The sequence below is a fragment of the Mobula birostris genome, chromosome 18 (genome assembly GCF_030028105.1).
Source record: "Mobula birostris isolate sMobBir1 chromosome 18, sMobBir1.hap1, whole genome shotgun sequence".
NCBI classification, from domain to species: Eukaryota; Metazoa; Chordata; class Chondrichthyes; order Myliobatiformes; family Myliobatidae; genus Mobula; species Mobula birostris.
In genome coordinates, this window is record NC_092387.1 from 63,301,569 (window position 1) to 63,589,926 (window position 288,358).

The 288,358-nt window shown below is 41.2% G+C and overlaps 2 protein-coding genes across 4 annotated transcripts; one reads left to right on the forward strand and one right to left on the reverse strand.

Moving 5' to 3' along the window:
- Positions 1–14,431: 14,431 nt before the first annotated feature.
- Positions 14,432–198,725, reverse strand: parga (poly (ADP-ribose) glycohydrolase a). Of its 2 annotated transcripts, none has more exons than XM_072282825.1 (18): positions 198,631–198,725; positions 194,354–194,420; positions 186,350–187,390; positions 172,400–172,574; positions 171,669–171,788; positions 162,108–162,191; positions 160,645–160,719; positions 113,321–113,413; positions 94,987–95,144; positions 74,438–74,517; positions 68,447–68,507; positions 63,703–63,778; positions 57,074–57,221; positions 43,690–43,768; positions 41,851–41,959; positions 17,913–18,018; positions 15,525–15,653; positions 14,432–15,246 (listed from the first exon to the last, which is right to left on the reverse strand). In XM_072282825.1, the coding sequence occupies exons 2-18, from the start codon at positions 194,365–194,367 to the stop codon at positions 15,104–15,106; spliced, it is 2,691 nt and encodes an 896-aa protein (XP_072138926.1). In that variant the 5' UTR covers positions 194,368–194,420; positions 198,631–198,725; the 3' UTR covers positions 14,432–15,103. The 2 variants fall into 2 exon arrangements, with proteins under 2 accessions (XP_072138926.1, XP_072138925.1); XM_072282824.1 differs by lacking the exon at positions 198,631–198,725 and adding an exon at positions 198,179–198,433 and having other exon boundaries at positions 172,400–172,559.
- Positions 198,726–202,847: 4,122 nt separating this feature from the next.
- rps24 (ribosomal protein S24) lies at positions 202,848–211,409 on the forward strand. Of its 2 annotated transcripts, XM_072282826.1 has the most exons (7): positions 202,848–202,897; positions 205,916–205,981; positions 206,470–206,679; positions 206,762–206,872; positions 209,284–209,303; positions 211,098–211,131; positions 211,338–211,409. In XM_072282826.1, the coding sequence occupies exons 1-5, from the start codon at positions 202,895–202,897 to the stop codon at positions 209,287–209,289; spliced, it is 396 nt and encodes a 131-aa protein (XP_072138927.1). In that variant the 5' UTR covers positions 202,848–202,894; the 3' UTR covers positions 209,290–209,303; positions 211,098–211,131; positions 211,338–211,409. The 2 variants fall into 2 exon arrangements, with proteins under 2 accessions (XP_072138927.1, XP_072138928.1); XM_072282827.1 differs by lacking the exon at positions 209,284–209,303.
- Positions 211,410–288,358: the final 76,949 nt, after the last annotated feature.

A 288,358-nucleotide genomic window follows, 5' to 3' on the forward strand; every position in this document is an offset into this window, starting at 1 on the left:
GATGAAGAAATAAAACCACTGGGTGACGCCGTCCTTTTATTTCAATGACTTTGGTCTCTGTGTGTGCCGGGGATACGTTGCTCATTAGACTGTCTGTATAATTTACAAGATTGGATATGTATTGGTAACTGCAAGCCTTTGCAATAGGAGTGGGAATTTGTAAAGAATTTGCTATTTCTTGCTAGCCCTCGGGCTAACCAGCATCGCTCACACACGTGAATTGAGCCTATTAAAAATTTAAGTAATTTAAGTCTCCACATTAGTAAATATTGATGTAATTATAGTTTGATAAGAATCCATTCAGAAATGGAAAGGGGGAAATAATCACTTCATTTTAATATATTGATGGCATCCCGGGGAAGTTCAGCTCGGAGATACAAGCAGTGCAAATTTGCACTTGCTGGAGGAACATATTAATAAACAGAAATCGTTGCATGTCAGTGTGAAAAGTACTTTACAACTGATGTATTGATCCAGATTTCAGATGGAAGAACCATCACAATGGGATTTATTAGGACCTGCTGTAATAACAAGAAGGGTTGGAATTATCTTGGCTTTCCGAAAAGGGTAATCCTTTTCCCTCTGATGCTCTGTGCGAAAAATCGGCAAAATATTTCGTTCATCTAAGGGAAACTATGAACAATCGGAATTTGCGAGGATATTGCGAGGACTCGGGAGACTCCGTTATAGAGGTTCAGCAGGCGAGGACTTCATTCACTGAAGCGTACGCGAGTGAGGGATTACCGGCGACACGGTAGTGTAGCAATTAGTGTAACGCTTTGCAGCGCCAGCAAACAGGTTGAATTCCCGCCGCCGTCTGTAAAGAGTTGATACGGTCTCCTCATGACTACATGGGTTTCCTCCGGGTTCTCCGGTTTCCTCGCATATTACTAACACTGATGGGTTAGGGTTAGTAAATTGTGAACATGCTGCGTTGGCACTGGACTGTTGCTCGTTGATGATAAGGACGCATTTCACTGTACGCTTGCGTGTACATGTGACAATTAAAGCTAATCTGTTTAGCAGAGTAGAAAATCATGAGGGACATACAGTGCTGTGCAAAAGCCTTAGGCACATATACGTATTCTAATGATGCCTAAGACTTTTGTACAGTACTCTATGTATAAACATTATTGTGTAAAAAGAGAGCAAAAATATTGAGGTAGTGTTCATGGGTTCATTGACTGTTCAGAACTTTAATGTTGAGTGTGCGTCTTCAGGCTCCTGCAGCTCCTCCCTGACGGTAGTTATGAACAGAGGGCATATCCTGGGTGGTGGGGTCGGTAATGATGGGTGCCACATTTTTGAGGCATCACCTTTTTGAAGAAGTTGTCGAAGATGAGGAGGCTAGTGCCCATGATGGAGACGCCGAATTTACATCCTTCTGCAGAGCGTTCTGATCCCGTTCAGTGACCCCTCAATATCAGAAGGCGATGCAACTAGTTAGAATGCTCTCCACGGGACATCCGATTTGAAGACTTTTGCTCAAGTCCTTGGCGATAGACTTAATCTCCTCAGTCTTAATGAAATACAGCCACTGGCATGTCTTCTTCATAAATTCATCAATATGTTGGGGCCAGGATGGACCTTCAGATACGTTGACACCCCGTAACTTGAAACTGCCCACCCTTTCCACTGCTGACCCCTCGATAAGGACTGGTGTGTGTTCCCTCGACTTTTCTGAAGCTTTATCAATGAACTGATCACCATTCTGCTTCCTGCCCCTTGCCTGATGACAAGCCCTCTGTCAATTGTTCTGATTACTGACCCTGTCTAGTTGGAGGTTCGGCGTCGAAAGCTGCTTCCAATCCCGCCTTGAATTCCAGACAGACTTCTCAGTCTCGCGTGCCGAGTGAACTGCACACAATGGAAGGAATGTAGGAGTAACATTGACTTCTCAAACTTCCGCTAATGCCCCACCTCCCCCTCGTACCCCATCCGTTATTTATTTATATACACACATTCTATTTCTCTCTCTCCTTTTTCTCCTTCTGTCCCTCTCACTATACCCCTTGCCCATCCTCTGGGTTCCCCCACCCCCCCGCTTTTCTTTCTCCCTGGACCTCCTGTCCCATGATCCTCTCGTATCCCCTTTTGCCTATCACCTGTCCAGCTCTTGGCTCCATCCCTCCCCCACCCGTCTTCTCCTATCATTTTGGATCTCCCCCTCCCCCTCCCACTTTCAAATCTCTTACTAGCTCTTCTTTCAGTTAGTCCTGACGAAAGGTCTCGGCCTGAAACGTCGACTGTACCTCTTCCTAGAGATGCTGCCTGGCCTGCTGTGTTCACCAGCAACTTTGATGTGTGTTGCTTGAATTTCCAGCATCTGCAGAATTCCTCGCGTTTGCGTAAAATACTTTAAGGTAGTTTAAATGCAGCACAAAATACAGCACTAATCAAAGGTACAATAAGTGAATAGAAAGCTCGCTGATTAAGTTGCCAGTTGCCTTATTCCTGAAGATATGGTTTTGCTCGCCCTCTGCGAGCAATTTGTCACATGTCATTAGCGGATCCCATTACATTTCACCTGCAGCCAAATGTCGCTCATCATGGACATGTCAAGAGTTCAAGTAATATCCCAACAGAAAATCGGCTGCTCAATTAACTAGAAATCGCCAGTGAGCTAAAGTGATGAAGCAATCTGAAATATCCCCCTGTCATCTGGCGTTCGCTCTTATTCCCTAATGGTTCCTGCCTTCTTTCATTCCAGTACTACACATTTTACTGATTTACTACCCTGTACATCCTCAGCATCAGATTTGCTACATGTCATTCTGCCTGACGCGGCGGTGATTCTAGTTCAATACATGAAGGCAATTCCCCCAGCCCCAGAGATCAATATCTCTGACCAGCTTTCTGTCCGTGTCTGCCAGGACATATTGAGCTAAATATTTAATTAATTGCACACGGTGAACTATTTGTCTGAGGAAGAATCGAGTGACGTGTGAGAGGGGTAATTTTGGCGGGACATAAAAATTCCCTGCCAAATGTTGTCATTTACATCCATTCCTGGATTTTTTAATGGTTCATTGCAAAATTATGGTGGAATACAGGGGGATCTTGATCAGTTGGTGAAGTGGGCAAATAAGTTTCAATACAGATAAGTGTTAGTGATGCATTGTAGAAAGTCAAACCAGTTTACACTTTCTGTATACTATGAATGGCAAGGTGCTGGGTATTGAAATGGAATAATGTGATAGAAGATCAAACTGATAACATTAACATCGATTTCTCAAACACCTGGTAATTATTCTCCCCCCCACCTCACCATTCCCCATTCTTGTTTCCCTCTCACGCCTGCCCATCAGCTCCCTCTGGTGCTCCTCCCCCTTCCCCTTCTTCCATGGTCTTCTGTCCTCTTCTTTCAGATTCCCCCTTTTCCAGCCCTTTTTCTCTTTCACCAATCAACTTCCAAGCACTTCACTTTAGTCCATCCCCCTCTCCCCATTCCACCTATCATCTACCACCTTGTACTTCTTCCCGCCCCCCCCCCCCACCTTCTTATTCTGACCTCTCCCCTCCCTTTCCAGTCCTGATGAAGGTTCTCACCTTGGAACGTCGACTGTTAACTCTTTTCCTTAGATGCTGCCTGGCCTGATAAGTTTCTCCAGCATTGTGTGTGTGTTGCTTTGGATTTCCAGCATCTGCAGATTTTCTTGTGTTTTTTAACGATTGGCTTTATTTGTCACACGTACAGTCAAATGTGTCATGTGTATCAATGGCCAACACAGTCCAAGGATGTGTTGGGGCCAGCCCGCTCAAGTGCCCAGCGCAAACATAGCATGCCCACAACTTACGAAACAAGTCATTGGCATGTGGGAGGGAATCCCAGCAGTGACGGAGAGAATATACACACACACACAGTCCTGTAAGCCATTATGCTAACCACTACACTACCGTACTGCCCTGAACAGAGGGAGCTAGGAGAATGCGTGTGGAGTTCGTTGAAAGCAACCTCCCAGCTGGACAGAATGGTGAAAAAGCCGTTTAAGCATGCTGGGTTCAGCATGCGGGCAATAAGCATGGGATAAACACGAGAAAGTCTGCAACTGCAGGAAGTCCAAAGGAGCACACACAAAATGATGGAGGAACTCAGCAGCACAAGTAGCATCTATGGAAATAAATAGTCACTATGTTCAGGGCTGTGACCCTTCTTTCAGGACTCAGAGCACAGGAGTTGGGGCATTATGTATATAAGTCACTGGTGGGGCCTCACTTGGAATATGCGTACAGATTTGGTCACCCAGTTATAGGAAAGACGTGGTTAATCTAGAAGGAGTGCAGTGAATGTTTCTAAGGAACGTGCTGGGACCAGAGGACCTGAATTAAAGGGAGAGGTTGGCCAGGCTGGGTCTTCAATGCAGAACGATGGGCAAACTTATAGAAATGTTAGTTATGAGAGGCTGAGATAAGGGGAATAGTAACAGGGTAAGGGCATAGATTAAAGATTGATTTCAAAGGGGCCTGAGGGGCAACTTTTTTCACCCATTAGTTGGTGAGCATATGGAACAAACTGCCAATGGAGGTGGTGAGGCAGGTACAATAGTTTTGTTTAAGAAGCACCTGGATAGGTACTTCTATAGGTACTTACAGGGATATGAGCCAAATGCAGGAAGTTGGAACTAGCTGGTAGGGTGCCATAGTTAGCATAAGCTAGATGGGCTGAAGGGCCTGTAACTGTGTTGTGGTGTTCAATGAACCTATTTATGTTGAGGGCATCATTACAACTGTTCGCATCCCCTCGTTTCATGAACAAACTCATGTCCCAGAAACTATTTAAGTTGCTTTCATATAGCTTCAACAACATTGGGTACATTGTACTTATATTAAAAAATGTAATGTTGAAGATGAAATGCAGGGAAATTATTCAAAGCATATTTCTGGAAAGAAAATATTAGAAAAGTTATTTTATAATTGTATTTTAAAATATATTTAAGATATTTTGAATGTATATTTTGTCTTTTACAATATATGATTAATATATTTTCATGTATTTTAATATATTACAGTAATATAGACATTGCATTGGCCTTCACCAATCATGGGATTGTTTAAGAGCCGAGAGGTAATGTTGCAGCTATATAGGACCCTGGTCAGACCCCACTTGGAATACTGTGTTCAATTCTGGTTGCCTCACTATAGGAAGGACGTAGAAACCATAGAAAGGGTGCGGAGGAAATTTACAAGGATGTTGACGGGATTGGGGAGCATACCTTATCAGAATAGGTTGAGTGAACTTGACCTTTTCTCCTTGGAGCGACGGAAGATGAGAGGTGACCTGATAGAGGTGTACAAGATGATGAGAGGCATTGATCGTGTGGATAGTCAGAGGCTTTTCCCCAGGGCTGAAATGGCTAGCACAAGAGGGCATAATTGTAAGGTGCTTGGAAGTAGGTACAGAGGAGATGTCAGGGGTAAGTTTTTTTTTACGCAGGGAGTGGTGAGTGTGTGGAATGGGCTGCCGGCAGCGGTGGTGGAGGGGGAAATGATTTAGATTATGAAGACACGCAGTCCTCTTTTATTGTCATTTAGTAATGCATGCATTAAGAAATTATACAATATTTCCTCCGGTGTGATATCACAAAATACTGGACAGACCAAGACTGAAAAAACTGACAAAACCACATAATTATAACATATAGTTACAACAGTGCAACAGTATCATAACTTGATGAAGAAGTCCATGAGCACAGTAAAAACAGACTCCTGGATGGTTACATGGGAGCTTAGAAAAATAGAGGGCTATGGGTAAAGCCTAGTTAGTTCTAAGGTAGGGACATGTTCGGCACAGCTTTGTGGGCTGAAGGGCCTGTATTGTGCTGATGTTTTCTATGTCTGTATAATATTTTCTCATATAAAATTATTTTCTAATATTATTAGAAGCATATATCAGGAAAAAAAAACAATGTTCCCTGAAATGTAGATAATTTATTTCCTCCCCTCAGATGCTGCTCGACCTGCTGAGTTCCTCCTTGATGTTCTGTTTCTTAAGCATCTTTTCATTGGTATGCCTCAGACTATTTGCAATTAGTTTTGAAGTGTACCAAATCCCTACTAAGAGGCCTCACAGGTTCAGTGGCTACTTTATTAGATACCTGCTGTACCTAATAAAGTGGTCACCGTATGTTCAACACCTTCTGCTTCGGTGGTCCATCCACTTCAAGGTACAGTCCAGGCTTCAAATGCAAGTGTTGTGCATTTAGAGATGCTCTTCTGCACATCACTGTTGTATCACATGGTTATTTGAGTTATTGTCACCTTCCTGTCAGCTTGAACAGTCTGGCTGTTCTCCTCTGACCTCTCTCATTAACAAGGCATTTTCACCCACTGGATTTTTTTTTTGTTTTTCATACCATTCTCTGTAAACTCTAGTGATTGTTGTGCCTGAAAATCCCAGATCAACAGTTTCTGAGGTACACAAACCATCTTGTCCGGTACCAACAATCATTCCATGGTCAAAGTCACTTACATCACATTCCTTCCCCATTCTGATGTTTGGTCTGAACAACAACTGAACTTCTTGACTGTCAGCATGTTTTAATGCATTGAATTGCTGCCACATGATTGTCTGATTAGATCTTTTCATTAATGAACTGGTGTATAGGTGTACCTAATAAACTGGCCACTGAGTTTTAATTTTGTGATAAGTACTACTAGGAATCTGACAGAGTTTCTCTTTATCAATGACACTGGACAACAAAGATTTTACCTCCTGTATACTTTAGGGTGTATCTTATGGAATTTGGGCTGCTGATCATGAAAATCACCATAAAATTTCCCTTTCACGCACCATTGTTGTGAAATTGCCTAGATTTGTCATTTCAATTCATAATTAAAATGTTGCCCACACTATAAGCTGAAACGTTTTCAGTCTTGTGCCAGTATGTCTGGTTATGCTTAGGCAGGGTGAATGCTGCATGGCAGGATGGGTTTTAGAAAGGCTCTAAAGCATCGCACATGCACCATTCCATGCATTGCGTTTACATGTATGTCAGGTAGCTGTGCTAAAGAACCTCATTACATTTTTAAAAATCCCCACTCTGTAAGTAGTTGGTTCCAAGTCAGAAACACGTGGCCCATAAGCCAATTGTACACCCAAAAAAAAAATTTGTCTCCTCTTCACATAAAACCAGGGCTTATGAAAAATTTTTTGAAAGCAATGAACCAGGAAGGTGAAGGACTTCGATATTTGAGACAGAAGTTTCCCCGAATAACAGATGCCAAGATTAAGAAAGGCATTTTGTTGGCCCACAAATCAAACAGATCATCAATGACAGACAATTTGAGGCACTAGTGGGACCGGAGAAAATCACACGGAAGACATTCAAGGATGTTGTTTAATATTTTCTTGTCAACTGCAGAGCACCAAACTATGTTCAGCAGATTGACAACATGCTTCAAGCATACAAACATGTCACTAAAGATTTGTTTTGTGCATTCCCATTTAGATTTCTTCCCTGCAGATCTTAGCACTGTCGGTGACGAACATGGTAAAAGATTTCATCGGGACATTGCGGTCATGGAGAAACACTATCAAGGAACTGGAATCCATCAATGCTGGTGATTGTTGTTGGACACTTGAGACAGAAGCCTCAGACTATAGAAAATCATCAGCAAAACATTTTTAGCTTAGTTAAGTACCATTATGCAATTAAAGGCATTATATTCAATAAAAGTTAATTTCTTCTTTCTCCATTGAGGAACAAGTAGTGAAACAGACTACTTGCACGTGATACAAGTAGTCTAAAATTATATTTGTGTTCAGCTTCAAGCAGTCTATCATAAACAAAAAAAATTCTGAGGAAGCAACACTTCCGAAAAAATTTGTTGTCCAGTGTAATACAACATTTAACCTGTGCACTAACTCCTATGGTTGTGGCTAATGTTTTGTGGGTCCAACTGCTTTGCCGAGTTCACTGTTAAATATCACAATCACAGCCAGAGTCTCTGTCAGTGCAGCACCCCCTCAATAGTATACAAAACTAACAACAGATAATCTATTCGTTTTCCTGTGAACAGGTCTCAAGCCCATTTTGCCAGACAGTACCCTACTTAATAACCTGATAAAAACTTACAGCTCCACCAGTGTGTCAAATAATTTGGTTTTCCTTCAATACACTAGTGTAGAGTCAGGCTTTGGGCTGTGGCCAAGAAATAAAATCTCTGGTATTTTATCATGCACCAGTTAGTCAATTAGATTTTGATGCCTTTTTTGAAATGTACCTCTCGTATGCCCGGGTCAAAAATCAGTATCTACATTACCATATAGTTTCCATGTCTTCAAGAAACTGTCAGGCTGTCTCATCGTTCAAGACTTCCTTTATTCCTTCACTGTGCAAAAACTGATAATTTCCTGGACAGAGTTTGTCCACAGCAAATAAACAGGCACTTAAACCAGTACTGGTGCTGAAATGTAGAATTTAACAATATATATATATATTTCAAATAAAAGTACTTCATTATATATTAAAAATATTTACAAAACTGTCCAGGCTCTGATGGTTATCAGGTATCAGTCACCAAACTTCAGTGGCTCTTGTCATTCATGAAAGCCCTTACACAAGAGTCTGTTGGAGATCATAACCTCAATTCTTTGGCCAATGTCCACACTACCAAAGTTAGCGCATTTCATATTGTCTGTGAAGAATTTTGAGGCAATTTTGAAATACAAGCCATTCAATAAACACTCATCCATAACATGAGGTGTTATTTTTCAGTTTATTCTTGTGAATACTTGTCACTATTTATTTAATAGGCTACCAATAGACATTGGCCAATGTCTACACTACCAAAGTTAGGGCACTTCACACAGTCTGCGAGAGCTAAGACAATTTTGAAAGATAAGCCATTCAAAAAACACTCATCTGTAACATCGGCTGCTATTTTTAGTTCATTTGTGTGAATATCCGTCACTATTTACTTATTAAGTCAACCACAAAATTCTGCTTTATTGTGTTAAGCTCTATGTGTAGTGCTTGTTACTAATTCCCTGTCTGTCTAGACTGTGTATACTTTGTCTGACAATTACTAGAACATGCATACAGCATAGGGATAGATGTATAAGAAGACTTGCCTCTTTAGCTTACTGCAAAATTCTTTGTGCCTAAATATATATTAAAAACACTGCATTTAAATATTTAGCAGCAACATACAATTCAAATACAAATTTAACACGAGGGCTTTAGCAGCATTTACCTCAGCAAGTTGAGCAAGGAAGGCTTCAGTACAATTCATATTCTACGAGGATTTTTTCCAGCATACCTATAACAGCTTGGGACTTTATATCTGCTCTGTCTAAGAAAACGTACAACTTCTTCAGAGAAACTTGCTTCTGATATTCCAGGTTTAATATCTGATGCATCATGTACAGCATTGAGGGCGTTTCAAAAGGCGATGCCCAAAAAGGCGGCATGTATCATTAAGGACCCCATCACACAGGACATGCCTCTTCTCATTGCTACCATCAGGGAGGAGGTCCAGGAGCCTGAAGACACACACTCAATGTTTCAGAAACAGCGTCTTCTCCTGGCTATCAGATTTCTGAATGGACAATGAACCCACAAAAAGATCCATTTTTTGCACTACTTATTTCTTTTAAATAACTCTTATTGTAATTTAGTTTTACGTATTGCTGCTGCAAAACAACAAATCTTATGACATATGCCAGTGATATTAAATCTGATTCCGATTCTAATGAATTAACAAATTATCCCTATAATAATTTAGTTGTATTTTTTTAATAAAAGAAGTGGTATTTAAATTAATTTGCACAGATCAGTCCTAGAGAATGTTGGCATCATGAATTGGAGATAGAAGACTGATTAAGACATAGGATGTGGTCCATAAATGTGATGTGTGTCCAATTAATGCAGATCACGGATTAGATCTTTACATGACAAGGCATTCACAGATAGAGATGAAAGATGACACAGAGAAAAGGGATCATTACAATGCATTGGAGAACCTTACAAAAAACTGTCCAAGTGATTAATGATTTGGAAATATTGATTCTTACTATATTTTGTTTCAGGGAAAGTAATTTTCAAAGCTTGTGACTTAAGTAACAAAGAATTGTTTTGATAAGACATGAATTATGAAAAGGGGTGTTATTTGCCAGGCAATTTAGCAGATTTGCTATCGTAGGTGGGCTTCTCAAAAGGTCACCGCAAGGAAAGAGCTGCCCTACTGTGCTTTCGTTATTGACCTCATACTGCCACACTCTGAACATAATTTATGGGATACGCCTTTGATGTCAGCTAACTTTAAAGAGTTATATTTACTTCGCTCTGTGGGCAGATTTAAATGCACCCATACAAACTCAGCTTTAAAGTGCACTTAAAGAACAGGGGAGAACAAAAATCAAAGCAATTAGAGGAGAAACTATTTTCTGATCTGCAGATGTTTTTAGATTATCTTGCAACCAAAACATCTATCATATTGTAGAATAAAAGATTATTTGATCATAGAGCTACAACTAAGGAATTTTATATGAGAAATGTAGTTGGGGCTGTCTCAATCAGAGAATCTCATAAAAATAGAAAATTAGAATATTTAAACGCAAACAACAGGAATTCTGCAGATGCTGGAAATTCAAGCAACACACATCAAAGTTGCTGGTGAATGCAGCAGGCCAGGCAGCATCTGTAGGAAGAGGTGCAGTCGACGTTTCAGGCCGAGACCCTTCGTCAGGACTAACTGAAGGAAGAGTGAGTAAGGGATTTGAAAGTTGGAGGGGGAGGGGGAGATCCAAAATGATAGGAGAAGACAGGAGGGGGAGGGATGGAGCCAAGAGCTGGACAGGTGATAGGCAAAAGGGGATACGAGAGGATCATGGGACAGGAGGTCCGGGAAGAAAGACAAGGGGGGGGGACCCAGAGGATGGGCAAGAGGTATATTCAGAGGGTCAGAGGGAGAAAAAGGAGTGAGAGAAAGAATGTGTGCATAAAAATAAGTAACAGATGGGGTACGAGGGGGAGGTGGGGCCTAGCGGAAGTTAGAGAAGTCGATGTTCATGCCATCAGGTTGGAGGCTACCCAGACGAAATATAAGGTGTTGTTCCTCTAACCTGAGTGTGGCTTCATCTTTACAGTAGAGGAGGCCGTGGATAGACATGTCAGAATGGGAATGGGATGTGGAATTAAAATGTGTGGCCACTGGGAGATCCTGCTTTCTCTGGCGGACAGAGCGTAGATGTTCAGCAAAGCGGTCTCCCAGTCTGCGTCGGGTCTCGCCAATATATAAAAGGCCACATCGGGAGCACCGGACGCAGTATATCACCCCAGTTGACTCACAGGTGAAGTGTTGCCTCACCTGGAAGGACTGTTTGGGGCCCTGAATGGTGGTAAGGGAGGAAGTGTAAGGGCATGTGTAGCACTTGTTCCGCTTACACGGATAAGTGCCAGGAGGGAGATCAGTGGGGAGGGATGGGGGGGACGAATGGACAAGGGAGTTGTGTAGGGAGCGATCCCTGCAGAATGCAGAGAGAGGGGGGGAGGGAACCACAGGACTCGTTTCTGCATACCTCGACACTGTTTTATCACCCCTTGTTCAATCCCTTCCGACCTATGTTTGTGACACTTCTCATGCTCTTAAACTTTTCGATGATTTTAAGTTCCCTGGCCCTCACCGCTTTATTTTCACCATGGATGTCCAGTCCTTATAAACTTCCATCCCCCATCAGGAAGGTCTCAAAGCTCTACGCTTCTTTTTGGATTCCAGACCTAATCAGTTCCCCCTACCACCACTCTGCTCCGTCTAGCGGAATTAGTCCTTACTCTTAATAATTTCTCCTTTGGCTCCTCCCACTTCCTCCAAACTAAAGGTGTAGCTATGGGCACCCGCATGGGTCCTAGCTATGCCTGCCTTTTTGTTGGGTTTATGGAACAATCTATGTTCCGTGCCTATTCTGGTATCTGTCCCCTACTTTTACTTCGCTACATCGACGACTGCATTGGCGTTGCTTCCTGCACGCATGCAGAACTCGTTGACTTTATTAACTTTGCCTCCAACTTTCACCCTGCCCTCAAGTTTACCTGGTCCATTTCCGACACCTCCCTCCCCTTTTTACATCTTTCTGTCTCTGTCTCTGGAGACAGCTTATCCACTGATGTCTACTATAAGCCTACTGACTCTCACAGCTATCTGGACTATTCCTCTTCTCACCCTGTCTCTTGCAAAAACGCCATCCCCTTCTCGAAATTCCTCTGTCTCCGCCGCATCTATTCTCAGGATGAGGCTTTTCATTCTAGGACGAGAGAGATGTCTTCACTTTTTAAAGAAAGGGGCTTCCCTTCCTCCACTATCAACTCTGCTCCTAAACGCATCTCCCCCATTTCACGTACATCTGCCCTCACTCCATCCTCCCGCCACCCCACTAGGAATAGGGTTCCCCTGGTCCTCACCTACCACCCCACCAGCCTCCAGGTCCAACATATTATTCTCTGTAACTTCCGCCACCTCCAACAGGATCCCACCACTAAGCACATCTTTCCCTCCCCCCCCCTCTCTCTCTGCATTCCGCAGGGATCGCTCCCTACACAACTCCCTTGTCCATTTGTCCCCCCCATCCCTCCCCACTGATCTCCCTCCTGGCACTTATCCGTGTAAGCGGAACAAGTGCTACACATGCCCTTACACTTCCTCCCTTACCACCATTCAGGGCCCCAGACAGTCCTTCCAGGTGAGGCGGCACTTCACCTGTGAGCCGACTGGGGTGATATACTGCGTCCGGTGCTCCCGATGTGGCCTTTTATATATTGGCGAGACCCGACGCAGACTGGGAGACCGCTTTGCTGAACATCTACGCTCTGTCCGCCAGAGAAAGCAGGATCTCCCAGTGGCCACACATTTTAATTCCACATCCCATTCCCATTCTGACATGTCTATCTACGGCCTCCTCTACTGTAAAGATGAAGCCACACTCAGGTTAGAGGAACAACACCTTATATTTCGTCTGGGTAGCCTCCAACCTGATGGCATGAACATCGACTTCTCTAACTTCCGCTAGGCCCCACCTCCCCCTCGTACCCCATCTGTTACTTATTTTTATGCACACATTCTTTCTCTCACTCTCCTTTTTCTCCCTCTGTCCCTCTGAATATACCTCTTGCCCATCCTCTGGGTCCCCCCCCTTGTCTTTCTTCCCGGACCTCCTGTCCCATGATCCTCTCGTATCCCCTTTTGCCAATCACTTGTCCAGCTCTTGGCTCCATCCCTCCCCCTCCTGTCTTCTTCTATCATTTTGGATCTCTCCTTCTCCCTCCAACTTTCAAATCCCTTACTCACTCTTCCTTCAGTTAGTCCTGACGAAGGGTCTCGGCCTGAAACGTCGACTGCACCTCTTCCTACAAATTAGAATATTTACTGATTAATTTTGCTCAGTTATATTTTGATGTGTATTTACAAGCCCAGCACGCTATCAGAATCAAAATCAAGACTTCTTCCCCCTTTCTTTCCTGATGAAGGGTCTTGGCCCAAAATGTCGACTGTTTATTCCCATCCCTAGATGCTGCCTGACCTGCTGAACTCCTTCAGCACATTGTGTGTTTGCTTTAGATTTTCAGCATCTGCAGTACCTCTTGTGTCAAGTTTATTATCACTGACATATGTTGTGAAATATTTTGTGGTACAGGCCAAGACAAAAAAAATTACACTGACCATTCTTTAAAAAATATCACAAAATCTTTTCTCAACCTGACTTAATTTCATTTGGCCCGTTAGTATGTATCAAGCATCTTTCCTGAAAACTTAACCAGCTGCATCTTCAGTCGCTTTAACAAATGCACGCAAACACATTCAGAAGTTATCTTCTTATCTATATTCAGAAAGATTAGACCAGGGGCTCCCATCTTTTTTTATGCCATGAACCCCTACCATCAACCAAGGGGTCTGTGGACCACAGATTGGGAACCCCTAGATTAGCTTTACTTGTCACATGCACATCAGAACATAGCGAAATGTGTCACCCCCATCAACATCCAACACACAGTCAAAGGCTTTGCTGGGGCTAGCCTGCAAGTGCTGACATACATCCGGTGCCAACATACTGTTGCACGTCCACAACTTATTAACCCGTACATCTTAATGTGTGAGAAAGGGACTGACGGGATTGCAGGGAGAATATACAAACTCCTTACAGACAGTGGCGGGAATTGAACCCTAGTCACTGACACTGGTTCAGAAACATCACCTTTCTTTTTCTTTTTTTGGGGGTCCAATGTCTAAAGATAGTTCTTACCCTGAGGCTCTAATTGGGATAATTTTCTGGTTGAGCTTATTCTGAAATTCAATCTAGCAGCATCATTAGTGCCATATTTCCCAAGGCTGATCAATTATTTGCAATAATGAGCAGGTTTATAGGTATACCTAATAAAGTGGCCGCTGAGTGTATATGACCAATCCCAACAACAGTGACATGAAGAACCTTGTACTCAACAGAAGATTTTTATTCAGACAACTAAAAAAAATACCTTTTTACACATTGGCCTTTATGGCTGCCACTGATGAGTCAGACAGCAACAACATTCTAGAATATTTTCAGCATTGTGTTCCACAGTCTAAAAGAATACACAATTGGTATTTGAAATCTTAGGTATTTTTAAAATAAAACGAAGACGCCCATTTTATTGTTTTGTCTCATGGTGCAAGCCTATGTGCTTGTTCCTTCAATTTACATCTGACATTCTTTGCGGCCAAGATTAACAAAAGCATGCTGGGATTTCAACTCTGACTTAAAGCAGAGATTTTTCCCCAAAGAAAAAAGATAATTTGTTTATTCCTTCAGAGTAATTACATTAATATTAATTTATTCAGTTGCTATTTTTTATAATAATTGCATAATATGTAGTATATAGAATAAGTATATATTGCGCTGGTTAGCCCATGAGCTAACAGATTCAAACTGTTCTCTCCCTGAAGTTCCACTGTAGCTTTGACTGCTATCACTGACAAGCGCTCATACCAAAAATACTTCAGAAAATATTCACGTCAGAATACGGACCATGTTTTGCAAGACTTTTTTTAATATAAGAATGGGCCTCTAATATCAGGATCATGTGGCAGGATAATTGCGATGATGAGTTTAAAGACGGCATTTAAATTGCTGTCATTCATCATCCTCGTCCGTTGAATCCAAGTACAAAACTACTGAATCATAAATGAAGTTATAGAGTTTCATGTTTGGTCTTGAAAAAGAACAGGGCCTGCACACATCACTCCGATATCGTTCCAGAAGTTTGTATATTTGACCTGGAAAAAATAGAAGAAAGTTAATAGTTAGATCAGAATTTCAAAGCTAAAGCAATTTTATCAGAATTTATTCTGCAAATTCCCTGTACAATGATGAGGAAACCAAGGGAGAGTTGCTCTGATTTAACACATATTGTACTTCTAACATGAGTCTTCAGAATTGAAACTTTTTGGATGCCAAGAAACTTTTATAACGAAACAGAAAAATTTTGCTGCAGTTACATGTCTGGGCTGTAAAGGCTGACAGTTAAACTATGTTACAAATGAGTTTGGCTTACCGACAGTCTGCTCTTTTTCAATTAGGAACTTGTGCATGTCGTGTATCTCGGTCATTAGTTCTCGGTCCCCGAAGGTGAAGTACACTACATCTCGCCCTGCTTCTGCTGCTGCCATCATCTGCAACAACGCTGCAACAAATTCATTCCACTTTAGTCATCTTCCTTTTGGACTGCAGTTGTAAAACAAGGGACCCATTCCCGATGAAGGATCTGCCCCCAAGCCATAACTTCATTCTTGCTTTCAAATGCTAACTTTTTATGTACCAGATAGTATTTTAAAGCATGAACATAAAATATTCTGCAGATGCTGGAAATCCAAATCTACACACACACACACACACAAAATGGTCAGGTGGCTTCTACTGAAAGGAATAATCAGTCGACATGTCGAGCCAAGACCCTTTATCAGGCCTGGAAAGGAAGGGGAGAAAGGAACTCAGCAGGTCAGGCAGTATCTATGGAGGAGAAAAAACAATTGACGTTTTGGGCTGAGTCCCTCAAGGAAGATTGTAAAGGAAGAAGGAAGAAGCCAGCTTGTGTAAAGGAGAACAAAATGGTTGTTACTGCAGATCTGATGCAGCATTAAAAACAAACAATAAGCATAAAGAATACGATACAAAAAAACAAAACCCACAATAACTACAAAAGCAGTACTGTAAAATATAATGTACAATTAAACCTATATACACTGATGGTATGTACATAAGGTGATGCCATGTGATATGCATGCTGTGGTACCTCAGTGCGCTGACGTGATGAAATAATCAGAATGAACAGCATCCAAAACTGTTTTCGACTGCATTTCAGTACGTGATAATTATAAACTGATTTAAACCTATCTTCTGTCTGGCTTACAGTACGCCACAAAAGTCGTAGGCATATATCTAGGATGCCTAAGACTTTTTGTACAGTACTGTAGTAATTTTACATATTGCGCTGTACTGCTGCTGCCAAAAAAAAAAAATTCCATAACATATGTGAGTGATGATAAACCAGATTCTGATACAGGTCCCTACCGTGGAATGAGAGTAGGAAGGGGGCAGAGAGAGAGGAATTACATTTGGTAAAAGGAGGAGGGAGATGGAAGGAGCGGGAGGCATCAGAGAGATATTCTGTAATAGTCAATAAACCAATTGTTTGAAATCAAATGACGTTGTCTCAGGGCTGGGTGCATCTGCACCTGCACCAACCCCTGCCCCGGCACACCTTCTCTGCCAAATGTCCCACACCGCTCCTGTAACACTCTACCCTTGCCATTCCCAACATCCTTTACTCCTGCCAGATTTACAAGTTCACTCTCCACGCCACATCGATAAACACAGTACTGTGCAAATGTCTTAGCCACCCTAGCTATATAGAAATGCCCAAGAATTCTGCACAGTACTGTATAATGTAATCCTTCAGTGCTTGCACTAAATGCACACTCAACGCTCTGGCTCTTTTCTAAAACTCAGCAGACGAGCAGCTAACACGAGAACTGTTTGACTACAACATCACTATTGCTTAAATCAGCAATGAAAAACAACCCTCTTGGATACACTCATTATCAAGCATAGCTTAGTACTGTAATGAGACTCGTGGGACCAGAGATGAACTCTAAAATATCATCACTACTGTCAGACTGCACATATAATGAACACTATTTTTCCATGCTAGCAACTTGAGATATTCAGATGTTTGCTCGAAGTGGAGGTGATTTTTGCTTGACCTTCTCTACTGAAGTTGCCAAAGCTAAGTCTCTCACAAAGTAATTCACTGTTGTTATCAATATTAAGTCAATGAACCAAAGACAATATCCCTCCGCATGAATTTTCTTTAAAATCAAAACGAACTATATTAATCTGTAATTTCAATGGAACTATCAGTTCCTTGCACAAGTCATTGTTGTAATATTTGTTCTCATGAAGAAGAATTGGGAATGTATTTGTAAAATGGGCAGTGTCCATATATACTTCGTGGCTACTTTATTAGCTACCTCCTGTACCTAATTAAGTGGCCACTGAGTGTATGTTTGTGGTCTTCTGCTGCTGTAACCCATCCATGCCAAGGTTTGACAAGTTTGTGTTTAGAGATGCTCTTCTGTTCCTCACTGTTGTAACACATTGTTATTTGAGTTACTGTCATTGTCCTGTCAGCTTGAACACTCTTGGCCATTGTCCTCTGACCTCTCTCATTAACCACACACTTTCACCCAAGAAACTGCTGCTCACTGGATGCTTTTTGTTTGACACACCATTCTTTGTAAAGTCTAGAGACTGTTTTGCATGAAAATCCCTGGAGATATTTTTGAAGAACAATGTAAACTTCCACATAAAGGACTAGGATGTATCTCCAAAATATCAGTTTCATGGCAATCCATTTTAATAAAAATTACACTTGCTTACTTACATTTTAACCTGGCATCTCCTCCAAAAGCTCCACAACCCCAGTTCCCTGTGGCTACAGCTGAAAGATTTTGGGGGTCAACTCCTGGCCGGAAAAACCCACAAAAAGCCTGGAAAATAGTAAAGAGCAAAGGCAATATTTAATCTACAGAATTGGCAAAAGAAGTACATCTGGTTTCTAACAGGTTGATCGTTTCTTTATTAGTACGATCTCAAAGGTTACAGGGAGAAGGCAGGAGAATGAGGTTGAAAGGGGTAATATGTCAGCCATGATTGAATGGTGGAGAACCTCGACTGGTCGGATCACATATTCTGCTTCTATGTCTTAAGCTCTTATGCTGTTCGATTTGTAATGTAAATTTTTCATTACAGATGTTAACAACCACCAGTATTTCTGCAGTGCAACCAAAAGATAATTACATTGCTCTGAGTTTAGTCAGCTGATTGCAAATTATTGTATTTGGTAGACTTGGCTCCTGAATGGCTATTTATTCCAGACCCATTCTTCCCTTGTTGTACTCTCAGAAAAAGACAGCAACTTTCTCGTTCCACTTACTGAATCCCTGTGGGGAGTATTTGGGATGATAGAAATCACAAGAGCAAGCATTTACACAGCAGCACAGCTGCATTTACAAGACTTGAATGCACACTGGCTTTATGGACAGATTTTAACAGTCTCAAAGGGTTTCAGCTCTGCAGAAATCTCACTTTGGAAATATGCTTTATTTACTTAGAGTTTTAAATCCTTTTCTTGCTGTTTCATAAGTGTCAACAAAGTTATTCCACAGCAAGGTGACTAAAATATTGACAAATTCATACCATGGGAGAAATTGTATCTAGCTTTTTTATGGAAGGGTGCTAACATATGATTCTCAGGGCAGCTGCCTTCTTTACAAACTACCCAGATTATATTCACCATACATGGATTGAAAAACATGCCCTCTCCTTAGTTTTGGACAGGACACTATATAACGGTGACGAAAGGGTAACTGAATTCACAGATCGACACAGGAGCAGCTCATTCAATGTCAAATGGCACATCTATTCAAAAAAAAATCAAACTAATCAAGCACTGGACAATCAATACATTCGTACTAAGAAGCTTATTGATTTTTTTTGTAATGGCTATGTGGTCTTCTCTATATTTTATCCTCAGTGTCATCATTAAACATCTACGGCCTTATATAACATAGAACAGTACAGCACAGCAGCAGCTCCTCTAAATCACAATGTTGTGCTGAATTAATTAAACTAGTAATTAAATGCCTAACTGAACTAGTCCCTACTGCCTACACAATTCTCTGAATATTGATCTGCCTTTCTTAAATGCCCCTTTCATATCTGCCTCCGCCACCACCCCTGGCAGCACGTTCCAGGCACCCCCCCCCTGTGTGTAAAAACTTGCCCCATGCACCTCCTTTGAACTTAGCCCCCTCTTGAAATTAAATGCGTACCCTGAAGTATTAGACACTTTGACCCTGGGAGAAAGATAAGGGCTATCTGCTCTATCTATGCCTCCCATAATCTTAAATTGCTATCAGAATATTTCCACCTTGTTAGAGCCTCCTTCTTTAAAAATGTAAATTTAATTAAAAATATGAGAAAATCTGCAAATGCTGGAAATTCAAAGCAACACACACATAAGATGCTGGAGGAACTCAGCAGGTCAGGCAGCATCTATGGAAATTAATAGACAGTCAACATTTCAACCTGAGACACTTCTTCAGGGTTGTAGGGGGGGGGGGGGGTAGGAGGCTAGCTGGGAGGTGATAGGTGAAGCCAGATGATTAGAAAAGGTAAATGGCTGGAGAAGAAAGAATTGAATAGGAGAGGAGAGTGGACCATAGGAGAAAGGGAAGGAGGAGGGGACCCAGGGGAAGGGATAGGCTGGTGACAAGAGGTAAAAGGACAGAGTTGGAATTTGTTTACCACAAGGAAAAATTGATATTCATGCCATCAGGTAGGAGGGTGCCAAGATGGAATATAAGGTGTTGTTCCTCCCCCTGGGGGCGGGGGGGGGGCTCATCTTGGCACAAGAAGAGGCCATGGACCGACACATTGGAACGGCAACTTTTTCATTCTACTCTGGAGTTATTTTGGTAGCAGTATACCTCAGGCAAATGTCAATCAGGCTTCAGATGATCTGAGCAATGGGATCAACATGCACAAAACAGCACATCCTAATGCCTTCTCCATCATTTTGGGAGATTTTAACCAGGCCAGTCTGCAAAAACATCACTAAGCAATTATCATCAACAGATCACTTGCAATACCAGAGGAAACAACACCCCCTCACTTTGGGAAGTCTGATCACATGGCTGTACTTCTACTCCCTGAGTATAGGCAGAGACTGAAGACTGCAGCACCAGTAGTGAGGACTAAGAAGGTATGGACAAGGGAAGCACAGGAGCACCTACAGGACTGCTTTGAATCGGTGGACTGGCTCTATTCAGGGATTCATCTTTGAACCTGGATGAGTATCCTGCAGTTCTTACCGACTTCATTAAAACCTGTGTGGATGAGTATGTGCCTACAAAGACTTACTGTACATTCCCAAACCAAAAGCCGTGGATGAACCAGGAGGTATGTCATCTGCTGAAGGCTAGATCTGTGGCATTCAAGTCTGGTGACCCAGGCTTGTACCAGAAAACCAGGTATGATTTGTGAAAGGCTATTTCAAGGGCGAAAAGACAATTTTGAACAAGGTTGGAGACAACATCGGATGCACAATAACTCTGGCAAGATTTGCAGAGCATAAATGACAGCAATGTTTCACTACCAGATGAACTCAATGCCTTCTATGTCGGCCTTGAAAGGGAGAGCACAACTACAGCTGTGAAGATCCCTGCTGCACCTGATGACCCTGTGATCTCTATCTCAGAGACTGATATTAGGCTGTCTTTAAAGAGAGTGAACCCTCGCAAGGCGGAAGGTCCTGATGAAGTTTATGGTAAGGCTCTGAAAACTTGTGCCAACCAATTGCCGGGAGTATTCAAGGACATTTTCAACCTCTCACTGCTACGGGTGGAAGTTCCCACTTGCTTCAAAAAAGCAACTATTACACCAGTGCCTAATATGAGCTGCCTTCATGACTTTAGCCTGGTAACACTCACATCTACAGTGATGAAATGCTTTGAGAGGTTGGTCATGACTAAAATGAACTCCTGCCTCAGCAAGGACCTGGACCCATCGTAATTTGCCTATCACCACAATAGGTCAACGGCGGATGCAATCTCAATGGCTCGCAGACCACCTGGATAACACAAACACCTATGTCAGGATGCTGTTCATCGACTATAGATCAGCATTTAACACCATTGTTCCCACAATCCTGATGGAGAAGTTGCAGAACCTGGGCCTCTGTACCTCCCTCTGCAATTGGATTTTTGAGTTCCTAACTGGAAGATCACAATCTGTTCAGATTGGTGATAACATCTCCTCCTTGCTGACGATCAACACTGGTGCACCTCAGGGGTGTGTGCTTAGCCCACTGCTCTACTCTCTTTACACCCATGACTGTGTGGATAGGCATAGCTCAAATACCATCTATAAATTTGCTGATGATACAACCATTGTTGGTAGAATCGCAGGTAGCGATGAGAGGGCGTACAGGAGTGAGATATGCCAACTGGTGGAGTAGTGTTGCAGCAACAACCTGGCACTCAACCTCAGTAAGACAAAAGAGCTGATTGTGGACTTCCAGAAGGGTAAGACAAAGGAACACATACCAATCCTCACAGAAGGATTAGAAGTGGAGAGATTGAGCAGTTTCAAGTTCCTGGGTGTCAAGACCTCTGAGGTTCTAACCTGGTCCCAAAATATCAATGTAGTTATAAAGAAGGCAAGAGAGTGGCTATACTTTATTCGGAGTTTGAAGAGATTTGGTATGTCAACAAATACACTCAAAAACTTCTATAGATGTACCGTGGAGAACATTCTGACAGGCTGCATCACTGTCTGGTGGGGGGGGGGGGGGGGCTACTACACAGGACTGAAAGAAGCTTCAGAGCATTGTAAATTTCGTCCACTCCATCTTGGGTACTAGCTTATAAAGTACCCAGGACAACGTCAAGGAACGGTGTCTCAGAAAGGCAGCGTCCATTATTAAGGACCTCCAGCACACAGGGCATGCCCTTTTCTCGCTGTTGCCATCGGGTAGGAGGTACAGAAGCCTGAAGGCACACACTCAGCAATTCAGGAACAGCTTTTTCCCCTCTGCCATCTGATTCCTAAATGGACATTGAACCCTTGGACACTACCTCACTTTATTAATATATAGTATTTCTGTTTTTTTGTACAATTTTTCAATCTATTCAATACACGTGTACTGTAATTGATTTAGTTATTTATTATTATCATTTAGTTTTTTTTCTTCTATATAATGTATTGCATAGTACTGCTGCTGCTAAGTTAACAAATTTCATGTCACATGCTGAGGATAATAAACCTGATTCTGATTCTGAATTAAAATGTTTGGCCACCGGGAAGTCCCGCTTGTGCTGGATGGTATGGAGGTGCTCGATTGTAGGTTTAATTTTCCTTCAACCTCACTGCTTAGACAGTCTCACTGACATTTCACAAGAAAATGGACTGAAATAATTTTGCCATATCCCACTTATATTAAAATTAAATTTATAAATTGCCTTTCATGTGGGAAAGAAAATGCAAAATGCAATCTCCTCATTAATGATGGCCAGTTTCTGCAGAATCTGATTTATTATCACCAGCATATGTTGTGAAATTTGTTGTTATATCAAGGTTTGTGAACTGCAGAGATCTGTGTTGGTGAAACTAATTGAAGAATAAATACAGTATTTACAAGGATACTGTTCAGGTCCCATTCTTAATCTAATGCTACCTTTAATAACCCTCTTTTGGAGGGTCCCGAGGCAACTCACAAGAATGATAGGAATGATGTACAAGGAGGGTTTGATGGCTCAGGGCATTTTTTTTTGTTTGTAGAACCTTTCTACTGGCTACTCCATTTGTCTATTTACTATTAGTTTATTGTCACATGTTCCAAGTTACTATGAAAAGCTTGTCTTGCATACTGTAAAACAGATCAAATCATGACCAGTGAATTGAGCTAGAACAAGGTAAAACAGTAACATTGCAGAATAAAGTACGAAAGCTACTGAAAAAGTGCAGTGCAGGTACATGATAAAGTGCAAGATCATAATGAGATAGATTGTGAGGCCAAGAATCTATCCAGCTTCCAATAAGATGGTAGCAAGTATGATGACAGCAGCCCCTCCAGTTCAGCAAATGATCCAAATTTTTGTCTTAAACTTATTTCCTGTGATTGTAAGACCCTGTTGAACATTGGCAATACAAAATACTGCAAGTTGGGTTGATTGGTTAATTGGTGAGACTGATGGTGGGGGGAGTTGCAAGACTTCGGTTGTTGCATGGACCAGGTCCACATGCCAAGGCATCACCTGTTACAGCCTCCCCAGGGGAGGAGGTGCCAGAAGTGGCATGGGGAAGAACAGAGATGCAAGAGGGTGCTGGGTTGGGGGGCAGACTCTCCCTATGGAGCTCTCTCCAGTGTTCGCTCCCTGGAAGATAAGCTGATTTGCCTTTGTCTGCGGCTGATCCGGCATGGGATGAGGAACTGCTGCACGCTTGTTCTTACCGAAATATAGCTTCCAGGACAAGATCCTATGCACCATTGATCTTCAGGCCATGTCATGCCCCTCAGGGACGTGTGCTAATATAATTTTGTGACTGTGTTTGCTATCAGAACTATACATGCTGTGTGTAACCTTACGTACTGTGTTTTGCACCGTGGCCCCAGAAGAACAATGCTTCATTTCGCCATGTACATGTGTACAGTTGAATTACAAACTTGAACTTGAACAAGAGGTCTATTCAAGAGTCTGATAATAGTTGGATCCAAACCGACAAACACAAAATGCTGGAGGAACTCAGCAGGCCAGGCAGCGTCTACGGAAAAGAGGAAACAGTCAACGTTTTGGGCCGAGACCCTTCTAGCATTTTGTGTGTGCTGCTTTGGATTTCCAGGATCTTCAGACTTCCTTGTGTTTGTGGATATGAACTGTCTTTGAGCCTGGTATGTGCTTTCAAGCTTTTGTATCCTCTGCCCAATGGGAGAAGGGAAAAGAGAGAATGTCTGGGGTGGATGGGGCCTTTGATTATATTGGCTGCTTTACTGAGGAAGCAAGAAGTGCTGACAGAGTCCATAGAAGGGAGGCTAGTTTTTGTGATGTGCTGAGCTGTGTCCACAAATGTCTGCAGTTTCTTTTTGTCACGTGTAGGACAATTGCCACACCAAGCTGATATGCATCCAGACGGAATACTTCCTACAGTGCTGTGCAGCACCATTGAAAGCATTATTTGATAGCTGTGCAGTCCTTTATGGCATCTTGAAGCTCTCTAATATGTTGCATTTTTTTCTGAATTTTGTACGTTTTTTTTTTACCGAATTTGTAGAGAGGTAGAGAAGAACTTTAATGGGCATAGTTAGGGAATCCAATCAGTAGTGAGAAGAAAATGGTAGATCTCATGATGAGAAAAAGACCCCACCAGATCACCCAGCTTAGAACATTTACAATTTCCAAAGATGAGTTGAATACAAATTCAATGTAAGTTTATCAATGTAAGTTTTACTGCATTGTATAAAAACAGACAAAAATTTATAATCTAAAACTGGATAATCTCTTTATTTACAAAGAGAAAGTACTGATGACAAGATCTACAGCAAGACAGACTCCATAAGTAGTAAGTTATTGCTTAATACCCCAAGAAATTACAACTGAACATGACGTCAGTAACTCACATGCTCTTAATTTTTAGTGCTGAAAAGTTCTTCAAATGTCTATAGAAGAACTAATTCTTTCATTCAGCAATGCACTCTCTACTGGTGGGATTTAGTCTGCTGAACCAGTGATATACATTTTGCTCATCTTATATAATTTAAATATCATGCGCTAACCACAGATTGTTAAAACCGCACACAATCTAAGCCAATGAGAAAAACATCGGCAATAATAGATCATCTTCCAGTGGGAGCATCTTTTCATTGAGTAATGTAAGTATAATGCAATCCATTTTATGACCAAACTTATCTCTCACAGGAATTAGTTTGATATTTGTTTCCCTGCAATTGTACAATGCTATAATAGGTTAGCATCAGTCTGACTCAATTACTAAAGAGATATGTGTAAGTTAATAGCCATCTGAACACAGACAGAGCTTTGTGTGCTGATGCAATACTTCACAGAGTAATCCGATCCAGGTAAGCTCTCTGAAAGCATATTGTTTTCTAAGCCTACACAAAATTAGGGTTTTGTGCAAAATTAAAAGCACACTGTTAAATACATAAAACTAACATTAACTCTAATTTTAACATTGGCAAAAGATTATAGAAATGAAAATATAAAACATTATGACACAGCACAGGCCTTTCGGCCCATGATGTTATGCTGACCTTTTAACCTTCTCGCAGATCAATGTAACATTTCCCTCCCTTATAGCCCCCCATTTTGCTTTCATCCAGGAGCGTATCTAAGGGTCTCTTAAATGTTGCTAATGTATCTGCCTCTACCACCATCCTTGGCAGTGCATTCCATGCACCAACCATTCTCTGTATAAAACATCGATATCACCTTATAATTTCCTCTAATCACCTTAAGATTATTCCCTCTCATATTAGCCATTTCTGCCCTGCTCCAAAGAGGGAAAAAAAACTTTTAAGAAATATTGTTAAAATAGAACAAGGAGAGGTGGAGAGAGGAAGGAGGAGAATACAAGCGAGGGGCAAGCAGGAGAGACAGACAGATATTTCCCAGCAAACAAAAAGACTATTGAGGCATTTTAATGTAAGAAATTATTAGAGACAGGTTTTAGTTTATTTATTAGGAGATACAGTATACAGCAGACCTCTCCAGCCCAACAAACCCCACAACCAGCAACCCACCTAATCACGGAACAATTTACAGTGACCAATTAACGTACTAACCGGCATGATGTTGAACCGTGGGAGGAAACCCACGTGCTCATGGGAAGGACATACAGATTTCTTACAGACAGCGTTGGAATTGAACGCTGATCTCTGTCACTCCAAGCTGTAATAGCAATATGCTAAACCTTTAAGTTACCATAGTACCTAAGGTTGTTAAGTTCAAGTTATCAGTTACTTCTCAGCCACTTATCCTCCTCAGAAAGAAAGGTACTGAAACCAGATTTCAGGAAAGGCTGAAGAGAACTCCAAAGCTCTGTTTATAAGAAAAACCAAGAACTGCTAATGTGGAAAATCAGAAAATTCTGGAAACATCTCAGGAGAGAGAAATATAGTTTACATGTTAAGTTGATGATCATTGATTAAAATGATGATGCCTGTCCTACTGAGTACTCCAAGCATTTTCTGTTTTTGTTTTGGTAACAATGAATATAAATTATTAAACTAATCAATATCCAGGAAATCTTTCTAATGTTGCAGACATTTTTAACCTCTCCCTGTGGCTCCCACCTGTTTTAAGACAACCACAAACATCCCAGTATGCAAGAAAAACAAGATAATGTGCCTTAGTGACTACCCCCCCCCACCCCCAGTGGCTCTGACATCCACCATCATGAAGTGGTTTGAGAGGCTGGTTATGGCACATATTAACTCCAGCTTTCCAGAGAACCTCGACCCAAAGCAATTTGCCTACCACCGAATCATATCTCCTGTGACTTACACTCACCTCTGGAGCATCTGGGCAGCAAACGTAACTACATCAGACTATCGTTTATTGACTAGTGCTATCATCCCAAGCAAACTCATCACCAAACTCTGGACCTTGGGAGTAAATACTTCCCTCTGCAACTGGATCCTCGATTTTTTCTGCTAAGAGACCACGATCAGCAGGGACAGGCAGCAACACCTCCACCAGGATTGTTCTAAACACTGGTGCTCCAACAAGGTTGTATTCACGGCCTCCTTCTCCCTGTACCCACATGACTGCATGGCCAGACTCTGCTCTAACTCCATCTACAAGCTGGCAGATGATACCACTGTAGTGGGCCGTATCATAAATAACAATCAGTCAAGAGTACAGCAAAGAGATAAAGAGCTTTATGACATGGTGTCATGACAACAAACTTTTCCTCGATGTCAACAAAAGAACTGGTCACTTACTTCGGGGGGGGGGTGGAGAAAGATAGCTTTATTATTAAATGGGTAGTCCATTAATGGCCACATCTCCGATGAAATGAAATTGCATTGTGTAAATAAGATTTGATCCCAACTCACTTGTTCAAAAGTCTCCAAAGGAAAACTTACTGTGACTGAAAATTCCTGTAAACGTAAAACACCAAGAATGCAAAAAAGGGATTTGGAAGAAACTGATGTTTTCGGTGACTAGGCCAAGACTAATGAGATTCAATATGAAAAGAAAAATAAATAGAACATTGAACAGTACAGCACAAACAGACCCTTCAGCCTATGATGTTGTGCCGACTGAAAAAACTTACCCATGATCAATCTAACCTTGCCCTTCTACACAGCCCATAACACTCTATTTTTCTTTACATCCATGTGCCTATCTACACTCAGTGCCACTTTAAGTACCTCCTGTATCTAAAAAAATGGCCACTGTGTGTACATTTGTGGTCTTCTGCTGCTGTATCCCATCCACATCAAGGTTCAATGTGTTGCGCATTCGAGGATGCTCTTCTGCACACCACTGTTGTAACGTGTGGTTATCCGAGTTACTATTGCCTTCCTGTCAGCTTGAACCAAGTCTGGCCAATTCTCCTCTGAAGTCTCTCATTAATGAGGCATTTTCAGGCACAGAACTGCTACTCACTGGATGTTTTTTGTTTTTCACACCATTATCTATAAACTCGAGAGACTGTTGTGTGTGAAAATACCAGGAGATCAGCAGTTTCTGAGATAAACTACTCTAACTGGCATCAATAGTTATTCCACATTCAAAGTCACTAAGATCACATTTCTTCCACATTCTGATGTTTGGTCTGAACAATAACTGAACCTCTTGACGATGTCTGCATGCTTTAATGTAATGAGTTACTACCACACGCTTGGCTGATTAGATACTTGCATTAACGAGCAGATGTACAGATGTATCGAATAAATTGGTCACTGAGTGTGATAGTTTTTTTTAAAATGCTCCTACTATATCAGCCTCTATCACGACCCAGGTACTTTGTTACAGACACTAATCACTCTCTGTGTGAAAAATCTACCTCTGACATCTCCCCTAAACTTTCCTCCAGTCACTTTAAATGTATTTGAAGCTATCTGGAGATGTAGAGAAAGTATTCAATTTTTACAACCACCTTACTACAATTCTTGGAAGTAATCTGGGATTTCACATCAAACATTGTATTGTATTCTGGTAAACTACACTATGGTGTCCATTTTGAACTAACCAGGTTTTCACTATGGCAAGACTTCTGTACCGTATATCGAGGGGTGACTGACTCACCAGACTCTCCAGCATTCAACACATTTTCAAGGAGTGACGTCTCAAAAAGGTGACATCCATCATTAAGGACCCCCATCAGCAAGAACATGCCCTCTTCTCATTGCTACAATCAGGGATGAGGTAAAGGAACCCGAGGGTGCACACATACACATATCTATATACACACACACACACATATATAAAATATATATTAGCCTCTGACAACCGTCCAGCTCATGGCCTTCACGTGTGGCCTAGCTAATAAGCCTGGTGGATCTATTTCTATTGACAGGAGAAGGGGTCAAGGCGAGTTACTGGCGCCTTAAAACCAGTCACTTGGGGCAGATGGGGCTTGTTAGTCATGATTGGCAGCTCATCTAGGAGAAGGAAAACTCTGATCTCAAACCTCCACTGCCATGCGGTCATACCCACTCATGGGGCAGGCTTTGGAAGTAAACCCTGAAGGAACAATCCGGAGCTGGAGTCCCCTAAGGCAGTCCTACATTGAGTTCAATGCTGACTGGCAACTTCTGCGACACCGCTGGTACCAAACTGTATCGGTCTCTGCCGTTCCTTTCGGTTCGTCAGATGTGTAGAGAGGGGGAGCTTATTACATGGGCAACAGCTTGCTCTTCATATCGTACTGCCCAGGCTTGCGTATCTAGACAGCTAGGATGCAATATCCATGGTTAACTCTGAGTGTGAGTGTGTGCACACATTCACACACACATACATATACACATGCATACACATTCATACACACGCACACAGATGTGCACCCACACACACATATACACATATGTACAAAGACACACATACACTTGCACCCCATATACATTCACACACACATATACATACATATGCACACATTCACACATCCATATACTGTACATACACACACACATACATCTATATACATACACACACCCATATACATTCACACACACACATCCACACTTATCACTATAATTCAGTTTTTATTATGTATCGCAACATACTGCTACTACATAACAACAAATATTAAACCTGATTCTTATTCTGAAGGCCATCATGGTCAAAGAATGATATGGGGACTTTAATATGCACCTGATATGCTTTATTGAGGAAACAGGTTGCAGTTTTAATGTGTCATCCACAGGAAAGAAATTATTAGGTGATTGTCTTCCCGAAACATTTCCATGTGAGGTTACTTTGAAGCACACAAATTAAAAACAAAGGGAGACACGGTATACAAGGAACCCATCTCGCAGCAACCATATTCAACTAATTTATGCAGCAGTTATCAGACTAAATTTACAAAAAGAGAGATGACTGACAGTTCTTTGATCATTTCAACACAGGAACAGTTTGCTGGTGAGACAGTTGCGGGTATTTTCACAACATTCCCCTGCTAATTCAAATTAAGATATTAACTGATGCGTTAAATTGGGTAAAGTATTTCAGACAATACGCATTTCATAATGATGTAAGATAAAGCATCACGTGATGATGAGCCAAAATCAGAAGAAATTTAGCACTGTTGATTTAGAGGTCTAAATGATTTGCATACAAGGGAAATAATAACTTACTGACAAACACACAGTGAGAAATTAAAAGCATTACTTTGAAACTACCAGACTCAGCACTGGTCTTTCTGACCAGTAGAGTTAGTGTTGAAATGAATTAATGGCTGCATATCAACCCAACAGAGACTGCTGAGCTCCAATGTTCTGAAAAATTGTCATGATTTACTGAACCCAGGTTTACATTAATGGAATGCAAAATCTACAGGCTCAGCACCTCACTAACCTGATGAAATATTGACAAATAATTTATAAAGACTCTGCACAAATCTTAGTTACATGTACCATTCATTTATTCACAAGTGAGACAGTAATTCATAAACCTATCTTGATACAGATGAAAATAATCATTATATAACTGAATAATCTGTCAACAAAAAAATGCGATGGGGTGCTAATTTAGTTTTCCAATTAAAGTGCCACTAAGTTTTACTCCAACCATTTATTACGTGTTTGGACCTCAAGCATTTTCACCAAAAAGGGATATGATATTTCTCTTTGTTACTTGGACCACCGCCAAATCTTTAGAAGCTCAGAATGAAATTAAGCATTTTTATTTTATAGCTCCCACATACCTGTATCTTCAATATTTCACTGTCTACACAGATGAAAGAGATTCAGCAATTTGTACCGTCAGGCACTTCTCATTCAGATAAACATCTACAATATGATCTCAATAAATTCAGCAGGAGCACACTGTGGTCTTATCTTCCTGATAGGTCAAACAAATTGAGCATACTAGCAACATCTAAGCTATTACTAATGGTTAGCATTGCTGATTTTATTGTTCCAAATAGTTCCTATCAAGGTACATATACAATAGACAACCTTGAGATTCATTTTCTTGCAGACACCCACCGAAAAACAAAGAAATAAAATAGAATTCATGGAAATTCACACACAAAGGCAGGCAAACAAGCTAGTATTTTGTGTGTATTAAAGACAGGCAAACGTCACTTCCACTTCCCAGACATCTACACTCACCCCATCTTCTCGATATCTTAACAGGAATAGAGTTCTTGTCCTCACCTAACACCCCATGAACCTTCACATCCAACACATCAATCTCCATAACTTCCCCCAGCTTCAATGGGACCCTGTTATCAAACACTTCTTTAACAACCCCCCTCCTGCCCACTCTCTGCTTTCTATAGGGATCCATGAAGTTTTCTTCTTCATTATCAACAATATGGCCAATTTTTGCATTATATGTAATCTTCGTCCTCCAAGAGGACCACAACCTTGCTGTGGTTTGAAGGCTTGTGTGCCTCAATGATCTGGGGAGCTAGGTTGGCTGGCGTCAGGATAGCTCAGGATCACACATGCCAAACAGGTCAAAGAGCAGAGGCCTGTCTAAGAGCGGTCCACCAGTTCTCCAGGTTTGGGGGTTCAGCTCAGGGGCTAACACCCTGACTGGTGAAACAGAATTGTTATGGAAACAGCAATGAAGAATCCTTTCACATCTAAGTGTAATGATATTCCTGAGTCTCCACCCGGAACTTGCATGACTGGCAGTTGTGAAAACCGAGAGGAAGCTACCAGCACAATGAAGGAAGTCCTGAACACCATCAGAGTGGAGGATCTTCACTGCTGCCCTAAGTGCCAGCAGTGTAACGGGCAGCAGAGTGAAGAGCAATCTTCTTAACGTACCCCTACATTTAACCATTAACAGGGATCACGAAAAAAGAAAGAGCTTTGTGGAACCTCACTAGCGACAACTTTTGTGTCACAAAACTCCCACCAGCATGGTTTGCTGCCACTGTGCCAATTTTGGATGAAATTTGTTACCAATTCCATGTTTTTTTCCTTTTCTAACCAGCCTTTCACACGCAACCTTGATAAAAGCCTTACTAAAGTCTGTAGAACCCATTTCAAAAGTGCACCCTCTTCACTATCTCCAAGAATTCAATCAACTTAATCAGACATGATTTTCCTATATCAATTCCATGCTGACTGTTCCTGATCAAATCAGTCTCTTTGCAAATGAAGGTTAATTCTGGAATCTATTTGGAGTCAATCTACCCACCACTGAAATTAAATCAAATAGCCTGCATTATTTTTATAAACAGGAAGACATAAAAAAATTGTTCATTGCTAATTGTCATCTAATATTCTGGCAGCATTCCTACAAACAGAGAGGAATGAAAATTGAAGTCAAAGCCTCTGCAATTTCTGCCTTTGTTTCTTTCAACCATTTGGAACACATCGTACTTGGTAACTCATCTATTTCCAAAAACTGAAATTCTCCATACTAGATTCTTCTTAAACTATGTTTCTCCCATGCCATATTTCACACTCATCCACCTGAATTACATTGGCATTCTCTCATTCTTGTCAAAAGATAATCTCAAAATATTCACCAAGATCCAGATCCACATCCTCCATCTTCTCAAAGGTCATCTTTAAGTCCTTAATATCAGAATCAGATTTATTATCACTGATATATGTCATGAACTTTGTTGATTTGCAGCAGCGGTACTGTGAAATACATATTTTTAATATAAGTGAGGCAGTGCTCATGAGTTCATTGTCCGTTCAGAGATCTGATGACAGAGGGGAAGAAGCTGTTCCTAAAATGTTAAGTTTGTGTCTTCAGGCTCCTGTACCTCCTCCCTGATGTCAGTAATGAGAAGAGGGCATGGCCTGGATGGTGGGGTCTTTAAGGATAGATGCCGTCTTTTTGAGGCATTGCTTTGTAAAGATGTCCTCAGTGGTGGGGAGGTCTAGTGCCCATGATAGAGCTGCCTGAGTTTACAATCCTCTGCAGATTTTTCCAATCCTGTGTAGTGGCTCCTCCATACTAGGCAGTGGTGCAACGAGTTAGAATGCTCTCCACAGTACACCTGTAGAAACTTGCTACAGTCTTTGGTGACCTATCAAATCTCCTCAAACTCCTAATAAAATATAGATGCTGCATGCCTTCTTTGCAATTGCATCAGTATGTTGGGCCCAGGATGGATCTTCAGAGATGCTGATACCCACGAACTTAAAACTGCTCACACTTAACACCCTTACCAAGGTTGATGCACTCCTTAATAAGCCCTACCCTTTCCAGTCATTTTCTTATTCTTTATGCACTAAGGAAATAGCTTTGGATTTTTTTGCTACAGGTTCTGCAGTTATCATCCTGCAAAAAAAAATTCATAATTTGATTCTTTAGAGCATTGTATTGATTGACTGGAATTACATGGGGGAAGATATGGTTCCAATTAAGAATAACAGCTTGTTACAGTAACAGCGGGAAGGGTAGGGAACAATTAAAATTCCAAAGGAACATTGGAGAATTTTGTTTAAAGAACAGTATGTTGGCAAGGGAAATAATTTACTATTCCAGGGAGCTCAAAACCTAATTTTCACTCCTGGGACTTTTTAATGTGTATCTATTGTTTTCATCAGAAATATTGCAGCACAAAGTCAAGAGATCTGCAGAACTAGAAATAAGCCAGATAATCTATCCTAACAACAATTAATTTGCACCATGATGATTGCTTCAAGGATGATTCTTTTATGTTTTAAACCTGCTACCTTTTAAATATAACAGTGAGTTGAATATCTGTGGAATTCATTGCTATAGTCGCTGTGGAGACCAAGTGATTAGATATATTTAGAGCGGAGTTTGATAGGTTCTTGTTTAGTGAGGACATCAAGGTTATGGGAAGAAGGCAGGAGAATGGGGTCGAGCAGGATAATAAATCAACCATGATGGAATGGCAGAGCGGACTTGCTGGGCCAATGACCTAAATCTACTCCTATGTCTTATGGTCTTATAAAAGACAGTAGATCAATACAAACAAAATGGAACGAAGGACATGGAATGGAAAACAAAACCCGAGTGTTTGGTGTGGTACAACACTCCTCCATTAAATCCATGTAACTAGTAACTAATGATCTTGAAAAAGTTCTGGAAATCTAAATATAAAAATAATTCTACTATGAAATGTATGCATCACTTGCTACACTTACGGAAATCTGGTATTCAAGCAGCAACTTATACAATAGTATTCGTAAACTTAATCTTAGCTGTCATGAAAGCAAGGTTATTATGAAATCTGTATGATCAGCCATCGTTAACAATCTTCAATTAAATGATAGTGATTGATCATCTTCAGTATCATTAAGGCTTCATTTAAAAAAACTATTTACTTTCCATCCATTTTAAGTGCAAAAAAAAGTAATTTTTTATCCTCCTGCTGAGTAAAGACAAGAACACCACGGTACCACAGCAGATAGCACGACGCTATTACAGCTTGGACCTTGGAGCTCGGGAGTTCAATTCCAGCTGCCACCTGTCAGGAGTTGTACATTCTCCCCGTGAACTGAGTGGATTTCCTCCAAGTGTCCCGCTTTCCTCCCACAGTCCTGAGCCATACTGGTTAGTAGGTTAATTGGTCAATGTAAATTGTCCTGTGATTAGTCTAGTGTTAAACAGGTGTGTTGCTGGGTGGTGCGGCCTGTTGGGCCAGAAGGACCTGTTCTGTGCTGTACCACTAAGTTAAAAAATTAATAATAAAAATTTTGGAAGATTGGTGCTCACAGGAATGTTGTTCTGAACACACAATTGGGAAAAGTGTACTACAGAGGTGAAATGAGAGCTACAGTTTTGTAGAATTGTTACTTTTCATAGTTCAGGTAAAGACCTGCCAACCAGAAACATTGCAGCAAAAAACATGTCAACACCCACCTCTCTGGGAAAGAGTAGCTCCTTTTGGAACAGTGCTCACACAGTATATTTTCTGCCTGTAGAGTTACAGCTAGTTAGATATGCAATTATATTTTTATCCTTGCATGTTCTTCTCTTACTTATTATGACTGTCAATCCACACTTCAGAGGAGCAAAACTCCCAAGGAATTTGAGAATCTTTGCAATTCACTAAATTGTTTGAGGACAACAGGAAATCTGGCTGAATGGAGTTCGTATTTCATTAGCAATTGCTATGTATGGAAGGACTGGGTTATTTTAATTAAACATTTGGCAGCAATTAGAAAAGATATTTCCAATCAAATGCATCATATTGCATGGTATAGCTATGGGTAAGAAGAAATGTAACATTTTAAAGGAAGAAATTAAAGATAATTAAGAAAAATGTTATACTTTAATCCTACTTCAGAAGGTAATGTTACTGCATACAGGCTGTCATAAAAACTGAGAACAGGAGCTACAAATTAGAACTAATTATGAGATCTAGAACTAGTTTATTTTGCATTTCTTGCATTTTAACAGTAACTGCACTTCAAAGTAATGCATTCATTGTGATGCTTTGTAATTCATTGCAGTAGAGTAGCATAGTGGTTAACGTAACACTACAGCATCAGGTGTAAGTTTGGGATTCAATTCCTGTTGCTGTTTGTAAGCAGTTTGTACCTTCTCCCTGTGACCACGTGGGTTTTATCCCACATTCCAAAGACATATGGGTTAGGGTTAGTAAGTTCTGAGCATGCTATATTGGCACCAGAAGCATGGCAACTCTTGCAAGCCCCCAACAGCACATCCTCAGACCACACTGGTCATTGACACAAACAACACCGTACTTTTTGATGTACATGTGACAAATAAAGGCAATCTTTACTATGAAGGACTTAAAACACCATTGCTTTGCCAGCTATCAATACACCGGGTGATCATTTATTTCCCTCCCCCTTCTTTTTGGAAATTCCTGATTAGTCCAGGACAGTTTTGGATCTTTACTTCTCATACCTACAGCACAACAATTTTAGATATACACACTAGAAACATTCCCCATCTTTAAATCATTAGAATTGTTTTGCAGGAAAGGCTCAGATTGAATGGATGTGGAGAGGATGTTTTCCCTAGTGGGGGAGTCTCGGACCAGAGGACACAGAATAGAAGAGCCTCCCTTGAGGCAGAATTTCTTTAGCCAGAGGGTGTGAACTTGTGGAATTTTTGCCACAGATATCTGTGGAAGTCAAGTCACTGGGTACATTTAAACTGGAGGTTGATAGGTTCTTGACTAGTAAGGACTTAAAAGGTTATGGGGAGATGGCAGGAGAATGGGGTTGAGAGAGATAGTAAATGGTGGAGCAGACTCGATGGGCCAAATGGCCTAATCTGCTTCTAAGTCTTATGACCTTTTGATCATAAACTTCATAGTGCTGCATTGATCATAAAATTCATAGTGCTGCATTTGGAGAAATATAATAGGATGCTCTTCTCGGTGTCTTCTAACAATTCATGATAAAGAAACAAAGTACTCAACAGCAGAGTGAGGTGAAACCTCATGTGGATATCACACATTATATATTCTGGGTAAATTTAACTAGAGTTGTACAAGTTAACATTACAGTAAAGCTCATTTGACATCTCCCTGACATTACTGTGACAACTGTAATATATTTATGAGAATGTAGCTTCAAATTTCGATTTTGATGGAAGAGGAAATTGAATTGAAGAGTGTACCTGATGTATTTTTTTCCAATCATTTCTGAATCAAGTGAAGCAGGCAGGCTAGTCCAGATTGTGCATCATAGAAAACAGAAAATGAAGCAACACTGCCTTCATAATTGCTAAAATATAACCTCTTTTTCCAGTGATGAGCAGAACATGCCGTTAAATACACATCTTCGTTTCTCTTGGCATGTAAGCAAATTACATGGAGAAATTGGAATAAGGAGGGCATGAAGCATTTGACTGTGCGATTGGGCAGATTATTGGAGTGATGTAATTCTCCTATCTTAAAATTCCCAACATACGCAGGCATGGAGTAATGATGATACTCTTACTGGAAAGCTATTCCCAGACAAAAAAAAACTTTACTGGTGGTATCAAGTCCCCTCTTATTTGGTTTGCTACTTTATTTCTTGCTACTAGATCTCATTGCTTAATTGTAAGTTTACAGCTGTTGTTGATTACTTATTATTGCATTGTTAAGCAATTAACCTTCATTATCAGGTCAGCTATTAAATAATTGTTTATATATTTATTCATTCAGTAGTCAAAGAAATTTTAATCAATATTTGAATTTATCTTTTGTGAGAACGCCAAGTACTGGCTTTTTAATCAGCTCCATGCGTATTGTAACGCATTGGTGAACAATAAAAATCCAACTTTAAACTCCAATTACACCAGGGGACTGGAGTTTACCTATCTGCCCAGCTTAAGGAAACTGGGAAACTCCTGAGTGCAGAATCGGTAGAAAAGTCAATTTATTCTCTTAAGTGTCTGAAGCTAGAACTTGCCATTCTAATCCTTGCTTGCCACTTTATGTACATAAAATTAGTCTCTGTATACAAGCTGGAGGAACTCAGCAGGTCAGGCAGCATCTATAGAAAGGAATAAACTGTCGACATTTTGGCCTGAAACATCGTCTGTTTATCCTTTTCCACAGATGCTGCCTGACCTTCTGAGATCCTCTGGCATTTTGTACGAGTTACCCTGGATTTCCAACATCTACAGAATCTCTTGTGTTTATGTATATATGACCACAGTCAACAGTTAATTGTATGTTGTGTTGTATTGTTTTATGCACACTGTATTTTTATACTGCATTGGATCAATTTGTTCCTCTTTTCACTTGTGTACCGTAGAATGACAATAAAATGACCTTTAATCTTGTATACAGCCAAGGCAGAGTGTCTGCATTTAAAGTAAAATAAGAAACTCAACAATTTTCTCTATTTCTCTAAATTATTTTCCCCTTAAGTTGTCAAAAACTGCACCCTAAACACAACTGTAATGATAAAAGCCACAGTCATACAGGGGTACAAAGACTGAGGTTGATTGCTGTGAGTTTGGTAGTTCCAATGAAAGGTGAATTGGAAAGCTTTGAACAAGACACTGTGCAAGTATAGATGAATGGCTCTACCTTTGCCAAGACTTGAGAAAGAATGTGACCTCAGTGATTAGAAAGGTTGGCCATGTGGAGGATATGTTCAAATACACCCTGTTTCAATATTATTCAAAGTTAAGTCCACTTTAGAGATTTGATACTGATGCCTCCAGGGATACTTAAAATTACTGTATTGTCAGGAGTGTTCATGTCACCTTTCTTGGTTGAACTATTTAAAGAATCACTTGGGGGGGAGGTGGTTTACTAAAATTTATTCAGCTAAGATTATCAGACTGGCCGATCATTTGGTATTGGGATGTTGAGTTTGTTTTTGACCTTACATTACAGAAGTTCTGCCCCAAAAAAGCAACTTCTTAGAGATTACAGACAATATTACACTAAAAGAGTCTCCCATTCCCAGACAATATTACACTAAAGGAGGGTCTCCCATTCCCATTTTTTTTTATCTTACCAGGAGATTGAAGAGTGTTTTGAAAGAGTTAATACACAGCCAGAGGATGGAATGGGGTCAGAAGATAAGTAGTATAGGGTATTCTCCATGTAATTTAAAAGTTAAACATTTCCTTTTCATTTTAACAGAGAATGCAGGATGATCAAGCATGAATTTTCACACTACTCATTGTCCCACACTTCTAACAGACTGGTCCAAAATAATAGTTACCTACAATAGGAGCTGTGGCACAGGTCTATCTCTGCTCTTCCAAAGTATACATTTTTTTAGGTCACCAAAGCCCAGTTGTCTGGTGTCGTGGGCGAACTGTGATCAGTTTAAGTGGCTCTACAACAGTATGGCTACAAACCCTGAAAATTATTAATCTATACAAACAAAACTCCACCCATCCTTATGAGCAGCCAATGTGAATTCATTCTTCTCTCCTGAAATATCCTGATTTTCAGAATTTTGTTGTGCGAACAATGACATGGAAAATAGAATGTAGAAGAGTACAGTGTAGGCACAAGCACATGGGCCCACCGTGATGTGCTGACCACCTAGATCAGGGGTCCCCAACCTGGAACCCTTGATCTAGATAATTTATAGTCATTTTACTATCATTTTACCACCTCTGAACTGCTCCCACAACCAATATACTCACTTTCAAGGACTCATTTCATGTTCCTGATATTTATTACACACTTATTATTATATTCTCTCTTTCATATTTGCACAGTTCGCTGTCCCTTGCACATTGGGTGTTTTTCCATCCTGTTGGGTGCAGTCTTTCATTGATTGTATTGTGTTTCTTGTATTTACTGTGTATGTACGCAAGAACATGAATCTGAGGGTTGTACAGTATATGGTGACATATATGTACTCTGATAATAAATTTACTTTGAACTTAATTTTATGTCTTTGCACTGTACTACTGCCCCAAAACAACAAAATTCATGTCATCTCAGTTACATAAATCTGATTCTTTATTTGTTTCACCAGCTCCCCAGTATTCAGCTAAACCGAGCTCACGCCATTCTACATAGAGTTGCTGCTGCTACTGGACAATCAAAATGCCACAAACATTTCAACTGACAATTTACTTTCCTTACCCAATTTATACTCTATCACTATTTCCACTGTTGCTTCATTTTTCAGTGAGTGAGAGATTTAAAAGCCAAGTACCACTGAATTCAGAAATGCTCGATTGATTGGTATCAAATCTCCCTGATGTATGAAGGGCTCTAGTATGTCTCAGATGACTTATCCCAGTTTGATAGATTACAACCTAATAAACCTGCTTTGTAATATCAACAAATATGTGCTAGCCATTGGAAAACTTCTAACATATTGTTGATCCTGATGCTTAAAGCTGAAATTTGTTTCTACTTTACTGTATTGATCCTGAACCCAACAAGTTGAAGCAATCACCAAGAAGGCAAACCAGCAGCTATATTTTATGAGGACTTTGAAGAGATTTGGTATGTCACCAAAGACTAACAAATATTTATAGATGTGAGACAGAGAACATTCTGGCTGATTGCATCACCGCAGTATGGATCCAATGCACTCAAGAAGGCAGCTTCTTCCATTAAGGATCCCCTAAAGGTCATACCCTTTCCTCGTTATTACCAACAGGAAGGAGAAACAGGAGTCTGAAGACCAACGCTCAACACTTCCCCTCTGTCATCAGATTTCTGAATGGTCCGTGAACATAACTTTGCTTTTCCTCTTTTGCACTATTTAGTTTTTTCGTAACACAAGTAATTTTTGTCCACATTGTAATACTGCCACAAAACCGCTATGCTACTGTGGTATGAGCGCTACAGCAGTGTAGCGGTTAGCGTGACGCTATTACAGCTGGGGACATTCCAAATTTGGAGTTCAATTCCAGTGCTAAACTGTAAGAGGTCTCCGTACGTCCTCCTGTGGAACTCCTGGGTTTTCCCGGCTGCTCCAGTTTCCTCCCACAGCCCAAAGACGCACCAGGTAGATTAATTAGTTATTATAAATTGTCCTGGGATTAGGTTATGGTTAATCAAGGTTATGGGATTGCTGGAGCGGCGTGGCTTGAAGGGCGGGAAGGGCCTACTTGGCGCTGCATCGCTAAATAAGTAAAAGCAAATTTCAGGACACATCAGTGACAATAAATCTGAGTCTGATTCTAAAAAAGAAACATCTATATCGCTGAAAGTATAAAAAAAATTCATAACTATGAATCAAATTGAACTCCTCTATATTATGTTTAGTGCCATCAAGTTGTTTCTAACAAGAATCAAGCTCAAGCTCAATATTTTGTAAAAACTATTTCATATACAAGCAACACACATAAAAGTTGCTGGTGAACACAGCAGGCCAGGCAACATCTCTAGGAAGAGGTACAGTCGACGTTTCGGGCAGTTAGTCCTGACGAAGGGTCTCGGCCCAAAATGTCGACTGTACCTCTTCCTAGAGATGCTGCCTGGCCTGCTGCGTTCACCAGCAACTTTTATGTGTGTTGCCTGAAATTCCAGCATCTGTAGATTTCCTCCTGTTTGCGTATTTTATATACAAAGGGGTTTCCCACACTTGCGATGGGGACGCACGCTCAAAGGTCACTTTATTAGCTACCTGCTATACTTAATGAAGTGACCACTAAGTGTACGTTTGTGGTCTTCAGCTGCTGTAGCCCATCCACTTCAAGGTTCGACATGCATTTAGAGATGCTCTTCTGCACACCATTGTAACATCTAGTTATTTGAGTTACCGTCACCTTCCTGCCAGCTTGAACAGGTCTGGCCATTCTCCTCTGACTTCTCTCATTAACCACAGAATTGTTGCTCATTGGATTTTTTTTTTTTTGTTTTTCGTACCATTCTCTATAAACTCTAGAGAGGGGTTTCCAACCTGGAGTCCACGGATCCCTTGCTTAATGGTATTGGTCCATGCATAAAAAAAGGTTGGGATTTCCTGCTATAGAGCCTGTTGTGCATGAATATCCCAGGAGATCAGCATTTTCTGAGATACTCAAATCAGCCTGTCTCGGACCAGCATTCACTCCATGGTCAAAGTCACCGAAATCACATTACTTCCCCATTCTGATGTTTGGTCTGAACAACATCTGAACCTCTTGACCATGTCTGCATGTTTTTGTGCATTAAGTTGCTATCTGATTGGCTAATTAGATGCCTGCATTAATGAGGTGTACATGTATACCTAATAATGTGGCCACTGACTGTATATTTGCAAGATTAAAACACTCATGCGGTGACATACCTTTTTAATGCTAATCATATTCTGGTACCAAAAGTTCCCTTAGCCAGGAAGTTGCACACACATTTACCATCCATCTCAGTTTTTCTGCATTCTTACATATAGTTGAATTCAGTGCCAATTTAAGCATTTATTCTTCTAACTGACATTGCAATGGTTTTTACGTAAAGGCAGTCCTGATGTAATTGATTTTACTGCTTTGACATTTTTTCTTATAAAAGCTTTGAATTAATTCTGAACAATACAAAGTTTCAGATTGAAGCAATAGTTAAACATAATTGCCGATATAATAAGAACTCATTTACAAACCTGGATTTTGATTTATTCTTTAAAAATGTTCTAATTTTAATTTCCCACATTAGGATGGATTATTCAAGAGTTCGAAGGAGATACGAGATAAAAGAGGATTTAATTATCAAAGGAAAATAGACACAGAAAATAATGAGATTTAAACACTCACCTTATTAATTTCTCTCTTTATATTATCAGGGGAAAATTGTTCTTGATAATGTCTGAAAGGCAATGCATCTATGGCTACAATCTCTGTATGGTGCCTCTGCCAAGCATCCCTGAAGCAAATCAAGCAAAAAATAATTTTTAAAAGAACAATCTGAGTTTGTCTAAAAAACCTGAACTGGCCACTCATATGCACCTACATCTTGAATAAATATTGAGACCACCCCCCATAAAGCTATCAAAGTCAGCCGCTAAGAGCAAGGTAGGGAATAAGAAAGTCTTCTTTTCAATAAAGGTAAATTGAAAGAGTACATGGCTATTTATAAATTATACTCTCCTTACGTAATATAGAAATGAAACCAAATATAGTATATAAATCTGGACAATTTCAGTCTTTTAGAAGACGCATTTTTTCTCTACTCAAACCTTAAATACAACAAGGAAACATTGCATGAATTCAGGAAATGACAACTCATTACAAAGGTTCTGAAAGATTTTTATTTCAATAATCAAAGCATATATAACAAACTAAGATGTTGTTTCAACATGGTGAAATAATTTTACAAATGAACCTGCATTTTTAACTCTGATGTAGATTAGATCATGCCTCTTGCTTAATCATGACACTACCAATTCAATTTTCTTTAGTTTATGAAGGGTCCTGGTGAAGGATCTCAGCCCAGAACATCAGCTCCTTTTCCTCTCCATAGAGGCTGCCTGACCTGCTGAGCTCCCCCAGCATTTTGTGTGTGTTACTCTGGATTTCCAGCATCTATAAAATCTTGTTTTTTTTTTCTCTAATTTAGCTTGTGTAAAGTATCAAGGAACATTTCTCCATAGGGTCTCTTCACCATTTGGAGTGAACTTTGTGTGATTTAAATGAATCTTCCAGCCTGGGTCTCAAGGGAATGGAACCTTTTTCGTCTTCTCCACTTGGACCATGTCTCCCTTGCATTTGCCAAGGGAAAGAAGCCAAAGGTAATCTGGCTGGATGTTCAGTACTGAGATCTGAGCACAACAGAATGTAGTCTGGCACTTCACTTTCTTCAAGGAGGGAAGGCTATCGTCCAAGGGCAGCCACTTGCTGATAATATTACACTTTGACCTGTTCCTGCATTCCTAACAACTAGGGCTTCTGAGTGTTTGAGCAAAGTGCAGAAGGCCTGAAAATGTATGTCAGATGACTGCAGATACACATCTGGAGACTGATCTCCGAGACCTGACAAAGTTACAAGTCTGAGAATAGCATTCCTCCCTGTTCCATTATTACTCGTCAATATATAGACCAGGTCTAATACATTCACTGCTCTGGTTGCAAAGTTGACATGCTGGTAGAGCTTTGGCAGGACTGTTTTTAAGTTGGCATAATTGAAGTCACCAACAACAATGAAACCACCATCAGGGTGAGTGACTTCAAGGCTGCAGATTGAGCCGTACAGCTCCTGCAGCTCTTCTCCAGCACGAGCACGGGGGGGATCAGTTTGTTGTCTTTTGCCAATTGGCTGTTTGTTCATCCTGTCAGGTGCGGTCTTCATTGATTCTGTTATGTTTCTGGAACTTATTTGTGAATGCCTGCAAGAAAATGAATCTTAGGGTTGTACATGGTGACATTTATGCAGTTTGATAATAAATTTACTTTGAACATCTGAACTTTGAAATTCATCTCAGGGCCAATGGTCTGAAACTCCAGCTTCTAATTGAGTAGCTGCGATGTTACCTGGAAATGTACCCATTTAATACACATCATTCCTCTATTATCTTGCACTCTAAAGAAAGCAAGATTCTGTTTTTGAAAAAGAGACATAATTTCTTCATTGCAAGCTAAATATTCTTCAAATAATACCTGGGAGTCTGATCATTGCAGCTCCTGACCCATCTGTATGTATCTGCATAGCCTTCATAGATGCTGTACTGCTCTGTGCCTAAAAAAATGGAAAGATTGGCTGTAACAAATTATAATTCTTTTAAAATCCAAGAAGATCAGTGATTTAATTTTGAAATATCAGAAATTTAAAGTCAGAGCAGAGTAGAATTATTCCATCACTTGTTGAAATAAGTCAACCTAGATACTGGAAATTCCTTTAAATAGAAAATCAAAATAAATGTATAAATACAAGGATAAAGGAATGAGAGCACATTGCCTTTATTGCCATGCAGCTAGAATTGGACGTTGCTAGAAAAAGTTTACGAAACAAAGATTTTCTTTGTTGTACGGTATTTTCATTCTACCCTTCAATTAATAAAAAATGACATTTTTCCTTCTAAATATTCATAGTATACATATTACAGAAACAAAACATTTAAAGTGCTGCATAGTTTTAAGGCTGCTTAAAAATTTCCTGTTCAGAGCAATGGTTGGTCCGCATAGCTATTAAAAAAATAGAGGGAATGTTGGCTGCATTTTAAAGTTAATGAACCACCTTAATACTGGTTCAATTGATTCACAGCTTTTGCTTTTAACTGGTGAATGTTGATTATGATGCAAGATCGTCTAGAGACCATGGTTGCTAGAGCACGTGAAGACGAAGCAAATCGGCCATGATCACTGGGTGGAACAGACTCAATAGGCTGAATGATCTAATTCTGCTTCTATGTCTCATAGTCAAATCCAAGTAGGGTGGCTGGACATTACTTACATCACTCACTTTCAGCAACTGATTCCCTCAAACATCAACGAAGAAGTGTCTCCCTTGTTATAACCACTCCTTTTGCAAATCTGCAGATCAGTCCACTTTAACTAATTAACTAACTCAAATGTTACAAATAGGTACAAGTTTTGGATACATTGAACACTAGCTCGCTGTTCCTCTTTTGCACTTTTTTTTTGTTTATTTATAGTACTCTAATTTTGTATGGTTGTCAAAAGCAATTTTCATGTGATATGTCAGAGATAATAAACCTAATTCTGATTAATACAGCAATATTGATAGAAGAATAGTAACAGTATTGATATTGATCATATCAACTGAAGCAAAATGGAAGAGACAAATACAAAATCATTTTAAGCTTTTGATCAGCACAAAATCCTAAACTGCACCAACTATCATTTTAGTTTTCTTTGATGCCACTTCCATTCAGTCAAATAACACAAATTTCTTCGCTTGATGCCATTTTATTAATGCCCATCTACAGTGACAATGCAGAATGAATAATGCCCTTGTCAATCAAGCTTGTTATCCCCATTGTGGTGAGAAAGATGGATTTATGTACAAAATTTATAACAACTGCCTTCCATTCACTATAATTTTACTTTTCAACAGAAGAATTATGATGTTGTTATACAGTGGACTGTATGCTGCATCTCATCTGGCCCTTCCCATACAGCTCAATAAATAATGTTAAATAATGGCCGGGATTTTCCAGGAAATAGTACAGGACAAGGACTGTACGAAACACCCTGGCTCCATGGTACAGGATTTCCAATTAAACACTAGGACCAAGGAATCTGTGACATCAAAGTGATCTCATTAAACTGTCTAGGAACGAAAAGGCTGAGGAAATTTCATTGTTAACAAAATGGGAGTAAAAAGCTGATATTAATCTTTAAAATAAACATTTTTTATAAAAAAAACATAAAAGTTAGAAACATTGAATTTAACTAATTTGAAATATCATTCAAAAAATTTTTTTAAATTGTCTTGTATTTCAAACCACATAATTTACAAGATCTCCTGTAGACTTTATGATGGGAGATAGCTATATTGTGACTAAAAACCCTCTGAAGTCATCACCTCCAGAAACCACTAATTGTGGGCAAACGTTCACAATTAAGGGTCAATTGCAAGGATCAACTTTATTTTGTCATATGCAGTTACATTGTTAGGAATTTGCTGTGACGTGTTGGTGCGACATAGAACAATTACAAAGAATTATATAAAATTCTTTACAGGTTAAAGTATGGATAAGGAATAAATACCTGCAGGTATTACAATGTAAACAGCATTTTTTAAATGGTTTAAAGATACACTGCTGTCTAATTCAATTTTACCCTGAATTCTCAGAAGTCCAGTCACCAGGATGAATCACCCTGACTGTGTATCCTTTATTAAATCACAAGAGATGCCAGCTATTCTCCACTTTATCTTTGAACTGACCTCAAATAAATGAATGCCATCAAAAATAGGTCTTTGCTGGAAAAACATTCAAAATCATGAAAAAAAATCATCGATGATTAGTATTAACAAGTAAAATTGATGTAATTTAATCCTGAGATTCTGATATTAACCACGAAATGTGGAGGTGTTATTGCTAGTCATCATCTAGTTTGAAGCTTGAGATTAGATTACAGTTTTGTAACCCTGTTAGTTTTGAGTTGCTCAAAACAATGTAAAACAATACAACTCCAAATGTAAACACCATCTGTCTGTAAAATGAAAGAGCTGCCGCTTTCTCTTAGAGCAGTTGATATCAAATTGTAATTTTCCCTCAGGATGTTCTCTAGTGATCCAGCTATAAAATTTTCTTCAGTTTGAGCACTAAGGAAAAAAATAAAAACATAATTGGCAACCTCAATCATTCTGTGATAGTCTGCTTTTAAGTGAATGATAATAAGCAAATCAAATTAAAATGAAGCTCCATGCTGCAATCACAAAGTAGTCAAATTACTGACAACTACTGTACAATCTTCAACACCGCATCTGATTCCTGACCATCAAGATGAAATAGCAAGAGGCTTACAACAGTCAAAAAACACAGTATATTCAAAAGTCTGTGTGTTTAAAGCCATAATTATTTAGCCAAGCTTTTATGATTTAAGACTATTGAAAATAGACTGCTGTTAGAAAATGCTTACTACAGTTCCCTCTACTGTTGAGTCAAAGTACTGCTGCCAACTACATGCAACTTTCCCAACAACGTGCATAAAATGCTGGAGAAACTCAACTGGTCAGGCAGCATCTATTGGGGGGGGGGGGGGATAAACAGTCGACACTTCATCATAGATGCTGCCTGACTTGATGAGTTCCTCCAGCATTTTAGACCAGAATTAGACCATTTGGCCCATTGAGTCTGCTCTGCCATTCCATCATGGCTGATTTACATCCACTCTATCTAGGCCTTTCAATATTCAATGGGTTTCAATGAGACCCCCTTCCCAGTTTTTTAAATATCCAACAGGTTTCAATAAGATCTTGTGTGTGTTGCTCAAGATTTCCAGCATCTCCCGAATATCTTGTGTCCAAGATTGGCAAAGGGAACACTGAACTGTTTTTGTCACCTTTGCCAGTCATTAGTCAGATGTTGTGGTTAAGAAAGTCCTTAGTAACACAGTACACTGCTGCCAACAGGCTTGCCGTTTAGACAATACACCTCAGCACTGAAAAAACCATCTCACTTGTGAAGGGGCAATTCCCAACCAAACCGGAATCACTGAAGGATGATCGACAGCTACGGCAGGATCTGATTGTTATCACCTGCTTCAAAGTAAAACCAAGCAGTATACCGCATGAGGCAACAAGGATTCGCTCTCAGACGAACCCAATGCTTTTTATGTCTGACAAAACATGGAGGCACCTTCATGAGCTCTCACAGCCCCTGATGACTGTGTGATTTCAACCTCTGAGACCGATGCGAGTGCAGCCTTCAGGAGAGTGAACTCACGGAAAGCATGTGGCCCAGATGGGGTAGCTGGCTGAGTACTGACCACTTGCACTGATCAATTGGCTGGAGTGTTCACTGATATCTTTAATCTCTCCTTTCAGCAGTCTGAGGTACTCAGCTGCTTCAAGCAGGCTTCAATTATACCGGTGCCCAAGAAGAACGCGGTAACCTGCCTTAATGACTATCGCCTAGTAGCACTTACATCCACAGTGATGAGGAATTTTGAGAGGCTGGTGTTGAACCAAATCCTGCCTGAGGAGTGACTTGGACCTGCTCCAATTTGCCTACTATCACAATAGATTGACAGTAGATGCCATTTTATTGCCTCTTCGCTCAACCCTGGTATATCAGGACAGTGAAGGTGCATACATCAGGATGCTCTTCCTTGACCACCACAGCTTGACATTCAATACGATCATCTCAGAAAACTCAGAATCAGATTTATTATCACTGGCATGTGACGTGAAATTTGTTAACTTAGTAGCAGCAGTTCAATGCAATACATAACATAGAAGTAAAAAAAATAAATCAATTACAGTATACATACATTGAATAGATTAAAAATAGTGCAAAAAACAGAAATAATAAATATTTAAAAAGTGAGGTAGTGTCCAAGGGTTCAATGTCCATTTAGGAATTGGATGGCAGAAGGAAAGAAGCTGTTCCTGAATCGCTGGGTGTGTGCCTTCAGGCTTCTGTACCTCCTACCTGATGGTAACAGTGAGAAAAGGGCATGCCCTGGGTGCTGGAGGTCCTTAATAATGGACGCTGCCTTTCTGAGACACCGCTCTCTAAAGATGTCCTGGGTACTTTGTAGGCTAGTGCCCAAGATGGAGCCGAATAAATATACAACCCTTGCAATTTCTTTTGGTCCTGTACAGTAGCCCCTCCATACCAGACAGTGATGCAGCCTGTCAGAATGCTCTCCACAGTACATCTATAGAAGTTTTTGAGTGTAATTGTTGACAGACCAAATCTCTTCAAAATCCTAATGAGGTTAGCCAATGTCTTGCTTCCTTTATAACTGCATCGATATGTTGAGACCAGGTTAGATCTGCAGAGATCTTGACACCCAGGAACTTGAAACTGTTCACTCTCTCCACTTTTGATCCCTCTACAAGGATTGGTATGTGTTCCTTTGTCTTACCCTTCCAGAAGTCCATAATTAGCTCTTTCATCTTACTGATGCTGAGTCCAGGTTGTTGCTGCGACACTACTCCACCAGTTGGCATATCCTGCTCCTGTACGCCCTCTCGTCACCTCCTGAGATTCTACCAACAATGGTTGTATCATCAGCAAATTTATAGATGGTATTTGAGCTATGCCTATCCACACAGTCATGAGTATAGAGAGAGAGCAGTGGGCTAAGCACAGACCCCTGAGGTGTACCAGTGTTGCCAGTCAGCGAGGAGATGTTATCACCAATCCACACAGATTGTGGTCTTCCAGTTAGGAAGTCGAGGATCAAATTGCAGAGGGAGGAACAGAGGCCCAGGTTCTGTAACTTCTCAAACAGGACTGTGGGAATAATGATATTAAATGCTGAGCTATAGTCGATGAACAGCATCCTGACATAGGTGTTTGTGTTGTCCAGGTGGTCTAAAGCCTTGTGAAGAGCCATTGAGATTGCATCTGCCGTTGACTTGCTGTGACGATAGACAAATTGCAGTGGGTCCAGGTCCTTGCTGAGGCAGGAGTTCAGTCTAGTCATGACCAACCTCTCAAAGTATTTCATCACTGTCGATGTGAGTGCTACCGGGTGATAGTCATTAAGGCAGCTCACATTATTCTTCTTAGGCATAATTGTTGCCTTTTTGAGGCAAGTGGGAACTTCCGCCCGTAGCAGTGAGAGGTTGAAAATGTCCTTGAATACTCCCGCCAGTTGGTTGGCACAGGTTTACCGAGCCTTACCAAGTATTCCATTGGGACCTTCTGCCTTGCGAGGGTTCACTTTCTTTAAAGGTAGCCTAACATCAGCCTCTGAGACAGAGAGCACAAGGTCATCAGGTGCAGCAGGGATCTTCACAGCTGCAGTTATATTCTCCCTTTCAAAGCGTGTATAGAAGGAATTAAGCTCATCCGGTAGTGAAGCATCGCTGACATTCATGCTATTGGGTTTCGCTTTGGAGGAAGTAATGTCTTGCAACCCCTGTCAGAGTTGTCGTACATCCATTGGAGGTTGTTGCCTCCAACCTCATTTGAAAGTGTCTCTTCACCCTTGAAGCAGCCTTCCACAAATCATACCTGGTTTTCTGGCACAGGCCTGGGTCGCCAGACTTGAATGCCACAGATCTAACTTTCAGCAGAGGACGTACCTCCTGGTTCATCCACGGCTTTTGGTTTAGGAATGTACAGTAAGTCTTTGTAGGTACATACTCATCCACACAGGTTTTAATGAAGTCGGTAACAACTGCAGCACTCATTCAGGTTCAAAGATGAAGCCTAGTCCACTTATTCAAAGCAGTCCTGTAGATGCTCCTGTGCTTCTCTTGTCCAAACCTTCTTGGTGCTCACTACTGGTGCTGCAGTCTTCAATCTCTGCCTATACTCAGGGAGTAGAAGTACAGCCAGGTGATCAGACTTCCCAAAGTGAGGGGTGGGATAGCACAACAGACATTCTTGATAATGGTGTAACAGTAGTCCAGGGTGTCAGTAAGCTTCAAGACCTTGGCCTCAATACCTCTTTGTGCAACTGAAACAACAGGAATTCTGCAGATGCTGGAAATTCAAGCAACACACATCAAAGTTGCTGGTGAACGCAGCAGGCCAGGCAGCATCTGTAGGAAGAGGTGCAGTCGACGTTTCAGGCCGAGACCCTTCGTCAAGGGTCTCGGCCTGAAACGTCGACTGCACCTCTTCCTACAGATGCTGCCTGGCCTGCTATGTGCAACTGAAGCCTAGATTTCCTCACTGGCAGACTCCAGTCAGTTTGGATTGGCAACAACATCTCCTCCACAATCACCATCTGCACAGGTAGATGACAAGACTGTGTGCTTAGTTCCCTGTTCGACTCACTTTATACTTAAAACTGTGAGGATAAGCACAGCTCCAATACCACATTTAAGCTCCTGTCAAAGGTAGTGACGAATCAGCATATAGCAGGAAGACTGAAAATCTGGCTGAGTGGTGCTACAACAACCACCTCTCACTTAACATCAGCAAAACCAAGAAAACTGATTGTTGACTACAGGAATAGGAAACTAGAGGTCCATGAGCCAGTCCTCATCAGGGGATCAGAGGTGGAGAAGGTCAGCAACCTTAAATTCCTTAGCATTATCATTTCAGAGGATCTGTCCAGGGTCGAGCATGTAACTGCCATTACAAAGAAAGCATGGTAGTGCCTCTACTCTCTGAGAAGTTTGTAAAGATTTGACATATCATCTAAAACTGAGAAACGTCAATAGATGCACAGTGGAGAATATATTGACTGGATGCCTCACGGCCTGGTATGAAAACACCAATATTCTTGAATGGAAAAGCTTACAAACAGCAGTGGGTACAGCTCAGCCCATCTCAGGTAAAGCCCTCCCCACCATTAAACAAATCTCCAAGGAGCACTTTTTCAGAAGAGCAGCATCTACCTTCAAGGACCCCAATGATCCAGACCACGCTCTCTTCTTGCTGCTGCCATCAGGAAGGAGGTAGACGAGCCTTATGAACCAAACCACCGGTTTCAGGAACTACCCCTCCACCATCAGGCTTTTGAACCAGAGGTGATAACTTCATTCAACCCAACACTGAACTGTTCCCACAAACTATGGACTCACTTTCAAGGACTCGTCATCTCATCTTCTCGATATTTATTACTTATTTATTTATCTATTATTATTTTGTTTGTCTTTTGTTTTGAATTTGCATGCTGTTTGTTACTGTCTTGTCTATGGTTTTTCATCGATTCTACTGTTTCTTTGTGATTATTTTCAACGTGCACAAGACAATGAATCTCAGAGTCAGTATATGGTGACATAGTTTGATAATAAATTTAATTTGGACGTTGAATGCTGCCATTCTGAGACTGGCATCTTTATCCCCACTTTACTCCAGAGAACTCTTAAAGTCAAACAGACAAATCTAGCTGGGGAAGCAAAGGGAAGCTTTACAGTCTAAGTTCTCCCTGCTGTCTATAAGGAGTTCGCATGCTCCCCGGTGTCCACATGGGATCCTGGTTGCTCCAGTTTCCTCCCACAACCCAAAAGACATAGGCGTTAGGATCAGTAAGCTGTAGGCATACCACACTGGCATTGGAAGCCTGGCGACACTTGCAGGCTGAGCTCTGGAAGGTGTTGGGTGTTGATGCAAATGACCCATTTCAGTGTATGTGGCAAATAAAGCTCATCACATTTTAAAAGCTGCACACGGCTTAGGACAGTAACGTTATGGCAATATCCCAAATGCTCTTCAGGCTTTAGTTCTACCAAGCTGCATCTGACTCCCTGCACTTAATTATGTGCAATATATCTATGGATGGGTCTTCAGACAAAGAGTTTTTCAAATTAGATAAATAGAAATTCTGCATCCAGCATGATGCAGAAACTTAGTGAAGCAATTGATTTTCATTAACTTCAATTTTGGCTAACCAAAACAAAATAAACTTTATCAGTTGCATACATTATGTGACAAGCCATTCTTAGAAATTTATATCTTTGTTAAAAAAAAAGTATACTAAAACCAGGAAGGTAATAAAATTGTTCTGGGAATAGGATTAAGTTTAATGCACTGAGCAATGATTTTCTCTTTAGTGACCCACTATCTTTTTTATTAAACCATTTAATGCAGATATATTACTTGTTTTCCATACATAATATTCAAAATGACAGACAATCAGGGCAATGCCTGTTAGCTGACAGAACAAAAATAAAATGCATTTTAACCATGACAGAAAGAAACTGTTATCAACCTCATGTTTATTGACTGCTGTGGGCAGTGAACTTCAAACACCAGCAGCTCTTTACTGCTCAAGATTCTGACAAACTGACAAGCTAGAAAGGAATGTCTCTGTTAAGTGAATGGTAACAAAAGCAAGGAAAAAATGTGACCTTTTTGTCTACTCTCCAGGACAATCTTGAAATTAAAAAGCAATGAAATTTAAAAAGAACTTTGCAATAAATCAGCAAAACAATTTGTATTTTACTTCTGGTAAAACATTATTAAATACACAAATTAAAAATACTTAACATTTTCACACAATAAAATTTGCAGTAATTTAGGCCTAAAGTCAGATTTATGAAATTCTTTCCATGAAACCTCCTATTAACCAAGAGCAGTTGTATTAAAAACTGTTGCTATCTGTATTCAAATAAAATGTTGCTATTCATTAAAATCCAAGAATAATCTGGAGAGGTAGGAGGAAATCTAATTCCTTTTGCGATACCAAAGAAATTATTCCCATCTCTTTCAAGCACAGTTTTAGCATAACTGTGTGCTTTTGAAATGTTAAGCTCCTTCTTAACAGGTAGCACTTGATTACACCTATTAAGCCTTTGCCAAGATTTACCAGTTAAATATAATGGAAATATCAAGCAGACGTGACATTAAAGGGACTTGGTTAAAGTCAGATAGAGAAATAAAAATGCTGGACTTTGAATAAGAAGTGTGATGAAATATTCCTCTCTATTACGTGCTCACAAGTGTATTTGTTGATAAGTGTATAACTCTAAGTGGCCCTTAACTGTAAATCCCTGAAAATGTTAAGTCACATCACAAAAAGTGAGTCATCACAAACCACGGCCATTTGGCTTAAAACACAAACTGCTTGCAGGATGTTCAAGGTAATTTCAATATCGCTTCCAACTAGACTTTCAAGCAGAGTTTTACTCTCAGCCAGAAAGCCACATCCAAATTGTGCTCTTCTGTATACCTATTTTGCCAGAGCATTTAGATCTAAACTTTAAACTCATGAATGCATAAATTGTAAAAACAAACAGAAGGGATAAATTCAATCTATATAATCTCTTTATAAAAAGGAAAATTAAAACTTCAATCTATCCAACAATCATTCATTCCAGATAGGAACAGCACATTTACACACAAGGATTCTGAAGGGTCTCAGACCAAAACATTGGTTCTTTATTTCTTTCCAAAGATGCTGCTTGGCCTGCTGGGTTACTCCAGCACTTTTGTGTGTTGCATTTGTCATCCAGCTGTGAGTTTTTAAAAAAAATTTAATAACTACCTGTGTTAATGCCAAAAAACACTGGAGGAACTCAGCAGCATCTATGGAAAAGAGTAAACGGATGACATTTCAGGCTGAGACCGTTCTTTGGGACTGAGAAGGAAAGGGGAAGATGCCAGAATAAAGAAGTGGGAGGAGGGGAAGGAGGTTAGTTGGAAGGTGATGGGTGAAGCCAGTTGGGTGACAAAAGTCAGGGGCTGGAGAAGAAAGAGGAGAGTGGACTTTAGGAGAAAGAGAAGGAAGAGGGGACCCAGGGGCAAGTAATAGGAGTGAAAGGTCAGAGTGGGGAACAGAGGAAAGGGGAGGGGGATTTGTTCACTGGAAGGAGAAATAGATATTCATGCCATCAGGTTGGAGGGTACCCAGATGGAATACAAGGTGTTGCTTCTCCATCCTGAGGGTGGCCTCATCTTGGCACAAGAAGAAGCCATGGATCGACATGTCAGAAGGGGATTGGGAATTTAAATTTTGGCCACCGGGAAGTCATTGCAAGTTTTGGCAAGGGTAAGTTAAAATTAAAAACACAAAAAACTATAAAGTAGTAGAAAAATGTTGTGCCAAAATTATGTTCTTACAATTACAGCTGATTTGAGCTAAAGTACTTGCAGGAATTGTTTTTGTCTCAAAAAAGAGGCAAACTGATGACTACATGCCTTTTGAGGGAATAGATCAATGAAGGAGAGTAAAATGAGGAAAAAAATGCATTTACTCTAGTGTTTCTTTAATATTTGTTTTGCTGATATCTGCTTTATGTCTCCATGTACATCTCTAGTGAGAATTGACAGTGGAAGGTTCCACTTCCCCAGTTGCATTTCACCTGCAGAAAGCAATGTACTTGCTGTCAATGTGATAATTTTAAGTAGAGCTCAGAATAGGAGTCATGCAAGTACAAAATAGAAACATCTAAAAATGTTTTGTGTATCAACATTTTTGAATTAAAACTACATTTCTTCATGAAAAAAAAATCGCGGATATGCCTGGAAGATAATTTTCAACCTCCAAGTATGAAGGCCTAATGGCAGATCACACAAGGCAGCATAAAGTACTGAATTAAACAACGGTCCAAACTAAGTGAATATAATAATTTACTTTGGATCTGGCTGTAGAATTTTAGTTTTTAATTTTGTGTGGACATTGAAAGGTTCATAGGGGATGATGCAATAAAGGTGAATGCATTTAATAACACGTTGACATTCTAAATCCTGCAAATAGTAACTGTTTTGACTGCATTTCTCATACATTTCAACTTCCAACAATTACTTAGACTGCAAATAACATTATAAAATCAATTTAATTTTGAATGACATCCTGGATATGCCTTCTTCTTGTTAGTATCACTGGGAGGTGGTACCGGAGTTGGGCAACCCACACTCAATGACTCAGAAACAGATTCTTCCCCTCAGCCAGCAAATTTCTGAACAGTCCATGAACACTGCCTCATTATAACTACTTTTTTGCACTACTTATTTTTGTAATTTATAGAAATTTTATGTGTTTGCACTGTGCTGCCGCTGCAAAACAACAAATTTCACATCATACAAGTCAGTGATAATGTAACAGAATCTAATCAAGAAGTTTAATCAGTGGAGACAGAAGAGACGGTGGATGCTAGAAATCTGGTGTAATCAGTGGGATACCAATGATTGCTGGAAAATTTAACAAAACAAAGTTGGAGAAATACAAAGGTCACTTACTGGTGGATAATTGTTGCTTTTGTACATCCTCCTCACAAAGAGGGTTTTGTTGAATAATGAAGAAACAGTCGGGCAGGGTCAAATCATCCTGAAAATAAACCATAAGCTCCTCTCTGTACCCACCTTGCAACTGAAAGATGAGTGGCTGTATTTATTTGTTATTCTGATTATTTATTTACTGAAAGATACCGTGTGGGCAGGCTCTTCCATCCCAACAACCCAACATTTTAATACTAGCTTAATAAATGGGCAATTTACAAGGAAACAATCTACCAACTGTTCTGTCTTTGGACTGTGGGAGGAAAGTGGAGCACCCGGAGGAAACCCACATGGTTCATGAGGAGGACATACAAACTCCTTACAGACGGCGCCAGAATTGAACTCGAAACTCTGACGTCTCAAGCTGTAATAGTATTGCACTAACCTCTACGCTACCATGGCACCGTGTAGTTACAATTATTCATGAGGATCTGTGCGCACATGTTTGCACAGATAAAATGTCTGCTGCCTCCATGGAATGAACCTCACAAATCTGTTTTAATAACCAAACATGCACATGTACAGACACACACACATCACACGCTGTGAAAATAATTTTCAAGGTTTGACACCTCCTCAATAACAACGCAGCACAATTTGGGATTATTTTATAAAATGCATGAAATAATGACACTTCCCAATTTTATGACAAGTATTGTCACATGCGGCCATTTTCTGCCTATTATTTCATTTGTCTAAGTGTAAGTTGGCAGGTTGTCAGATGATAAAAGGCAAATAAGAAGTTACATATACTGCATAGCTGAATTTACGCAAGTTAGTGGTAAGCCTACTGTGCAACATTAACAACCTCTATTAGAAACATTATTCCACAATGTAGAAACGCAAATGTTGAAAGGGAAAACTGTGGAAAGGATATTTCCTATGATGGGGGGGGGGGGTGCGGCAGGAGGGGGTTTAGAACCGGAGGGCACAGCCTCAGAATATAAGGACGTCCTTTTACAACAGAGACGAGGAAGAATTTCTTTAGCCAGAGGATGGTGTTTCTGTGGAATTCATTGCCAAAGATGGCTGTGGAGGCCAAGTTATTGGGTATATTTAAAGTAGAGGTTTCCTGATTGATCCCATCAATCAGCCATGATGGAATGGTAGGCAGACTCAATGGTCGAATGGCCTAATTCTGCTCCCATGATTAAACAATGAGGAAATTATTTCTGGCGAAGCAATTTACAGAATTACTTCATTAACTATATGAGGAAGGAGTCAAAAAGATATTGGAAGCTTTAAACTTCACCAGATCATTTCCAAAACCATCAACTAAACTAGATTTGTAGTGGAATTAATATTCAGAAATTTATCAGGTTCCAGCAGTATTAATTATACCTAAAAATTTCATTAGCTTTAAATAATACCTCTTTACATTTAGGTCGGCTGGTGGCGCAGTGAGATCAGCGCCGAGCTCGAGAACGGAGATTCCCAAGTTCGATCCAGTGACAGACCGCCCCCATGCGTGTTCTCCAATCCCGCCAGGTTGATGTCGAGCTCGCAACTCGGCCTCGTAAAATAATACTGCGAAATGTCTGTGCGAGGAGTGGCGCCCCACACAGCCTTACGAACTGCGTCTTGTAAGGCATGAAAATGACCAACGCTGGCCTCCCAGGTCTGAGCTGACGTCATCACGACCATCATTTTTACATGATGTAACAAAATAATGAATTAACATTGATCATATGCTTTATCAACAATGCCTAACACAGAAAACATACCAGTAATGATGAGACATTCATTGTAGTCCAAGGCTTCTGTAAACAGTCGTGAAACAATGAGCTCGGGATTTATCAAAAACCTTATTTCTTCCTGCACGAGGCCACCACGTGTGACGCCACCTCCAACAAATTTATTTGCAAAATCCACCTGAAAATAACAATAGATATCGTGTTTAATCTTCTGATTTTAGGGTTTGAAAACAATTACTACAACTTGAATGAGTATTTTTGGGGGCATCACCAGCTACCTACCTATAGTCATTGCAACCACTTCTTAATGCAGGTGCCTGCTATCTACAAATCATATTGCACCATGGCACACAGGTGTGTTGTCTGGCTGAGGAATATCAGTTAGGGTTAGGATGAGATAGTATTGGCAGGTAAACTGGTACAAATGAGAATATGTGCTCGGATTGGGCATGGACATGAGAGTCAAGGATCACTGCACTGCAGGGTACTGAGGAGAAATAATTCAATTCCGCCTCCTTGCTATTAAGTTTGCTGTCATGATCTGCCCCCAAATGGACAAGTATTTATAATTCTTTATTTCAATTTATATTTTCAACTTCTCTTGCTTTATTATCCAACTAATGTCCAGTTATCAAGGAAGATGAAGCATTTTGTTCTCTGATCGCTTGCTTTAGTTATACAAGAACATGTGAAAATAGGGTCAGGAGCATGCCACTCAAATCCTCAACATATCCTGCCATTTAATGTGACCTTGGCCAATTTTTCTCAGGTTGCAACTTCTCTTCCATGCCAGTTTCCTATAGTCCATCATTTCCTCCTGAAATCTCAACAACCTAGCATTTACCATCCTTCAAGGTAGAGAATTACTGAGATTCTACTCAGCAGATGATGAGAGCATCTCAGTTTTAAGTTCTCTTATCTTCAAATGGAAACAGCTGAACAACTACGTCATTATATCTGCTCAGGGTCTTTTACCTCAATAAGATTATTTTTCAATCTTTCAAACTCCAATGAATATAGACCTTGTAAATGGAATAGGCACTTTGTAAGGAAGTTCTCTCATTAATGAATCACCTTAACTTTGCCCGAACTTCACTACTTCAGTACAGTCCATTTGATGAACCTTGCAACTAACCAATGTGAACAGAAGCAACGCATCATCCGACTGACTAATTGTCATGAGTCAACACAAGTCAGCCAAAACTGAGAGTTAATCAGTTTCCCAACATACTCTGCAGTGAGGTTAATTTATATTAATTTGCAACTTGCCCTATCTGCTGAATCTCTGTCTTACCAGACACCTTTGCTCTGTAATGCAGCTAACTCTAATGGATACTTAAAAGTGATTTATTAAAGACCTACCAACGAGCCATTTCTACATGTAATATTAAGTCCAGAGGTGTTTCTCATCTGTTATGATAAAAAGCGCCATCATTAGGCCACACTTTCCTGAATACATTCTTCTAGCTAACACAACAACAACATTCACTAAACTCAAGGGCATAGTTATATAGTTTCTTCCCCTTTGTTTCCAGTCTTGATGAGGGATCTCAGCCTGAAATGTCGACTGCTTATTCCCCTACATAGATGATGCCTGACCTGGTGAGTTCCTCCAACAACTTGTGTGCATAGCTCTACAGATAGTCTTTGGGTTACCTAAGTGTTCCATTCTTGGGAACCATCCTTAACTGATTTCCCTACAAGTTAGAAACTCGAGCCACATATTAAACCAATGGAATAAATACTGTCTCCAGTCATTAAGAGTATCATGAGACAATTTATTATTACTGTCTTGAAAAATGCTTTAAAATAGGTGAATTTCCATCATCAGATTTATGTAAACTAGGTCATTTATAACACTGGACAACAAAGATTTTGCTTCCTAAATACTTTTGGGTGTGCCTTATAGATCTTGGGCTGCTGGTTATGAAAATCACCATGAAATTTCCCTATCACGCTCCATTTTCTTTTGAAATCGCCTATATTTGTTATTTCAATTCAGAATACCTGATGCCAAGGTTAAGGAAGGCATTTTTGTTGGTCCACAAATCAAACAGGTCATCAATGATAGGCAATTCAAAGAACTTCTAGTGGGACCGGAGAAAATCGTATGGAAGGCATTCAAGGATGTGGTTGAAAAACTTCTTGGCAAATACAGAGCACCAAACTACAAATGTGTGTAGCTGGAATGCAACATGATTCAAGCATTCAAAACCATGAAGTGCAACATGTCACTAAAGATTCATTTTCTGCACTCCTATTTAGACTTTTTCCCTGCAAATCTTGATGCTGTTAGTGACGAGCATAGTGAAAGGTCTCACCAATACATTACGGTCATGGAGAAATGGCATCAGGGCAACTGGAATCCATCAATGCTGACTTAAGCAAGAAGCCTCAAATACAAAGTACAAACGAAAATTATCACAAAAGATTTTTAGCTTGGTTGAACTATTGCAAAGTGACAGCACTGTTCTGCAATTAAACGCATTATATTTGATAAAAGTTAATTTCCTATTTCTCCAAATTCCTAAGCGATGCAAGTAGTCTGAAATTATATTTGTGTTTAGCTTCAACTGGTCTATCATGAACAAAAATAATTCTGAGGAAGCAACATTTCTGAAAAAAAATTGTTGTTCAGTGTAATAGGAGACCTTGTATTGATCTTTCTGCTCAAATGCAGATAGAAAGAAATTATAATCATAATGGAAACAGGTTTCAAACAAATACAGTACATTTATATTCTATATTGAAGGATTTCACAAAAACTATCTGACATGAGCAGCAATATAAACTAAGCTGTCCAGTAATTTAAATGACTAATCAAAGGTTTCATTGACATTTACTGTATACTAATCAGAGTGGGCACTATTCTCAATATTGTACCTGAGTGTATTGATACAGAAATTAAGAAGGAGCAAAAATGTATAATCCATTTAACATAACTGAATTTAGCAACTTGTAGTGAAGGAAAGACTTCATGCACTTTGTGGCCACTGTTTCTGGTCTGACGTAGTTGAAGATCAAAGAGAAGATCAGTCTTCTGGTACTTAACACCAAATCAATAAAGCTTCCAGTTTAAGGCTGCAAGGGTTAATTGGCAAAATCACACTTCTGGGTTCAGATTAAATCTGCACTTCAGTAGATCAGTTCTAATTCTGTGATGCTGAAAGCCACAGGATCCTTTAAAAGCTCTTTGTAAATTCAAGGCAAAAAGAGGGAGAAAACTGATATGAGGCTGTGATCTCATCAGCACTTTGCTTTGGTCTCTGACTCGCCAGATGACAGCTGCCATAGCAGTTCTCTTCAGGCATGCTAAAGTGAAGTGAAAAAATGATAGAAACTGCCATAGGGACAAAATTTTAAGTAGACTTTTTCCAATGACCAGCAGCATCTTCATTTTTGTTTTGTAACTCGTCCCAATTTGCAGCAAACAGAATGCACATAAAAAGGTATTTCATTATTCTGATTCTAATAGTTTCCCTCGGCAACTTCAGAAACACCATTTATTCCTCAGCTCTAATCATGACATTAAATCAGACAAGCTAAAAAGTTGTACAAAACATTTGATTCTTACTAACCTACTTTCTATCTACTTCTTAAAATAACGTTTTAAGCAAGTAGGCAATCTGGAATGATAACAACAATGCATTAATTTCTTGTGAGCAGATTTGGGCCGCTTATCTAAGAAAAGATGTAATGGAATTGGACAGTGCCCAGAGGAGGTTCATGAAAAGGATTCCAGGAATGAAAGGGTTAACACGAGGAACATTTGACAGCTTTGGCCTGTATTCGCTGGAGTTTAGAAGAATAAGAGGGAATCTCAGTGAAACCTATCAAATATTGAAAGACCTAGACAGAGTGAACATGGAGAGGATGTTTCCTGTACTGGGTGAGCCTAGGACTGGAGGACACAGCCTCAGAGCAGAACAGGGGTTCCCAACCTGGGGTCCACAGATCCCTCGGTTAATGGTAAGGGCCCATGGCATAGAAAAAGTTGGGAACTCCCGGAATAGAGGGACACCCATTTAGAACAGAGATGAGAAAGAATTTCTTCAGCCAGAGGGTGGTGAATCTGTGGAATTCATTGCCATGGAGAGCAGTGGAGGCCAAGTCATTGGCCTATTTAAAGCAGTGGTTGATAGGTTCTGTCTGATTATTCAGGGCATCAAAGGTTATGGGGAGAAAGACAGAAGAATGGGATTGAGAGGGATGATGTCATGATGGAATAGGCTCAATGGGCTGAACGGCTTAACTCTCCTCCCACGTCTTATGGACTTAACTTTTAAGAACTGAATTAAAGCTCTTCCTTTTTAATGCTACGTAAGACTACTGGACATTGAACTACCTTGACTGCTTTTTTTTAAAAAAGTTAATTCCCATGGTATACTGTGATTAAACATTCCCCACAGTAGTAGTTTATGGTTAAGCAGCCACTATTCTCTTAACTGTATTTGGTTCAATTCCCTTGTGTTACATGTCTGTGTATTATCCAATTAGGCACATCTGATTGTTCAGTGAGAACCCAATACAATATATCCAGCTGTTTCCTATATCCAATCCATCTTCTCCCTCATCAGGAGTGAAAATAAGGCTTGAGATTTCAGCCACCTGGTGATGGAATGGCTGACACATGTCGACATGTCTTTAAGATTTGCCTCAGTGGATAGTGATCTCTGCAGAATAGCACAAACAGAACACTCATCACAGTTGTCGGTAGATCTATATACTAACCACAAGCAAAAATACATCACTCAAGCTGCACTAATAAGTCAACAGCATGATTGGCAAAAAGGACTTGAAAGCAGCATCTACATTTATAGATCCACTGCCTTTTCATAGGCAGAAGTGGGTTACAAAAAAGACTTGGGAATCTGAGCTCAATTTAAATTTTAATTGCCCTCTACATGATACTTTAGATTAAGATCCACCAATGGCACAATTTAGATTCAGATTTATTTAACATATGTGCAACAAAACATGCATTTACAACCAACATACCCAAAGATGTGTTGGGGACAGCCCACAAGTGTCGCCACACAATTTGGCGCCAACATAGTATGCCCACAATATTCGGCAAAACAACACAAGTAGCAACAACATCAGCTACACAGTAAAGCCCCTTTCCTACTGCTCCAGGCCTCCAGTTCTTGGTCCCAGACTCTCAGACATCGGGCCTCCAACCTCCAGTCCCTGGACTGGAGTCACATCCGGTCTCACCAACTTTGGTATTCAAGGTCTATAGAGTTCTATCTATATCTGCAGAGTTGCTGAATGTCTGAGAAAGAACTGCATATGGATCACTGGAACTCAACAAGAGACACAATTGTATTGAAATGTGCTGCATCAATGCAGAACACACGAGAATACCAAATACCTCTACGATAGTGTTGGCACTACTTTTACAGCTCAGCGTATACTGGAGTTCAGAGTTCAATTCTGGCACTGTCTGTAAGGAGTTTTCCAGTCTCTCTGTGAGCTGCATGGGTTTCCTCCGGGTACTCTGGTTTCCTCCCACAGTTCAAAGACACACCAGTTAGTAAGTTAATTGATCATTGTGAATTGCTCATTAGCCTGTCGGCTAATATTAAATAGGTGGGTTGCTGGGTGGTAAGGTTTGTTGGGCTGGAAGGGCATGTTCCACACTATATTTCTAAATAAGCAAGCAAATAAATAAATAAATATATTTACCAGGTGGAATATTAAGCTAGATCAGGGGCTGAGACCCTTCATCAGGACTGGAGAAAAGGGATGAGAAGTCAAAATAAGAAGATGAGGGGCTGGGAGGAAGAAATACAAGGTAGTAGGTGATAGGCGAAAGTAGGGGGAGGGGTGAAGCAAAGAGCTGGGGAGTTCAGTGGTGAAAGAGATAAAGGGCTGTACAAAGGGAAATCTGATAGGGGAGGACAGATGACCATGGAAGAAAGGGAAGGGACAGCAGCACCAGAGGAAGGTGATGGACAGGTAAGGAGAGAGATGAGAGAGGGAAATGGGAAAGAGGACTGGTGAAGGAGAGGTGAGGGGAGCCATTACCAGATGTTCGAGAAATCGATGTTTATGCCATCAGATTTGAGGCTACCCAGACGGAATACAAGGTGCTGCTCCTCCAACCTGAGTGTGGCCTCGTCGCAGCAGTAGAGGCAGCCATGGACTGACATGTCGGAATGGGAATGGGAAGTAGAATTAAAATGGGTGGCCAGTGGCAAAGTGATCTCCCAATCTACCTTGGGTCTCACTGAAATACAGGAGGCCACACAGGGAGCACTGGATACAGAAAATGACCCCAACAGACTGAAGGGGTGAAGTGTCACCTCGCCAGGAAGGACTGTTTGGGGCCGAACAGTAGTGAGGGAGGAGGTGTAGGGGTACGTGTAGCACTTGTTCCACTTGCAAGGATAAGTGCCAGGAGGGACATCAGTGCAAGGGGTCAAAAAGAAAAGGGATTTGCATAGGGAATAATCCCAGTGGAAAGCAGAAAGGGGGGAGGGGGGACATGTGCTTGGTTGTGGGATCCCATTGGAGATGGCAGAAGTTATGGAGAATTATGTGCTATATTTCCTTTTACATATAGACCACTATTGCTTGTAAGAAGATGGTCAAACATCAATGCGTTCTTGATGATCAGTAATTTTCATGACTTTCTTTAATTATTGTACTTTTACCTGTAACATCCCACGTCCATTGTCTTCAATTGTCCCTTCACACGTGATATGGAGCCTGGTCAATTTCTTTGTAGACCTGACAAAAATAAAAAGACATGATTCATTTAATCAGCTTGCATGATTGCTTAAATTTAAGGAAATAGATATTTGGCTATTCTTGATATTTAAGCATTTTGACAGTAATATTCGTATTGTCTGCATTCTGCCTTAACCTGCCATTCATCCCTGTCTGTTTTTTTTTATTGATAGTGACGGCACAATTATTTATTTATTTAGCGCTACAGCGTGGTGAAGGCCCTGCAAGCAATGCCAGCCCAGCAACACCACAACCCCAATTAACTTTAACCTAATCAAGGGCCAATTTATAATGACCAACTAACCTACCCAGAATGTGTTCAGACCGTGGGAGAAAGCTGGTGGACTTGTAGAAAGTCCACACATTTCATGGAGAGCACATACAGTCCTTACAGAATGGCACTGGAATTGAACGCGAAATGTTCCGAGTTGTAGCAGTGTCATGCTAACTGCAATGCTACTGTGGTAAAAATAAATGAGCTTACTGTTGAATTCCAAGTCAGTTTCTTTGCTTATGTATAAATATAATGATTTTTTTAATCTCAAGTATTATCTTTAAATGCCCTTCCACAGGTTAGACCGAAATAACCTCTTTCAAACAAAACATTACACAAAGGATATTAAAAGAAATTTTCAAATGACTAATTTAAAAAATTGGAGAGCAAACAGCTAATTATAGATTAGATTATGAGGACACTCAGTCCTCGTTTATTGTCATTGAGAAATGCATGCATGCATTAAGAAATGATACAATGTTCCTCCAGAGTGATATCACAAAAAAAACAAGACAAACCAAAGACTAACACTGACAATACCACATAATTATAACATATAGTTACAGCAGTGCAACGCAATACCATAATTTGATAAAGAGCAGACCATGGGAACAGTAAAAAGAAGTCTCAAACTTCCGATCGACTCCCGATAGTCCCCGATAGCAGGCGGCAGAAGGAGAAACTCTCTCTGCCATAAACCTCCAGGCACCGACAACTGTTGATGCATTGGAAGCACCCGACCACAGCTGACTCTGAGTCCGTCCGAAAACTTCGAGCCTCCAACCAGCCCTTCGACACCGAGCACCATCTCTGCTGAGCGCTTTGACCCCGTCCCGGCCACCGAGCAACAAGCAAAGCCGAGGATTTGGGGCCTTCCCCTCTGGGGATTCTGGATCACACAGTAACAGCAGCAGCGAGAAAGGCATTTCAGAAGTTTCTCCAGATGTTCCTCCGTTCTCTCACGTCTGTCTCCATCAAATCAAGGTTGTGCACGGCACCCTACTTGACAGATTACAGATATCATTCACCAGAGCGGCCGCGCAAGCTGTGTCGCACCGCCATCTTCTCCTCCTCCACATACTCCATATAATCAGAGTAAACAGTAGCTTGGTTCTGAAACTCAGCAAAGTATTAAAATAATTTGCACAAATGAAAGCATAATGGTATTTCTGTTAATCTCATCATCTTTCCTGGGAACAAAATATGGAAAAATATCCAATTATATCCTTCCAAATCTCCATGTCCAAGTACTTAGATGGTCAGGTCGTATGCATTTGTGAATTGAAATAAAGCAATGGAATGATACATATGAAATTAAATATGGAGCAACATTTTTCTTTAAAGAAAAATTGAAGTTAGTTATATACTAAGTGAATTGAGAGTTCTGAGACCCTGAATCCATGTACATTACTCAGCAGGGTGTCATGTATTGACATCACACATAAAAATGCATTCAGTGCAATTCATTAAAGAATGAACTTTCAAGACCGAGCTATTGACCACCACCACCAAAAATAAATTTGCAGAGTTCAAATTAAAGGCAATGGCTGAATAATGCAAGGGAAGTACAAGCAATCATGAGAACCATACTATCTGCAGTGGAGAAGTGTGAACAAAACAGCCAACATTAGCTCGTCTCAGTAAATATTTTTATCTTAAAAAACAATAATTTATTTGGAAATGCTAATTTCTGCAAAAGGTTAATTACAATTAACATCCCAAAGTTAAAAAAGACATCATAATCCACTTTTTGTAGTTCCTTTGCCCATGTTGTAAGTGAAATGTTCCCTCTTTTAAGCTGGAACCTTTGCATTGTAACAAAGAATTAGGCCTCTGTCAAACTCTTAATATGTTGAACTAGGAAGGGTCTCAAACTGGAAAATTGAGATGAGTCCAATGAGATTATTCCACAACGTTTCAGGTCTTTATCAAGTTTTATACAAGAAAGCTGGTGATAGTCAGTTTATTCATTCAGAGGTACAGTGCAGAACAGTTCCTTCCAGCCCGCCAAGCCACACCACCCAAGCTTAAGGTATTTAATACTGAGATTGAAAAGATTTGTGAACTCACAGAGGGATTATTCAATATGTAAATCAGGCAAAAAATAAATAGGATAGAATATTAGTTATAATCTTTAATTTGTAGAACATGTTTGAGCAGCTACAAAGTTTCCCTTTTATAGAGGCAGAAAGCTTTAAGCGATTAACAGAAGTTGGTCCATGACTATCTTAGACCTGCTTAGATCCTCTCTTATACTAATCTAATAAGCATTAGATCTATTCACTTTTTTTTTTCCAAAGCATGAACATGGTCAGACCAAAGACTTGCAAAACTGAAACCTCTAACTTAACATTAGAAATAGGATTACCACAATACATACCTTTTACAAAATTAAAATTTAGGTAGATTTAGTTGGGGGGGGGGAAGAGACAACTTTTTAATGGAACTATGCCATACCATTGACCAAAGACAAATGAAATAAAGCACAGTCAGTGGCTACTTTATTAGGTACAGCTGCTGGTTTATGCAAATATCTAATCAGCCAATCATGTGGCAGCAACTTGATGCATAAAAGCATGCAGACATGGTCAAGAGATTCTGTTGTTGTTCAGACCAAACACCAGAATGGGGAAGAAATGTGCTCTAAGTGACTTTAACTGTGGAATAATTGTTGGTGCCAGATGGCGTGGTTTGAGTACCTCAGACACTGCTGATCTCCTGGGATTTTTATGTATAATATTCCGTAGAGTTTTTAGAGAATGGTGTGAAAAATAACATTTAGTGATCAGCAATTCTGTGGGTGAAAATGCCTTGTTAAAGAAAGTGGTCAGAGGAGAATGGCCAGACTGGTTCAAGCTGACAGGAAGGTGACAGTAACTTAAGTAACCACGTGTTACAACAACGGAGTGCAGAAAAGCTACTCTGAGTGAACAACACATTGAACCTTGAAGTGGGTGAGCTACAGCAGTAGAAGAACACGAACACAGAGGCAAGTGCATGTACATCTATTGATCTCAGCGCTCTGATCTTAAAATACACTATTCTATTAACAAACTGCCCTGTAGTTAAAAATCAAAATGGACTCTGCATTAGCTATACTTTAAGGAATAGAATTTAAACACACATCCACAATAGAACTTCCATGCTAAATGTACAATAGCAATTTTACCTTGCCTGCTACTTAGCAATTCCATTCTTCACATATTCCTGTGAGACCTTTTAACTGATGTAAATGGTTGTGTTTCATAACTCATGCTTACAACAGAACCCTGAAGGAATTTGTCTCTCTTGCACTTTAGTGAATTAAATGCACTGTCTAATAATGCTGGGGAACTGGGATATTGAGGCTCCACGCATCTTAAGTCACATTGCTCTCAAGTAAACTGCAGAACTACCTCCTTTAGGCCATCCATTTGTCAAGCACTAACAAAAACATAGTAATACAAATCATCAAGACTAAACAAATTCTTGCAACATTCTGATTTATGAGATTGGTTTTTAAGATCTCTACTTCAATGCCAAGGCACAGTAGGTGCCAGTCCAATAATCACATTTTTCTCATATATTTTATTTTAGATTTATTAATCACATGTACACTGAAAGACACAGTGAAATGTGTCGTTTGCAATAACAGCCAACGCAATCTGAAGATGTGCTGAGGGCTGCCCGCAGGTCTCGCTGCACATTCCAGCACCAACATAGCTCGGCAGTACAACACAAAGCCAACATACAAGTTTAAGAAACTACTGTAGTATTTTATTCATGTTTAATCTATGCCACCATTAAAATCTATTCAACAATACACATCCTGAGATTTAGAAAATGACTAGGACGGTGTGGCGTGGCATCCAGCTTGGAGTCAGTGCTGTCCCCCACCCCCATCTTTGGTCAGCAGAAGATGAGCTGTTGTGGTCATCTGTCGATTTCGGCGACGTTGTATGGCTTGAGTTTGATTGAGCAGCTGTATCTTTCTATCTTATATGCGCAATGTGTACTTTGTCTTGTGTGTGACTATTGGTATCGTATTTTGCACCTTGACCCAGAAGTGACACTGTTTGGCTCCATTCATGTATGGTTGGATAACAATTAAACTTGAATTGAATTGAATCGATTTGAAGTGTGGCTTTATTGAATGCAAGCTGTGTCAAATTCACGTGAAAACAATGCTATATTACTGTCTTCCAAGATAAAGACTTGTAAGATTATCAATAATAAAAATTCTCCAAACTGACACTAACTCTGTCTGTAGGTTTCGTCTAAGTGGCACAAACACAAGAACTTTCTTCAACGGAGATAAAGCCAGTCACAGCCTTGCTAAATGTAATATTAAATAATGATCACTGAATCAAAGCTTTCTGGATAAAAATGCTAATATTGGCAAGAAGTTTTGTTACCGTTCCCATTCTGGAAAGTTCTGTAGACACTGTCTCTGAAAAGTTACCAGACCTGTAGGTTCTAAGAGAATAAAAAGAAAAATAATTAAAATGACAACTCAAAAATAATACATGAAAACAAGTATTCTAATAATTACATTACTTGAGTATGCACATTTTATACTTCTAACGTTTATTCCGCAGAAAAACTATATAATTGTTGGTCAAATTCCCTTTCATAAAGGTACTGGCCCAACGTGTGATTGAAATTTGAAACAATTCTGTAATTTTGGTTGCTTAACAAGCTGGCTATTCTCCTTTCTTCTATCTCAAGGAGGAGATATCGGAGCTTGATAGCACCCTCACTGCTATCGGACATATGAACCAATCATCTCTTTCAAATCCTTCCCAGTATGCTGCTATGCTCTTGAACCCTGCAACTGGTAAATTGGTTTTATTATGTAATGATGTACAGTAGAAAACTTTGTTTTGTAGGCCATCCAATTTAATTCCTGGGTGTTACTATTTCAGAGGATCTGTCCTGGACCCAGCACATAAGTGCAATTGCGAAGAAACCACAACAGCACCTTTACTTCCTTAGGGGTCTGCAGAGATTCAACATAACATCTAAAACTTTGACAAACTTCTATAGATGCACAGTGAAGAGTGTATTGACTGGCTGTATCACAGCCTGGTATGGAAACACCAGTGCCTTTGAATGGAAAATCCTACAATATGTAGAGGATTCAGCCGAGTACATCATGGGTAAAGCCCTCCCAACCATTGAGCACATCTGCATGCCCTCCCAACCATTCTACATGAAATGCTGTCATAGAAAAGCAACATCCATCAGAGATCCCCACCACCCACTCATGCTCTTTTCTCGCTGCTGCCATCAGGTAGAAGATACAAGAGCCTCAGGACTCACACCACCAGGCTCAAGAACAACTACTATCCCTCAACCATCAGGGTCTTGAACAAAAGGAGATAACTACACTCACTTGCCCACCCACTGAGGTGTCCTCACAATCAACCTCTCACTTTAAGGACTTTTTAATCTCATTATCTCATGTTCTCATTATTTATTGCAAATGCAAATATAAATAAATAGCATAGTTTGTTGTCTTCTATGCTCTACTTGATCTTTCGTTGATCTGGTTATAGTTACTATTCTATAGATTTGCTGAGTACGCCTGCAGGAAAATTAATCTCAAGGCTGTATATGGTGATATATTTGTACTTTGATAATAAACTTACTGTTAACTTTGAACAACAGTACACAAGGGAAAAGCAATAACAGAATAAAGTTTTAAAGAGAAAGTGCAGTACTGGCAGACAATAAGGTGCAAGGCCATGATGAAGTGGATTGAAAGATCAAGAATCCATCTTATTGCACAAGAGATCCATTCAGTAGACTTGATTAGATTATGAGGACACTCAGTCCTCGTTTATTGTCATTTAGAAATGCATGCATTAAAAAAATGATACAACGTTCCTCCAGAATGATATCACAAGAAAACACAGGACAAACCAAGACTAAAACTGACAAAACCACATAATTATAATATATAGTTACAACAGTGCAAAGCAATACCATAATTTGATAAAGAGCAGACCATGGGCACGGTAAAAAAAAGTCTCAAAGTCCTGATAGCCTCATCATCTCACGCAGGCGGCAGAAGGGAGGAAGTCTCCCCGCCATGAACCTCCAAGCGCCACCAACTTGCCGATGCAGCACCATTGGAAGCACCTGACCGCAGTGGACTGCGTCTGTCCGAAAACTTCGAGCCTCTGAACAGCCCCTCTCGACACAGCCTCTCCCAACACCATCCTCTGCCGAGCGCTTCAACCCCACCCCGGCTGCCAAGCAACAAGCAAAGCTGAGGACTCGGGGCCTTCTCCTCCAGAGATTCTGGACCACACAGTAACAGCAGCAGCAGCGAAGCAGGCATTTCAGAAGTTTCACCAGATGTTCCTCCATGCTCTCACATCCGTCTCCATCAAATCGAGATTGTGCACGGCACCCTACTTGACAAATAACAGACATCACCACTGGAGTGGCCGCTGCGAGCTGCATCGTGCCGCCATCTTCTCCTCCCGAATGACGGCAAGATCCTTACATTATTGCAGTTAGCATTTGTTTTTACACTACTTCACCTTTGCACTATTCTGTTTCTTTAACATTTATTATATTTATTGTTGAATTTATTGTATACTGTTTTATTCCGAAAGCTTCATGCAAGCAAGGAATCTTATTGCATCAGTGGTATGAAATTAAAAAATCCAAATTTTATAATGTGGTAATTTCCTTAGATAATTCAAAATTACCTTAGGAAATTACGGCCTACTTCATGATGTAATAGCAATAGATTGGAAGATCTACTCTCAGTAAGATCCTGTAATCACCATGGTCACGCACACACAAAATGCTGGAAGAGCTCAGCAGGTCAGACAGCATCTATGGAGAGGAATAAAGAGTCGACATTTCAGACGGAGAACCTTCATCAGGATAGTCTCGGTCTGAAATTTCAAGTCTATTCCTCTCTGCAGATGCCTCATGACCAGCTGAGTTCCTCCAGCATTTTGTGTATGTTACTCTGGATTTCCAGCAGCTGCAGAATCTCGTGTTTGTAATCACTGCGGTAAGCATTTCAGCATTTACCTGCCCTCTGATTGTTTCCCACTATTGTTTCCCACTATTTACCTGCCCTCTGATTGTTTCTCAACCCATTAGTTTAAAAGGTCTTGCTAATACTCGACACCAGCTCATCCAACAGATCTTATTACAGGCATTTGTCTTCCACCTCATTCTTCCCCACCTCCCCCCCAACCCCAGCTCTGCATTAGAACACAGAACAATACAGCAGAGGAACAAGCTCTTTAGGTTGAACCAGATTTAACTAAGGCCACGTCCACACTAGACCAGATAAATCCGTAACCGAAGCTTTTTCTCTTCGTTTTGACCCTCCGTCCACACTGAAACGGCATTTTCCTCCCTCGAAAACAGAGCTTTTACACCCTCCAGAGTGTGTAAATTTGAGAACGCCGATTGTGCAGAGCAGTGTGGACGGGATAATCGGAGATTTCTAAAAATACTGTCATGATGTGCCAGAACAGATGGTGGCGGCAGCGCGGCACTTCATTGTTTTCTTGAACGCAACTCCCCACACAACCTAACAATTTCAGAACAGACGGCAATGAGACTAAAGCCAGAAGAGTTAGAAATGTACTCACCAAATACTTTGACCCATAACTTACTGAATAAATAAGTATACTCACTCCGCCCTGTTCTCTGCCCTTGCTTGTATGAAGGTGGTTTACCTATTTATGCAAGTACTTCTCTGACAATAGATGTGTAACAGCCTAAGGTAACATTGTATGGAAATACAAGATAACACTGATGCAGACATGTTTTATACATTTAACAAGGTGCTTCATTAATGCAACAGAGTCAGTCAGTTTTTCAATGTTCGTCATCAGCCAGGTCATACTGTCCGTGAACTCCCTGTCGGTTGCCTCCATACGCTCCAGTATTTGTTTTTTTCAGTTTTAAGTCCTCCAGCGTGAGAGCCAACAGCTGTCCCTCGTTTGGCAATTTCCTTTTAAGTTTTTCTAGTCTGTAACCGCACAAACGCGCACTTTTACAGCGAGATTTGACACCAAACATGTCGCTTGTTTTCTGTAGATGTGTCCTGTGCATGCCCAGTAGGAGGAGATTCGCCCAAATACCCGTTTTAATGTGGACGGAGGTATTTTCAAAAACGCTTGGTGTGGACGCCTATCGTTTTTACGCAAAACTGGCGTTTTCAAAATTATCCAGTCTAGTGTGGACGTAGCCTAAATTTCTTCAGCCTGCACATGTACCTCCACTCCCTGCAAATTCATTGATCAATCTAAAGGCTACTTAAATGCCACTATCGTATCAGCTTCCCACACCTTCAGTGTTCAATAAACTTCTTTCAGGTTTCCCTTCAACTGCTCCAGAAATAACAACCCAAATTTGTCCAACTTTCCTTACAGCTCATAATCCTCTAATCCAGGCAGCATGCTGGTACTATAAACACCTTGCTTTGAAAGCTGCAAACCTTCTACTACCCCCCTCTCCCCACCGAATTTGATGGAGGAAAGTTAGAGAGGGGCTATGCTAGAGGTAGGATTTTTTTAAAAAAAACACAAAGAATGGTCGGTGCCTGGAATGTGCTGCAGGGTTGGTGGTAGAAGCAGTAACATTAAGGACATTTCCAAGACTCTTAGATAGGTACATGGATGAAAGAAAAATGGGGGGCTATTTGTGAGGGAATGGTTATATTGACTTAAGAGTCAGTTAATGGGTCAGCACAACACCGTGGGCCAACAAGCCTGTACTATGCTGTAATGGTCTAAGTTCTGAATTATCTTTTGACTGCTAATTTCTCCCCAGAAATTTCATAAAACTTAATTGATAGAATTCACACCTACCTCACAAGTCCACATAACTACACTCAGATAGGTAACGTGTCTTAAGGAAAAGAATTCAGAACCCCTTCTAACTTCCTTCCTAGAGTGTCGCACCAGTCAGCCCATTCTTGTCTGGCACGTAGTGTCAGGATTGGTCTCCTTTCGGATTAACCGGGTCACGATATGAATGTTCCTGACTCGACCCTTGTTTTTTTAAAAAATGAGGCCCAGTGGCTAGCTCGACGCTTAACCCGGCACGGATGGAAAGTTTACTCGGGGGGGTGGCCCGACTTGGAATCGAACTCGGGAGCCTTCGCTCCAAAGTCCGGCGCAGATGCCACTGCGCCACCAGCCGGCAACTGATCAAGAGATTTGAATACTCATCCCAACGTTTTGATCAATTTTAATCAAAATTCATTTTATAATTGGAAAATTAATAGTGAAATTACAATTTTTTAAAAATCTGACACATTTTGAAAGGATAGTTTCTTGCATAATTTTGGACTTCTTTTACAATACCAATCCTCAGAGGGATCAGAAGTGGAGAGAGTGAGCAATTTCAAGTTCCTGGGTGTCAAAATCTCTGAGGATCTAACCTGGTCTGAATATATTGATGCAGCTATATTTCACTAGGAGTTTGAGGAGATTTAGTTTGTCACCTAAAACACTCAAAAACTTCTACAGATCTACCATGGAGAGCATCTGGCAGGCTGATTCACTGTATGATATGGGGGGGGCAGTGGGGGGTCTACTGCACAGGATTGAAAGAAGCTACAGGAACTTCTAAAATTAGTCAGCTCCATCTTGGGTATTAGCCTCCATAACATCCAAGTCAATTCAAGGAGCGGTGCCTCTGAACGGCGGCGTCCATTATTAAGGACACCCAGCACATGGCCTCTTCTCATTGTTACCATCAGGAAGGAGGTACTGAAGACTGAAGGCACACAATGAACAATTCAGAAACAGCTTCTTCCTCTCTGGCATCTGATTCCTAAATAGACATTGAACCCATGAACACTAGCTCTCTTTTCTTCGCTTTTATATCATTTCTGTTTATGCACTGTTTTTAATTCAACTATTTAATAAATATATATTTACTGTAATTGACTTTATTTTCTCTATATTAATATGTATTGCATTGTACTGCTGCTGCTAAATCAACAAATTTCACGACACATGCCAGTGTTATTAAAACAAATTCTGATTCAATACCTTCTCTCTGTTTGCTCTTACATGCTTCCAATATTGTTCTTCTCCAACCTGGTGGCCAGAAGCGTGATACAAGAGGAATAAGGTGTGTTTTCCGATTAGCGCTCACTATGGTGAAGATATTGATTTCTGTTTGCAACCTTAATGTAAAGGCTACGTCTAGAATTTCAAGCATGTAGACTCAAACGTATGAAACCATTTCATTACTGTAAGGCCCTAGAATTTGCTGTGCTTAAATGTTATTACCATACCATCATCGTATGATTTCAGATGGCTTGTCTATCAATGATTATATGCTTTGATCTTATTTTATTTGCATAAAACAATTACAAATGTTATTGGTTATTCGTAGTAACGTGAACTTACTTTTCTCTGTGACTTTTCTGAAATAGCAGAATAAGGTTTTAAGCTTTTCGACTTTCTTGAGTGAAGATCCTTCAAACAATCTGAGAAAATAATTAAGGAGATCTTTAATTAAAAAGTAAGTAGCTTACAGAATGAAAATAAATAAAGTAAAAAGACCCAACAACATTAATATACTAGATTCCAGTTAATTGGAACATACTGGGACCAGCACCTTTTGGCCCAACTAAATGGCTGCCCCAATTAGCCAAGGTTTCATGAAAATAGTTTAAAATGTATAAAAAGACAAACTGCTGTTTAACTGCGTAACAAATTATGTATTTAAGTGAAATACACAAAAAATTTAAAACACTACCAATACAACTACAGTACTATAAACTTATGTATTAGTTCCTAATAGTTATCGACAGAGGAATTCATCCAGTGTATGCTGCCATGTTCTTTTGATTGCCTGTAAATGAACAAGCTCAGTGCAGACACCTAGTGCATAAAGTTGACTGCCTTCATACAATGCTTTTGACTATTATATCTTCAAAATCTTCATTTTCATTGTAACTTTCAAGATGAATTGTCGATACCTTCAGATTCTTTGTAGTCCCAAACAAGTTGAAGTAGTGAAATCATTTCATTTTCACTCCCAGCCGTTTCTGGCATCTCCAGGTCTGAATGCTTGAAACTGCAGTGAGCAAAGCAGTTTCGAGTTGTCTTGATGCTAATTTCTGGTTAACTATCAGTGACAAAAATCACTGCTTTTTGAACATAAACACACACAGATGACACTATTTAAAAAACTGATTTCTCTAAAGAGCATGGTGTAGTCAACAGCCACACAAGAATATGCGACTGACACTAGTTAGAAACTGTCCCACAATAGTATCCTGTCCCAAGTAAGTGGCATAGAACCCCAAATAAACTAAGGATCTCCTAACAATTTTCTTGATTAGTTTTTGTTCTTAAAGAGCAATCTGAAAGAAACAGTTGTCCCAGTTAACCGAAAGCCACCGTGACTGGCTTGGAATAGCTCAGTTCATATTGCCACCATCCAGCTGGTTAGATAAATGACATTTGCTGCAGCAACCTTGAATATTATAATGAAATGAAACAAGTGAACTGGAACTGTATCAAAAAACTGCACATCAATTATTTTATTTTGAAAAGTGTTTGAAACAAGAAAATTCTGAACGAAGTTTGCACTTTCATACTTGTTTAAATTTTGTATTAACGCCTCACATAGTATTCAAAATAACCAAATGCATCATCCAAAACCCCTTGAATATCTTCTAAGGCAGAACCGAAGGAAATGCTAATCTAGCATATGACAAGCGATTCCTCCATCATCTGACTGCACAGCTTATTTAGTTGCTTTCTGCATCATGTCATTGTTCCTGGATATAAATATCACTCTCAGGACCTTTCAAATTACAAGGCTGGGAATTAAATTGCTAAATCTAGGCTGATGCAGTAAAAGCCCTTCAGGCTAGAGATATAATTTCGGAAAGCTGATTCCAATATACAACAGATTTCACTGCCAGACTAAAGTGACATGATGTTTTTCATCAGGAGAGTGAACTGCTGCATGCCTTATGGACAAACCATTTTCTCTGATAGAACATGGTCTTCAGGACATCTAGGCTTCCTGGTTAACCCTATTCCTATTACTGGTAGGTAACAGAGACAAAACTGTTAAAAACTGCTAACTGAATTTTACATCTTCCTTCTGAGTATTTAGTATGCATATTTTAAAAAGAATAAAATTAATTCCAATTTGCTTACCCACAAATATTTAAAATATCTTTGCTTTTCTCAAAACCCATATACTTCATTGTTCTTTCCATTAAATGTACTGTTGTCTTACAGAAGCCATTTTCTAAGAGTAGTTCAAGTAAATTTCACATTGCAGTTATTAATGGAGTTATATATTTATATTTAAAAATCTACTTGAAATATTTTAATGATGCTAATTTGTCAGATCTAACTTTCAATTTTACTATTCATCTATAATTCATGAGTAGGTTTCACAGATTGCACTTTGTAGCTCTTTTTCAATTGATCAATATTTTATAGTTTTAAGTTCCTCGATATATAACTGTTAAAATTCCACTTTGGGGATGCAGCCTGTTGCCCACATCTGTTTTTCTTCGCAGTAGCAAACATTTGGGAATGCAATTATACTGCCATTTCTCTGTCAACACAAAACAGTTTACATTTGAGTAAAGCAGGACACAAAAGTTAATCCAACTCCAAAATGCATTTCATAAAATTCCTGAGAGAATATTTCAATCTTTCAATCATATTTCAATCTTTGTGAGATCTGACACTGTGAAACTGCAGCTGGGAGATTATTCTATTCACTTACACACAGGTCCTTCCATGTTGAGAGTGTACTTGCTTTCTGTGGTCTCTAGACTGAAATTCCTATGCAGCACAGAAGGTCTAGTTACAGTGCCGTATCTCTAAATAAAAATAAAATCCATTTTATAAAAACCTCTGATGGAAAACTGTGCTTTGTTTTTTGTCTTCCTCTCCTCTGCTTCTGAAGTTGCAGAATCTGAATGAAGTATTATTTGCAAAGCAACGCATCTCCACGCCTCTTCCTTTGTTAATCTTGTACGTGTGCTCATTGGGTGCCCACCATGGGCAAACAATTATCATTTGCCCGACAACACAGTGACTGATCCTGATAAGAAGTACAACCCCTGCAGAACCAACATCACATCACAAAAAGACAAATTCTATGATTTGAAACATGATTCTTAAATATGATATTTTTCCTAGTTAAAGCAAAATCTCTGATGCATTTTCTTTCTTCTGAAAGTCTAGGAGATAACATTAAAACTAATTATGCATTGATACAAATAAAAGTAGCAAGGGATATTTTATTAAAACAAGCTCTTAATGCGATGTTATCAAAATAATACAGCAGGTTTTTATTGATTATTAAAAGAAAAGATTAGTTAGTATTAGTGGTCCAGCAGGTTGCTGTTCTACGACATTTTTTGTAAGGCTTGGTTCTGACACTATTAACATAGTTTAGGATCTCAGCATGAGAGATCGGACAACGCTGAACTCTAGTTCTTGTTCATATTAAATGTTTTTGAAAACATATTACAACATCCTCCACCCTGACCAAGCAGAGTCCAAACACCTCTGTGAATGTTGCTCAGGTACCTGTGCTGCACAGCTTGTGTGGGCAGTCAAATTCACCAAGTCCCACCCACACCTCTTCAACATTCTGCCACATGCCTATAGATGCAGTACTCAAGCTGGGTTTCGGTACTTTTAGCCAGCTGCTAACTAAGTTTGCATGAACCATATTACATTGACAATGGTGTCTATTTAGTACATAAAAAATTACCCATTTAACAAAAAAAATCTTCATTTGAACATTCCGATGTAACCATTATCTGTTTGTGGTCATGCTCCTGTCTCCTACTGCAGGAAGTAGGAGACTAGTAGGACATAAGGAACTGCAATTTCACACTACTTACAATGAAGAATCTGTCTGACTATTTGGCACCCACATCATTAAAATTAAATAAATACTCAAAAAGATTTGTTTTTAAGACCATAAGACACAGGAGCAGAATTAGACCATTTGGCCCACCGCGTCTGCTCTGCCATTCAATCATGGCTGATTTATTATCCATCTCAGCCCATTCTCTTCTCTCTGTAACCTTTGACACCCTTACTAATCAAGAACCTACCAACCTCTACTTTAAATATACTCAATGACTTGACCTCCACATTCGTATGTGGTAACAAAATGTGTAATTGTCATGTTCCAACTTCATGAAACATTAGTAAGACTGCATCTGAAGTACTGTGTGTAGTTCTGGTCAAGAGACTGTAGAATGGATGTGATTGCATCAGGGCGTATACAAGGAAATCTCATCAGGATGTTGCTCAGTCTGGGGTACTTCAGTTATGAAGGAACACTGGAGCCAATGATCTGACAGTAATATGAAAGGGATCAGAGTAGATAGTTCTTTTATCAGATGGGCGTGACTAAGGCAATACAGCATACAGTACCAATAAAAAGCATTTACCCTCTTGCAAGTTTTCATGTTTTACAACATTGAATCACAGTGGATTTAACTTGTTTTTTTTGACACTGATCAACAGAAAAAGATGTATGTCAAAGTAAAAACAGATCTCTACGAAGTGATCTAAATTAATTACAAATAGAAAACACAAAATAATTAATTGCATAGGTATTCACCCTCCCTTTAATAAAACTCACCAAATCATCACTGGTGCAGTCAAATGGTTTTAGAAGTCACATAATTAGTTAAATGGAGATCACCTGTGTGCAGTCAAGGTGTTCCAATTGATTGCAGTAAAAACCTATTGTCTCTGGAAGATCCAATGGCTGGGAATCTGCATCCTGGCAAAAACTACATCATGAAGACAAAAGAACACCCCAAGCAACTCCGCAAAAAGGTTATTGAAAAGCACAAGTCAGGAGATGGATACAAGAACATTTCCAAGTCACTGAATATCCCTTGGTGTACAGTTAAGTCAATCATCAAGAAATGGAAGGAATATGACACAGCAGTATATCTGCCTAGAGCAGGCCACCTTCAAAAACTGAGTGACTGTGGAAGAAGGGGACGAGCGAAGGAGGCCACCAAGAGATCTGTGACAACTATGGAGGAGTTACAAGCTTCAGTGACTGAAGTGGGATAGACTGCAAATACAGCACCTGTTGCCCAGGTGCTTCACCAGTCGAAGCTTTATAGGACAGTGGCAAAGAGAAAGCCACTGTTGAAAAAAACTCACAAGAAATCTCAGCTACAATATGTCAGAAGGCATGTGGGAGCCTCTGAAGTCAGCTAGAAGATGATTCTATGGTCTGATAAACCAAAATTGAGCTTATTGGCTATCAGTCTAAATGCTATGTTTGGCGTAAGCCAAACACCACACATCATCAGAAACCCACCATCCCTACTGTGAAGCATGATAGTGGCTGCATCCTGTTGTGGTGCTGTTTCACTGCACAGGCCCTGGAAGGCTTGTGAAAGTAGAGGGAAAAATGAATGCAGCAAAATACAGGGAAATTCTGGAGGAAAACATGATGCAGTCTGCAAGAGGACTGCAACTTGAGAGATATATTTTCCTGCAAGATAATGAACCCAAGCATAAAGCCAAAGCTTCCAGGAATTACATAAAAACAACAAAGTTAATGTCAAAGAGTGGCCAGGTCAGAGTCCAGACCTCAATCCAATTGAGAATTTGTGGCTGGACTTGGAAAGGGCTGTTCACTCACAATTCCCATGCAATCTGACAGAGCTTGAGCAGCTTTGTAAAGAAGAATGAGGAAAAATTGCGGTATTCAGATATGTAAAGCTGATAGAGACCTATCCACACAGACTCAAGGCCATAATTGCGGCCAATTGTGCACCTACTAAATACTGACTTGAAGGGGGTGAATACTTATGCAATCAATTCTTTTGTGTTTTACATTTGTAATTAATTTATATCTCTGTGACACAAAAGAGCCTTTCTCTGTTGATCAGTATCAAAAAAGCCAAATTAAATCCAGTGATTCAATGTGGTAAAACAATAAAACATGAAAACTTCCAAGGGGAATGAAAACTTTTCATACGCACTGTACATTTAGAGTGGATTTGAGAGGAAATGCAGGGTGGCTAGAGTCGAGAATGGGTTGCCTGAAGAGCAGCATCTGCACAAGGACTTGAATCACTGAAGGCACAGAAGGCTATGGTGCCTAAACAGGTAAATGGGATTAGTGTAGAGAGGTAAAACAGGCAGCAGAGACATGGGAGGGCTGAAGACTGGTTTCTATGTGGTACAACTACAACTCTAGGAGAACTAACGTTTCACATTAACAACTTCTGAACACCTCTGCTTCTACCTCCCTGACTTACTTTAATTTAGTGACAAAGCATGAAGTAGGCCCATCCTGCCCTTTGAGCCATACTGCCCCAGAAACCGCTGACAAATCTGTTTAACCCTGACCATATCACGGGCAATTTACAACAATTAATTAATCTACCTGTTGTGTCTTTGGACTATACAGGAAATCGGAGGACCTGGACCGCATATTCCGTGGGGGGGACGCATAAAGACTCCTTACGGAACGGTGACAGAGCTGAACTTCAAAATTCTCTGTGTTGTAATAGCTTCGTGATAACTGCTCTGCTACCATGGCGCCCAGCATTTCCAGCACTTGCTGGTTTCATTTCAAATTGCTAGAACCTGGCTAGAATATTTACTACAAAGACAAAAATTTGCTAAGTAATTAGGGTAACTGTTTAAATGTGAAAGCACTTAAACAATTACAAGGTTCATAAATCAAACATGTTATGCCCGACACATTCAAATTTGAGGGTTTCTTTTAAGAAATGCAGTTATTTTGGAGACGCTAATGTCTTTCTGGCACTGCTTTACATCAGAGTACTATACATCTAATTCCATTACCTCAAGAAACACACCATGAAGGCCACCACAGCTTGTCTCTGACCTTTTCACTGTCAGTGTGGAACAGCTGAATCAATGCTAATCAAATATATTCCTTTACTTGGATAATCAGAGTCTGAACTATCCTGATGCAGACAGGACAATGGCATAAAATATACAGCACTGTCAGTCATGACGATGAAAAGCAGAAGGTAACGAGAAAGAAACAATAAAATCATTACAATATTATCATGCAACAATATTTAAAAGATGACATTGAATCTTTTAGTTATTACTTTTAGTTTAGAGCTTCATGCTTTAGTAAATGTAAGAAATAGTTCAAAATCATGAACTATATCAGATATTTACTTAGAGATACAGCTTGAAGCAGGACCTTCTGGCCCAAACAGCCACGCCGCCCAGCAACCCACACATGTACTCTCGCCTAATCCCAGGACAATTTACAATGACCAATTAATCTGCTAACCGATATAGCTTTGGACTGCTGGAAAAGACTAAGGGGACCTGAGGCCACTTTTACACACAAGAGGGTGGTGGTTACATGGAACAGATTGCCAGAGGAGGTGGTAGAGGTGAATACAATTACAACTTGGATAGGTAGATGGATAGGAGTGGTTTAGAGGAACATGTCCCAATTATAGGGAAATGAAACCAGTTCAGTTCAGCACCTTGGTCGGCACGGATGAGTTGGGCTGAAAGTCCTAATTCTGTGCTGTATAACTCTCTGACTCCAACTCAGAATAGTCAGCCTAACACTACCTGTATTTAAACTCATAGGATATATACTGTATCCAGTCAGAAATGGATAGCATGAAACTTTTATTCAGTTAGCGAGGTATAGCACTGTAACAGGCCCTTTTAGCCCAATGAGCCCGCTCCACCTAATTACATCCACGTGACCAACCAACCTGTATGTCTTTGGAATGTAGGAAGAAACTGGAGCACCCGGAGAAAACCCACTCTGTCAGAGGGGGAGAGTACAAACTCCTTACAGGCAGCGGTGCGAATTGAACCAGAGTCACTGGCACTGTAGAGTGCTATGCTAACCATTATGCTACCGTACCACCCCAAGGAAATATCATTTTATAAAATAAAAATCAAGTTAACTTTATTATCTTGAAAAAAATCTTTTAAAATATCCGGGAGAATTTACATAAAGTCAGGGAGTATTTTTAACTTCCTTCGGTTTTCAAGACTCCTCAGATGTTACAATAAAATTAACTTGTTCAGCACAAGTGCTGGCATGTCTTCATGGTACAATGTATTGATGTTAATTTTTTTCTGCATGCTTCCACTTAAAATTCATTCCTCTAAAGGGGAGGCCTGAATTTGTGTATAATTACACACGAGCACTTTCCTGGGCCATTAAATATAAACCACCTAGCAAAAAAAAAGTGTCTTGGTAGGCTCTGATGACAGCTACAGAATAATTGCACCCTTACAAGAAAGGTTTGTTCTCTGGCTGGAGCACATTTATGTGTAAACGCGCAGGGAGCAGCTGCCTAATGAAAGCCAGGAAGCCAAGGCGTCACAGTTTGGGGGCCTTCAGTAAGAATTATTTCAAAACATTACTCAGTTATATTATAACTACATTAGATTAATTGAATTGGTTAATTTACTCTTAAGAATCACCAGATGATTCTCATTACTGCCATAATTTATGTTGTTGACTGTAATGCGTCTTTTATAATCATTTTGTAATAGTATATTGAAAATCATTCTAAATACAACATGCTTAATTACCTTTCCTTCAGGCAAACATAAACGGAAATATCTTATGAATGGAATACTCATACCCATCAGTGTCTCATTCATAACAGAAATGTCTCTTGTCTTTTCTTCAATACTACAAGTAAACTGCAAACCAAACTCACCTTGAACTATTTTTCATTTAGGTATTAATCGCATCACTAGTTTAATATATTAGAAATTTAAGCAACGAATGTTCTATGTGGTAAGGTGTGCTGGCTTTGTTGATGAACGTGTTCCAAAGTTCAAAGTAAATTTATTATCAAAGTACATATGTCACCATATACTATACTGAGAATCGTTTTGTTGCTTTCACAGTAGAACAAAGAAACAGAATAGAATATATGAAGAACTACAAAGACTGACAAGCAACCAATGTGAAAAAGAAATGTGTGCAAATATAAAAGAAACAAATAAAAAAATACTGAGAACATGAGGTGTAAAGTCAATAGGTCATAAAATATAGGAGCAGAATTAGGCCATTTTGCCCATCGAGTTCTCGCCACCATTTCATCATGGCTGATCCATTTTCCCTCTTAGCCTCAATCTTCTGCTGCTCTTCTGTTATCCACGCTGGCTCTAATAAAAACATTACTTATAGTTAGGCTGCACCAAACAAAACAACAAACTATTCCACTGGACAATTTGCCAGTCCTTTTGCTCACTTCACCTGCTGTATATGGTAACTGAAAATGAAATGATATTCTAGGAGGACCTCTTTCATGCAACTGCGAGATGCTGCCAACTTCGCGAATGTCATCTTATTAAAAGTAGCCAGGCAGCCAAAAGTTTGTTGTTTTAGTTATCTTTACAGCTACAGTTTTAAACTGTAACAGATGATAGACCCAGTGAGATCTCATTAATGATATGCAGATATGAATTGTTCCACACCGAGGGTCAAGTAGAACTGATGGATATGGCCTCCTGCTGAAAATCCTTCTCCATCTCCATTTTTTTTTAATGAACTAGTTCTTTCAGTGTGTGGCTTTTATTTATTCTACTAGTCATACACCATTTCATGGGAATGCCCCTATTTGGAAACAGCTGGTTTATGTGCAAACATTTTAGACAGTGAAAAGTACTTCAATTCCCTAAGCAGCACTCTTGAGGACTTGTCAAATGACTAATGATAACACCAACAGTAAAGTGACAGCAACTAAATTAAAGTTAACACCATGAAACACAACCACAAGAATAAGAATACAAGAAACTAAAGCTCTCGAGCCAATCAGCCTACTGTGTCTGTTCTGCCATTCAGTAAGGGTTCTTACCTCAGTGCTTAGCCTGTGTACTTAACCCATATCCCTCAATTGTCCTATTAACTAAAAATCTATGATTTTCTGCTTAAATGTGCTCAGTTAAGTTACCACAGCTCTTTTAGGAACAGAATTTCCATAGAAATTACTTATTTCAGTTCTGAAACACCAATCCTTACTTGTGATAGTGATTCCTAGTCCCAGATATCTGAGCAAAAGAAAATATTCTGCAATTCACTCTGTCAGGTCCTTTTAAGATTACTATTTCATACCTCAGGTGGAACTTTGACAAAGGTCTTATGAAAGCTCAATTATATTACAAATATTGGTCTCCATTACCTATTCCACTAGTTAATGCCCCAGAAAACACTCAGATTTGTCAAATTGTTAAAGATTTCTCTTTCCTAAATCCCAAGCCCAATTCTATTTTCTTGAAAAACGATTTCCCTGCCACTGATGTCAGGCTAACAGCTACACAGTCCCATTACCTCTCTCCCTCATTGTTTAAGTAGCCAATCCAGTCAATTTTAAGTAGCCAATTTGCAACCATCCAGTCTGTGGGAATCATTAAAAAGTCTATGGTATTTCCCAAAATTCTTAGCAGAGCATTCACCATCTCTTTAATCCATTCCTGAAAATCTTAGTCATTAACTCCAGGGTATTGATCACTTGTCAGTCCAATTAATTATTCCAATGGTAATTATTCATTAATACTACTTTCTTTGAGCTCATCATTCACATTAAAACTGTGTTTTGCTACAATTTCCAGGTAGTTTCCTGTGATTTCTACGAAACAAAGTATTTAATTTCTTGGCTATTTCATAACTTCCCAATATAACTTCTCCCATCTGAGCTATCCCCATTAAGGTTTACTAATGTTTTTCTTTTCACATATCTGCAGAAATTTAAAAAAAATTGTTGCCAGAATACTTTCACATTTTTCTTTTCCTTCACCAATGACTTCTTGATCCTCTGCTGAACTCTGAAATGTCCCCATTGCCAGAATCAGAATCAGTGTTACGTCAGTATCACTGACATACAATATGTATTGAAATTCGTTCTTTTGTTGCAGCAGTAAAGTACTATAAATTACAATAAGGAATATATATATAAATTAGATTAAATAAATAGTGCAAAAGTGTGCAAAAATAGTGAGGTAGTGGTCATGAATTGGTTTATTGTTCATTCAGAAATCTGATGGTGGAGGGGAAGAACCTGTTCCTAAAATGTTGAGTGTGTGTCTCTAGGCTCCTGTATCTTCTCCGTTATGGTAGCAATGAGGGGAGGGTATGTCCTGGGTGATGGAGATCCTTAATGATGGATGCTGCATTTTGTAGGCATCACCTCTTGAAGATGTCCTTGATGGCAGGGAAGCTGGCCAGGTTTGCAACCCTCTGCAGCCTTTTCCAATCCTGTACAATGGCCTCTCCATACAAGACAGTGATGCAACCAGTACAAATACTCTCAAAATACTCTGTAGAAATTTGCTGGAGTCTTTGATGACATCCCAAATCTGCTCAAACTCTGAATGAAACAGTCAACCATTGTGTGTTTTGATAACATTATAAGCCTTTTCTTTTGGTCTAATTTTATTTTTAACTTCTCTTAATGACCATAGCCTGATCATTTTGCATTAAAAAGAGATACATACAACTAAGTTTCAATTATTTAAATATTATCAATAGCTCATTACTGTCATACCTGTTAATGAAACTGCCCACTCTACCACAGCCAATGCACACCTCATGGCTTCTTCATCTGCTTTATTCAGATTTGTGACCCTAATTTGCTATTGAACTAATTAACTTTCAATTTCTACGTAAAATTCTATCAAATCATGTTCAGAGTTCCCTAAAGGTTTCTTAATTACCAGAACACCAATTAATTCTTTCTCATTGCGCAACACCAGATCCAAAATAGCCTGTTCCCTTGTCGATTCTGCAGCATATTGTTCTATAAAATCTATTATACTTTGTGATCAATATTACAATTACACAAATTTTATTTCTGACATTAACAAGTATTTAAATAATGGTGATGCTAGCTGCTAAACAATGGACTGTCATCTACATGAGCTCGAAGGAGGACATAAGCAGGAGCACAGAACTTTGAAAGGACATCATGTTCTAATTCACCTATCAGCATACAGCAACAACATAAATTGCGTGTGTAACAAGAACTTTAATGAGATGCAGTTTGGTATATGGTGTCAGGGTGGTGTGCACATGGCCCAAAAATGCAGCTGTAGTCCCTTTGTCCCTGAAAAACAATCCCCCAAAAGAAAAATGGTGCCAGTAAATCTAATTTCTCATTTTTGTTTCCAGAATACTATTTTCACTCTTTTAGTATGATAGTCATAGTCATACTTTACTGATCCCAGGGAGAAATTGGTTTTCGTTACAGTTGCACCATAAATAATAAATAGTAATAGAACCATAAATCGTTAAATAGTAATATGTAAATTATGCCAGTAATTATGAAATAAGTCCAGGACCAGCCTATCGGCACAGGGTGTCTGACCCTCCAAGGGAGGAGTTGTAAAGTTTGATGGCCACAGGCAGGAATGACTTCCTATGACGCTCTGTGCTGCATCTTGGAGGAATGAGTCTTTGGCTGAATGTACTCCTGTGCCCAACCAGGACATTATGTAGTGGATGGGAGACATTGACCAAGATGGCATGCAACTTAGACAGCATCCTCTTTTCAGACACCGCCGTGAGAGAGTCCAGTTCCATCCCCACAACATCACTGGCCTTCCGAATAAGTCTGTTGATTCTGTTGGTGTCTGCCACCCTCAACCTGCTGCCCCAGCACACAACAGAAAACATGATAGCACTGGCCACCACAGACTCGTAGGACATCCTCAGCATCGTCCGGCAGATGTTATGATAAGAATTAAGTTGCATTTGTATATCATAATGCATCTACTAGGATAATCTCATAGCACAACTCATTGAGTATATTGACCATTAGTTGTGTTGGAAACTGTTTTTATTTAAATAATACTTTTTATATGCATTCTTCACACTAATTGCCAAAAAGCGGTATAGCAGCTAAACTAACAGTTTATCACCGTTCACATTTTTCATTGGCCAAGTATTTGCATATTGCCCACGTGATGTAATTATTTTAATTATGTAGTTATTAATGAATTCATCACTAAGGAATTTTCCTCACCTTATCTACAAAAGTGACAGATTTTTCAGAAGTGTCATCTTTTATTTCTTTATTCCTTTGTCTATATGCCCCTTACCATGAATTCCCCTCTTAGCATTATTTCTCAGCTCTTTATTTAGTTAGCTTAGCATTTGTATGTTTGTTTGTACTGTAAAATAAATTGAAATTTTGGTATTAAGACTGCTTGCCTGGAAGAACCCCAAGGATCAAAAATTAAACAGAGACCCACTAGTTGGATTTGTCCACATATTGCCTTGCCTTGCCTTACCTTGCGCCCTTAACTCCTGGTGGAGTTGTCAGGACACCATCATGACAAGCTTTGCACAAGTCTGTTCCATCTGTCGCAGTTGTGTGCCAGAGCCTGGGTCACCGCAAATGTTTTTCCTGTCCATTCTTTAATGTTGTCCATCCATCTTTTCCTCTGTCTACCTCTCCTTCTTCTCCCCTCCACAGTTCCTTGTAGAACGGTCTTTGCAAGGCCACTGGATCTTGTTACATGGCCATACCATCTCAGCTTTCTTTTCTTCACTATTGTGAGAAGGTCTTCATGGGGGCCAATATGGTGCTAGATGGTCTTGGGGACCTGTTCGTTTGTGATGTGGTCCAAGTATGAGATGCCCAAGATGTTGCGATAGCATCTCATTTCCAATGCCTGTATTTGTATGTATTCTGTAGCTCTACTGTGAGGGTCCATGTCTCATATGCATACAGGAAGATGTAGAATACCAATGCAAGCAGGAGTCTGATCTTGTACTTCATGATGATGTTGCTGTCCCTCCATATCGTCTTTGAGTTTGGATAGTGCAGTCATTGCCTGTGCGGTTCTTGCCCGGACTTCTGGTCTTGATCCTTCATCACTGATGATTGCCCCCAGGTATTTAAACTGCTGCACTGTCTCAAGTTTCTGACCATGGACTGACATGTCTATTGTGATGGCACCGTTGGCATTTGCCATGAGCTTGGTTTTCTCGGCACTTACTTCCATTCCAAGTGCCTATCAACTCACTCAAAATATCGAAGTATACTCAGGATTTTTGAAGTTAACATGTAGGGCACCAGAAAGCAGATGGGTAGATTACATATTATTTGCAGAAGTGTATTTCACTGCATATTTGGAATAGTAGTGTGGCATTAATTTAGTTACTGTTCCTGCTATTATGCAATATTCATCATTTTAGTCATTTATTTTCCATTAGCAGTGAAGCTGGGGGAGATAGTTCCAAGCTTGACCTCGCATACTTCCTCTCAATCGGGGGTTCCAACCTGGGGTCCACAAAGCCCTCAGTTAATGGGAAGGGACTACAGCATAAAAAAATGGTTGGGAGCCCCTGCTTATATGGGTTCAAATTACTTAATCCCTGGATGAAAGGATTTAAATAATAGATGAAACTCTACAGAGTTTCCCTACATTTTGAGAGTACACTGAAAACATGTTTTATGTGAAAGAACAATGGATCTTTTGGCTCAAAAATAATTTAAACATCCCTCTTCTCATTACAACCATACAGGAGCCTGAAGACACACACATACTTAACACTTTCTCCCATGATCCACTATCTTGTCCCATCAGATTTCTTCCTCCTCAGCCCTTTACTTCTTCCACCTATCACCTCCCAACTTATTACTTCATCCTCTCCTCCACCCACCCACCTTCCTCCTTACCTGGTCTCACCTATCACTTGTCAGCTTGTGTTCTATCCCTTCCCCCCCCACCTTTTTATTCTCAGGATGAAGAGTCTTGGCCCAGAATAGCTTCTTCTCCTCGGACATTAGATTTGGTCCAAGAACACCACCTCACTATTTTATTCTCTTTTTGCACTATTGCAAGAAGAGAATAAAGAGTTGCAAATGAACATGGTAAAAAATGTATTCCAGTAGATACCAGTTAATTGGACAACTGGACCTTGAACATTCTGACTAACAGACTCCAATCAGTTAAGTTAGACAACCTCTCCTCCTCCCCTCTCAACCTGAACACCAGCGTGCCTCAAGACTGTGGGCTGAGTCCTCTTCTGTACTTCCTTTTCACCTATGACTGTGTTCCTGTATATGGTTCTAACTCCATAATCAAGTTTGCAGATGACAACACGGTGGTTGGCTTGATCAGAGGGGACGACGAGATGGCCTACAAGGACGAGGTCCAGCACCTGGCCACGTGATGTGCTGACAACAACCTGGCCCTTAACACCCAGAAGACCAAGAAGATCATTGTGGACTTCAGGCATGCTAGGAGCCAGACTCATGTCCCCATCTACATCAACGGAGCTGTAGTGAAGAGTGTATCAAGCTTCAAATTCCTTGGTGTCCACATTTCCGAGGATCTCACCTGGTCCCTGAACTCCTCCATCCTGATCAAAAAGGCGCAACAGCACCTTTATTTCCTGTGGAGCATCAAGAAAGCTCAATTCTGTCCCAGAATACTGATGGACTTTTACCACTGTACCATTGAACATACTCACCAACCGCATCTCAGTGTAGTATGGCAAATGTCCCATATCGGACCGCAAAGCACTCCAGCGTGTGGTGAAAACTGCCCAGTGGATTATCGGCACCCAATTGCCCACCATTGAGAACATCTACCATAAGTGCTGCCTGGGCAGGGTGAAAAGCATTATCAAGGATGCATCTCACCCTAACCATGGATTTTTTACTTTCCTCCCCTCCGGTAGGTGCTACAAGAGCCTCTGCCCCCACACCAGCAGGCTCAGGAAGAGCTTCTTCCCTGAGGCTGTGACCCTGCTGAACCTCACATCACAGCACTAAGCAGTACTGCACCCACATTGTACTGTCTCAGTACTCTTATATTTGTGCGATGTAGCACTTACTTTTTATTCACAGTTATTTTGTAAGTAACACTATTCTTTGCATTTCTAGTCAGATGCTAACTGCATTTCATTGGCTTTGTATCTTTACTCAGCACAATGACAATAAAGTTGAATCTAATCTAATCTAATTGGGCCATCAGTTAATCGGGGCAGTGGCTTATTTGGGATAACCCTAAAAGAATAAAAACTAATCAAGAAAACAGCAAGGATTTCCTTCATTTATTTGGGATACTATGCTGCATAATTGGGGCAGAGGACTGTTGCTGAACAGTTCTAACTAGCGTCAGTCATGCACACTTGCGTGCCATTAGACACAACACCATGCTTAGAGGGAACAGTTTTTAAATAGTATCAGTTGCATGAACTTGTGTTCAAAAAATAGAAAATTTGTCACTTAATGTTGACGATTAAGTAAGACAATTCAGAATTGTTTTGCTCACTGCAGTTTTATGCATTCAGGCTTGAAGATGCCAGAGTCGACCAGGAGTGAAAATGAAACAATTTTACTACTTCAACAGATTATAAACTATGAAGAGTTTGAAGGTTTTGACATTCATCTTGAACATTACAATGAAAATGAAGATTTGGAGGATACAGTAGGTGTCTGTGCTGATTTTGTTCATTTATAGTCAAAAGGACATGGCACGGATTAATTCTTCCATCGATAAATATTAGGAACTAATACACAGTTCTATAGTATCGTATTAGTATTGGTAATGTTTGAATTTGTTCTCTATTTTGTTTAAATACATAATTTGTTACTCAGTTTGTCTTCTGTATACCTCTAACTATTTCCATGAAACTTTAGCTAATTGGAGCAGCTATTTAATTAGGCCAAAATGTACTGGTCCTGTTGTCTCCTAATTAACTGGAATCCACTGTATTTTCAATAAGGCCAACCATGCTGGATGAACTGAGTTTTACTGTAAGGAGAAATTAATCCCATTGTAATCAAGATTTATAGGAGAGCAAATCTGCATCAGACTGTTTAGATTTTTTTTTTTTAGCAGTTTTTGCATGAGATCCTTGGCAGTATTACACTGAGGTACACTGCCCATAGTGCAGCTCAGATGTTGAAGGTAGGTGGATGAGAAGAGAAATCTTGTGTTTACCCAATCAAGGCTCTCTGTGGGCCAAGCTTGGAAGTAGACTGAAGCCAACTAGTAACTATTTAATGTGATTCCTGATTTATTAAAATTTTAAGACATGCTACGTTTACCTATAGGGCTTCCATATATACCCAGCTGCAACCAGATGCTTTCGGTTTTAAATGAGCGTCATAGCTGTGCTAATTAGTTTCAAAACATGGACATACATGGTTACTTTTTAACCACCAGGACAGGGGTCTTATAAAGGTACACAAGACATGAACACATAGCAAAATATACAGAAAGGATTTAGAGCAATAGGCCCCTCGACTCAATAAGGCCATGCCGAACTATTAATCTGCCCAGGTCTAGTTCCATGTATCTGTACAATAGTCCAGCATATCCCTCCCCTCCATGTACTTAGAAACATGGGAAACCTATAGCACAATACAGGCTCTTCGGCCCACAAAGCTGTGCCGAACATGTCCTTACCTTAGAAATTACCTAGGGTTACCCATAGTCCTTTATTTTTCTAAGCTCCATGTACCTATCCAGGAGTCTCTTAGAAGACCCTATCACATCCGCCTCCACCACCGTCGCCAGCGGCCCATTCTACGCAGAGGGATTTGGGAGTGCTTGTGCATGAACTGCAAAAAGTTGGTTTGCAGGTACAATGAGATATCAAGAAGGCAAATGGAAGGCCTTCTGGCCTTCATTGCCATGAAAGAGCAGGGTACTGGTGAGGCCACAACTGGAGTACTTCATGTAGTTCTGGTCTCTTTACTTGAAGCTTTGGAGGCAATATAAAGGGATTTCACTAGGTTGATTCTGGAGGTGAGGGGGTTAATCTATGATAATTGATTGAGTTGTCTGTAACTAAATTATGAGGTGTATAGATAGGATAAAGCAAGCAGGATTTTTCCACAGAGGTGGGGGGGGGGGGTTTACAACCAGAGGTAATGGGTTAAGGGTAAAAGGTGAAAAGTTTAAGGGGAAACTTCTTCTCTCATGAGATTGTGGAAATAGCTATTAGCACAAGTGGTGCATGCAAGCTCGATTTCAATACTTAAGAGAAGTTTGGATAGGAACATGGATGGTAAGGTTATGGAGAGCTATGGTTCGGTGCAGGTCAATGGGAGTAGGCAGATTAAATATTTCAGCATGGACTAGGTGGGCCGAAGGGCCTGTCTCTATGCTATACTTTTTTATGACTCTATACTTGCTGGAATTCAGAAAATGAGGGATCTTATAGAAACGCAGAATTATGAAAAGGGACAGATAAGATAGAGACAGGAAAGTTATTTCCACTGATGAGTGAGACTGGAACAAGGGGACATAGCCTCAAGATTAGGAGGAATAAGATTTAGGATGAAAATGGAGAAAAACTTTTTTCCAGAGAGCAGTGAATGTGTTGTAATAGAGACCTCATTAAATATATCTAAGATGTAATAAGATAGACTTTTGCATGACAGGAGAAATAAGGGTTATGGTGGAAAGGCAGGTAGGTAGAGGTGAATCCATGGCCAGGTCAGCAATGATCTCATGAAATGGTGGAGCAGGCTCGATGGGCCAGACAGCCTACACTTGCTCCTATTTCTAATGTTATATTCTTAACTGGTCACTGAGGGCTCAGTGACGCTTACTTGGCTCTGTGCTGAATTGAGGCTGAGATTGCAGCCTGCTCCGGCTGCTCTGGGCTCACTATCTATGAATTCACTTTTGTCCTGAACACTATTTGCTTACTTTTATTGTTTGCATGAATTGTTCTTTTTTTCTCTCTACACATCGGGTGTTTGACAGTCTTACTTTGTTTTTTAAATGGCTACTTTCAGCTTTCTTAGTTTCTGTGGCTTCCTGTAAGAAGATGAATCTCAAGGTTGTATAATATATACATACTTTGATAATAAATGTACTTTGAAATTTAGAGGTTAGAGGAATGGTATTGATTGAAATGTGAAGTAAATGAAAAGGGATGAATGTAGGTCAGTGTAAATGGGCAGTAAGGTAAACTCAGTGGTTGTACACCCTGCACCTGTGTTGTACACACGATGAATCTAATAATGATCCAAGTCATTTGTGGCCACACATTGCCAAGACAATGTTAAGCTTGTGGTGATTAAATGTGTGCTGTTTAATACTTTAATACATGGCCCTGCATCACGTGCAAGAACATGGACAACAAAGAAGCAGTCCAGTGTTAGATACAACTTGTGCAGTAATGCAAACATGGTTCCTGACAGAACTGCATTAAAGAGAAAGGTTATGCCGTGTAATCAAATTTCTAAACTCTTGACTATATGCAAATAGAATATTCAACTAAGATCGTTCAAAGAACTCAGACGTACAAAACTTACACAAATGGTGCCTGGAAAACAGAAATGAGTTCTCTTTAGAACTTTATTCTTCCCCAAGCATGAAAGATCCCTCCAATGATCTTCTCACATATACATGCCTTATAAAAATATAATCTGCCTAATATACTTCTGTCTCTCAGTAATACATCAATGTCAATTGCCCATCTGAGCTGCTCAGCCAACAGATCACAACAGTGTGTATCAGACTAATACCTCCATCTTTATCATCAAACTCAATAATGATTAAGTACCCAGACAAGCAGGTTAAATTACACCGCATCCCATTATGGTCTAATGGGCTGTCAAAAGCAAAATCCCCAGGGCCCTACTTAATCCTTTTCCATTTACACTTAGTGGCCACTTTATTAGGTACCTCCGGTATGTAATTTAAGTAGCTATTGAGTGTATGCTTGTGGTCTTCTGCTGCCACTTCAAGGTTCAAGATGCTGTGCGTTCAGAGACGCTCTTCTGCACACCACTGTTTTAATCCATGGTTATTTCAGTTACTGTTGTCTTCCTGCCAGTTTGAACTAATCTGGGCATTCTCCTCTGACCTCGCTCATTAACAACACACACAAAATGCTGGAGGAACTCAGCAGACCAGGCAACATCTATGGAAAAAAGTACAGTCAACATTTTGGGTTGAAACGTTTCTCTCATTAACAAGGCATTTTTGCCCACAGAACTGCCGCACACTGGATGCTTTTTGTTTTGCGCGCCATTCTCTGTAAACTCTAGAGACTTGTGCATGAAAATCCCAGGAGATCAGCAGATTCTCAGATACAATCATTCCATGGTCAAAGTCACTTAAGTCACATTTCTTCCCCATTCTGATGTTTGGGCTGAACAACAACTGAACCTCTTGACCATGTCTGCATGCTTTTATGCATTGAGTTGCTGGCACATGCTTGGCTGATTAGAAATTTACCTCAACCAGCAGGTGTACAAGTGTACCTAATAAAGTGGCCATTGAGTGTATACACTCAACACACCATTACCTTACAGGTTATATTCTTTCCTGATTCCTCACATTGTCTCTCTATAATATACCAGAAGCTAAGCAATGAGCTCAAAATCATTTTCTTGGACTTGATTATTACTATCATTTATCTACTCATGCTACTAGCCATCAAAACACCTCACATTTCCAGCCTTCCTACAAAAAAAAACACGAAATTTCTTCACTGCATGGCTTTAAAGGAGAGCACTGGGCAGACTGATGTGTAAACTTTTTTTATTTAGATATACAGCTCCGAATGGGCCCTTCCAGCTCAAGGAATTGCACCGCCCATCCCTAGCCTAATCACAGGACAATTTATATTTACCAATTAACCTACTAACCGGTACAAATTGGACTGTGGAAATAAACCAGAGCACCCGCAGGAAGCGCACAAATTCATGGTAAGGCCATGCAAACTCCTTACAGACTATACCAGAATTGAACTCCAACCTCTGATTCCTCCAACTGTAATAGTGTTGCACTAACTGCTACGTTACCATGGTGCCCCCACGTATACGTAAAGAAAGACTGAAGCACAGTTCTCTATCTGTGTAAAGCAATCGAAAATCCTAGTAGTGAGATAATAATGTTAACACCTTCTATAAAATGCTTTATAATAATTGTATATCGAGCTGTACGCAGCAAAGAAACTTTATACTTACTTCTTGAAGTTTATGTCCGGGAAATTAGAGTATTCGGGTTTTGCTTTATTACTCCGTCGTGGAAATGTACAAAAAAAGGCATTGGCCAGAAGGCAGGCTATTTGTTCTTGTGACATTGTGATGGAGTGATTCATCTTCTGCTTAAGCAATGGTATCGGCTGGCACGGAAGGAGGCAAGGTAGAGGTAATTAGTTTATTAATTTAGCAAACAGAAGCAAAATTACATTTACCAAATTATAGTACATATGGCAATTTAGTAACACTGCTGTGATCTACAAACAGTACTGTGGTAGCAATTTCATTCATCTCATTCGATTGGAAAATTTTCTTATTTGAGGTACTACTGATTTCCAGTGGTTTAGAAATCCTCAAGTAGCCTTGTTATAAATTGAACAGGACCACAATATAGTCCAGATGTTTTTGGTCTCTTTTTCATTGTTTATATAATTTAGAACTTGATTAAGCTTATGAGGATAGGTTGCTGTACTGTTCTATGTTCTGACCGAAGAGAGTATAAGATTTTAATGTGTGCTGCAATGTTGGCCTAGGGGATAGCTGCACTACAATGTTATATGAACTTCTATGATATAGAAGTGTGGGCACGTGGCCAAGTGGTTAAGGCATTGGACTAGCGAGCCCCAGCCGAGGCAACGTGTTGTGTCCTTGAGCAAGGCACTTAATCACACATTGCTCTGCGACGACACTGGTGCCAAGCTGTATGGGTCCTAATGCCTTCCCTTGGACAACATTGGTGTCATGGAGAGGGGAGACTTACAGCATGGGTAACTGCTGGTCTTCCATACAACCTTGCCCAGACCTGCCCCTGGAGAGTGAAGACTTTCCAGGCGCAGATCCATGGTCTCGCAAGACTAACGGATGCCTTTATGATATAGAATCTGAAATGCACCAACAACCATAGCCACCTCATTGTTACCTCTGGACTTCCCTGTTGCTTCCAAATTGTCAAATTACCTTCCAGACATGCAGCACCACAAGAGTGGAAATTTCATTCAACCAAGGAAAGTAACTCCATGCAACTCCCACTTCACGAATTCTGTCTGAAACTCAACCACACTATTCACAATCTTGGCACCATATCACACACTCTCAGATGAGCTTTGGACTACATCCATGCCATTGGTAAGACTGCCTTTTCTGATCTCTGTTGTTTTGTCCAGATCCACCACTGTCAGTCTGTCCACAGCTAAGACCCTACTGATGCCTTAATCACCACCAGGTCCCTCACCACTAGGTCCAAGGTATTACTCTTCAACCATCAGACTCCTGAACCAGCATGAATAATCTCAACTCTGAACTCATTCCACAACCTACAAACTCACTTTCAACGACTCTACAGCTCATGGTCTTGGTATTACTTACAGTATTTATTTTTACATTTGCATAGTTTGTCCTCTTTTGCACATTGGCTGCTTGTCAGTCTTTGTGTGTAGTTTTTCATTGATCATATTGTATTTCTTTGTTCCACTGTGAATGCTTGCAATGAAATGAATCTCAAGGTGACATATATGTAATTTCATAATAAACTTACTATGAACTGATCATCTCCAAGCCTATTTCAGGGCGCTCTTAGCTGTTTGCTTTTTCCTCTACCCATGAATTGATGCAAAACTTTCTGCACTATTTTAATTTGCAGTATTCAATTAATTGCATGTACGGGGTCTTTCTTTTTTTTGTATGTTAAATTTAAAATGGCTTCTTTGTTATGTTATACTGGGGAATGCTTCTTTGTTATGTTAAATGCTGAGAAAGTCTTTAGCTAGACAGTTGCTTGGGTTAATACAGATAGCAGGGTGCTATTAGCCAATGGGTGGTCATGTATCGTTTTGTTTTCGGGTGATAATGCTGTCTCATATGACTGGGGACGGGGTTTTGGCGGGGAGTCGGAGGAGAGACGGGGAGGACGGTGGAGAGACGGGGAGTCGGAGGAGAGACGGGGAGGACAGCGGACGTGCGGAAAGGCTCCGGTCAATCATTTCGGGTGGTCCCGAGCCGTGAGCCGACAGGATTCGGGTGGTCGTCAGGAATCGATTGAGCTCCAACGGTTGCGCACGAAGAACTTGGACTTTGATAAGTCTTGGCACCTTTTTTTTTTCCATTACTTCCTTTTCTGTATCGAATTTATATTAATGTCATAGAATTAGTAATATCTATAATGTGTACTTGGTAAAACGTACTGGATATGCTGGCTGATGATTGATGTTTGGGATTGATTTGGGCGGCAAACAACTCCGTGGGAAGCGTTGAGGCAGGTGCTGGGTGGGATTTCCCCTAGACATATACCAGCCAATATAACTGAGCGTTGCATGCAAAATATTGTGTTTTCTGACTTGCAGTTGAGGAAAGCCATAAATCTCGTTACCATATCCATCCACTGCCTCTTCCATATCTCTGATTTTCCTCAATCCTGCAATGGCCCAAGTTCAAATTCTCTCCATCCCTCAAAAACCTCACTTCTGGTATCTCCACGAAAGCTCTCTCGCCTTCTATTTTCCCTCCTTTGAATTTTCTTAATACCTCTCTCTGACCAAATAAATCCTAATATTTCCCTGTGTTCTGATAACATGTCTATGAAACACATTTGGACACTATACTGCATTAAAGGCAAAATACAAATATAAGTGATTGCTGCAGAAGCAATGAAAGCAAAACAAAACACTTTGGGCAGAATTTCAACATTTCAATTTGAAATATGAGTTCATAACATTGACTTAAAGTTAAAGTACATGTAAAGTTTAAACGTAAAGAATAAAATGGTAGCTACGTATTCGTGATTAATGCTCAAAGTAAATTTATTATCAAAGTACTGTACTGTATGTAAGCAGGGCCAAGAGACCCTTTTTCAGGACTGAGAAGGAAGGGGAAAGCCACCAGAATGAAAAGGTAAGGGGAAGAGACGGAGGACTAGCTAGAAAGTGATAGGTGAAGTCAGGTGGGTGGGAAAGGTCAAGGGCTGGAGTAGAAGGAATCTGATAGGAGAGGAGAGTGGACCATAGGAGAAAGAGAAGGGGGAGGGGGCTCGAGGGAGAGATGGTAGATAGGTGAGGAGAAGAGACAAGAGGCCTTTCCAGTCCTGAAAAAGGTCTTGGCCCAAAATGTCGACTGTTTATTCAATTCCATAGATGATGCATGACATGCTGAGTTCCTCCAGCACCAAATACACAGGAGGAACCAATCTTTTGTCACATTTTTTGTTTCCAGCTTCCAAATGGATTGGAACTATTGTAGCACGATCTACACCCAACTTCTACTGACCAATTTCCTGATTAGGTTTGTGAGACACTGACATTTTCAGCATGCTGAGACGGGGGGAGGATTCATTCATGACACTACAGCACCAGTGATTTGCACACAAATGATTTTTACAATTATTTGAATTTATAGACCCTTGATAAGAAAGTTGCATTTTTCTGGCTCCAAGTAAAAGTAATATTCGTCTATCCAAAATACATACATGGGTTTTAATTCCTGGAAAAAAAATGGATTTCACTGGGCCCAGGTTTCTGTTTCCTTCCACTTGCTGGGCTTTGGTTCCGAGCGAAACTTCAAGACTTCCTCCCCACACACCCCCACCAATATTTGCTGCTAAATTCCTCCAGCTGATTGTTTGATGTCCCAGATTCCAATATCTGCAATCTCGTGTCTCCATGATTCCTGCATCCCTTTGCACTAATGAGCCTCATTTCCTGCACTTATTAGGATATTAGTTTCATGCTCCCCTCCTCTTGTTGGGATCACTATTCTTGCAGGCCCCTTCTGGTTCGGCTGGCCACACTCTTCCAAAACTTACTGGTAAGCTCCTGGGCAACATCTCTTTAAAAAAGTAAATGCAATGTTTATCAGAATATTAATAGCCCAGATAATCTGCTAATATCACGAGCTTCCGAAAGATCCTCTGTATTTTCTGACTAAGAAAGATCTCCAACCACATCCTAGTTATTCGGTGTCATCAAATAAACATGGCCACAATCATCATGAGGAAACATTGGAGATGGGTTGGGCATGTGATGAGAAGAAAGGCCAAATGCATCATCAAGACAGCACTTCACTGGATCCCTGGAAGTTGGAGGAAATGCAGGAGACCAAAGACAACTTGCAGAAATGAGGACCTTGAATCACATCTGGAGCACAATACAGAAGATAGCCAAAGACTGACAGAGATGGAGGATCTCTATTGCTGCCCTAAATGTCAATGGCATAAATAGCAACAAGTAATCTGTTAATTCAGTGTTAAACCACTGAAGTCCCAAGTGTGTTGGATTAAGAGTATTTGTGACGTTTACCCAGCAATCTTATATGAACCTTTGATAACTGCATGTCACAGAAACATGAATTACCACATATATTGGATATAACATACAAAATCCATTAGCAGTATATATAAAATACTAACCATATATTTTGATTTGTTAATTATCAACAAATGACAGTTTACTGAATCCAAAATTTCAAATAACATACATATAAATTATAATTAATTGGAACTATCCAAATCCTACAAGAATACAAACACAATTTATTTTCTTGCTAATATCTATTTTGCATTAAAAGCATATCATGCACAAGGTAGCTCATTAATCTCTCCAAATTTATGCACCACATACAAATGAAACATATGTTGCCAATGGAAAATGAGGAAGCGTGGATCACATGAAAGTATTTGGGTAATATTTTTGGAGTGATTAATGTGTGGAGTTAATGTTACCTCATTTCTAGCAGCACTGTGGGAGTATTTTCATATCAGAATCCAGTTTTATTATTATTGATATATATCCTGAAATTTGTTGTTTTGTGACAGAAGTACAATGAAAGACAAAAATTACTCTAAGTTACAAAAAGAAGTGCAAAAGATGAATAATGAGTTAGTATATGGGCGAAGGCAGAAGACCAGAGTGGGGTGTCCAAATAGATGAGGAGGACTGAATATGGGAGAAAGGATCACTGGTGTGGGCAGGATCGAGGTAGTATTCATGGGTTGATAGACCATTCTTAAATCTAATAGTGGAGGGGAAGAAGCTGTTCTTGGAATGGGGGCAGTAGTTATCACATGGGCAAGAGTACATCAAGGAGCAAACTCACTATCATTTTACCAAATGCGGTGGATAATGAACAAGGTATAATCATCTTGTCAGTCATACCTACATCGTGTGAATGAGCATAAAAACTCCACTCAACATGGCATCAGTGTCACTCAAAAGTATGAGCTCTAATACTTACACACCCACCTGAGCAAGAGATAAAACTGCTGGTTCTCTCAGGTGATGGTATGTCTTCGTTTGGAGAAAATCAGAAGTCAAACTTTTAATCCTCGATTTGATTTTGAGAAAAGGTGGGGTTCATTACCTGCTACTATCATCTGATTTGAGTTAATTAATATGGTTTCCTTTTGATTTTTGTTTAAATGGATTTGAGTTGGCGGATTGATGTTTTTCTTTTATGGAATCTTGTATGACATATAGCTCCAGGGTTGTGCTGCCAATGGGTTATTTTTCTTTTTTTTTTAGTTAGTAGGGTTTTTTCCTTTTTTTCTTTCAAAAAAAATTCACTTTATTTTCTCTTCTTATTACTGATATATTGCTTAGCTTTGTTAATCAGTTATTTGCTAATTTAATTCTTCATTGTACATATTGACTTGATTACCATAATGTATTTTTGTTGATCATTAATAATAATAAAAAAGATTTTAAAAATGAAAAATGAAAACTGTTTATTATCTAAACCCATTTACTTTATTTGAACACATACACTGGTTGGACTCTTTATTAGGTACAGCTGTACACCACATCATTAATGCAAATATGTAATCACCCAATATGTGGCAGCAACTCAATTCAGAAAAGCATTCAGAAATGGTCAAGAGGTTCAGTTGTTCAGACCAAATATTAGAATGAGGAAGAAATGTAATCTAAGTAGCTTTGACTGTAGAATGATTGTTGGTGCCAAATGGGCTGGTTTGAGCATCACAAGAACTGCTGATCTCCTGTGATTTTCACACAACAGTCTTTGGAGTTTACAGGGAATAGCTTGAGAAACAACAAAAAAAACACCAGTGAGTGGCAGTTCTGTGGGCAAAAATGCCTTGTTAATGAGAGGTCATATGAGAACGACCAGATTGGGTCAAGCTGACAGGAAGGCAACATTAACTCAAACAACCACGTGTTAAGATGGTGATATGCAGAAAAGGATCACCCAAGATGTTGGACCTTGAAGTGGATGGGTGAAATACACTTTATTACATCCAGAGGAGAACTTTATTACATCCACTCTTGTAAGTAATAAAGTGACCACTGGGTGCATTTCACAAGAAGGTGGTATATATAAAATAGATCACAATCCAGTGGCCTGCACAGTATGTCATTGATGAATAGATGCACTCCAGGCATCATTATCCTTGAACTTCCGGACTCCCAGGTAGAGACACTTATTTTTGTCTGAACACCAGTACCTGCATGTAAAACCTAAAGAAAGCTGCAAAACTACCCTAGTGCAAGTCTATGTCTACAGACGTACACAGATATTCCTTGCCAAAAGAGAAACAAGACACATTATCTGCAAATCTACAGTACAATATGTTAAAAGGTTAAAGGCAAAAAAAAAACAGAAGAAAATAAAAGCTGTGGAGGGAGATTAGTAAGATGCACTCACAAGCAAATAATTGATTTAAGTTTATAAGACATCAGATTTAATCTGGACCAAATACTCGTCTATTTAGAATGGAAATGAGGAGGAGTTTCTTTAGCCAGAGAGTGGTGAATCTGCTGAATTTGTTGCCACAAGTGGCTGTGGAGGCCAAGTCATTGGGAATATTTAATACAACGGTTGATAAATTCTTGATTATTCATGGAATGAAGAGATACAGGGAGAAGGCAGGAGAGTGGGGCTGAGAGGAAAATGGATCAGCCATGAGGAAAAGGCAGAGCAGACCAAATGGCCAAATTCTGCTCCTATATCTTATGGTATTATAAATGCACCAAGCATTTAGAGATACAGCATGGGCCACAGAGTCACATCACCCAGCAACACACTGATTTAACCCTAGTCTAATCACAGGACAATTTAAAATGACCAATTAACCTAATAGCCAGTACATTTTTGGACTGTGGAAAGAAGCTGGAGCACCCAGAGGAAACCCCTGCTGTTCACAGGGAGAACTTACAAATGGTGTCTGAATTCCTCTGGGGCACTCCTCTGTTGTCGTGGATGTTTGCGAAGAAAAAGAATTTCAGGATTCATATTGTAAACATTTCTCTGACATTAAATGGACCCATTGAAACCTATTGAATTCAAGAGATTTAATTAAGCCAATAAAAATATCATCTTCTTTCTTATACATTACTAAACAAAAAAAAAATTGTGATTGGCTAGAAATAATTATTATTCCACAGAATCAATAGGTTGTTTTTGCACAGAACTGTAAATCAAAGTACAAAAGAGTATTTGATATATGCTTATTATTAATCTCTGCATTAAATTCTTGGCAATCACCAACTGATTCCAATCAGAACTAAAGAGTAAACGACATCTTTATTGATCCACTTGTGGCCACTCAACTTTCTGCCCCATTAAATCTGTGGTAGGCCACACGCATAAGGAAACCACTTCCGCAACCTTGTTACTACAAAACTGCATTCTGCTCTTTGTCATGTGAGGAGATTCATCATCATGTTAAGTTAGTGCAAGCAAGCTCTATTAAAAACATTAAAGTTAATGCAGCAGCAGTCCTGTTCATTAATGTAAACATATCAGCTAGACCACCGTCTCTCGAAAGCAGCTTGAGGGACATCAGTGCGTACTGATTTTCTCTTTTACACCACAATTAATAATGAATATTATATTCAATATTAATCTAATATTAGAACCAAATAACCATCTGAACTTAAGGGCAAATAAAATGCCTATGCTAGATTGAACCGAACTGCTATTAACATGCCTGTGAGGGCACAAAATACTGATCTTTTTGTTTTTACTTCTGATATCTACTAACACAGTTGGGTACCGGGGTGGAGATACGTCTCTATCAAAGGAGGTGTAAGGCACTTCTTCCCTCCACTAGCCGGCAGGTCACCCTTGGACAAGGTGTAGCACCTGCTTAGTAACCCCCCCCCCCACCCCCAATCAGGGTCACGTGAAGCCACGGCAACAGGTGGTGGATGGTCGTATGAGCAGCTGGTGCATATCACAAGTCCTGGTCATGTGACCTCTGATGCCAGACAATCTCTGAAGAGTATTGATAATGGCTGGGGTCACCCGTTTTGCAAAGATGCTGCCCAGAAGTCAGCAATGGCAAACCAGTTCTGTAGAAAAATTTGCCAAGAACAACCATTGTCACGGACAATGATCACCCACATCATACGACATGGCACTAAATGATGATGACGATGACTAACCCAAATGAATGTAAACATCACTACAAAACAGAAGGTTTTCGCACTTTCCATATAAAGTAAGTTGCACAGTTGAATGACAAATAGGTGCAAGAACTAAAGGAAGTTTTGATGAACTTAATCCATGACGTAATTTAGAAACAAAATATATACTGTAATTTAAATGTCAAACTCCATTTCTTGGTACTATCATATTGCTTGAAAATCTATGACCAAGTGAAACTTCATTCCAAACAGATTGCTTTGATCTGAATACAAGAGCGTCATCTAACCAACATCTAGAACAGGGGTTCACACATAAAATGCTGGAAGAACTCAGCTAGGGGTTTCCAACCTTTTTTATGCTATGTGAACCCCAGATTCTAAAACAAAATAAGCTGCAAGAACTCTACCCAAGGCCTTCAAATGAACACTACATATATTTCACATTTATTGTACGTTTGTAATAATTTTAGCACATACAGAAAATTGGCAAACTGGAAGAAGGCAAAGAGTGGAAATCAAGGGACCTTTTCTGGTTGGCTCTCGGTAACTAGTGTTCTACTGGGGTCGGTGTAAGGACTGCTACTTTTCACGTTATATGTCAATGATATGGATGACAGAATTGATGGCTTTGTAGCCAAGTCTGCAGACATTACAAAGACCTTGGCCAGATTAGGATACTGGGCAAAGAAGTGGCAGACAGAATACTGTATAGAGAAGAGTATGGTCATGCACACTGTTAGAAAGAATAAAGGTGTAGACCATTTTCAGAAATTGGAGGTGCAAAGGGAGTCCAAGTGCAGGATTTCCTAAAGGTTAACTTGCAGGTCGAGTCGGTAGTAAGGAAGGCAAATGCAATGTTAGCATTCGTTTCAAGAACCCTAGTAAATAAAAGCAATAATACAATGCTGAGGTTTTATAAGGCATTAGTCAGAATATATTTGTAGTATTGTGAGCAGTTTGGACCCCGTATCTCAGAAAGGATGTGCTGGCATTAGAACCCAAAGGAGATTTATGAGAATGATGCTGGGAATGAAAGGATTAACTTATGAGGAACGTTTGATGGCTCTGGGGCTGTACTCTCTGGAGTTTAGAATGAGAGGATATCTCATTAAGACCTACCAAATACTGAAAGGCCAAGATAGAGTAGATGTGGAGAAGATGCCTCCTATAGTGGGGGAGTCTAGGACCAAAGGGCACAGTTTCGGAATATAAGGATGTTCATTTAGAACAGAGATGAGGAGGAATTTCTTTAACCAGAGGGTAGTGAACTGTGGAATTCATTGCCACAGGTGGCTGTGGAAGCCAAGTCATTGAGTATATTCAGAGCAGAAATTGTATTAGTCAGGACATAAAAGGTTCTCAATTAGTCAGGACATAAAAGGTTATGGGGAGAAGGCAGGAGAATGAAGTTGAGAGAGAAAATGTATCAGGCATGATAGGATGATGGAAGAGACTTGATGGACCTAATTCTGCCCTTGTGTCTTATGGTCTAATGACCTGAGCCATGTCAACATATTATAATTCAAATGGCTGTACTTCGCTTATATGTTCGTCTCGGGAATTACACTTCATGTACTTATTTATTGAGACACAGCATAGGATAAGCCTTTCCAGACTTACAAGCTGCGCTGCCCAGCAACCCCCAATTTAACCATAGCCTAATCACAGGACAATTTACAATGACCAATTAACCCAACAACCAGTATATTGTTGGACTGTGAGAGGAAACTGGAGCACCTGGAGGAACTCACATGGTCACAGGGAGAACGTACAAACTCGTGACAGGCAGCAGCAGGAATTGAACCTGGGTGGCTGGTACTGTAAAGTATTGTGCTAACCTCTACGCTAACTGTACCAATAAATAAAGAATTTGCAACTTCCCCAACTACGGCTTTAAATCCTTCACTCCTTCTCCAACTTGACAATCTCAGTCCAAGGTTAATTTGTGACACCTCAGTCATTAAATCAAACTGATTGAAATACCTGAACACTTGATACATTTCTTTCCTGGAGGAACAAAGAGACACCGTTATCCTTGCATCCATTTTCCTTTCTGTCCACTTTCCTAACATTTATGTTTTATATTCCACATTAAGATTTTAAAAAAATATTTATCATCTTCCTGTTTCTTTCAAATTTATTATCTGTGAAGACACAGATTCAAACATTGCCATTTCATACTCTCAGTCCCAAGTTATAATTGCATTGCATTTTATATTTGACATACTGGTGATTATACCACACCCCAGAAAAAGTTCACAATATAAAATTGGATTAAATTACTACCACTCAACACAATTATTGTTAGGGAAACCAGAAAGGTCCCATTGAAGGCACGCCAGCAGCTTGAATGTCACCAAAGACTCTGGAAACATAACAGTCCAAGTGGTTGCATCACTGTCAGGAATGGAGGCCCCAATGCACAGAATAGAGGGGCTGCAAAGGCTTGTAAATACAGCTGGTTCCATCATGGGCACTAGCCTCCCCACCATCAAGGACATCTTCAAAAGGTGGTGCCTCAGGAAGGTGACATCAATCATTTAAGACCCTCACCATCCGTGATGTGCCCTCTTCTTATTCCTACCATCAGGGAAGCACAGGAGCCTGAAGCCATACACTGAATATTTAGAAACAGCTTCTTCCCCTCTGCCGTCAGATTTCTGAATGGTCCATCAACACTACCTCACTATTCTGCTCTCTTTTTGCACTAGTTATTTAATTTTATATTTAATTATTGCAACATATAGTAATAGCTTATGTACTGCTGTCACAAATTTTATGACTGATGTCAGTGATAATAAACCTGATTATGAATCCGACATATCTGGTGATCTACAGCATTGTATTTGGTAAATACAACTGGAGTTCACCCAACTAGCTTTACTGAACTTACAGTACACCACGTCTTAGAATGATTATTGTGTAGAAAAACATCATTATGTCCATCAAGTCTGCACTAGCTCAATGCAAAAATATTCCATCCTGCCCTTCCCATCACAGCCTTGCTGACAACGTGGAAATCATACGAAAGCTGTATTGAGAAAATCTTTCCGTTTCCAAAATTGATATTCTACACTGGATATTTAATACTCACCTATTTCAAAAAGAGAATTATATTTCAACATCTCAGTCTTTGTCCTGAAAGTACTGTAGCTTACTTAACTGAGGCATTTCATTATTTCTGAAGTATCTGAAATGTGATAGGTTGCAACATACAGTTGAAGTCAAAAGTTTACATACACCTTAGCCAAATACATTTAAACTCAGTTTTTCACAATTCCTGATATTTGATCCTAGAAAACATTCCCTGTCTTAGGTCAGTTAGGATCACTACTTTATTTCAAGAATGTAAAATGTCAGAATAATGATAGAGAGAATGATTTATTTCAGTGTTTCTTTCTTTCATCACATTCCCAGTGGGTTAGAAGTTTACATACACTTTGTTAGTATTTGGTAGCATTGCCTTTAAATTGTTTAACTTGGGTCAAACGTTTTGTGTGGCCTTCCACAAACTTCTCACAGTAAGTTGCTGAAATTTTGTTCCATTCCTCCAGACAGAACTGGTGTAACTGAGTCAGGTTTGTAGGCCTCCTTGCTCGCACACGCTTTTTCAGTTCTGCCCACATATTTTCCATTGGATTGAGGTCAGGGCTTTGTGATGGCCACTCCAATGCTTTGACTTTGTTGTCCTTAAGCAATTTTGCCACAACTTTGGAGGTATGCTTGGGGTTATTGTCCATTTGGAAGACCCATTTGCGACCGAGCTTTAACTTCCTGGCTGATGTCTTGAGATGTTGCTTCAATATATCCACATAATTTTCCTTCCTCATGATGCCATCTATCTTGTGAAGTGCATCAGTCCCTCCTGCAGCAAAGCACCCCCACAACATGATGCTGCCACCCCATGCTTCATGGTTGGGATGGCATTCTTGGACTTGCACGCATCACCCTTTTTCCTCCAAACATAACGACGGTCATTATGGCAAAAGAGTTCAATTTTTGTTTCATCAGATCAGAGGACATTTCTCCAAAAAGTAAGATCTTTGTCCCCATGTGCACTTGCAAACTGTAGTCTGGCTTTTTTATGGCAGTTTTGGAGCAGTGACTTCTTCCTTGCTGAGCAGCCTTTCAGGTTATGTCGATATAGGACTCGTTTTACTGTGGATATAGATACTTGTCTACCTGTTTCCTCCAGCATCTTCACAAGGTCCTTTGCCATTGTTCTGGGATTGATTTGCACTTTTCACACCAAAGTCCGTTCATCACTAGGAGACAGAATGCATCTACTTCCTGAGTGGTATGACGGCTGTGTGGTCCCATGGTGTTTATATTTGCATACAAATATTTGTACAGATGAACGTGGTACCTTCAGGCGTTTGGAAATTGCTCCCAAGGATGAACCAGACTTGTGGAGGTCCACAATTTCTTTTCTGAGGTCTTGGCTGATTTCTTTTGATTTTGTTTGTAAACTTCTGACCCACTGGAATTGTGATATAGTCAATTAAAAGTGAAATAATCTGTCAGTAAACAACTGTTAGAAAAAATACTCGTGTCATGCACAAAGTAGATGTCCTCAACATCTTGCCAAAGCTATAGTTTGCTAATATGAAATCTGTGGAGTGGTTAAACAATGAGTTTTAATGACCTCAACCCGAGTGTATGTAAACTTCTGACTTCAACTGTAAATACAAATCATTATCTGAAAATATGATTTGCTATTTCCCGCAACTAATAAATTATTATGAAGTAGTTTTATTCATGAATAACAGAGTACATTCACTTTTACTCCCCATGCTGGCAATGATGTAAAAGATGAATACGACTTGTATTCATAACACTGTTGCATCAACACAGAAAGCTGACCACTCAAATAATTCAAAGCTGGCAACTCAGTCAACCTAACATGCTGGTAGTAATTAACCCAGAGTAATTTCATAGTTCCACATTTCCGCTTCTCAAAGGCCAAAGATAAAGATGCATTTGGTTAGCTGCAAACTCAATCATTACTGATATGCCTTGTAAACATACATCAGATAGCTGTTCTCAATTACAGCCTGCTGTTCGATACCATCATGCCGTAAGTATTAATACAGGTGCTCCTCAAGGATGTATGCTTAGACCACTGCTCACCTCCCTCTACACTCATGACTGTGTCGGCATGTCTCTTCTCACTGCTGCCATCAGGCAGGAGATTCAGTCATTTTAGGTCCCACAACATCAGATCAGGAACAGTTATTACCCTACAACCATCAGGCTCTTGAACCAGCGTGATGACTTCACTCATCTCAACGCTAATCTGATTCCACAACTTATGAACTCACTTTTAAGGACTCTACAACTCATGTTTTCAATATTATTTATTAAATATTAATATTTTGTATTTGCACAATTTGTCTTATTTTGCATATTGGTTGATTGTCAGTCTGTGTGTGTAGTTTTTTAATAATTCTATTGTGTTTCTTTGTTCTACTGCAAATTCCAGCAAGAAAATGAATCTCAGGTAAGTATATGGTGACGTATACGTACTTTGATAATAAATTTACTTTGAACTTAAATGCTGTTTATAAATTTGCAGATGACACCACTGTCGTTAGTAAAATTTCAGATGGGGATGAGGAGAGTACACGTGTGAGAATGATCACCTGGTTGAGTGATGTCACAACAATAATCTTGCACCCAATGTCAGTAAGACCAAGGAAATGATTGTGGACTTCAGGAGGGTGACATTGGGAGAACTGCATCAGTCCCCATTGAGGAGTCAGGAGTGGAAAGTGTGAGCAATTTTAAGTGTGTCAACATCTCTGAGGATCTATCCTGGGTCCAACATACCAATGTAATCATGAAAGCGGCACCCAGCAGCTCTACATTATTAGGAGTCTAAGAGTACTTTTGCAAATGTCTATAGATATACAGTAGAGAGCAGTATGATAGGTATACCACCAACTGGTATGAAGCCTCCAATGCATAGGATTGTGAGATACTCAGCTAGCTCCATCATGGTCACAACCTTCCCACCACCAAGGACATCTTCAAAAGGCGGTGCTATTAGGGAGCAGTGTCCATCATTAAGGTTTCTCACCGCCCAGGAAATGCTCTCTTCTCATTTCTTCCATCAGGAAGGAGGTACAGGAGCCTGAAGACCTACACTCAATGTTCTCAACAGTTCATGAACACTGCTTCGCTATTCCTTTCTCTCTGTACTATCTATTTTGTAAATTATAGAAATTTTCTATCTTTGCCTTGTACTGCTGCCACAAAGCAACAAATTTCAGGTAATATACAACAGGTGACATGGTAGCATAGTGGCTAGTGCAATTGCTTTATAGTGCAAGTGACACTGATCAGGTTCGATTCCTGCCGCTGTCTGAAAGGAGCTTCCCAGTGCTCCGATTGTCTCGCACATTCCAAAGATGTGCAGTTAGGATTAAGGCTGATTTATAATTCTGCGTCAAATCGATGCCGTAGTACAGCATAGCCGCAAACCCTACGCAGTGCCTATGTGAATCCCTACGCCATAGCCTGACACGCACCTCTCCCAAAATGTAACTACGCGTCGCGGCAATACAGACCGCAACAACCGTGATTGGTCCGCTTGGTAGCATCACAATTCCTCCTATGCTGCAATAGCTTCCCATTGGGCGACTGAAGGGTAGGGAAGGAACTCTGGCTGCAATGCACAGCTTTACAGACCTCCGAAATGATGGAGGACACATTTCGCTTTTAGGAAAAAAGATGTTCGCTTCAAACTTGTTTACCCCAAGAAAGACTACCATGACCATGAAGCCTTGCACGGGCAGGTGTGTGCGCATACGTGACGTGCGCGAATTGCAGAGCAACGCAGACACACCAACGCACAAGTATAAATGCTCACAACGGCGCAGCCACTTGCGTGGGCTATGGCGCAAGCTTCATGCACAAGTATAAATCAGCCTTTAGGCTTACAAGTTGTGTCCATGATAGGTTGGTGCCGGAAATGTGACACTTGCAGGTTGCCCCCAGCCCAATTCTTGGAATATGTTGGCCGTTGATACAAAGCAATGCATTTCACTGCACGTTTTGGTGTATACATGACAAATAAAGCTAATCTTTCTTTCTTTCAGTGATAATAAACTTGATGCTGATTCAATGAAGTAGAATCAGAAAGCTTCCGGTCCTCGAGAAAAGAGATAGTCAGCCAAAGAGGAAAAGGTCAGCAACTAGCATAAAGGTTAGCACAACACTGTTACAGCTTGGGGGCATCGGAGTTCAGAGTTCAATTCTGGCACACTCTATGAGAAAGTTTGGCCATTCTTCCTGTGTGTGTGTGTGGGTTTCCTCCGGGTGCATCTATTTCCTTCCACAGTCCAAAGACGTACTAGTTAGTATGTTATTTGGTCTTTGTAAATTGTCCTGTAATCAGGCTGAGGTTTGATAGATGGGTTGCTGGACAGTGCAGCATACTGGACTGGAAGGGCTTGTTCGTGTTGTATTTCTAAAGAAACAAATTGTGACTGGACAGTAATTTTCAAGGACACTTGAGTACTTATCAAACACAGCTTTTGGGAATTAATGTCCACTAAGGAAAGCACTACATCTTCAAAATCCACATTCAATTATTCTCCAGATCATATGAAAGTATTCGCATTAAGTAAGCTACAAAAGCTACCATATCACAATGAAATTGATAACACCGTAACAGTGCTTAGGTTCAAATCAGACTACAGTACTTCATGCAAATAACTGCACACCACATCAAGCTAATCCTTAACTTTCAAACAGATATTTAAAACTGATTATCAACCGAATGTACAGACAGGTTTCTGTGTTAATTTAAACAAGTGAATCTGACTATATGGAACACAATAGTGGTTACAGCTGTTGGAAGCCACTCTGACGGAACAACAAATTGTTAAAAGTGCTATTACTAAATGTGCGCCAAAGACAAGATTGATGTGCCTGATGCTTAATTCCATCTCTCTATTCTCTAGAGACCCCAGCATACCAGAAGCCAGTTTTCAACCGTTTTGAAGCATTTCACATGATTAAAAAAAAAGTGGCTGTGGACACCAGATGTAGCAAAGGTAAAGGGGAAAACAAAGTCGGAGCTTCAGTGTTGAAGGTCTGAATTCTAGAGCTAATTGCCTCTAACTAAACTAATCAGTACAGTCACAACAATACATTTATTTGACAATTATCCTGGCATGCTTTGCAATTAAATCCAATATGCTTAATTACCAACTAAAGTCTATTTTTGATCATCTGCAAAGTAATGGAAGATGCCATCAACAGTGCTATTAAGGCACTTACTCACAAATAAGCCAGTCCCTGATGGCCATTTTAGCATTTTTCAGGACTAATTTTTTCTCAATTTTATTATCATTTTTGTTTAACTGTGGCAAAAGGTGAAGCAAAGACAATTGTCCTTGTACTCCATCACAAGGACAGAAATGGAGAGATTTGCTAAAGACTACACAATATTCAATTTCATTGCCAGCTCTCAGAAATCAAAGCAGTCTTTATTCACATCCATCAAGCAGAACAGACAGGCTAATAAATGGCAAATAATATTGATGTCACACATATTAGCCAATAACCATCAGCAAGTCTTGGAATTTATAATCCATCACTATAAACAATATGGGGATATTGAAGACAAAAGAGATTACAGACATTATAATGTGATGCAAGTCTTGACCTGAAATATAAGCCATCTCTCTGCCACCACAGATGCTACCTGACCTGTTGAGTTCCACTAGTAGTTTGTTTCAACTGGGGAGATAACTACTGTGCCATATAAATACAATGGCTGTACCTGTACGAGGGTAAAGGCCAAGCAACCCACACTATGTAACTTACCTCCCGATTCTTTCCACCATCCAAATGATCACAAACCTTTATTACCTACAAGTCACAAGTCAGGAATATGATGAACTAATCTCCAACTGCAACCACTTGATTTAACATCCCATCGACCATCTTAAGTATTCATTCTGATAGATACTGTGTGCTTTGTCTCCAATGTATCATCATTATCATTAACTGCCATGTCGTAAGATGTGGGTGATCTTGGTCTACGACCATGATTGTTCTTGGCAAATCTTTCTGCAGAACTGGTTTGTCATTGCCGTCTTTTAGGCAGTGTCTTTACAAGACGGATAACCCCAGCCATTATCAATATTCTTCAGAGACTGTCTGCCTGGTGTCAGTGGTCACATAACCAGAATTTGTGATATGCACCAGCTGCTCATACGACCATCTTACCACCTGCTTCTACGGCTTCTCATGACCCTAACCGGGGAGGGTGGGGGCTAAGCAGGTGCTACACCTTGCCCAAGGGTGACCTGCAGGTAGTGGAGGGAAGGATACTGTTTGTAAAGTGCCTTATAGTTAACCCCCAAGGCTATTTTGGAAGAGCCTCCCAAATTCACAATCCCTACATCAAGTACAGCAAAGAATGCCATTACCTGTCGCTCCGCTTCCATAGGTAAACTATCCTAATTTAGGGGAATATGTTGCTCTATTTTTGCTGCTGGGTTAATCCCAGAACTTCTTGTTTATGAGCACTATAGGGCTACCTTCACCAGAGGTACTGCTGCGTCCAAGATTGCTGCACACCATCATGTCCTTTGACTGAATTAAAGTTATGAAAAATACTGCCTTACATCATATAAATTAACAAAAAAAAACAATAATTTTTGTGCATAATAGCCAGTCTTTTACTGAACATAGTTCCAACCATCGGGCACAATAACACACGCTGAGAGAACAGATTGTTGAAGACTATCTATGAAGACTCATTCTATCGACAGGTTGCCTCAATTTAATGTGCATCATCCTTATTTTGAAGTAACAAAAGGTGAAATAATTATTATTTATAAGAAAAAAAGTACTAGCCTAGGTCTGTAACTCAGAACTTAAGTGAATTTTGTTAAGACTTCAAGAAAGTCTTACTAATTTTTATTACCTACCTGCGTACAAACTGTAGGTAGCCGTAGTGCTAGTTGAGCCATCTCCGGCAAAATGGACTGTAGAAGATGCTGTGTTTCCACATCATTTAAAACCTAAAAAACAATGAAACGTTATCAGTATTGCAATAATTAAACACAGGGTGCTGCAACCCTACACAAGTACAATTAAGGGAGTTTTTAAAATTAAGAGCTTGTGCACATTGTATCACACAATTCATTATACAATATACTATTAGGCAGATTACAGCCACAGAATTACACTAATACTCCGCAATCTAATTTATGTCTTAAAGAACATAAGTGGGAAGTTAGCTATTTAATCTTTAAAATATCATCCTCATTAAAACATGGTTTTATAAAACTATTAGTAATTTGTATTCAATGCTCACTTCAGTTTCACATAGGTTTTCAAAGTAAGGATATATTTCAGCAATTATTTCTAAACATGTATTAAAATATTTCTGAAATCAAAATTAAAAGCAGGTTGCAGAAATCATGGACACAAGAGGTTCTGCAGATGCAGATGGTATGTTGTAGGAATCACAACAGCAAATGAAATGAGCAGATCAAATGGACAGCATTTTGCTGCAACAATTGCAAGGTTGTCAGTGTTGAATATTATTACAAGGTACACCTGGTCTCTGCACATGTGCTGTTAAACACAGAGATCCAAAAGTTGATGTCAAAGACGTGTTTTCCAGTAAAGACTTGCCACTGAAATCACTTAAAACATTATCCTCATCAAGATAGCTCCTAACTATCATGTTTCTAAAGTTCCTAAGGCAGCACCTTCCAGACCCACAACCACTACCATCTAGAAGGACAAGAACAGCAGATACTTGGGAACACCACCACTTGGAAATCCCACTCCAAGTTACTCACCATCCTGACTTGGAAACATATCACCATTCCTTCATTGTTGCTGGGTTAAAGCCATGGAATTCCCACCCTAACAGCACTGTGGGCATACCTGCACCTCAGGGACTGCAGCAGTTCAAGAAGGCAACTCATTACCACCTTCTCAAGGGCAACTAGGGATGGGCAATAAATGCTGGCTTAGCTGGTGACGCCTACATCCTGTAAATGATTACAGTAAAAAAAAAGTGTGCTGTATTGCACAGATCCTGGTCTTCCATCTGTCTTTGACTATAATTGTTCTTGGCAATTTTTTCTACACAAGTGATTTGCCATTGCCTTCTTCTGGCAGTGTTTTTACAAGACGGGTGAGCCCAGCCGTTATCAATACTGTTCAGAGATTGTCTTGTCTGGCGTCAGTGGGTGTATAACTGAGACTTGTGATATGCATCAATTGCTCATATGACCATCCACCACTTGCTTCCATGGCTTCACATGACCCTGATCTTTGCGGGGGGGGGGGCTAAGCAGGTGCTACACCTTACCCAAGGGTGACCTGCAGGTTAGAAGAGGGAAGGAGCACCTTATACCTCCTATGGTAGAGACAGCTCCACCCACCACCCATGAAAAGTGTACTCACTCATTAAACCTCCAAAAATCAGCAAAAAAGGAGAACAGGGTTGCTTACTGGAGCTGAACAACATGATTTTAAAGATTAGCTTTGTCACATGTACATCAAAATATGCAGTGAAATGCATCATTTGTTCCAACAATTGCATAATCTGAGGATGTGCTGTGGGTAGCTGGCAAGTGTCACCACACTTCAGGTGCCAACATAGCACGGCCACAACTCACTAACACTAACCTGTGCTTTTTCTGGAATGTGGGAGAAAACCAGAGCACCAGGAGGAAATTCATTTGGTCATACAGAGTCTAATTTCTGCAAAAGAAAACTATTCTGTAAAAATAATTAATGCCCTGCTTGCTGTAGGATAAACACAGAACAGTGGAGCCCACAATAATATATAAACCTACTCCACTATCAGTCCAACCCTACTCTCCTACACAGGCATAACACTCCATTTTTCCATGTTCAAAGGTTCATTTATTATCAAAGTATGCAACTCTGAAATTCTTCTTCTCCTGATAGCCACGAAACCAAGAAAGCAAAGAACAACAGTACGATCTTCAACCTCCAAATCCCCCTCCCCCACACAAAAAAATGATCAGGTGAAAAACAAAGAATATAAAAAAACTATAAGACTGGAAAGAATCTATAGTCCAAGCCCATATCCAAAACGCAGAAAACCTGAGAAACATTCTCCAGGCACAGCAGCAGGCCTTTCCCTTTCTGGCAGTACAGCGATCCCACCAGCAATCAAAAGGCAGTCTTCCCTCTCCAGTAGCAGAGCAATCCTGCCGGTATGCGAAAGGCAGTCTCCCCTCCCGGGCTTCAGCGCAATCCCACTGGCGATCAAAAAGCAGGCAGCCGGCGCTCACCTATTGCATTCACCTTGATGTTTCAATTTCTTCGTTGCTTTAATCGGTGAAATGATGTGTCACTTATGCCTTTTAAACATACTATATCTACTGTAACAGCCTCTACCACTGCCACTGACAGAGCATTCCAGGCTCCCGCCAGTCTGTGTTTAAATAAAATCCTACCTCTGACATCCTTCCTAAACTTTCCACTCACCTTAAACGGATGTGCTGTGATTTTGGCCATTGCCACCCTAGAAAAATGGTGCCGGCTGTCTGCTCAATAAATGTTCTCATGATTTGATATCCTTCTATTACGTCACCTCTCCTATCCCTCTAAAGAGATAAGCCCTAGATTGCTCAAACTTTCCTCATAAGGTATGCTCTCTAATTCAGGCAGTATTCTGGTAAATCTCCTTTGCACCTTCTCCTCTGACATCCCCCTATACTTTCCTCCAATCACCTTATGTCCTCTTGTATTAGCCATTTCTGCCCTGGGTAAAATTTTGTCTGTCCACTCTATCTATGCCTCTTATCATCTTGTACATCTCTATCAAATCATCTCTCATCTTTCTTTGCTTCAAAGAGAAAAGCCCTAGCTCGCTCGACATAATCTCCTAAGACATGCTCTCTAACCCAGGCCGCATTCTAGTAAATCTCCTTTGCACCCTCTCTAAAGCTTCCATAGCCTTTCTATAATGAAGTGACCAGAAATTAACACAATACTCCAAGTGTGGTCTAACTAGAGTTTTATAGAGCTGCAACAATACCTCATGTCTCTTGAACTCAATCCTCCAACTAATGAAAGCCAACACACCATTCGCCTTCTTAACCACCCTATCAACTTGTGAGCCAACTTGAGCAATCTATAGACATGGATGCCAAGTTCCCTCTGTTCCTCCAAACTGATAAGTATTCTGCCATTAACCCTGTACTCTGGCTTCAAGCTCAATCTTCCAAAGTGAACCACTGCCCACTTTTCCAGATTGAACTCCCTCTGCCACATCATTGCTCAACACTGCATCCTGTCGATATCCCAATGAAACCTACAACTTTCTACACGATTCACAACACCTATAATCTTGTGTCATCTATAAACTGACCAACACACTCCTCCAGTTCCTCATCCAAGACCAGCTGAGTTTTCACCAAGTTTATCTCTGCACAAAACTGAGATTTTCCCACCCAAGAACTTGGAAATCAACAAAAATCTGGACTGCCTCTTGGAGAAACATGGACAAATTCCAGCATCAACTATGATGCTGGGGTACAAGTTTGATCCTTATACAGCTGATAGGTTATCCACTCACTCATCACAACACTGAACACCAGCGGTCCCCAACCACTGGGCCGCGGACCGGTACCGGGCCGCAGAGCATGCGCTACCAGGCCGCGAGGAAGCGATATAATTTGGTCAGCTGCACCTGTCCTCATTCCCTGTCACGGCCACTGATCAGCTATTACGCATGCGAGGTCATGACCCGCACGTCATCCGTGTCAGGGCGGGAAGGCGATCAACTCCTCGAGTCGACAGGCTGAAAAGTATGTTTGACATAACATCTCTGTCGGCATTTTGGATCAAAGTCAAGGCTAAATATCCTGAGATAGCCACGAAAGCACTGAAAACGTTGCTTTCATTTCCAACATTCTTCTGCGAAGTGGAGTTTTCTGCAATGAATGCAACGAAAACTAAACTGCGGAATAGACTGGACATAAGGAACCCGCTTCGAGTATCGCTGTCTCCCATCACCCCTCGATAGGACGGTGTTGTTGCAGGGAAACAAGCCCAGGGTCAGCGATATTGGTGTGTTGCAATGATTTTATATATTCATACGGGGAAAATATTTGCTGTGCGTTTTAATATCCAAATATTACTTAAATGTTATGATGCTACTGACTTATAAGTGACCTATATAACCATATAACAATTACAGCACGGAAACAGGTCATCTCGGCCCTCCTAGTCCGTGCCGAACGCTAATATCACCTAGTCCCGCCGACCTGCACTCAGCCCATAACCCTCCATTCCTTTCCTGTCCATATACCTATCCAATTTTTCTTTAAATGATCATATCGAACCTGCTTCTGCCACTTCTACTGGAAGTTCGTTCAACACTTCAAGCTCCCCTGATAATTGACTTATCATTATATCCATGCGAGGAAAATATGCGCTGTGTGTTTAATATTAAATTCGTTAGATAAACCCTTTTAGAAACAAAATTGAGTGTATTACCAACGTATCACCTATATTCCGGTAGTGATTAACACCCACCCCCACGAACAGAATCGCCAAAAAGGATTTGCTTGGGGGGGGGGGGTGGAATCGGCAGGTCACGACGCGCATGTCTACTGGTGCCCGCGCAAGGCTTCATGGTCATTGTAGTCTTATGGGTAAACAACGTATTTGACTGCTACTCTCGTTCGTTGGCAACCCTACCCACCGCCCCCCACCGCCGGCCGGTCCGCAAGAATATTGTCAATATTAAACCGGTCCACAGTGCAAGAAAGGTTGGGGACCCCTGCTGAACACAACCTGTGGACTCACTTTCAAAGATTTACCAACTCATGTTCTCAGTATTATTTATTTACATATTTATCTATTTATTACTTGTTTAGTTTTTGTATTTGCACAGTTCGTCTTCCTTTTCACATTGGTTGCGTGTCAGTCTTTGTATGTACTTTATACTTCATTGTTGCCAAACAATTGATACTAGAACATACAATCATCACAGCGATATTTGACTCTGCACTTTCTGCTCCCTGGATTACAAATACTATTAAAAGATTTAAATTATAAATCATAAATAGAAAATAGAAAACTGGAAAGTAAGGTAGTGCATAAAAACCAAGAGGCAAGTCCAGATATTTGGAGGGAACGGCCCAGATCTGGGTCAGGATCTGTTCAGCAGTCTTATCACAGTTGGAAAAAAGCTGTTCCCAAATCTGGCCGTACGAGTCTTCAAGCTCCTGAGCCTTCTCCCGGAAAGAAGAGGGACGAAAAGTGTGTTGGCTGGGTGGGTCATGTCCTTGATTATCCTGGCAGCACTGCTCCAACAGCATGCGGTGTAAAGTGAGTCCAAGGATGGAAGATAGGTTTGTGTAATGTGCTGCGCCGTGTTCACGATCTTCTGCAGCTTCTTTCAGTCTTGGACAGGACAACTTCCATACCAGGTTGTGATGCACCCTAGAAGAATGCTTTCTATGGTGCATTTATAAAAATTAGTGAGGGTTTTAGGGGACAGGCCAAATTTCTTTAGTTTTCTCAGGAAGTAAAGGCACTGGTGGGCCTTCTTGGCAGTGAATTCTGCTTGGTCGGACCAAGTCAGGTCATTTGTGATATTGACCCCGAGGAACTTAAAGCTTTTGACCTGTTCCACTTGCGCACCACCAATGTAAATTGGGTCGTGCGGTCCACTGCTCCTTCTGAAGTCAACAACCAATTCCTTCGTCTTGCTGACGTTGAGGGATAGGTTATTGTCTTCGCACCATGCCACCAGGTTCTTAATTTCCTCTTGTAGTTCTTCATTTATTCTGTTATATTTCTTTGCTCTATTGTGAATGCAACAAAATGAATCTCAGGGTAGTGTACGGTGACATATGTACTTGGATAATAAATTTACTTTGAACTTTGGAACGTGTTCATCAATGTAATTAACACGTAATTAACACGCCTTACCACATAGAACATTTGTTGCTTGTAATCTTGCTTAAGTTTCTAATATATGAAACTAGTGATGCAATTAATACCTAAATGAAATATAGTTCAAAGTGAGTTTGATTTGCAGTTTACTTGTAATATTCAAGAAAGAGACATTTCTGTTATGAATGAGAAACTAGTTTTCATTGATTCTATTACATTTCTTTGTTCTACTATGAATACCTACAAGCAAATGAATCATACGTAAGTATTTGGTGACATATATATCCTTTCACAATAAATTTACTTTCAACTTTTGTTTGAATGCTATTATTCTCACCAGTGATTTCAGTCAATACCTTGTCATTTTTTTTAGTTATTCATACCTAACAATCTTAAATCAAGGAAACAAAGTTCGACACAACCAGAGCTTTACAACCATGGCCATGAGACCATAGTGAATGACATTTTGTATTAGCTAGACCATTTAAACACTGACAACTCCTGAGAAATGCCATAAAGAAAAGGCAATCAGCCTTCAGCATGTGACCAAAGGATGCAGCCTTTTTATTGTCCAGCTGATATCTGGCACCTGTCAACAGCTTCTATACACAGCACAGCTTTACCATCCAGATTAATCAAAGGCCCTTTGAATATGAAATTTCCATGCTTCACAGCACAACTCTGGAATACACAAAACAGCAATAGGCTCATCAACACAACCTTAGTGTTCATATTTCATCAGGAAGAATGGTCATTTGCAGTGTCAAAGGGTAAAAGACTTTGTCTTACTCGAACTGAAAGATACTTCACATATTCTGCATATCAGTATTATGTAGATACTGACTTTTCTTTTATATATGATTAACAACTAATAAAATCAGAAGCTTAAAAAATTCTTGCCAAAACCTCTGGATTATTAATAAAGAGAATGATAACAGGAGTGGCCACCTTTGCATTAAATCTGAAACAAAAATATTCAGAAACCTGACCTGCACAAGTATTGATTTACAGAGATATTGGCTAGAACATGTCAGCACAATCAATCACTCAGTAATTTTATCATGGTTGGTTTGCAGAATGTTGATTAAATGGAGGCAATGCAAATGGTTTGATTTAGTTGGAGGTTGGCAACTTCCTAGGCAGACAGCCTTGACTAGCAATTTAGTAAAGTGAACATTTATATTGGTACAAAGAGACTTGACTAAATACTGTCATAACTAATGACTGCTTGTCACTGTAAAACTGTTCTGCTGTGGGTAATGAATGAGTACCCCGACGGGACGAGATGAGAAAGCGCTGAGGCAGCAGGCCTAGTGGGCTTAAATCAAAACTTGACAATGCATCAAATCAAGTAAACTGCAATCTGTCACATGACCACAGGCATTTCCATACATCACGAAGGAGAAGCAGTAATCAAGGAAAAAGGCAGGTTTAATGCCCTTGTGTACATAAAAGTGGAGATTTATAGTATTTTATTTAGCCATGTCAATAAAATGACTTACTTGATTTACTTTGACAGACATTGACAATAGGAAGAATGAACTCTTTGAATTGCTATATTCTACACATTTCAAGTCAAATTCGTGATCAAGCATGGGCCAAATAAATGTAATTTCAAAAGACCAAGTCCACTAAAAATAAACTTATCCATGAGGCTTTCATTTTGTAATCTCACACACTATAAATCCACATCTGTATTTCAACTGAACCACCTCTTTCCTCTTGCTCAAAAGCAAAGGCTGACAAGCATAGTTTTTTTTAAAAAAAAGTTATTATTCATGCTTCTCTGCTGAGAGCCAAAGGCATCAGTAAATAGACAGCGTTCCTTTGTTACAACTCCCTAGACTGTTCTGTATTTCAATGTCATCAAAATCCGAGACTGTCGCTAGACTTTTCATTCAGAAGAGGCATTTTTGAATGAAAAGTAAACTTATAGTTTGCAATTTATATTCAAAAACAAGCAGTAACTACTTAAGGAATTTAATAACTACCAATGGATACCATCGCGCTTTGACCAATACACACATTTACTTCTTTACTTTCAAACAATTTGGTGTAAATTCACGATATTTCTGGTTTTCTTTTCACAATAAAACTCCAAGATGTTGCCTAGATTAGAGGGCATGAGAGTTTGGATAAACTTGGGTTGTTTTATCGGGAGCACCCAAGCCTGGAGGAAGATCTGATAGAAGTATATAAGATTGTGAAAGGCATAGAGTAGATAGGCAGTATCCTTTTTCCAGGGTTGAAGTGTCTAATGCCAGAGGACATGCATTTAAGGTAAGTGGGGGTAATTGTACAACAACCCCCCGCACCTTGTGACTAAGTGGGTTTCCTCTGGGCATCCTAGTTTCCACCCACCTTCCAAAGACATATGGGTTAACAAGGTTAATCGGTCACATGCAATTGGGCAGCGTTGGCTCATTGGACCAGAAGGGCCTGTTCCTGTTCTGTACCACAAAACAAAACTGCTACTTCAGAGATTTGAAAACTTAATTTGTTGTGATTGAATATTTTCCATCAAAGCTTTACAACTTACAGAATTGCAGCCAGTTAATTTGAAAAAGAAATGATTGTGTTCAAATCGAAAATCACATTCATCACTGGGAATTAGAATGTACCAGAAAAATCAAAGGAAAAAAAACTGTAGTATCTGAAATCTGAAATAAAATATGGAAAGCAGGGATTCATTCAGCAGATCTGACTGCAAATATGGAGAGAAATGGTGCTTGACCTGTTGAGTGGCTTCAGTGGATGCAGTGCATTTGGATTTCTACAAGGTTAGTGCACAAGAAGAGCATATCAGAATCAGTTTTAATATCAGCTTCTGTTGTGAAATTTGTTAACTTAACTGCAACAGTATAATGCAATGCATGATCATGTAGAACTGAATACAGTAAGTATATACATGTTTATTAAATCATTAAATTAAGTAGTGCAAAAACAGAAATAACAAAAAAGTAGTGAGGTGGTGTTCATGGGTTCAATGTCCATTTAGGAATCGGGTGGCAGAGGGGAGCAAACGGTTCCTCAATCGCTGAGTGTGTGCCTCCTGGCTTCTCTACCTTCTTCCACATGGCGACAATGAAAAGAGGGCATGTTCTGGGTTGGGGGTAATGCATTAACATGAACAGAGGGTTAGCTAACTAACAGAAAGGGTCAGGTTTGGATTGGCAATGAATACCTAGTGGAGTGCCACAGGAATTGGTACTGAGTCTGTATTGATGACTTTAAAGAAGGCCAAATATGCCGATGATATACCAGAATGGATGGGTTGGAAAATTACAGTGTATATAAAAATCCTGCAAAAGGATATAGATATGGCAAGAAGCTGGTAAATGAGCCAAGTGCGAGGTTTGAAATAATGAAAAAAATAATTGACTGACAAGATAAAATGCCATAGTACAAAGGGATCTAGTAATCCTTAATACATAAAATATGGGAAATTAGCAGGTAGGTACAGCAAGGAAATATGTAGGGTAATGAAATGTTGGACCTTATTGCAACAAGCATGTAGTATAAAATTAAGGAAGTTTTGATGTAATTGCACAGAGTATTTTTTATATTTTATTTAGAGATAAAGTATGGTAATAGGCCCTTCCAACCCAGTAAGTCCATGCCACCACTTACAACCATGTGACCAATTAAACTACTAATCCCTACATCTTTGGAATGCGGGAAGAAACTGGAGCACCTGAAGGAAACCCATGTGGTCACAGGGAGAATGTACAAACTCCTTACAGGCAGCGGTGGAAACGAACCCGGGTTTCTAGCGTTATAATAGCACTACATTACCCATACAGGAACACATTGGAGTAATGTGTAGAATTTAAGTATCTGTACTTGGATAAGAATATGCTTTCATGCAAAGTAAAGAAAGTTCATTCGGTTAACTCCTGAGATGAAGGGGTGGGCTTATGCAGAGAGGCTAAGCAGGTTGGGGTAATATTAACTTACTGGAGTTTAGAAGAGTAAAGTGAATCTATTTAAACATGCGATTGAGGGGTAAAATAAACGGGGTGGACGCTGAGAGAATGTTTAATACTGGGGTCTGTGGGGGCAAAGTTTCAAAGAGGTTGCCTATTTAAGGCACATATTAAGGGGAATTTCTTCTTGGAGGAACGTAACTCTGAAATTTTCAAATTCAGAGAGTTGAAAGCAGAGAAATCGAAGATTTCCAAGGCAGGTATATTGAATTCTAAACAGAGTCGAGGTGTTTGGGGAGAGCATAGGAACGTGGCATTGAGGCCATGATCCAACTGAAAGGTGGAGCTAGCCCAAGGGGTCATTAGGCCTACGTCCGCTCCCATTTCTTATGTTTAAAATTTAATCATGTACTTATATAATGCATTGACCAGTTCTTTCACCTTTCCCATCACCGACTCATCAGCCACTGTAAAATGTTCCCAACTGTTCCCCTATAAGCAAGGTGTTATTGACTAATCACATGCTTACAAAAATGACGAGTCAAACACCAGAGGTTGACAAGACTATTTTTTTTTAATTTGTCAATCCAGATCAAGACAGCCACTATTTTAATCCTAGCTTGTGCAACATCACCCAGGCAACATTTCATGGTTCCACAATTAATATTGTGTGGGCACGTGGCCAAGTGGTCAAGGCATTCGACTAGCGATCTGAAGGTCCTGAGTTCGAGCCCCAGCCGAGGTAGCATGTTGTGTCCTTGAGCAAGGCACTTAATCACACATTGCTCTACGACGACGCTGGTGCCAAGCTGTATCGGTCCTTGCCCTTCCCTTGGACAACATTGGTGTCGTGGAGAGGGAAGACTTGCAGCATGGGCAACTGCCAGTCTTCCATACAACCTTGCCCAGGCCTGCGCCCTGGAGAGTGAAGACTTCCAGGCGCAGATCCATGGTCTCGCAAGACTAACGGATGCCTTTAACAATTAATATCTTAATGAAAGAGGGTTGGAAGAGGGCAGGTCTTCTAAAGAATCAAACGCTAGCGATTTAGAGGTTCTTATGTGTCGTGTTAAGTGTCTCAGGGCAAAGATGTATCTCTCCCATTGGAGGTATAAGGTGCCCCTTCACTCCTCTGCAGGTCACCCTCGGACAAGGTGTAGCACCTGCTTAGGGCCCTCCCCCCCACCCCCAAGATAAGCATCACTTGAAGCCACAGGAACGGGTGGTGGATGGTCACATGAACAGGTGGTGCATATTACAGGTCCTGGTTTTGCGACCACTGATGCCAGGCAGACAATCTCTGAAGAAGATTGATAATGCCTTGGGTCATGCATCTTGTAAAGACACTACTAGAAGGTGTCAATGGCAAACCATTTCTGTAGAAAAATTTGCCAAAAACAACCATGGTCAATGTTAGAGTGACTTTTGGGTTTAGGACATATGCATTTAGCATTTGGCTTTGGCTCCCAGTCTTCACATCTGAAAATGTATTGTGCATTTAATTTGGAGTGCAGCTCTGAACAATAGGTTCCTAAAAGCTGTGAATCCCAGTCCAGAGAATGCTGATTAAAATTCATTTGGTTGTCTATGACGTGGATGTGAATCAGGAAATGTGAAGGTTGTATGTAGTTTCAAAGAAAGCATTGTCCATACATTGTAAACATGGAGTTGTCCTTTGATGTTTGGTACGTAAAATACAGAGCCCCATGTCGGTCCAGCAGAAAGTGCTTCCATATGAAGCCTGCTGTACCTTGTTTTGTAAAATAAAGCAACTGCTTTGTTTCTACCAGTAATTTTTTCTGGTGATTTCATTCACACAACAGTCAAAGACCATGATCACCCATGTCGTATGACACGATGATGATGATGATGTATAGTGCAAGGCAATTATACAACAGGTCCAAAAGTAGGCTGATGGAAAATTAATGTACAAGAGAACTAAAACTAAGAGTTCTGGGGTAGCTGTAACACTGATAGAAGGCACAGATATAGATCTTTCCCTTTTCACTGAACAAAAACCTAGAATGCTATCATTTTTTAAACAAGACATTCTGCAGATGCTAGAAATCCAGAGTAACACCTACAAAATGCTGGAGGAACTCAGCATCTACGGAAAGGAATAAACAGTTGATGTTTCAGGCCAAGACCTTCATCAGGGCTATGGTGTCACTTTATTGCAGGGATTCCCAACCTGGGGTCCACAGACCCTCTCGGTTAATGGTAGGGGTCCATGATGTAAAAGGGTTGGGAACCCAACTTTGGTGGGATTATTTAAACATCAGACTGACGGCATGGAAGATAAAATTTTGACTTACAACATTATACATTTCCAGACTGGTTTTTGTTGCTTACCTGATAGATATCAGGCTCCAGAGGAATGCAAAATTAGATATATTCATTGATTTTAGAGATCTTTAGAAGATAGGTTTCATTTGTAACAAAACTGACAATATTAGAGTTGCCATTTATACAAACTGTCATTCTCAATACCACTCAAACCTCCCTCACCTGCAGGCTCAACCTTGAGAGGCTCAGCAGAAAATAATTAACTGGATTTTCTCGTCTTTATTTACTTGCAGGGTAATAAACTCAATTGTATTCATATGACGCAAAATGCCCACAAATGTCAGCCATGCTCCTCAATTACTCTGCTTTCTGATTAGAAGCAAGAAGAATGTAAAATAATTCTGAACAAAAGTGTATCTATCATTCCTACATTTAATTAGACCATCAAATTATGCAGCTTTAAACCCACTCCATAAAAAGGGTTTTCTGCCACATGAAAACTCAACTGGCAATTTAATTTCAAAAGAAAATTGTCAAACATGACAGGCTGTATTAATTAAATCATTCTATTAAGATACTGACACATTGCTCCCAATTATATTTGGTATTTACTGTTTGTGAACATCTTGTTCAAATCCAAAGGATACCTTTATAATTAATTCAAGTTCCAATGTTTTCTTTTTAAATGCAACTTTATTTTCTTCCCAAATGCAAATTTAAAACAACTGGCAATTCAAGTTTTCTAACAATGGAATAACAAGATAAACTTAATTGAGCATTTTTTAAAAAGTAATGTTATCATTATATGATAACCAACTTTGAAATACAATCTTATTATTTTGAATTTAAATTGGACCCTGTCAAAAAATGTATGTAACATGCATTACTAAAGTATAAAACTAAGTCATTCTGGTTGGGGTTAGGAATTAACTGAGAACCCAGGGAGTAATTTTCAAGTGCTCTATTCTTCACACTTTTCAGTTCACACAGTGGCTAAGATTATAAGACATGAGAGCAGAATTAGGCCAATTGGCCCATCAGGTCTGCTCACCATTCCATCATGGCACATTCATTATCCCTCTCAACCCCATTCTCCTGCCTTCTCCTCGTAACCTTTGACAATAGTACCAATAGCTTTTGTTCATGACAAAGATATATAGCCAAGGGCTGCAAGGGGAATGATACTATTCAGACAGAAAATTATTAAGTGAATGAGCCAAGGTGAAGTGGAGAGATTTTAATTTAAGGAAATCCACAGGAAGTTAAATCCAAAGTTTTGACTTGGCAACAAGAATTAATGCTTGTGAGATTTGAAGTAACTGTGGAAAGAAATATATCACTTCCAAACGGCAACTGATTTACAAACAGACTGCTTCATAACCTGCCCAATTCAGTATTTGTAATATATCTGAAAGTTGACAAAAAGGTGGAGATTACAAAGAATTCAATGATTTCAAAAGGACATTTACCCAGCATTTTAGGCAATTCAGATCTGATAAATAAAGTAAAATACGGAAAATTAAGACACATCCTATGCTAGCAGGAAATTCAGGCCCGAGGAAATTCTACTTTTTGAGATGAAGCAGAGGTGCTTGACAAAGTGGTTCCCCAATTTATGTCAGGCCTCACTAGTGAAGAGGAGGCTGCATCGGGAGCTCTGGATACAATAGCTGACCCTCAGATTCGCAGGTGAAGTGTTGCCTCACCTGTAAGGACTGTTTAGGGCCCTGCTTTAAGGTGAGAGAAGAGGTGAATGGGCAGGTGCAACATTTCTGTCACTTGCAGGGATACTTGCGAGGAGAGAGATGAATGGACAAAAGGGGATTATGGAGGGAGCGATCCCTGCAGAAAGTGGAGTGGTAGAGAGATAAAGATGTGTTTGGTGGTAGGATCCCATTGAAGATGGTGGAAGTTGCTGATAATGATGTATTGCATGAGGAGGCTCATGGGGTGGTAGGTAAGGACAAGAGAAGCACTATTCCCGTTAAGATGGCAGGAAGGTGGGGTGAGAGGCACTGTTTGGGAAATGGATAAGATACAGGTAAGGGGAACAATATACTTCTATCCCCCATCAAAGAGGCTTTAAAACTGTTCACTTCTTTCTCAACAAAAGATCCAACTGGTTTCCCTGCACCATCTGCAAGAACTGGTCTTCACAGTCAATTTCTCCTTCCACTCCTCCCATTTTCTCCAAATTTAAAGGATAGCCATGGGCCCCTGCTATGTCTGCCTTTTAGATATTACTAGACAATGGGGTGACCCGTTGGGGCACCCTTTGAGAGAAGGGTGGTGAAGTCTGATGTGAGCAGAATGAACATTAAATTTTCCTGAATGCTATTAGTATTATTTTGCTTTGGAAACTGAAGTAGAAAACCTCAGTTTATTAAAGAAGAACGACACATAGCAAAGCAAATATAGCTGCTCTTCATTTAACGAAGGACACTTTTGATGGCATCATTTCTGGTTTATCTGTCACCCTTGTGCCTCTCGTTGTCATTCTGGAGACGTGCAGTCCTTTCATCCCCTGTCTCTTCATCTCTTCTGCTGTTAGTTGTTTGCCTCTGATCCTGGAGACGTGCATGCCTCTCCTCCTCTGCCTCTTCTTCTCTCATCTTTTTTTGTCCTGACTCTTTGATCCTGGAGTCATGCGGCCCTGGCCTCATCCGATTCTTGTTCTCTCCCTCTCCTTGCCGCTTCCCGACGATGTCTGGCGTCATCTCTTGACTACGCGGCATAATTAGGCTGACCATTTGTTTTACCCTAATGCTGGATAGAAGATACGAAGCAGTAACACCAAAGGATGCTGATTATTGTTGATGATGTGGTTGGCGCTCTCCTAAATGGACATGATATAGTCACCGCTGTCCTTTGACTGCAGCAAAGGGTTTTATGGGTGTCTTGAAGTACATCATTACAATAAGATTTAATTATCTCTTATTGATGGGTGGCAGTTAGATCTGTCCCAATTCTGCACATGCTGATGGTGATTAGCAGAATGTGACCACTCGATATAGAGCTGCCCTGCCCTTTTGATCCGGTAGGTGTTGCTGCTGAGGCTGGTCGTGCGCATGCGTGAGGCTGTCGTGTCCCGATTTCTATGATGGCGGATCGGCTCTCGGGTTGAAAGTGAGCCTGTTGATTTTTGTGAATGAGCAATTTTATACGAATATATAACCCTGAATTTTGCCTGCATTCTGTAAGTTAGCACATTTTAATTCGATTTAGCCAAAAACAGTGCCGCTGTAATGCACCGTTTGTGCTAATTGGAGGTCACAAACAGACAGAGCATGAGAGTTTTAGTATTATATAGATGTAGAACAGTCTGCGTTCCATGCTTTCCCTGGTAATATTCCCCAATTCTTTCTATGCTACATTGTTGTTTCATGTGCCCATACTGAGCTCATCAATTTTATCAACTTTGCTTCAAAATTCTACCCTGCCCTTAAATTCATTTGGTCTATTTCTGACACATCTCCCTCCTTTTTTGATATCTCTGTCTCCATCTCTGGAGACAAACTGTCCATAAACATCTTTTATAAACCTACTGATACCCATGATATCTTGACTATACATCTCCCAGACTGTCTCCTGTAAAAAATGCTACTCCCTTTTCTCAGTTCCTTCATCTCTACCGCATCTGATCCCAGGATGAGGCTTTTCTTTCCAGGACATCAGAGATGTCCTCATTTTTCAAAGAACAGGGTTTCCCTTACTCCACCATTGATACTGCCTGTACCCACATCTCCTCCACTTCCTGAACGCCTGTTCTCATCCCATCTTCCTGCCTTCTTTACAGGGATAGAGTTCCACAAGAATTGCTCCTTCCATGATTCCCTTATCCAGTTATCCCTCCACACTAACTTCCCTCCTGGCACATAACCCTACAAGTGGCCAAAGTGCTACACCTGTCCTTCTTCCCTCACCCCCATTCAAGATCCCAAGCAGTCAATCCAGGTGAGGTAACACTTCACCAGTGTATCTGGGGAGTTGTCCGTTGTATCGGGTGCTCCTGATGCGGCTTCCTCTGCATGGGAGAGACCTGTCGGAAATTGGGAGACATTTTGTCAAGCAATTCCACTCTATCGCAAAAAGTGGAATTTCCTGGTGCCCAACCGTTTCAATTCCTATCCACATTCCTGGTCCAACATGTCCATCCATGGCCTCCTCTTGTGCCACGATGAGGCCACTCTCAGGGTGGAGGAGCAACATCTTGTATTCCGTCTAGGTAGCCTCCACCTTGATGGCATGAACATTGATGTCTCTATTTTGTTTTTTTCTTCTCTTCCCCTTTCCCTCTTTTTTTCTATTCCCCACTCTGGCCTCTTCTCCTCAACTGCCTATCACCTCCCACTGGTGCCCCTCCTTTTTCACTTTCTCCCATTATTCGCCCTCCTTTTCTATCAGATTCCTTCTTTCTCCAATCTTTTACCTTTCCTACCCACCTGGGTTCACCTATCACCTTCTAGCTTGTACTCTTTCATCTCCCATCACCTTTTTATTCTGGCGTCTTCCCCTTTCCAGTCCAGAAGAAGGGTCTTGGCTCAAAATGTCGACTATTTGTCGTTTTTACAGATGCTGCCTGACCTGCTGTGTTTCTGCAGCATTCTGTGTGTGCTGCTCTAAATAAATGGGCTGGTGTTTAAAAGTGTCAAATCAGTTTGCATCCCCAATGGGTGTTAGCTATTAAACTCCACACATTATAAACAAGTTTCAATTCTCAATTCTTTGTCTCCTCAGTCGTGACTGCTAAGCCGTGTAGTTAACTGAAAGAGAGTTTGAAATAGACAGTAAATGCAGACTAGATTCTTCCCCCATCATTATTTAAAAGGTGAAAGATTGAAGCATGCTCCTGTGCAGAGAGACTTGTACATGAATTGCAGAAGGTTGGTTTGCAGAAGCAACAGGTTATTAAGAAGGCAAATGGAATGCTAGCTTTCATCCCCAACATGAATTTAAGAGAAGGGAGGTTACGCTGCAGCTGTACAGGGGTACTGGCAAGGATGCATTTGGAGTTCTGGTCTCTTTTCTTGAATGCTCCTTACACATTAACGCTTACAATCCCAGGATCATTCTCATTAACCTCCTCTGAACCCTCTCCAATGCCAACATCTCTTTTAGTAGATAACAGCAAACCCCCTCTTCAATTCTATAGTGTTCTTGGTTAAGGAATTCAGGTTTTAAACTGGCAAGAACACAGAAATATAACATTTAAGTCAGGCTGGTGCATGACTGCAGGAAACGGCTTCTTATCTGCCACTTGTCAATGGTGGACAATGAGTCTGGGTGTTATCAAATAAACTTCGGCATCTGGCACAGAACATTTGATGAATACTTCTCATTGCACGCATAGTGCAGGGAGGTAGTGAATATTTAGTGCAGAGGATTAGTTGATGCTGCGTTCAGTTTTATGGCCACCCCATTCAAACCAAGCATGATATCACTATTGAATTTGACTGGGACCAAGATACTGCCCAAGAAACTCCTACAGCAAGGGTCTCCAAAGGCAAGGGTCCACAGCATTAAAAAAAAGGCTGGGAACCCTTGTCCTACAGGAATGTACAAAACCGAGATGATCAAAGAATCATTTTCTTTTTAAATCTCAGGTAGTGGGATGCTTCCTCCTAGGTTACCATTGACTTCAATTCGACCTTAACTGAATGATGCCATACTTGGTCAAAATGCTGCCCTGAGGCAGTAACACTTCACCTCAACTCTAATTCAGACCAAGATGGGAAAATACTATAAACAACTCTGCCATGAAGTTCTATGCTTCCTGGTTCTAAACTGGATTTTCTTTTTCAAACTTAAAAAACTGGCTATAGGAATCTATTTACTCAAAACATTTAAAATGACATTGGAATAATTTGCTAAGATATCCAGATATTTACAGTGTACTTAACATACTACATTCAACTTCACAATGGATGTTTAATTTACCAAATGTCATGCCACATGCAATGATCTACATAGCTTGGGGCATGGATCTGCTCAAATCTTACTCAAATTGTGCTCCAGTTTTTATGCTTCTGCTTGTAGTCCAGGAACTAGGCAATTCCACTAAGCTCCAACTTAAACACAAATTCCAATTTAAATTAATGCACAGATTTTGTCGAAGAATTAAAGTACATTTAGTATGTCCAGCTCTTGGCTCCATCCCTCCCCCTCCTGTCTTCTCCTATCATTTTGGATCTCCCCCTCCAACTTTCAAATCCCTTACTCACTCTTCCTTCAGTTAGTCCTGACGAAGGGTCTCGGCCTGAAACGTCGACTGCACCTCTTCCTAGAGATGCTGCCTGGCCTGCTGCGTTCACCAGCAACTTTGATGTGTGTTGTCTGAATTGGAGTGCTTTTTTTAACTTTACACTTCTGAAAATCAGAGTTATTTTTCTAAAATCAAAAGTGAATCTGCCACGATTTCCTCCTACATGTTCATTTTAGTTTCTAGAAAGATTGTTAATATGAACACAGGGCTCCTACTGTTCGTATCAAAGACATGCTTGGACAACTCACTTTAATTCTTTTTAAAGCAAGAATTAGAGGCAATGACACTTCCTCTATCACTGTAGTCATTGTGTGATGACTCAGGATAATCAAATTTTCATGGAATTCCTTTATTAAATTTCCATTGATAAGAAAAGGTTTTAAGCTATTAGCTTTCTCTAATTTGATTACCCACAGGGTCTCTTTACCGTAAAGATCTGGTTTAGACCAAGCAGTTCTTAAATAACTAGAAATTTACTTAAGTGTTTTTGACAGCAGCTCAACTGACAAATGACCAGCAAAATCAATGGCATACATTTACATATTTTGCAAAAAGTCAAAATAAATCTGAAACAGTAACATTACCAGAATGAATGAAACTTTAATCACATTAAAATTTCTTAAAATGCTTCACAATAAATTACAATTCCAGTGGTAAAATTTCCATTAAGTGACAGCAATTTCAGCAATCAAGTTCAAAGTTCAAATTTATTTTTTAAATATGTATATGACATATAGCCTTGAGATTCACCTTGCAGGCACTCACAAAACAAAGAAACACAATAGAGTTCTCTTAAAAAAAAGTCACACACAAAATCACCAGGAACAATTATGTTGGGTCACCTGAGGAAGAGGAAAATGGAGACTTTATTGAGAAAGTGAACTTTGCTGCTTCTACCTATCACCTCCCAGACTTCGTCACTATTTCCAATCTTCCATCCGTCTGTCTGTCACCTTTCCTCACCTGGATCCACCTATCGCTTGCCAACCCTAGTGCCACATTTTCCCCTCACCCCTTTTTTACTCATCATCTCCCCTCTATCCTTCAGTCCAAGTGAAGGGTCTTGACCCAAAACAGCAACTGTCCCAATTCCCTCCACTGACCCAATGAATTCCTCCGGCATTCTCTTTCTTCCAGGTTCTAGCGTCTGTAGTCTCCTGTCTCAGATTCACCAGAACCCCAAGAGAAACTAATTTTTCCCCAATACTAAACTTCACTCCAAAACCAACACTTGCCTTCCTTAAGCTATGAAGGCAAATAGTCATTATCATCTATACTGATAATATTAGTAAGCTAGATACGTAGTCACAAAGCTGGATGTTGATATGAGTATATTACTTCAAGACTATTAAATGGCAGGCAGATCTCAGTTGCATTTGAGCATCACATCCCTTAGAAATGCATTACAGTATCAGCCAAACCAATCTGCTCAGTAAATCTAGGTAGAAGGCTTGAAAAATGTCTCAGTTTTCTAACCAAGACAAAAGTCCAAGAATCATATGAAATCTACAGATACGAGAAAGACACATTTTCATGGATATGATACATTTGATGTACATTTATGGTGGCACAGACAGTTGCAGCAGCTTACAGCTTTCCAGTCTAACGAAACTTTTTCCTCAATTAAACGGTACAACCAACAGGAGCTCCTTAGGATACGTACGCCTTACCTATTTCAAACATTTACAACATCTGCTGTTTGAGATCATGAGAACACTACCAACCAAGATCATTACAACTTCACCACGAGGTGAGGCACCAGCCAGAAGATACTGACAATGCCACTACAGGAAGGCAGAAGAGCAGCAAGAGAGCTGGTATACGAACCAAACAAGAGACTCGCCCTTCAATCCCCCACTGGCAAGTGCCTTCCTAGCAAATGCACAGTCGATCACTAACAAAATGGACAAAATTCAATTAAGACTCACCTTGCAGAAGAACCTACCGGAGTGCTGCTGTGCTATGATCTTCACAGAAACCTGGTTGAATCACGAGATACCTGACACAGATATTGGGCTAGCAGGCCAAATGGCCTTCAGAGCAGACAGAACGCACAGTTCTGGCAAGAGATCAGTTGGTGGTTTGTGTATTTACGTTGACACTGCCTGGTGTACTAATTTAGTTATTACTGAAAACTACGACTGTCCCAATCTGGAATACCTAATGATAAAGTGCAGGCCCTTTCAGCACAAAGAGAAATCACTGTTGTTTATACGACAGTTTATTTACCTCTGCAGACCAACACCAAGTCATGACGACGACGACTAGCTCAACTGCGTGATGCTATTGTTAAGCACTGGTTGCTCACGCTGATGGTGCCTTCATTGTAGCTGGCAATTTTAATCAGGCTAACCTTAAAACTGTATTCCCTAAATTCCATTGGAATGTGAATTGCCATCCAAGGGGTAATAACACACTGGACTGGGCAGACACCAACATCACAGGTGCATATAGGGCCTTTCCCATGCCCTCACCTGGGACTGTCTGATCATCCATATTTGCATCTGACCCCAGTGTATAAATAAGTGGTAAAAAAGGAGAAACCAACCTCCCAGACAGACCTGAAGGAACCAGCTCCAGTTATGATTGTTTTGAGAGTACTGATTGGAGTCTGTTTGCATGCCAGACTATCAACTTGGGCATTGATTTAAAGGAATACACAACCACAGTTATGCATGACATCAAATTCTATTATAGACAATGTCATCACAAGCAAAAACACACGGGTATTCCTGAACCAGAAGCCATGGATGAACAAGGTACAGAACCTGCTTAAAGCTCCTAACACTGCTTGCAGATCCAGTGACGCCAAGGCACGCAGCGAGGCCACAGCGAATCTTAAGAGAGGATTCAAGACCAGCAAGCATAGACATAAAGTACAGATTAAGACATATTTCTGTAACAGTATCAATCCCTGGCATGTTTGGGAAGGCATCAGATCCATCTCACATTACAAAGGAAAGCTCTCCTTTTCTGCTCATGGTGATGACATATTAGTTGAAGAGCTAAACAACTTCTTTGCTCACTTTGATAAGAACAATAAGGAACCAGTAACAAGGGCCTTAACATTGGATGGAGGAACTGCACTCACACTGAACACACGAGGTGAGACATGTACTCCGTCATGATGACGCATGCAGAGCAGTGGGACCAGGAGGTGTGCCCAGACAGGTCCTCAGGGACTCCGCCGACCAGCAGACGGAAGTTCTGACTGGTATTTGCAATCTCTCGCTATCCCAGGCTACCGTTCCGGCATGCTTCAAAGCAGCAACCATCATATCCTTTCTAATGTTGAAAGGCCTAGAGACAGTAGATGTGGAAAGGATGTTTCCTATGGTGGGAGAGTTTAGGACAAGAGGGCACAGCCTCACGATAGAGGGGTGCCCTTTCAAAACAGAAATGTGGAGTAATTTCTTTAGCCAAAGGGTGGTGAATTTGTGGAATATGTTGCCACATGCAGCTGTGGAGGCCAGGTCGTTGGGTGTATTTAAGGCAGAGATTGATAGGTTCTTGATTGGACATGGCATCAAAGGTTATGGGGAGAAGGCCGGGAGCTGGGGTTGAGGAGAAGGAAAAAAAAAGGATCAGCCATGATTGAATGGCGGAGCCGATTCGAAGGGCTAGATGGCCTAATTCTGCTCCTATGTTTTATGGTCTTTTATCAATCCCCAAAATGTCAATGGCAACATGTCTTAATATCTGCAGACCAGTGGCACTCACTCCCATAGCTGCCAAGTACTTGGAAAGAATGGTTATGTCCCACATCAAGGATGTCATCTCAGCTACCTTGGACCAGCACCAGTTTGTCTACAAAGCGAATAGATTAACTGAAGATCCCATATTTTCTTGGAGCATAAAGACACCTACGTCAGGATGCTTTTCATTCATTACAGCTTGGCCTTTAACATCATATTACCGAACAAGCTGACTGTCAAGCTCCACAACAAGCAAGAGAAAATCTGCACATGCTGGAAATCCAAGCAACACACACAGGATGCTGGAGAAACTCAGATCAGGCTACATCTATGGGAAAAAAAAGAGTACAATCAATATTTTGGGCTGAGACCCTTCAGCATCTTTTCCATAGATGCTGCCTGGCCTGCGTGTGTTGTCAAATTCCACAATCTAGGTCTCAGCACATCAATCTGTAACTGGATCTTTGAAATTAGGAAAGTGCACATCAACACCCCCCCCCCAACTGACCCTGATCATTAACCCATCCCTTCCCAGACACTGTCTGTTCAACCTCTTGCCATCTGGTAGGAGATACAGAAACATCTAAACCAAGACAGCAAGACTGAAAACAGTTTCTTCTCGAGGGTTGTGTGCAGCTGAACAATTCGACACACCGGCTTGCCAATGGCCTTTGAAGTGTTATGAACTTGTCACTTGTTGCATGCAAATAGGAATTTTTTTTTAATTAAGCTGTACTACAAGCATAGTGAATATTAATTTTGCACAAACTGGAGTTGCAGTGCAATCTCGTTGCCTTGGGCAATGACAATAAAGTTCCATTCTATCTTCTAATCATTCTAATACCATTAAATGCAATTAATCAATTATGTAAATATCAGTGACATACATAAATATACTATAGAGGTAATTCTTTGGCATTGAAGCGCACATATTCACAAACTACAATTGCCAAAAAAACAAATTTCACGACACAAATCAATGACAATAAACTTGATTCTGACATCCAGAGGATAAATGTAAAATGATTAAACAGCGCCATCTGTTGGCAGCTACGCATACTGTAACAAAAAAATCTATGATGTCCATACCAGAGAATTTTCGCTTTCTTTTACTCATTGATGTCAGTTTTTGTCCTGTGAAGTGAATATTATGAATATCACAGCAGAAGGCAATTATTAATGAATCAGACTACAAACAAATTTGAACCAAAATAGCTCTAACAAGTACAATGAGGTTGCCAAGTTCTCATTTTGTAAGCAAAGGCAATTTCCACTGAAAGTCTCAATGATATTTTGATCTCAATTACCCGTACCCATATGAAGCATCACCATCTCCACTATTTGAAATAAATTTCAAATCTTGTAATGGTAATTTTCTCAGCTGAGATCTGTTCTGGTTGGATAAACATCTTTACTCCTTTTGCTTATTGGAGGGAATCAATTCCGACCAAGTTCATGGCACTTGACCAATGCTGAGTTTTGCTGTTTCTGTAGTAAGCAGAATGATCATCCACCCTTGACTCACTGGACTTACTTAATGCATTTAAACCTACTATCACCCTACACGTTTCCCACAGTAGGGGAGTCTAGGACCAAAAGACACAGATTCAGATTAGGACATCCCTTTAGAACAGAGATGAGGAGGAATTTCTTCAGCCAAAGGGTGCTGAATCTGTGGAATTCATTGCCATGGACAGCTGTGGATGCCAAGTCATTGGGTATATTTAAAGCCGAGATGGATCATCGTCATCATTACGTGCTGTATTGTTTTGCATAGGCGATCATGATAGTTCTTAGCAAGCCTTTCTGCAGAAGGGATTTCCATTGCCTTCTTCTGGACGATGTCTTTACAAGACAGGTGACCTCAACCATTATCCATACTCTTCAGAGATTGGCTGGTGTCAGCGGTTGCATAACCAGGACTTGTGATATGCACTAGCTGCTCATATGACCATCCACCACCTGCTCCCATGGCCTCATGGGATCCTGATCCGGGGGGGGGGGGGGGGGGCAGGGTGCGGGGAAGTAGGGCTACACTTTGCCCAAGGGTGATCTGCAGGTTAGCAGAAGGAAGGAGTGCCTTACAGCTCCTTTGGTAGAGACGTATCTCCACCCTGCCACCCAAGAAGGTTGATAGGCTCTTGATTAGGAAGGTTGTCAAGGGTTATGAGAAGGCGGCAGGAGAATATGTTTGAGAGAGGTAATAAATCAGGCATGATGGAATGGCGGAGCAGACACTATGGAACAAATGACCTAATTCTGCTCCCAGGTCTTATGGTCTTGCATAATGTTTTAGGACCACAGTGCAAGAAAGTGATTGCGAGAGCATAAAAATTACATGACAGCAACCAAAGTATTTCTTCTTGCTCTCCGTTCAGTTTTTTAAAAAATGAGAAGCAGCTGGAAAAAAATCAAGTTTTGAACCAGCTAGAAACAACCAGTCATGGGATGGCAGAGGGACATCAAGAACTGTATTTTAAACTAAATGCCAGTAGAATCACAAGGTCACAGGCTCAAAGTGGTCAAAGTACATCTACAAATGACAGCAAGCTTTTCCTCATATAGAGTATGAATACACTTGGCAAAAGCACTGACAGAAAAAGTCTTTTAAAAATAGGTGATGTCTGATACTCAGATGAATTACAAGCTGAAATGGCCTTACTCATGCTTATAACCTTGCCTATAACTTTACCATCCCTTTACCAAAATACATTTATATCTAAATACTGGGTTTGATTTTATGTGCAACTTCAGAAGTAGATTGCACAGTACTCTGGATTGATAAATAATTTTAGATAGAACATGAGTAAGTTGGAAAACCTTTCTTCTACTTTTCATCTTCATTTGCCTCCCATTTACTTAGTTCTCAAACTGGCAATAAAATTATGATAATAGCAATCTGATACACTAGGCTGTGGAGACTTGGGCACTTGTGCTAATGTTTTTGCGACAATATGTGCTATTGTAAATTTATGTGCCAAGTGTTGTGTATGACTATGTGTACTGTGTTATGCACCTTCGCCCCAAAGGAATGTTGTATCATTTAGTTGTATACATTTGCAAGGCTGAACTAACTTGAATTTAAACCTATGAACTCACTTTCAAGGACTCTTCATCTTGTGTTGTCCATATTTATTTATCTATCCCTTTCTTTTTGTATTTGCACAATTCTTCTTTTTTTGCACGTTACTTGCTTGTCCTTCCTGTTGGGGGCAATCTTTCACAGTTGTTATTAGCCAGCCCCATCATGGACACGAGCTTCTGTAGTATCCACGACATCTTCAAGGAATGGTGCTTCAAAAAGGCAGCATCCCATTATTAAGGACCCCCACCACCAAGGACATGCCCCCTTCTCATTGTTACTATTAGGAAGGAGGTACAGAAGCCTGAAGGCACACAGTCAAGTGATTCAGGAACAGCTTCTTCCCCTCTGTCATCCGATCTGTGAATGGACATTGAACCTATGAACATTACCGCATTATCCATCCCTGTTGAAGACAGCAAAGTTTACCATCAAAACTTCTGTTGAAATCGAAACCTGTATCTAGCTGCAAGCCCGAGAAGAGTTTATTTGACTACCTTCACTATTTTTTTTTCTGTTTTGCACAATTTTTTATATATACATACACACACACACACACACACAGAAATTCATCTCAGGGTTAAGTATGGTGACATGCATGTACTTTGATACCAAATCTATTTTGAACTTTCTTCAAATAAAGCATCATTATTCTCTTTCCAACTAGAGGGCACGGCACCCTAATTAGAGCACCAACTCTGATTAGCGTTTCAAACTACCAACATATTTAAACAGATGACTATTACAAATTTTATTACAGCAAATTTTTCCTTGGAGGGATAGATGTCAAACAGAACAGTAGTTTAAAATTTCCACATAGTCATGGTGTGGCTGGCCATTTTAGTCACAGAACTGTTACAGACATGTAGAAAAACATTGCGGGGTGGGTGGGGGGGGGGAGAGAAAGAATTTACATACAATGAAAATGAATGATCCCAAGATTCTAAGTGCGAATGGCTACTAACGACATGGTAAGTATATTCCTTTGAATTAAATGCATATTTCTTTTAAAGTGTAGAGCTGATTGTTATTTAACACTTAATTCCATTTGCACGTACGTGTGTGTGTGTGTGTGTGTGTGTGTGTGTGTGTGTGTGTGTGTGTGTGTGTGTGTATATGTGTATACGCATGATGTGTTTAAACATCTCATCCCAGAAATACTACTGACAAAAAAAATCTACTAATATAGTTGTCATATCTACAAGCAAGCTACATCGAACATTCCCAAAATAGAAAACACAAAGATAGCTCAAAGAACATTATGCATACAAGGAGGAAAGAAATAAACTAAAAACTGGCTCATATAATTACAGAAGTTTACCTTATAACATACGCACAAAACCAGATTCCAATATCCAACATTCCACTTTGGAATATTTTCTCTACTGGAATAAAACCTACTTTCAGTTATCTAGTTAAGGTTGTTAGGTTTATTGATTAAGTCTGCCTCTCAACCATTTACTAAAACCAACCAAGTACTTCTCTTCCTTCTCAGTCCTGATGAAGGGCCTCAGCCTGAAACGTCAACGGTTTATTCATTTCCATAGATGCTACCTGGCCTGCTGAGTTCCTCCAGCATTTTGTGTGTTGCTACAGTTAGAGAATCTGAATTAAATCTATGATTGTCATTCACAAGTTGCGTCAAAATGCTTCCAACATTCTTGTGAGAGAGTAACAGATGCTGATTTCATGCTCCATTTCTGCACTTTGCCTAATTAGTTGTCAGTGTACTTAAATCTTAAAACCGTCAAAATTATACTTTAGTTGATAGTGTGCTCAGATCCATCAACATTATGATAAGCTCTACTGCAGGCTGCACAATTTCCTTCACCTCACATCTCAGACACAATGAAGCAAAACAAGATACTCAATGGCCACTTTATTAGGTACACCTGTTCTCATTAATGCAAATACCTAATCAGTCAATCATGTGGCAGCAACTCAATGCATAAAAACATGCAGACATGGCCATGCTGTTCAGACCAAACATCAGAATGGGGAAGAAATGCAATCTGAATGACTTTGACTTTGGAAAGATTGTTGGTGCCAGATGGGATGGTTTGAGTATCTAAGAAACTGCTGAGCTTCTGGGATTTTCATACACAACACTCTCCAGAGTTTATAAAGAGTGGTGCGATAAACAAAAAAAAAAATCCAATGAGCGGCAGCTTTAAGGGTAATTGAGAGAGGTCAGAGAGAATGGCCAGACTAGCTTAAGCTGACAGGAAAGTGACAGTAACTCAAATAACCACAGTGGTGTGCAGAAGAGCATCACTGAAATCACAAACACATCAAACCTTTAACTGGATGGGCTACAGCAGACGAGGAGGAACATTCAGAAATATACTCAGTGGCCACTGAGCAATGGATTGTGCCTACAAACAATATTAATCGTATTGACAGCGTACTTGCATATCATGCCTACAGGCTAATAAAATGGTTGACTTATGTCAGATCCAATGCATTTAGAAAAACATCATGCCGTTCTCTTACTTGCAATTAACCTACCACTCACTCCTCCTGTTAAATCTTACCATAAGACCATATTACACAAGAGCAGAATTAGGCCATTCAGCCTATTGAGTTTGCTCCACCATTTCATAATGGCTGACCCGGGATCCCACTCAACCCCATACACCTGCCTTTTCGTCATATCCTTTGATGTCCTGACCGATCAGGAAACGATCAACTACCACCTTAAGTATACCCACGGACTTGGTCTCCATCACAGTCTGTGGCAGAGTATTCCACAGATGCACTACTCTCTGGCTAAAAAAATTCACCTTACCTCTATTCTAAATGATTGCCTCTCAATTTTGAGGCCGTGCCCTCTCGTTTTAGATACCCCACCATAGGAAACATCCTCTCCACATCTACCGTATTTAGTCCTTTTGACATTTAGCAGGTTTCAATGAGATCCCCCTCGCATTCTTCTAAATTCCAATGAGTGCAAGCCCAAAGCTGCCAAATGCTCCTCAAACTTTAACCCCTTCATTCCCAGAATCTCCTCTGGGCTCTCTCCAATGACAACACATCCATTCTGAGAAATGGGGCCCTAAACTGTTGACAATACTCCAAGTGTGGCCTGACTAGTGTTGTACGAAGGCTCGGCATTATCTCCTTGCTTTTATATTCTATTCCCCTTGAAATAAACGCCAACATACATTTGCCTTCTTTACCACAGGCTCAACCTGTAAATTAACCTTCTGAGTCTTGCATGAGGACTCCCAAGTCCCTCTGCACCTCTGATGTTTGAACCTTCTCCCCATTTAGATAATAGTCTGCACTATTGTTCCTTTTACCAAAATGTATTATCATACATTACCCAACACTGTATTCCATTTACCACTCTTCTTCCATTTTGTCCAAGTCCTTCTGCAATCGCATTGCTTCCTCAGCACTATCTACCCCTTTACCTATTTTCGTATCATCCACAAACTTTGTCATAAAGCTATCATTTCCATTATATAAATCATTGACAAACAATGTGAAAAGTAGCAGTCCCAATACTGACCCCTGAGAAACACCACTAGTCACTGGCAGCCAACCAGTAAAGATCCCTTTTATTCCCACTCGCTGCCTCCTGCCTGTCCTATATCCATGCTGGTACCTTTTCTATGATGCCATAGGAATTTATCTTGTTCAGCAGCCTCATGTGTGGCACCTTATCAACCGCCTTCTGAAAATCCAAGTAAATGACATCCACTGCCTTTCCTTTGTCCACCCCGCTTGTTAATCCCACGAAGAACCTTCCTTCCTTCTTAAAGAGTGGAGTGACATTTTCAATCTTTCAGTCCTCCAGGACCATGCCAGAATCAAGTGATTCTTGAAAGATCATAATCAATGCACCTGCTATTCCTTCAGCAACCTCTCTCAAGACTCGGATATAGTCCATATGGCCCAGTTGACTTATCCACCTTAAGACTTTTGAGTTTGCCTTGCACTTTTTCCTTTGTAGTCGCATTAGCACTCACTCATGGTCCCTGAAACTCAGACCTCTGACACATTGTTACTGTCTTCCACAGTGAAGATGGATGCAAAGTATCAGAACTTGCAAGACCAGCTTCCCCCACACCCGCCTCACAAAACATATGACAATCTGAAATAAACCTGCCTACATTAATTCCATATCCCTCAATGACCTGCTCATTCAAGATCTTCTCCAGATGTCCCTTAGTAACACCCACAAAATACCGTGGAGAGCATTCTAACTGGCTGCAATGCTGTCTGGTATGGGGTGGTGGAGGGGTGGGGAGCTACTGCACAGGATTGAAGGAAGCTGCAGAGTTGTAAAGTTAGTCATCTCCATCATGGGTATTAGCCCCTATAGTATCCAAGATATCTTCAACAAACAGTGCTTCAAGAAGGCAGCTTCCATCATCAAGGACCTCCCACCACTCAAGACACACCCTTTTCTCACTGCTATCATCAGGGAGGAGGTACAGAAGCCTGAAGGTACACACTCAATGATTCAGGAACAGCTTCTTCTCCTCTGCCATCCGATTTCTAAATGGACATTGAACCCACAAACACTACCTCACTATTTTATTAAAAAACTCTGTTTTCGCTCTACTTATCTTAGCTATTTAACATACACGCATACTTACTGTAATTCAGTTGTCTCTCTCTATTTATCAGGTATTGCATTGTATTGCTGCCACAAAGTTAACACATTTCACAACATATGCTGATGATATTAAACCCGATTCTGATTCTGAAAATGCTGGAGGAACTCAGCAGGTCAGGCAGTATCTATGGCAGTGAATAGGGTCAATGTTTCGGGCTAAGACCATTAATAGTCCTGATGAAGGGTCTCAGCCCAAAGTGTCAACTCTTTATTCCTTTTCATAGATGCTGCCTGACCCGAGTTCCTCCAGCGTGTTGTGTGTCTTACTTTAGACTTCCAGAATCTTCAGAATCTCTCGTGTTCAGAGGTCTCTAAAATGTTGTTACTGTTCTGCCTGCGTTCACTAAATTAAGACACCAACTAAATTGCAGATTTAAGGAGATTTGTGTTAGAAGCCAAGTGTCATGAAATGCACAGCTTTTGGACCAGGTCAGAGCCAAGCACCCCCATGCTCACAGAACACCCATTACAGGAAACAAGAAAGATGGCACAGATACAGCTGCAGCAGTACAAGAGGAGAGACTGGAGTACAACAAAAATAAAAACACAGGATTAGGATGATATACTGGCACATATTAAAACTAATTGACAAGGGAGTGGTAGGAACAAATAAACACAAGATATTCTGCAGAGCCTGTAAATCCAGAGCAATATACACAAAATACTGGAGGAACTCAGCAAGTCAGACAGCATCTATGATGGGAAATAAACAGTTATCATTTCGGGCCAAGACCCTTCATTAAGACTGGAAAAGAAGGAGCAAGAATAAGGTGGGGGGGCGGGGGAAGAGTACAAGCCGGCAGATGATAGGCGAGCACACATAAAATGCAGGAGGAACTCAGCGGGTCAGGCAGCATCTATGGAAAACAGCACAGTTGACTCTTCCAGCTGAGAACCCTCATCAGGACTACAGTCTTGATGAAGTGTCTCAGCCCGAAACATCAACTACACTGTTTTCCATAGATGCTGCTTGGCCTGCTGAGTTCCTCCAGAATTTTGTGTGTTGCTTGGATTTCCAGCATTTGCAGATTTTCTCTTGTAGGCGATAGGTGAAATCAGGTGAGGGGAAAGGAGAATGGGTTAGAGAGGGTGAGAAACTGGGAGGTGATGGATGGAAAAGGTAAAGGGTTGAAGAAGAAATCTGATAGGAGACGACAGTGAACTATGGAATAAAGAGAAGGAGGGTGATAGACAGGTCACAGGGGTGAGAAAGGAGTCAGGTACTTGCCTTCAAAAATTTCCCTTTTAGCTCTTCCCATGTTGTACAACCAAAGGTGCATGGGCCTCAGCTATGCCTGCCTTTTCATCAGCTACCTGGAACAGCCCATGCTCCATGCCTACAGTGATAACGTCTCCCAACCCATTCTCAGCTACGTCGATGAATGCCTTGTTGCTGCTTCTTGAACCCATGTTAAATGAGTCAACTCAATTCCATCCTGCACTCAAATTTACTTGGCCCATCTCTGACAACTCTCTCCCCATTCTTGATCTCTGGATACAGATTATTTAAACATCCTTAACACCCTGACTCTCACTATTGCCTTGAGTACACCTATATCACTTGTGTAAATGCTATTCCCTTCTCTCAGATAATCTGCCTCATCTATATCTATTCTCAGGATGGGACTTTCCAATGAACATTCAAGATGTCCTCTGTTCAGAAAATGAGACACATTCCACCACCAAAGACGTTGCCCGCACTGACATCATCTCCATTCCCCACACGACTATTCTCACATCTCCCCTCTCCCCGAATGGCCTACTCCTGCACCTATTTTCTATGTTTCTATAACAGGGATAGAGTTCCCCTTGTCCTACTTCCACACAAGCCTCCATATCCAGCATGTCATTCTTGAAAACTTCTGGCATCTCCAATGGGATCATACTGCTACGCACATCTTTCGCTCACTGACCCACCTCTCTGCTTTCTGCAAGGATTGCTCTCTACAAGACTCCCTTGTACATTTGTCCCTCCCCGCTGATCTCTCTATGGCACTTATCCCTGTGACAAATGCTGCACCTGCCCCCTACAACTCACCACTCAACACCACCCAGGGTCCCAAACAGCCTTTCCAGGTGTGGGAAGACTGCGTCTGGGACTGTCAGGGTCATTCATTGTATCTGGTACATCCGGAACAGCCTTCTCTACATCAGTGAGACCCAATGTAAATTAAGGGACTGCTTTGTCAAGCACCTTCGCTCCATCTGCTGCAAGAACCAGAATCTCCCAGTGGCCATCCATTTCAATTCAACTTCCCATCCACACACCAATGTGCCTATCTATGGCCGCCTCTAATGCCACAATGAGGCCAAACTCAGGTTGGAGGAGCAACACCTCATATTCCACCTGGGTGGCATGAACATTAACTTACTTCACGCTTCCCCCAACTTTCTTTTCGTTTTCTCACCTATCAACCACCAGTATGTACTCGTCCTCTCCCTCCACCGTCTCCTTCTGGCTTATTCCCCCTTTCCAGTCCTGATAAGGGTCTCAGCCCAGAATATCAACTGTTTATTTCCCTGAGATTACCCTGGCTTTTTGTGTTGTTCAAGATTTCCAGTATCCACAGAATCTCTTGTGAAAATGATAAAAACTAATGATATAAAAAAATTAAAACAATGTTTAAAAACACATAAATACAGACCTAAAAAGTGAATTGTGCAATATTTATTTTTCTGTGTGGAAACAGACGTAATCATTTCACCCCACTAACCTGATGTGGGTTCAGCAACAGATTCCTGAGCTAAGGCTGGGAAACTTCAAAAGTTTACACTCTTTCACTGAGTGAGTTCAATGATGAAGTATTGTCATCAAACCAAAGTGAGCATCTACCAGAAGCTTGAGTTCAGTGTTCACATCCAGTCATACTGAACCCCCACTATCAGGCTCCCTCCTCGCAGCTGCCATCAAGAAGGAGCACACATAGGTTTCAGAAATAGTTATTACGCTACAACCATCAGGTTCCTAACCAGCGCAATAACTTCACTCACCTTCAAGGATGCTACAGGTCAGGTTTTCAGTGTTATTAAGTTACTATTATAATCAAGGTTTTTTGTATTTACACAATCTCAATCTTTCATACACTGGTTGTTTGTCAATCTTTGTGTGTAGCTTTTCATTGAGTCTGTTGTATTTCACTGTTCTACTGTGAATGCCTGCAAGAAAGCGAATCTCAGGGTAGAATATGGTGACATATGCGCACTATGATAATGTTTACTTTGAACTTGTACTTGTATGGAATTGAGAGATGGGGAATGATTGGTAATTCCATGAGGCCTTCATTCTAACAACGCCATAATGCTGTTTTATGTATGGCTGTACCTTTTGCTAGGACATGTTCACAAGCAATGAGATGAAAAGTTAGAAGTCATTTAGAGAATAACATTAAGTGACCAAGATCAGCACCCACCATTTCCCCTACTAGGGACATGAATCTGAAAGAGCTCAAAACTTTGGGGTGGGGCATCCCAATCTGGTAGCTGTCTGGCCATCCCAACTGGTTATTGACACAGCAGGTTCGGTATGCCCACATTCCATACTAGACCCACCCTGCAAGGTAAAGGGCAACTAAGATCCTTATGACACAACCCCAATCACTCCAAAAACATTACGATACCACTGCTCCAAGAATCATGTTCAATTCTGGTTTTTGGGTGCTGTGGAGTGTGAAATTACTCTCCATTGATCAAATGCCTTTTCAATCAGTGCTCTGGTTTCCTCCTGGATCCCAAAAGGCATGCTGGTAGACCCTGCCTTCAAGTTTACCTGGTCCTTTTCCGACACCTCCCTCCCCTTTCTGGATTTTTCTGTCTCTATCTCTGGAGACAGCTTATCTACTGATGTCTACTATAAGCCTACGGACTCTCACAGCTACCTAGACTATTCCTCTTCTCACCCTGTCTCTTGCAAAAACGCCATCCCCTTCTCGCAATTCCTCCGTCTCCGCCGCATCTGCTCTCAGGATGAGGCGTTTCATTCCAGGACGAAGGAGATGTCCTCCTCTTTTAAAGAAAGGGGCTTCCCTTCCTCCACTCAACTCGGCTCTCAAATTCATCTCTCCCATTTCACGCACATCTGCTCTCACCCCATCCTCCCGCCACCCCACTAGGAATAGGGTTCCCCTTGTCCTCACCTGCCACCCCACCAGCCTCCGTGTCCAACATATAATTCTCCGTAACTTCCGCCACCTCCAAAGGGACCCCACCACTAAGCACATCTTTCCCTCCCCCCACCCCTCTGCTTTCCGCAGGGATCGCTCCCTATGCAACTCCCTTGTCCATTCGTTCCCCCCCATCCCTTCCCACCGATCTCCCTCCCGGCAGTTACCCTTGTAAGCGGAACAAGTGTTACACGTGCCCTTACACTTCCTCCCTCACCACCATTCAGGGCCCCAGATAGTCCTTCCAGGTGAGGCGGCACTTCACCTGCGAGTCAGCTGTGGTGATGTATTGCGTCCGGTGCTCCCGATGCGGGCTTCTATATATTGGCAAGACCCGACGCAGACTGGGACATCGTTTCGCTGAACACCTACGCTCTGTCCGCCAGAGAAAGCAGGATCTCCCAGTGGCCACACATTTCAATTCCACGTCCTATTCCCATTCTGATATGTCTATCCACGGCCTCCTCTACTGTAAAGATGAAGCCACACTCAGGTTGGAGGAACAACACCTTATATTCCGTCTGGGTAGCCTCCAACCTGATGGCATGAACATTGACTTCTCTAACTTCCGTTAATACCCCACCTCCCCTTCGTACCCTATCTGTTATTTATCTATTATTATTATTTTTTTCCTCTCTCCTTTTTCACCCTCTGTCCCTCTTACTATACTCCTTGCCCATCCTCTGGGTTCCCCCCCCCTCTTTCTCCCTAGGCCTCCTGTCCCATGATCCTCTCATATCCCTTTTGCCAATCACCTGTCCAGCTCTTGGCTCCATCCCTCCCCCTCCTGTCTTCTCCTATCATTTTGGATTGCCCCCTCCCCCTTTCAAATCTCTTACCATCTCTTCTTTCAGTTAGTCCTGACAAATGGTCTCAGCCCGAAAAGTTGACCGTACCTCTTCCTATAGATGCTGCCTGACCTGCTGCGTTCACCAGCAATTTTTAATGTGTGTTGATGGTAGATTGACTGGCTGCTGCAAGTTACCCTATAACGTAGGTAGGCAGCAAAACAATCAAGGAGGAGATTGATGGGTGTGGTAGCAGTTAAGTTAGTGGGCTACAGAGATATTGGGAGTTGGGAGGGGGACTAATGGGTTTAGCTGTGTTGGGAGCCAGTGTGCACCTACTAGGTCAGACAGTCTTCCATGAGTCATCATAAAAAAGTTATTCAGCAAGTTGAAATTACTTTAAATCAATGAAATTTCTTTTAGAAGGTACTAGAAATTAAAACCAAAGTAAACCTGAAGTTTAAAAAATTCAGACTTTACCTTTTATAAAAATAGATCTATGTCAGCAATTTATGCCAACCGTATTTGGCACAAAGCAAAGAAGCCAAATGTACTTCACATCTGGCCAGCTTCTTCCATGCAGTGAGAAATCAAATGCAATGGCATTAAAGCTCGACTTTGCCTCTGGCTTTCTGGACTGCCAGCTTACAGCATGCTACACCTTAATATCATCATTCTGCTATTTTCATTCACAAAACCTCCCGACAAATATTTTGTTTCCTTACTTGTCCAGATACTTGCCTTGCACCATCATGCTTTTCTAACTAACCATATCAGCCTTTTGGCCCATCACATATCATTCCCTTCCTACCTTTCACTGCATCTTACGAACTGCTCATGAAATATTAACCCAACTCTTCTTCAAAGATGCATGCAGACAATAAGTCTTCCAAGCATCTTCTTGTTTAAACATTTAAAGGTTTGTGCTCCCGTTGAATTGTAATATCACACAACTGTAGAACTTAATTGTTCTACAATACCATCTACAACTTTAAAAAAGAACTTCACAGAACAGCTTTTCTATCTGTGTCCCACTGAAATTCACCAAAGATACATCTTGTCCTCTGAGAAATAGCACGAGTTATGCACCCACATACAGAACAACTTGTAGATCTAGTAAAACAAATTACAAAAAGCAGTCAAAGTTCAAATTAAAATGGGTGACAGTGTGCTTACAAACCTGCATCTCTGGAATATCATGTGAATTTGTTTTCTTTGGCACATTCAGAATGTTAATTAACCTTTCCAGCTGCAATGTTAATGGACTGTTGCTGTTAAAGTGCTCTGATAAGTATTCCTCTCAAATCCCTTTTAGTTGAATTTGTTAGCTTCGACATATTTTATTCCATGCATGGTGTCTGAGCTTTCAAATTGGCAGAAATGTCAGGTAGTTTAGTAGAGTTTGGTACCTTGATATATTGTCACATCTATAGTTGTTTAGATTTTTAGCAAGACTACTTGGCAAATGTTTAGTAAATACAAAAGCAGATACAATGTTTAGAAAACTGAAATCAGACATTTTATGGCCCTTGAGGAATACAGCACAGCAGGAAATAAATAAGAAATTAGGAAGGCTAAAATAAAGAGGCCGTTAATTGTCCTTGGTAAGTAGGATTAAAGAGAATCCTGAGGCATTCTGTATGTTTATCAAGAGCAAGAAGGTATCCAGAGAAGGATTATTTTGACTACTAAGACCACAGCAAATAAAATATTTCTTACGTTGTGAAGATATCAAGGCTAAATGACAGAGGTAGTAGATTAAAACACAAAATTACGCGTTCTTATCTTTCTCTCTGGATATACACCTAGACAAATTGTGACTCTTTTGCTTCCACAAGCCTGTTGCACTATTCAATAAGTGATTGCATTTTAAGCTCACTATTTTGGCCAACCCATGGTACCCATCACTCCCTTGCTTCTCAAGAATCTATTAACCTCTTGCCTTAAACTCCACCTCACTGCTCCTTAAGAATTTCAAAAACATACATCTTTGAGGGAAAAAAATCCCTCAGTCATCAATAGGTAGCTCTATATTGTTGAAGTAGCAATACCCTAGTTCTAGGTTCTTCCACAAAAGGAAACATCCGCCACATGCAACCTGCAAAGATTCCCCAAGATCTTTCATTTCTTTGAGAACAGATCAAAAGAACCTAAATCAAACTACCAAAGTAAGTAATACTAAAAATTGTATCTTGCTTTATTTTTTTTAAAAAAAGTTTCTTCAACAGTATTGGTTTATCATCAAATGAACCATGGTAAATCCTATGTTCACATGCAAAATAGCTTCTGTTCGCATGCCGACCAGGCAGATCATGCCATACTCAAATACATAAAGGTAGCAAAAAGAAAAACAGTTGCATCCACAGAGAAAAGTTCAATAGGTACATAAACAAAGTGCAAGGTTCTCAATGAGATAGGCTGGCAGCTCAAGAGCTTAGAGTTAGTTGGAACTTTCAAAGCAAAGGATTATTTTAGTGGGCACTATCCTGCTCCAGTGCATTTCAGATAGAATGCTGTAGTAATTTTAGTAAGATAGCTGTAATGACTTCTGTTTTCTCTCTATCACTACTGTTGTGCCTGACCTACTGAGGATTCTAGCATTATTAGAGATAAATAACTGTAATTTAGATTGGGCAATTCACTCATAGGTAGCTCAACTGAAGCTCAAAATTGAAAAGAAAGCAATGCCAAACCAAAAACATGAAACACTTTGTTGAGTCTGAGAAAGAACCATCTACAACTACTGGTCATTCGGCCCAAAAGTAACAGTCTATAAAAAAGCTGGTCCCCTGGACTGACACTCAAAATTAAAGGGTTATGGGCAAATTTGCCAAAGAGAAAACTTTGAAAGGTTTACCTTGTTACAATAAATAGCACTGTTTCAAAATAATCTGTATATATATTTGCAAGTCACAATTCATCTCCTCCCACCCCTCCCCCACCCATTCCAATGGAGTTGGTATCTCCTTCTGCAGCTGAAAAATAGTAAAATCTCTTTTAGTGTTAAATAAAAAGGATTTCCAACCACTGGAAATCATTCCCAATTGCACAAGCCTTCAGGGTGACAGAAAGTTAAAATAAATCAAAGATGATCTTTTCTTCAAGCCAGTGCAGATCAATAGATGACATGCTAGGTCTTGCCACAGTTCATTGCGGAGACTAAACAGAACAGAAGTTAGTTTTAGCAGAGAAAAAAAATTAGACTGCAGGCAATAAAGATATGAAACACCATTAAAGTCAGATTTTATTACCCATTTTCAAAAGGATTTCATTAGGGTGCAGTTCCATGCTTTCACTTCTCAGTGCACAAGAACAGAAGAAGAAACTGTAGAAATCTTCAGAGAAAGCAAGTTTACAGGTTTTTTTTTTACCATGGCTACTATTATGTACAACTTCTGCCTGGTTCATGCACCTCCACTTATATATAAAAAAAATATGTCCCACACGCACCTCCTTGATCTGAATAAGCACCAATAGGATTCTATAAATTGATAATGCTATCATGTAACATACACATTGATATCATGTAAGTGATTTCAGTGGAGCTACTTCTCCGGCTAACTTGAAACAAGCTTCATTAACTGATGCACCATCTCAAAGGTAAATGAAATATTTAAATGGAAATTGAAAAAAATAACTTTAATGATCCTAATGAACAATATGCTCTTTAGACACTGAATGGACGTAATCTACATCAGAATTTTTTTGTATTGATTCACTTTAAATTAGACAAGTATTTATTTTTCTATTCATTTATATATTCATTTATTTATTGAGTTACAATGTGGAGCAGGTCCTTCCGGCTGCGCTGCCCAGCAACCCCCTAACCACCGGACAATTTATAATGACTAATTAACCTGCCAACCAGTATGTCTTTGGACTGAGAATGAAGAAACTGGAGCACCCACAGGAAACCCACGCATTCACAGGGAAAATGTACAAACTCCTTACAGACAGCGACAGAAATTTAACCTGGATCGCTGATAACGTAAAGTGTTGTACTAACCACTATGCTACCATGCCGCCCTGATAAGAGTGGACAGTTTCACATGAACACAATTTTGAATGGTGGTCCCCAGCTGATGACCCTGCAGTGATGCAAGGGCACTGTTGCAGGCAGTAATGCCAAGCAGGAAACAGCTTCCTGTAAATTTCATTGTTCTTATGAACAATATCTCTTAATTACTCTGATTTACCCTCCCCACTTCATACTGAAACTAATCTCCGCCTTCCCTCTTTTAGCTCATACAAACTCTATTCCTCCCCATTCCTCCCTTTATCCCTACCCATTGCTCTACAGGAAATTAAACCTTACTGCACGCTGCTGCTGACAATAGACCAGGAAATTCTGTACACAACATTCAGCCGATTCTCGATTCATCGAGAGTGCCATCAAAACTTGGAAGGGAAAGAGAAAAGAGATCCAGTAACTTTAATCCCAAATACAAAGTCCGAAACACACGCAAAAGTGCTGGAGGAACTCAGCAGGCCAGGCAGCTTCTATGAAAAAGAGTAAAAAAGTCAATGTTTTGGGCTGAGACCCTTCATCAGGATGAAGATGCTTGGATTTCCAGCATATGCAGATTTTGTCTGGGAAGTCTGGAGCATGGGCAGCTGCAATGCGCAAATAGGGGATGTCAGTGATTCTTTGGTTGTGCACCACTATTAAATGTGTATCAACATATATCATTGATGAGGAAATACAGAACTTTAATGGTACTTTCAGACTTCATAGAACCCAAATCACAAACAAGAGAAAATCTGCAGATGCTGGAAGTCTAAGGAACTCACACAAAATGCTAGAGAAACTCAGTAGGCCAGGCAATATCGATAGAAAAGAGTGAACAGTCGAGGTTTCTGGCTGAGACACTACATCAGGACTGATGAAGGGACTCGGCCCAAAAATTGACTGTTTGCTCTTTTCCATAGATGCTGTTTGGCCTGCTGAGTTCCTCCAGCATTTTGTGTGTGTTGATTAAAGCTTCCCATGTGCAAATGGCCATATTATTAATGAGAAACTACTTAATTTGAAGACACAGTTCTGCATTTTGTTTACCTTAATGAGGTAATTAATTAAACAAAGCTCTTTTTGTGCAAATTAACTACAGCACAGGAAATAAAAATAATACAGGAATTTTTTAAACTGTTATTGCACAAAAATGATTTTAAAAGGACCACCTTTGTTATGAATGCAATCAATGTGAAATAAAACAGCTAGGATTGTGTAAACATTTAAAATGTGATTAGATTTTATCAAAACAAATATCATTTGATTTTTCCCATTTTGTCTTACTGTGAGCAAATAAATTTTTATTCTCATGAATGACCTTCCCAAGAAACTGCATCCAGATGCCGTAAAACACGACCATTTTCATATTATTAATGTACTTGGAGGGAAGGTTATCTTGAATCCAGTTTCCATGGCTAATTAGCCTTGAAATAAAATTACATTAAACTTATTCAATAAATTAAATAACCATTTAATTACATTTTTAACAGTAATTTTGCAAACCCTTGCTCTTTTTACCATTTTCAAATTAAGACAGATTTTGAATTAATTTTACATAACTATTTGATACAAATCTTAAAGTAACCGATTGTACAGTAGTATCTCAAAATCCCTTTAGGCAAAAGTGGTGCTTTAAGCACATTCTGCTACAACAATTCAGGACATTTTTTTTAAAGTGCGAAAAATGCCAGCCAAAATTAAACATGAACATCAAAAACTCTAATTTAATGGCACATAACATTTAAAATAGAGAAATATTCTAGAAAGATATAAACTGGAAACCCTGCAGAGGAAGTTTACAAAGTTGCTGCCAAGGTTTGAGGACCCGAGTTATAGCGAGCAGTTGAATAGGTTAGGACTTCCCTCTCATTCTCCTGTGCTTCCCTGGATTATGAGATTAAATAGTGAATGCATGCAGGCTTCCTCCCCTCCATCCCAGGTTGGGTGAGACTAGGATCAGAGATTATAGGTTAAGCGTGAAAGGGCAATCTGAGGGGAATCTTTTCACTCAAAAGGTGGTATGAGTGTGAAACAAACTGTCAGTTCAAACTGTAACATTTAAAACAGGGTTCCCCAACCTTTTTTATGCCACAGGCCCCTACCATTAACCGAGGGGTCCGTTTGGATAGCTACATGGAGGGATTTTGAAGGATATGGTCCAAGTTCAGCTAAATAGGCCAAAGGAACTGTTTCTATGCTCTGGTGCTCTGTGACTTTAACTTGAAGTGGTAAATATTGTGAAAAGATTTTACCTCCATTCTCCACCTGTCAACATCAGCATAGAGAAAATGTTTGAACCGTGTCCCAAATTTTCATTATGACAGACTTGTGCTTGATTTAATTTGGGATGATGATACAACTGCATAATAAGTACAAGCCTGTCATAAAGAAAAATTGAGACACAGCTCAAACATTTTCTTTACATGTGAAGAATTCTTGCTCATATTTTTTTAAGCAACTGGAGTAAACACAAAAACAATTGGCAAGTAGCATTAAAGATTTTGCTTCTGTAATTATAATTTTAAAAATTCATTATTTCCATTTGCCTTCCCTCCTCTGCTGGCCTTTAAAAGATTTATACACTTGCAGTGAAGATGAAAACCAAGTGGCAGCAATTAAATTGAATGAACCCAATTTCATCATCAGAAAAAAAAAATCACCTTCTGAAAAATGGAAATTTACTGAAAGGTACATCATGCTAATCCATTACATGGTGTTGATTTTATCGACAAATACAGTACACTAAAGTTTTTCAAATCTTTCTGCTGCAAAATACATAATAGAGTTTGCAGTGACGATGCTTATAAAGATGTTATCAGATGACTAGCTGTATGTCAATTTCGCCCCTGACTTGGATTATACCTTTGATTCTATATTGTAGTTCACAGTTTAGTAACTGTAAGGTACATAAAAAATATGAAATCCCTAGGTGCAGTACAGCAGGGAGAATATAGCCAGAAACAACTGTATATCTTGATCATAATATAAAAGTCAATGGTCAATTAAAGAGAATATTCAATTAAAAGGAGAATGGAAGACAGAAATATATTGAGATTAGAAAACAAAAGAGGTGGTTCAAATGGAGTATAAAGAGCAGGACACAACAGTTGGGCAAGTAACCAGTTCAGTGTGGTAACTTACATTTTAACCATTCACTGGCTGCTTATAGTTCAGCTTTCATTTCTGAAACCTGCTGAGAGTTTTCAGTATTGTTTTTCCTATCTTATTTTTGGCATTTGCATGATTTTGATCTTAGACTATTATTTTAACTCAGTAAGTAATACGGGGGGGGCGGGGAAGCTCTCTAACAGATGAACAACTGAAGGTTAACCAAATATCTAACATACAAAAGGATCACTTTAACCTAAAATTTCTAGTTCACTTCCCTGATAAGTCCAATTTTGCACGCACAAACATGCAATTAATGTTTTCCACGCTTAGAAAGACTTGAGAGTTGTCCATCTATAATCCAGTTACATAGTTAACAGGTTGAAGATGTTTCTTTTAAAAAAATAACAGACTGGGGAAATTAAATCATCATCTTAAATTTATGCTGGGAGAACTATAAAATGATAATGTACCATCTGCCTTTAATGGGGATTTTGAAAATTTTAATAACAAGCTATGGAGATCAGTTTCTCTGGGGTTTGTGCACCGTATGTTGCCTGACCTCCCTTTGCATTGAATTGCTGTACAACTACAATACAATCTTGATAAACGTTAAGTGAAGTGAAAATGAATTATTGTATGCTTGGATTAAAAAGAGAACGGTAATTGGATTTAGTACCAAGTTCTACAGCACAGAAGAGCGATGTTGTACTTTCTGAAACAAGGCAGCGACTGAAAGCCTAACTGAAATGCATCTGCACTGCAATATTTAGTTTAGGCAGAAGAACACAGTAAAAACACAACCATAATTGTGTTTCCCACCTCCCCACCCCCCACAAGAAACCAAACAGGTTCAAACATTCATTTTAATATCAGAGAATGTATACAGTATACAACCTGAAATTCTTACTCTGCAGACACAGACATCCATGAAATAAGACCATAAGACAAAGGAGCAGAAGTAGGCTATTCGGCCCATCGAGTCTGTTCCACCATTTTATCATGAGCTGATCCATTCTCCTATTTAGTCCCACTCCCTCGCCTTCTCACCATAACCTCTGATGCCCTGGCTACTCAGATACCTATCAATCTCTGCCTTAAATACACCCAATGACTTGGCCTCCACTGCTGCCCGTGGCAACAAATTCCATAGATTCACCACCCTCTGACTAAAAAAATTTCTTCGCATTTCTGTTCTGAAAGGGCGCCCTTCAATCATGCCATCTTGTACTAGACTCCCCCATCATGGGAAACAACTTTGCCACATCCACTCTGTCCATGCCTTTTAACATTCGAAATGTTTCTATGAGGTCTCCCCTCATTCTTCTAAACTCCAAGGAGTACAGAAATAAGAACCCCACAAAATGAACGTCATCATTCATTTAGATTATGACTGCTCTTTTATTTTAGAACTACATTCCTGGACTATCCCCTTTTGTCTTGATATCCTTACTGTCTAATAATCCATCAGCCCTGAATATATCTGGCAACCCAACCTCCACCACTCCCTTGGATAGTAGAGGATTCCACACATTCACCACTCTCCAGTGAAACTAGCCATCTCTTTCCTGAATTTCTGAGCCCACCAGAGGCAAACATTGCTGCATCTATTCTAACAAGTCCTGGAAGAATTTTCTGTTTCAATCATTTCCCTTCATTTTTTTTTAAAACTATAGAGAGTGCAAGTTAACTGCTTCGCATAACAAAATCACACCAGCTCAAGAAACAAATCACTGCATTTCCTCTACGGCATGCACATCCCTTCTCAGGGAGGGAAGCAAGACATATACACAATACTTCATGCATGGTCTCACCAAGGCACTATATAATTTCAAGAATTCTTTACCCTTGAAACACCCCCCTGTAATGAAGGACAATGCACAATATAAAGTGTCTATAAAAAGTATTCACCACCTTTAGAAGTTTTCATGTTTCATTGTTTTACAACATTGAATCACTGTGGATTGAATTTGGCTTTTTTGACCCTTACCAACAGAAATTTTAAAAAATCACTTCATATCGAGGTGAAAACAGATTTCTACAAAATCATCCAAACTAATTACAAATAGAAAGCACAAAATAATTGATTGTATAAATATTCACCCCCTTCAAGTCAGTGTTTAGTAGATGCACTCTTGGTAGCAATTACAGCCTTGAGTCTGTGTGGATAAATCTTTATCAGCTTTGCACATCTGAACACTGCAATTTTTCTTCATTCTTCTTTACAAAACTGCTCAAGTTCTGTCAGATTGTATGGGGATCGTGAGTGAACAGCCCCGTTCAAATCCAGCCACAAGTTCTCAACTGAATTGAGGTCTGGACTCTGACTTGGCCACTCTAGGACATTTACTTTGTTCTTGTTAAGCCATTCCTCTGTAGCTTTGGCTTTATGCTTAGGGTAGGGCATTGTCTTACTGGAAAACCAATCTTCTCCAAAGTCACAGTCCTCTTGCAGACTGCATCAGGTTTTCCTCCAATATTTCCCTGTATTTTGCAGCATTCATTTTATCCTCTACCTACACAAGCCTTCTACAGTGAAGCATCCGCATAGCATGATGTAGCCACCACACTTCATGGTGGGGAAGGTGTGTTTTTGATGATGTGTGGTGTTCTGCTTACACCAAACATAGTGCTTAGTCTGATAGCCAAAAAGCTTAATTTTGGTTTCATCACACCATAGAACCCTCTTCCATCCAGCTGACTTCTCCCACGTGCCTTCTGACAAACTCTAGCTGAGATTCCATGTGAGTTTTTGTATGCGCTCTCTCTCCCATCTCAGCCACTGAAGCTTCTAACTCTTCCAGAGTTGTCATAGGTCTCTTGGTGGCCTCCCTCACTAGTCTCCTTCTTGCACCGTCACTCAGTTTTTGAGGACGGCCTGCTCTAGGCATATTTACAGCTGTGCCATATTCTTTCTATTTCTTAATGATTGACTTAACCGTACTCCAAGGGAAATTCAGTGACTTGGAAATATTCGTGTATCCACCTCCTGACTTTTCAATAACTTTTTTGTGGAGTTGCTTGGAGTGTTCTCTTGTCTTCATGGTGTAGTTTTTGCCAGGATACTGACCAACAGTAGTTGGACCTTCCAGATACAGGTGTATTTTTACTACAATTAATTGAAACACCTTGACTGCACACAGGTGATCTCCATTTAACTAATTATATGACTTTGAAAACCAATTGCCTGCACCAGTGATGATTTTGTGTGTCATATTAAAGAGGGTGAATACTTATGCAATCAGTGTATTTTCTATTTGTAATTAATTCAGATCACTTTGTAGCGATCTGTTTTTACTTTGACACAAAAGTGTCTTTTTCTGTTGATTAGTGTTTTAAAAAAGCCAAATTAAATCCACTGGTGATTCAATGTTGTCAAACTATGAAATATGAATACTTTGGGGGGGGGGGGTGTGAATACTTTTATAGGCATTGTATATCTTTGTATTGTTTACCACTGAGAGAACAACCTAGCGTGAACTGGCTACTAGAAATGAAGTATCTGGAATTCTCTATTCGTTCACATCTCAAATGATCGACATAAAGATCTTCAACTATAAAATTCTTAAAATGGTATAATCCTGAATTCTGAAAGGTGTCTATTAGAGATACGTTTGCAAAGCTTCTACTAATTCTATCATTTTAATTAACAGAACCCAAAAAAACTTAATCTAAAACTACATTAAAACTACTGAAATTCTAACTACCTCCTGTGATTTTACAAAGCAAAAATAACACTTGAAACAAAAACAAAAACTGTACAGCTACTGTACCACTCCTTTTGTAGGGGAAGCATTACAAAAACAAATTCCCCTTCGATTAAAGAATCACAATTAGACATTTTTAAAAATAATAAACATATTGAATTATCCAATAATGTGAACTGACAAACCAAAGCAAACAAGGTTTGATTATACGATCTGAATTGAGTAAGTAGTACAACATCTCATTAACAGGTCCCTAACACATTGGTCTTTTATGCGCTCAGAGGGGTCAATTGTAAAATCAGTATTCTACAGTTTACTTCTCGACAACAGGATACATTCCTTGGCCAAGGGAGGAAGGAAGCCACAGCCAAAAAGTTTAGAAATCCCAGTTTTCAACGTCATCTTTCAGATTTAAAACCTGTAATTCATGATGCCTGATATGCTGAGTTCCTTCAGCATTTTGCGTGTGTTGGTACAGTATAACATGAACACAAGTGATTCTGCAGATGCTGAAAATCCAGACCAACACACACAAAACGCTAGAGGAACTCAGGTCAGACAGCATCCATAGATGGGAATAAATAGTTGATATTTCTGGACAAGAGCCATCTGAAACATCATCGTTTATTTCCGTCCATGGATGCTGCCTGATCTGCTGAGTTCCTTCAGCATTTCGTGTGGGTAATTCAACTGCCTACATCTGATGTCTTATAAGACATGCTGAGTGTTGGCGAGATGAGGTTGGGGTGGTCCATAATCTTGCCTCTTTCTTCACCTTCCTATTACCCAAAGATCATGAAACACAATATAAAATTCATTGAATTTTCAACGTTTGTGGAAAAGTACTCTGGAGCTACATTTTTAAAAAAAATATTAAAAAACACTAAAATCCAAGTGATCTTGATGATGTTATGACAAAAGATCAATTGAAATTATTGACCCCTTTGTTTAAAGGATAGAGCCATCATTTGGATCAGCCATTGCCAAAAGAAAAACGATTACAATTATTTTTTTTAAATTGTAAGGGGGCTTCTCATATTCCCCTTAATACACAAATTACATTGTGTACGTTCCATTACTTGCTGCGTTACGCTAACTCATTATTTCAAAACTGTTTCATCTCCTTACAAGCATATCAGCTAAGTGAATCAGGACTCGGATAATCTTGGCAATTCAGGACAATGTTTCTCACCCTCTGCATGCTATCCTGGCTGAACAGAGGAGCATTTTTAGTAATAGACTTAAGACAACTGTGCTGAGCGCTATATGAAGTCATTCTTATCCTCAGCTATTAGGCTCGACAATGAGTCAACCAGAGAAGTGATGACCCCCTCCTGTTAGACTGTTATTAACCTAGGTGTACCAGAGCTCTGTTTGCTCTGCTTACCAGACCCTGCTATAACAGACACCCTGTACAATACTACCATCACTTCTTATCTGGATGCTGTGAATGTGCACCATTACTGTATAATATTACAATAATTCATACACTACCATCTTATCAGTGTGAACTTACAAATCTTGTAAATTTTGTAATCTTTGACTTGTCAATCTTATACATCTTTATTTTTAAGGTAGCTTATTTTTTATTCTTCTTACTTCTCTTAATATTTGTAATCTGTGCAGTTGTAATGCAACTGTGACACTGCAATTTCCTTTGGGATCAATAAATTATCCTTCTATCCATCTAATGGTCTTACCTCAGTGCAAAGGTAATTGAGGACAGTGAAGTCCCATTTTTTTGCATATCCTGCATTGTACTTCAGTATTGCATCCTGTAAAAAAAAAGTACAAGGAATAGTTATTTAACTGGCTTCATTTGAAGAACACTATTACCAATTGGAGACAATGGCCCAAAACATTCTGAGAAAACTATTAAGACAGGGGCTTGCTAATATCAATATGACCAAAATAACAATGTAAAAACTGAGACAAATCTGCCTTTTAGTTAAAATAATAAGGAACCAGGGTAAACAGGCAGCATAGGAAAATTATAAATTAAGGGTAGAGTTCTTAAATATCCTGAAAAATCTGGAGTTGATCAGGAAGAGAGAACATGGATTTTAGAGACTAGGAGGTAACAAAAGAACCAAATTGAATTCTGCTCCCCACAAAATGATGGCAATTAAATTGGTTAACCAGAAGATATCAATCATATTTATACATTCTTCCATAGGTTATTGGGTAAAAATTCCAAACAAAACTTTGGTGGCTTAAAGTAATCCTCATGGGATTAAAAGCTCTCAGACGTCCAGCCCTACATCACCATCGCGAGAGGTGGAAATGGGTAAGGCTGGCCAAAAGGGCTCTGGTGAAACTGTATAGACAGTGGGATACAATGGATTACAAAAACTTTGATGAACTCCAATCATAACATCGACTTTGAACAATGGAGACGAGTGGTCATCAATGGCCAATGCTCCTATGGGAGCCAATGCCGAAGAAGATTAAGAGAAAACACTGTGGTTTCACTGATATGATAAATTACAACAAAACATCAGAATACTAGCTTTGTATTCCCAGGAATTTTGAAAGGGTTAATTTACCCGAATCTTCAAATATTGTGGGGAACCAAGAGTAGATTGAGAAATCTATCTAGCTGTGACGAATTTAAGAATAAGAGAAAATGGCTAAAAATTAGAATCATCCCTTTCAGAAGTGAAGGCACGAAACCTTTCTATATGCAGGTGGTGGTAGAAATTTTGAACTCTTCCGTTATTTGCAATTCACTCATGTCAATCTATTAAACTTTTAGTTTTAATTGGATGTATTAGGGGAAGCAGGCAGACAGGTAAGGCTACAGATCAGCTTTGATCTTACAGAATAAATTAAGGGCTAAAATGGCTTCCTGCTCTTTCCTGTCATGCCAGTAAAACTACTTGCTAACTGGAAGCAAGTGCTCAAAAAGAGCAAAAGCCAACTACCAAGTAGATTAACATTGACGTAAAACACTTGCTCAACATACAAGCTAATAATAATCAAAAGAACTTACTAAAATTGCATTTCAAATTAACTGAATGAAATCCCTCAAGGCCTGCAACACATTACTGCATATTGAATCTTATTTCACACAAAGGGTCTTGGCCCAAAATGTCGATTCTTTATTGCTTTCCGTAGATGCTGCCTGACCTATTAAGCTCCTCCACCATTTTGTGTATATTACCTTAACGTCCAGTGAATTGCCAAACTTTCTTGACAATGCTGTTTGAATCAATTCCCATCGACTGCTCACACGCTTGCTTCCATTCTAAAAGAAAAAATGTATTCATACTGTAGTGTAGTTTATGTTGACAAGAATTACACAACATAATCAAGATCATTAAAAATTTCATCCTATAATACTCAATGTTTCCTTGGAAACCAAACACCAGCTGAATAAATTTATCATAAAAGTAACTCCCCAATTGTGAAAATGAATGCAATTATTTCAAATACAAATATTCACTGAGTTCATAACATCACGAAAGACAGAAGGTACCGTTGAATACATTTAAATAGACGGATTTCTAATGAGAAAGAGAACCAAGAGTTTAACAGACTCAACAAGATAATATTGACCTAGATGATCAGCCACAATGGTACTGATATGCAGAGCATGCCCTACTTGTACTTTCTATGTAAATAAGCATTCACATGAATAATGTTTACAGCCAAATGAACTTTTATTTCTACCTAAATGTTAAAACTACATTTCTTGCTCTAATAACCAGAAGTCATAGGAGCAGAAGTAGGTCATTCAACCCATCGAGTCTGTTCTTCCATTCCATCGTGGCTTCTCCCTGTAACATCTGATACCCTTAATAATCAAGATCCTCTCAACCTTCTTGGGTGGCAAGGCCTGCACAGGTCACCCTTGGGCAGGATGTAGCATCTGCTTGATTTCCCTGATCAGGGGCATGTGAAGCCATGGGAGCAGATAATGGGTGGTCCTACGAGCAGCTAGTGAATATCACAAGTCCTGCTTATGCAACCACTGACATTAGGCAGACAATTTCTGAAGCGTATTGATAGTGGCTGGGGTCTTGTAAAGACACTGCCCACAAAAAACTCAAGCAGTCTAGTAAAAGATGTTCCACTAAAAAAATCCCATTCTCCTTGTAGACATGCCAGTCCTGTTTCTCCTCAGAACGCTGATACAGAGTGAAGTAGGGATACAATGGGAAAAAAAAATCAAAGATTGATAATAAATCAAGATATTGATATTACTTCAAGGAACTTAAAATTGAATACATATCCAGCATGTCATTCACCTAACAGCCCAAAGACCAAAAAGTCAAAACAATTGGTCTAGGAGATAAAGCTCATTTTATACTGATCTCAAAGAGACATCTGCTGACAAAAGTTAAGAATTGCAGTTGCAAAAACTGCTACCCAATTCCTAAGGTAACAGTCGGAGTACCCCTATCCGAAAGGCTTGGAATCAGAATCAGGTTTATTATCACCAGCATGTGACGTGAAATTTGTTAACTGAGCAGCAGCAGTTCAATGCAATACATAATCTAGCAGAGAGAAAAATAATAATAAATAAAATAAAAAAATAAACAAGTAAATCAATTACGTATATTGAACAGATTTTAAAAAGTGCAAAAACAGGAATACAGTCGGCCCTCCTTATCCGCGAGGGATTGGTTCCGGGACCCCTCGCAGATACCAAAAAATGCGGATGCTCAAGTCCTTTATTCAACCTGTCTCAATACGGTGGACCTTAGGACCCAGCAGAACCCGTTTACCCGTTAACCTGTTTAAGTGCGGTGGGCATTAGGACCCGGCAGCAGAGCTCTGAATCCGCAGTGTTTCTGTTCATGAAAATAATCACGATCATGATTGAAAATAAAGTGGAAATAATAAAGCGATCAGAAAGAGGAAACGCCATTGGTCATTGGAAAAGTGTTAGGTTAGTCAGTCAACAATCGGAACAATTTTAAAGGATAAAATGAGAAAGGCCCTGCCTGATTAAAGCTACAATTATTACTAAGCAACACAGTGGTTTAACTATTGGGTTTTGGGTTTTTGATCCTTCACATCAACCTGGCACGGATGGAGAGCACGCTCAGGAGCGATCTGTCACTGGATCGAACTCGAGAACTTCCATTCCCGAGCCCAGCGCTGAAACATACGTTTCTTAAGTATTTTATATGCATAGAAAGGTAAAATATATACTATATACTAACACAAACGTTTGATTAACTGATGCTAAATAATACCGGATGTACCTGTTCCGACTTACTAAGTAAGAGAACTTGAGTTTTTTTTGATCCTGATCCACAATAACCCACGCAAATCCTCCCATATACTTTAAACCATCTCTAGATTACTTAAATACCTAATACAATGTAAATGCTATGTAAATAGTTGTTATACTGCATTGTTTAGGGAATAGTGACAAGAAAAAAAAGTCTGCACATGCTCGACCAGCAAGTGCTGGAAGAGCACTTCCGGGTTTCCTCGATTCGCAGTTGGATGAATTTGCGCATGCAGAACTCGCGGATAAGGAGGGCCAACTGTACTGTATATTTAAAAAAAAGTGAGGTAGTGTTGAAAGATTCAATGTCCATTCAGGAATTGGATGGCAGAGGGGAAGAAGCTGTTCCTGAATCACTGAGTGCGTGCCTTCAGGCTTCTGTACCTCCTACCTGATGGTAACAGTGAGAAAAGTGCATGCCCTGGGTGCTGGAGGTCCTTAATAATGAACGTTGCCTTTCTGAGACACCGCTTCCTAAAGATGTCCTGGTACTTTGTAGGTTAGTGCCCAAGCAGGAACTGACTAGATTTACAACCTTCTGCCCCTTCTTTCGGTCCTGTGCAGTAGCCCCTCCATACCAGACAGTGACGCAACCTGTCAGAATGCTCTCCACAGTACAACTATAGAAGTTTTTGAGTGTATTTGTTGACATGCCAAATCTCTTCAAACTCCTAATAAAGTATAGCCGCTGTCTTGCCTTCTTTATAACTACATCAATATGTTGGGATCAGGTTAGATCCCCAGAGATCCTGACAACCCCAGGAACTTGAAGCTGCTCACTCTCTCCACCTGATCCCTCTATGAGGATTGATATGTGTTCCTTCATCTTACCCTTCCTGAAGTCCACAATCAGCTCTTTCGTCTTACTGAAGTTGAGTGTCAGGTTGTTGCTGTGGCACCACTCCACTAGTTGGCATATCTCACTCCTGTACACCCTCTCATGAGATTCTACCAACAATGGTTGTATCGTCAGCAAATTTATAGATGGTATTTGAGCTATGCCTAGCCACACAGTCATGTGCATATAGAGAGCAGAGCAGTGGGCTAAGTACACACCCCTGAGGTGCACCAGTGTTGATCGTCAGCGAGAAGGAGATGTTATCACCAATCCGCCCAGACTGTCGTCTTCTGGTTAGGAGGTCGAGGATCCAATTGCAAGGGGAGTGTACAGAGGCCCAGGTTCTGCAACTTCTCAATCAGGATTGTGGGAATGATGGCATAAATGCTGAAATTTAGTCGACGAACAGCATCCTGATGTAGGTGTTTGTGTTGTCCAGGTGGTCTAAAGCCATATGGAGAGCCATTGAGATTGCATCTGCTGTTGACCTATTGTGGCGAAAGGCAAATTGCAATGGGTCCAGGTCCTTGCTGAGGCAGGAGTTCAGTCCAGTCATAACCAACCTCTCAAAGCAGTTCATCACTGTCAATGTGAGTGCTACCAGGCGATAGTCATTAAGGCAGCTCACGTTATTCTTCTTTGGCACTGGTATAATTGTTGCCTTTTTGAAGTGGGAACTTCCGCCCGTAGTAGTGAGAGGTTGAAAATGTCCTTGAATACTCCCGCCAGTTGGTTGGCACAGGTTTTCAGAGCCTTACCAGGTACTCCATCAGGTCCTTCCACCTTGCGAGGGTTCACTCTCTTTAAAGACAGCCTAACATCAGCCTCTGAGACAGTGATCACAGGGTCATCAGGTACAGCAGGGATCTTCACAGCTGTAGTTGTGTTCTCCCTTTCAAAGCATGCACAGAAGGTGTTAAACTCATCTGGTAGTGAAGCATTGCTGCCATTCAGTCTATTGGATTTCACCTTGTAGCAAGTAATTGCCAGAGTTGCCGTGCATCTGATGTCGCCTCCAACCTCGTTCAAAATTCTCTCTTCGTCCTTGAAGTAACCTACTGCAAATCATACCTGGTTTTCTGGTACATGCCTGGGTTGCCAGACTTGAACGCCACAGGTCTAGCCTTCAGCAGACGACGTACCTCCTGGTTCATCCATGGCTTTGTTTTGGGAATGTACAGCAACTCTTTCCTGGGCACACACTCATCCACACAAGCAGCATACTCATCCAGGTTTGAAGATGAACCCCTGAATACAGTCCAGTCCACCAATCCAAAGAAGTCCTGTAGGCACTCCTGTGCTTCCCTTGTCCATACCTTCTTAGTCCTCACTGCTGGTGCTGCAGTCTTCAGTCTCTGCCTGTTCTCAGGGAGTAGAAGTACAGCTAGGTGATCAGACATCTTGAAGTGAGGGCGTGGAATAGCACGGTAGGCATTCTTGATGGTGGTGTAGCAATGGTCCAGTGTGTTGTTTCTTCTGGTATTGCAAGTGATCTGTTGATGGTAGTTGCTTAGTGATTTTTTCAGACTGGCCTGGTTAAAATCTCCCAAAACGACTGTGAAGGCATTAGGGTGCGCTGTTTGTGCATGTTGATCCCATTACTAAAGCCTGGTTGACGTTGGCCTGAGGTGGAATGTAAACTGCTACCAAACTGACCTCAGAGATCTCCCGTGGTAGGTAAAAAGGATGGCACTTCACTGTTAGATGGCACTTTACTAGTGAGCAGAATTGGGACAGCACTGATATATTTGTGCACCAAGAAGAGTTGATCATGAGGCATATTCCTCCACTTCTGCTTTTCAGAGACTCTATAGATCTATCCTGACGGTGTATAGTAAACCCAACAATCTAGATTGCTGCATCCAGTACAGAAGGGGTTAACCAGGATTCTGTGAGACAAAGGATACACACGGTCCTAATGTCCCTCTGATTCAGCACTCTGGCTCTGAAATCATCAATTTTAATCACCAGAGACTGCATGTTCACAGCAAGATAGTCGGTATAGGGAGTTTAAAACCCTTTTTCCTTAAACACATTTGCAACCCTGATCTACACCCGTGCGTCCTCTGAGGTGTCCTCCATGGGCACTTCTGGCCACAATCGGTGTTGTTTCCGTTGGTTTTAAGCAGCAAATGCTTGTTTACACAAACATTCCCAGCGCATACCGGGCGGAGCCCTGCCCCCACCTTGGCTACTCAGACCACATCTCTGTTATGCTAATCCCAGCCTACAGACCGCTCATCAGACGCTCCAGACCAGTTCAGAAGCAGGTGAAAACCTGGCCAGCAGGAGCCATCTCCGCTCTTCAAGACTGCTTTGAGCACACTGACTGGCACATGTTCAGGGAGGCTGCAACCGATGACGACTCTATCAACTTAGAGGAGTACATGGCATCAGTGACTAACTACATCAGCAAGTGCATCGATGATGACACTGTGGCCAATAGCATCACTATACACGCTAACCAGAAGCCATGGATGACTGCGGAGGTGCGTGCGCTGCTGAGGACCCGTGACTCCACCTTCAGAGCAGGCGACAAGGCAGCCCTAACAGCAGCAAGGGCCAAACTGTTCCAGGTCATCAGAGAGGCAAAGCGTGCACACGCCCAGCGAACCCACAGCCACTTCTAGGACAGCGGCGACACGCAGCACATGTGGAAGGGCATTCAGGACGTCACCAACTACAAGACAACATCACCTGCCTGTGCTGGTGATCCCTTCCTCCTAGATGCGTTGAACAACTTCTACACTCGTTTTGAGGCGGAAAATGACGTGGTGGCAAGGAAGACCACCTCTCCTCTGAATGACCAGGTACTGTGTCTTACCATGGCCAATGTGAGGAGAACCCTGTGCAGGGTCAACCCACGGAAGGCTGCTGAATCACACAATATTCCTGGCAGAGTGCTTAGAGGATGTGCAGACCAGCTGGCAGTGAATGACTTCCTCAACATCTCCCTGAGCAGCACCGTCGTTCCTATGTGCTTCAAGGCCACCACCATCGTTCCATGCCGAAGAAGTCTTCAGTGTCCTGCCTCAACGACTACCGTTGCACTCACATCCATCATCATGAAGTGTTTCGAGAGGCTTGTCATAAGGCACATCAAGACCCTGCTGCCCCCTTCACTGGACAGTTCACGTACTGTCCCAACCGTTCAACAGATGACGCCATTGCCATCACCCTCCAACTAGCCCTAACCCACCTGGACAAAACAGACACGTACGTTTGACTGCTGTTCATAGACTTCAGTTCAGTATTCAACACAATCATTCCTCAGAAACTGATTGGAAAGCTGAGCCAACTGGGCCTGAACATCTCCTTCTGCAACTGGATCCTAGACTTCCTGACTGGGAGACCTCAGTCATTCCGGATTGGAAGCAGCATCTCCAACACCATCACACTGAGCACGGGAGCCCCGCAGGGCTGTGTGCTCAGTCCGCTGCTGTTCACTCTGCTGACCATGACTGTGCTGCAACACCCAGCTCGAACCACATCATCAAGTTTGCTGATGACATGACCGTGGTGGGGCTCATCAGCAAGAACGATGAGTCAGCATACAGAGAGGAGGTGCTGCGGCTAACAGACTGGAGCAGAGCCAACAACCTGTCTCTGAATGTGAACAAAACAAAAGAGATGGTTGTTGACTTTAGGAGGACATGGAGCGACCACTCTCCGCTGAACATCGACGACTCCTCCATAGAGATTGTTAAGAGCACCAAATTTCTTGGTGTTCACCTGGCAGAGAATCTCAGCTGGTCCCTCAATACCAGCTCCATAGCAAAGAAAGCCCAGCAGCGTCTCTACTTTCTGCGAAGGCTGAGGAAAGTCCATCTCTCACCCCCCCCCCATCCTCACCACATTCTACAGAGGTTGTATTGAGAGCATCCTGAGCAGCTGCATCACTGCCTGGTTCGGAAATTGCACCATCTCGGATCGCAAGACCCTGCAGCGGATAGTGAGGTCAGCTGAGAAGATCTCCCTCCTGCCATCTGGCAAAAGGCACCGCAGCATTCGGGCTCTCACGACCAGACTATGTAACAGTTTCTTCCCGCAAGCCATCAGACTCCTCAATACCCAGAGCCTGGACTGACACCAACCTACTGCCCTCTACTGTGCCTATTGTCTTGTTTATTATTTATTGTAATGCCTGCACTGTTTTGTGCACTTTATGCAGTCCTGGGTAGGTCTGTAGACTAGTGCAGTTTTTGTGTTGTTTTACTTAGTTCAGTGTAGTTTTTGGATTGTTTCATGTAGCACCATGGTCCTGAAAAACGTCGTCTCATTTTTATTGTGTACAGTACCAGCAGTTATGGTTGAAATGACATTAAAAAGTGACTTGACTTGAATAGTTCGTTTAAACACATTAAGACTGACCTTGGAAGCAGTTGTGTTTTTTAGCTGTATCAGGCTGAAACGGGAATATTTAATCGTATGCATTGAGAGTACTGCTGCTACTCAAGTCGCGCCAAGGTGCCCCGGAAGTATTTCAGATTTTGGAATTAATATTGAGATAGTAGGATGGGATCACCATCATTTCCAACTCCGAATTTATGTGCTACTGGTAAGCAGTCTTTGTCTTATACTTGTTATCTCACACATACATACTTAACAGTAAAAATGATTACATACCATCAATAATTAAAACACAATGTAACAAAAGCAGCATCAGCAGAATACCTGAATCAGATGTTAAACGGCAAGCTTTCAGTCTCCACTTATGATGCCATGTTTTGATTAAAATATTACTGTACACTATTTATACTTTGCCTTATTTTAGGTATAAAAATCAATCAGCATTGTAGACTTGTTCTGGTGTTACATTTTCATCAGCAACGATCTTGGCAAGCTTATCCATGAATTTCTCTGCTGCTTCGTGATCAGATGCTTCATCTTGAAAATGTTTTAAATCATTAAAAAACTTAATGCCATGCCTTTTCTTAAATTTCTGCAACCAGCCTGCTGAATATTCACAATCATCTTCAATTTTCAGTTCGCCATGTTAGATCTTAGCTTGTCTCATGATCAGCATACCATTAAGTGGCATATGTTCACTCCATGCTAACGAATCCCTTCTTTCAATACAGGTTCGAGATCTTAATTTATCGTTTTATACAGTTTTTTTCTATTTTTCATTAACTTCTGTTCATTACATACAGTATGTGAGGTCATTTCTCAGAATGTCTGTGATACACAGAGACCTGTGCATCGCCTGGGAACCTTCCCAGCACCTTGTAGAATTTTCCATTTATGATGTCATGTCAGGTTTTTGGAATTTCAGATAAGGGGCACTCAACCTGTATATTTTTTTATATATATTTAGAGATGCAGCATGGTAGCAGGCCCTTCCAGCACAAGAAGCCCATGCCTTAATTCTTTATTTTCTTCTTACATTTCCCATCATTTTTAATAACAAAGTACCCCACTTTCTTTAAAATAACCTTTCAAGGTTTTAAGCAACCAGAAGCCCTGTATGAACAGTGAAATCCAGAATCTGCTGAGAGCCAGATCAGAGACATTCAAGTCTAGTGATCAAGAATGCTACAAGAGGTATAGGTATGACATCTGGAAAGTCATCCCTCTGGCGAAGTAGAAATTCCTGACTAGACTGGAATCAATGAGGGATGCTCGACTGCAGGGGCAGGATTTGAATGCCATAACCTCCTACAAAGTTAAACCTTGCGACGTAGGGGACAGCAGAACTTCGCTTCCAGATGAGCTCAATGCCTTCTACGCTCGCTTTGATCAGCAGAACAGGGAGGAACCATTGCACATCTGTATATCTTCTGATGATCCTTTAGTCTCAGTATCTGACAGTGATGTGCAGTCTGCCTTCAAGAAAGTGCACATCACTCTCAAGGAAAGCATCCGGTCTGGATGGAGTACCTGGTTGAGTACCGAAGACTTGCGCCGACCAACTGGCTTGTGTACTCGCAGATATCTTCAATCTCTTGCTCTGGCAGTGTGTGATACCCACTTGCTTCAAGCGGGCTTCAAACACACCTGTGCCCAAAAAGAATGTGGTAACCTGTCTAAATGACTACCATCAAGAGGCACTTAGATCCACAGCAATGAATTGTTTTGAGAGGCTGGTGTTGAAGCTTATCAGCTCCTGTCTGAGAGATGACTTAGATCTGCTCTAATTTGCCTTCCAAAACAACAGGTCTACAGCAGATGCTATCTTGTTGGCTCTGCACACAACCCTGGAACATCTGAACAGCAAAGATGCATACATCAGGATGCAGAAGGGGAGCAGGTTGAAAAAATAAGGCAACAGATGATCATTTTCAAACCATATTTGGTCTATACAATGCAGGAATGTTTGCAAATATACTTCAGCACAAATTGTCTGCCAAAATCTTTCAGACACTACTCTGAAAACAATTCAGTTCCAGGTTATTGCATCTATTCCTAGACAGAAAGCTACATTCTAACACATAAAATAAATACTTTTCACACATTTAAACTTGCTAAATTAACCATTTCCCAATTCAGGAAGATGGTATTATAAATACTGCAAAGCCGGTTAAGATGTGGGATTCTGGTCTGGATTGGAGGTTGGCAACTGAAACTACTACTATTTTGGTTGGAGCAAATATTTTTAACATGGAAATAGGTATATTAGTATTTAAAGTCTGGGCATTCTTTACCTCATTTTCAACAGGAAAAAGATTTTGATCAGAGCAAGGCATTTTCACATGATCTTCATCCCAGGCATCTTTGTAATATGTGGGAAAAGGTCGAGGAACATCACCGTTTTTCAAGTCTGTCTGCAGTACAAACATGGAGGTAACAATTATAATTATAGGAAAAAAAATCATAAAAAGTAACTTTGCACACTCAATCTACAGAAATGCAGAATTATTTATTCTGTCTCATATCTTTTAAACATTAGGAGGAAATAGCACATGTATCCAATTTGAAAACAGGCTTTAAAACAAAAATTTCAGGAAATGTCATTTCACATCCCACCCATCCATCCAGCATCTTCTGACAAGAGACTCCATTGCATAAAAACAAGAACAGTCAGGATGGGAAATAGTTTCATCCCTCAGGCCATCAGACTTCTGAATGCCCTGCCATATTGCATTCAAAGTCAATCTGCTCTGTACCTGACAACATTTAATATACGCACTTTATTTATTTATGCATAATTATCTGTGGATTTTATCCTTACTTTCTTAAATTATTGGGTGTTACATGTGTGTTCTATGTACTACTATGCTTTACACCCAGGTTTGGAGAAACATCGTTTCATTTGACAGTATACATTTATATAGTTAAATGACAATAAACTTGACTTGAAATGAAAATAACTTCATCCATTTTCAAAACAAAAATCAGTACACTGCTTGGAAAAACACAAAGGATTTTAACTTACTTGAATGGTTACTAAATGGTTGTTAGATGCTCTTAAAACTGGCAAAGTGCCACTGCATTCTGGCATTCTTCTCATCTCACTGATTGGAGTTCCAAGCCATTTGACGTCTGCAGTATGCCTTCCTCGAAAAGGCTTCTTATCTTCCATGCAATTCCCTCTTCTAAAAGTCAAACATCTGTTAGCATAACAAAGCTACTAACTACAGTACTCTGAAATTCAGTTAATTTATTGTTCGTATATTCTAACCATTCTGTATAGTTCAGTAGGTAAAAACTTCTTAAGTATTTTTTGCATTAATTCTTAATTTCAAAATGAACTGGTATAACCTTCCAGGTGAGCTAAAAAAAACACTTAATCCATCCAATGCATACAAAATGCTGGAGCAACTAAGCAGGTCAGGCAGCGTCTATGGAAGTGAATAAACAGCCAAGACCCTCCTTCAGGACCGGAAAGTGGAAGTTGCCAGAATAAAGAGGTGGGGGGGGGGGAGGAGAGAGGGGGAAGACAATAAGACAATATCTAGGTGACAGGTGAAGCCAGGTGGGTAGGAAAGGTAAAGGGTTGGAGAGGAAGGAATCTGATAGAAGAGGAGAGTGGACCATTGGAGAAATGGAAGGAGGAGGGGATCCAGGAGGGAGTGATAGGCAGATGAGTAGTAGTAAGAGGCCAGAGTAGGGAATAGAAGAGGGAGGGGGAAGGGAAAATTAGCAGGAGAAATTGAGGTTCATGCAATCAGGTTGGAGGCTACCTAGACAGAATATAAGTTGTTGCTGTTCCACCCTGAGTGTGACCTCATCATGGCATAAGAGTACGCCATGGACGGACATGTTAGAACAGGAATGGGAATGGGAATTAAAATGTTTGGCCACCGGTGAGTTCCGCTTCTAGTGAATGGAGCGAAAGTGCTCGACAAAGCAGTACTCTGAATTACGATGGGTCTCACCAACGCAGAAGAGGCTGCATCGGGAGCACCGGATACAATAGAGGACGACAGCAGATTTTTTTACGTGAACTGTTGCCTCACCTAGAAGGATTGTTCGGGACCATGAATGGAGGTCAGGAAGGTGTCAGGACAGGTGAAGCACTTTGGCCTCTTGCAGGGTTAAGTGCCGGGAAGGAAATTCGTGGGGATGGATGAATGGATGAGGGAACCGTGGTGTTGAGGTAAAGATGTGTTTGGTGTCAGGATCCCTATGGAGATGGTGGAGTTATGGAAAATAATGCATTGGATGCAGAGGCTCATGCGGTGATAAGTAATCACAAGATGAACTCTATCCCTGTAAAGGCAGTAGGAACATGGGGTGAGCATGGATGTTCAGGAAATTAAGGAGATGCGGGTGAGAGTAGCATCAATGGTGGAGGAAGGAAAACTCCATTCTTTGAAGGAGGACATCGCTGATGTCCTGGGAAGGGAATCTCCTGCTTTTCAGGTTAAATTAAAAACTTAAAGTAGTCTCATGGGGAAAACTTTAAAGACACTGATCAATATTTGTGGTATATTATTTTAACATTGTTATGCAAAGTTGACAATGCTTTACTTAAAAACACACTTTCTTGCCCTTTGTGAGGTGATACACAAAGGACTGGTCTCTAGTTAAACCTGAATGTTGATTGTCCCTACAGACTATTAAGAAATTAGATGAAAAAGGCAAACAATTATAATTCCGTCTAAACTGTATTAATATAATGCAGACATCTTGGTTATGAAAAAAATGGCATGGTCAACTCAATATACTGTTGCCTTGATCCTTACAAATGCTGCAGCCAGCATAATTACTAAATTACTTTCCAAACACTCTCATCTCCTTTGGAACTATACTGGTTAAAACCCAGTAGGTGCCTTGCCCAAAGAAAAATTCTCTCATTGGTAAGCATAATCTCTCCATATCTCCTATGAGCAACGGCAGTGTAATGTAGCCTTTAAAGACAATGGGGGTGAAACAAGTGAGATAATGTCAAAATACTGCCCACAAAAAGTTCAAATCAATATTTGAAAGTTAAAAAAAATAGAATACTTTCTTCCCATCGCCTATATAATCTCAGCTCAGAATTATGTCGGCACATGCTCGTTCATGTTGCAGGCTATATAGGCAATGATATAACATTCCCAACTTTGACACATAAACATGGAGGCTTCTCAGAAATGTGTCAATTGTACCATAGTTTAAGATCAGGTGATTACAGAATATGCACAATGTAGCCAATGTATTGGGGATGTTAAACATTCACTTACAGGTTGTTCCATTTTTGACGGCACCAGTAGAACAGCCCAGAAGCAGACGAGTGCTCCTGATTCCTAGTCTTTCCATTGCTGGCCATACACATTACTGTAGCACCTCTACAGATGTAGTAGTTTACTGTCTGTCAATTACACAACATGCTGCATTCAATGCAAATATACCCCGGAATGACAAGCTACACTGTGCAGAAACCTGTAACCTTACGATATCTATTGTACAAGCTTATTTTAATGACATTAATAGCAAATGGCATGTTGCTTCAATGACATTTAAAAATGCTCTGAATAACCAAGAGTTTCCAGAAAACTTAGAGCTAAGTAAAAGATTAAATTGAAACACAAACAATATTGTTTCAAAATATGTCGTACAAAAATAGTTTAAAATTTAACTCCATTAATCACTCGTGAAAGATAAAATTTTAAATTTGGGTGCTATGTGCAATAACTCCTGGCTACATCAATGTAAGCATGCTTAAGTTTTAATGCCACACAGACCAACACTTCTATTGAGGCACGTCTTGCTTTCACATCAAACCAATTATAAGCATTGACGCAAGGCCTGTATCACACAGACAACTGGATAAATAACTTAATTTGTCACATGCACCTTGAAAAATACAGTGAAATGTGTCATTTGCATCAACCACTAACACAATCTGATGACATACTTGCAGCAGCCCTCAAGTATCACCAGGCTTCCAGCACCAACATAGCATGCCCACAACTTACTAACCCTAAACCAGGTAATCCTTTGGAATGTGGGAGGAAAACTACATGGTCAAATGGAGAATGTACAAACTCCTTACATAGAGCAGTGAGAGTTGAACCTCAACCTTCCAATCGTTGGTGTCAACTACCATCTACATTATCATGCTGTCTGTAATTAATGGGAACTCAGCACTGATGATATTCCCAATAGGTTTTGGATTATGATCTGCAGCTGATGTACTAAGCATTAAGTATGTGAATCAAGAATGAAATAAGACCATTTTATGTTTGCTGATTCCAAGTTGACTTTAAAAAATGAGTTCATTCATGTTTCATTTGTTTATAAGCTTTCAATTCAAGAATAATTAAACTAATTTCAGAAATCCTGTGATTTATTCTGCCGAGGTACAGGAGCCTGAGGTCCCACACGGCAATGTTCAGGAACAGTTATTACTGAACAATTATCAGACTCCTGAACCACTCACCTCAATACTGAACTGACTCCACAACCCCAGACTTGCTTTCAAGGATTCAACAATTCATGTTCTCAGCATTATTTTTAAAAATTTATAATTTGTAAAATTTATCCTCTTTTGCACATTGGATGTGTGTCAGTCATTGCTTATATATGGGTTTTCATAAATTCTATTTTTTTTAATTTTCTTGTAAATGCCTACATGAAAATGAATCTCAAGGTCATGGTGACATTAAAAGTACTTTGATAATAAATTTACTTCAACCTTTGACTTTAAATTTACTTCCTTTTGTTCTTAAGTGAACGAACTCCTGCAAAGGTGTACAGTGGATTCCAGTTAATTGGGACACATTGTTACCAATTCATCTTGGCCTTATTAAGCAGTTTCTCCAATTCACCAAAGTTTCATGGAAATTGTTAAAAAGGTATAAAAAAGACAAACCACCATTTAATTGAGTAAAAAATAAATTATTTAAATGAAATACAAAATTAGGACACTAATAGTACTACTACTGTATGATAAAACTGTGTTAGTTGTTCCTAATAGTTATCGGAGGAATTCATCCACTGTATGCCAACACGTCCTTTTGATTGAATGTAATGAAGAAAATCAGCAGACACCTAGCAACACACGCAAAAAATGCTGGTGAACACAGCAGGCCAGGAAGAGGTACAGTCGACGTTTCGGGCCGAGACCCTTCGTCAGGACTAACTGAAAGAAGAGATAGTAAGAGATTTGAAAGTGGGAGGGGGAGGGGGAGATCAGAAAGAGCAGATAATGGACTGCCTTCATACAATGTTTTCAATGAATGCATCCTCTAAATCTTCTTTTCCATTGTAACAGTCAAGATGATTGCAGATACCTTCAAATCCTTCGTAGTTCCTAACTTTATGAAGTAGTAAAACCATTTCATTTTCATTCCTGAATGTTTGAAACCCCAGTGAGCAAAACAGTGCTGAATTGTCTTACTGCCAGCGTCTCGGCAAAAACAAATTCACTGCTTTCTGCACACAAACACACGCAACTGACACTATTTGAAAAATGTTCCCTCTAAACATGGTGTAGTGTCTAATGGCCCTGCATATGCCTGCAGATGACCCTAGTTCGAAACCTCAGCAAGTCTCCTGTCCCAATTAAGTGGCACAATGTCCCAAATAAATGAAGGGAATTTCAGCTATTTTCTCGATTAGTCTTTGTTCTTTAAGAGCTCTCCCAAATAAGTAGCTGCCCCAATTAACCAATGGTGCAATTAAATGGAATGCACTGTTACTCCAAAGGCAACTCAAAGTCTCTTTCCAAATGACATTTTTGTAAGAACAGAAACGAGGAGCAACAGGGTATTCAAGTGTAGAGAGCATAGCAGAGTTAAACTCAGTATACATACGCACTTTCAGCATAGGTGCTGCACAGCAATTCCTACCTAGTTGGCAAGGACTGCTAGGGAAACTCAGCAGGTCAGGTAGTATCAGTAGAAGGAAATGGAGAGTTAACAACTTGGGTCAAGATCCTTCCTTTGGGCTAGCAGGCTGAGGGGAGATCTTTCAGTCCAGGGGAATAGCCTTCCTCTGTAGGTGCTGCCTGACCGGCCAAATTCCTCAAGTTGCTTTTTTTTTCCCCACCTCTGGGCTCAGTATATGCAGTAATGTGTCTCTTTGCCTAATCTATCCTGATCCTATTAAGACACGACATTATCCCCAAATAAGTTGGCAAGACAAGCAAATAGCCACAAGGGATCAGATAACAAAGATAGTCATCAGCAAAGTTTATCATATGACGTGCACAGTGGCAAGCAAAAACCACAATAGACAGGTATTACTGTATTCATTTTCATTTTGTACGACATAAGTATTATTTACAGTGGAATATGATGGAATAGATAATGCACTTGGTACATGAAAACATACACTGAAAAGCATCATTTGCATCACAGTCAGAGGATGTGCTGGGCAGCCTGCAATTGTTGCTGTGCTTCCTGCACAAATACAGCATGCCCACAACTCACTAACTGTAAACCATGTGTCTTTTTGGAATGAGGGAGGAAACTAGAGCACCCAGAGGGCACTCAGTGATCACGGGGATAACGTACAAACTCACTGGCAGCGCCAGAGATTTTTTCTTGCTGGTGCTACAGTGGGGCTGAATTATTCAGTGATGGTGCTGAGGGATGTACCCTATGGTAATATGTATTTGCAAGGCCAGACGCGTGGCGTACAAAAGTCAGTTTCAAACATTATGTGCCTACTATAAATGCCTCTGTTGATTCACAAGCAACAGCAATTGATAGATCTAATATAGAAGTGAACTGTGACAGTGTCAACAGCATCAGAGACAACCCGGGCTACACAGCGCATAAACAAAACAAACCAACAGAGCATCGGACCCACAGCGCACAACGTGAATCACACACCAATCCCACAATCAGCGTCAAATGCGTGCTTTTCAACTGAAAAACACAACACTAACCCACATGTCCATTACTACTCGCATTACATAGACAGACAATGCCAAAAAATACATCGTTATTAAAGTCAAATAAGGCAAAGAACAGATGCAAGGCTTTACTAGGAGTTGAACAAATCGTACTCTGACCATGCAATACCTCAATAAATTTGGCTACTGAATTTAAAACAAAAATTAACAGAATCATTGCTTGGAAGTCTAAGCAAAACCAGTAGGCTTAATAGCAGTAAATGTAATATTTTAGAATTTTCAGGAAACATAAGGACTATAGGGTATCCACCACAAAATAATAATTATAATCAGCATTAGTCTAGGCCCAAATTTTCAAAAATTCAACTGCGCTCACCATTGATGTTTTCAGAGAAGCACAATTTGTCTGTTGTGATTAGTGGCGAAAGCATTAGTGATTTTCTGGATGTCAAGTGCCTTGGTCCTCCGGCTGTTTATGGCCAACAGGGCCAAGTTGCTGTTCTGAGCATCGCCGCTGCTATTTCTTAGGTAGTTTTTGAGGCGTCTGAGGCAAGAGAACCTCCGTTCGCATGAGGCAGATGTCACAGGCAGAGTCAGTGATATGCAGATTAGTTTGTATAAATCTATAAACGCATCGCGGTAGAGTCTCATTAGAGCTAGAAATTCCACTGTCTGTCTGTCTGTCCTTGCTCTGGTTTTGTTTCCAGCAGATGCTGAACCTGATGTAGCTCTGCAGTCACGTTCACTTCAGTCACTTCATAGTATTGGGCCATTGGCCAAAGACAATTCTTGTCTCGGAAGAGCTTGTGTTTGGGACTCAATGCTCAGACTCCAGTCAGAACACCCCCAGTCTCAATTGAGAACTGTCTTTTCATTTCAGTCAGAAGTCTGTCTATAACCGGATAGAAACAGTGCTTGCAAAGGTCATCAGAGGATGTGACAGGTGTGCGTTCAGTTTGGGCCTCAACAACAAAATCATGTAGGCAGTGGGTGGCTGGGCCTCTTTCCTTTCATGTGGTCTGCTCCGTATACTGGCCTTGACACACAGGTCCCCAGCTCTTGCCTGAATTTCACTCCATGATTCCTCTCCCCGTTTTGCTGAGAGTGCATTGATAACAGACTGAGCCAAGTCCACAGCAGATGAAAGCTCCAAACTGGGAGATTGTAGCTGGTCTGACATGAACTTGGTGACTCGGAATAAATCCTCAAACAGAGTGAGAAGTAAAGCAAACTGCTCGTCAATCAGTCCATTTACAGCTCCGGCCTCCGTTTTCCTCCATGCATCTGGTTGACCCATAATGTCCTGTAGTGTAGCTAGAATGGCAGGGAGTGATTTCCTTATAGCCCACAAAGCTGTATACTGCCACGCCCAGCGTGTATCTGACAATTTCTTCAACTCCACGGGCTGTGCAGTTGATTCCAGCTCTCTGTTTCTTCATAAAAAGATCGTGGGCAAGAGTTTGAAAAGAAGTTGTAAAGCAGCTGCACAGTTTCAAAAAACTCACCCGCTTGTTGTACATTGCTCACAACATCCACTAAAACAAGGTTAAGTCTGTGAGCATGGCAGTGTATATATAATGCCTGCGGAATCTCTCTTGTACCCCGTTATTGCACCCGGACATCACTGCTGCCCCGTCATAACACTGACCTATACACGCGTTCTTATCAATAACACACTGGGCGAGTGTCTGTTCAATGCTTTTAAGAAGCAACTCTGCGTCCGGCCCTTCTGTTGGAGTGAAGTGCAAGAATTCTTCAAGCACTGTTTCGTTATTCAAATACCGCACCACCACTGATATTTGCTCCTTTTTACTCAAGTCTTTACTTCCATCCACTATGATGGCAAAATATCCAGCCTCCTTGATTTCTGCACTTATCTGACATCTGACCATATCTGCCATAATACCCATAATTTCATTTTGGATATCATGATGGGTGTTTTTTGCATTTCCAGAATTGTCCTTTTTTTTTTTAGCTATAGTCTTAAACTGCCCAATTACAGTGAGCAACTCAAAGTTCCCCTATTGCCAGATCCATCATCCTCCCAGTGTCCTCGCTGGGCAATGCCTTGGCACGCAGTATAGCGTAGAGACTCAACCACTGCGCTCATATACTCACGATTTTCTTGGGCAATCGTTGTATGTCCTTTATCAAGCATATTTCCCAATCTTGAACCGTCTTGTTTTCTCAATCTGCATTCGGCCCATGCCTCCATAGCAAACATATAAGCTGCACTTGTTGGTGGGTTTTGAAAGCCGTTGTAACCTTCCGCAGGTTGTGGTAACCGGTGACAGTGAAGGTAGACTCAGAATGGAACCCATGTCCTCCACACAGGAAATGCCTGCATGCGAAGCAGAACGTAGTATCTTTTGTGATTGAATATTCCAGCCAGGAGTACAGGTCAAACCAGCCACGAATAAAACTCCTTGCTGATTGCCAAACTGTTGCGAAGGGTACTTTTTCAATGCTGGCCGACGGGGTCCTTCCTCAGGCTGCTGACTAACATCGCTAACAGTATTCCTACTAGCACTAAGAGCAGCTTCATCCACATTCTCTTCCGAATCCCACTCCATTTCTTATTCCTCTACTTTGCCCTCACACTCCTTCAATGAACTGCTGTCGTCCTCATCCCCACTTACTTCTTTCTGCATGTCACTTTCAATTAAAACAGGCTCAGGCTGAGACACCACTGATTCCTCTGGATGAGGTCGTTTTCTCACTAAAAGTTAATCCATTTTTCACGCCAGCCAAAATAATGCACGTGCCAGGCCCACGCTCGCTTGTAAAAGCACAGTGTACGTACACCATCAATCTCTCGCGTGAGTGAGAGTGAGTGACATCACCACCTTAAGTGATCTTAGATCTGAGGACAGCAATGGCAAGACATTGACAACGAACGAATAAGCAGAAGTGTAGAGTGGATCTGACCTTAGACCAGCACAGAGTTTATAACTTTATTGCTGTGTGGGTGCTATGGTAATGGAGGGTGCTGTTTCACTAGATCAACTGGAGAAACAAGCTGTATTCAAAACTATACAGAGAAAGCAGCTGCATTTCTTGGTGGTGCTATTGTAATTTCTGCTGGTGCTATAGAGCACCAGCAAGTACCACTCAACACCGCCACTGTACAAACTCCCTACAGAGAGCATCGGGAATTGAAAACCAATCATTTCTACCCACGATCTCCAGTTAAGCAATTTCATGATCAATGAGATCAAAGCTTTTCAAGAAGAATGGTGGAAGACAATTATATGACTAAGAAAAGTAAAGGGGTCTATGAACCTCCCCATCGTCGGTATTGAGAGAGCTCAAAAGACTGCAAAAGACAGATCAGAAATATTCCCGGTTATCTTCAGGCAAATCAACTAAGTCAATAATTTCCCGATCTTCTTCCAAGGTCTGCAATAGTCACACAGAAACCAGCTTTCAATTTGACCAAGTCCACACCACATCAGTTCCAGCTGAGAGTCTGTAAGCAGTGTAAGTAAAAATACCTGCCCCAAATTAACCATAGAAACTACAGCACAGAAACAGGCCTTTTGGCCCTTCTTGGCTGTGCCAAACCATTTTCTGCCTAGTCCCACTGACCTGCACAGGGACCATATCCCTCCATGCACCTTAAAAGAATGTTTACTCAAGTGTGGCACCAAAGATCCCTAGCAAAACTGAAAGGCTGCTTGTAGGAAACCAGTATCCTGTGTCCATGAATATCTTGAGCCATTTTGATTGCCTGCTTGTCCAGTTACACCAGCAAACCCTCCTGACCACCACAGCTTCAGCACAAGGTTGGAGCTGGGCTAATTACCAGGAGCTACAGTTTTCATTTTTATTGAAAATTGTACCCATAATAGAAGATACAACATTACAGTACAGTGCAAACCCTTCGGCGAACGATGTTGTGCTACCTTTAAACTACACTAAGATTAATCTAACCAAACCCTCCTAACACGGACCTCCATTTTTCTATCATCCATGTGCCTATCTGAGAACTTCTTAAATGTACCTAATACATCTACCTCTAGCACCACCTTTGGCAGTGTGTCCTCTGGAATCCCTCCTATACTTTCCTCCAAACATCTTAAAATTATGCCATCCTTGTATTAGCCACTTCTGCATTGGGAAAAAAAATCTCCAGCTGTCCACTCGACCTATGCCTCTTATCATCCTGTACAACTCTATCGAGTCACCTCTCGTCCTCCTTCGCTCAAGAGAGAAAAGTTCCAAAAAATAAAACCATCCATTCTTAAAAGCAAGAAATCTCGGACTGATACAGTGGCAAGTAACTGCCATAGCAGGAAAAATATATCTGTAATAAATAGTTGAGAAAATGGAGTAAGCCATTATGGTCCCATACATTCCTCTGCTATCTTGTACCCAGAGTCACTTTGTAACCCTGATCTCCCTACCCCTTCCTTTCCTAATATCAAAATGCCAGAGTTAAACAATGTCTGAGTAGCCAGAGACATCTGAAATAAGAGGATTCCTGAGATTTCCAAGTGATGACACTCATTACCATCCTAACCTGCTAACCTGAGGAAGCAGCCTTTCATAAATCACCCTTCCAATCTTCCTCAAGCTTAAAATATCTAACTCCTCAAGATATTCTAAGCACCAATTACAACAAGGAAATCTTCCTTCCAAAGAATAACATCTTGAAAACAGGAATTAATTTGGTGATATTATGTAGAGCATTTTCTTTGCAGGTATATTGTTCTTTTAGTACAAACCAAAACTGCACAAATGGAAAATGAAACCAAAAGCGTGCAATAAAGGGATGCTGCAGCAGATTTGTAATATTCACCATCCTAATGGTATTAAATTATCAGCTTAAAGTGGTTTTGCAGATTTGGTAACCAGGAACACATTCAATTTTGCGAATATGACAGTCACTTCTACGGCACAGAAATCTCACTTGGAGTATTGTGTGCAGTTCTGCTCGCCATATATAGGAAGGATGTGGTTGTAACAGAGACAGCACAGAGTAGATTCACAGGGATGTTGTCTGGATTGGAGAATTTTAGTTATGTGGAGAGATGAGATTGGTTACAATTGTTTTCTCTGGAGTATAGCAGCCTGTGCGGTAACCTCAAAGGGGTATATAATAGAGAGGTATAAGACACATAGGATTTAGTTCATAAACATAAGAGCAGAATTAGGCCATTGAGCCCATTGAGTCAGTTCTGCCGTTCCGCCTGGCTGTTCCCAGATCCCAAACAACCCCATACACCAGCCTTCTCATCATATCCTTTGATGCCCTGACCAAGCAGGAAACAATGAACTTCCACCTTAAATATACCCACGGACTTGGTCTCCACCACAGTTTGTGGCAGAGCATTTCACAGATTTACTACCCCTGTTCTAAAGGGTCACCCCTCAATTTTGAGGCTGTACCCTCTAGTTCCCGATACCCCACCACAGGAAACATCCTCTCCATATTCATCCTATCTAGTCCTTTCAACATCCGTAGGTTTCATTGAGATCCCTCCCCCGCAGTATTCTAAATTCCAGTGAGTACAGGCCAAAAGCTGCCAAACGCTCCTCATACGTTAACCCCTTCATTCCCAGAATCACCCTCATGAACCTCCTCTGGACTCTCTCCAGTAACAACACATTTCGGAGACAAGGAGCCCAAAACTGTTGACAATACTCCAACTGCCGCCTGACTAGTGTCTTATAAAGGCTCTGTATTATCTCCTTGCTTTCATCTTCTATTCCTCTTGAAATAAATGCCAACATTGCATTTGGAAAAGTGGGAGTGGAAAAGTGTTCAAAAAAATGTAAGTGACATCTGAAACTCACTGTTAGAGGATGAAGTAAAGTTAGATACAACAAGGATTTCAATAAGGCATAGAAAGTTACAAATAGGTTCATTCCAAAGTAATTGCTTAAGTGCTGCACACATTAATTACGCTTTACAATTGTTCGGTAGTAGTTCAAAATAAATAAAACTAAATCCAGTTAGGAGTCAAAATCTCTACAATTTAGCAGTTTCTTTGTCTCAGAAAGCAGCTGTGTTTACTCTAGAGTCTGTGCTGAAAATACCAATTCTTAATAGATAAAATATCCGTACATGTTAATGTTCACATGTAAATCAATATTGGCTGTGCCAAATGGACAAAGGTATTTCAAGTCTATCAGTATCCTCTATACACCTCACAGTGAAACATCTGCCATAATTTAGGATATAGAAGCAAATTTACTCTGATAAAAATATAGTAACAACAAGATTAAAATTTTGAGTTCTCATTAAGTTAATTTAAAACAAAGGTTCCCAAACTTTCTACACTATGGACCCCTGGCATTAACCAAGGGGTCCGTTGACCCCAGGTTTGGAACCCGACTACCATGCACCGGAAATATCATACACAGGATTTTGTCAATCAGCTTCCAAGTGAAACAGGCTGCACTTTTATCCTAATCCCCTGGATGAACAATGGATTTCACCAGAAGCCAGTGATTGAAACTATTAACGAATTACACCATCTCATCTATTGGATGTGACTCAACCCCTACATACCAAATACAAATATTAAGACAAATCTCAAGCAAATCGTCTAATAGAGATTCAGACATAAATGAAGATATTCTACTAGAGGTGAATCTGTGCTTATTGTACCACTAGTTTGGAGATAACTTTACCTATGCCACAATAAATGGTATTATACATGATTTTGAGTTCCATAGATTTGTACATACAACCCCGATCATAAAGGAGCATCAGTGTTCAAACAATGTACATACATTACAATGCCAATTTGCTTACTTGACTGCTTGAACACAGAGTAAGAATTGCATGCTTTATGTATTTAAACCCACAAAATACAATTCACCTAGAATAGTATTAAATTTCCTCTTAATGCCAAGTAAAATAATGGAACTTGTCTGGACCTTTACCTATAGAATCTATCACTGGGTACAGATCTTATTCATTGCTGAAATTAATAACATTCATTAACATGTCCCTTTATCTTTGGCCTACTAGGAACAATGCCACGAAGATGTAGGATCAACCATTTTTGGATCTCACTAAGCTTGCAAGATAATTTAAGTAAAGATGAATACTGCTATTTTAGTTTCGTTTTCATTTACAGATCAAGTTTGGAAAGAATGAGCCTTAAATCATTTCACAGCTGCTGAGGGTTCAGATTTCAAATTTAGCTTCTGTAACACTTAACTGGAGAAAAGTTTACTTTCATGGATACTGACCCAGGTGGCTCCATTTAGAAAGCAGAAGGATTTGTGCTGTGTACCAATGCTGGAAATAATTCCTTTCCAGTACAACTTTATCAGAACTTTATGTAATATAAGACAGCTTGAGCAAAAATGTAACAGCTAAAAGGCATCTCAAGCATTTAGAACACAATTCTTTTCAAGAAAGCACTCTAAACCCTTCCAGTTAAACTGATGGCCCCACAGACAAGTAGAATATTACCATACATTACAATTACTATTACTATATGTAACTACTACTATTAATTGCTGTACACCCTTTGAAATGCAGTACACTACAGTTTCACCAACTCTTTGCAACTATCTGCTAAGCTAGCAAATTCAACAAAATTGAAGTGCCTTTCACAACCACATTTGCTACAAACCTTCATGATTGCAAAACACAAAAACAACTACAGTGCAGCAGCATGCATGAAATTATTCTATCCAACAATACTTTCATCAGGTGTCCAATTTACAGCAAGTTTAGCTAACTCATTCTGCTGCAGTGCAGGTTTCAGGCCTCTGTACCGTGCTGAACTCCTGCAATTTGTTCAGCAAATCAACTTCAGGCAGGCACAGGAACCACCGCCCACTCTTTACTTCCTGCTTCCAAATCAGACCCAACCAACCAATCAAGATGTCACTAGATGACTATTAACACACAGGCACCTTTGTGCTCCTAATTTGTAATCTTAGAAATTTTAAAACAAGAGCTTTATATCATTTGAAAACAAAGAGAATATTAAATATGTAGAATGTTATCTGTATAACACTTCTCATCTTACATACGTCAGTAACACAGCTCCCCTGGGTAGTCTAGTACTCACTGCTTTCTTTGTACATTTAGATTACTGGAACACAGAAACGTTAATGAAGGAATCATACCTCTTATCGTTTATCCTTTGCGGTTTTCTGATCAGGTACTCGAAATGATCAGTGATTTTTGTAGGTACCTTTGTTGGGCCTTTCGAACTTCCCAGCTGTGAAGGGGAACTTGTTGACGGGTACGCTTTTTGCTCTGGCTTCAGCACCCCCTCCTTTAAACCATGAACTGTTTTCTTCTTTACTTTTGAGAACGAATCCTTGTATTCACATTGTACAGCCCTGTCCACCTCCATCATATCTTCCTCATTTTTATTACCAGAATAAGTCCTAACACAATGAACTTCGTGGCAAAGGGAAGGGTCCTCAAGATTTTCTGACATTTTGGCCGTGAAGCATGCAAGGTCAGCTTCCGATTCATGAGGGTTATTACCTGCAAAGGCTAACGGCACAGGAAAAATAGACTCACTCTCTTTCTTAGCAGTGAGCCAGTCTCCTGGATTTCCCTTCCCACTTTCTTGTTTCTCAGTTCCAGTTGTGCCAGGGATACATTCTTCACAGCCAAAATCAGAGAGTGGACTCTCAGGAACAATGTAAGTCTCCTCAAGTGGATCTTCAGTTGAGTTCATGGTCTCAAGGGCTCTCAACTCATGATCCTCTTTAATAGTGTTTTTTTCACCAGCCTGAGTGACTACTGTATCTCTTGGATCTTTGAAACCAGGTTTTATTAACCATCCCTCCAGTGTCTTGCACTTCTTTTTATCTGGAATAATGCCCTTAACTTTGTCTATAGAATCAGAATTTTCCAAGTTGGACTTTGGCGGTTTTTGGCGACCTCCCTCACTTTCGCAAGTGTGCCTGTCCACACTTTTGATGATCCTTTCAGGTCTCCGAGCCTCTAAGACAAGTGGATTTTTCCATTTTGATTTCTGAGTCTTCTCTTCAGACTCACAACATTCTGTTGATTTTCCCTTGCTCGATTTATTTTCTGAAGTAATAAGCACATTTTCTTTTTGCATAAACTGGTCCGTCCACATGTTCTTGCTTACTCTTTCATCAGGTGATTCTTCTAATCTTCCTTCTTTGACTTGCAGTTTTTCCATGCTACACAATGTAAAAAAATGATTAAATACTTAAACAAATATAATAAACTTTAACTTGATAAAAGACAACCATTTAAATTGAACTACATTTTCAATATTTTTCATTTTTAGCTTCTTCACTATTCTGTGAACAAGCAGTCTCATAACTTGGTTACAAATAAACTTCATTCAATCACGAGCTCACTTTAATTTTAAATAAAGTCATTGACTCTGGGTAAGTCATCCAGCTAAGTTTCTGTGAAGTCTTCCTTTTTTCCTACTGTGTCAGGGGTATTTCGTCTAGTTTAAATGGCCGTTGTGTTCTCCATGTCAGATGCTGGAGTCCTGGGAGACCCAGTGTCTCCCAGAGGACTACGTCAGCGTGGTGCATCCAACTGCACCTCTGTGAAGACTATGTTAGGGCTTTGGAGCAGCAGCTGGATGACCTTCAGCTTGTGCAGGAGTGTGAGGAGATCATTGATCGGAGCTACAGGGAAGTAGTCACCCCTAGGTTGCAGGAGGCGGGTAGCCAGGTGATTTGTCAAGACGAGGAATGTGAAGATGAAAAGGCAGTTAGTGCAGAGCACCCGTGGCCATTCTCCTTAATAATGTATACCGTTTTGGATACAGTTGTTGGAAATGACCTCCCAGGGAAATGGTACGGAGACCAGTTTACTGGCACTGAGTGTGGGTCCATGGTACGGAATGGAAAGAGGAGAAGAGGGGGGCAGTAGTGACAGGGGACTCAATAGCCAGAGGAACAGACAGGAGATGCTGTGGATGTGAACGGGACACCCGGATGGTTTATTGTCTTCCGGGTGCCAGCGTCCCGCAGAGCAGAGACACCTGAAGTTTCAAGGAATAATTCACAAGGCACAAGATAGCCATGTCCCACAGAGGAACAAATTCTTAAGTGGCGGGGTAGGCAACCATGGCTGACAAAGGAAGCTAAAGATTCCATAAAAGCCAAGGAAAGGGCATATAGGGTAGCAAAAGCAAGTGGGAAGTTGGATGATTGGGAAACTTTTAAAATCCAACAAAAGGTAACTAAAAAAGCTATAAGAAGGAAAAAGCTGAAATAGGAGGGCAAACTCGCCAATAATATATACTAGAAGGTTTTTCAGTTATATGAAGAGTGAAATGGAGGTGCAAGTTGATATTGGACCACTGGAAAACAATGCTGGTGAGGTAGTAATGGGGGACAAAGAAATGGCAGATGAATTTAATGGTTACTGTACTTTGCATCAAGCTTCACTGTGGAAAGCACTAGCAATGTACCAGAGATCCGTGAGTATCATGGAGCAGGAGTGATTGCCATTGGTATTACAAAGGAAAAAGTGCTAGGCAAACTGAGAGGTCTTAGACTAGATGGACTACATCTCATCTGAAAGAGATTGCTAAAGAGATAGCAGGTGTATTGGTTCAAGAATCTTTCAAGAATCACTGGTCCTGGCATGGTTCTGGGGGTCTAGAAAATTGCAAATGTCACTCCACTCTTTAAGGGAGCAAGGCAACAGAAAGGAAATTATAGGCCAGTTAGCCCAACCTCAGTGGTTGGGAAAGTGTTGGAATCTATTATTAAGTATGAGGTTTCAAGGTACTTGGAGACTAGTGATAAAATAAGTCAAAGTCAGCATGGTTACTGTAAATGGAAATCTTGCCTGACAAATCCATTAGAGTTCTTCGAGGAAATAACAAGCAGGGTGGACAAAGGAGAGGCAGTGGATGTCATTTACTTGGATTTTCAGAAGGCTTTTCATAAAGTGCCACACATGAGGCCACTTAATAAGATAAAATCCTACGGCGTTATAGGAAAGATACTGGCATGGATGGCTGACAGGCAGGAGGCAGCAAGTGGGAATAAAAGGGGCCTTTTCTTGTTTGCTATCAGAGACTAGTAGTATTCCTCAGAGGTCAGTATCGGGACTGCTACTTTTCACATTGCTTGTCAATGATTTAGATAATGGAATTGATGGCTTAGTGGCAAAGTTTGCAGATGATACAAAGATAGGTGGAGGGGTAGGTAGTGCTGGGGAAGCAATGCGATTACAGCAGGACTTCAACGTGGATTCAAAAAGGACGGGCAAAAAAGTGGCGGTTAGAATACTGTGTTGGGAAACATATGATAATGCATTTTGGTAAAAGGAACAATACTGCGGACTATTATCTAAATGGGGAGAAGGTTCAAACATCAGAGTTGCAGAGGAACTTGGGAGTCCTCATGCAAGACTCCCAGAAGGTTAATTTACAGGTTCAGTCTGTGGTGAAGGTGGCAAATGCATTTATTTCTAGGGGAACAGAACATAAAAGTGAGGAGATAATACTGAGCCTTTATAAGACACTTGTCAGGCCTCACGTGGAGTATTGGTGACAGTTTTGGGCCCCATATCTCCAAAAGGATGTGTTGTCATTGAAGAGAGTCCAGAGGAGGTTCAGGAGGATGATTCCAGGAATGAAGGAGTTAACATATGAGCAGCGTTTGGCAGCTTTGGGCCTGTACTCTCTGGAATTTAGGAGACTGCGGGGGGGGGGGGCGGAATCTCATTGAGACCTACGGAACGTTGAAAGGACTGGATAGGGTGGATGTGGGGAGAATGTTTCCTATGGTGCGGGTATCCATAACTACAGGGCACAGCCTCAAAATTGAGGGACACTGGTGAGGTGTCACCTTGAGTATTGTGAACAGTTTTGGGCTCCTTATCTAAAAAAAAAGATGTGCTGGCATTGGAGAGAGTTCAGAGGAAGTTCACAAGGAAGATTCCAGGAACGAAAGGCTTATCATATGAGGAACATTTGATGGCTTGGGGCCTGTACTAGTTGGAATTTAGGATGAATGGGGAACTCATTGAAACCTTTTGAATGTTGAAAGGCCTAGAGTAGATGTGGAAAGGATGCTTCCCATGGTGGGAGAGTCTAGGACAAGCAGACACAGCCTCAAGATAGAGGGCCATCCATTTAAAAGAGATGTGGAGAAGTTTCTATAGCCAGATAGTGGTGAACTTGTGGAATTTGTTACCACAGGCATCTGTGGAGGCCAGGTTGTTGGGTGTATTTAAGGTGGAGGTTGATAGGTTCTTGAATGGCCACAGCATCAAAGGTTACGGGGAGAAGGTCAGGGAGTGGGCTGAGGAGGGGAAAAAAGGATCAACTGTGATTGAATGGTGGAGTAGACCTGATAGATCAAATGGCCTAATTCTGCTCCTATGTCCTATGTCATGGTCTTATTGTCTAAATTTCAGTTAGTTAAATCAATCAAACTGATTTCAATTGGCACAGTAGTGTAGTGGTTAGCGCAATGCTTTACAGCGTTGGTGCCGATACGCACCACCGGGGGCAGTATGGCTCAGCGTCCGGGCTGGAGGTGTCCACAGTGTTCACTTGACAGACGACAAACTGTACTGTGGTCGACTGCAGATTTCTGTGGCATTCATGGACTCAAGAGTCTTGACTTTTTTTTTAGCATGGCTGTATTTTACTAATATCCTGTACATGCTATGTATGCTTTGTGCTGCGTGTGACTGTTGGTACTGTGCTTTACACCTTGGCCCGGGAGTAACAGAGTCTCTTTTGACTGTATTCATGGGTATTAACGGTACTTTGATTTTCTACCAGCAACTTACTCTGTAGCCCATTCTACCAAATCAGCATAGCTTGGGGATATTGAAGGAAGTCAAAGGACTGTGCATTGTATATTATGTCTTTCCAGTTACCAAATAACACTTAAGATTACTGAACTAACACAAAGCTAAGTATTCCCATTTCTGTTTCCCAACCACCTTCCTATCTTAACCAAAATGAAGTATACACACACGTACACATATTTCTATATTACTTGAAACTTTTGCACAGTACACCCAGACCCCACTTTACACTGAGGATGTGTTCCTCAGGTGGAGCACTATGTAAATCAGCGCTATACGCGGTCATTATCTCATTAAGTAAATGTACATGTGGGCCTGATTTTAAAAAAACGAGATATATATAGTTGTATGCATACACAGTAATTTGTGGAGTAACAAACACGCAAATAGGCCTAACTTGTACATCAGTGGAGGGAAGCGAGTGATGGTTACATCGTAGAGTGACCAGGCTGTGTGTCTTCCTCTAATTTTGGCGGCTTCCTCAAGTGAGCGTCAAGATTTGATTGCCTTTTCTTAAGTTTCCTCTTTTGAAGCAGTTCTCGGTAGCAGGAAATCATGTCAGGAACACCCCCTTTGAAATATTGCTTCACTGCCAGTCAGGGTCATTGTCGATGAACTGGTCCGTGATTTGTGCGATTGTGGTGGTGCCAGTGCTGAGGAATTTTGCGGTGAGGTTTCTTGATGCTGCTCCCTCTTCTCCATCTGTGTCTTCAGATTCACCCAGGATGTGTTGCTCTGCCAATTCTCAAAGCTCTTGCTGCCTGAACTAGCTGTTTCACCAGAGACAGGCATGCTATGGAGGTTACTGGGCTGTTTAAATCTATCAAACCAAACTCTGTTATTTATTATTTGTCTCTGACTGCTGGTGAGCCTGTTCAGATTACTTACACAAGTTTTCAGGCTCCCTAATGTCTCTGGTTGGGCTTTTTCCATCGCAAACACTGATTTTGCCCCTTCTCACACATTTTATTTTTTATTTACTCTGGACCCTTGGTTCTCCAGTGTTTTTGTGCCATTTTCTCTGTAAAGATAATTCTTTAGCTATTTCTCTGTTCTACATTATGATTTCTTGCTTGTAAGAGAGTGCATTTGCTGTCACTTGTCCTTTTTCCCTTTTACATATCTATGAAAATTCTTATAGACTGGTTTACTCACACCTTTCATTAATATTTTATTTTATATCTAGTGGAAAATAATGAGATCTGGCATTTTAGAAAGTGCCCAAGAATGACTGAAACTCAATCACTAGTGCCTTTGAAACATCACAGTCAGAATCAGGTTTATTATCACCAGCCTGTGACGTGAAATTTGTTAACTTAGCAGCAGTTCAATGCAATACATAATCTCGCAACAGAGAGAAAAAAATAATAATAAAATAAAACATAAAAATAAACAAATCAATTACGTATATTGAATTGATTTTTAAAATGTGCAAAAACAGAAATACTGTATATTTAAAAAAGTGAGACGCTGTTCCTGAATCTCTGAGTGTGTGCCTTCAGGTTTCTGTATCTCCTACTTGATGGCAACAGTGAGAAAAGGACACGCCCAGAGTGCTGGAGGTCCTTAATAATGGATGCTGCCTTTCTGAGACACCACTCCCTAAAGATGTCCTGGGTAATTTATAGGCTAGCGCCCAAGATGGAGCTGACTAGATTTACAACCTTCTGCAGCTTCCTTCAGTCCTATGCAGTAGCCCCTCCATACCAGACAGTGATGCAGCCTGTCAGAATGCTCTCCACAGTACAACTATAAAAGTTTTTGAATGTATTTGTTGACATACCAAAACTCTTCAAACTCCTAATGAAGTATAGCTGCCCTCTTGCATTCTTTATAACTACATCAATATGTTGGGACCAGGTTAGATTCTCAAGAGATCTTGACACCCAGGAACTTGAAGCTGCTCACTCCCTCCACCTCTGATCCCTCTATGAGGATTGGTACGTGCTCCTTCGTCTTACCCTTCCTGAAGTCCACAATCAGTTCTTTTGTCTTACTGACATTGAGTGCCAGGTTGTTGCTGCAGCACCACTCCACTATTTGGCATACCTCACTCCTGTACGCACTCTCAACACCTCCTGAGATTGTACCAACAATGGTTGTATTGTCAGATGGCATCTGAGCTATGCCTAGCCACACAGTCGTGTGTATACAGAGAGCAAAGCAGTGGGCTAAGCGCACACCCCTGAGGTGCGCCAGTGTTGATTGTCAGCGATGAGGAGATGTTATCACCAATCCACACAGACTGAGGTCTTCCGGTTAGGAAGTCGAGGAACCAATTGCAGAGGGAGGTACAACTTCTCAGTCAAGTTTGTGGGAATGATGGTATTAAATGCTGAGCTATAGTCAATGAACAGCATCCTGACATAGGTGCTTGTGTTGTCCAGGGGGTCTAAAGCCATGTGGAGAGCCATTGAGATTGCATCTGCCATTGACCTATTGTGGCGAAAGGCAAATTGCAATGGGTCCAGGTCCTTGCTGAGGCAGGAGTTCAGTCTAGTCATAACCAACCTTTCAAAGCATTTCATCACTGTCGATGTAATTGCTACCGGGCGATAGTCATTAAGGCAGTCCACATTATTCTTCTTAGGCACTGGAATAATTGTTGCCTTTTTGAAGCAAGTGGGAACTTCTGCCCATAGCAGTGAGAGGTTGAAAATGTGCTTGAATACTCCCGCTAGTCGGTTGGCACAGGTTTTCAGAGCCTTACCAGGTACTCTATCAGGATTTTCTGCCTTGTGAGGGTTCACTCTCTTTAAAGGCAGTCTAACATCGGCCTCTGAGGCAGAGATCACAGGGTCCTCAGGTGCAGCAGGGATCTTCACAGCTGTAGTTGTGTTCTCCCTTTCAAAGCGTGCATAGAAGGTGTTGAGGAAACATTGTACCCATGGCACTGTCCAAAATAAAAACTTCATCAACCCAGTTAAGTTCTTTCCTTTCATTTTTACAGACACCACCCTGTGACAATATTTTCAGATATTTTGAAAATCAATACAGCAGCAAGATCAAGTTATAGTTGGGAACAGGAGCAGTAAACTTTCACCTCCTGGCCTGCTCTGTGACTTCACTGCAGACTCAGACCTGGTCAGTACTTGGGTGGGAGATCACCTGAGAACGCCTGGTTTAGTTGGCTTGTTGCCTGGGAAAACCATTTTATCCAAATCAGGAGGCAACATCCTTGTTGAAAAAGGAGTCTCAGTCCAACTGCAAAAACTAAAACTAAAGTCACTGAGAAGATGGGCAGTGAGCCATCATTATTGGTAGATTGTAGAACTTAAAGCACATTCATTATTTGGAATGCTTTTAAGTAACTACTCCACAAGCAAGACACAATAAGATTATACCTGGTTTGGTCCATCCTTAAATCTTTACTTTCGTCCGTGGTTAAATCTGCCCACACTTCTTCGTGATCTGCAAGATTTCAAAATATTAACACACATCTCAGAAGTAATACACAAAATGCCCTAACCCTAATTTTGAATAAAGTTTTAATACCATGCCTAAGGAATGGTCATAATTTTGAAACAAGGATTTTGAAACAATGGTCATAATTTTGAAACAAATAAATAAGCTAGAATCTTCAGACCGCAAATCATACCTCTAATTTCAATTAACTAGCTATTCCCTTTAGTAACCTTTCACTGACCCTGCTGCACAAAACAACAAATTTCATGACGTTTGCCAGTGATAATAAACCTGATTCTGGTAACTGCATCAGCAACATTTAAAGTAAAGAACACATGAGAAACTTGGATCTTACTCTTTAGGCTCACCGGTGGAGTCATCAGAGCAGGTAAGACTCTTGACCAACAGAACATGCAGCAATGTGGCACCTGCACAGGTTTGTTCCAATGAGAAGCAACTGCAAGGGCAAACTTGTACATCCTTTCAAAGCAATGGATCTAAAATATCTGACTGGCTTGCATCACTTCATCAGTAGCACAGGAAGCAACCTGTATCCAGTCAAATTAACATGAGGGACATTAAACAATCAAGAAATCAGTCAAAAATAATAGATCACCTTGCATGGTTGAACTTGGATAGGTGGAAAAGAGACCAAATGATAGAAAGAAAGAAATAGTAAGATTTATATTTGGCACTCTCGATTAGGCTCAGCCCATTAAAACTCCAAATGCCTCTGGAGTAGTTAGTGATAGATTCTCCTGTGAATATATGAACTAACTGCCCTGTTAGCATTTCATAACGAGCTTAGCGAGTGACAAAATTTGATGTTCAAGCATCTTTCATGAACCTTCTGCATGCTAAAAGAGCCGGGGAAAAAATGGTTACAAACAAACCTCTGTTCCGTAACATGGATGTTTAATACTCAAGACAGAGGCGTTGAGACATTTAGTCATGATTCGTAACATTTGTTTCACCCGGGAGAACTGCAGATCTGGAACTTGATCCATAAGTCATTTATTGACTGTCCCTAAGTAAGAAATTATACAGATGTCCAAATATTTGATTTGGCCCGTAGGAATACACACAAAATAAAAATTACCTAGTATGGTAAGCATACCTTCACAGTACAGTAATGAAAGGCATCAAAAGCACAAAAGACTGATAGAAAAGAACAATTACTAGAAGAGAAAGGAAACTAGTTCTACAGTTCATAAGAATGATTGTAGGTATGTACATCAGAGTTCTGAATATATTGTATTACAAGAGCTCATTTATGTTTAGAGGTGGTCATATGTAGAGCATTTATAACCCAAGGGCAGCCTGTAGTGTGTAATATGTACAATTATTAAGGATATCAAGTCACTTAAGTACAATGGAATGCCATGTGTCTGATCCCCAGCCTGTGAATTAGATTCAGCAACCATTTCTTTGGAGAGTTCTACAAACTGACCAAAGTTTCTATCCTCATCACTATTCAGTATGTCTCAGTAGAAATACGTGAGGTGGAAAGCACAGAAAACTGTTTGGATGAAATAGCCCATGGTTCAAAGATTTGCTTTACATCTGGGAAATAGGCTTGCATTTATGAGGGGTCACAAAGTGTCTGCAGAACCTCAAACCTCAAAGATAGACAAGTATCATTAAGAGAGAATGAGGGAAAAGTCTCTTTTAAAGAGTCTGCTCCACAATTCCTTCATGGCTGATTGTACATATTCTCTCTCTCAACCTCATTCTCCAGCCTTCTTCCTCTATTCTTTGACGCCCTTACTAATCAACAACCCATCAACCTCCACTTCAAATATACCCAATGACTTGGCCACCATAGCTGTCCGTGGCCATGAATTCCACAGATTCACCACTCTCTGGCTGAAGAAATTTCTCCTTACCTTTGTTCTAAAGGGTTCACTTTATTCTGCGGTTGTACCCTCTGGTTCTAGACTCTCACAATATCAGAAACATCCTCTATCACTATTCCATAGGTTTCCGTGAGATCCCACCTCAAAAGTTACAGCTTTATTCTATGCAATTCGTGAAAAAATTACTTCCAGAAAAAGTAGTCAGGACAAGCAAAATACGTGACTGTAGACCAAAGTGCACAACCTTCATATGAATACTTGGGAAGAATGACTCCTGATAAGCACACGTTCAACTTGCACTATTGTACATCATTTAATCTTCACAACAGCAACACCATTATCTTCAATGATACACCAGCCATTCAGAATCACTTTTACATCATGACTGGCATATGTCATGAAATTTGTTGTTTTGCGGCAGCAATACATAATAAAAAACTATAAATTGCAATAAGATATATAAAAAGTAAGTACGTAGGTTTGTTGACCATTCAGAAATCTGATAGCAAAGAGGAAGAAGCTGTTCCTGAAATGTTGAGTTTGTGTCATCAAGGAGTACCCTCTCCTTGATGGTAGTAATGAAATTCAGGGAAATGCTATTTAGTGCAAGGGATTCATAGAAAACAGGAAAACAACTTAGTACGGAAATGGTTTTGTCCTTGGGCCAACTTGGAACAGTTTCACACACACGAAAAACCCATTCAAGGATTATAAGGAAAATGACAGCAATGTTAAGAGTACTTCCCACATATTTTATCTCTTTGGGTGTAGCTGATAACCAGATCTTAAAAATTGGGATAAACAGATCCATTATGGAGGAAATTAATGGAAAATAGTACCATGAATTTAAATCTGAAACCACCAACAAAGAAAGAGTTGGAAAGTGGCAAATGCAATAGGGATCAGTTAAACTAACCATGAGGTAAATTTGCCCTGTCACATGCAACAAGAGCTTGCCAGTTCTCCAGAGTTATCCACAGCAGCCTCAGAATTTGACCAAATGCAAAAATAAAGGGAAAATTGATTGTAGACCCTATTTGAGTGTAAGCTGAAAATCCTGGCATGTGGACAGAAGACTGCAGCCAAAGCTATTTCATAGCAATAGCTCCTGCAGATTATTCCCATGCAATGTTTCATGGTAATGATCTGCAGTGACTACTGCCAGGTTTAACTCAGCAAGTCAGGCAGCATCGATGGAGAAGTATAAACAGTCAAGTTTCAGGGTGATTAGTGATTTTGTGTGTTGCTGCTACGTACTACTTATTGTGTGGCATAAACTGCCACAAATGCTGTCCCATTGCATGAAAATGATCAGCAGAACAATGCTACCTTGTTGCATGGAAGCAACTTGCAGGAAATGCTGTATTACTGAGGCAGCACTGTAACATGGTGGTTTGCACAATGCTTTACCAGTGACCTGGGTTCAATTCCCACCACTGGCTGTAAGGAGTTTGTACATTCTCCCTGTGACTGCGTGGGTTTCCTCCAGATCCTCTGGTTTCCTCTCAGAGTCCAAATACAGTACTGGTTGGTGGGTGAATTGGTCAATGTGAATTGTCCCGTGATTAGGCTAGGACTAAACCAGTGTATTGCTGGGCAGCGCGGCTGAAAGAGTCGGAAAGGCCTATTCCGTGGGATACCTCAATCGTAAAAATATATGCATAGAAACAATGACAGCAAATATCCTGACACGCCAATTGTACACAAGCTTCTCCTCTCCCCCATCCCCTGTAAATGCTGAGGAATGCGTGGGAATAACTTGAAGACTACCGTGTGGCTGTGAAATAATGTGTGCATAGAAACACTGAAAGCACATGAAAGGGTGTAACATCTGATAGGCTGCATGGTAATAACCTATAGCGAACGGTGCCGCTCTGTGCACCAAGCCGGCACTGCCTGGTTACAGACCTTTGCTGCAGCCTGCAATACCAGAGCTGCTCCCCTCTGGCCGGGCCTCGCTGGGAGAGGAGAGCTGCTGCGGGCAAGTCTCCAGCCTGAACTTTTTCCTCGCCGGCGCTGCGCTCATGTTACTTTGGAAGTAAAGGTTACAATTTAGAGTGATGGGTAGTCCGAGTTCCTGCCCGGAGCCGCTACTACGGCGGGAGCTCAGGCCACCGTGACCCACGCCGGGCGCTGCCCTTCTCAAGATGGCGCCGGGGAGTGAGATCTAGCAAGTCTCGCGTTGGCTGGCTGTGCGCAAAAGGCCTACGGCCGAACTTTGCAGAGACCACTCAGTTCAGGCGTCCGCTGATGAGGGGAGAGAAAGAGAAAAGGGGGACCCCTCCCCCACTCCAGCAGGTGTCGGCCCGAATAGATTCGACGCTCGTCAGCAGTTCACTCCACCGTCGATCTAATTTTACCTGACACGTCCGCCTTGCTGCGTCTTTCACTTCCTCCCCGTCCTCGAGCGCTGTAGTTTCCTATCTGTGAGGCGGAGCTGAGTCCCAATTACGGACGATGAGGAGTAGGACTACAAATCCCGGCATGCCTTGCTACCTTGTGCGTCATGACTGACAGCTGAAGGCACTAAACAGCGAAGGACGTGGATTCCATATTACGTCAGCAATTGTTGCAATGGTAGCAACAGCGCTGCGACTTACCTGACCGATTCAAACTCTCAATCCTTTAGGGCAATGCACGTTTAGATAAATTAACGTAATTAATTCTTCCGATATATTTTCACTTCCGACATCTTCCTCAATTATTAATCTATCATTTATTCCATTAGCTAATGGAGCAATTAAAATGACTTAAAGATTCAAGATCGTTTATTGATATTCTTCGGTACAAGAGCGTAAAGGAAAACAAAATGATTGTTACTCTGGATCAGATGCAGCATAAAAAACGTAAGCATAAGGAACGAAAAATATAAGTATAAAAGCAACATTTTAAGACACAATGTTGAGAGTGGTCGTATATGCACAGGATTAGTTAGATGCTTAGATTGTATGTACGTAAAGTGACACCAGGTGCAGGAGTAGCTGAACCTACGGTAAAGTTACAAGGCAACTCGTGGTAAGAAGAATTCGAGATAGCAGCAGGGCATATGAAAACACAAGACAGTGATTGTGTTGTATTTGGTGTGGAGGACAGATAGATGCTTTATGATCACAAAGGAAATTACTGTATCACAGTAGTATTACAAGTGCACAGATATACAAATGTATAAATATTAGAAGTAAAAAATAAGTTACCTCAGGAGGGCGGTGAGTCATCACTTCCCCGGCTATAGGTTGACTTAGTCTAATGGCCGAGGGTAAGAACAATCTCCTATCGCGCGCCTTGGAGCAGCGCAGTTGTCTTCGTCTATTACTAAAAATGCTCCTCTGTTCAGCCAAGGTGGCATGCAGAGGGTAAAAAATGTTGTCCAGAATTGCCAAGATTTTCCTTTATTCTACCACGGCCTCCGGTGTGACCAGTTTGACTCTTATAACAGAGCCAGTCTTTCTAATCAGTTTACTGAGCATGTTGGCATCACCTGTGTTGATGCCATTGCCCCAGCACACCACCGCATAGAAGATTGTACTGGCAACAACAGATTGGTAGAATATGTGAAGGAGAGGCCTGCATACTCCAAAGGACCTTAGTCCCCTCAGGAAGTAGAGGTGACTCTGGTCCTTCTTGTACACAGCCTCAGTGTTGGTGCTCCACTCAAATCTGTCGTCCCAGGTGCACCCTCAGGTACTTGTAGGTCCTCACCACATCCACGTCCACATCCTCTCCATCAATAGTAACAGGGAGCAGTGTAGGCTTTGTCTTCCTAAAGTCCATCACCATCTCCTTTGTCTTACTGATGTTGAGCTGCAGATGATTCAGCTTGCTCCGTTTGACAAAGTCCTCCACCAGGCCGTGTATTCATCCTTCTGTGTTTCCTGTGTTGTTTACACCCAACTATTGCTGAGACATCAGAGAATTTCTGCAGATGACATGACTCAGTGTTGTATCTAAAGTCTGAGGTATGTAGGGTCAACAGGAAGGGAGACAATACAGTCCCCTGTGGGCCCTGCTGCTGCTTACAACCATGTCCGACACACAACTCTGAAGCTGTGATCTGCCAGTCAGGTAGTCCATTATCCAGGAAACAATGGCAGTGTCAACCTGCACTGAACAGAGCTTTTCCCCCAGCAATGAGGGCTGTGTGATATTAAAGATACTTGAAAAATCAAAAAACATGATCCTCACAGTGCTGTCCTGCTTATCCAAATGGGAGTAGGCTCTGTTCAGCAGGTAGATGACAGCATCATCAACTCCAAGGCGCTCCTGGAAGGCAAACTGCAGGGGATCGAGGGCTGATCTGACTGGGGTCAGAGGTGAGCCAGGACCAGCCTCTCTGGGGTCTTCATGATGTGTGAGGTCAGGACCATTGGACGGTAGTCATTCAAGACTTTTAGTTGGCCCTTCTTGGGTGCTGGGACTACACATGAAATTTTCCACCCAGTCAGGACCCCTTCCAGGGTGAGACTCAGACTGGAAATGTGCTGGAGAGCTCCACACAGCTGCTCAGCACACTCCTTCATGACCATTTGTGTCTGAGTCTGAGGTGAAGATGGCGATGATAGCAGTTGGTGTGTGGAGGTGTGGATGGTAGGTACAGGGCAAGGAGGGGATGTAGACAGTGGTAGCCTGTGTTGTTTGTCCACATGATGAACTGGAGGGGAAGGGGTGGTGCTGAGGGAGCATTGGGTGCCCTGGCTCCTGGACTGCTGTGCTGAGGTGTAAGCATAAACTGGCTTGCCTATGTTATGCATGCTTTTGAATTATTAACGTTTTACCAACAGTTTCTGTCAGATGATTTGTCTGATGAAAAGGGAGGGATATTGCCACCTTCACCTGGCTTAGCCTGTATATGACTCCAGTCCCATAGTAACGTGATCCCCCTAACTGCAAAATTCAGAGGTGATCTTTCGATCGGCTATAAGTTGGACCTTCACCAACAATGTATTCATCCTGCCCATCACTGCACTTATTAAAATCATCAGACTAATTTCTGCTCTCACTTCATACAAGAATGTCCTGATGCAAGGTCATTGACCTGAAATATGTATCTTTTCTCTCTCTATAGAAAAAAGTATACTTGATAAAATTGTACAACATTATCAGGGAATTGGGTACAAGAGACAGTAGGAAACTATACCCATGGAGATGTCAATAACTAAACAACAAGGGGTGAAAGAATTTGAATCAGAATCAGGTTTAATATCAGGTGTTCTTGGGTTCAATTTCCATTCTGAAATCGGATGGCAGAGGGGAAGAAGCTGTTCCTGAATTGCTGAGTGTGTGCCTTTGGGCTACTATACCACCTTCCTGATGGTAGCAGTGAGAAGAGGTGATGGGGATCCTTAATGGGGGATGCTGCCTTTTTGAGACATTGCTCTATGAAGATGTCTGGGACGTTCTAGAGGCTAGTACACATGATGGAGCTGACTGAGATCACAACTTCCTGCAGCTTCCTTCGATACTGTGTAGTAGTTCCCCCCCCCCGCCCCTGCCATACAGATGGTAGTGCAGCCAATTGGAATGGTCTCCACAGTAGAAATTTGCAAGTGACTTTGGTGATATTCCAAATCTCCTCAGACTCCTAATGAAACATAGTAGCTGTCATGTCTTCTTTGTAACTGCATCAATATGTTGGGCCCAGGAGAGGGTTGACACCCAGAAACTTGAAACTACTCATTCATTCCACTGCTGACTCCTCCATGAGGACTAGTGAGGGTTCCCTTGTCTCACCTTTTCTGAAGTCCACCATCAGCTCTTTGGTATTACTGATGTTGAGTGCATGGTCGTTGCTGCAACGTCACCCAGCTATCTGACATATCTTGCTCCTGCATGCGGATGCATTGCTTCCAAGCTTGGAATATGGAATCCACTTCCTGAATGTTTGTGGATGGAGGCACTAACACAACACTCGAGGTGAATTCATCGTCATAGGTGTAAGTACGATGAGTACAGGTACAATGAAAAACTTACTTGCATCACAGGTATGGTGGTGGACAACATATATAAAATATATAAGACAGTGAAGAGAGTGCACAATTTAATCTTGCTCACTCATTCCAATTCTGACCCCTCCATGATAACTGGTGTGTATTCCCTTGTCTTACCCTTTCTGAAGTCCGCAATGAGCACTTAAATTGTCATCACTGTGACTCAGTGCTGGTAAATTGGATGGGTATTTACTTGATAACTGGTATGGATATGATTGCCCAAATTGCTTATTTTCAGTACTTTATGACCCTGACAAACTATATCTCACCTAGTATTTTCAGTATTATGGTTTTATTTCAAAAGTTATACTGCAGTTTCATAACAAACATAATATTTCCCTATTGTTGTGGACACCAATAAATGGTAATATTTCCAGCATTTTTAACCTTCAATAGTCATGTTTGTTTTCAAATAATTTAAAAAATATATACCGTCATTGATTTCAAATAGATCTGTACATTCTGAAGCAGCCGAATGCATATTTTACCCAAAGGAGTTTGAGTTTCAAGGATTGAGACAAATGAAAGTTTCTAAGCAGGCAGTGGAATAGACATCCCTCCCCGAAACCTAAGCTGATTTGATTGACAGGCGCGGGGTCCTTCTCTCTTTCCTAAGCCCTATACTGAAGCGGCGGCCAAGATGGTGAGCGACAGCGATCTAATCCGATCTAAATCTCCGGCATCTACCGCCGACCCGGCTTGTTCCCGTTACCAATGGCAGGCAGAGGCTCCCCCGAGCTGAATAACCGGTGTATTTTATGTTTGTTCGCGCGCGTTGATGTGCCCGGCGGCGCGGGCCTGCTCTTACTGGAGCCCCGCGCCGGGGACTGGGGTTGGTGCAGCCCCGGTGCCCAGTGGCTGTGGGATGGGGATGAGTCTCGACTGCTTGGTTGTAAATGCCCGGCTCAGGCCGAACGTAAGCCAGTCTAGGATCTAGTGTATAAAGTTGGTAAACTTTACTCTCAGGCGTACACACAGACCAGCCCAGGCTCTGGTAGTGCATCAGCTGCTCTCCTACATTTAGAGTAAGAGTACCTAATTTATTTAAGTAGTGTGATTTAATTTGTTAAATTTTAAGTCCCTGGGCATTGTAGGGTATTACTGTAAAATTATGGGGTTGAAGCACGATGTTCGAATAAATTTTATTGCATTGTCTGAGAACCTGCATGAATAAAAGCAGACTGCAAGAATACACTGTACGAACTCGGGGCCGTAGATTTAAAGGAAGAGGTTCAATAAGAACCTGAGAGGACAGCTTTTTCACCCAGAGTGGTCGGAATTTGTAATTTACTGATGAATTTTATTTCATTTCTTTTGAAAACTGAAATAATGTAAACTATATAACTATCTCAGAACTAAAGGGTGTTTTTAAGGTAAAAAGGGAGAAGTTTAATAAGAATTTGGGGCAACTTTTTTCAACCGGAGAGGGGTCAGTAGATGGAATGAGCCTGCAATGGAGGTAGTTGAAGCAGGTATGTATAGAAACATTTGAATGGTGCATGGGCACGTATTTGGATAGGAAAGCTTTGGAGGGTTATCGACCCAATGGCAGGTAAATGGGACTAGCTTGGTTGGCATAGATTGAAGAGCCTGGCTCCATGCTGTGTAACAACATATTGGAGAACTCTGGGTTGTGAGGGAATGTTGCAGCTCTGGTTCAGCCACTGGAATATTCAGATCAGTTTGGTCACCTCATAGGAAGGAGTTGGAAGTTTAGTGAGACTGCAGAGGTTTGTCCTGCTGCCTGGACTAGAGGGCATGTCTTATGAGGATAGGTAAAATGAGCTAAAGCTTTCCTTTTGGAGCAAAGGAAGATTAGAGGTGTACAAGATTATATTGATAGAGTGGACAGCCAGACCTTTTCCAAGGGTGGAAATGGCTAATATGAGGGGGCATAGTTTTAACATGATTGGAGGAAAGTATGGAGCGATGCAAGGACAAGGTTCTTTTACACAAAGTGGCGAGTGTGTGGAATGTGCTGTCGGGTGATGATAGAGGCATCACATATCGGGTGATGATAGAGGCATTAGGGACTTTTAAGTGACTTTGGCACTTAGATGAAAGAAAATTGGAGGGCTACGTGGGAGGGAGCAATTAGATTGATCTAAGAGTAGGTTAGAAGTTTCTCACAATATCATGGGCCAAAGGACCTGGACTGGTCTATGTCAAGTAGCAGCTATGGTAAGGGTTCCCAACCTTTTTGATGTCGTGGACCAATACCATTAAGCAAGGGGTCTGTGGATGCCAGGTTGGGAACCCCCGATCTACAGGGAAAATGGACTTTTTGGTCAGGACTGTTCATCTGGACTCACCACATCTACAAATGCTGTTTGACCCTCATTTCTCCAGCATTGTTTATTGCTCCAGATTCCAGCATCTCTGGTCTCTTGTCTCCATGCAGACTGTAAGAGTTTGGAGAAACGACCCAAAAAAAAAAGCTGCCAATAATAGATTCTGAAAGCTGACCAGGAGCATCATTCTGTTTCAGAAGGAAATTTTTGTTTCTCAAAAGGCATTTGAAGTGAAATGGCTGTGGGACAGTGGGCGGACTGGGCTGATGGGGCTGCTCTGCCAGAAGCGTGGAACTTGACAGGTTGAATGTTCTGAGAACCCCTTAAATGAGAGAACTATTGTAAAGGAATGAGAACTTACCTAGATGTTGTGACCAAGGCAACTTGAAATTTCTGCTGTGGTTTTATTCTACAAGGAATAATGTGGTGGCAGAGAGGTTACTCAGAGACGATGCAGAGAGTGCGGAAATATATCACTGTGAACTGGCAATAATTGTATGTTCGTTTTTGGGATCTGGATTTGATTTTGGTGCTGGGCAGATAATATGCATGTTGATGCAGACTGAGCAAGTTTCTTAAAATGGATATAGTTCAGACAGTTGAGGATAATTTTTAGGCAGATTTTTATTTGTCTTCTATCAACTCCTCTGGCAGCACATTCCAGGCACCCACCACTCGCTAAATCTCATGCAAATCTCTTGTAATTTCTCTGTCTCATCTTGAATATATGCCTTCTAGTCTGGTATTTCCACTCTGGGAAAACGACTTCCTATCCTACATGCCTCATAATTTTGTATAGTTTTATCAGGTTGCTATCAGGATATGACTGGATAAGAAGGAATTTCTTCGTTCTGAGGGTGGTTATCCTATAGATATCTTCAGTATAGAAGGCTAAAGGTTGAGTTGCTGAAGAACTTGAGTTGATGTAAGGCATCAAATATAGGGGATTGCATGGGGTGAGGCATTGTGATAGAGAATCAGTCATGATTCTGTTGAAAAGTGAAGCATGCTTTAAGGATTGACTGGTCTACTTCCAGTCCTATTCTTTGTCTATTTTCAGCTTGACAAGTGATGGAAAAGCTCTGGAGAATGAGGAGATGAGTCAGCACAAATCAGATGGCTGAACAGCCTCCCGCTTCATTTCAAGTGTTAGAAAAGTTAGTACCTGATCAGCTCTGACAGTGACAGTATTTAGTTTTGAGTTGAGTTTCTGATCAGTATTTACTTTGGGCTTAATGGTGTAGAGAGCTCAGCAGTGCCTATGCTATTCAATGTCAACAGAAATTAGTTGGATTGGGGTGTGATTGTTCTCCACATCTCAGTTCTCTGAATAAATGTGCACCGTATGTTTGTTACTTTTTATTTTACAGAACGACACAGTGACGATCAGAACCAGAAAGTTCATGACAAACCGCTTGCTCCAACGCAAGCAGATGGTGAGTAGGAATGTTTTGTTGTTTTCCTTCAGTGTGATTATTTGCAGAAGGTTGTGATTGATATGATTTTTTTTTACCCCTTTTGTAGAAATACTGTGAGCTCTTGTGCTGCTTAATCCTTTAATACTGCAAGCTTGAGGCTCACAAAGTGCTGGAAGAACTCAGCAAGCACAGCATCTATAGAGGGGAATAAGTCTTTCCTATAGCCTTTTGTGTGTGTTGCTTATTTTCTCCAGTATTTTGAGTGTAGATCAAGCTGAAGGGTCTGGGCCTGAAAACATTGCCTGTTTATTCCCCTCCATAGATGCTGCCTGACCTGCTTTAGCATTTTTGTGTGTGTTGCTCAAGATTTCCAACATCTGCAGAATCACTTGTTTTAATGCTTAAGAGCTGCTTTGAGATTATTCTCTTCAATTTCTAGTATGTTCTTGAAAGTTCCTGGTAGGAATTTCAATTCTGTTCTCATGCACATTTTCGTTTCAATATAGGTTGTCGATGTCCTGCACCCTGGCAAACCTACAGTTCCCAAAACAGAAATCAGGGAAAAGCTAGCAAAGATGTACAAAACAACGCCAGATGTTGTGTTCGTTTTTGGGTTCAGGACGCAGTTTGGTGGTGGCAAAACAACAGGATTTGCCATGGTCTATGATTCCTTAGATTACGCCAAGAAGAATGAACCAAAGCACAGGCTAGCAAGGGTGAGAAGACAAGTTGTGTACCGCTGAGATTTTAGGGATACTCTGCCCTTTTTTATACTAATCTGTATCCATTCTGTTTCAGCATGGTCTATTGGAGAGGAAAAAGGTTTCTAGGAAACAGCGAAAGGAACGAAAGAACAGAATGAAGAAAGTTCGCGGTACAGCTAAAGCTAACGTTGGTGCTGGCAAAAAGGTGTGAGAATTCTTGGCAAAGAAAATATCTTGTTGTATTCTTTATCATTAGATTCCTCTTGGAATATTTTACTTTCAACTCTGATCATGTACCTTCCTCCTGCCCCTCAACTAGGCCCTGAACTCCCTCTCCTGCCTCCCTCCCTCAAACAACATGTTCCTTAAAACCTGGTTCCTTAATGGAGCTATCGGTCACCTGTCCTTGTGTCTTGTGGCTCAATTTCAAGTTTAGATTTGTCTTGCTTTTGTGAGGTATTATAATGTTTTAAAGAATCTATTGATTAAATTAAAATTTGTTTTCTCTACTGTTTCCATTTGAGAACTTTGGTTTTCAGTTTTGTCTTTTTTTTGTTCATGTTTGCTATCTTTTTTGTTCCTCCGGACCACAGAAGGTAATACTGTTATTTTGCATGTAGTGTTGTGTTCACTAGTTAGTTTTTCTACGGCTTAGTTTCTCTGCAGCTAAGTAGAATCTCATACAAATGTGTGATTTTACAAATGATTGTTATAGCATATTGCAATGTGAACTTTTCTTCCACTGACTAAGCTTTAAAAAAGTAGCATGTTTTTACAATGAGCTTACAATAGCCATCAAAGTAATGGAACGTAGAATAAAACAACACAGTACAAGCCCTTTGACCCACATTATTGTGTTGACCTTTTAACCTACTCCAAAATCAATCTAATCCTTCTCTCCTACAGAGTCCTGCAATTTTCTTGCATCCATATGCCTTTCTGAGTCTCTTGTGATCCTAATGTATCTGCCCCTACCTCCATCCGTGGCAGTGTGTTCCGTGCACTTAGCATTCAGTGTTTCTTTTTAAAAAAACTACCTCTGACATTCCCCCTATACTTTGCTCCAATCACCTTAAAATTTTGCCCTCTTGTATTAGCCATTGCTATCTTGGAAAATCTCGCTCAACCTATCCTTATAAGACAATCTCAAATCCAGACAGCATGGAGTAAATCTCTGCACCCTCTCTAAAGCTTCTACATAATTTCTAGATTGAGGCATCCAGAACTGAACACAATACTCCAAGTGTGGTCTAACCAGAGTTTTATAGAGCTGCAGCATTATCTCATGGCTTTGGAACTCAAACCCCCCCAACGAAGACTAACGCACCATTTGCCTTTTTAACCATCTTAACTTGCATGGCAACTTTGAGGGATCTGTGGATGTGGACCCCAAGATCCTTCTGTAAAAATTCTACTTACCTTGTACTCGTCCTTCAAGTTCAACCTTTCAGTGTATATTATTCCATATTTTTCTGGATTGAACTCAATCTGTGATATCGACGACCCAGCTGTGCATCCTATCAATGTCCCTATTTCAGCCTCTTCTATCCCCAATACGACAAGCCTTTGTAATCTGCAGGCTCACTAACCCACATTTTCTCCTCCTCCTCCTCCAAGTCAATTATAAAAAATCACAGAGCAAACATCTTAGCACATATCCCTGTGGAAAACCAATAATCATGGACCCCAGCAGAATATGCTCCATTTATTACCACCCTCTACCTTCTCCAAGCAAGCCAATTCTCAATCCACACAGTCAAGATTCTGTGCATCCTCACTTTCTGAATGAGCCTATCATAAGGAACCTTGTTGAACACATTACTAAAATCCATGTACATCATATCCACTGCTCTATCTCCATCAATTTATTTTGTCACTTTCTGGAAGAATTCAGTCACACTTGTGAGGGATCACCTGCCTTCACAAAACCATGCAGATTACCAGATTATGCTTCTTAAAATGCTTGTAAATACTTCATGAATCCTCTTCAATAATTTGCCTGCTAATGATGTAAGACTCACTAGTTTATAATTCCCAGGGTTATCCCTATTACCTTGAACAATCTATTGGGAGATATTAGGTGGTGAAGTTTGGGGGTTGCTTCTCTGCCTCGGAGCCAGTCACAAAACTCCTTTTGGTTTCACACACCAAATCAATTTCACCTTTTCAGTTTCAGGGCCATATCACTGGCAGGTCACTAATGTCACTGGTCTTTGAAGTGTAAAAATCACTTAAGTTGAAATTGCAAATGTTCTGTCTTTCCGGGCATTCTTTAGTTCTCTTGTGTATGGAAGGGTGGACTTTTTATTTTGTTCTTGATTTTTTCCAGAGAAGCTTACATTTTGATTTTGTCTATCTCTGCAAATGGCTGTTAAGAGAGTGCACATCATTGTATTAATGTCTTCCTATTTCTTTTGCCCTTAAAAGAATTTGGCAGCAAGCTAGGTGTGTGACTGGTGTAATATTCTCACAATAAACTGGTTGCTCTGAGTTTTGATGTTTCTAGCTGTTAGCCAAAATCTGTTTTTAAGACTTGTAAGTTTGATTTGTTTTTTGATATCAGTCAATAATTTTGTTTTGCCTTTCTTTATTGCTCTTATGGAATATATCCTTCAGAAATGAAGCAACAGTGGCAGGTACTGAAGTCTATGCATGAGTGTGCTAGCATGCACTGCACGTGACTGATTTACCCTGGTCTTGCTCAATGTTGCTCTGTTCTATAGTTTGCATGTTACTTTTCACATGGGATCGGTGCTAGTCCTAATTAAAGCTAACTGAAAATTTCTATGCAGATTTTTCTTGGGTGAAGTCTTAAATAGTATCAATAACATGCACGATAACATTTAGAAAGATCTATGTTTGGATTCACTAATAAATCAAGTTACAAGAAAAGGACGTAGCTCCCCTGCTGGTAGGAATTATGAAGATTGATCTGTACAGGTGTCCTCGTCCAAAGATGACCTATCCAAATTTCATGCCATTGCCCTGCTGGTTTTGAGATGATGTGAATGTTTCTGATTGAGCTGTAGCCTGGCTCCAGTATCTATGAGATGCTAGAATATAAATGATACACCTTAGCATAGTGGGTAGAACAATGCTTTACAGTATCAATGACCGGAGTTCAGTTCCCACCACTGTCTGGAAAGAGTTTGTACATTCTCCCTGTGACCATGTAGGTTTCCTCCCACATCCCAAAGACATACCGGTTAGTCGGTTAACTGATCATTGTAAGTCGTCAGGTTTAGACTAGGGGGTTGCTGGGCAGCAGGGCTCAAAGGGCTGGAAGGACTTAGTCTGAGCTGTCTCAATAAATAAACTTTTCACAGTTGTTATGCCACAATTAAAGTTATGCTCAAGAACATAATGAAATTGAAGCAAGTGTGTTTTATTCTTCATTCTTTTGAAGTCTTGAAGCTGAAAAGTTTTTTAAATTCAATAAAGCAGTTGTGATAGATGTAACTAGAAATGAAGAAACTGGACTTTCATATATCCACATGTTTTCTTCTGTGAAAGAAAATATCACTACCAAGAAATTAATCTTGTGAGTGGTGCAAGATGATGAGTTGCCAGCAGGATAAGATGAGATTGAGAAAACTCTAGATTTGTATATTGAGCTAATTGTTACTAATCTAAATACATTAAATTGGGAATAAAAGCTATTCTAAGTTGTTTTAAAATAGTAGGCCATATAGTTAAATGAAGCCTGACCCTCCATTTCATTTAAGAGGGTATAATTTTGTAAATAGAGGTATATTTTCTAACTAAGTGCATGTTTTATTTCGAGGGTGTCTTAATCATGGCATGCAATCATATTCAGTGCTTTAACCTTTCACTTTTTTGAATGTTTAGAGGCTGTCCATATTACTAAAATTCGTGCAGTCAATAACTCTTGTGGAGCTCTTGATCTTTTGAGAATGCCGTTTTCTCCTTTGCAGCATGCTTTCAATTGCACTTGTAAAATTTTCAATGCCATAATTTGTCATACTGGTCATAATTTCTGATTGCATGTGATAGAGTACATTAGAGATTTAACTTCTGTAGTTTAGATTGTGATTTGGTCTAATCCTTTCATTCGCATTTTGTGTACAGAGGACCCCTGCATTACAGAAGGGTTGCATTCCTAGAGAAAACCCCATATTTCAATTTTTGTAAAACGAAATCCCATTTCCCATGGAATCCCTTCATAAGTGGAAGTGCATTCATATAGTGGTAGTACTGTGGTTGCTCAAGAGGTTGCCTCGTCCGCTTCTAGTGCCAAGCAGTTGCATTTGGAGATAAGTAACTGCAGATGCTGTAACTTGCTGCTCCACTTTGATATATCCAATTCTAAACAAGCCCCCCCCCCCCCCACATTTTTCTCAAATGTGTTTGAAATATGAAGTCATACAAATTTGGGTAATTTTATTTCGCTCTATTTTGTTTCCGTACAGTAATATGGCAGTACACATGAAGATCTCCTGAAACGTGAGTATTTAACTTGCTGATGCCAGATTGTCTTTTGAGATGGTATATGTTTAAGAGTTATTATTAAGTGATGTGTGGAACTTGGTTTCAAAAAGTAATTAAAAGTTGGTAAATTAATGATTGAATATTGTCAATTTTTGAATCTGCAGTTCTCATTACAGATGTATAAGGTGCAGATTTTAATTATTTTTTTTCTCCACCAACAGGCTGAATTGACCATGGATCACCATCTCTGATTTCTTCCCTGGTGCTCAAATAAACCTTATAAAAATTGGAAAGTTGTCTTCTCTTGTTATACAGTAGTTTTTTTTTACTTGTATAGGTTAGAGCTGTTGAGGATGTACATAAAAGACAATTAACTTATGATTTCAAAACCGGTTGTGGCATTATTTTGACCAGACACTTGTTCTGTCCTTTATGAATACTGTAGCAGTGGTAACCTTATGGGTTGAGTGTGTACCTTGGAACATTTATTGAGGTACAGGGCAGAATAGGCCCTTAAGGTCCTTCAAGCCACACCACCCACCATTCCCTCAATTTAATCTTGGCCTAATCACAGGACAATTCACAATGATCAAATAACCTGCCAGCCAGTACATCTTTGGCCAGGATGGTATTGTCCAAGATGGCAAGTTGCATGCCATCTTGGACGATGTCTCCCATCCATTACATAATGGACTGGTTGGGCACAGGAGTACATTCAGCCAGAGACTCATTCCACTGAGATGCAACACTGAGCATCATAGGAAATTATTCCTGCCTGTGGCCATCAAACTTTACAACTCCTCCCTTGGAGGGTCAGACACCCTGAGCCAATAGGCTGGTCCTGGACTTATTTCCTGGCATAATTTACATATTACTGTTTAATTATGGTGCAACTGTAATGAAAACCTATTTCCCTCGAGATCAATAAAGTATGACTATAACTATAGGAAGAAAACCAGAGCACCTGGAGGAAACTCCATGTGGTCACAAGGAAAACATGCAAGCTCACAGGCAGTGGCGGGGTACCGTCTTGCCCGGGATTTAGTTTCTACAGCTGTCTTTGAGTTTGTATGTTCTTCCCATGACCGTATACTCTGGTTACTTCCCACAATCCAAAGATATAATGAGTTAATAATTTGTGAGCATGTTATGTTAGCTCCAGAAGCATGGTGACATTTGCGGATTCCCCACCACCACCACCACATCTTTGGATTGTATTGGCCATTAACATGAATGATACGTTTCACTGCGTATTTTGATGTGCATGTGACAAAAAGCTCATTTTTAATCAATTAGTCCACAGTGGACCCAAGCTCGGCACAAACTGGCATCAAGCTTATTAATTTTTATCTCGCCAAATACTTTGTCTCAACCAGTGTTTCTGCAATGCAGTGCTTTATCTTCAAGTACAGGTTGAGCACTACTTATCCGAAATGGTTGGCCGGAAGTATTTTGGATTTTGGAATATAGTTACAGTGCTTTATAAAACTATTCAGCCCCAGACCCTTGTTTAAATAAATGAGTATTACAACCAGAGATTTTGATCACTTTTACTGAGAATCTTTATTTGTGAATCGCATGTTCCTTTTTTACATTAGAGCCCAAAAAATGGAAAATTATAAAGGGTGGAAAACTAAAAATTCAAAAACTGAAATGTCAGCAGTTCGAAAGTATTCACCCACCTTTGTTCCATATTAAATTGAACCACCTCTCAGCTATTATGGCCAGTAGTCAGTTTGCATAAGTCTCTATTAGCTTTGCACAATGTGATGGAACAAGATTTGCCTGTTGGTCCTTGCAAAGTTGTTCAAACTGCCAGGTTGGTTGGGGAGCGGCAGTGGACAGCAAAGTTGAGGTTTTGCCAGAGCTGTTGGGTTGGTTTAAAGTTGGAACTCGATACTACAGGATATGAATTTTTCTTCATTAGAAGCCACTCCATGGTTGCTCGAGCAGTATGGTTTGTGTTTTTGTCTTACTGAAAGACGTGCTTCCTCCCCAGTTTAAGCTTTCTGGCAAAGGCAAGTTCTTATCTAGCATCTCTCTGTATTCAGTAGCATTCATCTTCTTACCAATCCAGATCCGGTTTCCATTCCTTGTTACCTCCACCAGACTTTACAGTGGGGTGGGTGTTCCCCAGTTGATACACAGTATTAGATTTGCGTCATGAGTACTGCTTAGTGTTGAGGCCAAAGATTCAGTATTATCCAACCACAAGACCTTCCATATCTTTACAGTATCTTTTATGTGAAACTTTGCAAAGGTTTTTACAGGTAAAGATAAGTTTTTTTTAAGCCAGGGCTCCTTAGAAACCATAGAAACATTACAGCACAGAAACAGGCCTTTTGGCCCTTGGCTGTCCGGAATCATTTTTCTGCCTAGTCCCACTGACCTGCACCCGGACCATATCCCTCCATACACCTCCCATCCATGTACCTGTCCAAGTTTTTTTTAAATGTTAAAAGTGAGCCCGCATTAACCACTTTATCTGGCAGTTCATTCCACTCTTTGTGTGAAGAAGCCCCCCCCCCCCCCGCTGGCCAATGTTCCCTTTAAATTTTTCGCCCTTAACCCATGTCCTCTGGTTTTTTCTTCTCCCCTTGCCTCAGTGGAAAAAGCCTGCTTGCATTCACTATCTATCTATACCCATCATAATTTTATATACCTCTATCAAATCTCCCCTCATTCTTCTACGCTCCAGGGAATAACGTCCTAACCTATTCAACCTTTCTCTGTAACTCGGTTTCTCAAGTCCCGGCAACATCCTTGTAAACCTCTGCACTCTTTCAACCTTATCAAATATCCTTCCTGTAATTTGGTGACCAAAACTGAACACGATACTCCAGATTCGGCCTCACCAATGCCTTATACAACCTCACCATAACATTCCAACTCCTATACTCAGTACTTTGATTTATAAAGGCCAATGTACCAAAAGCTCTCTTTACGACCCTATCTACCTGTGATGCCACTTTTAGGGAATTTTGTATCTGGATTCCCAGATCCCTCGGTTCTACTGCATTCCTCAGTGCCCTACCATTTACCTTGTATGTTCTACCTTGGTTTGTCTTTCCAAAGTGCAATACCTCACACTTCCTTTCCACTCTTCCATAAATACCTTTCTTCTGCAAGGCCTTAGAGATTGTGGCCATTGATTTCTGCAGCTCACTCAGTGAGTTGGCATCACAGTAACCTCTCTCACAAGTGTCATTCATCTCCAACAATTAAGTTTCGAGGGGCAGTCTGGCCTAGGCAGCATAGGTGTGGTTTCTTTTCTTCCCTCTTCATGAAAGCCTGCACTGAGTTTTAAGGCATGTTCAGTGCCAATGAGACGATCTTGTACTCTTCCCCAGATTTGTTTTTAATTATTTCTCTGACTTGAATGCTCTTTTGTCGTTTTGATTTGGTCTTGAAAATCGGGTGAACCTCCCAATTTTCCACATCAACAAATTTGGTGAACTGGTAAGGTAATATATTGCATCTGAGGAGCGTTAGCATTGTAACTACAAAGGGAATAAATACTTTTAAGCCTCAATTTTTGGTAAATTGACAGATTTTGGAAATTTTCTTTTTATTTAATATACTGCAGTGTTTTGTGGATCCACTCAAAAAAATCCTTCAATATATTTAAAATTTAGAAACGGACAGTAAAATGTGAAAATAGTTGACCATTATGGAAAACAGTTGAGGGGCCGGAATACTTTTTCAAGGTACTATGTATAATGAGGTACCTTGGAATGGGTTCCAAGTCTAAACACAATCCATTTACATTACACATACAGCTTGTATGTATATCCTGAAGGTAATTTAATATTTTTAATAATTTTGTGCATGAGCAATGTGCATTGACTATCAGAATGGTAAGCAATTGCTACCTCTGATGGTGGACATCACCATCATTCCCAACTCTGAACTTGTGTGTTACTGGTAAGTAATCTTTGTCTTACACTTGTTCATCTCATATTACTGATACAGCTGTTCAGCATGTTAGATTTTCAACAGCGATCTTGACAAGTTCATCATTGAGTTTCTTTGTTGCTTCGTGATCAACAGATGATTTATTACCATAAATCTTTGAAAGTTTAATGCTGCATCTTTCTGCAACCAGCCTGTGGAATATTTGAAATTACCTTCAATTTTTGGTTTGTTATGATATGTCTTGGCTTATTTCATGATCAGCAAACCATTAAGTAGTGTATGTTTACCTCTACCACTGATTAATTCACCCAATACACAATCAAGATCTTCATTTTTCACTTATATGTAATTTTCTATGTTTCAATGACCTACTCATTACATATGAGGTCACTTTTCAACTGTCTGGTGTGCAGGCTGACAGAACTTCTTTATTCATTCTTCATCTGTTACAGTATACAGCAGTATAGTGACTCGGGTGGTGCTATGTTTTTTTGTGTAAGAAGTAGGAATTCTGCAAGACGTGTAGCTTGATGACATTTGGCTTGTATGGGAAACCGAGGAAATGGTAGGTGGGCAACAGGGAGGTAGTCACCCCTAGGATGCAGTAGGCAAGTAACTCAGGGACTTGTCAAGAGAAGGAAGGGAAATGGGCAGCCAGTGTAGAGTACCCCTGTGGCCATTCCCCTCAAAAAGCATACTAGTTTGCATACTGTTGAGGGGGAGCCACAGCAGCTGGGACTCCTGCAGGAGTGAAAGTTTTCATAGAGAAATAGAGACAAAATTCTAGTGGACACGATAGACACTGGAGTGGTATATCGGATGTCTTGGATTTGGTCCGTGACATTCTAAAGGAGGTGGGTGAGCAGCCTGAATTCTTGGCACATATAGCACCAAAGGTGAGGAGGTCCTGAAAGATTTTAGGGAACTAGGTAGAAAGCTGAAAAGCAGGCCTGCCAGGGTAGCCACCTCTGAATTTCTGCCTGTGCTATGTGCTAGCGAGGGTAACAATAGAAGCAACTGGCTGGCAAATGCATGGCTGAGGAACTGGTGATGGGGCAGGGTTACAGATTTCTGATTCATTAGGATCTTCCGGAGGAGGTATGTCCTGTACAAAAGGGACAGTTTACACTTGGACCCGAGGGGGACCAATGTCCTCGCAAGCAGGTTTGCTAGAGCTGTTTGGGAGGGTGGCCTGTTCAGACACTCTGGCAAAACTAATTTGGCAGGGTGTCTGAACAGGAGTGGTAGAGCTAGTGGTTTACAAGTAGAAACAGTGTGTCGTGAGACTGTCAGGAAGGATAGGCAGATGACAGTGCAAGATTGAATGAGATGCAATGTAGAAGAGAGGACAAAATCAAAAAATGTATTGGATACAGGATTGAAAAGGTTGAGATTTGAATGCATGCAGTATACGGAATGAAGTAGATGTTCTTGTAGCGCAGTTAGAAATCTTCAGGTATAATGTAGGCATCAGTGAGTCAGTCATGACTGAAAGAAGATAATAGCTGGGAACTTAGCATCCAATGATGCACATTGTGTGCTGGGGCAGCAGGCTGAGGGTAGCAGTCACCAACAGAATCAACAAACTCATTCGTAAGGCCAGTGATGTGGGGATGGAACTGGACCCTCTGATGGTGGTGTCTGAAAAGAGGATGCTGTCCAAGTTGTATGCCATCTTGGACAATGTCTCCCATCCACTACATAATGTACTGGTTGGGCACAGGAATATATTCAGCCAGAGACTCATTCCATCAAGATGCAACATAGAGCGTCATAGGAAGTCATTCCTGCCTGTGGCCATCAAACTTTACAACTCCTCCCTTGGAGGGTCAGACACCCTGAGCCAATAGGCTGGTCCTGGACTTATTTCCTGGCATATTTTACATACTACTATTTAACTATTTATGGTTTTATTACTATTTAATTATTTATGGTGCAACTGTAATGAAAACCAATTTCCCCCGGGATCAATAAAGTATGACTACGACTATGACTATTGTATCAAAAGGACAGGCAGGTAGGCAGATGGTAGCGTGGTTCTGTTGGTAAAAAATGAAATCAAATCCTTAGAGGTGACGTGGGATCATGGGTACAGCTAAGAAAATGCGAGTGTACAAAGACCTGATGGGAGTTATATACCGGCCTCCAAACTGTAGCAAAGATGTTGGCTACAAATTACAATAAGTAGAAGAAAAGGCATGTCAAAAGCGTAATGATAATCATGGTTTCAATATGCAGGTAGATCGGGGAAAGTCAGGTTCATGCTAGATCCCAAGAGGGGGAATTTGTAGAATGCCTACAAGATGACTTTAATAGCATCTTGTGGTTGAGTCTATTAGGGGATGTTATTCTGGATTGGGTGTTGTGCAAAAAAACTGAAAATGATTAGAGAGCTTAAGGTAAAAGAACCCTTAAATGCCGGTGATCTTTTTACTTCATATGTCAATGATTTGGATGATGGAATTGATGGCTTTAAAGTCAAGTTTGCAGGTGATATGAAGATTGGTGGAGGGACAGGTAGTGTTGAGGAAGCAGGAAGGCTGCAGAAAGACTTGGACAGATTAGGAAAATGGGAAAAGAAGTGGCAAATGGAATATGGTGTGAGGAAGTGATGGTCATACACTTGGGTAGAAGAAATAAAAGTGGAGACTATTTTCTAAATGTAGAGAAAATTCACAAATCCTAGGTGCAAAAGGACTTGAGAAGTAATTTGTATGTTGAGTCAGTGGTGAGGAAGACAAATACAATGTTAGTATTCAAGAGGACTAGAATAGGATGCTGAGGCTTTATAAGGTGCTGGTAAAGCCTCACTTAGAGTATTGTGAGCAGTTTTGGGCTCCTTAGCTAAGAAAGGATGTGCTGACACAGAGTGTTCAGAGAAGGTGTATGAGAATGATTCTGGGATTTAAAGGGTTACTGTATCAAGACCGATTGATGGCTCTGGCCTATACTCACTGCAATTCAGAAGAATGAGGGGGGTCTCATTGAAGCATATGGAATGTTGAAAGGACTTATTGGAGAGAATGTTTCCTGTGGTGGAGGTGTTCATGAACAGAGGGCAAAGACTCCAAGCAGAGAGATGTCCATTTAGAACTGAGATGAGAACGATTTGTTTAGCCAGAAGGTGGTGAATCTGTGGAATTCATTGCTTCAGGTGGCCGTGGAGCCCAAGTCATTGATTATATTTAAGGCAGAGTTTGACAGATTATTGGTTTGTCAGAGCATGGAGGGTTATGTGGAGAAGGTGGGAAATTAGGGTTGAGAGAAATGGATCAGCCATAATAAAATGGTGGAGCAGACTTGATGGGCCAAATGGCCTAATCTGTTACTATATCTTATGTTCTTATAAGACATTGGAGCAGAATTAGGCCATTCAGCCCATTGAGTCTACTTCACCATTGCATTGTGACTGATCCCAGATTCCACTCAACCCCACACACCTGCCTTCTCGCCATATCCATTGATGCTCTGACCAATCAGAAAACTTATCAATTTTCAGTTTAAATATATCCACAGTCTTGGCCTCCACTGCTGTCCATGGCAAAGCATTCTGCAGATTCACTACTTTCAGGCTAAAAATATTCTTCCTTACCTCTGTTCTAAAGGGCCACCCCTGAATTTTGAGGCTGTGCCCTTTAATTCTGGACACCCACCATAGGAGACATCCTCTCCACATCCACCTTATCTAGTCCTTTCACCCTTCAGTAGGCTTCAATGAGATGACCCGTATTCTTCTAAATTCCAGTGAGTACAGGCCCAAAGCAGCCAAATGCTCATCCTATGTTAAATCCTTCACCTCCGAAATCATCCTCATGAACCTCTTCTGCACTTTCTTCAATAACAACATATCCTTTTCTGAGATATGCGGCCCAGAACTGTTGACAATACTCTCAAGTGTGGCCTGACTAGTGTCTTATAAAACCTCAGCATTATCTTCTTGTTTTATATTCTATTCTTGAAATAAATGCCAACATTTGCCTTTTACCACGGTCTCCACCTGTAAATTAACTTTCTGGGGCACGTGAAGAGCTACGCCAAAGTGAGTCACCCCTTGAACCATCTTCTGCATGGTTACCCACCCCTGGGGCAGAAGAGGAAAAGGGGACGGGAGACCGGAGACTACCTCAACCCGTCAGAGCCCTTCGGACAGAGGTGGGATGCAAAATGTGAGGAGGCTTTTCAATCGCTGAAAGAGTTGCTGACCCAGGCACGGGTGCTGGCTCTTGCGGACCCCCGGTTACCCTATGTACTACACACCGATGCCAGCTGAGAGGGATTAGGGGCTGTCTTGTATCAAGATCAGGGTGCCGGGTTGAGACCTGTAGCGTTTGTCATCTGGAGTTTGTCGCCCTCTGAGAGAAACTATACCACCCACATGTTAGAGTTCCTGGCCTTGAAATGAGTGGTGGTGGATAAGCTGAGTAACTATCTCTACGGGACCAAGCTTGGGGTGAGGACGGACAACCCGCTTACTTATATCCTGACGTCGGTGAAACTGGATGCTACAGGCCATCGGTGGTTGGCGGCCTTGTCGTCGTATAATTTCATCCTATAGTACCAGCCGGGGAGCCGGAACGTCAATGTGGACACTTTGTCCGGACGGGTGCATGAGGAACTGGGGAGGGACCAGGAGTGGGAGAGCGTTCCTGCCTCTGGGGTGAAGGCCATGTGTCAGTTTGCTATCACTGTGAAGGCTGAGGAAAAGGAGATGCGGTATCACGCAGTGGACCCACTGGGGACTTCTGACGACGCCCTACCCCCAGTTTCCTGTGACGACTGCTCTGAAGATCAAGCAGCTGCTGGAAATGAGTCTGGGGGAAGTGGCAGCTGCTCAGCGAGATGACCTGGGAATTGGCACCGTTTGGTACGCGGTGGAAAAGGGGGATATGGCGCGGGTGGAGAAGACGAAACCCGTTTCGGTGCTTCCGTTACTGAGGGAGTGGCCTCGGGTGAAGTTGAGGAAACAAATTTTATACTGGGTCACGTCACCCCCGACTGACCTCAGTGTTGGCAGTTGGTCCTGCCTGAGAAGTATCGGAAGATTGCGTTAAGTCACTGCACGATGGGACTGGACATTTGGGGGTGGAGAAGACCTATGGATTGCTCAAAGACAGGTTTTACTGACCTCAAATGAAGTCGGACGTTGAAGAGTACTGCAAGTCATGTATTTGTTGCATATGCCGGAAGACACTGCCTGTGCAGGCCGCTCCTTTGTGATACTTGCAGAGTGCAGGGCCCCTGGACTTGGTGTGTATGGATTTCCTGTCTATAGCACCTAATACCAGCAACACAGCGAAGTCATCACGGACCACTACACTAGATATGCTCAGGCTTTTCCGACCAAGGATCAGAGGGCGACTACGGTGGCAGAAGTGTTATGGGAGAAGTATTTTGTGCATTATGGCCTTCCCCAGCGGATACATAGTGATCAGGGATGGGACTTCGAGAGTAAACTCATCTATGAGTTACTGGGCATGCTGGGGGTTGAGAAATCGAGGACCATGCCCTATCACCCGCAGGGCGATCCCTAGCCAGAGAGGTTTAATCGGACCTTGCTATAGACATGCTCGGGACACTGGAGATCAGCAAAAAGAGCAGATGGGGCTAACATGTTGGGCATCTGGTTCACTGCTACAACTGTACACGCAATGAAGCTACTGGGTACATTATTCGCCCTATTATCTGATGTTTGGCGCGAGGCGAGGTTGCCCATTGACCTCTGTTTCGGGACTGACGTGGGTGACGTACAGCCGAAACCTTATTTGAAATGTGTGTCTGATATGAGGAGAGAGCTGAGAAGGGCTTACAAATTGGCCGGGGTGGTGACCGCCAAGCAGATTCGGGGAAATAAGAGGAGGTATGACCAGAAAGTGAAGTTCTCCCAACTGCTGCCGGGAGACCGAGTTCTCATAAGGAATTTGGGATTATCTGGAAAGCACAAATTGGCTGACTGCTGGGCGGCCACACCCTATGTGGTGGAAAGTCAGATGCCCAACCTACCGGTTTTCCGGGTGAGGCCAGAGGACGGGAAGGGGGCTGTCAAGATACTCCATCGGAACCACCTATTGCCCCTGGGCCAAGAGGTGCAGGTAGACCAAGAGCCCGAATTGGAGTTTCCGCTTAGTACGAGGACTCTGCGGAGGCACGGAGCGAGGGAAGAGCCCGCTGCGAAAGAGGGATACGGATTTGAAAGTGTGGTACATGCCGCTGTTCACTAACTCCCCCGTGATGGAGGAAGAGACTCCAGGCCCTTCTCCCACTGCGTCAGGGGAGGTGAGGGGAGCTATTGGTGTGCAACAGGGAGTGCATCCGGACTCTGAAGGAGAGGGAGGGAGGCCTGAACCCGAGGCAGGGGGATCCGAGTTGCAGAGGGGCTTGAGTGACAGATCACGGGAGATTTCTCCAGGTAGCCCCAAAGCGTCCCCAGTAGTGACTGAGCCGGAAGAGCTAGAAGAGGGGGTATGGAGGTCTCAGACGATTAGGACCCCCCCCCCACCGGAGAGGTTGGTCTATGTAGCGCCTGGGGAGCAGAATGTGATCTCTACTGTTTTGGGGAGTTATGTCACTCCTTTCTGCACTTGGATTGGGCTATGTGTTCTGCAGGAAGCTTTGGCGAATTATCTGAACATCATGAGGGCATGACTAAATTCCGTGAAGGAAAAATGTAGGGTTCTCAGTAAGATTAACTGTAATGTTAACTGTTAACTGCTAATTATAAAATGGCTTCTTTGTAATGCTAACTATGAGGTAATGTTCTCTGTAGCTGAAATGTTTGGGTTATAGTTATAGGTAACGGAGGAACTAACCAATGGAAGCTATGTTATTCTATCTGTTTGTGTGGGAACCTGAGTCAGTGCACGGGCTTTTCGGGAGGAGAACCGAAGAGGAAGGACATGCTGGACGTGCTCTGGTCGACCACTGTGGTTAGTCCCAGGCGGTGGGTCGAGGAGGTTGGAGGAGATCGAATGGTGGAAAGAAGACCCTGTTAATTGAGCTCCATCGGTTGTGCACGAAGTGGTTGAACTCTGATAAATTTGGTGCCTTTTATTTTCCTTTTATATTGTATCTCTATTAATTACATAGTTCCAGTAAGATTTATAAAGTGTAATCTGTAAATCGTACATTGTGTGCTGCCTGATATTTTATGTGTGAGTTTGTACCAGGGTGCATTACATAAACTACGCAAACGTGAGGCATGGTTTGGCGGGCAGATGGGGTTTCCCCTAGAGGAACACGAGCTGATAGCCCTGTGCGTTACACTTGCATGAGAACTCCTAATTCCCTTTGCACCCCTGATGTTTGCATTTTCTCCCCATTTAGATAAACTTTTGTTCCTTTTACCAAAATCTATTATCATACATTTCCCAACTCTAAGCCATTTGCCACTTTTTTTGCCCATTCTTCCAAATTGTCTAAGTCCTGCAGTTGCGTACCTTTCCCAGCAGTACCTACCCCTCCACCTATCTTCGCAACAGTTGCAAACTTTGCCACAAGGCTATCAATTCCAGTATCTAAATCACTAACAAACAATGTAAGAAGTAGTGGTCCCAATATTAATCTCTGAGGAACACCGCTAGTCACCGGCTGTCAACCAGAAAAGACCCTCTTTATTCCCACTCACTGCCTCCTGTCTGTCAGCTATTCCTGTATCCATGTCAATATCGTTCCTGTAATGCCATGGGATTTTATCTTGTTAAGCAGCCTCATGTGTGGCACCTTATCAAATGCCTTCTGAAAATGCAAGTAAGAGATGCACACTGCCTCTCTCCTGTCCATCCTGCTTGTTATTTCCTTGAAGAAATCTTAACAGATTTGTCAGGCAAGATTTCCCTTTACAGAAGCCATGCTGACATTGACTTAGTTTATCATTCGTCTCCAAGTACCCAGAAACCCCATCCTTAATAACGGACTCCAACACTTTCCCAACCACTGAGGTTAGGCAACTGACCTGTAATTTTCTTTCTCTTGCCATGCTCCTTCTTAAAGAGTGGAGTGATATTTGCAATCTTCCAGTCCTCCAGGACCATGCCAGGATCAAGTGATTCTTGAAAGATGATGATCAATGCATCCATTATTTCTTCAGCAACCTCTTTCAGAATTCTGAGATGCAGTCCATCTAGTCCAGGGACTTATCCACCTTAAGACTTTTCAGTTTGCCTAGCACTTTTTCCTTTAATAGCAATGGCACTCACCACTGTTACCTGACACTCACGGACTTCTGGCACCCTGCTGGTGTCTTCCACAGTAAAGACTGATGCAAAGTACCCATTCAGTTAATCTGCCATTTCTTTGTCCCCCATTACTACCTCACCAGCATCATTTTGCAGTGGTCCAATATTAACTCTCACCTCCCTTTTACTCTTCATATAACTGGAAAAACTTTTAGTATCCTGATTTATGTTATTGGCTAGTTTGCCCTTGTATTCCATCTTTTCCCTTATGGCTTTTTAGTTGTCTTTTGTTGGATTTTAAAAACATCCCAATCATCCAACTTACCATGCACTTTTACTATCTTATATGCCCTTTCCTTGGCTTCTATGTAGTCTTTAACTTCCCTGGTCAACCACAGTTGCCTTCTCCTGCCATCTGAGAACAACTGCTTCTGTGGGACATACGAGGGGTGATTGATAAGTTTGTGGCCTAAGATAGAAGGAGTCAATTTTAGAAAACCTAGCACATTTATTTTTCAACATAGTCTCCTCCTACATTTACACACGTAATCCAGTGGTTCTTCTTTGTAGAAGTGGTCCACAGCAGGGGTGATTGATAAATTCGTGGCCTGAGGTAGAAGGAGATGAGTTATACAGCTCTCATTACATGCACGTGCAGTTCAACTCTTTGAGTGAAAATGCAGAAAGTTTGAAGTTAATAACTCATCTCCTTCTACCATAGGCCACGAACTTATCAATCACCCCTGCTGTAGACCACTTCTGGAGGTCCAAGACACCAACTTCTACAGAGAAGGGATCCGTATGCTCCACAACCGCTGTGTAAATGTAGGAAAAATAAATGTGCTAGGTTTTCTAAAATTGACTCCAGCTTTGGCCATGAACTTATCAATCACCCCTCCTATCTATCCCAGAAACTTCAGCCATCTCTGCTCTGTTGTCATCCCCACCAGTATCCTTCTCCAGTCCACCAGGGCAAGTTCCTCTCTCATGCCTCTGTAATTCCCTTTATTCCATTGTGATACTGATACATGTGACTTATGCTTCTCCCTCTCAAATTGCAATATGAATTCAATCATGTGATCATTTTCTCCTAAAGGTTCCTCTACCTTTAGCTCCCTAAAAAAATATCAATTATTACAGAACACCCAACCTAAGAAAGTCTTTCCCTAAGTAGACTCAAGCACAAGCTGCTCTAAAAAGCCATCTCATAGGCACTCAACAAATTTCCTCTCTTGCGATCTGACTCCAGGCTGATTTTCCTAATCCCCTTGAATACTGTACCCCTATTACATGTTCTTTCCACCTCCCTTTGCAATCTCAACCCCACATCTTGACTACTATTTGGAAGCCTCTGTATGACTCCCATCATTTTTTTTTACCCTTGCAGTTTCTTAAATCCACCCACAAAGATTCAACGTTCTCTGACACGATGTCTCTTCTTTCTATGAGGGATGATTGACAAGTTCATGGCCTAAGGTAGAAAGAGTCATTTTTAGAAAACCTAGCACACTTCATAGTCCCCTTCTACATGTACACACTTAGTCCAGCGGTCGTGGAGCATACAGATTCCTTCTCTGTAGGAGTGGTCCACAGCAGCGATGATTGATAAGTTTGTGACTTAAGACAGAAGGAGATGAGTTATTAACTTCAAACTTTCCGCATTATCACCCAAAAGAGTTGAACTACACGTGCATGTAACAAGGGCGACTTGGACCTGCAGGTGATCCACAGCAGGGGTGATTGATAAGTTCATGGCCACAGCTCTCATTACATGCAGGTGCAGTTCAACTCTGAGTGAAAATGCAGAAAGTTTGAAGTTAATAACTCATCTCCTTCTACTGTAGGCCATGAACTTATCAATCACCCCTGCTGTGGACCACTTCCGGCAGTCCAAGACGCCAACCTCTACAAAGGAGGGATCAATATGCTCCACGACCGCTGGACTAAGTGTGTAAATGTAGGAAAAATAAATGTGATTCCCTCTACCTTAGGCCACGAACTTATCAATCACCCCTTGTAAAGATGTAATTCCATTTCTTACCAACAGAGCCACATCACTGCTTATGTCTTCCTGGCTGCCCTTTTGATACAACGTTAGTCCTTTGATATTAAGCTCCCAACTATGACCTTCTTTCAGTCATGACTCAGTGATACCCACAACATCATACTGACCAACCTCTAATTGCACCATGTTCGTCCGCCTTATTCCGAATACTTTGTGCATTTAAATGCAGCACCTTCAGTCCTGCATTCTTTGCCCTTTTGAATTTTACCTCTGTGGTACAATTTAACTCTTTGCTCTCTTTGCATTTGTACCCAATCATCGGCTTGTCCTTCCTTACACTCATATTACACCCATCATCTACTTGTAAACCTTCTGGCTCATCGTCAGTGCATTCATACTGACTCCCTTTCCCCTGCCATATTAGTTTAAACCACTCCCAACAGTTCTAGCAAATGTGCCTGCAAGGATATTGGTCCTCCTTGGATTCAAGTGCAACCTGTCCCTTTTTTACAGGTCACACCTGCCCCCCGCTCCAGTTCTTCAGCCACACATTTATATGCCCCTCATTCTATTGCTATCCTCACGGTCATGTGGCACAGGCAGCAATCCCGAGATTACTACCCTTGAGGTCCTGCTTCTCAGCTTCCTTGTTAACTCCCTGTATTCTGCTTTCAGGACTTCCTTTTTCTACCTATGTCGTTGGTACCAATATGTGCCATGACTTCTGACTGCTCACACTCCCTTTTTAGGATATTGTGGATATGTTCAGAAACATTGCAGACCCCGGCACCTGGGAGGCAAACAACCATTCGTGTTTCTTTTACATGTCCACAGAATCATCTGTTTGTTCCCCTAACTATAGAGTCCCCTGTTACTGCTGCACTCCTCTTCAGTTCCCTACCCTTCTGAGGCACAGGGCCAGACTCAGTGCCAGAGGCTTCCCCCAGGTAGGTCAGCTCCCCAACAGTACTCTAAATGGAGTACATATTGTTAAGGGGGACAGCGCAGAGGTGCTCTCCACTATCTGACGTTTACTCTTCCTTCTTTTGACACTCATCCATTTATCTGTCTCCTGTAGCCTTGGGGTGACTACCTCCTTGCAGCTACTGTCTATCACCTCCTCACTTTGCCTGACAAACCGAAGGTCATTGCGCTGCAGCTCCAGTTCCCTAACACGGTCTCTAAGCAGCTGCATCTCCATGCTTCTGGTGCAGGTATGGCCACTGGGGAGATTGGAAGTCTCCTGGAAATCCCACATCTGATACCCAGAACAGAACACAGCCTCTGCAGACATATCCCCTATTCATTTAATGGGGGCAGGTTGCTTTGTGTCAAAGGTATACTTCGTAAGAGGGAGGCCTTCAAAAGTGAAATTTTAAGCGTACAGAGATAGCAACTTCCTGTAGAGTAAAAGGCATGTAGAGGTGTAAAAAGAGATGTAGAGGCCCTGGTTAAAGAAAAAGGAGAAGGTATGTGGTAGGAAGAGGAGCAAAAGAGGGACTTAAAATTTATAAGGAACACAAGAGAACACTCCAAAGGTCAAATTTAACGTCAGAGAAATGTATACAATATCTATCCTGAAATGCTTTTTCTTCGCAAATGTCCACGAAAACAGAGGAGTGCCCCAAAGAATGAACAACAGTTAAACATGAGAACCCCAAAGTACCCCCTAGCACCCCCTGCGCGTAAGCAGCAGTGAGCAATGATCCCCCCTCCCCCACCAGCAATAAAAACTTGCATCACTACCATCACCGAGCCCAAGCTTGTGTTGAGCAATAACAAAGACACAAACCAAAGTTACCCCAAAGACTTTGCATTTCATCTAAAATTCGAAAAGCCACAGGTTCTCTCTCTCCCTGGCAAGGGAGAGGGAGGTGTCCCCCATTTCACAGTCAGCGGGAGACATAACAACAACCCGCTGGTTTACGATGTTAAAAGTCCATTTCGTTGCATTTTCGAGCTCTGTGTCTAAAGATCGCAAACACCTCGGGTGTTCTGGCCCACAGCGAAAGATTTTCAGGCCTCCCTGACGACACATGAGTCTCTTGCCGTGACAACGACCCTCGATCAGCCCGTCTCCAAAGCCTCGAGATCTTAGGCTTCTGAACCCGATCGAGATTCTCAGGCCAAACCCTTGGCATGTCAAGCACAGTCAGTTGTGGAACCCTGAGAACAGGTCCCATTCCCGCAAAGAACCAAAGCCTGCATGTAACTCCAGGTCAGGGTCTTCAAAAGAACCCTGAAAGGGAAAAATAAAGATATTAAAGGTAGAAATAGAGCTGTTTCCAGAGACACAAGCAAAGGAGTCGCCGTTAGGTACCATCGCCCCTCCTAAGCTCTGCCTTATAAGGAAATCAGAAGAGCTAAAATAAGGCATGAGGTTGCTCTCACAGACAAGGTGAAATATAATCCAGGGGCATCTGTAGATAACTAAAGAGCAAAAGGCTAGCAAATATCAAAATTGGTCCCCTTGAAGGTCAGCATGGTCATCTATGCATGGAGCCAAAAGAGATGGGGAGATCTCAAATGGAATTTTTTGCATCTGTGTCTACAGCGGAAGAGGACAAAAGTCTATATAAGTGAGGCAAAGAAGCAGTGAGGTCATGGACTAGGTATAGATTACTGAAGGAGGAGGTGTTTGCTGCCTTGAGGAAAATTAGGGTGGTAAATCCCCAGAGTCTGACAGGTAGTTCCCTCATACCCTGGAAAAGCTAGTGCAGAAACTGTAGGGACCCTAGCAGTGATATTTAAAATGTCCTTAGCCATGGGTGAGTTGCTGGAGGATTGGAGAATAGCTAACATTGTTCTGTTGTTTAAGAAAGGCTGTAAGAATAAGCAAAAAAAATTGTAGGCTGGTGAGCCTAACATCAGTAATGAGCAAGTTATTGGATGGTATTTTAAGGGGCTGGATATAAAAGTATATGGACAGACAGGACTGATTAGTGATAGTGAACATGGTTTTGTGCGTGGTCGGTCACGTCAAACCAACCTCAGAGTTTTTCGAGGAAAGTACCAGGAAAGTTGATAAAGGTAAAGTAGTAGATGTTGTATATATGGACTTTAGCAAGGCCTTTGACAAAGTCCCGCATAACAGATTGGTCAAGAAGTTTTCAGGATGAGATTATAAATTGGATTAGACATTGCCTTTGTAGGAGAAGTCAGGGAATGGTAGCGGATGGTTGCCTCTTTGACTGGAGGCCTGTGACTAGTGAAGTGCTGCAGGGATCAATGCTGGGTTCATTGTTGTTTGACATCTATATCAACAATCTGGATGATAATGTGGTTAACTGGATCAGCACATTTGGGGCGGAGTGTACTGCAAGAAAGACTATCAAGGCCTGCAGTGAGATCTGGGCCAGCTTGAAAAATGGCAGATGGAATTTAATGCAGTCAAGTGTGAAGTGTTGCATTTTGGGAGGACAAACCGGCATAGGGCATACATGGTGAGTGGTGGGGCACTGAGGAGTGTGGTAGAACAGAGGGATCTGGGAATAGAGATCCATAATCCCTTGAAAGTGGCATCACAGGTGGATAAGGTTGTAAAGAAAACTTTTGGCACATTGGCCTTCATAAAGAAAAGTTTGAATACAGGAGATGGGATGTTATGTTGAAGTTGTACAAGACATTGATTAGGCCTAATTTGGAATATTGTGTACAGTTTTGGTCACCTACCTACAAGAAAGATATCAATAAGATTAAAAGAATGTGGAGAAAATTTACAAGGATGTTGCTTTGACTTGAGGACTGAGTTATAGGGAAAGGTTGAATAGGTTATGACTTTATTTCTGGATTATAGAAGAATGAGGGGAGATTTAATGGAAGTATACAAAATTTTGAGGGGTATACAAGTACGCATTTTTCATTGAGATGGGGTGAAACTAGAACTAGAGGTGTTGCGTATGTGGCCTGTTTACACAACTATATTATTAATAACAACGCTGGAGACGGGAACTAAGTTTCATGGTTCTTTTCTGGTAGAGTCCGAACTTTGACACACACATATACAGATCCATACGTGCCTAATAGCGCATGTAACAACATAAAGTAGTTCCTTATTATAATGTAGACTATACGTACACTCCTCCCCTTTTATTTTAATAGTGCATCAACTGTTTCTTTATTTTTAACTGGGGCACTGTGCTAAACAAATATGTTTACCCTTAGCATACAAACGCCTACCATTTGATAACAAATTATAACAAAGTAACTTAATAATATCAAATTATAACAAGCCTTTTTTTTACTTTTTACTTTTGGTCTAAGACCCACTTAGAACCCAAGTCTCTGGGGAGGCCTTTTCTGCCTCTCTGGGTAACGTCTGTAACATCTGTCCTGAAACGTTTGCTTTGGGGAATGAGCCTCCACAGGTACATCAGCTGGGTCCTCAGCACTGATGACAGGCTTATCTCTGGATGAGGCTGATGTGGTCACATCAGGAGTGTTTGCTTCTTCGTCAGGGGAGTCCGGGCAACGTGTTGTTGTGTTTTTCACCTGAGCATCCAGGATTTGGTCCACATGATGTCTCCATATGTTCTCTCCCACCTCCACTGTATACATCAGTGGCCCATCTATGGCGGAAATTGTACCCGGCTGCCACTTTTCAGTCACGTGCAAGAACTGATTGTCCCACACTGAAGCTCCGTGTTGACTTAGCATTCAAGTGTTTGAACTGTCTGTTCTCCACATCATGCCGTACATCTGATTTGAGAAGATACATGTGGGACCTCAGGTTCCTGTTCAGAAACATCATCGCTGGTTGCATGTACTGCATTACGATAGGCAAGGAGGAAGTTGTCTATCTTGTGTTCCAGTGGTCAATTTTCACTGTCCATTGCCTTGATGGCTTTCTTGAATGTCTGCACAAATCTTTCTGTCAAGCCATTTGTGGAAGGATGGTAAGGGGCAGATGTAAAGTACTTGATTCCATTGTTCTTCACAAAACTTCGGAATTCTTCAGAGACAAATTGTTGTCCATCGTCTGTGCAGATTTGTTCTGGTATGCCATTCCTGGTGAACATGGTCCTCAGAACTGTAATGGTCTTTTCCGATGTGGTTGTCTTCATTTTGATGACCTCTGGCTATTTGGATTGTGCATCGATGGCGATTAAAAAGATAGAGTCCATGAATGGTCCAGCAAAGTCGATATGCACCCGTTGCCACGGTGATGAGGGCCACTCCCATAGATGGAGAGGGGCTTGTGGTGGTGTGTTCTGGATCTTTTGACATCCAGAGCAGTTCTTGGTCACATCCTCAATCTATTTATCGATTCCTAGCCACCACACATAGGCACAGGCAAGACCTTTCATCTTTACGGTACCCAGGTGCTCCTCGTGCAGTTCCTCCAGCACTCCGGTGCGTAGCTTGGGAGGCATCACAACTCGTGAACCACACAGTCAAATTCCCCGACACACTGACAACTGCTCCTTCCTGGCTGAGAAAGCTGGAAACAGTGTGTTACCCTGCGCTGGCCATCCTTTTACAGTGATGTCATACACTTTTGACAACATAGGGTCATTGTGTGTTTCCCTTTCAATGAGGCTGTTTGTCACTGGTAACTGTTCAACTATTGTTGTGTGAAAGACCTCTGCTGAATCTATTTGTGTAGTTATCTCTGAAGTCAGCAGTGGTAGACGTGACAAACCATCTGTGTTGCCATGTTGCTTGGTCCTCTTGTGTTCAGTGTCGTACATGTGACCTCCTAAGAAAAGAGACCATCGCTACAGCCTTTGTGCTGTCATCACTGGAATGCCTTTTCTTGGGTTGAAGATTGACACAAGAGGCTGATGGTCAGTCAGCAGGGTAAACTTTTGACCATACAGGTAGTGACTGAATTTCTTGACTCCCCACATGAGGCTTAGAGCCTCTCTGTCAGTCTATGTATAGTTGCGTTCAGCTGAAGTTAGCGTTCTTGAGGCAAAGGTCTTTCTGAGCCATCTGGAAACTTGTGCGATAACTCAGATCCTGTCCCATGGGGTGAGGCATCACAAGCCAGTCAGATTGGTAAGGAGGGGTCAAAGTGCGCGAGTACCCCTTCTGAAGTTATGAGTCTTTTAGTTTCTTGAAACGCTTTTTCACAGCTCTCAGTCCACTTCCATTGTGTCCCTGCCTGTAATAATGCATTAGTGGGTGTAGGACTGTGGATAGGTTAGGCAAGAACTTGTGGTAGTAGTTCACTAGACCAAGATATGCTCTCAGCTGAGACATATTTTCAGGTGGTGGTGCCTTAAGCACCGCTTCTATCTTGTCCTGAGACATGTGTAAGCCATCCTTGTTGATCACATGCCCACAGTATGAGATTTCTTTTTTGAAAAACTCACATTTCTGTCGATTAGCTTTGAGCCCATATTCTCATAACCTGGTGAGCACTTGTTCAAGGTTAGAAAGGTTCTCGTCGTCATCTTTGCCGGTGACAATGATGTCATCCAGGTAACGCTGAGTCCCTGGAATGCCCTGCAGGACCTGGTCCATTGCCCTTTGCCAGATTGCAGGAGCTGATGCTATCCCAAACACCAACCTGTTGTACTGGTAAAGTCCTTTGTGTGTATTTATTGTCAGGTATTTTTTGGATGCATCATCGATTTCCATTTGGAGATGAGCCTGGGCCAAATCGATTTTTGTGAAATGTTCCCCTCCTGACAGGGAAGGAAAGATGTCCTCAATACGAGGTAGAGGATACTGTACTGTGCGGAGAACTGGGTTAACAGTCACTTTAAAGTCTCCACATATGCGCACCTTGCTTAGTTTTCCTGGTTGTGCTGGAGGTTTTCTTCATCTCTGGAACAATAGGCATGGCCCATTCACTCCAATCCACCTTTGACAGGACCCCAGTCTGCTCCAGATTTTTCAGCTCTGCCTCTGCTGTAGGACGGATTGCATATGGCACTGGTCTGGCTTTGTGAAATCTTGGACATGCATTTTCCTCAATCTCAACCTTTGCCTTCATGTCCTGAAGTGTTCCTATTCCTTTCATGAACACATCCTCAGAGTCAGCAAGTATTTGTGACAGTCTCTCAGATGTAGCCTTGCTGTCCTCCTTTGCTGACACATCTAGTGCCTTGATGGTGTACCAATCCAACTGGATTTTCCTGAGCTATTCACATCCCAGCAATGGTGGTCCTCCATTTTTCAGTACATAGAGGTTCAGCTGCTGTGTTTTGTCTCCGTAGGTCACTGTCACTTTGGGACGCACTCTCTGTCCTGTGTAAGTCTTTAGCAGTAGTTTAGTTCGTTTCAGAGGTATGTGAGAAAACAGTCGTTTGTACTTGTATACAGAGATCACTGTTAAAGCTGAGCCTGTGTCCAACTCCATTTTCAGTTTCATGCCTACCACTTGTGGAGTGATCCATGTTACTCTTCGATCATCTGTCTCTATCACGCTGTGAAGTTGCAGACAAGACAATTCACTTTTGTCTGAGTCGTTTTCATCAGAACTGCTTTCTTCTATTTTGTGTACATTGTTGTGTTTTCCTTTCTGGGGTTTCTTGTTTCTCTGTGTTTTGTCCTTTTTCTGCTGTTTGCGAGCTTTGTACACTCTGCCAATGTGGCCCTGCTTGCCACAGTTTCTGCATTCTTTGTCTTTAAACCAACAGTCCTCAGGGTCATGTGACATGTTCCCAACACAGTAACATTTCTTTCCTTCATTTCTGTTCAACATGTTCCCACAATGGTAGCATTTCTTTCCTTCATTTCTGTTCAGGGACATTTTATTTGTAGAATATTTCAGAGATTCTTGTATCTCTGAAGCACCCTGCGCTGCTATTTCCAATGATATTGCGATGTTCAGCGCCTTCTCTAAGGTAAGGTCTTTTTCACACAGGGGCTTCTTCTGTGTGGTTTCACAGTGCATGCCACTCACTAACCTATCTCTCAATGTGTCCGATAGAGCAGCTCCAAATTGACAATGTTCTGATAATTTGCGCAATTCAGCACAATATTCAGAAATGCTTTCATTTTTGCCCTGATTCCGTTTGTGAAATTTAAACCTTTCAGCAATGACCAGTGGTTTGGGGTTTAAATGCTGTTGGAGAGTGTCTACTATTTGCTTGAATGTTTAGTCAGCTGGCTTTTCAGGGGTTAACAAGCTCCGTAGCAGCCCGTATGTTTTTGCTTCCGTAACACTGAGTAAGACGCTGGCTTTCTTTTCTTCATTAACACCGTTAACATCACAATATAACTCCACTCTTTCAATATAAGTTACATAGTTTTCAATGCCACTATCAAATGCTGTAATGGTTCCAATCATCGCCACCTTTATTAGGTTAATTTAGTCCCAGTTTTCCTTCTTTTCTCTTTAGCTAGCTCCTTGTGGTCACAGCATGTTTCACTTGACTCACGTGTCCTTTTTGCTAGCGCAACGAGCGCACTCCATCTAGATGAGTGTGTCGCTCCTTTTCATCTCTCTTCTCCTCCGAGTGCCGTTATCAACGAAAACACGGCATTCCGATAAGATGTAGGATCATAATTCTCGTCGGCAATTTGTTGTGTATGTGGCCTCTTTACACAACTATATTATTAATAACAACGCTGGAGACGGGAACTACGTTTCATGGTTCTTTACTGGTAGAGTCTGAACTTTGACACACACATATACAGATCCATACGCGCCTAATAGCGCATGCAACAATGTGTTACTACAACATAAAGTAGTTCCTTATTATAATGTAGGCTATACGGTACAAGAGGTCATGTGTTTAGAGTGAAAGGTGAAATGCTTAAGGGGAACTTGAGGGGAAATTCTTCACTCAGAGTGTGGAATGAGCTGCCAGATCAAACTGTGGATGTTAAGAGAAATTATTGATAGGTGCATGGATGGGTGGGGTATGGAAGGCTATGATCCGGGTGCAGGTCGATGGGAGTAGGCAGGTTCATAGTTTACTGTGGACTAAATGGGCGGAGGCCTGTTTCCAGGCTGTAATGTTCTATGACAGAAATATGATGAAAAGTTGGAAATAATTTGGAAAAAGTGTAGCTCAGGTGGTTGATAGTTGGGTTGAGTTGTTCTCCATTCTAGGCAATTTATTTGCAAACGTTTGTCACTATAGGAAGAGATATCATCAGTGTGCTGTTGACTGTGGTATGTCCTCAGAGTGCTTGGCATTTTTTTTATTATTAATTTTTTATTGCAACACCAACAAATTACATTCAATACAACCAGTTGTCAATTACATTTTGACTGTTTAACCCAACCACCCCCCAACCTTCATCACCATCCCCCCTCCACCCTTCTCTCCCCACCATCCCTCTCCCCTCCACCAATCAACTGAGTGGTAGTACATACACAGACAAAGCATTCCTATTTTAACAAAAGATCTTTTAAGTTAGGTATCAAATTTGTCCACTTTATGATTGTGTTTGGTCGTGCATTGTATTTATATACTTATCAGTCAGTTGATTGTTTGCCTTTCAGAAACGTAGTTGTGATGTGGATTCGGAGGAATTAGCAGCACACTGATGATTTCTCCTTGTATGGAAACAAAACGTTTGCAAGTAAGTTGCCAAGATTGGAGAACAACCCAACCCAATCATGATGAAAAGTAAAGGATGTGTGAAAGAGAATTAAAATTTTCAAAGAAAATATTTGAAGTTCCTAACACTGATTTCTATTAAGTTGTGCTTCACTGTGACTGAAATGTTTTCAGTAAATGTTGTTTTAATGATTTCTGATTGTGTCATATGCCAATTTAAAAAAAATGTTCTCCCCTAAACTAAACTGCAGTAAAAAAACAGCAACATTCAAGCCCAATTTTAATGCAACTATTTCCTTTTATTAGTACATACTGTTATGGCAGGGGGCACTGTAGGCCTGCTTTCAATACCATATGATTTGAACAACCAAAAGCAAACGTTGCATGCAAACTGTTCCTTTCCAATCACAGTAGTAGACTCTAACCGGACAACCTCCGGCAAAGGTATTTTTGCTTGTTTATTTCCATCCGAGGATTTTATAAAAGCATTTTGTTCAGATGTGACCCAGTGTTGCCTTGTACAGCATAGAAATGGGCTCTTTGGCCTACGGCATCTATGCCAGCCTTCGTGTCTGTCTATACTAATCCCACTTGCCTGCGTTAATTCCATATCTCTCTGTGCCCTGCTCATTCAAGTACCTTTCCAGATGCCCTATAAATGTTGTTAAGGTTCCTGACTCATCAACTTCCTCTGGCAGCTAATTCCAGAACTCAATAGCTGTTAGTGTGAAAACTTTACTCCTCAGATCTTCTTTAAACTTGATCCTCTCCCCTAAACGTCTGCCCTCAAGTTATAGACACTCCAACTATAGATAACCAACACTGGCTATCTATGCCTCTCATAAGTATATCTATGATGTCACCTCTCAGCTTCCTTCATAACATAGCATGGCTTTCTCAGTATCTCCTGATAGCTTAAGCCTTCCAGTCTTGGTAACATCCTCATGAATCTTTTCTGCACCATCTCTAGTCACATTCTTCCTGTAGTGTGATAACCTGAAACGCACACCATACTCTAGCTCTAACATGATGTCCCTCCCGTCTCTTATTCTTAGTGCCTTGGCTGACGAAGGCAAGCAAGCCACATGTCTTCTTCACTGAAGCATGCACGTATTCACAGGCAAACACATTTAATTTAGTTTTGTGTTTAAGATCTGCCAAATAGATACATACATTCAATAATTCATATACAGTACATTTCTGAAAATCATTGAACAAGGATTTCTGCATTACATTCTAATGTGAAAATTATTCCTGTTTGCATGAATTAGATTATTTTAGTTTATTTTTATTCATTTTATTTAAAGATACAGCACAGCCCACGCCACCCACTTACACCCATGTGACCAATTAGCTTTCTAGCCAGTACATCTTTGAAATGTGGAAGAAAATTCAGCACCTGGAGGTCATGGAGAGAACATACAATCTCCTTACAGACAGCAGCAGTGTAAAAGCATTATGCTAACCCCACACTACCGTGCCACCCACATAATTGCTGATTAATTCATATTCTTAGTGTATATTAACAATTAGCTCTGCCGCTAACGATGGATTGGTTAATGTTATAAACTGTAACTAATGCACCTTGTGATCTTTTGAGAATGATGAAACCATTCTTTGACCTTGAACTAGAACTCAAAACAACACAGCACAGGCCCTTCGGCCCACAATGTTGTGCCAAGGTTTAACTCTAAGATCAGTCTGACGGGGTAATTATGTACAGTACCTAGGAATGGAGTGATTGGTGATGGAAATGTGCTGTTTCCATACGGGATTCACATTTGCCCTTGAGCTTTCCCTTTTACATTCCAGTTGAAGGTCTACCAGTTCTAGTTTACTGTTTCTTACAAGTTTAGTCTCATATTCTGTTTTTAACTTTCCTTATCAATTCCTTGGCTGTTTTTGTTGAATTCTAAGCATGCTTCCAATCCTCATACTTCCTCTTGTTTATGGAAACCTTATAAGCTTTTTCTTTTGATAGATTCAAAACATACTGAACCTACCGGTGCAATTCTACACTGCTAACACAGAGAGCATCCTCACATCAGCCATTACTGTCTGGCTTGGTGCAGCATCCTCTCACAGTGTACAAAAACTACAGGGAATTATCAGGTGAGGAGAAAATGTCATTGGCTGCAGTTTACCATCACTGCAGGAGCTATATGTGCCTAGGACAAAGAAGGGGGCAGGAAAAATCATTGTGGACACCACCCACCCGGCAGATAGCCTTTTCCAACACCTCCCTTCTGGAAAACGCTAAAGGGCTATTAGAAAAAAACATTTCACACCATTTAAAAAATTTCTTTCCCCCAAGCAGTTAATTTGATCAACGGTTCTAGTTAGTCCCCCCCCCAACTCTATATATTACCTCAGCCACTTCACTGCACTTTAAGGCTATGTCCACACTACAGTGCCGGATAATTTTGAAAACGAAGCTTTTTCTCTTCGTTTTGACCTTCCGTCCACACTGAAACGACATTTTCAGCCCCTGAAAATCGAGATTTTCAGAAACAGTCTCCAGAGTGAATAAATCTGAAAACGCCTAATATCCATTGCAGTGTGCTCGGGGTAACCGGAGCTTTTTAAAACCGCTGTCATAACGTGCCGGAACAAATGGCGGCAGCGCGGCATTTCATTGCTTTCTTCTTCTTATTATTACTACTTTATTTTCGCCAAACAATTGATACGAGAGCGTACAATCATCACAGCGATATTTGATGCTGCGCTTCGCAGAACCTAACCATTTCAGAACAGACGGCAACCAGACTGAAGCCAGAAGCGTTGGAAATGTACTCACCAAATACTTTGACCCATAGCTTGCTGAATAAATAAGTATACTCACTTTGCCCTGTTTTCTGTCCTTGCTTGTATGAAGGTGGTTCACCTATTTATGCAAGTACTTCTCTGACAATAGATGTGTAACAGCCTAATGTAACATTGTATGGAAATACAAGGTAACACTGATGTTTTATACATTTAACAATGTGCTTTATTAATGCAACAGAGTTAGTCAGTTTTTCAAAGTTCGTCATCAGCCGGGTCATACTGTCCGTGAACTCCCTGTCGCTTGCCTCCATACGCTCCAGTATTTGTTTTTGTTTTAGCTTTAAGTCCTCCTGCGCGAGAGACAAGAGCAATTCCTTTTAAGTTTTTCTACTCTGTAACTGGACAAATGCGCACTAAGTGTACCGTTTCCTCTGCGCTTGTTTTCTGTGTGTCCTGCGCATGCCCAGTAGAGGAGATTCGCCCAAATATCCGTGATAGTGTGGATAGAGATACTTTGAAAAACGCTTGGTGTGTACGCCTGTCGTTTTTACTCGAAACCGGCATTTTCAAAATTATCCGGTGTAGTGTGGACGTAGCCTAAATCACATTTTATAATGCTGTTTATGTTGCAATTTTATGCTGGTGTTTATGAATTCATGCAGATTTTGTTCCATATCTGTACTTTTAACTTTATATAATCCTTTATTCCTTATAATTGTTGACTATTATTGTTTTTGATGCATGTCACACCACACTCCACAGCAAATTCTTAATACATGTAAATGTGTATGGTGAATAAACTTGATTGTTGATCCTTGATATATTTTTTTGTGATGTTGATCGAGGGATCAGTATTGGCCAGGGCACTAAGAATTTATCCACTGTTCTTGGAAATAGTGGCTATGGGCCTGCTTTCATATTGGTCTGAGAGAAAACAAGAATTTTAAGATCATAAACACAAGAGATTCCTCACTCCAGGTCCCCTCTTACCTCTACTCTCCTCTTCACCTGTGCTTTCTGTTCCACGTCTGTACTTCTAATTTTATTTTTATGCAATTCCTATTCTGTGTAATTTTTGAATTTTTTTTTTGTCGTATGTCATGCCAACACACCACAGTAAATTCCTAATACATGTAAATGTATAAGGCGAATAAAGTTGATCCTTGATCCTCATTTCTCCTGTAGTTCTAACATGTCGGTCCATGGCTTCCTTTTGTGCCACGATGAGGGTAGAGGAGCAACACCTTATATTCTGTTTGGGTAGCCTCTGACCCGATGGCATGAATATTGATTTCTCCTTCCACTATATTTATTTTCCTCTCTCTCCCCCCTTCTTCTATTCCACATTCTGGCTTCTTACCTCTTCTCACCTCTCCCAGGTGCTCCTCCTCCTTCCCTTTCCTCTATGATCCACTCTCCTCTCCTATCCGATTCCTTCCTCTCCTGCCCTTTACCTTTCCTACCCACCTGGCTTCACCTATCACCTTCTAGCTAACCGCCTTCCCCCTTTTCCCCTTTTTCATTCTGGTGCCTTCCCCTTCCTTTCCAGTCTTGAAGAAGGGTCTCGGCCCGAAACGTCAAGGGTTTATTCATTTCCATAGATGCTGCCTGACCTGCTGAGTTCCTCCAGCAACTTGTGTGTGGTACTTTGGATTTCCGGCAACTGCAGAACTTTGGATCTGCAAATTTCTTGTCAATATGTTCTCCTGTAGTCCATGGACGGGCTGCTTTTCTTTGTTGCTACTCCCACAGCTGTATAACCCAGTATGTTACTCTAGCAACACACATCAAAGTTGCTGGTGAACGCAGCTGGCCAGGCAGCATCTCTAGGAAGAGATACAGTCGACGTTTCAGGCCGAGACCCTTCATCAGGACTAACTGAAGGAAGAGTGAGTAAGGGATTTGAAAGTGGGAGGGGGAGAGGTAGATCCAAAATGATAGGAGGAGGGGGAGGGATGGAGCCAAGAGCTGGACGGGTGATTGGCAAAGGGGATATGAGAGGATCATGGGACAGGAGGTCTGGGGAGAAGGAAAAAAGGGGGTGGGGGGAATCCAGAGGATGGGCAAGGGGTATAGTCAGAGGGACAGAGGGAGAAAAAGGAGAGAGAAAGAATGTGTGTATAAAAATAAATAGCGGATGGGGTACGAGGGGGAGGTGGGGGTATTAGCAGAAGTTAGAGAAGTCAATGTTCATGCCATCAGGTTGGAGGCTACCCAGACGGAATATAAGGTGTTGTTCCTCCCACCTGAGTGTGGCTTCATCTTTACAGTAGAGAAAGCCGTGGATAGACATGTCAGAATGGGAATGGGATGTGGAATTAAAATGTGTGGCCACTGGGAGATCCTCCATACTTTGCTATTTTCCTATTTTCGATCAGAAATCCTGACTTCAGTTTCAGATACAGCACTTTCAACCATAAAATAAAATGCCGTTATATTTCCTGCACTCTGTCCCACAAAGCTCTTTAGAATCTGAATCAGAATGAGGTTTATCATCACTGACATACCGTATATCATGAAATTTATTGATCTGTGCCACCAGTACAGTGTAATACATAAAATGGGTTTATGGACTGTTTAGAAATCTGATGGTGGAGGGGAAGAAGCTGTTCCTAAAGAGATGAGTTTTGTCTTCAGCCCCCTGTACCTCCTCTCTGATGGTAGCATGAGTTTTGTCTTCAGCCCCCTGTACCTCCTCTCTGATGGTAGTCCTGGGTGATGAGGGTCATTAATGGTGGATGTCGTCTTTTTTTGCAGCATTGTCTTTTGAAAAAGTCCATGATAAGGGAAGTTATGGAGCTGGCTGAATCTACAACCCTCTATACTTTTTTCCAATCCTGTGCACTGGCCCTACTGTACAAGACAGTAATACAACATGGCATACAAACATTACATATAAATCAGTCTGTTCCCTAGTTGGTTTCACAATACATTGGTCTTGAAATCCATCATATATCTATCCCAGGAAATCATTCACTACGTTGGTACTTTTGGTAATGGTTTATTATTATCACATGTTTGAAATACAGTGAAAAGCTTGTCTTGCTGTTCATACAGATCAGATCATTACCCAGTGCATTGAGGTAGAACAAGGTAAAACAGTAACAATGCAGAATAAGGTGTACGAGCTTCAGAGAAAGTGCAGTGCAGATACATGATAAAGTGCAACATCATAACGAGGTAGATTGTGAGGCCAAGATTCAATCTTATCATACAAGAGGTCTGTTCGAGAATCTGATCACGATGGGATAGAAGGTGTCCTTGAACCTGGTGGTACATGATTACAGGCTTTTATATGTCCTGCCTGATGGGAGAGGGGAGAAGAGAGAATGTTTGCGGTGGAAGGGGGTCTTTGATCATACTGGCTGCTTTACTGAAGCAACGAGAAATGTAGTCCATGGAGGGGAGGCTGGTTCCCCTGCTGAGCAGTGTCCACAACTCTACAGAGTCCATGATAATAGGCAGAGCTTAGGAGGGTTAATGGCACCTAACGGCAACTCCTTTGCTCTCATCTTCAGAAACAACTCTATTTCCATCTTTAGTATCTCTATTTTTCCTTTTCAGGATTCTTTTGAAGACCCTGACCTGGAGTTACACACTGACTACAGTTCTTTGCGGGAATGGGACCCACTCTCTGGGTTCCATAACTGGCCACTGTTTAGCACGCCAAAGGCTCAGCCTAAGCATCCGGCTCGGATTCGGAAGCCTAGGATCTCGGGGCTCTGGAGATGGGTGGATTGAGGGTTGGTGTCATGACAGAAGACCTGTGTGTCGTCAGGGGAGTCGAAATATCTACAGCTGTGTGCCTGGAGACCCGGGATCTTTGCGATCTTTAGGCACAGAGCTCGAAAAAGGCCACATAACAGACTTTTAACATCATAAACCAGAGAGTTGTTTGTTATGCCTCCAGGCTCGCTGGGAAAATGGAGACACCTCTTTCTCCCTTATTAGGGAGAGAGAACCTGTGTATGTCAAATACTGGGTGAAACGCAAAGTCTCTGGGGTAACTGCAAGTCTGTGTCTTTGCTATTGCTTTGCTCACGCTGAGTGCTCGGTGCCGATGTTTTTTTTTGCCGGTGGGTGGAGGGGGAATTGTTGCTTGCTGCCGTTTACATGCCGGAGGGAGGGGACCTGGGAGGGACTTTGAGGTTCTAACACTTAACTGTCATTCATTCTTTGGGGTACTCCTCTGTTTTCGTGGATGGTTGTGAAGAAAAAGCATTTCCGGATGTATATTGTATTCATTTCTCTGACATTAAATTGAACCTTTGAACCATGGAGGGGAGTCTGGTTCCTGTGCTGAGCTGTGTCCACAACTCAGCAGTTTCTTGCAGGCACATGTAGTCACCAAACTAAGCTGTTAAGTATCCAGACCAGATTGCTTTCTATGGTGCGTCAATAAAAAAAATGGTAAGAGTTGATGGGGATATGCTGAATTTCTTTAGCCTCCTGAGGAAGTAGAGGCGTTGGTAAGCTTTCTTGGCTGTGACATCATCATGGTTGGATCTGGGCAGACTATTGCTGATGTTCCCACCTAGAAACCTGAAGCTCTCAACCTTCTCAACCTCACCACTGTTGTGGTAGACAGGAGCATGTGCACCACCACCCTTTCTGATTCTATTTGTCCCAGTGTGTAACATTCATCATGTGTATTACTCTGTTACGTACATCTCCAGATTGCTTTTTCATACATTGTCCTAGAATACAATTGCATTTTTGAGGCCCATCAACAATAATCACCAATGTTTTCCACCCCTCTGCACACTCCCCCACCCCATCCAAACTGATTGTGATTCTCCAGTGCAATTTGCCAAGCCAAGATCCTTTCATACGCACTGCATTGACAGTTCAGTCCCACCCCACTGGATGTTGTTTGAGAGGAGGAGGATGGTGTGGTCAGCCAATCCTTCAATAAACGTTAAGCAAATGATGAATTCTGCTCTACAACCTTGGTTACTTAAATTGACACTATCTTTGTTAGGTCAGCTAGAGAGCTGTCACATGATGCAAAGGTTAATTTGAATTATATCTAAGTATTTGAAAAGAATAGAAATAAAAATAGGGACCAAAGTACTGGAAGTGCACTGTTGAATCAGAATCCGGTTTAATATCACTGACATACACGCAGCGACATTTTATTGGTACCTCCTGTTGGTGCGTGGTGGGATCTCCCGTACCTAATAAAGTGTCCACTGAATGTTTGTTTCTGGTCTTCTGCTGCTGTAGCCCATCTGCTTCAATGTTCGACATGTTGTACATTCAGAGATGCTCTTCCCCACACCACTGTTGTAACACGTGGTTATCTGAGTTACTGCCTCCTTCCTGTCAGCTTGAACCAGTCTGGCCATTCCCTTCTACCTCTCATTAACAAGGCGTTTTCACCAACAGAACTGCTGCTCACTGGATTTTTGTTTTGCTTTTTTACACCTTTCTCTGTAAACTCTAGAGACTGTCTTGTGTGGAAGTCCCAGCAGATCAGCAGCTTCTGAGATACTCAAACTATCCGGTCTGGGGCCAACAATCATTCCACAGTCAAAATCACTTAGATTACATTTCTTCCCCATTCTGATGTTTGGTCTGAACAACAACTGAACCTTTTAGCCATGTCTCAGCCCAAAACGACGACTATACTTATTTCCATAGATGCTGGCCACAGCCTGGCTTGCTGAGTTCCTCCAACATTTTGTGTGTGTTGCTCAGATTTCCAGCATCTGCAGATTTTCTCTTGTTAGTGCAAAAAGAGCAAAATAGTGAAGTGGTGTTCATGGGTCTATAAACCACCCAGAAATCAGATGGCGGAGTGGAGGAGGCTTGTCCTAAGACGATGACTGTTATAATGTTGGAGATGAAGTTTTAAAGGAAAGACCTGCCTACTCTTAAAAATGCGATGATACAGTTTTGATTAAGAGCTGTGGCATTATCCCTGGTATCCTGACCACTAACTAACTAATCCTCATAGGCTGGCTGGTGGCACAATGGCATCAGCGCCATACTCCAGAGCGAAGGCTCCCGAGTTCAAATCCAAGTTGGGCCACCCCCCAACCATGCTTTCCATCCGTGCCAGGTTGAGCATCAAGCTAGCCACTCAGCCTTGTTTAAAAAAAAGGGTCGAGTCAGGAAATGTTCATATCGTGACCCGGTTAATCCAAGAGGAGTCTAATCCTGACACTGCACACCAGACAAGAATGACTGACTGTCTGCTGTGACACTAAAAAAAACAGGGTAAATGTAAAATGAATTGTCTGATTGTTTTTACGTCATTACTGGTGGGAGTTTGGTATATGCAAATTGACCAGTATATTTTTCCATACTACTGCAGAGGCTTCACTTCAAAAGTACTTTGACCATAAAGAAGTTGTATGGAGGTATCTTAGAGTCCTAGTACTCAGCTCCCTGAAAGTGCCTATGCCAGCAGAAACAGTACTAAGGATGGTGTATAAAAATAAAGATTAGCTTTATTTGTCACATGTACATCAAAACATGCAGTGAAATCTGTCATTTTGCATTGATAACCAACACACTAAGGATTGTGTTTGGGGAAGGCCACAAGCTGTGCCACACTGTTGGCACCAGCCTAGCATGTGCACCACTCACTAACCCCAACCCTAGTCTAGAATGTGGGAGGGGGGGTGGGGGAAGCCCAGCACAATCACAGAGAACAGATAAACTCCTTACAGAGAGCACCTGCAACTAAATTCTGATCAGTGTACACTGGCACTGTTGAGTGATTGTGCTGCCCACTATGCTAGCATGCCACCCCCACAATGTTATGGCATCATGGTCTGTTATGTTTTGACACTTAATGCTGTTAAGCTACTCAAACATTATTTAACATGAATCAGAATAGGCCTTTTTGCCCAGAAAAGCCAAGATCGAGAACCCTTGTCACTGTTTAGTTGTGTTTTTGATTTCAGGAGATTTATAACATTTGAATGTTAATCAAGTTGTAGTGAAAACCTCAGCCAATTGCTTGGTTAATCATCATTAATGCCTTGACTAGGAGCTTGGCAGTTTGTAAATAGGAGTGTGATTAAAGGTTTTAACCTGTCTTTATCTAGTGGCTACCCCTTATATTTCAGAGAGCTGCTTTATGCTTCAGAAGAAACATGGTAGTGTAATGGTTAGCCCAATGCTTTCACATCCACTGTCTGTAAGGAGTTTGTACATTCACCTGTGACCATAGGTGCTCCAGTTTTCTCCCACAATCATAAAAAGTACTGGTTGATAGGATAATTGGTCATTGGAAATTGTCCAGTGATTAGGCTACAATTAAATCAGGGGTTGCTGGGCAACATGGCTCAAAAGGCTAGAAGGGCCTGTTTCACAGTATTTCAATAAGAAAATATTTCTGATTTCTCTGCAAGATAATTTACCTGGATGCTTAAGCAAAATAATATCATGCTGGTAGATATATGGTAGTTCAAGTTGTTTCGTTCCATGTTATCCCAAAAACTCTTGTTTGTTGCATACAGTTTGAGTGTAAATTTTCCTTCCAACTGGTACAGAGTTTACTTTTGAAGACTGAGAAATAAGATGATCAGTTTGGACTGATGAGTGATATCTGTACAGAGTGTCTCTTCTCCCCCCCCCCCCCCCTTAAACATATAATACCCAAAATCCATTGAAATATAAATACTGACTATATTGGCAGTATGGTGGAAGTTCCAGGAGTCAGGGGTCATGATGTGTGAAGTTGCCATAATTAGAGAGAAGGTTCTTGTGAAACTGAAAGGTCTGAAGGTAGATAAGTCACCTGGACCTGGTGTACACCCCAGGGTTCTGAAGGAGGTGGCTGAAAAGAACATGAAGGCATTAGCAATGATCTTTCAAGAATCACTAGAATCTGGAATGGTTCTGGAAGACTGGAAAATTGCAAATGTCACTTCACTCAAGGGAAAGAGGCAGAAGAAAGGACATTATAGGCCAGTTAGTCTGACCTCAGTGGTTGAGTTGATATTGCAGTTGATTAGTAAGGATGAGATCTCAGTACTTGGAGGAACATTTTACAATAAGCTGTAGTTAGCATAGTTTCCTCTAGGGAAAATCTTGCCTGACAAATCTGTTGGAATTCTTTGAAGAAATAAGAAGCAGGATAGACAAAGGAGAATCAGTTGATGTTGTGTACTTGGATTTTCAGAAGGCCTTTGCAAAGGTGCCACATGTGAGGCTATTTACCAAGCTACAAGCCCATGGTATTATAGGAAAGATTCTAGCATGGATAAAGCAGAGACTGATTGGTAGGAGGCAAGTAGTGGGAATAAAGGGACCCTTCTCTGGCTGGTTGCTGGTGACTAGTGGTGGTACACAGGGGTCTGCATTGGGTCCAATTCTTTTTATGTTATAGGTCAATGATTTGGATGATGGAATTGATGGCTTTGTTGCAATGTTTGCAGACGATATGAAGAAAGGTGGAGGGACAGATAGTTTTGAGGAAGTAGAGGGGCTACAGAAGGCCTTAAGCTTAGAAGAATGGGCAAAGAATAGTAAATGGAATAAAGTGTTGGGAAGTCTATGGTCTTGCACTTTGGTAGATGAAAGGGTTGACAGTTTTCTAAATGGAGAGAGAATACAAAAAATTTGAGGTGCAAAGGGACTTGAGAGGCTTTGTGCAGTATTCTCTAAAAGTTAATTTACAAGTTGAGTCTGTGGTGAGGAAGGCAAATGCTATATTAGCATTCATTTCAAAAGGACTGGAATATAAGAGTAAGGATGTAATGCTGAGACTTAAGGTGAGATGAGACCTCCGTTGGAGTATTGTGAGCTGGTTTGAGCCCCTTAAATTAGAAAGGTGGGTGAGTCTAAGACCAGAGAACACTTCAGAATAGAGGGGGCAACCTTTTAGAATGGAGATAAGGAGCAATTTCTAGCCAGAGGGTGGAGAATCTGCAGAATTCTTTGCCACAGGCAGCTGTGGAGGCCAAGTATGCATGTTTAAAACAGACGTTGATAGATTCTTGATTATTCAGAGCAAAAGATGTGGGGAGAAGGCAGGAAGTTGGGGCTGAGAGGAAAATTGGATCAGCCATGATGAAATGGCAACAGACTCAGTGCACCAAATGGCCTAATTCTCCTTCTATATCTTATGGTCATATTAGAATTAGTATAATTGATCAAAAAATCTTTAGCAGCTAATGGATCCTATGAAGGGTGGAGGCTACAGAGGTCAATGAAAGCCACAAGTGACCACAAGCAGAAAGGCTGAGAACCACAGTCTTAGCCTCTAACACCACCCCTAGCAGCATATTCCACACACCTTCCACTGTGTAAAAAAAAAATACACCTATGACATCTCCACTTTACTCTCCCCCACCCCCACATTTGGGGAAAAAAAGCATCCATTAGTCTTGCAAGACCATGGATCTGTGCCTGGAAAGTCTTCTCTCCAGGTCACAGGCCTGGGCAAGGTTGTATGGAAGACCAATTGCCTATGCTGCAAGTCTCCCCTCTCTACAACACCGATGTTGTCCAAGGGAAGGGCATTAGGATCCATACAGCTTGGCACCAGTGTCATCGCAGAGCACTGTGTGATTAAGTGCCTTGCTCAAGGATACATGTTCCCTTGGCTGGGGCTTGAACTCATAACCTTCAGGTCACTAATCCAATGCCTTAACCACTTGGCCACATGCCCAAAGTTATACCCCTTATATTAGCCATTTCCACCTTGGGGAAAAGTTTCAGGTTGTCCTCTCAATCTACACCTCATCTTTACTCATCTACAAGGCCAGTCTTATCCTCCTCCTCTCCAAAGAGAAAAACTGTAGCTTGCTCAACCTTTCCTCATAAGACATGCTCTATGATCCAGGCAGCATCTTGGTGAATCTCCTCTGTACTCTTTCTAGAGCTTCCACATCCTTCTTATAATGAGATGACCAGAAGTGAACAGAATACTCCAAGTATGGTCTAGTCAGTTTTATAGCACTGCAGCATTACTTTGAGACTCTTGAATTCAGTGCCCTGACGACTTCTTAACCATCCTATCAACTTGTTAATAGAATAACTTTTCTTACTTTGGGTACCACCCAGTTTTGCTTATATTATCACCTGCCCTAAGTAATGGTGTAATACATGTTGGAAATCATTGATTTTAATAGTACTTATGTACCCCATAACTGGGTTGCTAAACCAGCAGAAATGGACCACTTAATTGGAGTCTGGATTACTGGAACTAAAAGTTTTATTAAAGAGATAAGCAACAGTACTCTAATCAAAAGGATACAAATGCAACAGTTTAGCAATGATAAAACACATGTACACAGAACTAGGATAATAAGATCAAGCTCTATTGCAGTCTAGGGGTAAATGATCAGTTTCAAGTGACACAAAGTTCAGTTCAATTTAATTCAGTTCATAGTAATCGCTGTTGTGCCGTTGGGGCAGGGAGAAGAGAGCAAAAGCAAATGAATATTCAAAACAGATTCCACACAGACCTTCAATATTCCTTGCAGTTAGCTTTTGGGCAAGCTCTTTTTAATGTCTTCTGAGGTCACCAACTGTGACCCCTCCATTCCAGATACTATCATTCTTCTGTGGTGAACCCTGCACCCAGGCAAGGGCAGACACACACCAGGTTCCCACTGACCTGTACCTTTCTACCCTGTGCGTCTATGGCTGCTCCTGCGAACAGACCTCAAACACTTTCACCAACTTGTGGGGGCACACCACTTCCAGGGTCTCATTACCTCGTGGAGTCATGTGTCTGTTGCCTTAGCAAACCTGTCCCTTCTTATCCCCCTGCTGGGGTATTGCCTGTCCATCAAACTTCAAACAGTTCAGGGTTCAAAGCCACCGGTCTCTGACAATACTCAGAACCGTGTCTCCTTTCAGTAATCTCTCTCATCTCTTATTAGCACCTTGCATGTTCCCCTATTGTCCTCTTATCAGCATCAATCTTCTGATAACTGGTCCTTTCATCACATTTTTAATAAGATTTGTACTTTAACAAGCTCATGCAGTTTTTACATTCACTGACTGAAAGTGGTATAGCAGCTAAACTCAGTTTACCACCCTTCTCATTTTTCATTGGCTAAGTATTAGCACATTACCCACATGTAATTGTTTTATTTATGTAGCTTATTAACTAATTTATCACTATGAGGAATTTTCTTCATCTTATCTATAAGAGTGATAGTTTTTCAGAAGCACCATCTTTATTCCTTTGCCTTACACCCCTGAGCATTGTTTCCCATCAGGTCATAGGTGTCACAATGGGGGCATTGGGAACAGACCCAAATGCATGACACAGACACTGAAGTACAAGGAACAGGACTTGACTAGAGTAGGGACATGACAGGATACAGACAAGGAGCAGGGACAAGACCACAGACTTGGGCTAGGACATGGACAAGAAACAGGGAAACTAGACAAGGAACTATGAACTAGGAGCTTGGGCTTGAACCCCAAGCTAGAGACTGGACAAGGACCTAGAACCTGAGTCTTGCCTCAGGCTTGGGCCCCAGAACCAGGTAAGGACATAACATGACTGCAGGACTGGAGGCTGGGGTTTAGAGTCTTGGGACTTGGAGACAGGCTTGGGGTCTTGAGTCTAGGGTACTTCAAGGCTTGGGTATGGACTCCAAGCCAGAGACTGGGCAAGGGGCCAGAATCTGGGACTTGACTCAGGCTCAGACTCCAGAACTAGGCAAGGATAAGACAAGGCTACAGGACTGGACATGGCTTGGGTGAGGAACTCTTGGGCAGGGTGAGACACAAAGACAGGTAAAGACAGACAAGACTCAGATAGGACTAGACTAGGCACAGACTGGACAAGGGCCTTCAGGAGCACAGAGCCTTGGACTAGAAGAGACAGGAGCACAGAACACAGAGCCAGGACCCCTCCTTGGGAACAGGACACAGGGCCAGGACTCATACACAGAACACTGAACCTGAAGAAACAGATCCCAACACAAAGTGGCAGCAAACAGCCAGACTCACCTAGCAAAGGCAAGGACACAGACAGTTTCCAACACTAGGTAACAGCAAACAGCCAACAGCCAGACCTACCTAGCAAAGGTGTAGACACAGAGAGACAATTCCACACAACAAAAGACAGTTCCTTATCTTGACCTAATAAGGTCCAGTCTTGCTCTGGCAGTAAAACTTCAGCAATACAGACAGGGTAGCCAGGCTAAGTGGGGAATAGACAGTCCAGCAGGGAATCCCTCATTTGCAGAGGTATTTATGTCTCAGCCCCAAAACGAGAATCATGTGCCTACAACAGAAACTGGGGAAAACCAGAAACCCTGGAATAAAGAACTATGGACCGGACCATGAACCAGAATACGGACTTCACGGACCGGACCATGACTGTGTTGGGGCGGGCGTGGGAGGAGGGGGGCATCGAGAGACATACTACATGATTGTGATCTTGTGTGTGCGACTGTTGATAATGTGTCTTTGTATGAAATTGGAATTGGAATTGGGAAACTCAAGGGTCAACACTTCGAAACTCCAAGTGTCATATGTGGCCACGATTTTCCTTTCTGTGCTGTGGAACTGAATACTTCTTGATCTGGCTACTGACTTTTGCCGTCCATAGGTATTGGAATAAGCGAGCTTTTGTCTCCTCAGCAGTAGTTTTCAGAGTGCTTGATGCTGTCAGTTCAAATCTAAAGATCACAGATGAATTTGATCCTCCTCAGTATTTACAGGACATCTTCTCCCTAAAGCAAAACATGCATTAGCAGAGCACAAAATACATTAAATATATGGACTATGTTGTCCAATAGAGCAGAAAGCCAGAGAGAATTTGCAAACTGTTCTCACCACGCAGAGTTGTCTCTCAACTGAATTAAACCCATAGAACATCACAGCACAGTACAGGCCCTTTGGCTCACAAAGTAGAGACAACCTTTTAACCCAGTCTAAGATCAATCTAACCCATCCTTCCTACATAGCTCTCCATTTCCTCCTCTGCTCCCTTTCCAAAGCTTCCACATCTTTCCTTTAATGAGGTGACAAGAACTAAACAGAATACTCCAGGTCTAACTAGGGTTTTATGGCACTGCTGTCATGGTGTGCACTCAAAGGACTGGACCCAAGTGTGGAGGAATGACAGGCTTTTTCTGCCACAGGGTCGCTGGCACCGATTCAACCCAGGAGTAGGGGATGGTAGGCTCGCAACTCGACCTAGGAGTGGAGGGTGGCAGATTCCCCATGAAGAGATGGAAACAAGAGGTTAGATATAGGAATACTAATAGAGCCATGGTGGAACTACTGACCGACACTGTGAGACAAACCATTCTGTCCAACCCAATGACTCAACTAAGGCATTCATTCTCCTCCTTCTTCGGACTTTTAATGGTGGTTGGCTGTCCAACTTAAAGCAGCATTTTTGCCACCAGTTGGACTGCCGTGTGGTGTAGAGAATTGGGAAATAAAACCCCTACTACTGGATCTTTATCAAATGAAAACTAAATTACCCTATAAAGCCCTACAGATTTTAAATAATGAAAGGCAATATTGTGAATTAAATTAAGGTCACTTCCATAACTTAGTAAAGTTTTTAAGTGAAAACTGTCAACCCCCAAAGCTTGTAGTGTAGCCTGCGTTTGCTTTCTTTCAACCTTATGTGCCTCACCATGTAAAAGAATATGTTCAACTGTTTCATAATGATGACAAAGCCTACACACCCCAGGGTGATGGTTTCCAGCAAGACGTAAGGAATAATTAAGCATAGGATGCCCAATTCTCAGTCAAGTCAATATAATTCCTTCCCTTCTTGTCTTACCTGCTTCTCCAATCAATGCAACAGTTTTACATATTCTGTAAAGATGTTTCCCCTTATGCTCATTATCCCACAAGTCTTTCCATAATCTCCTAATTCTTAGCCCCACAAATTGAAATTTCTGCATCCACTAAGGCATTAAATTTGAGTCCTCTTTAAATAATCACAGAATGTGGGAAAAGCCGTGCCAGTCACCCTAAATTGATGAGATTAAACCAAAAACCCAAAGGGTTAACGGCTCTAGTTACGATCACAATCAGTGTGTACAAATGCACGGGAAACCTAAAAGCTCAACACTGGACGGTAAGCCACAATGGCCTGCAGGGCTCACGACATTACCTCACAGTTCTCGAACTCGAGCCCCTGACTAATGAAGGCCAACACACCATATGACTTCTTATTAACCTCAACTTGCCAAGCAACTTTGAGAGATATATGGACGTCGGCCCATAAGACATAGAAGCAGAATTAAGCCATTTGGCCCTTCAAGACTGCTCCTGAGAACCCAAAATGCCTCTGTTCCTCCACACTGCTAAGAATCCTGCCATTAACCCTGTACTCTTACTTCAAGTTTGACCTTTCAAAGTGAATTACTTCACATTTTCCCAGATTGAACTCCAGTGATGTCAGTGAGGTAGAATAGCAGAGCAAACGTGTTGGCATTATTCACACAGTGAATTTTATTCCTAAGCAGCCCAGAGTTATTCTGGATCGGCACTAATGGCTGCCTTGAAGTGAATTGGACACCAGGAGGTGGTCATTCCTGCTGTGTTACAGAGTGAACTGTAAGGTGTACACCATAGACAGAATCAATTGTGTGTTCGCTTAATAATGGAACAAGGGGACGTGTTAACTTAACTTTGTCGTGTAACTGGGGGAATTTGTCCTGCTTTGGAAGCTAACCAAGGGTCCAACTTGCAAAGATTTTATTTTACCTCGCATAAGAGAGGGTAAAAAGGGAGAAGATGTTTCACGTGTAATGGTGTAAATTGGTTGCATCACTAACAACACGCTGGAGGAACTCAGCAGGTTGGGCAGCATCCGTGGAAACGATCAGTCAACATTTCGGGCCAGAACCCTTCATCAGGACTGAAGAGGGAAGGGGCAGAGGTCCTATAAAGAAGCTGGGGGGAGGGTGGGAAGGAGAAGGCTGGTAGGTTCCAGGTGAAAAACCAGTAAGGGGAAAGATAAAGGGGTGGGGGAGGGGAAGCAGGGAGGGGACAGGCAGGAAAGGTGAAGAAGGAATAGGGGAAAACACAATGGGTAGTAGAAGGAAGTGGAACCATGAGGGAGGTAGTAGGCAGCTGGGGGAGGGGGCAGAGTGAAATAGGGATAGGGGAAAGGAGGGGGAGGGAATTACCGGAAGTTAGAGAATTCAATGTTCATACCAAGGGGCTGGGATAGGGGAAGGGAGGGGGAGGGGGAGGGAATTACTGGAAGAGAGGAGGTGTAGGGACAGGTGTAGCACTTACGTTTACAGGGATAAGTGCCGGGTGGGAGATCCGTGAGGAGGGACGTGTGGACCAGGGAGTCACAGAGGGAACGATCCCTGCGGAAAGCGGAGAGGGGCGGAGAGTGAAAGATGTGCTTAGTGGGGGGGTCCTGTTGAGGGTGGCGGAAGCTGCGGAGGATAATGTGCTGGATCCGGAGGCTGGTGGGGAGGTAGGTGAGGACAAGGGGAACTCTGTCCCTGTTGTGGTGGGAGGATGGGGTGAGGGCCGAAGTGTGGGATATGGAAGAGATGCGGGTGAGGGCATTATTGATGATGGTAGAAGGGAAACCACGATCCTCAAACACTGAGGACATTTGAGATGTCCTGGAATGGAAAGCCTCATCCTGGGAGCAGATGCGGCGGAGACGGAGGATCTGGGAGTAGGGAATAGAGGGAGTGGTCGTTCCCTCTGCGACTCCCTGATCCACACGTCCCTCCCCACGGATCTCCCACCCGGCACTTATCCCTGTAAGTGTAAGTGCTACACCTGTCCCTACACCTCCTCTCTTGCTACCATTCAGGGCCCCAAACAGTCCTTCCAGGTGAGGCAACACTTCACTTGTGAGTCTGTTGGGGTCATCTATTGCATCTGGTGCTCCCGGTGCGGCCTCCTCTACATTGGTGAAACACGACGCAGATTGGGGGACCGCTCCATCCGCCACAACAGAAAGGATCTCCCGGTTGCCACCACTTCAATTCTGCTTCCCATTCCCATTCAGATATGTCCATACATGGCCTCCACTACTGCCACGATGAGGCTAAACTCAGGTTAGAGGAGCAACACCTCATATACCGTCTGGGTAGTCTTCAGCCCCTTGGTATGAACATTGAATTCTCTAACTTCCGGTAATTCCCTCCCCCTCCCTTCCCCTATCCCTATTTCACTCTGCCCCCTCCTCCAGCTGCCTATCACCTCCCTAATGGTTCTGCCTCCTTCTACTACCCATTGTGTTTTCCCAGATTCCTTCTTCACCTTTCCTGCCTGTCCCCCTCCCTGCTTCCCCTCCCCCACCCCTTACTGGTTTTTCACCTGACACCTACCAGCCTTCTCCTTCCCACCCTCCCCCCACCTTCTGTATAGGACCTCTGCAGTCCTGATGAAGGGGTTCGGCCCAAAACGTTGACTGATCATTTCCATGGATGCTGCCGGACCCGCTGAGTTCCTCCAGCGTGTTGTGTGTGTTGCTTTGACCCCAGCATCTGCAGAGTATTTTGTGTTTAAAATTGGCTGCATTGTTTTCATTCAAAAGGTTCTCCAGTTAATCTAATCTAGTGAAATCACCAAGAAATAATCCTGCCGTGTTTTTAAATGACATTTTTTAAAACAAAAATATGAGTCATCATCAGTATTTAGCATACATTAGCATACTACTTGGCAACAATTCAGAGACACTGAAGTAATTAAATGCTGATGCCCTCATAGAACATAAAACATTGAACAGTACAGCACAATACAGGCCATTTGACCCACAATGTTGTGCTGACCCTTTAATTCACTCTAAGATTAATCTAACCCTTCCCTCCCACATAAACCTCCATTTTTTTCATTCATCCCTATGTTTATCTAAGAGTGTCGCATGAAAATGCCCAATGCTGGCCTCTTATGGTCTGAGTCGACGTTCCCTCCCTCCCTCTTGAGTATCCCTAATGTGTCTGCCTTTACCACCATCCACAGCGCTGATCCACGCATTTATCACTCTGCATAATAAAAAACTACCTCTGACATCTCCTCTCTACTTTCCTCCCAGCACCTTAAAGTTATGCCCCTTGCTTTAGCTATTTCCTCCCTGGGAAAAAGACTCTGGGTGTCCACTCAATCTAGGCCTCTTATCAGCTTGTACACTTTTATCAGGTCACCTCATCTTCCATATTATCATCTTCTATGGAAAAGAGTAAACAGTCAAGAACCTCCTTCTGGACTGAGAAGGAAGGGGGAAGGTACCAGAATGAGAAGATGTGGGGAGGGGAGGAAGACTAGCAGCAAGGTGATAGGTGAAGCCAGAACTGGAGAAGAAGGAATCTGATCGGAGAGGAGAGTGGACCATAGGAGAAAGGGAAGGAGAAGGGAGCCATGGGGAAGAGGTAGGCAGATGAAAGTGGGAAAAAGAAAATGTTGGTGTGGGGGGGGAAGAATTTTCTTTTGCTGGAAGGAGAAACTGATATTCATGCTACCAGGTTGGAGGCTACTCATATGAAATATAAGATGTTGCTCCTCTGCCCTGAGAGTGGCCTCATCTTGGTGGCCATGAACTGACACACAGAATGCTGGAGGAACTCAACACGTCAGGCAGCATCTATGGAGAGGCTGAGACCCTTCATAGGGTCACTGTTTATTCCTCTCCATAGGTGCTGCCTGACCTGCTGCGTTCTTCCAGCATTTTGCTCTGGATTTCCTGCATCTGCAGAATCTCTTTTGTCTCGATAACAAAGGATTGCCTTGTTTGTAATGACACCATGGCCTGTTAGTATATTGTCCATTGCATATATCACAGTAATTTATACCCTATCATTAACAACATGGAGCCATGTCAGATAAAATCTTAGGTTTCCAATTACATATCAGCCATCATATTTATCAGAGGGTGAATTCTACCTTCTTTATTTATACAGAAATAACTTATAGGTAATTGGAAAATTACTTGTAGCTTTCTTCAGCTACTAATCTGAATATTTCCTTCCAGTTCTACTTTCATTTCATTTTTTTCCATCTGTCTAGGATTGGCTGGATGAAGATAATGACAGAAGCATCCCTTAGGGAAGGGGTTCCCAACTTTTTTAATGCCATGGTTCCTTACCATTTACTGAGGGGTGTGTGGACCCCAGGTTAGGAGCCCCTGCCTTAGGGCACCCGACTGCCTGTGCTGAATGGTTTGACTCAATATAATCCATTGTGATGGTGATGTTAACTTGTTTTGAGCCCAGAGCGCTCCAGCCAGCCACCCTTAGACCAGTTTTGTTATCATGCTGGAACACCACCTTGTCTAGTGAAGAGGCCTGAGATCCCGAGAGTGATGCCGTCTGGAGCTTAGCCATCCGGTGTTTAGCTCCTGGTAGGGTCACCCATGATGGTAAGGTCAAGGGGGAGGCTCCAGACAAAGAACAATCCAACCTAGGCCTCAACGGTGGAGCTGGGAGAAGATGATGACACATCACAACAGCAGTGGAGGCTGAACAAGGCTGCAGCTGTGAAGGGTCCCCAGTCGTCTTGCACTCCATTCTACTGGACCCTGATTCTGATGTGTCAAGGGCTGCGTGGGTGCCTATACCTCAGCCACCCCATGTTAAACAAAGTCATACTCATGCATTCTCCATAAGGGAATCCACCTGAACATCCTTTACTAAATCCCAGCAAGTGACGAAGGGGGCCACCTCAGAATATGCTGATCCTGGATCAGCCTCTAAAGCCTCGTGAAGACCCACTGATAGACAACCCTTTAGGAGAACATCATGCTCGACTTGAATAATCGCACTACTACTACTACAATATAATCTTACAGGTGATAACACAGTAAACAACAATTGTTCCTTCATCTACAGTCTTCCCACTTTTAGACTCATACCTACTCATCATACATGTCTTTATATACACACACACACACACACACACACACACACACACACACACACACACACACAGTTAATGTTATCGGGAACCAAAATGAGGCATATCTTTATCCCCAGACACAGAATGCAAATATCACCATGTTAGTTCCTGTATAATATGCTGATCTTCTGCTTAACAGAACTTCAGTAATCCATTCTTCCACTAGGCCACTGAAGAAACAATCTGGGTTAATAATTACTGCGCACGAGTGTCCTTTACCCTCCCGTATGTTCCTGAGTCCAGCAAGCATCTGAAGGCACTGGAAAGATGCCAACAATTCAGCCTCGGCAGATGCATCTGAGTCCACTGGAATGATAAGTGAACTGAGGTCAGTGCCCTGCCCTCGGCCAACATCCCCAGCAAAGAGGTTCTAATTACACTCAGTTGTCTCTATTGGACAGGCCACTTTGTTTGCATGCCTAACATCAAATTCCTGAACGAAACACACTATTTCAAGTTCTGACGTTGAAGTAGTTATCAGGAAAGGATTCAAGGATGTGTTTCAGACCTTGAAGAAATGTGATATCTTCCAAACTCTTGGCCCATGATCACTCAAAGTGGACAAAGAACGATGTGGTATATTTGTTTATTTTTGTCACATGAACAATGAAAAACTTTGTTTTGCAAGGCTATCCACACAGATCATTTCATTACAACTGAGCATTGAGGTAGTACAAGGGAAAACAACAACAGAATGCAGAATAAATTGTTTCAGCTACACAGAATGAGCAGTGCAGGCAGACATATTCTGGAATTAGGGTATATAGCAGATATTAATTTCACCAGCAACCAATCTTCAGACATCAACGTGGATTGTAAATTGAATTTAAAATGCAGCCCTGAACAATAGTTTCGCTGGAGCTGTAGACTGGAGTTGATTGCAAGCCAGACAATGCTGATTAACGCAATACACACAAAATGCTGGAGGAACTCAGGAGGCCACGAGGCATCTATGGACAAAAGTACAGATGGCACTTCAGGCTGAGACCCTTTGCCTGGAGTGTATGTGCAATGAGGGAGGGTTGTGAAAACTACTGTATATGTAATCAATCTTCACGATGGAAGACACTAGCAGTATGGTGGAAGTTCCAGGTGTCAGGGGCCGCAAAGGGTGTGAAGTTACCATGACCAGAGAGAGGTTCTTGGAAAACTGAAAGGTCTGAAGGTAAATAAGTCAGCTGGACTAGATGGTATACACCCCAGAGTTCTGAGGGAGGTGGCTAAAAAGATTGTGGAGGCATTAGTAATGATCTTTCAAGAATCACTAGATTCTCCAACGGCAAATTTTCTCCCACTCTTCAAGAAGGGAGAGAGGCAGAAGAAAAGCAACTATGGGCCAGTTAGCCTGATCTCAGTGGTTGGGAAGATATTGGAGTTCATTATTAAGGATGAGGTCTCAGGGTACTTGGAGACACATGATAAAATAGGCCGTAGTCAGCATAGTTTCCTCAAGTGAAAAACTTGCCTGACAAATCACTTGGAATTCTTTGAAAAAATAACAAGCAGGATGGACAAGGGAGAATTGATTGATGTTGTGTACTTGGATTTTCAGAAGGCATTTGACAAGGTGACACACATGAGACAGTTTACCAAGCTACGAGCCCATGGTATTATAGGAAAGATTCTGGCATGGATAAAGCAGAGACTGATTGGTAGGAAGCAAATAGTGGGAACAAAGGGAACCTTTTCTGGCTGGCTGCTGGTGACTAGTGGTGTTCCACAAGGGTCTGTGATGGGACCAATTCTTTTTATGTTATATGTCATTGATTTGGATGTTGGAATTGATGGTTTGTTGCAAAGTTTGCAAACGATATGAAGATAGCTGAAGGGGAAGATAGTTTTGAGGAAGTAGAGAGGCTGTAAAAGGACTAATTCAGATTAGGAATATGAGCAAAGAAATGGCAGATGGGATACAGTGTCGAGAAGTGTATGGCCATGTACTTTGGTAGAAGAAATGAAAGTGTTGACTATTTTCTAAATGGAGAGAAAATACAAAAATCTGAGGTGCAAAGGGACTTGGGAGTCCTTGTGCAGGATTCACTAAAGGTTAATTTGCAGGTTGAGTTAGTGGTGGGGAAGGCAAATGCAATGTTAGAATTCATTTCAAAAGGACTAGAATATAAAAGCAAGGATGTAATGTGGAGACTCTATAAAGTACTGGCAAGGCCTCACTTCCAGTATCCTGACTAGGTTTGGGTCCCTTATCTTAGAAATGATGTGCTGAAACTGGAGAGGGTTCAAAGGAGGTTCATGAAAATTATTATAGAATTGAATGGTTTGTCATATGAAGAACATTTGAAGAAGAATGAAAGATGACCTCATTGAAACCTATTGAATGGTGAAAGGCCTTGATAGAGTGGATGTGAAGAAGATGTTTTCTGTAGTGGGAAATTCTAGGACCAGAGGACACAGCCTCAGAATAGAGGGGTGTCCTTTCAGAATGGAGATGAGGAGGAATCTTTAGCCAGAGAATGGAGAACCTGCAGAATTCTTTGCTACAGGCAGCTGTGGAGGCCAAGTCTTTATGTATATTTAAGGTAGAGGTTGATAGGTTCTTGATTGGTCAGGGCATGAAGGGATATGGGGAGAAGACAGGAGATTGAGGCTGAGAGGAAAATTGGATCAGACATGATGAAATGGTGGAGCAGACTCAAAGGGGCAAATGGCTAATTCTGTTCCTATGTCTTATGGTCTTCTGGTAATTCAAAGGAAGCATTGTAGGTACATTGCAACCGTAGAATTACTCTGCTGTTAGCTTTGATCTTTAGCATATAAAAATGTCAGTTAATACTAGGTCAGGAGGCCTCTTCCACCAAGAGTGTCTCAATATGATGTCTGCTGCACAGTTTTGTTAAATAAAACACTTCTATATCCACTAGCTTCAGTGTCCTTCTGGTGACTTTGTTCATGTTACAACACAGACAATGAGGTGCAAGGCCATTGTGGGGTCAAGAGTCCATCTTATCATATTAGGAGACCATTCAACAGCTCGATGGAAGCTGCCCTTGAGCCTTGCAGTACATGCTTTCAGGCTTTTGGTTCTTCTGTCCGATGGCTTGTGCTTAGTTGGGTTTGGGCAATCTGTACAGTGCAGCAGTCTTCATAAGTGGAAAATGAAAGACCAATCCCACTGTAAATGTGAGAAGTATTTTTTATTACATTACTGACCAACATCCACTGTGAGATTACATAGAATTACTGATAATGCCTGTCTAGTGGCTTTAATGCCTCAGTTGATTAAGTTGTGGGGCATCAATAAAGGCATTGTTTCTACTCTGAGAACAATGACTTTGAATATTAATCCCTTCCAAAGTATTATATTTCTCTCAGATATATGAACAAAATGAGTGATATTAATATTTAATGGAAATTGATATCTTTTAACTAATGTAAATAATTATAATGTAATTAGTTTAATCTATCAGATCCTTATACACCCAGAGCTGGTAAAATTTAATAAAATACATCACAGATTTGTTAATCAATTAGATTTTAACCAATCACTTCTTAAGATAATTAAACATTTGTTGCTTACTCAATGAGAGCCTCAAGGTTTTTAAGGTAACCTCATTATCTCTTTGCAACATTAGCTGAAGACACTTAACAGCAACACAAGAATGAAGCAAACTGCTTAAACAAATACATGTAAGTAAATACAAGTTTAATCTATGGAAATGAATAAACAGTCAACGTTTCATAGCAAGAACATTCTTCAGGAATGAGAAACAAGGGGGAAGATGCCAGAATAGAAAGCTGGGGGAGTGGGGTGCGGAGGGGAAGGAGGCTAGCTGGAAGGTAATAGGAAAGCCAGGTGGGTGGGAAAGTTAAAAGGCTGGAGAGGACGGAATCTGATAGGAGCGGAGAGTGAACCACAGGGGAAAGAGAAGGAGGAGGAGACCCGGGGGGGAAGTAATAGGCAGGTGAGAAGAGGTAAAAGATCAGAGTGGGGAACCGAAGAATTTGTTTTCCGGAAAGAGAAATTGATATTCATGCCATCAGTCTGGAGGGTACTCAGGCGAAATATAAGGTGTTGCTCTTGGCTTCTTCTTGGCATAAGAGGAAGCCATGGATCGACAACCTGGTGGTTTGACTTGAAGCATTGACTGTTTCTTTTTCAAATAACGTTGTTTGACCTAAATGTTGAATGAGATGTTCAGTTGCTTCAGACAGAATCAATAAGCAACTGCACTGTTCTCTGTAGAACTTTTTTTTGCATCTTCTCTAACTCCTCTAAGTGCTTTTAAGATCTGAGACCTTAACGCTGTTTCTCAGTCCACAGACACTGCCTGACCTGCTGAGGTCCTCCTGCATTGTGTGTGTGCTGCTCAGGAACAGTTAATATGTCTTGACCATCGGGATCTTGAACCAGAGGGGATAACTGGTATGGAAACACCACTGCCTTTGAATGGAAAATCCTACAAAATGTAGTAGTTATGGCCCAGTTCAAAATGGGTAAAAGTCTCCTAACCACTGAGCACATCTACATGAAATGCTGTCATAGGAAAGCAGCATCTACCATCAGGGACCCCCACCACCCAGGACATGCTCTCTTTTCGCTGCTGCCATGAAACAGAAAGTACAAGAGCCTCAGGGCTCACACAACCAGGTTTAGGAACAGCTACTACCCCTCAACTATCAGGCTCTTGAACCAAAGGGGATAACTTCACTTAACTTCACTTGCCCCATCATTGAAATGTTCCCACAAACAATGGACTCACTTTCAAGGACTCTTCACCTCATGTTCTTGATATTTATTGCTTATTTATTTATATTATTGTTTCTCCTTTTTGTATTTGCACAGTTTGTCGTCTTCTGAACTCTGACTGAATGCTCAAGTTGGGTGGTCTTTTGTTGATTCTGTCATGGTTATTATTCTATGGATTTATTGAGTATGCCCACAGGAAAATGAATATCAGAGTTATATATGGTGACATATATGTACTTTGACAATAAATTCATTTAAAACTTTGAACTTTTCATCAGAGCAGAGCAAACAACCTAACTTGGAGAGGGAGGGAGGGATGGCGAGAGCAGGAGGAATGTCTGTGACAGGTGCAGGCTGGAGTTGTCAAGGTAATCACCATTTTAAACACCAATTACTAGAGATGGAAAAGAAAAGATCAGGACCATCAGTGCTTTGGCCATTCTGATGAAGGGACCTTAGCATGAAATATTGACTTTTTTCTCTCCTCAGATGCTGCCTGGCTTGCTGGCATTTCTTTACTTTTTGTTTCAGATCTTCAACAGCCGCAGTTTCTTGTTGCACTCAGTACTAAATTTTGGATAATTAGAAGCATTAGTTTATGAGTCTATGTTACTTTGCTTAGACTTAGAGAAGCACAAAGATGCTGGAAGGTCAGCAGGTCAGACAGCTTCAATATGTCAGTACCTCCAGTTGAACTCTGTCTTTTTGTGTGTTTCCCCCAAGCCGTCAGTCTGTGGTTTTGTATTGCCATGTGCTCTGTTTGTTTTCATGCCCCATGTGCTCCTGTCCCTGCCCCTGCTCTACTCTGGCCCCTGTATCACTAATTACTCTGCCCCTCTGTTCTTTCCCGTTATTACCTGTATTGCTGCCACCTGGGTCTCATTGTGCTCCACCTATCATCTGCCTCTCTGTTTATTGCTCAGTGTATTTCAGTCCTGTGTTTTCACATATGTTTGCCAGATTGTGCTAATGAGTTTTTTTGAGCTTGTCTAGTATTCATATTGAAACTCTATCCTTCTGAGCATTGAATCTGCCTGTTTTGTGATTCTCATTTTTAGATTTTTCTGGATTTTTTCATCTCTGCCTGAACTTTGATGCTGACTTTGTTGCCCCTCTGGATTTCTTACTCAGTAATTATCCCAGTACTTGGTCTGTATTGGAGCCTTGCTCCAATGTTCTGACACAATAGAGAGGAACAAATAGTTAATGCTTTGGGCTGAGACCCTTCATTAGGACTGGAAAGTAAGGTGGCAGAAGTCAGAACAAGAAAGTGGGGGAAGAGGAAGGAGTACAAGCTGGCAGGTGATAAGTGAGACCAGGTGAGGGAGAAGGGATGTGGATAGGGTATGGGGTGGTGAAGTAAGTAGCTGGGAGGTGATGGGTGGAAGGGTAGAGGGCTGATGAAGAAGGAATTTGATGGGAGGGGAGAGTGGACAATGGGAGAAAGGGGAGAAGGTTAACCTTTGTTAATCAATACTCCCTTGAGACCTTCCATTTAATAGGTAAATACGCAGGAGAGGATGTGAATCTACAAACAAGTTTAAAGTTATTGTGAGGAGTACAGGCAAATATGCAGGTGAGATCTGTCTTGCTGGAATGGCACACAAACTCACATTGCCACTAAACCTCTATTAAAGCATAGAGCATTACAGCACTGCACAGATCCACTGGTCCACAATGTTGTGCTGACCCTTCCACCTATTCTAAAATCAATCTACTCTTGCCTCCCACATAGCCCTCCAATATTTTTAATCATCCATGTGCCTATCTAAGATTCCCTTTTATGTCCCTAATGTATCTGATCTACCACCCATGGTAGGGTGTTTCATGCACCCTCTGCTCTCTGTAATAAAGGGCTTATCTTTGACATCCCCCACATACTTCCCTCCAAACACTTTAAAATTATGCCCCCTTGTAGCAGCTATTTCTGCCATGGGTGGGGTGGAAGATCTCTGGCTATGTATTCAATCTATGCCTCTTATCATCTTGTACATCTCTATCAAGTCACCTCTTGTCTCTTATCCCTTAGCTTACCTCATAAGACATAAGTTGCATGAGAATATCCAAATCTCAAGTGTCTGTATATTGATCCAGAAGCATATCAATGGCAGATCTGACATCAGTGTGATAATAGGTGATTTAATTTACCTAATTATGGACTGGGATAGCAGTAACAAAGGGGGAAAGAGTTTCTGAAGTGTGTTCATGTGAGCTTCCTGGATTAATGTGTGTCTGGCTCAACAGAATCTTGTCCTAGTTCTAAGTTATTGGCAAGATGCTGAAGTTTTCTCTGGATGTTCCTCATTTTATGGTGCATAATTCACATCTATAACAATTTGATGCATTTTCCCAATTGATTGTGTTACATGCCTCAAGAAGATCTGTGATTTTTTTTGTGAGAATGATGTAATGGTCTTTTGGAGGTCACCTGATGTGATTTTCCCACCGATGTGAGGTCACGTGATGACATGTGCACCATGGGTATATAAAGGAAGATCCCAGATGACGCAGTTAGTTTTCAGTTTGTAGATTTCCAGGTAGAACGTGCTGTGTCTCTGTTTCTGTTGTGTGTTTGTTTTTGTGATGCAGTTTCATTTTTAAAACTGAGTGTTGTGCTCTATTGCAAGATACAATATTATTGGACTGGAAATTTTTGGCTAGATGTGCTGATTTACCCTATTCCAGCAGCAGTAGAGAGGAGAGTGAAGAGTTTATCGAAATACAGGACCGAAGGATCGAGAGGAGTTGGCATCGTTTGGCAGTTTGACAAAGGATCGACCTTATTGAGTCTTTGTTGAAGGAGTAGCGACCTGCATCAGAGAACTCTTGCCCAAAAGAGCAAAGTGTTCATGCAAAGGTTTGCTCTCTCTAAAAGAATTTAAGGTCAGTTGTTTTGAACTGTTTATTGACTGCATCGTGAATTCTGCGGACTGAACCAGCAGGAAAGTCGCGTCTATGAAGAAATCCTTCTCCAGAGAAGTCTCTCCCAATTGAACATATAAATCTGTTGGACTTTTGAATTTACCATTTTAAGAACTATATCTGACTTTTATCGTTTTAAGAACTGTTTTCACATTTAACGCTTTAAGAACCAGTGCCAAGTGACGATTTGTTGAATGGCTGCATAACGGTTAACTTCTGGTTGAAGTTTTTGTTTGTTTTTTCCTTATGGTTTGTCCGTGTTTAATAAATGTTTGGTTGTTTTTATATAACCTGTCTCGATTGATATTCATTGTTGCCGTTTACATAACAATCGCATTATCTTTTCTCTTCATTAGTACAGTAATACAACCAGTCAGAATGGTTTCTATAGTTCATCAGTAGAAACTTAATGGAAAGTCTAATCTTATCAGCAATCTGAAAACGTATTGAATTTTATTCTGGTGATGATTCTGATGCAGAGGTTGATAGGTTCTTGATTAGTCAGATCATGAAGGGATACGGGAAGAAGGCAGGAGACTAGGACTGAGAGGGAAAATGGATCAGACATGATGAAATTGTGGAGCAGACTTGATGGGCCAAATGGCCTAACTGCTCCTATATCTTGGTTTACTACTTCACAATCTGATGTGGACAGCAGGAGATGTGCTGGCATCATCTTTATTTCCATGTGTTGATGTGTGGAGCACCACACTGCAAGGATATGCAAGAGTATGTTTAGGTTTTTTTAAAAACCAATTCTTCAGGATTTTCTCAAAGTACAGTCTTCTGATTCTTCATGGGATGCAAGGTTGAAATATTTGGTCAATTTTTAAGCAAACTTGTTGCATTATTGAAAGTGACAAGGCAGGTTGAGAAAGTGATTAAAAATACTAGTCCATAGGCTTTACAAACAGAACCAGCAGGTAAGAGCAAGCTGGTCACAATGAACCTCTATATGCAACATATCAAGGCACTGTAGAAATTCAGCAGGTCAGCAAGCATCTATTGGGGACAGGGGAGGGAACTGATAGTTGACTTTTCAGGTCAAGAACCTTCTCCCGCAACCTCTATAAACTATTGGTTTGATCACAACTTCAGTTCTGGGCACCGCACTTTAGGAAAGATGGGAAACCCTGGAAAGAGATAAATGACTTCAGTTCTATGGAGAGACTACAGAATGTGCAGTTGTTCTACCTTGGAACAACAAAGGTTGTGAGGAGACCTGGTGGGAGTATCTAAAATGAAGAAGCTTTTAGTCAGTGGAAGGAGAGAAACTGCTCCTGTTGGTGAAGGGGTTAAGCATCAGGTGGCATGGAATGAACATAATTTGTAATAGAATGTAAAAAGATGTGAGAAGACATTTTCTTGTACAGTGAATTTTTAGGGTCCAAAATGGTCAGGGGAAGTGGTAGAAAGGTCCTATTGTAGTCTACACAAGAAAGCTGGTCTGATCTCTGAAAGGTTAAAACTTCTAGAGATATGTGAGGGCACACGAATGAGACCAGTTGAATTAGCCTTGCACGAAACTGGGATGGACTCAAAGGGTTAAATGACTTCCTTCGGCACTACAGTCATCCCTGCTGTTGGATGGACCCCAGGTTCCACTTACAAACTTAATACTTATGCCTGGTGATGGGATTGTTTGTGGAACCTGACAGTCCATCCCAACAGCAACAGTTACCATTTGAGACAGAATTAACTCCAGGGAAGTATTTACAGGCATGCAAAGCCAATGAACTATCCAAAGCCAGGCGGCTGGATGGAGTAGTTACATGGGGTGGAATGTGAGACAGAAGACACGGCAGAGAAAGTACAAGCAGGGTGGCTTATACTTTACTGATAATGTCGCCTTCAACACGAGTGTGGAGAAGGAAAATTGATCCCAAACCTCTGCTGCCTTGTGTCTATGCCCACTCATGGGGAAGGCTTCAGGAGTTCTGCAGAAAGGTCTGGAGCTGGAGTCACTAAGGCAGCCCTACTTTGAGTGTAACACCGCTGGTGCCAAACTGTATTGGACTCTGCTGTTCCCTTGGATTCATAGACTGCGCGGAGAGGGTGAGCCTGCTGCACATTCAACAGCTTGCTCTCCATATCGTACTCCAACTGGCTTGCATATTCAACATCGACAGCTAGCGTGCAATACCCATGGTCAACCCCAACTAATGGAGGCCTCAACATGAGTGGAGCAAGAAAGCCTTTATGTGGGAAGCAGGGTGCAAAATATGGATTAGAAAGTCATTTGCACAGACAGGATATGATGAAGGTAACATGCCTATTGAATAGAGGAGAGGAACCATACTGGGACAGACTCTGGTTCAGAGCACCAGACACAATGTAGCCGATGGAACTCAGACTGAACATCTGTGGGAGGAAAGGAACTGTTGATGTCTCAAGTTGAAACCGTGAGATCCAAAATGTCAACAATTCCTTTCCACCCACAGATGTTGCTCAACCTGCTGAGGTGCTCCAGATTTCAGCATTTGCAGTCTGTTGTGTTGACAATGTAGCTAATACCAAGTGAAGGTCAATTCTGTAGAAAGTACATCTGCTGAATATAATTGCATAGAACATATAGCACAGTACAGGCCCTTCAGCCCACAGTGTTCTGAACTTTTAACCTATTCCAAGATCAATCTAACCCTTCCCTCCCACATAGCCCTCATTTTTCATTCATCCATGTGCCTAAGTTTCTAAAATGCTCCTGATGACAGAGATCGGTTCTTGATTAGCCAGGGCATCAAAGGGTATGGGATGAAGGCAGGGGAGTGGGGATGACTGGAAGAATTGGATCAGTCCATGATTGAATGGCGGAGCAGACTTGATGGGCTGAATGGCCTATTTCTGCTCCTATATCTTATGGTATCTGCCTCTACCACCATCCTTGGAAAGGTGTTCCACACACCCACTACTGTGTAATAAAATCTATCTCTGACACCCCCCATAGTTTCCTCCAATCACTTAAAATCATGTGCTTATTATCCATTTCCACCCTGGAAAAAGATGTGGGCTGTCCACTCTATCAATGCTTCTTATCATCTTGTATATAGACTTCTATCAAGCCACCTCTCATCCTCTTTCACTCCAAAGTGGAAAAAGTCTAGCTTGCTCAACCTTTCCTCATAAGACATATTCTCTAATCCAGGAAGCATCCTGGTGAATCTCCGCTGCACGCTCTCTAAACCTCCATATCCTTCTTGTAATGAGGTGTCCAGAACGGAACACAAAACTCCAAGTGCGGTCTAACCAGAGTTTTATAGAGCTGCAGCATTGCCTTGCAGCTGCCACCGCTGACAGAGAATTGCAGGCACCCAGCACTCTGTTTAAATAAAATCCTACCTCTGACATCACTCCTAAACTTTCCACTCACCTTAAATGCATGTGCTTTGGTTTTGGCCATTGCCACCCTGGAAAAATGATTTTGGCTCTAGGATCAATAAATGATCTCATGATTTGATACCCCTCTATTATGTCACCTCTCCCATTGCTCCAAAGAGAAAAGCTTGCTCAAATTTCCCTGATAAGATATCTTCTCTAATCCAAGCAGCATCTATGATGCATGTGTTTATTGAACTCAATACTCCAACTAATGAAAGCTAACACACGATATGCCTTCTTAACTACCCTATCAACTTGCGTGGCAACTTTGAGGAATCTGTGGACGTGGACCCCAAGATCCTTAGGTTCCTCCACGTTGCTAATAATCTTGCCATTAACCCTCTGCTCTGGCTTCAAGCTTTTTCTTGCAATTATTAGGCCAGTCAGGATGTTGGATAACATTTTAATTTGGCTTGTGAACAATGTGTAAGACTCTCCCGAAGCAAACCACCAACCTCAAAACCAATAAGGCATGGGCTGTTGACAAGACAACACTGGAATCTGCTGGGATCCTCTCTGGAAGAGATGAATCCAAACGGTCAAGAGAGGTATGATGTGGGCTTCACCAGGGTACACCAGAAAGTTGACACACCCAAATGTGGAAGTAACAGAGTAGAGCAGGTAAGCTTGATAAAGGCAGTCCACACTGGGACCTAGTGGTGAGCAGCGGAGACTGACATGTGGCTGGATCTAAGGTGCCCATGATCAGTCACCACAGAGGGTTGGAGACTCTGTGAGAATAAAGACCACATACCATGGCAGATAGCTTGACGACTCAACACACACCTCATACCTGATCACACAAAGTCATGGTGAAAGATGGCAGCTGACATGAGAAGATTTTGTACAAGAGTCTTGCAAATTTAAACCAGGTCAAGACATGGTGAATGGTAGAACATTGTAGAACAGCGAAACTTAGGGGTACAACTATATTGTATCTTCGAAGTTGCAACACAGATAGATGGGGTGATGAGGAAGTCATAATGGCATGCTTGCCATCATTGGCCATGGCACTTGTACAAAAGTTGGGATGTGGAAGCTTTAGAGAGGATGTAGAGGAGATTTACTAGGACACAGCTTTGACTAGAGAGCATATCTTATGAGAATAGGGTTGGTGAGCCAAAATCTTTCTCTCTGCAGTGAAGGAGGATGAGAGGTAACGATGGAGGTGATGATAAGAGCCATAGATCGAGTGGACAGCCAGAGAATTTTTCCCAGGGTGGAAGTGGCTAATGCAAAAGGGTATAATTTAAAGGTGATTGGAGGAAAGTATAGGAAGGATGTCAGAGTAAAGTTTTTTACACAAAGTGGTGGATATGTGGAACGCTCTGCCAAGGTTGGCAGTAGAGGCAGATACAGTAGGGGAACTTAAACTCTTAGACACATGGATGATAGAACGATGAAGAGTTATGTAGGAGGGAAGGGTTAGATTGATCTTAGAGTAGTTTAAAAGGTCAGCACAACATTGTGGACTGAAGAGTCTGTACTGTGATGTTATGTTCTACATTATATATTAAAGATGTACGAAACATTGGATGGGCAGCATTTGGAGTATTGTGTGTAGTTCTGGTCTGGAGGGGGAGGATGTGATAAGAGTGGCTGCAGAATAGATTCATGAGGATGTTACCAGGACTGGGGGGGCTTGAGTTATCAGGAAAGACTGATAGGTTGGGACTGTTTTCCCCCGAGCTGGTGGGTGGTGTGATCTTATAGAGTTCGTTTAAAAATCATGAGGGGCCTAGGGAGATAGTATAGAACATAGAACAGTATAGCACAGGGTCAGGCCATTCAGCCCACAGTGTTGTGCCAAATCGGCTAAAAAGCAAATTAGAAACACCAATCACTGATCCCTCCTACCTACACCATGTCCATATCCCTCCATCTTCCTCACTTCCATGTGCCTATCCAAATGTCTCTTAAAAGCCTCTAAAATGTTTGCCTCTACCACACATTCCAGGGATCCACGACTCTTTGAGTAACTTACCCCTCACATCCCCTATAGTCTCTGTCTCTTTCCTGAAGAGCAAGTGATTCACCCAGTTCCTCTTTACAGAAGGTGGGCCTCTCAGTCCAACCCTATGTCCCCATCGTGAGAGGTGGAAACAGGTAAGGCCAGCCAATAGGACTCTGGTGAAGCTGCAAAGACTGATTCCCTGTACGGTCCATACCATGGATTATAGAGACATTGATGAACTCCAACCATACCACCAACTTCAGAGGATGATGGAGGCAGGAGGTCGTCGATGGCCGAAGCTCATTGGGAACTAAGGGCCCAAGTATGTAAGATACTGAAGCTGGTGGGTAGATGGAACAAAATGCCAGAGAAATTGGTGGAATTTGTGTGCAGTTACAATACTTAAAAGACATTGGACAGGTACATGGATAGGAAAGGCTTAGAAGGATGTGGGCTGAACACAGACAAATGGGATTAGTTTAGACAGCCATCTTGGTCAGCATGGACAAACTGGGCTGAAGGGCCTGTTTCCCTGTTGTATGACTCTATGATGGGACTGATGATTGTTGTGGAATAAAAACAAATGTAAGCACTCACAGGTCAGGCAGCGTCCGTGGATGGAGAAACAGATACTGTTTCAGAGCAGGAACCCAATGTTTTGTAGATTTTCAGTTATTGTGAATGTTTCTTTTTCTTTGTTTTTAATTCTTCATTATTGAAGGAATGTAACATTAGTGAATTATGCAATATTGAGTATGTAGCATGTGGCTCACAGTTCTATATATAGCAAAAACGTCTAGGGAGAAGGTTCTCTGTAGAGAAATTGCTGAAAATCTCTGTGTATTGGCACGGAGTAGGGTAATGATGTGTGTGCCTATGTAAGTTCAACTAGAAAATAGTTTAACTTTTAAACAAATTGGGAAAAGTGCAGTAAAGATTCACAAGGATGTTTCCTCTGGGCCTCTGCTCACAGGAATACAGAAGAATAAGGGGTGACCTCATTGAAACCTTTCACATGTTGAAAGGCCTCAATAGAGTGGATGCAGAGTGGTTTCTTATGGTGGAGAGTTTAATATCAGAGGACACAGCCACAGAATAGAGGGGCATCCTTTTAGAACAAAGATGAGGAGAAATTTCTTTAGCCAAAGAGTGGTGAATCTGTGGAATTTGTTACCAAGACAGCTGTGGAGTTCAAGTCATTGGGTATATTTAAGGCAGAGGTTAATAGATTTTTGATTGGTCAGGGCATGAAGGGATACAGAAAAGGAAGGAGATTGGGGCTGAGAAGAAAATGGATCAGCCATGGTGAAATGGCAGAGCAGACTCGATGGCCTAATTCTGCTCCTATATCTTATGGCCTTGTTCAGAATCTCTATAACCGTATCCCTCAAGTATCTTAGAGAGTGAAACTGATAAACCATCCTGAACATTAAGCTTCACGTATGGTGCTAGTAAATGAAATGGATTCAGTGAAGCAAGTTTTTTTTGCAAAAGGCTGGAGCTCTATTTTTGTGCATAACCTCCAGCCATTTGTTACCTATCCTTGTAGTATGTCATAGTATAAAGCTTTCATATTTTAAGTACTATTTTTTGAAATATTTTCTAAACCATTTAGATTTTCATCTGGAGGCAAGAATCAACCTTAACTTCCAAGTTTGTACAAAAACAAGAATTTGATTGAAATTTCAAAACTGAATTGTACAACTTATATATAGAGTTTAGATGATTGGATTCGATTTGTCAGTTAACCTTTCTTGTTCTTCGTTCAAGTGAGCATCATAAATTAAACTGAGAGGGATTAGAGTAAATTCACACAAACATACTAGTCATCGGAGCACAAAGCCTGTGGTGTCACTACTTGCCGGTAATTACCGTGCTTCAAGGTGTAACCTTGGTTAAATAATAGCCTGCTTTTGTCCGAGTTGAGTCGGTATGTGAAGTCGCACTTCAGAGGCATATGAGCGCATGTGTCGCCTGGCACTCCTGTGGAATACTGAGGGAGGACCGAATGGTCAACTGTTCAGAATCAGATTCAGGTCGATTATCACTGATGTGCAGCATGGTGTGAAGTTTGTTGTTTTGCAGCAGCAGTACAGTGCAACGCACAAAACAAATACTGTAATTTGCAAAAGGAATCTAATAAACACAGTGCAAAAAGAGAGCAAGTAATGAGATTATGTTCACGGGCTGATGGACATCTCAGAAGTTTGATAGCAGATTCCAAAAGTGCTGAGTGTGTGTCTTCAGATTCTTGCACCAGCTCCCTGAAGGTAATGATGAGAAAGAGGACGTGTCCTGGGTGATGTGAGTTCTTAATGATGTCACATTTGAGGCATTGCTATTTGAAAATATCCTTAGAACTGGGGAGGCTAGTACCCAGGAAGGAGCTGGCTGAGCTTACAATCGTCTGCAATTTCTCTAATGCTGTGCAATGGCCCCTCCATATCAGATGATGCAACCCGTCAGAATGCTTCTCACGGTACATCTATAGAAATGTGCTAGAGTCTTCTCCAATCTCCTCAAACCCCTAATGAAATAAAGCCGCTGTCGCGCCTTCTTTGTCATTGCATCAATATGTTGGGTCCAGGATAGATCTTCAGAGAAACACGCACAACACGCTGGAGGAACTCAGCAGGTCAGGTAGCATCCGTGGAAAAGAACAGCCAACGTTTTGGGCTGAGACCCTTTCAGGATCAAAGAGGGAGGGGGCAGGGGCTGTATAAAGAAGGTGGGGGGAGGGTGGGAAGGAGAAAGCTGGTAGGTGTCAGGTGAAAAACCAGTAAGGGGAAAGATAAAGGGGTGAGGGAGGGGAAGCAGGGAGGTGATAGGCAGGAAAGGTGAAGAAGGAATAGGGGAAAGCACAATGGGTAGTAGAAGGATGCGGAACCATGAAGGAGGTGATAGGCAGCTGGGGGAGGGGGAAGAGTGAAACTGGGATAGGGGAAGGGAGGGGGAGGGAATTACCAGAAGTTGGAGAATTCAATGTTCATGCCAAGGGGCTGGAGACTACCCAGACGGTCTATGAGGTGTCGCTCCTCTAACCTGAGTTTGGCCTCATGGCAGTAGAGGAGACCATGTATGGACATGCATCCGGTGCTCCTGATGCAGCCTCCCCTTCATCGGTGAGACCCGACGCAGATTGGGGGACCGCTTCGTCGAGCACCTCTGCTCTGCCCGCCACAACAGACAGGATCTCCCAGTTGCCACCCACTTCAGCTCTGCTTCCCATTCCCATTCAGATATGTCCATACATGGCCTCCTCTACTGCCAGGATGAGGCCAAACTCAGGCTGGAGGAGCAACACCTCATATACTGTCTGGGTAGTCTCCAGCCCCTTGGTATGAACATAGAATTCTCCAACTTCCGGTAATTCCCTCCCCCTCCCTTCCCTCATCCCAGTTTCACTCTTCCCCCTCCCCAGCTGCCTACTACCTCCCTCATGGTTCTGCCTCCTTCTACTATCCATTGTGCTTTCCCTTATTCTTTCTTCACCTTTCCTGCCTATCACCTCCCTGCTTCCCCTCCCCCACCCCTTTGTCTTTCCCCTTACTGGTTTTTCACCTGGAACCTACCAGCCTTCTCCTTCCCACCCTCCCCCCACCTTCTTTATAGGGCCTCTGCCCCCTCCTTCTTTAGCCCTGACGAAGGGTACCAGCCCGAAACGTTGACTGTTCATTTCCACGGATACTGCCCGACCTGCTGAGTTCCTCCAGCGTGCTGTGTGTGTTGCTTTGACCCCAGCATCTGCAGAGTATTATGTGTTTTAGATCTTCAGAGATGTTGACATCCAGGAACTTTAAACTGCTTATACTTCCCACTGCTGATCCCTTGATGGACTGGTGTGTGTTTCCGCGACTTCCCCTTCCTGAAGTCCACAATCAATTCTTTGGTCTTACTGAAATTGAGTGCATTATATTTATCTTTTTTTATTTTTTATTATAACTTAGTAATTTTTATGCCTTGCACTGTAGTGCTGCCAGAAAACAACAAATTTCATGGTATGTGTCAGTCATAATAAACTTGATTCTGATTCTTAAATGCCAATTTTCCATTATGATGTTAAATAACAGGCCAAATTACACTCAATCCCTTTATTACATATAGCAGTACACCTGCTCATTGCTGCAAATATCTAATCTGCCAATCATGTAGCAGCAACCCAATGAATAAAAGCATGTAGACATGGTCAAGAGGTTCAGTTGTTTTGACCAAACATCAGAATGGGGAAGAAATTTGAACTAAGTGACTTTGACTGTGGAATGATTGTCGGTGCCAGATAGGGTGATTGAGTAACTCAAAAATTGCTGATCTCCTGGGATTTTTATGCACAATAGTGTCTCTAAAATTTACAGAGAATGGCATGAAAAGCAAGAAAAAAATCCAGTGAGTAGCAGTTCTGTGGGCAAAGACGCTTTTGTTAATGAAAGAGTTCAGCGCAGAATGGCGGGGCTGGTTCAAGCTGACAGGAAGGTGACAGTAACTCAAATAAGCAGGTAGTACGACAGTGATGTGCAGAAGGCACCTCTGAACAACATGTCGAACCTTGAAGGGGATGGGCTACAACAGCAGAAGACTGTGAACACACACTCAGTGGTCACTTTATTCAGTCCAGGAGGTTTCTAATAAAGTGACCACTGAGGCTAGAAGAAGGTAAGGAAGGGAAGCAGAAATAATTGACTCCTTGTGTCTGCTCAATAAGGTTGAGGTTGATCATTTTCCTCATTGTCACTTTCTGCCCTACTTTCATATCCACTAATTCCTTCCATATCTTAATATCTATTGATCTCTTTCACAAAGGTATTCAGTGACTGAGCCTCAGTAGTCATCTTAAGGAGAGAATTCCAAGGAGTCACTACTCACTGGGTGAAGAAAACCATCTGTCTGGTTCTAGGCATCTTAAATAAGCAAAACATATGTTCCTTATCTACTCCTGTCAGAAAGTATTTTGCTCGTTCCGTGAGACTGGTAAATTGTTCAAAGTTCGAAGTAAATTTATTATCAAAGTACATATACAGTATGTCGCCATATACAATCCTGAGATTCGTTTTCTTGTGGGCATACTCAGTGAATCCGGTAACCACAATGAAAGACCGCGCCCAACAGGATGGACAAACAATCAACCTGCAAAAAACAACAAACTGAGCAAATACAAAAGAAAAAATAATAAATAAATAAGCAATAAATGTCGAACATGGAATGACATCCTTGAAAGCGAGTCCAGGGGTTGTGGGAACAGTTTAGAGATAGGACGAGTGAAGTTGAGTGAAGTTATCCCCTCTGGTTCAAGAGCCTGATGGCTGAGGAATAATTCCTGTACCTGAACCTGAAGGTGTAGGTCCTGAGGCTCCTGTACACTTTTCTTGATTGCAGCAATGAGAAGAGAGTATTATTTTTATAGGGTGAAAAACCTTGCTTTGCTTTCCATCGAATCAGATCATTTCATTATAACAATGTTTTAAAGAAGTACAAGGGAAAGCAATAACAGAATGCAGAATAAACTGTTACAGCGAAAGTACAGTGTGTGCAGACAGTAAAGTGAAAGGCCATAATCAGGTAGATTGTAATGTCAAGAGTCCATCTTATCTTACTAGCGGGCCATTCAATAGTCTTAAACAGTGGGTTAGAAGCTGTTTTTGAGCCCGGTGGTACATGCTTTCAGGCATTTGTATCTTCTGCCCACTGGGGGGAGGTGGTGGGGAAAGAGAAGAGAGTATCTGCTGGACAATGCTGAGGATGTTTTACGAGTCTGTGGTGGCCAGTGCTATCATGTTTGCTGTTGTGTGCTGGGGCAGCAGGCTGAGGGCAGCAGACACCAACAGAATCAACAAACTCATCTGTAAGGCCAGTGATGTTGTGGGGATGGAACTGGACTCTCTCACGGTGGTGTCTGAAAAGAGGATGCTGTCTAAGTTGCATGCCATCTTGATCAATGTCTCCCATCCACTACATAATGTACTGGTTAGGCACAGGAGTACATTCAGCCGGAGACTCGTTCCACTGAGATGCAGCACAGAGTGTCATAGGAAGTCATTCCTGCCTGTGGCCATCAAATTTTACAACTCCTCCCTTGGAGGGTCAGACACCCTGAGCCAATAGGCTGGTCCTGGACTTATTTCATAATTTACTGGCATAATTTACATATTACTATTTAACTATTTATGGTTCTATTACTATTTAATATTTATGGTGCAACTGTAACAAAAACCAATTTCCCCCGGGATCAATAAAGTATGACTATGACTATGACTAGTGTGAGTGGGATCTTTGACTGAAGTGTGTGAAGTGCTGATGGTGCTAATAGATGCTGTCAGATAGAAATTCTCAGTCTTTCAGTCTTTTAAACTTAAGCAAGTGCAGGCTTAGTCTGCTTAATTTCTCCTCTTATGATAAACCCACCATATCAAGCAGGGGTTCCCAACCCGGGGTCCACGGACCCCTTGCTTAATGGTATTAGTCCATGGCATAAAAAAAGTTGGGAATTCCTGATTCCAAGAATCAACCTGTCGAGCACAGTAACACCTTGGTACTGCCCTCACTGAGGTGTAACATCAACTAGACAGACAGCCAAACACCATTCAAAAATGACATGAGAGTCAGGGTAGGGCATCCTAGTTCCTTAGTTTTATTGTAGACTCAATGGCATGACATAGTGAATAAGGAGTGAAACTGAAAAAAAAACAAATACAGTGCAATTATCACCATTAGCATCTAGGTTAGCATCTAGTAAACTTGAAAATAACATTCTATTTCAGCAAAATATTATTGATACATTTAGATTAAATTCCAATCAATATAACATCGACATACAAGGAATGCTTCTGCTGGAGAAACAACAGGATGACTTCAGAAAGAATCTTATTCAGCTCCTAACATAAACCTCTGGCCTTCTGCCAGCATGGTGCTTTCCTACTTACTACCACCTGTCTGCAAAGAAAGTGACCCAATACAGATCTGAAACTGTTCATTTCAAAATAAAAGCTGAATGTACTTAATCATGTAGAAAAACATAAATGAATTGCTTGAAGAGTAGAATAACCTTCATTTACAAAATGACCTCATTCCTAAGGAATGTCCTGTTAAATCCAAAAGACTGGTTCGTAGCTATTGCAGTCAGTCTGAAATGGTATATTTCTGTACATGGACAAAGAGATGCTATTCACCAAAGCAGAGAATGCCTTTGTAAATGGAAGATACAAACTGTAAAGAGTTAATCATATTGGCTGCCCCCAGCACATCCATAAGTTATATTGGTTGTTAATGCAAACCTCACATTTCACTGGATGTTTTGATGTACTTGTGATAAATAAATCTGAATCTGAATTATTGAAGAGAAGTTCCATTAATGAAATATTCACAAATGACGGACTAACTGAATATCCTTCCTTTGAAATGAGATCAGGATGATACACAATACCACAGATGCAGTCTGAACAGGTCCAATATAACTAGAGAAAGAGTACTATGGCACTCGATATCCTCTTACCATGTACAACGTACTTTTGCCACTCTGACCTTCATAAACCAAAGTATTGAGTACAGGAAATGGAATGTTATATTAAAGTTGCTTAAGACATTGGTGAGGCCCAACTTGGAGTATTGGTCACCTAACTACAGGAAAGGTGTAAATAAGGTTAAAAGAGTACAGAGAAAATTTACAAGGATGTTTGCAGGACTGGAGAACCTGAATTATAGGGAAAGATTGAATAGGTTAGGAATTTATTCCTTGGAATGTAAAAGATAGAGATTTAATAGAGGTATACAAAATTATGAGAGGTATAGATAGGATAAATGCAAGCAGGCTTTTTTTCCCACTGAGGTTGGGTGGGACTACAACTAGAGGTCATGGGCTAAGGGTGAAAAATTTAAGGGGAACATTTTAATTTTTAGTGATTTATGTGTAGATGGGCACTCAGGTCCCTCTCAATACTGGCACCTTTCAGTCCCTCATCATTCCAAAATGGATGATCTCATATTTTTCCATGTCCACAGATCCCTGAAATTTGCCTCACGGGTGGATAGGGTAGTTAAGAAAGCTTATGGGGTGTTAGCTTTCATAAGTTGAGGGATAGAGTTTAAGAGTTGCGATGTAATGATGCAGCTCTATAAAACTCTGGTTAGGCCAAACTTGGAGTACTGTGTCCAGTTCTGGTCACCTCACTATAGGAAGGATGTGGAAGCATTGGAAAGAGTACAGAGGAGATTTACCAGGATGCTGCCTGGTTTAGAGAGTATGCATTATGATCAGGGATTAAGGGAGCTAGGGCTTTACTCTTTGGAGAGAAGGAGGATGAGAGGAGACATGATAGAGGTGTACAAGATAATAAGAGGAAAAGATAGAGTGGATAGCCAGCACCTCTTCCCCAGGGCACCACTGCTCAATACAAGAGGACATGGCTTTAAGGTAAGGGGTGGGAAGTTCAAGGGGGATATTAGAAGAAGGTTTTTTACTCAGGGAGTGGTTGGTGCGTGGAATGCACTGCCTGAGTCAGTGGTGGAGGCAGATACACTAGTGAAACTTAAGCGACTACTAGACAGGTATATGGAAGAATTTTAGTTGGGGACTTATATGGGAGGCAGGGTTTGAGGGTCGGCACCACATTGTGGGCCGAAGGGCCTGTACTGTGCTGTACTATTCTATGTTCTATGTTCTATAGGCTATTCCATCTGCCATCTCCCACTGGCTTTGCGTCTAGTTCTATTCTTTGTCCAGACCTGCTCTCTGTTCTCTAACTTGGTTTGGCTGCATGCATCCAGTCATCCTGGGCTTCCTAATCCTACTTCCCATTTCACTCTAGGTCAAGTCCAGGTGAGTTCATTGCCCTGCGCACAAATATGGAGAGGCGCAAGTACAGTGAAAAACTTGCTAAGCAGCATCAGCGGTTCGGAAAGTACACAAAATATACTATAAGTTATCTATAAATTATGCATTACATTATGCTTTTCAGTGAAAAGGTAAGACTGCAAAATGAAGTGTTCAGTGGAATAAAGAGACTCAATCTTCGGTAGTGCAAGATGTGGTCAGCAGTGTTCCATTGCTAAGGTGGGGCTGGGGATTTGCAAGTTAGCTCAAGAACCTGATAGTTGTAGGAAAGTAACTGTTTCTAGTGGCGTGGGACATAGTCTGATCATGGAGATTGAAAATCTGGCTGAATGGTGCCACAACAACCTCTCACTCAATGGCAGCAAGACCAAGGAGGAGATTATTGATTTCGGGAGGGGGAAACCAGAGGTCCATGAGCCTATCCCCATCAGGGGATCAGATGTGGAGGGGGTCAGCAACATTAAATTCCTCTGTGTTGTCACTTCAGAGGATCTGTCCCGGGCGCAGCAGGTAAGTGCAATTATGAAGAAAGCACAGCAGTTCCTCTACTTCCTTAAAAGTTTATGAAGGTTCGGCATGACATCTAAAACATTGACAAACTTCTGTAGATGGGTGGTAGAGCGTATAATGACTGGTTGCTTCATGGTCTGGTAAGGAAACACCAAGGCCCCCGAATGGAAAATCCTACAAAATGTAGTGGATGCGACCCAGTCCATTCCAGGTAAAGTCTTCCCCATCGATGAGACTATCTACATGGAGCCCTGTCACAGGAAGGCCACATCTATCATCAAGGACCTTGATGCTCTCTTCTCACTGTTGCCATCAGGAAGAAGGTACAGCAGCTTTAGGATCCACACCACCAGGATCGGGAATGGTTATTGCCCCTCAACTACCAGGCTCTTGAACCAGAGGGGATAACTTCATTCAACTTCACTTGCCCCAATGTTCCCACAACCAATGGACTCACTTTCAAGGACTCTTTATCGCTTATTCTTGATATTTATTGTTTATTTATTTATCATTATTGTTTTGTTTGTATTTGCAGTTTGTTGTCTTTTGCACACAGGTTCTTTGTCTCTCCAGTTGGGAGTGAGTGGCCTTTCATTGATTCTTTTATGTTTCTTGGATTTACTGTGTATGCCAACAAGAAAAGGAATCTCAGGTTTGTATATGGTGATATATATATACTTTGAATTTTGACTATGTACGAGGCTTTTTCACTGAAGCTAATGGAAATGGATATTGAGACACTCTTGGAGAAAGAAGCTCCCTGACCCAATATTACATGACATTTTTATATGCTAAAGATCAATGGTAACAGCAGGATAATTCTATAGTTACAATATATTTACAATGCTTCCTTTGAATTATATATAGTTTTCACACACCTCTTGCTTTGCACTCACACTGCAGGCACTCAAAATTAATGTTAACCCGCATGGTCTGGTTTGCAGTCAACTCCAGTCTACAGCTTCGGGGAAAGTATTGTTCACGGCTGCATTTTAAATTCAATCTACAATCCATGTCCATATCTGAAAATTGGTTGAGGTGAAATTAATATTTGCCATATACCCTAACTCTAGAATGTGCCCCAACAATATATATGTATATTGAAAATACATTTATTATGAACTTTAAACTTTGAATTTTGACTTTGTGTGAGCCTTTTTTTATGCAGCTGAGGGAAAGGGATTTGATGAAAAGAAGCCATAGATAACTATAGTAGGTTAAAGACCAGTCCTCAACAGTTGGTGAAATGAAAAGTTTCCTTATCCATAGCTTTGATTCTCTCTAGTTTTGGAACTTTAGATGTTCCAGTTGCACAGGGAACAGAGTCTGAAAGAATTGATTAATGTCAGGATGTATTTCATGAGCTTAATTGACTTCTCCACAAAAATTATTTTTTTGGACTCAGATTCCAGCAGACCGAACAAGAGCGTTTGTTTATGTGATATTAAAGGCACAGTATTGATGTCTATTAACAATCTATCGGAAGAAGACCAAACCTTTTTTCTGCCTCCCTCCTTTCATAAATAATGACGTCAGAAGAGGACCAAACATCCTGATGTACGTGAGTCCATAAATCTCAGTGAAAGACCATAAAGGTGGTGTAGTTTAAAGAAGTGCTTGCTAATGGGAATAATTGTGTTCCATCAGAGCCAATGGGACCAAAGTTAAAAGGAGAACCGCTTGTAGTCACAGATTCACAGGGCTATACAGTACAGAAACATTCTCTCTGGGCCAATACATCCTTGCTGACTGGGGTGCCTATCATTTGTCTGAATTTGGCCCCTATTGCTCTAAACCAGGGGTTCCCAACCTTTTTTATGCCATGGATCAATCAATACCATTAAGAAAGTGTCTGTGAACCCCAGGTTGGGAACCCCTGCTCTGAACTTTTCCAATGCATGTACTTGTCCAAATGTCTTTTAAACATTGTAATTGTTCCCAGCTCTATCATCTCCTTTGGCACCTTGTTGCACAAAACCACACCTCTCTATGTGGAAAAAGTTGCCCCTCAGATCCCCCTTAAATCTTTCTCCTAAACCTGTACCCTCTAGTTACAGACACTTCTATCCTGGGAACAAGACTGATCATTCACCTACCTATGCCACTCGAGTTTATAAACCGCAAGAAGATCACTCCTACACTCCAGAATAGCAGCACCGAAACAGACCTGTGCTGTCAGATACCAAATCTAAGGTTCCCATTTATCAGCATTTGACTGCATTTCTTCGTATTTCCTTAAGTTGGTTTAAGATAAGACATAAAACATAGGACATAGGAGTAGAATTAGGCCACTCGGCCCATTGAATCTGCTCCTCCTTTCCATCATGGCTGATCTATTATCCCTCTCAACCCCATTCTCCTGCCTTCTCCCCATAATGTGTGATACCCTGATTAACCACGAATCTATCAACCTCTGCTTTAAATATACTCAATGACTTGGCCTCCACAACTGTCTGTGGCAATGAATTCCACAGATTCACCACCCTCTGGCTGAAGAAATTCCTTCTCATCTCTGTATTAAATGGACGTCTTGGTATTCTGAGGCTGTGCTCTCTGTTCCTAGACTCGCCCACTATAGGAAACATCCTCTCCACATCCACACTCTATAGGCATTTCAATAGATTTTGCTGAGGTATCCCCTCATTCTTTTATAACTCCAGTAAGTACAGACCCAGAGCCATTAAACACTCCTCATTTTCACAATCATTCTCATAAACTTCCTCTGGACCTACTCTAATACCAGCACAATACTCCACAATAACCTGATTACAATACTCCAATTGCAGTGTGACCAATGCTTATAAAGTCTCAGCATTACATCTTTGCTTTTATAGTCTGGTCTTCTTGAAATGAATGATAGCATTGCATTTGCCTTCCTTACCACCGACTCAACCTGCAAGATAAATTGCAGGAATCCCACACAAAAGCTCCCAAGTCCCCTTGCACCTCTTATTTTAAATTTTCTCCCTTTTTAGAAAATAATCCATGCCTTTATTCCTTCTACTAAAGTGCTTGACCATACACTACCTTACACTATGTTCCATCTGCCATCTCTTTGCCCATTCTCCCAAACTGTTCAAGTATTTCTGCAGACTCCCTGCTTCCTCAACACTACCTGACCCTCCATCTATCATTGTATCATCTGCAGCCTTAGCCATAAAACCATCAATTCCATCATCAAAATCGTTGACATATAACCTGAAGAGAAAAAGTCCCAATATCGACCCCTGCAGAACTCCACTCATCATTGGCAGCCAACCATAACAGGCCCCTTTTATTCATATTCTTTGCTTCCTGCTGATCAGACAATCTTCTATCCTTGCTAGTATCTTTCCTGTAATACCATGGCTCTTAACTTGTTAAGTAGCCTCATGCATGGTACCTTGTCAAATGCCTTCTGAAAATCTAAGTAAACAACATTCACTGACTCCCCTTGGTCTACCCTATATGTTAGTTCCTCAAATAATTCCAACAGGTTCATCAGGAAAGGTGTCCCCTTAAGGAAACCATGCTGACTGTGGCCTACTTTACCATTCACCTCCAAGTACTCTGAAACCTCATGCTTAATAATGGACTCTATCTTCCTAATCACCAAGGTCAGGCTAACTGGTCTATAATTTTCTTTTTTCTGCCTCCCTCCCTTCTTAAAGAGTGGACACACTCAAATTTCTGGCATACTTCTAGTGTCTTCCACAGTGAAGACTGACACAAAATACTTATTAAGTTCATCCACCATCTCTTTGTCCCCAATTACTACCCCTCCAGCATCATTTTCCAACGGGCTAATATCCACTCTTGCCTCTCTTTTACTGAAAAGTCTGAAAAGGTGACAGGCAGGTTGCATTGCTAGGGACCAAAAGGGGGTGGAGTTGGGAATCAGTGGGAACTGGATGAGAGATGAAGGCAGACAATGAAAGAGAAAAAATGAGAATCAGACAGGAGGAAATCCGAACCTGGTGAAGGATCTCGGCCCGAAACATCGACTGTTTGCTCTTTTCCACTGATGTTGCCTGGCCTGCTGAGTTCCTCCAGCATTTTGAGTGCGTTGCAAAATTGAGAATCAGATGGTATGACGTGGGGGAGGGTAGTGTGAAGGTTGGAGATTGCTGCAGGAGGGAGAAAAGCAGGTTCTGATAAGTTAAGGAGGTAAGAATGTGACCATTATGGGTGAGGTGAATAGCAGGTGGAACCAGAACCAAATAGGGGAGATGTGGAGTCACCAGTGTGATACAAGGGTGAATTGTGTTTGTAGTGGGTTGATGGAATCGGGAGGAGGAGTGAGTAGTCAGACAATGATGAGTGATAAGATGACAGAAGAGAGTGTGGGATAGAGGACAAAAATGGGAAAATTGGGAGGAGAGTGGGGAGGGGTAGATAGAAAAAATCAGAGGAGGGGTTATCAAAAATGGAAAACCCTTTTTATATACCATTGGACTGGGGACTATCCAAGTGGATAGGAGGTGATGCTTCTCTAGTTTGCATTGAGCAAATCCCTGACAGTGGAGATGGCCAAGAATGGTCAGGTCAGTGTGGAGGTGGAAGTGGAGTGGAAATGGATACAATTGGGAGCTCGGGATGGCTACTGTGGGACAGAGCATAGATGTTCTGTAAAACAATCACCCAGTCTGTGGCTGGTCTTGGTGATGTAGAAGAGGCCAAGTCAAAAGTACTGGAATTCAGTAGACAAGGTCAGACATGGTACACACCAGTTTGTGTTACCTGAACGGGCAGTTCAGATCTCTAGATGGTGGGGAGGGAGGAGGTGTAAGAAGCTACAGCTGCTCTTGTGAGGTGGAGATGGCCATGAACAGCAGTAGGCCGCAGACAGCGGAGCCTGAGGCCTTACCCTGCTAGCAGCTCAAAGGCTGTATCACTGCTTGCAAATATCTTGTTATATCACAAAATAAATTAAAAATACAAAATCTCCCACTATAAAGACTTTCTTTTTGGTGATCTCAGTTAAAATATATTAATTATAGACCTCACCCTTGTCCTTCTGCTCCATGCACAGATTACACCTTTAGTCCCCAGTGGGCTGCCTTCTATCACTAGTTACCTTTTGCTTAATATACTCACAAAATAGTGCGTGATGTTCCTAATGTTGACCCAATGATATTTCATTGTCTGTCTTTGCCCTCCTATTCCTTTTAAGTACGTCTCCAACACTCTCTATAGGGCCTCTGCCCTGTTCTGTGCTTTGTACCTAACATATTATTCTTATTTTCTTTATCAAACCCTTAATATCCCCTGGACTTTCCATCCTTATCCATGCACCAATTTTCACAGATGCACAGTAGAAGGCATCTTATCCAGATGCATCATGGCTTGGCATGGCAAATGCAGTCCCCAAGGTCACATCATAGGAGCCAGCCTCCCCTCCATGGATTCTGTCTACACTTCTTACTGCCTCAGTAAAGCAGCCGACATAATCAAAGACCCCTTCCACTCTGACGTTCTCCTTTCATCCCTCATATCAGGCAGGTTACAAAAGCCTGAAAGCATGTGCCACTCGGCTTCTGCCTGACTGTTATAAGCTTACTAAAAGGACCTCTTGTAAGGTAAGATGGACTCTTGACTTCATAATGGCCTTGTCTACACTTTCTCTGTCCCGCTGTAATATTATATTAGACATCCTGTTATTGCTTTTCCCTTGGACCTTGAGGTGATGAAATGATCCATTTGGATGGCACACAAAACAAAGTTTTTCACTGTGTAAAGATTAAAAACCAATTAACAATTTACCCTTCATCCCTATGCGAATTTGTTGGCCTTAGCCTTTATTTCATATTTGGAATCTTCCCACTGTGCACATATAGATTCACTTGTAAGTATCTGCTTCTTGTCTACGCCATTTTGAAATTGGCTTTTCTCCCAATAAAGCTGAATCAGATTAGACTGTAATGCCCGCAAAATGATCACCCATTATTTATTTCTAGATTCTACCCACATGGCCTCATTTGAAGTGACACAGATGCCCTCCCTCATTAACGCAGTGAGGGTCACCTTGGCCAATAATGCGATGACCCCTCCACTTTTACAAACCCACCCACTTGGAACTTTGAATGCTGAGTTCCCAGGGCTGCCCTTCCATCAAACATGTCTCTGACTGTAGCAATATCATATTTGGTGTAAATTCATCTGTCTGGTTCCTTGCATTACAATGGATGCAGTTGGGCTCTCCAAACCTCCCATATGTGTTAGCAAGCTCTTGTTCTTTCTGCTAACTGGGCTAATGTTGTTCTTCTACATTTGACTGAACTTCACCCCAAGCTGTACGTTTACCTGCTCCATTTCCACGCTGAATTTGCTTAAAATCTCATGACCAGCATGATTGTTACAAACTTAATAATCAGAACTTGTAACTAACATTAACACTAGACAGGTTAGGGTTTATATATGGAGGAATGAGAGGAGAATTTGCACCAAATCATTGCAGATTTACCTTATTCTGTATATTTCCTGCCTTGGACAGACTTGGACTTCCTCACCGTGGGATAACAAGTGAATGAAGATCAAAAACAAACTGAAGTTTTAAATCAAAAACAGAAAAAACCCAGAAGAACAAAGTTAATGGCAGGATTCTTAGCAGTGTGGAGGAACAGAGGGTTCTTGGGGTACTTGTCCATAAATTGCTCTAAGTTGCCATGCAAGTTGGTAGGGTTGTTAAGAAGGCATATGGTGTGTTGACCTTCATTCGTTGGGGGATTGAGTTCAACAGGTGTGAGGTAATATTGTAGCTCTATAAAAACCCTGGTTAGACCACACTTGGAATATTATGTTCAGTTCCAGTTGCCCCATTGAGGGAAAAATGTGGAAGCTTTAGGGAGGGTGTAGAGAAGATTTACCAGGATGTTGCTTGTATTAGAGAGCATGCCTTATGAGGAAAGGTTGAGTGAGTTTGGACTTTTCTCTTTGGGGTGAAGGAGGATGTGAGGCGACTTGATAGAAGAGTACAAGATGAAAAAACACACATGTAGAGTGGACAGCCAACACCTTTTTCTCAAGGTGGAAATGGCTGATACGAGAGGGCATCTTTAAAGTTATTGGATGGAAGTATGTTCATCGCATGACCCATAACTGCCAATCACCTCCCCCAATTAAGAAACTTTTTCCTGTGTCAACATGTTTTCCAAGTCATATTCCAACAAATTGGTAGATGTGGCCAAAACCATATGAAAGAAAAATTAAAGATAAAAATTTAAAGAGTAGCTTAATTTGTCAGATGTAGATACAATGTAAGTGCATCATATAGTGTCAAATCAAATCAGTGAATATTGTGCTGGGGACACCCCATGAGTGTTACCACCCTTCCAGCGCCAACGTAGCATGCCCACAACTCATTAACCCTGACATGCCCACAACTCATTAACCCTGACATGTATACCTTTGGAACATACAAGAAAACTGGAAAACCCAGAACAAACCCACATGATCACAGGGAGAGTGTACAAACTCCTTACAGAGAGGGGAATCGAACACTGATTTCTTGTGCAAATCGTTGCGCAAGCTGCTATGCTACCATTCTGCCCATTTATTTCAGATACTCTTTTTTTCTCTTATGCTGTGCTCGCAGCTGTTGGTTAATATTTATCCCTTGGGGATTCCAGACCAATCATGGAGACCAGGTAACCTTTGGAGGCCTTGGAGGTTTGAACGTTATTGCTTTATTCAGCACCAGCTGTGGCCAGAAGCAGTGGGAGTAGGAGGCCAGCAGATGGCAGCACTGGCAAAGGAGTTCTTCCATTCAAGTACCTATGGGCTTTACAGAGTTTGAAATTCGGCCATAAACACAGGCGTTCTACCAACCTCATAATTAGTTGCTGCTTCTTTTGTCTTAAAAAAAATCTAAGAATGTGGGTGGATTAATTGCTTAACAGAATTTAAATTCCGCAGCTGCCAGGTTAGGCTCTGAGAGCACATCTGGTTGTTAGTGCAGAGGTTTAGTGAAGTGTAACATTAACTGCTTCATCACCACTGTGGTCTGTGTCAGGTGAAGCCATCTGAACCCATGGAAATGCAGGCTGGTTTGGGCACTATCAGGTTCATCTGCTTTGAGGGGGTGGAGGAGTCAAAATGACAACTTTGCCAGAGACTGAAGGAGTGAGAGGATGCCTTTGATCCTGCGAAACTGAGCTTTGTTGTCTTATCAATGCCTCTCATAGGACCAATAAGGGCAGGTCTTACACAGCGAGCAGTAGAGCACTGAGGAGTGTGGTAGAACAGAGGGATCTGGGAATATAGATCCATAGTTTCTTGAAAGTGGCATCTCAGGTAGATAGGGTCATAAACACAGCTTCTGGCACGTTGTCCTTCAAAAATCAATGTATTGTGTACCGGAGTTAGGATGTTGTTTTGAAATTGTATGAGATGTTGGTGAAGCCTGATTTGGAGTATTGTGTGCATTTTGGTCATCTACCCACTGGAAAGATGTAAATAAAATTGAAAGAGTGCAGAGAAAATTTACAGGGATTTTGCTGGGACTTGAGAACCCGAGTTATAGGGAAAAGTAGAATAGGTTAGGACTTTATTCCTAGAACATAGAAGATTGAAGGGATATTTGATAGAGGTATATAAAATTTTGAGGGGTACAGATAGGGAAAAATGCAAGCAGGTTTTTTCCACTGAGGTTGGGTGAGACTGTTACAAGTAGAGGTCATGGGTTAAAGGTGAAAGGTGAAATGTTTAATGGAAACATGAGGAGGAACTTTTTCACTCAGAGTGGTGAGACTGTGCTAGCAGTCCGTCACAATCTGCCGATATAAGTGGATGTTAGAAATATCATTAACACAAGAGATTCTGCAGGTGCTTTAAAATATATCATACTTCAATTCAAAGATAAGCAAGCCCCACTGCAGGAACTTCAGTACAAAAATCATTATGAGTGATGTACTGTTGGAAAATGTATAATAGAGGAAAACAAAGATCTTCATATATTTCAGCACATGGTCTGCTGACCTGCAGGTCACGGCTCTTTGAGGGCACAATTTGGAGAATTGGGGCAGTTTTGGGTCAGTTATGTATGGAAGAGGTCCAGGGGAAGTTTATGAGAATGATCTTAAGATTGAAAGGATTAATGTATGAGGGTATTTGATAGCTCTTAGCCTATACTTGCTGGAGTTCAGAAAAATAATGCAGGATGTCATTGAAACCGAATGGTTATTTAAAGACCTAAGTAGAATAGACATGGAGAGAAAGTTTTCTATAGTGGGTAAATCTAATACCAGAGGGCACTGCCTCAGAATAGATAGTCATCCATTTTGAACAGAGATGAGGAAGAATTTCTTTAGCCAGAGGGTGGTGAATCTGTGAAATTCATTGCCACGAACAGCTGTGGGGTCAAGTCATTGGGTATAATTAAAGCAGAGGTTGTTAGTTTCTTCTACCTTTACCCTCTGTCTTCCATGACCAAGGTAAGTTTGGATCCATCTGTGAACCACAGGTGACTGAATCATCTGGACCAGTGGACCACGTGGGACTTTGTTCAATGCTTTAGTAAAGTCCATGTACAAAACATCCACCAAATCCCATTAACTAAGGAGCTGAATTGACACCATCTGCCTATACAAATGGATGCTAGAAATATCATTAACACAAGAGATTCTGCAGGTGCTTTAAAGTATATCATACTTCAATTCAAAGAGGAGCGAGCCCATTGAAGGAACTTCAGTACAAATATCATAAGGACATCAAAGGTTATGGAGGAGAATGGGTTTGACAGTGACAATAAATCATCCATGATCGAATGGAGGAGAAGAGATGATGGGGTGAATGGCCTAATTCTGTTCCTATGTCTTAATGTCTTATGGTTTTGCTAA

Excerpts from the sequence above, each read along its gene's own strand:
- parga (XM_072282824.1), bottom strand. The coding sequence starts at position 198,296 with ATGAGCGCAGCGCCGGCGAGGAAAAAGTTCAGGCTGGAGACTTGCCCG. Across the intron at positions 43,769-57,073 it reads TGAATGTCTCATCATTACTG|GCACAGAGCAGTACAGCATC; the intron begins GTATGTTTTCTG and ends CCATTTTTTTAG. Across the intron at positions 15,247-15,524 it reads TGAAAAAGAGCAGACTGTCG|GTCAAATATACAAACTTCTG; the intron begins GTAAGCCAAACT and ends TATTTTTTCCAG.
- rps24 (XM_072282826.1), top strand. Across the intron at positions 205,982-206,469 it reads TGCTCCAACGCAAGCAGATG|GTTGTCGATGTCCTGCACCC; the intron begins GTGAGTAGGAAT and ends GTTTCAATATAG. Across the intron at positions 206,680-206,761 it reads CAAAGCACAGGCTAGCAAGG|CATGGTCTATTGGAGAGGAA; the intron begins GTGAGAAGACAA and ends ATTCTGTTTCAG.